Source organism: Acomys minous (assembly GCF_964271855.1).
Source record: "Acomys minous genome assembly, chromosome: 5".
Classification (NCBI taxonomy): domain Eukaryota; kingdom Metazoa; phylum Chordata; class Mammalia; order Rodentia; family Muridae; genus Acomys; species Acomys minous.
Genome location: NC_140494.1, coordinates 59,863,054 through 60,151,411, shown reverse-complemented (window position 1 = coordinate 60,151,411; position 288,358 = coordinate 59,863,054). Strand labels below are relative to the sequence as shown.

The 288,358-nt window shown below is 42.8% G+C and overlaps 4 protein-coding genes and 4 long non-coding RNA genes across 17 annotated transcripts; 3 read left to right on the top strand and 5 right to left on the bottom strand.

Moving 5' to 3' along the window:
* Window positions 1–97: 97 nt before the first annotated feature.
* Window positions 98–1,066, bottom strand: LOC311597370. The gene is made up of 3 exons (XR_014779206.1): window positions 752–1,066; window positions 597–660; window positions 98–215 (listed from the first exon to the last, which is right to left on the bottom strand). It is a non-coding gene; the product is annotated as an uncharacterized lncRNA (long non-coding RNA).
* Window positions 1,067–54,459: 53,393 nt separating this feature from the next.
* On the bottom strand, window positions 54,460–72,709 carry LOC311597253. Its single transcript, XR_014779150.1, has 8 exons — window positions 72,620–72,709; window positions 70,100–70,171; window positions 68,959–69,174; window positions 67,794–67,897; window positions 59,229–59,272; window positions 57,993–58,183; window positions 55,936–56,494; window positions 54,460–55,723 (listed from the first exon to the last, which is right to left on the bottom strand). It is a non-coding gene; the product is annotated as an uncharacterized lncRNA (long non-coding RNA).
* On the top strand, window positions 71,038–126,496 carry RANBP3L (RAN binding protein 3 like). 4 transcript variants are annotated; one of them, XM_084781456.1, is made up of 16 exons: window positions 71,038–71,053; window positions 71,871–72,044; window positions 104,694–104,752; window positions 105,318–105,357; window positions 105,806–105,883; window positions 106,413–106,487; window positions 108,729–108,800; window positions 109,571–109,713; window positions 113,314–113,414; window positions 114,741–114,825; window positions 118,433–118,535; window positions 119,032–119,156; window positions 120,554–120,674; window positions 122,682–122,824; window positions 124,949–125,141; window positions 125,813–126,496. In XM_084781456.1, the coding sequence occupies exons 2-16, from the start codon at window positions 71,954–71,956 to the stop codon at window positions 125,854–125,856; spliced, it is 1,473 nt and encodes a 490-aa protein (XP_084637582.1). In that variant the 5' UTR covers window positions 71,038–71,053; window positions 71,871–71,953; the 3' UTR covers window positions 125,857–126,496. The 4 variants fall into 4 exon arrangements, with proteins under 4 accessions (XP_084637582.1, XP_084637584.1, XP_084637581.1 ...); XM_084781455.1 differs by lacking the exon at window positions 71,038–71,053 and adding an exon at window positions 71,478–71,534 and having other exon boundaries at window positions 71,650–72,044; XM_084781457.1 differs by lacking the exons at window positions 71,038–71,053; window positions 71,871–72,044 and adding an exon at window positions 103,928–104,024.
* Window positions 126,497–127,347: 851 nt separating this feature from the next.
* LOC311597254 lies at window positions 127,348–131,960 on the bottom strand. Its single transcript, XR_014779151.1, has 2 exons — window positions 131,449–131,960; window positions 127,348–130,610 (listed from the first exon to the last, which is right to left on the bottom strand). It is a non-coding gene; the product is annotated as an uncharacterized lncRNA (long non-coding RNA).
* Window positions 131,961–132,151: 191 nt separating this feature from the next.
* Window positions 132,152–178,943, top strand: NADK2 (NAD kinase 2, mitochondrial). 2 transcript variants are annotated; one of them, XM_084781459.1, is made up of 13 exons: window positions 132,152–132,664; window positions 145,726–145,814; window positions 146,592–146,680; window positions 147,778–147,859; window positions 153,939–154,022; window positions 155,169–155,305; window positions 160,585–160,663; window positions 163,299–163,364; window positions 164,577–164,672; window positions 167,722–167,777; window positions 167,899–167,952; window positions 174,929–175,052; window positions 176,973–178,943. In XM_084781459.1, the coding sequence occupies exons 1-13, from the start codon at window positions 132,407–132,409 to the stop codon at window positions 177,109–177,111; spliced, it is 1,353 nt and encodes a 450-aa protein (XP_084637585.1). In that variant the 5' UTR covers window positions 132,152–132,406; the 3' UTR covers window positions 177,112–178,943. The 2 variants fall into 2 exon arrangements, with proteins under 2 accessions (XP_084637585.1, XP_084637586.1); XM_084781460.1 differs by lacking the exon at window positions 163,299–163,364 and having other exon boundaries at window positions 132,153–132,664.
* Window positions 145,269–145,719, bottom strand: LOC311597255. Its single transcript, XR_014779152.1, has 2 exons — window positions 145,575–145,719; window positions 145,269–145,535 (listed from the first exon to the last, which is right to left on the bottom strand). It is a non-coding gene; the product is annotated as an uncharacterized lncRNA (long non-coding RNA).
* An 8,501-nt stretch (window positions 178,944–187,444) lies between the features above and the next one.
* On the bottom strand, window positions 187,445–216,778 carry SKP2 (S-phase kinase associated protein 2). 3 transcript variants are annotated; one of them, XM_084781461.1, is made up of 10 exons: window positions 216,560–216,778; window positions 215,787–216,058; window positions 204,660–204,771; window positions 200,983–201,126; window positions 199,529–199,663; window positions 198,152–198,250; window positions 197,288–197,418; window positions 193,397–193,448; window positions 193,155–193,262; window positions 187,445–189,224 (listed from the first exon to the last, which is right to left on the bottom strand). In XM_084781461.1, exons 1-10 carry the CDS (start codon window positions 216,601–216,603, stop codon window positions 189,011–189,013), a joined length of 1,311 nt encoding a protein of 436 aa, XP_084637587.1. In that variant the 5' UTR covers window positions 216,604–216,778; the 3' UTR covers window positions 187,445–189,010. The 3 variants fall into 3 exon arrangements, with proteins under 3 accessions (XP_084637587.1, XP_084637588.1, XP_084637589.1); XM_084781462.1 differs by having other exon boundaries at window positions 215,787–215,963; XM_084781463.1 differs by lacking the exon at window positions 200,983–201,126.
* A 151-nt stretch (window positions 216,779–216,929) lies between these two features.
* On the top strand, window positions 216,930–264,870 carry LMBRD2 (LMBR1 domain containing 2). 4 transcript variants are annotated; one of them, XM_084781452.1, is made up of 19 exons: window positions 216,930–217,111; window positions 222,434–222,670; window positions 222,916–223,013; window positions 225,015–225,110; window positions 229,436–229,603; window positions 231,637–231,847; window positions 238,636–238,710; window positions 239,848–239,961; window positions 240,616–240,799; window positions 243,413–243,594; window positions 244,118–244,251; window positions 246,236–246,341; window positions 246,822–246,919; window positions 249,871–249,974; window positions 251,313–251,359; window positions 253,367–253,472; window positions 257,170–257,296; window positions 259,397–259,490; window positions 261,408–264,870. In XM_084781452.1, exons 2-18 carry the CDS (start codon window positions 222,497–222,499, stop codon window positions 259,455–259,457), a joined length of 2,085 nt encoding a protein of 694 aa, XP_084637578.1. In that variant the 5' UTR covers window positions 216,930–217,111; window positions 222,434–222,496; the 3' UTR covers window positions 259,458–259,490; window positions 261,408–264,870. The 4 variants fall into 4 exon arrangements, with proteins under 4 accessions (XP_084637578.1, XP_084637579.1, XP_084637577.1 ...); XM_084781453.1 differs by having other exon boundaries at window positions 222,441–222,670; window positions 259,397–264,870; XM_084781451.1 differs by having other exon boundaries at window positions 259,397–264,870.
* The last annotated feature ends 23,488 nt before the right edge of the window (window positions 264,871–288,358 follow it).

The window sequence follows — 288,358 nt, the reverse complement described above, 5'->3', positions numbered from 1 at the left end:
ACCAACAATTATTTACTTAGCATATATTATAATTCCAAGCACTGTTTTTAACTTCTGGGGAATAAAGAGGATAATATCTCATCTCTTAAAGCCACTGTGCAGGGGGGAAGAGGGGGGGAGGGAGAGGGAGGGAATATACACATAGTTACATGAGTATTTGCTGGTTGGCAGTGTAGAGTCAGAGGAAAGTTTCTCCTTTGTCCACCAAAGAATTACTGGAATAAATTGACAAAGATTAATTGTAACCAAACCAAACCAAACCAAACCAAACCACAAATTTATTAAGTACAGAGGCTATTTGCATAGTGTAATTACCCTGCAGTCCAACATAATTCAGAAATTCACACATCCCTCATTTTTTCTGTAGGGTTGTGGGAAACTGGGGAATATAGACAACTTTAAAGAAATGTTGTGATTTTTGTTTGTTTGCTTGCTTGGCTTTTTTAAAAATGAGGACATCTTTCCTTCCTTCCTTCCTTCCTTCCTTCCTTCCTTCCTTCCTTCCCTTTACATCCCAATTGTAACTCCTCCCCCCTCTCCTCTGGGTCCCACCCTCCCTCCCCCTCCCCGACTCCTCAGAAAAGGAGCACACTCACCCCAGCACATCAGGTATCATCAGGACTGAGAGCATCCTCTTCCCCTGGGGTTTGGAGAGACAGCCTAGTGCCAAAAGGAAGTGATCAAAAAGCAGGCAACAGTGTCCACGTCAGAGACAGCCCCTGCTCCCTTTACTATGGGTCCCAAAGGAAACCTGAGCTGCCCGTTGGCTGCATCTGTGTAGGGGGCCTAGGTCCAGTCCATGCGTGGTCCTTGGTTGGTGCTTCAGTCTCAGCAGGCCCCCTGGGCCCTGGTTAGTTGGCTTTGTTGATCTTCTTGTGGAGCTCCTGTCCCCTCTGGGTCCTTCCTTCCTTTCCTCCACTTTTCCAGAGCAATCCCTGCACTCCGTCTAAAGTTTAACTGTGAGTCTCAGCATTTGTTTCCATCAGCTGCTGGGTAGGGCCTCTCTGAAGATAGCTATGCTAGGCTCCTGTGGAAACAAAGCAGAGGATCGTTAATAGTGACAGAGGCTGACTCTCTCCCATGGCGTGGGTCTCAGGTTGGGCCAGGAGTTGGTTGGATATATCCCTAATCTCTGCTCTATTTTTATCCCTGCAGGGTAAATTTAGGGTCAAGGTTTTTAAAGGAACTAAATAGGCTTGGAGGACATTTAAAGGCCTGAGACAATGTCTCAGGCAGAACAATGAGTTGTTTGGGCAAGAGAGAACAAGGGTGTGTGGGGAAGTCAGGCCCAGGTGTGTCGGCTGAGGGTGCTTTTTATTCCTATGATACGAGTTTAGTCTTTTCAAGTTATCAGTAGTTAGAAAACCGAAGACAGGGGGCTGGAGAGATGGCTCAGTGGTTAAGAGTGGCACCTGCTCTTCCAAAGGTCCTGAGTTCAATTCCTAGCAACCACATGGTGGCTCATAACCATCTGTAACACAACATGATGCCCTCTTCTGGCCTGCAGGTGTACATGCAGGCAGAACACTGTATACATAAAAATAACTAAATAAATCTTTAAAAAAAGAAAAAGAAAGAAAGAAAACTGAAGACAGTTGTGTTCCTCGTTCAATCTGTCCTGTCAGGAAGAAAGAGGGTTTGGCAGAAGAGCCTCTCCATGCCTTGTTAGAGCAACCAGATTCTCAGTCGATCCCAATACCTCAAAGCTACCATTCTTCAAGGTATCATTTCCTGAGCTCCATCAGGGTAAAAGCTGTAAGTAAAACTCTATCAGGGTAAAAAACGGACAGTAAGAGGTCAAAGACTGAAGCAGGCGCCTGCTCTGTGACAGAGTGACCAGGGAAGTTCTCTCTGGTATAGAGTCATACTTGGTGCGATGAAGAAATGAATATTGTCAGAAAAAAATTCTGCACAGAGGGAACGGGCAGCCTCCGAATCTCGAGTGTGTTTTAAATATATGTTTAGTAATAGTAAGCATAAGTGATAAGAAAGGACAGTGACCGCAGCGGTAGCCAGGAAGTGACCTCGGGTACCTGGCCCTTTGTAGAAACTTTACATGTTCTCTGACTGAGGTGGGAACTGCTCAAGAGAGAAACACAATCCAATATAAGAACAGGGAGAGTCACCACGCTGTGATGACCTGTTAGAGGCAGGTCGTAGTAAATCCGTTCAGAGAAGTCTGGACACAATCCAGGTAAGAAGGGACAGTGACTTGGCCCAGGCCAATCACAGCGTGTGGATTTTAGGACTTCTGCTTCCTTTGTTTTTCTCTATATGTTTCCTAATTACATTTCCACATTTTAAAAATGCTGCAGATTTGATCTTCAGAAACCAGTTAACATTTCTGTATCGGTTGGTTAAAAATCCCACTCAAGAAAGGCAACTTCAGTCTCAAAACTAGCATTAGTAGTTGACTGCGAAAGGATGGATACGTTTCCTCTAGGAGCAGAAGCAAGAGAAGTATATGTGCTCTCGCAACTTCTGCACTGGACCAGAAATAGATCGAGCAGAGATAAAAGGAAATAAATGGCATCCAGATGGGTAAGGATGAGGCCAAGTATCTGAATATGCAGATGCCTTGATCGCTCATACAGAAAGCTATAAATCAATAGGTTCAGCCAGTTTAATAGGATTCAAGATAACCCACAAAGCCAACTATAGTTTAAACCACCTTTTGGCATGGATGAATAAAAACAAACTAAAATAATTATGAATAAATTTAACAATTGGAAATGTATACTGTGGAGCTATAAAGTATAAGAACACATCACATATCCACATGTGAGAAAATTTAATCTCGTTAAAATTATGATACGTCAACATCAGAGTCAACACAATGCCTATCAGAATCCTAGAGGAATAGAATTTGACAAGAAGATCCTTAAATTCAGTCATACAAAAATGCAACCTAACCCTAACCCAAAAATAACACCAGAAAAGGAAGAAAGAGCGTAGGGAACTATCACTCTCCAGGGTTCAGGTGACATGCACAGTACTTTATTCTCATCTAAAATCTTTTTTTAAAGGGAAGTTATATAGGGACAATAGGCAACATAATGCGAAATGCTGACGTATGTGTATGTATTTTTAGCACAAGCACATGCAAAGGCTCTCCTCACCATTCATCATTAGAGGAATGCAAGTCAAAATCCCATGGAGATAACAGTATGGATCTGGTACAGTATCTGGAGGTTAAAACATTATCCAAAGGATTCGGTGGAGATTTAGAGCAACTGCAACTCCCAAACACTGACGATGGGAGTGGAACGGTGTGCAACCACCTTGAAAAAGGAGCTTGGTAATTTCTTAAGAAATTAAACACAAATCTGTCCACTCCCAGGAGATCTTAGCTTCCTCAATCTTCCTTCCTAGGCAAATCTTCCTTTGGTAAATACCGAAGGAAGAGAAAAGCATATGTCTATGCATGGACTCGAAACATGAATATTTATAGCACTTTTATTTATAATATCCTCAAACAGGAAATAATCCAGTAGCATAATAAATATGGACATATTCAATCTTTGTCCCTGGTATGTAGCGCAGTTTCTCAGTCGTTGGAATGTCTGATGATAGCACTATCTTTTGTGAAGTATAATAAATAGTTCTAGACTTTACTGGAGTTCGTGCTCCTCAAGGGACTCTGAGTGTTGCCTTTAGGACTAGATCTTGTAATTCAGTTGCCAAGAGTCAGTGGTTGCCAATGATGGTCATGTCCTCACACCGCACAGCCATGAGCATTCCTAACCAAAGACCCATATACTAGAGGTTCTCCAGGGCAGTGCAATTGAGAGGTGATGGAGACGTCCTTTAGGAGTCATACCTAGTAGGGCGTGGGTGTTAAGCCATTGGGGTGTTCCCATGAAAGGGACGGTTGGCCTCTTGTCTCCTGTTCCTTCGTTTCCCGGCCATGAGGTGAGCATTTTGTTCTATCACACTCTCTGTGCCATGGCCATCAGGCAAGATGACCATGGAAACCATTTGATCTTGAGCTATATTCCCCCATAACTGTGAGCTAAAGTAATATTTTCTTTATAACTTAATTATCTCAGGTATTTCATTATAGCAACATAGGACTAACTAGCAGAAGCATGGATCTAAGAGCTTCTGTGTTGGTGACTGCATTGAATTTTGGGGAGGGTGGCTTGTCCCACCCTTGCTTTTCCCTGTATATTTTTTTTCTACTTAGCTGTTCCTCAGATGTATCTTTATAATAAAACAACAATGATTAATAAAGTGATTTCCTTGATTCTGTGAGGTTTGAAATAACTCACGGATCAGAAAAGAAAATTGTGGGAAGCCCTAAAAATTTTCGGTGGCCCTGGGGAAGTGGAAATTACCTGAGGAGTTCATTTGCAACTCATACCAGAAATAAAAGAAGTCTTTTATTTTTATTTTTCAGATTTATTTATTATGCCTGCACATACACCTGCACACCAGAAGAGGGCATCAGATCACATTATAGATGGCTGTGAATCACCATGTGGTTGCTGGGAATTGAACTCAGAACCTCTGGAAGAGTAGTCAGTACTCCTAGCCTCCAAGCCCTCTCTCCAGTCTTCAAAGTTTTATAAGGATGAATCTTTGACTTTCAAGGCCTGTGCCAATTCCACATATCTAGCATCAAGACTGGACTGTTGGACCTGATTAGTGTCAGAAACCTGGAGAAGTGTTTGTGCATCCAATATATGGCTAAAAGAAAAGGCAGCCTCTTTCCTGAACATGATAAAGGGTGGTTTCTAATTCTCATGTGACAGAAGATAAAGTTTACTGATAGCAAGTTTATTGGTCATAGTTTTAGATGATCCAGAAGCTCTTGGAAAAAAAGACCCATAGAGGCAGGACAGACTCTTCTTCATTTACAGAATAAATAACACGTGAAACCTATTCCATGCCTAAGGCTGAGAACATTAGACTCTGGACTATTAATTTTTATGCCTGTGCTTAATGAGGCATGGACAGCCATGTAGAAATATGATTGGACCAAAAGGTGAGGTCCAACAGTAATAAACTAAAGAGGAAGCCCTCCAAAACCAGAGTACTTAGTTTCTCCTTGAGTCCTCAGCTGTAGAATCTCTTCTTCTGGAGTATGGGAAAGAACCTTCTGGAATGAAGGGCTTCGTTTCTTTATGACCAATTCTTACATAGAAAGATGGAATGAAGCTAAAGTAATATTTTTAAGTTTTACGGCTGCCTTTGGGGAAAAGGGATTCTGGTTTTTATAATGTGCTGTAGGAGAGAGGAATTCCTTCTCGATAGCTTGCCTTGGGGGACAATGACGGATGTGAGCCAGGAGAGGACAGGGGAGGTCAGGAAAACTTCATTCTTAAGGCTACTCTCAAGTTCTTCAATTTCCATCCTCATTTTCTGGATCTTATTCCACCTATGTTTAGGTTTATGAATAGATAAGAACACTATTGTATATCAGTTTGACTAAATACTATTTAGCAATAAAAACAGTCTATTGCTATAAGATACATGTGGATGGCTGTCAAAATAATTGCACTGAGTGAAAGAAGTGAGACTAAAAGAAGTACTCTACAAACCCAGGTAAATTAAATTCTAAAAATTCAGCTTAATCTACAATGGCAAAAGGCAGAGAGCATTTGTAATCCTTGCCTCTGGCCTCCCCAGTTCCAGAAAGAGAAACCAGGCGATGATTTGTGGTGCACGTAGATGTTCTGAGAATCTTGATTGTGGTGATAGATACAGCATCTGGACAGATGTGTATGTATATCAAGCCTATCAGAATACACATTTAAAGTATCTTAATACATCTGTTTAAAATGTTTATATAACCAGAATACATTATATTCAAACTGAAGCTCTAAGTGGATGATACTCCAGTAAGTTTTTTTCCCCTTTTCTTTATACTTTTCTCCATTTTTAAAGTTTCCTCCCATGAGCTTGTATGGTAGAAAGTGAGAGTAGTGGGAAAACAGCAAATGGTATGAAGATATTATACGAGGCCCAGACAGCGTGATGGCTTTTACAGGAAGAGTGTGAGTGAAGAGGTCCTTTGTGGGCTCATCTGGGAACCCAATCACCATTCATAACTAGGCTGCTGTGAAAAAATGTGCTTTCCGTTCCAAACACCAATGTTAAAATGAGCTTCCATAACAGTTGTGTTTTCTTTTAAACTCTCTTCACAGCAGGAACTTTTTTTTTGTCCTTCAGGTTTTCTTCACAAGGATTCTTTTATTTCCTTGTGTGTATTTTTTTTTTCACAGTGAAGTAGAAGAGCTCCCTAAAAATTGACACAATATTTAGTGTGGGAAACTCAGCAGATGAAGACTGAAGCCAGAGAAGTGTTCTTCTCGGTTTGCTAGGAAAAGCTTTTGCGGTTGTGTTCCTAAACAGGATGACAAACATTGCACCCCTTTATGCAACGGTGGCCCCTATTTTAGATGGCCCCAGTGACAGAGTCGCATGGAGAATGAAGTGCCACTTCTGTACAGTCTTCCTCAGCCCTCAAAGTTCAAGGCTCCTGTTGTCACAGAAGATCTGTGTCGTCAGAAGCCTAAGTCCATCCTGTACCCACCAGAGTTGAGCCAACACTCACTTTTCACCTAAGTTCTCTCCTTATGTTCAGAGCAATGATAAACCAAGCAAGACACAGGCTGAACTTTTTGAAGTTTGTAAGTTCAAATGCAGCCCCCTCAGAAGTCATGTGGTAGAACTGGAGTTTCTCAATGGGGCAGTATTGGGAGGTTCAGCTTAGTGGGAAGTGTTTGAGTTACACAGGTAGAACTGTTGTAAGAGCATTCACCCGCTCCATTGTGAGCTGTCAGTGTCCCCTCAGGTATCAGCTAGGACCGTGGGTCTCATATCCCTTCTTCATGGAGGGGACAGTGACTGAGTTTAAAATTGTGGCTGGCTGAGCAGAGAGCCTTCAGTTCCGCTGGCGAAAGGAACAGTGGAAAAACTTTGCAGTTATTGCAATAGTTTTTTCATATGAACCTTTCATACATTGATCTACTGAAAACTGCTCAAGCTAACTGAGAGACTTTTTTAAATAAACTTTTTTTGATAATTTATTTTATGTGCATTGGTGTTTTGCTAGCATATATGTCTGTGTGAGTGTGTCAGATCTTAGAGTTGTCAGGTCAGACAGCTGTGAGCTGCCACATAGGCGCTGGGATTTGAACCTGGGTCCTCTTAACCACTGAGCCATCTTTCCAGCCTCCTTTTTGGTATTTCTTCTTTTCTTTGTATGTATTTATTTTTTAAATTTTGATAATTTTTAGAGACAAAGTTTCTCTGTGTAGCTTTGGCTGTCCTGGACTCATTTTGTAGACCAGGGTGGCCTTGAACTCACAAATATTTGCCTGCCCCTGCCTCCTGAGTGCTGGGATTAAAGGTGTGTGCCACCATACCTGGCTCGACTTTTTGTCTCTGAAAATGCAAGACAGACTCAGTTTGTTTTTCTTCCTACGATATTCTTTGTTTGAGACAGGGTTTCTCTGTGTAGCCCTTGATGTCCTGGAAATCCCTCTGTAGACCAGGCTGGCCTTGAACTTGGGTCAGCCTGCCTCTGCCTCCTGAGTGCTGGGATTAAAGGCGCGCTGTGCTTAAGGGACAACACTTAGCTCCTTTCTGTTGAGCTTGCTCTGCCACCAGCAGGGAGTCTGGTCCATCACAGGCACTTAGAAATACATATGTGGCACATAGACATCGCTTTGTTGGCAAGTGCTACCTACCAAATGTCCCTTAAATAAACATCATTTGAAGGAAAAGGGTGGGGCAATGGTGGAACAACCCAAGAGGTTTTTCATTACTTAACACTGCCTTGCTAGCACTTTGCACATTTCCTACGGTGCAAAGGGGAAATTCAATACCACAATTATGTTACGTTGTGCAGCTTCACAATTCCTGGAGTGGAGAAATAACTTTCAAAACATAAGACAAATCTTTTTAAGCTGTTCATCTGACAAAAAAATTATAAACAGAGTATATGAAATTTATAAGTATAAAAACTCCAAAATTTAAATGTGCACACACATATACACATGCACACACACACACACATTCACACACACACACGCACATCAACCTGACCAATAACTGGGTAGAGGAGTTGAATAGAAAACTTTTAAAGTAAGTATATATGGCCTATAAATACATAAACATGTTCAACATTTGGAGCCATTAGAGAAGTGCAGACTACAACAGCACTCAGATTTTATCTTAACCCAGTCATAATGTTAAGAAAACAAACAACAAATGTAGGCAAACTTCCTGAGAAAAAGAACCTTTACACTGTTGATGGGAATTTAAATTCGTGCAGCCACTATGGAAATCCACTATGGTGTTTCTTTAAAAAATTAACAATTGACCAGCCATCTGAGCCAGCTATACCGATCCTGGGTAGCCATGGTTCATTTTGGTCGGATCTGGAATCAATTAAGATTCTGGGTGGCTCTGTGAAGACTTTTTTTAAAGGATTAATTGAGAGAGGATACGCCTCCCCGAGAGTGAGCAGCACCCTCCAGTTGCAGCCCATTTGTAGTGGGGAAAAAAAAAGAAGTCTGAGGAAAAAGTAGGGCAGAGTGGATAAGAAAAAGCAGTAAGAGGCTGGGCAGTTAGTGCGGTCATTAAAATGCTTGCTATGCAAGCATGAAGACCTGAGTTCAATTCCCAGCAGCCACGTAAAAATAATAATAAATGTGGTGCCATGTGTTTGTGACCCCAGTATTTAGTGGGTTTTTGGAATTTCCTGGGCAGCCAGTCTGGCCTGATTGACAAGCTCCAGCCCAGTGAGGGGCTCTATCTCAAAGAACAAGGAGGACAGCTTCTGAGAAGTGACACCTCAGATAGTCCTCTGGCCTCTGCATGCAAGCACTCACATGGGCATGCACTTCCACACACACATATGCACACACACACACATTCACATGAGTTGCGCATACACAAATGCACCTGCACACACACACACACACACACACACACACACACACACACACGAGTCACACATACACAAATACACCTGCACACACACACACACACACACACGAGTCACACACACACACACACACACACACACACACACACACACGAGTCACACACACACATGAGCCACATACACAAATGCACCTGCATACACACACACACACAAATGCACCTGCACACACACACAAGTCACACATACACAAATGCACCTGCACACACACACACACACACACACATGAGTCTCTCTCTCCTTCTCTCTCACACACACACAGGAGTCACACACACATGAGTTTCAAACACACACACACACAGATTGGGGAAGATAGCATCAATGTACATGACTCATAAATATGGACATGTCACAATGAAAAGTATTGCTTTATACAACCAATATGTGTTGATTTATTCTTTAAACTTTGTGTGTAATTTAGACATTTTGGTTCCTCTTCACCAACTAATGCCAAGAAGTTTCTTGGTGGAAACAACCCCTAAGACGTTGTTCACTCAAGAAGAGGAAAGTTTGTATTACTAGACTTTTCCGTTGCCAGTAACAGATATCAACTCTAGATAATTAAGACAAAAAACGAGGGCGGGGAGTGGATTAAAGGATACGACTGCCAGTTCACAGCATCACGTGTCAGTATAGTCAGGCGCATGCGCACAGTGCTTCCGTGAACCGGTCCTATGAAGAGACCACACTCCCTGGCACTGGGCTCAGCCACTGAAGCGTGCCCAAGGTCACACCACCAGTGCAGACTGGGGACCTCTCCCCACACAAATGCCGCTCCCGCCTCTGAACGCGGAGAGGAGCTGACAGATTGAACCTGCCCTTGCTTCTTTGTCATCAGCTTTTAGTTCTACCTGCAGGGCAGAGATAAAGCTAAGGCCAGAGCCCTAGCTACCGAGATGCTGGCCACATGAGCAGCTGATCCCCTTTGAGAATGAAAAGCCCCTGAGTCAGGTCAGAGAGCATGGGTCACATGCCAGGGCCGTGGCTATCTTCTGCAAGGACGTCTGTTATTGTCTTCTGTATTATGGAGTGTCAGCAACGTTTACTATATCCCGTTGAATACACATGTGCTGTAAAAGTGAAACAAAAGAAAATCAGTGAGATTGAAGATGAATATAAAGATGAGCACTGGATGGCGCTGTGTGAAGTCAGGGACGAGCCACTCACAACGTTTGTGTGTGGAATGGCATTTTAGGTTAAATCACACATGTTTCAAAGGAATCTAAACGCTTAAAAACCGAGTTCTAGATTCTAGTCCACACCCACTATAGTGTAGGATAGACCAATACACTGGGTCTCAGAGAGTGTTTCATCCAAAGATGTACAGTGGACCCAGTAGAGGGACATCTAGAATCCATATTTCTAAACCCGCAGTTACGCATGCAGAAACAGAAGACACAGTAGCTACAGTGGCTCCAGGTGTCTGAGGAGAGGTAGGATTCTCTGTCTTTTTTTAGATCTTTTGAATATTTTACCAAACACAGGTAAAAAAAAACTTAATAATACAATAATTTTAAGAGAACATAGCTCTCTATGTGCTGATTTGGCATTAAGTCCAAGATATGTGAAATAAGTTACTTAAACACATAAAGCAAGCAGAATTTCTGAGCTTCTATCTAATTTCCTATGCAGGAATTCAGAGCTCGTGTGTTTAGGTCTTCTAGTTTTTCCAGAAAACCTTGACATTTGGATTTTGTGTATGAATCTGTGTTTCAAAGGTTGACAGACTTTGAAGCATGATCTTTGTGCTTCTGTCAACAAAGCTGTCACAGTCTATGACTGGGCTGGAGTAAAGAGGCTATCACTTTGGGATATTCACACCGTTGTGATGGTGGCCCTGCCTTGCCCAGCTAAGCAGGTGGTCCAGGGTCATCAGCTCAGGCTGTGAATCAGGGATGGGTTTCCCCGCACCTTCCTCCTTTCCCTTATTCCAGGGCCCTTGTATAGCAATAGTTATTGGGGGGGGGGTTGTTCTATGCCCCACTTTGCTCCTAAATAACTATTAGGATTTTCTAACCCACTTCAGGCCATTTAGTTCCTGAGTAAAAGACACAGAGACCTTTTAGATTCATAATAAACCTTAAAGCACTAGAGTTGGGCAGATATCAACCCTCTAAGCTATTTTACTATTTCCCATCTACACACCCTGAGTAACTTGCCTTAACTGTTCCTGCCTGGGCTGCTTCTGTCTCATCAGCTCTCATGGCCACGTACTCACGATCCATACTGCACCACCGTATCTTCCTTCTCTCTTCCCTCTCCCATGTTTGGTCCTCATCTGACCCCAAGCCTGAGAACCTAAGCGTCACCTACTTCCCTTCTGCCCAGCTATAGGCTGTCTAGTGATTTTACTAATCAATCGACTTTAAATTAGGTAGAGTAAAATTTACACAACAAAGACCAGTGCCTGTGAGGATATAACCAGATCTTGGGGTCTCGTATTTAGCATTTGAATACATAGTATCAGATCAACCCCCAACACTCTTGCCCTAAGAACTGTGCTCCTGGGAGACAAGGTACAATGGTGCCATCTGGCCCCAGGTGCTGTATCAGCCAGCTCTGTGCATTTGCCCACAGGAGTAAGTATCTTCAAAGTTAAGACATGGTGTTCTGCCTGGTAAGGCACTAGGCATCTAGTTCTTTGAACTCGGATCTGCTGCTTCTCTCTGTCTCTGTCTCTCTCTGTCTCTGTCTCTCTGTGTCTCTGTGTCTCTGTGTCTCTGTCTCTGTCTCTGTCTCTGTCTGTCTCTCTCTCTCTCTCTCTCTCTCTCTCTCTCTCTCTCTCTCTCTCTCTCTCTCTCTTTCTCTCTCTCTCTCTCTCGTAAGCTAGATTACTCTTCATCCTTGTGAACTGTCTAAGGTTAAGGATTTTCTGGCTCAGAGGGCCAAGCTGGGTGCATTCACATAACAACAGCACAGAGCCCTGAGGTCTTGTAAGCAGTGTGGCTCACTGGGCTGATGAAGACAATGTGCTCATCAAGTGACCACTGTATTTGCCATGTTTGATAAAAATAAATTTCCAAATCCCTGTTTATCCTTTTTTTCTTGGAATGGAGGCACAAGCCTGACCACCTCCCACAAACCTATACATGGAGCAAGAGCTAAGGGAAAGGGATGCATACCCTTAGGAGTATTTGTCCTCCTGATAGTCAGTGCACTCAAGTGTTCAGAGTACACTTAGTAAATGCTCACCTATTTAAAATAAACTGGGATATAGGATTTGCATGTAAACCACTAAAGTCTCTTCAGCTCAACAGGTTAGAAACAGAACTGCTTTCACAGAGTGGACAGCTCTCAGCATATATCCTGCGCTCTCAGCAGACGCCCTGTGCTCTAAGGGGACGCCCTGTGCTCTTTCAAACCTAGATCAGAACCAACAACTGCACTCCATTTGGAGACCTCAGCTTAGATACCCCTCTCTCTTCTGCCAAATATTGCCTAGAGGGGTGCTGGAGACTGTGCCCCGAAGTGTTCTGTGTCTGACTGGATAATAATGGAGACTGGGATTAAAGTCAGAGGATGCGGTGTTGCCGGAGGAGCAGCTGTCAGAGGGGATGGACATGTCTGGCCCATGGGAACTGTGTGTCTTGTGGATTGACCCTGTCACTGCTTGTCCTGTAGCCTGGTCATTGTCTTCCAGGTGGTGCCAAGTGGAATACTGGGTAATTTTGACAAAGCTGTGGAGAGTCACAGGAGAGGAATGTCGGCCCTGTCAACTTCACTCCTTACACTCCTTCAGGAAGGTCAGTACCCCAATAATCCAGGATTTGATTGTCTTCCCATTCCACTGGGGGTAGACTTCCCGGCCTCTCTGGAGAGCCACTAGGCTCAGCGCTGTCTGATCGAGGCTCTTGTTGCTTTACATATGATTTTATTTTCCTGAAGGAAGCCAACAAATCTTTCTCTTGAGGAAGGAAAGTGACTTGGGTGGGAAGCACTACTAGGTCGCGGGAAGTTCCCTGCCCCTCTTGCCCCAACCCATGCCGGTTCAGAAGAGCAGGTTTGGGCTGCAGTCTGAAATCACACCGAGAGAGGCGTTCCAATGCCATTTTGCCGCATTCCTCAGGGAGACTAGTCAATGAAAGGCCTGCCTGAGAATTTATGCTTCACACTTAGTCCAGCTGGAAACACCCCGACTGTTATTCAAGAGTTTCTGTAATTTTCCATTACCTGCCTGGAATCTGGAGTATGTCTTATTTGCTTTTTCACTGTTTTCTGTGATTTAATTAGGGCTCCTGGCAGTGTTTGGAGATCACAAGATTAAGGGTCTCTAAACTCACTCAGTTCTCTCTGAGCCAGCGAGCTATTTTGTTTCAGGAAACATAAATTGGTCACCTCAGTGTGCCCAGGCCTGACTAGAAGAGTCCAGAGTTCTGTAGGCTATACATACGCCCAGCACAGCCAACCCCTAAAGGGCACGGATAAGCCCATTTGCTGAGCATGAATTACTCAGCTGAGGTAGAGATTGAAGAGATGTCAGGATTTCCCTAGCACTCAGTGAAAGGTCTCTTCTCCTGGCTTTCTAGTAAGTGACAACTCCACTTGGTTACACATCTACAATGGGAGGAGAAAACCCCTCCTCTCTGTGGGCATTGCTCTTCTTAGCACTCACTGGGTCTGTAACAGTTAAACAAAATGCCACGGACAAGAAAGCGAGGACCCAGTGGAGGATTAATTCCATCTGCGCTGGCCTGGGACGGTCTTCCCTGAGCTCAGCACAGCTCAGTGTGCCCCTTCTAACGGTTTACGATTCACCATCTAAGCCGACAATGAAGAATCCACATCCCCTTCTGGGAGGCTGCCGCGGAAGTGACTGTGATGACGTTCAGTCACCCTGTCTCTAGGGTCTCAGCGTGGCTGTCTCCAAGCAGCTGGCCCTGTGGTGAGGCTAGCTAAAAAGAAAAAAAAAAACATTTACTTTCTCAGTTACAATGCCAGTCACACTTGGTGGCCCTCAAGCCCAGCGCACAGACTGGCACTGTCTTGCTCTTGTAATGCAATCTTTATTGTTGATTAGACTGTATTTGTGGGGGAAGTCCCTGTCTTAATAATTCCTTCTTCTGGGCCTAGGATTCTGACTGGAAAGTAGTGCATGATGATTGGTTATTACTGAGGGAATGACCAGATGGACAACCAAATGTTTCTTCGAGATTTTGCTCCAGTCTGGTTCTTTGACACAAGGAGCCAACAGGGCCGTGAAGACTGCAGGAGTAAGGAAGATGTACCAACTGTCTTCTGTCCTTTTCCCCTGGACACCGTGGTACTGAGTCAAAAACAGGGCCTGTCAGGAATTCGATAGTTTCTTGTAGTAATTGTGGAACATTGGGAAAGTCTTAGCTATTGTGAATTTTAATTTTCTCATGGAAAATCCAGAAACCAGGCAATGATCTGATGGTATCCTGAAAAAGTACCAGCTGCCTTCCTGTGTCTGCTTGGAATGCTAGTTTCGAGAATTGTCCATGGTGTTGCTTTCATTAGTGGCTCATTGTCTTTAGACACCAGCGAACTGTCCATCCTAGGATGCTTCTCAAATGTAAACTCACAAGCCCAAGTGATGTTCTTGACTTTGGCGGGTCTCTAAAGCCTAGAAATCTGTGGGCTCAATGTGCTTAGAGGGAATTAGCAGGCAGAACTTCTGTGTGACTGCCTTTTAATTAGAGGACGTCTGTCTCACGTTCATGGAGCTCTCACAGTTCAGCCCTGTAAAACTAAGGCTCAATCGGCCACAGGATCTGCAGGCTGAGGATGCTCTTCCTGTCCACCATCTCAGCCACACCATGTGGCCTTTCTTACGCCATGCAGCTCCGAGTGACTGGAACAAATCCCAGAGTATCAACTCTGCAAATAGCCTTTCAGCGTTAAGGTACTTGTAAATTGAGTTATGGGTCCCAGTGTTCACAGGTGAGTGTGTGATCTCACAGAAGCTCAGTCTGCCACGGGAAAGTCCAGGTGTCGGCGGCAGACTTTCATTTCACCCGAGCTGCTGGAATTACTCCTGACAGGTTTATGACTTGTTTTACTGTCTGGTAAACTTTTTTTCTTTCGTTCATTCTTTCCTTTCTTCCTCCCTTCTTCACAAACCAGAGGAGGGCTTTTTTGAGCATAGTGCATGCATGCCACCTTCTGGAAAGTAATGGAAAAATCTTTTGAAGATCATGGGAACCTGTTTATAAATGAATATTCCAGAAATCCTTGAGATTCCATAGTTGTAAAAAACAGGAATGGGAGAAGGGTAAGAGAGCGCATTGGGTAATGATCACAATATATTTTATACACCTGTGGAACTGAATCGTCAAAAATTAAAGGGAAAAGAATGTTAAAATGTCACCCCCGGTGTTTGTTTTGTTTACAAACCAGGATCTCAGTTCAGCTTTAGGTTCAGAGAAAAGCTGAGTAACAGGTACAGAGATTTCCCACATCTTCTCACCGTGATGCACACAACAGCCAACACTCTCAGCATCCTTCCTGAGGCTGCCACGGTCACCACAACCAATCTTCCAAGCCCGGAATGTGTTCCAGTATTCTCTCTTGTGGTACTAGCTGAGGGTTGTATATTGAGTAAATATCAATATGTAAACAACATTGTAATGTCATCTAGAGTAGTTTCAGTGCCTTAAAACCCCTCTGTTCTCTGCCTGTTCAAGTCTCTCTCCTTCCTAACACCTGGCAACCACCAATCATTTTACTATCTCCATAGTTTTGCCTTTTCCAACATGTCATGCAGTTGGGAGTACACGTTCATTATATAACCTTGTCATATTGGCCTGCATCGCTTTGGAATATGCATTTATGTTTCTTCCTCTTTCTCCTCCTCTCCCTCCTCTCCCTCTTCACCCCCTCCAACCCCAGTATGTGCACTTATGGGGGATTGAGCCTCTTAAATGGTAGGCAAGTGCTCTGCTACTAAGGCTAGCTCCTAACCCTCTTTTTGCCTTTGAGTTTTGAGTTTTTTGAGACAGAGCCTCCCTGAGTTTCAGTAGACAGGCCTTGGGGTCCCCTCCTGATTCAGCCCCCTGAGCGGCTAAGACTCCACGCCTGTGTGACCAGACACAACCCACTGTCCTGACTATTAGGTATCCACCTATTGAAAGACATCTTGGGGCCTTCCACATTTTGAAAATTACAGTGAAAGCTACCACAAACATTCTTGTGTGCAAATTTGGTGACGAGCTAACTTGTAAACATTCTGTTACACATTGGTATGGTTGCTGGGCAGACGAGTGAGAACACGTTCAGCTCCATGAGTGCCGTCCCTGGTGGCGCTGCCATTTTGTGTTTATGGCAGCGAAGACCAAAAGTTCCTATGCTCCCATTCTTGCCGGCATTGCATTCTAATTGGTGTATCTGAGGGGGGAGTGTCAGGTGGCTCTGACGGGCAATTCCTTAATGAAATGATATAGGATATTTTAAATAGATATTTATTCATAACTTTGCCCTCTTTTACCTGGTTTCTTGCTGAGTTTTTGGAGTTCTTTGTACATTTGGGATGCTATGTGTATATATATATATATACACACATACTGCCTTTCTCCCTTTCTTAGACTGACATCTGCTCTTATTCTCTTCAGAGTGTCTTTGTAAAGCAGATTTTTTTTCAGTGCAGTGCAGTTTATCAACTATGGTCATTCTTTATGGTCATGATTCCTGATAGTCTAAAACGTCATCATTATATTTAAGGAACATAGGTTTTCCCCTGCGTTGTAAGAGTTCTAGAGTTTAAAATTTTACATTCAGTACTATGGCCTACTGCATTTATTGTTATGAAGATCACAAGCTATTTGCCTGGACTCCTATTTCATGAGAATGCCCAGTTGTCGCATAATCATTTTTTGAAATGGGCTGCAGCACTCAGTTGTCTTGTGTTTTCCCTTTATCCAAGAACAGCTTTCTGCCTTTGTGTGGATTCATTTCCGAGTACTTTGCTCTATTTATTGCTGTGTCAACATCACACTGTCTTGACTAGGAGAATTTTATACCACATGATGGTATAGGGCAGTGGGAGCCTTTGGGCTGCTCTAGAGCCACAATATTGTATTAACTAATCAATAGTGTATTGTTGAGAAAGTATTTTCACTCTGCATATAAACTCTGGGTGGATCTTTGAGTCTGCATAATAAATTTTTTAATGAGCTTATTGACATCCCAGACAAAATCTTGACAGTGTGTTGATCGCTTATGGAGCTCCAGCCGGGGGGAGCTGACATCTTGATGGTTCTGTATCTTCCTGCTTGTGATCGCACACTAGCGCTCTACTTATTTAGTTCCTCTTTAGCCATTTTCATCAGTTTTTTTTTTGTTCCAGACTTGTTTAAACAGTTTTAAAGTTTTTTTTTCTGTTTATTTATGCATGCCCTCCTCCTCCCTGTGCTCTGTATGCCAGGAGTATGTGGGTGTCTGGGAAGGCCGGAAGAGGTTGTTGGATGTCCTGGAGCTGGAGTTAGAGGTGACTATGTCTGGTTGGTGCTAAAAACAGATCTTGTGTCTTCTAGAAGAACAGCAGGTGCTTTTAACCAATGGGCCATTTCTTCAGCCCCTATCCATTGTCTGTGTATGTGTGTGTATGTGTGTGTGTGTGTGTGTGTGTGTGTGTGTGTGTGTGTGTGTGTTTGCACATGCGCACACATGTGCATGCGCACATGCCTATATGTATGTCTGTGCACCATGTATGTTCCTGTGCATGCAGAGACCAGAAGTGGTTGTGAGCTGTTTGATCTGAGTGCTGGGAACTCAGAACTGAGCCCTGGTCGTCTGCTAAAGCAGCAAGTACTCTTACCCCTGCCTGGAGCCATCTGCCCAGCCCTCATCAGAGTTTTATAACTTTGTCCATGTAGGCCTCATACATATTATGTTAAATGTATTCTTATTTCAGTATTTAGGCCTATGCTAGTGTACTTAGTGGTATTTTATTATTTAAAATAGTCTACCTATTCATTGCTAGCATATAGGAAAAGGATTAATTTTTCTGTATTAGCTTGCAACCTTGTTATTACCACTTATTAGTTTTATATTTTTTTGGTGATCTTTTCAGATTTTATGCAGAGAATGTGAAGTCTTATTTCTTCAATTTGTATATATTTTCTTATTTTTAAAAATTGTGCTAGTGAGGATATTTTTTGGAAAGCTGTAGAAAGAGCGAACATCTTTGCCTCCTCAACTTACTGGGGAACCTTCTAGTTTCTTATGATTAAATATAATGTCAGTGGAAAGAAGGTTTTTTAGATGTTAATTTAAATTATTGTATGTAAGTGTTTGCAAACATTACAAAATATTGCTTAAAATATATAGTCAATTGGCACTTTGGACTCTCTGGTAGTTTTGGCTGAACCAAACTTATGTCTGATAAATGCAAGTTTAACATCCATATGACTTACCATTATCAAATTCTGATGCTATTATCTGTAATGTATAGTAAGGCTGAATTTTATAGAATTTTAGCATTTCCTTTATTCTTTATCAGTCTTTGACCCCTGTACATTCTAAAGGTTATACAAAGCATGTTTTGGTTCGTTATTCATTTCCCTGGATGCTGTGCCCTTGAGGGGAAAAGCTGGGAGGCGGGACTCACCCAGAGGTCACGGGTCCCATTTCCCTGTTAGTATATATGGTGCTGCACTTTCTTTTACCTTTATTCTGCAGCTCCCCAGCGATATTAATTACAGGGTCCCTGTCTTCTTCAGAACCAAAAGCAGGTCAAAGGGTTGCTCAAGTCTCTCTTGTAATTAAAAGTATTGGTTGTGTTTTAACTCAACTAAAAACTAATTACTCATAAATAACATCCAATCACACACAGAAAATACGTTTTCTACCTGCCAATCAGTTCATTTTCAATGTAGTCTTCTGGATTATAAAGAGATCCACTGAAAAGTTAAGACCCAAAACACTGGTTTCTTCCTTCCTTTCTTTGGTTCCTTTTGTTTGTTTGAGAGTGTTTTCTTTTTCGAGACAAGGTTTCTCTTTGTAGCCTTGGCTGTCCTGGACTCGCTTTGTAGACCAGGCTGGCCTTGAACTCAGTGATCCGCCTGCCTCTGCCTCCTGAGTGCTGGGATTAAAGGCGTATGTCATTATGCCCATCATACTAATTTCTTTTTAATCTATATTTTGTTAAATAGATTCTTAACAATATTCTTTTAATCTATGTGTTGTTAAACAGAGTCCTTGATAATAAGCCACATACCGTGTGAAGATATGTCATACATATCAACGTTAATTTCATGATTGTCCCAATCTCTTAAATCTTTCAATGGCCTTTATGTGCCTAATACTGAAATGCAATAGTAAGAAATATAAATTAGCTTCTTTATTTCAGGGACTTAGGAATCTATTAAGAGAGGCATCCTAACAGTCAAGGATCAAAGTAAAGTAAAGCAAAATGTCATTACTTATCAAAATAAATGACATTGATTTTAAGTGTAATGGAGGTCTGGTAAATGGCAGGCCTGTGTGGAAAGAAAGCGTCCAGGATGCTCTGAGGAAGCTGGTTCTCAGGGAGAGGTTTAGTCTTGGAGGTAGCCTCCTAGTGAGCTTCAGCTATTAACTTGACATGGTCCACTGTTTTCTGAGGGAGTCTCTGTTGGGGGACTACATCCACCAGATTGGCCGTGTAGTCAGGACATTTTTTTTTACTGTTAATTGTTGTAAATGGGCCCAGCCCACTGTGGGCAGTACTGTGTCTAGGCAAGGGTGCTGTGCAGTGTGGGCAGTACTGTGTCTAGGCAAGGGTGCTGTGCAGTGTGGGCAGTACTGTGTCTAGGCAAGGGTGCTGTGCAGTGTGGGCAGTACTGTGTCTAGGCAAGGGTGCTGCAGTGTGGGCAGTACTGTGTCTAAGCAAGGGTGCTGCAGTGTGGGCAGTACTGTCTAGGCAAGGGTGCTGCAGTGTGGGCAGTACTGTCTCTAGGCAAGGGTGCTGAAGCTTGTTTGCAAACTTCTGGGCAGAGACTAGGGAGTAAGACACTAAGTGTTACCAGTGAAAACAGTAAACACAGCCTGAGAAGGGCACGGTAGGGTATGGAAGGGTAAGCCTCTCCTTGAGGTGTGCTTGTTCATTTTGTTTTCTATAGAACAAGGCGGAGGACCTTTACAGCGTTATGCAAAAGCAGATGTATGACATAGGTTCCTATGGTATGTGGCTTGTTATAAATACCTGCAACGTCGGAGAGTTTGATACAATGGATTTCCTCTCCCCTCCCCATAAAGACTGTAGGATTTCCTTTGCTCTCTCTGTTCCACACCTCTTGAACGTGGTAAGGGACCTGACTTGGCTGTTGCTGAGCAGGTAGGTAGAATGTGAGCATATCCCAGGTCTCTGTCACAGTGGCTAGCTTTCTTGTATTGGTCTTTCTTTTCTTTTTCTTTTAAAAAAATATTTATTTATTTATTTATTTACTTACTTATTTACTATTTATTTTATATCCTAGTAAAGCCCCATCCCTCCTTATCCCACTCTCCCTCCCCCTCCCCCATCCTCTCTTCCCTATTCATCAGAAAAGAGGAGCCTTCCCTTCCTGTCCACCCTAGCTTATCAAGACTGAGTTTGTCCTCTTCCCCTGTGGCCTGGCAAAGGCAGTCCTGCTAGGAGGAAGTGATTGAAAAGCTGACAAAAGGGTCCATGTCAGAGAGAGCCCCTGCTTCCTTTACTAGGGGACCCACGGGACGCCTGAGCGGCTCATCAGCTACATCTTTATAGGGAGCCTAGGTCCAGTCCATGCATGGTCCTTGGTTGGTGCTTCAGTCTCAGCAGGCCCCTCAGGGTGCTGGTTAGTTGGCTCTGTTGGTCTTTTTGTGAAGCTCCTGTCATCTCCAGGTTCTTTTCTTCTTCCCTCCATTTTTCCACAAGGCTTCCTAGACATTGCCCAGTGTTTGACTGTGAGTCTCAGCATCTGTTTTGAGGCACTGCTGGGTGGAGCCTCTCAAAGGACAATTCTGCTTGACTCCTGTCTGCGAGCAAAGCAAAGTATCTTTAATAGTGTCAGGGGTTGGCTCTCTCCCATGAGGTGGGTCTTGGCTTGGGCCAGGCATTGGTTGGACATTCCCTCAATCTCTGCTCTATTTGCTCTATCTTTATCCCTGCATATCTTGTAGGCAGGGTGAGTTTTCAGCCAAAGTTTTTTGGGTGGGTTGATGTTGTATTGGTCTTTCTTAGATCCCATCATTCTGAAAGTAAGGAATTATTCCAGAGACTATAAACCATTTACTGTCATTGTAAAGATAGATTAGTGACACATCTACACAAAAATATCAAAGGTGTTAAAATTGAGTACGCTGGATCTCCTAACTTCAGTTGTCCGTTTTGTCTGGTAAGAAGTTACTATCTGTGTGGTTATCATTATCTAGTTTTGATGCCAGTAAGGAAGCCTAGACTACATTACAGGCTCCTGTAATACCAATGATAGTTGCTTAAACCACCCCTATAAGTAGTAAGTCACTGCTGCTCTTTGGAGTTGGAGAGTGAGGGTGCTTCTCAGTCCCTAGTTCCTCTCCTCCCTAAGGGGGCCCAAGAGTAGCAGTATCAATTATTTATATAATCTATATGAAGGCTTCCATCTAAACTTCAAATCTATATATTATGGATGTCATAAAATCCCCCCATCTCTTTCCCCCTTTTTTCTCCCTTCTTTTCTCTCTTCTGCCCTTCTCTATGCCCTATCCATAGAGGTGACCATTTATAAATTAATATGTGCTTTTTTTTCTGGAAGAATTTCTTGATTAGTTATTGATAAATGTAAAATATATCTACAATTCATTTATTCATGTATTTGATATATAAACATTCTCTATTCATTCATTAATAAAAAGTCCTTTACCCCAGTTCAAGCACTTGGTAAAGAATTAATAATGAATACTAGGTGACACAAACTTATTTCCTTGGTGAAACAGCAACTTGCATTTAGCACATCGCATGACCACTTTTGCTTGCAACAAATAATCATTAGATGTATTAAAAAATACATAGTATATTTTATTGAGAAATATGAGACAAACTCTTCCTATAACTGGAGCTGTATTTAATCTGAAACTATTAACTCTGGTCTTTAAGTTGCTATTTTGTGTTTTAAATGAGCTGGTCAAATTGGAGCATTTACTCAATAAGACTGACAAGGTGCCATGGAAAATTTCAAGACACTGATGGAGCCATAAATACTATTGCAAAGAAATTAAACAGAAACACTAGGCAGCGATGCTCAATAGCTATGGGAAAAACCTTCTCAAGCTGTAAAATATGACTTACTGCCCCATGGAAAAGATTGTGGTGTGTGTGTGTGTGTGTGTGTGTGTGTGTGTGTGTGTGTGTGTGTGTGTGTGTGTGTGTGCTCATGCACACATGTACAAGTGTAAGAGACATTCATCAAATAAATTTCAAGAAGGCCATATTAGGGATGGAATACAATAATAAAATATTCTCAGGGTATTGAAATCCAGTAGGAAAGAGGGGAAAAAAGCAATGTGCAACGAGCACTGAGGATAGAAACTCAAAAGGTGGGAATTATCCAGGTAACGGCAACAAAGCATGCCTTGGGAGAGGGACAGTGGCCACGGGCTCAGTGCCACTACTATGGAAGAGCATGTGGGAGAGGTGGTCCACACTAAGGCTGGAAAGTGAGACGAGTCTGGCCCAAACCGACTGGGTCTCCAAGGAGTGTCAATTTTGACAAAAGGGAAATAGGAGGCCATCAAAGAATTTAAATCTAATGAACAAAAAAGTATGGATTCGGAGATGGTGACTCACACCGCCTACCGGAACAGAGACAAAGACAAAGGCTTCCTTAGAAACCTGAGCAACGGCAAAATTCAACATGTACCCCAAGTCTGCCACATGCTCAGGTAGTCACCTGTGTGCATTATTTTTCATTTTGAGTAGGAATGAATTCTGAAAAAGACTATGAAATCTGCTGTTGGCATTTTCAGCCTTCTGGGGATTAGATTATCCCTAAAAGACAGGCTAAGGTGGTAAAAACCCACACTTCAAAAATAGTGCAAGAAACTGTTTTTATCCATTCAGGTCAAAACAGATAGAAGGAACTGTTGACAGCAACTCTCTCTGGTCACCTGGGAGACACATCTGTGAGGGTGCTTCCACGTAACGGCAGTTGAGAAGGAAAGACTTACCATAGCGATCATCCAATGGAATCGTCTTGGACCTGCCCCACATCACACCCCAAGAGGGGGAAAAAGGATGAAATGAGCAAAGCACCGGTGTGCATCGATATGTTCTTCCTTCCCATAGAAATGACGAGGGAGCAACCTGACAGTTCCGCCTCCGGACCTCCTCATCACTATAGACTCTGCCTTCAAACCCTGTCCCCTTAAGCCAGTGGCTCTCAGCCTCCCTAATGCTGCGGTCCTTTAATACAGTTCCTTGTGTTGTAGCGACCCTCAACCATACAATTATTTTCATTGCTACCTCATAACTGTAACTTTGCTACTGTTATGAATCATGATGTGAAAACCCGTGGTTTTCTAATGGTCTTAGGAGTAAAATGGTCTTGTGGAAGGGCTGTTTAATGCCCCCCAAAAAAGGTACACATTGAGAGCCACTGCCTTAAGTCCTTCCTCTCTTAAGTTATTTTTTTTTTTTTTTGGTCAGGTGTTCTGAAACAGTTTTACTTCCTTCCGGTCTCCCCCACTTCCATCAACATTCACGATGGAGTCCAGGGCTTTCCCCAGCCTTCAGGTTAGACTTCTCTCGGTGAGGTGGCCCGTGCAACTCACATAGCTTTCTTTCTGATGCTCCCCCATTCTAAAATATCTTAGAAAACACAGTGGGGATGGCTGGCTGCCGTTAGATAGGTAGTTATTAATAGAACAAGTTGGGTTACTTGGAAAAGACCTTCCTTGACACTGGAGATGGGTTCTGTCATTTAAGACCCAGAGAAGTCAAACCATTTTAACCAGGGCCGAGGAGCGAGTGAAGGACAGAAATAGAGTTAGATATACATTTTTTTTTGTCATGAAGCCTACACAGGAATGGCGCTGGTGTTGCGGGGAGGTATTGGGAGAGGCTGAGAAGATAGGATGGGGTCTCATAACAGGGGCAAAGAGGATTAGGGAAGTGGACTGAGGGAGGGTGGAAATACACAGAGAAGGAAAGAGGCTGCCAACCTCCGAACAAGGCTCAAACCATCCACTGTAGCCCAAACCAGGCCAGTTCTTTGATTGGCCCATCCGGCTGAGCTCTCCAAGCTGTACTTCCTGTAGTGTACCCAGCTGGCAGGATGAAAACCATTTGAAAAATATCCGGAAATTGCCACTCACCAGGGAGCCTCTGTGAAACACACTGGCCGCAAATGAGCTGGCAAAGGCTCACAAGCTCGCTGCTTGCCCTTGCCTCACGGCTGAAGCGGTTCCGGAGCTGTTTCCCAGATGGCTTTCAGCGGCTGGAGCTGCCTGGAGCTGTTGGACATTTTTTGTAGACTGCTTCTTCAATGCAATAAACGTGTTCTGGAAGAGCTGTGGATGGAGCAAGCAGCCTTCGTACAAATAATTCTTAAAATATTTTATTTATTTGTGATTGTGTGTATGTGTGTGCGTGTGTGTGTGTGTGTGTGTGTGTGTGTGTGTGTGTGTGTGTGTACACAGATGCAGACCAGAAGAGGGCACTGGATCCCTTGCCGAGGGAGTTACAGACATGTATGGGATACCCGGCTTGCTATGTGCCTGCTGCAATCTGAACGTCAGTCCTTGCAACTGTGCAGCCCGAGCCCTGAGCCATCTCTCCAACTAACGGAGCCATAATTTTCAGCGGACACGTGAACAGTCCTATCATGATGCACTGAACTTCTTTCTTTAAGATAAAGGACTTTTCATGATAATTTGCCATTTTATAAATCTGGATTCTATTTGTGGGAATTCCCAGAGTGTGAGAGTATAGAACTTCGAGAGGGCTGAGAAGTAATTTGTACCTTTGGGCATTGCTGGTGGTGGTGGTGGGGGGGGGGGCAGTGTGTGTGTGTGGGGGGCAGGGAATAAACAAGAGACTCTCTTCCTGGCAGGGGGCGGATCATAGAAGTTGGCCCGCCTTGCAGGCGTTTGCCCAGAGTCTAACACTTATGCCACAATAAAAGCCGGGAAAATCTGGCCCAGCATTTTCTCTCATCCTCTCTAATCCCAGGTTAAGCCCCATATCGTTCAACCTTTTATATTGTCTCTCACCAAAAGGCTAGTGATGTCCACAGGGAGATAACATGTACATGTTTGCGTTTGTCTGCGAGGCCCGTCTCTTTCTCCTCACTGGCCGCTACTCTGATCTTTTTGTTTACTGGGAAGTGTCAGGAAGTCACAAAGAAGCCTGCTGAGTGTCTGGCGAATAGTTACAGATGAAACACTTTCTTACTGTCTGGATCAAAGGCACAAACTCTTCTACTCACGAACTTCTATGCTCCAGGTGGCCTCTCTGGTGACTTCTATCTATTTAAGACAGGTACAGAACCACAGAAATGACGGTGACAGAAATGGCCTCACAGGGACACTAAGATCCCAGTGTACTGGAGCTGACAGTGCCCGGCTGGCACTCACACCAGTGCTTCAGGGCAGAATTTCCAAGAATCCTGTCACGACTTCCTCCTGTCTGTGGTTCCTTCCCAGGCTCTACAGCTTTCAGCTTCCCTGAGTGGAGGTGTGAGGAAAAGGAAGCCAGGAAAGGCACTCTGGGGCGGTGCTTACTGAGAACACAGGAATCTCTTGTAACTTCTTTAAAGAAGTAGAATTTCTTTTCATTACCTCTGCTCTTGTGACCCAGGCTAGTGCTAAGGTCCTACTGCTCCCCTTACCCGGTATGATCTTCCAAATCAAACAAGATCTACGGGCTGAAAGAATGAAGGGCTCATCACCCTCCTTTATATGCATCCACTAGGTGGCGCCACAGAGAGGGATTTCCAGTTTCTGTGCATGAAGAAATGCTAGGAAGACGTTCCTGTTCCCTTGTTGACCAAGAGCCTTCTGGCCAGCTAGCTACAGAGGAAACTATGTCTCTGTGTGTTTTGTTGTTGTTGGGGAAAAAGGGACAAGGGTAATTGATAGAAAGATAAGACCTAGATGGTGTGGAGATTGTTCCTTCCTGATTAATAAATAAAGGGAGAAAGGGTCATGTTATTATACTTTATAAACATTCTCTGCCTACGTCAGCATGGCTGCCATTCTAGGCTGATGCCGGTAATAAAATAAACTGCCTGTTACTCCTAGTCCCCCATGCTCTTGTTATGAAACAAGAGTGTGCTTACTGTCGAGTAAGAAGCATTGTTTCTCATAATAGGAGTTTCTATATGTTTCTACTCTCTATTTGTTTAGTATTGTTTTAGGCATCAGGAAAGGGAAGGACAAGTAAGGCTCGCGTGTCTTCTCACAATAATGGGTGGCAAAACCAGACAACACTGAGAGGCCAGGGCGTATACAGAAATGCCTGGAGGTGTGAGGGTTGACACTTACAGCTTTCCCTGGGAGCTTATGCTTTAATATAAATTTGAACTCTTAATGTTATTTGACTTCTTAGTTATGGACAGAGTTAGACTCTTTTCCAACTCAGAATAATTATCTAGCCTGTAAAATGCTGAGGGTTTAGGAGAGAGTATGCCACAAGTCAATTCCCTTCCCACCATTTTTCTTTGAACCTGTTAACTTAGTAATCACTTGAGCAGCTCTTGATCTAAGGAGGGTGTTGGTGTTTGATTAGCTATTTTACTGGGTTCTTATATATCTACTCCTCTTTCAGCCCTTATTCCTTGCAAACCCCCAGTACTAGGGAAGAGAGACAGAAGGTTAGAGGGGAAAGGGAGGCACGGGTCTCTTAGGCTGCTTCCTGTTGATTAGGGTTTGGGGACTTCTCGGACAAGTACAATTTTCATTGTTAGGATATGCAGTAGGGCAACAAACCAGCAAACCAGCAATAGCAAATGCGACAACAGCAAATGCAGCAGTGGGGGGTGGGGGGTGGGCAGAGCAGCAGTGGGGAGGCAGTGTGGGGGGGACAGCAACCACCATACGTGCTCCCAGGTAAACCCTCTCAAGAGTTCCCAGAATTAAACTATGTGCAGCTGGCACAAATCACACCCCGCCAGAGCGCGAGACACTTTATAGTCAACCGCTGTGGACAATCTGAAGCATCCCCATAGTCCACACCTGGGATTAAAACAAAACTACAGTCCTATAACATAAGTGGGGGTTTTAGAAGAAACCAAAACTCTCACTACAGCAGTGTACAGCAGAGGGTAGGTAGCATCTTGGGAAGCAGAGTTAACAGATGCAGTTCTTGCCTGCAGTCTATCTACAGAAACAGGAAGAGCTTGGTATGGCAGCTTAACCAAAGGGCTGTAACACTGTGGTATCTATCACTGCTGGCTTGCGAACTGCCTTCTGTTACTGGCAACCTCATTAAAAGGAGCTAACTATAACACGGTGGAAAAACTCTTTTCCACATCTCTGGTGAGATCGGGAGTCTTGTGCATGGACCTTACTCTGTGCTCTCCAGCCATACCTGAGGGAAGCAGAACCTGGGACTCCAAAGTTCCTCTGTTTCCACCCGGAAGCCAGCAACGCTCCTGTGAGAGAAACATGTACTTCCGGGTCAGTGCTCAGCGGAAATTCAGGACCACAATCTTTCTATTTCATGTTTTAGTTTTAAAACTTTACTCTTAGAACAGTGATAGGGTAGTAAATAGTGGTATTCAAACTGTAAATTTTAAACTCAAGTATATATAATTTATATACACATCCAACTTTTATTAACTACTTTCTCAAAGCATGATATATATTACAGACAAGATAAACATAATAATAATGCTTAAAATCCGCATATTAAATTATCTTGATAATTGCAATTTGGAAACACAGTTCATTGTCACATAATATGACATGTGTTTCCTTATATTATTATGAGTAAATGGGTCTCTGCTAATGCATTTTTGTATGATTATTAGATTGTATTGTTGCAAATAGTATCCACACCTCAGTCTCGTGTGGAACTCCATTCTGCCATAGGTCCCTTAGCTAAAAGTAGGTATTTCTAGGCCACTTCTGAAGCCATTCAACGGACTGAATGCTCAGGCTGTGTTCACACTTCGCCCAGGACACTGCACACCGTCTCCCCTGCCCTATCAACCTGGCTGGCTGATACGCTAGCCTACGAAGTCATCTGCAGAATATTGGTAAAACACGCTGTTCTCAGATTTTGACCAAACATAAAGAGAAGTTCTAATATTTTCTTTCAGCTTCCCACCAGACCACCCTGTCCTTCTGCGATATGTGCTGCACACTGCACACTTTCAGCCACCACTTCAGCCTCTATTGTTAGAGACCGACACTACCCAATAGCTCCACACCTGTGTCGAGTTGGACGGTCGCCCCCTTCCCTTGACCTCAAGCACTGTGGAGCGCAGGCAGGCAGAACGGTCTCCCCCACCCTCCCCAGGCTCCTTCTCTAGGAGAATTTCTGCAAACAATTAGAAACATGCCACATTAAAGTCTCAGTCACTCTACACTGCAAAAGCTCAGAAACTTCTACCTGACATAATTATTATAGACAGATTTCATAGCTTAGAAGACATTTCTAGAGATCTGGGCACACTTTGTGGGGGGATGGGGAAGAGGGGAGGAATGGAAGAAGGAGGCATGTGCTCAGCTAAGATTCAGAAGAAGAAAAAGAAAAGATTAGTCCATCAGTGACAGACATGAATCAGGTACTTCTTTTATTAAAATAAACCAGAGAGTCTTGCCATTTTAGTCTATATATAAGGACTAAAAATGTATATATCCACAAAAGAATGCTATTTTATATATTCTTTTATCCCTTTCTATCCTTTCTGGGACACATCTAGAAAAAAAACATTTTAATCTTTGCATCATGAACTTTTTACTGTCTGGTCAAAAGCCATGAACATTTTTTTCAGATAACCTTTAAAAGCATAAAAAATATATGTTGAATTTTTAAAAAAGATCCATAATATTGAACTATTCAAAAACAGCTAATATGTGATATGTTAATAGATTTATTTACTAATGTATTAAGTAATAAGATGTGGTGGCAATGCTATTAGAATTTCACAACATTGACAAATAAAAGCAAATTTAAATATGATATTTGATAAGCATAAAATGATTTAATATCCCTAACACCTACTGTTGGCATCACCAGTACTACAATGGCTAGTTGATTATATTCATAATAAAAGAAAATGCTGGAAATATAATATCCTATAGAAATAGTTATAATTTTCCACATTCATTTATCCATGAATATTACTCAGGCCAGGAGTCTTTTCAAATGAGGTTCCCAGAACCTACCACACTGTTTCTAGCAGGTACTCAGCCTCCTGAGTGCGGAACAGAGGACCTTTGAGGGAATACAATAGTTTCATACTTTCCAGAAGGGGTCAGACTTGTGTTACTGACGAATCAAATTCTCTTGATTAAATCCAACTTAAGAGGCTTCCTTCTGTTTAAGGAAGTTTGGGTCACTGAAAAGTAGGTGGAAATGCCTCCAGAGAGAAACAAGGGCTCCAAAGAGACAGTCCTACAAGGGTGAAGACTGTCCAAGTGAAGAAATGTTATGGCCACGAGTCGTCAGAAGAAATTCAGTTGTCCTCCCGTCCCCTCAGTCTCAAACAGGATTTATTTCATCAGCACAGATCAGGCACCATGACGTTTCTGAAAATGCATCACAGATGATGTGCGGCAAGGCGGAGCATTTATCTTCTCACATAAAGGCCAGGATCATGGATCAGAGGAGACACTGAAAATATGGGCTATAAATAAAGGGTTTCGGTACAAAGAATGGATTTGACTGTGGTTCTTTTATCTTAGTGGTAGCCTTATAATTCTTCAGGCTTTTCTGGAAATCAAATAATTTGTTGGAAATCCAGTGCACTGTAGATGTTTCCTATACATGTCACTGTTATATAGACTTCACGGGACACTCACGTGTATGAGACATGAGCTTAATTTTTCCATTGGATTTCCTTGTATCAAAGATTCATCAAAAAAAGAGATAGATTCTATCTGCAGTGAGTTACGTCTCTTTCCCTTTGTTTTTCTCGTTATAACTTTGTATTGCTCTTCATCTGAAAGCGATGTTTGTAATCACCTTTACAGCTGTTGTTAATGCCTCCCCGGCTCCGCCCCTCCCCATCACCGCCCCTCCCCATCCCCACCCCTCCTCGGCCCCGCCCCTCCCCGGCCCCGCCCCCTTCCCCTCCCCCGGCCCGGCCCCAGGGTCGCTGAATAGGAGCCATTGGTAAAAGCTTGCTTTTGCTACTGGGATGGAATCAGAAAGTGACACTTGTCAAACCCAAGGAGACTTATTAATTGCTGGTTCATTTTTCCATAGCTTCTCTGCCTTAAAAATAAAACAGATCGGACCTATTCCTTACTGATTGAATTTTGATGTGGCCCCTATTTCAAGTATTTCTCTTATTGACTAAAATAATATGCTCAGGGAACAATTTTTGCTAGAATGTAAAACTAAAAATAGTTTGTCTTAAGACAAGATGTGAAGCTGGAGAGAGGGCTCCAAAGCTAAGAGCCCTGGCTGCTATTTCAGGGGGCGACTCTGGCTCAGACTCAGCTCCCACATGGTGGCTCATAACAGTCTCTCATTCCAGTCCTGGGAGATCTGATGTGCTCTTCTGCCCTCCACGGACACTGGACACACGTGACACACAGACATGCGTTCAGGCAAGACACCCATACACATCAGTATAAGTAAAAGAAGGAAGGAAGGAAGGAAGAAAAGATATGACTATCAAAGATATTTATCTTCTCACATAAAGGGCAGGATCATATCCAAAGAGATAAACCTAATTTCCCCTTTTCCAGCCCAATGTTGATGTTCTAAGAAACAGTGAACGGTGACTGGGTAGGCACGAGGGAGACTGTGGGAATGGTGTATTGACTTTTCCCCTAGATGCGTGGCTGTGTTATGGTAACTCATGTTTGCTTTTCAGTTATGACAGATCATTTATATATTTCTGTATTTTCTATAGGCACATGGCACTTCACAGTAAAATATTTCAATCATGTGATCACCATAACCATAGCCTGATAAAGCCTCAGTTTGGTAAGTGCAAGCTGTAACCCAGAAAGCCCATTTGTTGTGTAGCAGAAAAAAATTTCCCTCATCTTTCTTGCTTTTTGGGCTAGAAAGCAAGTGCATTTCAATTTAGCACATTTTAAAAATAAACTTCTTACCTATGTGTACCTTTGAATGACACTACCTATGTAATTAGGTAATGATACAATTATGTAGTATAATAGTTAATTACACATTACATAATTAAGAAGTCATGGAAGTAATTACAAGGTTCTGGCTATGTTACTTATGTTATTCTGCCAGCTACTACAGTTCACAGAGGGACAACATTCTACCATGTTACAATCCCAGTACTGAAGAGGAAATGGCACAATAACCAACTTATTAATAGATTAAAAATTAAAAATAAATAAAATGTATTGTTAAGCAAATTAATAAATGAACAATCTCAGAGGCAAAACCAGTTTGGTCACAATAATACTGTATCGAAAAAATCTTGATTCTCCTCTTGCCCTGACTGTTGCTTCCATTGTCTCAGAAATCACCCAGTTTGGCTAGAATTTCTGACACTTTGGAGGGGCCTTACTTCAACTCTTTAAGCCTTTTGTAGCTCCCTTTTTACACAAACCTTTTCAGTCTGAGCTCAGGCATAGCCCTCAGCAATGACATAGCTCTGTCCCTAATCACAAGGCGTCTGACCTTTAGAATTCTTTCTTAATTTGAACTCGGTCACCCCTTAACTTTTAGAGCAGATCTGCAAGGTTGTGTAATTCTATGACTCAGATAGCTGGATCTCAAGGGCTCTGCCGGTCAACAGAAATGAAAGAACACAGAGGGAAATGGATTGTGTTGCCCACCTCCCCAAGTCAGCCAAGGACATATTCCTCAAGCCCATCCCCCACCAAAATAGAATTTTTAAAAAAAGCAAGACAACAGTCAGACCAAAGAGAATAAATTAATTTGATCATTGACAGCCCACATGAAAGACTATATTCCTAATTTCTTTTTTTGCCAGATATGGTCATGTGACTATGCTGGCCAGTGAGGTGAGAGTAACTGCAAATGAAACATACAGATCATAATAAGAAAACAGCATGGTCCTCCTCACCCCACCTCATTTCTAACACCTCCCCACTGAAATGTGAATACGATGGTAGCACAAGACAATACTCAATGGTTGGCAATGTAACAAAGGAAGTCTGGGACCTTGATAACTTGGCAAAGACTAGCTGCCTTACCAGTTCTGATTTTGATAAAGAAAAAAACGTCTGTTATTAGTCCTTGTTATTTTCAGTCTTTGAGACACAAAGCCAAACTGTGCTTCAACTGGCACAGAGTCCATCTGACTTAGTGGTCCTCATCAGAAACAAGAGGTGTGACTGTTTCCTTGGTAACAGGTGAAGACATTTCTGGTTGTCATACATGAAGAGAATGTGGAATATGCTGCCGGCATCTACCCAGGAACACTGCCAAGCATCCAAAAGCCAAGGCAGCCTCCTTACAAGAATAGAATTGTGCTGGCCCAAGTACCAACATCTCTGAGGTTGGTAAGCCGCCGACGTGACCCTTTAAGATCGAGAGAGATTGACAGGCTATGGTGCCACTCAGATGATTGTGGCTAAGGCCATTGCCCAGGCAAAGGGCATTGCTAGAGGAATCCTTTGTGGATGTCAAGAGGGAGGAGACGTTAGATAGCTCTGATGGAAAGAGTACTGGCCACAGAGCCAGGTGTTTAGGCCAGGGACTTCTACTTTGAACAACAAAACCTTCAAACTGGTCCATGTAAATTATGAAGCACAGTCCCTAGACACAAGCTCCTCCCCGAGGTGTTTGTAATGGGCATCTGTTAAGCTGAACTGCTCCACATCCCTTTGTTCTCCTGCCATGGAGGTAGCAGCCTGCTTTGCCTTTGCAAGGTGGCTCCTCCTAGTGTTTAAGCACATGGGGATTACAATCACACCTTTTATTATACGTATTCTCCACCTTGCTTTTCAAGACCCTTTCTCTATGTGGTCTACACGTGTGAGAGAAGGTCTCCCATCCCCTCTGGATTTCATGTGGGTTTAGCTATTGAGCCAGTGATTGGAGAAATGGAGTGATGTAGGGATATTTCTTGCTGGTGGGTCTGTTCTTCTGAAAGGCATGGCTTCTATCAAGAGCGCTTTCCATTTGGTTACCTCTCCTCTTTCCAGGAATCCTCCCACTGCCTCTTCTGAATTCAGAATGGTAAAAAGTTTCTTTTCTTGTTTGCCTCAAGGCCCCATGGTTGGCTTCCTTAGTCGTTGTCAGATCTTTGTACCTGTTCTCTTTACTGCACTATCTTAAAATTCTCCCTCTGAGTGCACGCCATCCGTGACTTTGACCCAAAACCTATCCATAACCACAAAGGTGAGCAGACATCCTAGTATTTCATGGAACTGGCTTAAGAGGTGCTTCATAGAATGGGTGTTTGATGTAGAACAGAACTATTTGGAGCTCTTCCCTGAGTTGTTGAGGAAGATAATAGATGAAGAATCATTCCTTCCGGGTCATCAACTGGAATGTACCCCTGTTTTATCAATGCTAGTTCTATTCCCACAGAGAGAAAGCCCAAGTATAGTAGGATCAGACAGAAGATGAGACCAGGAGACAGAACGAGAGCTACAGACCTGAGAAGACCCTTTGCATCCCTGGTGCACTCACTGACAGACTTCCTAGTTGGATCAGTTAGGTTTGCTCATTTTTCTTTTCTTCTGGATATTTGGGATAAACTTAATCTTAGAAAGTGAGTCTGAAAAAAAGAAGATGAAGACAAAGAAGAAGAAGAAAAAGAGGAAGAAGAAAATAGAAAGTGAGTCTATAATGGGAGGAACTTGAGGTACCTTGATGGTGGCAATGGTGGTTATGAGTGGGTGTTACTTTCCTTGAGTGAAAAAAAGAGAGATCTGGGAAGGCCTTGGAAAGATAAATTGCACATCCTCTTAAGATTACAGACCACAGTTCTGTTAACCTTCGTTGCTGTGGGCCTGTGGTGAGGCAGAGACATCATGACTGAGGTAGAAAGGAAAAATCTGCGCACCCCAAGAAAGTGAGGAATTGGAGGGAGGAAGTGGGGGAAGACAGAGACATACAGACAGAAAGACAGACAGAGAAAGAAAGAGATCGGGACAGAGACCAAACATCCTTTGAAAGCCTTCCCTTAGTAACCCACTGTCTCCAAAGAGCCCCGCCTCCTAGTAACCTACTTTCTATGTTATGGACTCATCAATATACTAATTCTCTAACAAAGTTAACACTCTCATGATCTAACACACTCATGACCTAGTCGCCTTTCAGCAATACCAGCATCAAGGACATTAAGAGGATACTTCATTGCCAAACCATAACAGCAACCCTTCCCTGTAACACAACTGAGCATCCTGATCTGATATGGAGCCGGTGGCCTCAGGCAGAATCTAAAACACGGCTCTGGACCACTGTGTACAGATTACACTGTGTGAACTTCACTCTGGAACTGCACTGACTGTGCTGCAGGGATGGCCCTAGGACCACCTCCTCCCACCCAGGGACACACATGCTAGGAAAGCTTCTAGTCTCATCTTCAACGTCAGGAAGCCACATTAGTAGAGCGACACGAAAAGATCTAAATGATTCATAACTACCCACAGAAGAATCGCAGAAAGTCTGACACGTCACAGAATTTCCAAGGGCCAACCAAGATGGTGGCACCAGCCAAGCGAATAGGAACCATCTGGATTCTACGTTTGTGCCATTCTTCTCCCTCTAGACAAATTTCCTTTTACAGTTTTGCCTCAGCCTGGTGTTGGCATTAGCCCTGGAACAGACTCTTACAGTTCCTAAGAGTACTGCTTCCTGGTTCTCTGGGATACCCCCATAACTGTGGTCCAGCTGTGACCGTCCCAGCATCTGCAGTGTCCTAGGGAAAAGGCAGCCAGGCAGGGAGGCATAGTCAACTCTTTCTGCCCACATTCACACAGCAATCTACAATGTTTGTTTTAGTGAGGTCTGCTCCCAAATAGAACGGAAGCATGGAGCATTGGTGCTTTTGCTCCCTCAACACTACGGCTTCAGGAAGAGGGCCCCTCAGCTACTTACTTCAAAGGCCACATTGTAGCGGGTAATCGCTGCTTCTACTGATGCGACCAGAAGATCTTTCCAGATTGTTTTGCAATGTCTCAATTCCCTCATTATGATAAAAGTTCGGGGTTAGCTCAAGTGCTACTTTAGGGGCCCTAAGGCTTTGAACTGCCATTTTTCTCTATGCTCTGTCTAATTACCTCCATTAATATTTATCTTTGTTTATATAAATCAACATGTTTATCAGACTTTTCTAAAGAGCTCTTTCCCTAGCAGTTATCATTAATAATGCTTTTGCAATGGAGGTATTAATAGGTCAGAGAGGGGGAATGGTGCCATGCACAGTAGGACACAGATTGTACAATAAACAAGTCAGGCAAGGGTCTCCTGGTGACTCTAGAGAACCCTCGGAGACAAAGAAAGTTTTAGGAGAACGATTATGACACAGCATTACAAAGGATCAATTCAATGAAGGGAACACACACACACACACACACACACACAGAGAGAGAGAGAGAGAGAGAGAGAGAGAGAGAGAGAGAGAGAGAGAGAGAGAGACTGTCCTTGCATGCATGCAAGCACCTGCACTCCCTGAGCGAGCACTTTCCACTCTTTCCACAACAAAGCAAACAGTGGAAATTTCCAGCACAGCAGAAGTCAGTTTCTACTTTTAACCCCCTGCTTCCTGAACTTGAGAAAGGCTTTATGGAACCTTCAGCCTCCCTATAAACTTTGCCTTAGGAACTGTAAATTTTCCATGTCTGTCTATATCTGAGTGTTCCCTCTTACTGGGCTCATGTGGGAAAACTTCCTCTCTAATAATTAGGCTTAATTGCTATTGAGATTATAATGAGATGGCCAGACAGTTTTTAAAAATTGTGTTTTAAGAACCCCAGTGTACAGCAGAACCAAACAGCAAGCCGCAGGCTGTGCCCTTGATGCTTAGATCTGTGTCAACTTAGAAAAGAGAATTTCTGAACCAGTGAAGAGACAAGGCCAAACGTTCAACCTCGTTATTCAGCCTGCTTACCCAGTAGTGCTCTAATGCTCACGAGGGCTTCACAGTGGCTTTTGAGTTTCCCTCCTTCCAAGTAGGTACCAGCTTGGGACCAGGGATGATTTGAACTCGATTTAAAGAGCTCCTGGTTTCTGCTGCTACTGTCAAAGTTTTGTAACCACACACGTGATAGCAACTGTCACCTCAATCAAAACTAGTAGAGATGGTGGTTTGCTGAGTGCTTTGTAAGATACAAGCCATTATCTTCAGCCTTGCTTTACATTTGAGAAGATGAAGTTTTGACAGGTCAAATGGCTTGCTTCAGCTCAATGGAATAACAAGTTCAGATCTTGAATTTGAGTTCAGGTCATGTAGGGACCCGAAATAGAGTTCTCTCTCTCTCTCTCTCTCTCTCTCTCTCTCTCTCTCTGTCTCTCTCTGTCTCTGTCTCTCTCTCTCCTTCCTTCCTTCCTTCCTTTCTTTTTTCTTATGTGTACATGCATGTAAATGTATGTGCATATGATGTAAATGACATATATGTGTATGTGCATATGATGTGTATATGTATGCCAGTGTCCACAGTGCTCATAAGAGGCTGTTGGATTCCTTAGAGCCAGAATTACATGGGTGTTGACAACCAGACTTTTGTCTTTTGGAAGGCAACAAATGTTCTTAACCACAGAGCCATCTCTCTGTGGCCCCGAAGATGGAGTTCTTCACAACTACATTGTCCATATAGAAAGCTTCTTCTCAGGGTTGGGGCACTTACTAATAGATTTTTTTTTTATTATTTCTCTCCCAAAACCCCCCAAATCCCCCAGTTTCTTTAAGGATGAAGATTATACAAAATAATTGAGCCTATCTTTAATTATAGATTGAAATCCCACTTTATGCTCGGCACTCTGCTAAGCTATGGAAAGACCTCGGAGATAAATAACAGAGATCATCGTTGGCCTTACAGTCTTATGAAAAGATTATATATTTGCAGCCGGAGCTAAAAGACCGCTAAGAGCACAGTGTGATGGCATCACAGAAGTGTTCAGTGGCCAAGCGAGGAAGACATACATTTAAATCGAGATCCTAGCCATTTCAGGGAATTCTTGAATTGGACTTTAAGGCATAGCTAGGACTCTAAAGTCAGGCTGCATACTGAGAACAAGAAACAGCAGGGGCAAACACAGGTAGTATGCAGCTGGATTCCTAAACCTACAAGGAACACGTGCTTCTCCAGAGTGACCTCCCAACGTACTGTGGGATGCCCTCAAAACTGTAGGGCTCAATGAAGTTCTCTTTCCCCATCCAAAGCCAGTTGTCTAAAAAGTCTACCTTGTGGCAGACAAAATCTTAGGGTTGACATGGGTGACAAGTTGCCTTGGCTGACATAGGGGCAACAGCTGGCAGCACCTGCACGTGTACCAGGCAGTCCTGTTATGCTCCATTGGTGGCTGTTCTGATTGGCTGGTCTTCTACTCATGGAGACTCAAGTGGCACTAATTTTTAGATATTTTAAGAGAAGTCATCTCTTTTAAAGGGTTCTCAATATCCTGAAGTCATGAAACTCTCTGAAGGTAAACTGTACTGCACGTGGCTTGTGTATATAACTACAAACTACAGAGTTCACATTAATGGTTTCATAAAGTGCATGTGCATTATTCCATAACAAGCATTTACTTTTACAAATGGTCCTCCTTGTTGTTTTTATGGAGCCTGAGGCTAAATATCTGCCTTGAGAGGGAAAATAAAAGCTGTCTTTGATGTTATGTGCCTTTAATAACCGTGCAATAACTCACAAGAGTATAAAATGATGGTTGCCTAGTGGAGTGAGGGCATGAACTTGTGGATGGAATAGGAGCTGGGGAGTAAGTAACAAGCTGCTTTATTGTTGTTGTTGTTGTTGTTGCTGCTGCTGCTGCTGCTGCTGCTGTTGTTTTTCTAGACAGGTTTTTTTTCCCCTGGAACTCACTCTGTAGATCAGGCTGTTCTCCAACTCAGAGATCCACCTGCCTCTGCCTCCTGAGTGCTGGGATTAAAGGTATATGCTACCACTGCAAGGAGCAAGCTTACCTTTTAAATGTGTTGATTTTGGATTCAGGTTGAGTCTTAGACATCTTTGAAAAACAAGCAAGGAAACAAAGAGCACTTTCAAATGATTCCACCTCTACTTTTGAAAATGCATGACACCCCTGGAAGGAAAGAGGATACATAGGAAGTACATCTTGAGGAGCAGTGGACGGATGATGAGCATGCGGGGACCGGAAGAGAGAGTAGTTTCTAGCCATTTGCCTGTTGAATACTTGTGATTCTGTGTCCTCTACATGGACTGTCTGCTCATGAATAAATGCCGGTAATAATAGCAGGAATTCTGGACAAGAACAACCCTTCTGACAGCTGAAGCAGCAAGTCTGGGACATAGAGACCCCCCAAGACTGCACCCCAAACCTTAGCAAAGACTGGGGACAGAGAGATGCCCCAAGACTGCACCCCAACCCTTAGCAAAGCCTGAGGACAGAGAGACCCCCCCAAGACTGCACCCCAACCCTTGGCAAAACCTGTCCTCATCACACTGGAAACACTTCCCTTGCTGACAGTGTTTCCCCCATAGACTGCTGCTCAGACCAGTATAATTTGCCCTTAACTTGATGTAAAAAAAATGACTTCTATTCTGTTTGTCTAGGAAGAGCCACATTTTAACCTTTGATGAGCATTTACAGACTAACATAGGTAAATACCATATTGGGAATATTGCAAGGTAAACAAAAGTATCCAATAAAACAAACAAAAAAAACAAAAACAAAATACAAACAACAACAACAACAAAATCCCAGCTCCAACTTACTACTCCCAAATTACTAAATTTATGGGTGTGTTTAGGGAGAAAAAAAGGTCTCAGGACAAGATTGTAGTGTATTCTTTCACATGTTTTCCAGATTTTGGCCCCGTTTCTATGAGATCAAATGCATTTCAGAACAAAACTCTAAATGCATTTAGAGTTCTTTAAAGTTCTGAATTAAAGAATTAAAGTTCTGAAAAGGATGGAAAAGGATAGAGGCCACTGGGCACCGCGTGTGGCAAAGGGACCATCAGAAGAGACACAGAATGAGTGGGAGGGTTCAGCCTGGGCACATAATTGTACTGTTCTGAGATCTGTAATAAAAAAGAGGCATGGCCAACTCTTTGGGCAACAGAGTAGAAAAATGCTGTCTGTTGTGGAACATTACTGGGTGAAAGCCAGCACTGTTCACTGTCAGGTGGTGGATGGGATGGAAGAAGGAAAAATGCACCTAAGATGTCTCCTGTAGACAAGCCCTTCTTTTGAAAATCATGCATGTGCTGTTTTCTGGGGGAATCCCTCAGTATGAGGAGTCTCTCTAACAATGAGATGTCTGTGAGATAAGGGGCTCTTTAATACACTAATGATTACTGCACCGCGAACCCCAATCTTGCCATATTGGAGAAGCTATGAGTATAGTCAGACATGGCAACATCTTCAGAGACTCCTGCAGAGTAATGTACTGTGGCGTAGTGAGATGGGAAGATGGATGAATACTGAAGTTCTCGCCACGTATCCCCCTAAGAATTCTCGGGGTCTTCCAGGGCCATCTAGCCCTCTTGGAACCACATCCCCACCTAGTCTCTTGCCCATGCCAGAGACACTTAAGTTCTCAGCACAGCAAATAATGCAGCAGCCTCCAAGTGCCCGCTGGTCCCCCTTGAGACCTACTATACATGGGTATCAGGAGGGCAGCAGACCACAGATTACTCACATCCCTTTCTGGACCACAGAGGCAATTCTTCTCACAACTACCTGAGACTGTTGCTTTCCAACACCTGCCCGAGACCCCTGGGCACAGCAATGCCCAGGACATTGTTTACTTGCTTGTTTGTTTCTCCAGAACCTATGGGTATAACCAGGGGTGTCAAGTAATTCTGATATTGGAGAGATCACCTCACTCTCAGGGACCAGATCCTCAACTAGTGGGAGGGTAGGACGCCTCAGTCATCTCCTTCTGCTCTGTCATTTAGATTCTTGCTGTACTGTGTTTCGGGAAGAAAACAATTATATCAGGTCTTCCTCCAGAATGAATTTATTTATTTCTTAATGATTTATTTCTCTTTGTTTTATGTGCATTGGTGTTTTGCCTGCATGTATATCTGTATGAGGATGTCAGATACATTGGAACTGGAGTTACAGACAGTTGTAAACTGCCATGTGGGTGCTGGGAACTGAAGTTCTGGAAGAGCAGCCACTGCTCTTACCCAATGAGCCAGCTCTCCGGCTCCCAAAATTTATTTTTCTAATAGTGTACGTTTCCAAGCTTTCACTCTGATCTAGCTGCTACTTCAAACCTCTTCTTCCTTAGCATCACAGATATGACCATTTTATTCTTATTTCTTTCCTGCAATAATTCCTGAGGAATGTGCCCATTCCCTGGGTGCTATCCCCACAGGATATGCCCCCTACATTTTCGAGAGAGAGAGAGAGAGAGAGAGAGTGTTTATATATACACACACTTTTTTAGAATATGAATATATATATATATATATATGTATATATAATATTGGGAGCACCTTTACCTTCCTGAGGTGCTGCTCTGCACTTGTCATCCTCACGCATTGAAGGCACACTCTAGATGCTGCTGGGGAGAAAGGAACTGCATCCCTTCAGCTCTGAGTATCCCACAGAAAGCCTGGAAAGGGGACACAGGGAATTCTGTGAGCATAGAAGAAAAAAAAACCCCTGACTTTAGGGTCGGGCTTGAGACTATTCTGTGGACAAGTTCAGATATGACTTGGACTGTCTTCAAGTTCAAGGAGGCTCAGCCTGGGAATCAGAGCACTATGGGTAACCACTGGTGGAATTTCAATGCACAGAGTGTCAGAATTCGATCCAGGGATTAAAGGACCATGGTAGTGGTGAGAAGGGCTGATGGAGAGGCAGGTGATGGACTTTGGGGAGTGGCTGGAGTTCAGGCAGAGATCTAGTTCAGGAGAGAGACATGGAAGAGGACAGATGATGAGGAGAGGGGAAGACACACGGGAGCTGGTGGACAATTGTGAACTGTGTCACTAGAGGTGGGAAGGCTGCACTTTGGTCTTAAGATCCTGGCCCCCACAGTTCTTTCCAGGAAAACCTACCACTGCCCTGTGTGACACGGCATGTTTAAAAGCCAGCTTCACCCCTGTTTAACTTCAGGAGGGAACCTCATTTTCCCATGAGAAACAATGTGACTCAATAAAGCATTCATCTCCCCAGATCTGCAAATGTGTTAATTCATATACAACCTTACTGCTGGGAGCACTGTAGGAAGGTGTTACAGGGTCAGTTCTGTGGGCATAAGGCTTTGTCCTCTGTCCTTTTCCCATTTTTTTTTCTGCCTGAAGCTCATACAGAATATCAAAAGGAAATAGCCACTCAGTGAGTACAAAGCCAACCAGGAAAGACCATCTTCTTTGCTTAGTCAGCCATGGCTGTGGTTCTGTTTTGGGTACACAAACCTGAGCCTAACAGGTGCATATCCCCCTGGCAGGATGCTGTGAGGGTCAGATGTGTGTAACGACCGGAGATTCTGAGGCTTGAGGCCAACCCAGCAGGCACAGCTAAGTTCCTAGTTTCCTACCTTGAGTCTTTGTTCCATCTTCAGGCACTGTAAGTAAGAGACAAGCTTCTGATGCGCTGTCTGTCCCCATCATGATTAGCTTGAGATTTGGTAGGGGTGAGGGTAATCTTGGAAACGTGACGCAGCTATGTCAGCAAACCCATTTGAGGGAAGATGTTTAAGGGGAAAAAAACACAGTAAGTAGCACAAAGATGACAATGATTTATGGACACTCCAACTGCACTTCTGGAAAAATTGTTTCTGCTTATGTCCTATGGGTGGGGCCTTGGCTCCTTCACATTTCAAGTACACATTTCATCTATTCATCAATCCATCCATCCATCCATCCATCCATCCATCCATCCATCCACCCACCCACCCACTCATCCATCCATCCATCCATCCACCCACCCATCCATCCATCCACCCACCCATCCATCCATCCACCCATCCATCCATCTATCCATCCACCCACCCATCCATCCATCCATCCATCCACCCATCCATCCACCCATCTACCCACCCACCCACTCACCCACCCACCCATCCATCTATTAAATAATTCCTGGGTACCTATAGAGTATCAGGGGCTGTATTGGTTGTTATAGAAACACAATGAATAAAGAGCACACCTACAGCTCAAGCATCTTTGAGTCCTAAATTCTTTAGGAAATTGTAGCTTTAAAATGAAAGGTACTTATGGGGTTAATATGGGAAAGAGAAAAGGCTCTACTGAATTCGCTATCATCATTGTATCCCCTGACTGATTCTGTGAAAATAATGTACATCGTGTCTGAGGAGACAGAGGGATACTTCCTACCTAGACTGAAGCGGAAAGTTACTGGTATGCTCAGAAACGAGCTTACATAATTGTGGGCTGGCCTCAGACAAACTATAGTTGTTAATTTCTAGAATTTCCTTGGGCTGTGAGTAAACTGCCTTTTGACCCAGGTAACATATGCTGCCTCCTTTAAGTGGAAAAATACAGAGATAGTGGAAATTTCATGTTATTTACCAACAAGAAGCTGAGACCTCCAAGAGCACTTAGTGCCCAGAAGGTTGCTCAGTCCACCATTTTTTTTTCCAATAGCTCCTAGCAGAATGGCTTTAGGCTTAGAGTACGCAGATTATGATTTGGAGTTCGGTCACTGGAGTGAAAACACAGTTCTGAATTCTCACTCTAGTCCTCACTAGCTTCTGAGAAACTAAGAAGCCGTGTGCATCCCTGGGTGTCGGGTCTCATCCACAAAGAGGATGCAATAATTAATGTCTCTCACTCAAGACTGGAAGATGAAAACGTCAGTGCTTGGTGCAGGGTTAGGGCTCAGAGCATATTATCTGTCAGGGAAATGAGTTGGGAGTGGAGTGAATTCTCAGAGGGATTTCTGGGCTGAAGTCAGTTTATCCCTGGTTGTCATCTTCATGTCACCTCAATCCATACACAGCTTTGTGTTCAACAGACAGCTAGTTCAACCTGTCTTCCACTTCACTCTTTGTCAGTCACCTGAAAGCCATTGAAAACATGGAACCGATCAACTATTTAAGCAGACAGCTGCCCGCTGGTAGAGTGTCCATCGCTGAGGATGGCCAGGGGATGAGAAGTTCTTGGGGGTCTGTAAAATAAGCAGAGCCAGAACCTCACTGTATGAAATCTGCTAGGTGAAGCTAGGTGAAGGTTGTTCATGGAAGGCACCTCTAGCTCATGCCATCTTCTCTTCAGCATCGGTAACCATAGTGACCTTATCTGATGCAGGTGGGAATCAAATCAGTCAAAAGCACCCAGCAGCATTAAAGGGGAAGAAGCAGGCTCAATTGCTCTATCCTTTGTTATGGCCCCTCCCTGATGACATGATGCCCCAACTCACACTGCTTATGTGCTCAAACACATGGCAGAGAAATATTACAAAGGCTAGTAGAGTAGGCGGGGCCCCTGATGGGCAACCCTGTTGGATCCAGAAGACACGGGTTCCTTATAGCCATCCACTGCCTCTGGCTGTTACACTTTCTCTATACATCCTCTTCTTCATAATCCATGAACCCTGGGAAAAGAGAGATTATATATATATATGTATATATATATATATATATATATATATATATACATATATATATATATATATATACACACACACACACACACACATACATATATATACGTATACATATATGTATATGTATATCTATATGTATATGTATGTATGTATGTATGTATGTATACTATTTAGGGCTGATCATTTTACAGTCTTAACAAACATTTTTCTAAGCCACACCCCCTGAGACAGTATATACAAGTCTGGGAAAACTTGCACCAAAACTCATACGTTGTACTAACACCTGCCACTCCCATTCTTTATACTTCTACAACCATACTTTCTACTTTTGAAAAAAAAATTATCACCGATGCCATTCATTCCTCAGATATGAAGTCACAACGGTTGTAACGGTATGCTCAAGATCTGTGCAAGCCGTAAGCCAACCCAAATTCCAGCATAGAGAAAGGAATTGGGCCCCATAGCCATAAACAAATTTGGAATGAAAGCTGCTGGGAGAGAGGGACAGTTCCCCTGAGAGTAGCTCTTGCTAGTTGACCACTCCCAATGGAAGATCACACATTCACAAACATTTGGGCAGCATAAATTGGCTTTGATGAGTTTTTTAAAATAATAATGAGTGCCGGGCATGGTGGCACATGCCCTTAATCCCAGCACTTGGGAGGCAGAGGCAGGCAGATCAATGTGAGTTCGAGGCCAGCCTGGTTTACAAAGTGAGTCCAAGACAGTCAAGGGTACACAGAGAAACCCTGTCTTAAAAAAAAAAATAATAATAATAATAATTATGAGTTGGAGTGTAGAGAAGAGGAGCTAGATCCGGAAGGAGCTGGAGAAAGGGGTAAATATGATTAAAGCACATTATATTATAACTTTTAAAAGACTAATACAATTTCAAAAATACTCATTGAGTATAAAGTATGTAACAATTGAGCCCAAATGTGGTCACCCCTTGGCCTGGAAGAAGGGTTTAGGAAACATAATTGTTAGTCTTTTAAAAGTATAATTTAAATCTATGGGAAAACACACTGTAGAATTAAAGTGAGGCATATGGTACAACCGAATCTCGGGAGTGAGCCAGAAAGAATGCTGAAAGAAAATAGTGTGCTTGGTCAGATTAGGCAGGGATTAAAGGGTTTAGAAGAAATACCAAGGAACACCCATAATTTAGGACCTTAGTTAAACTGGCCACAGATTTGACAAGGGTTGGGTGAAATAGCAGAAGTAGAGCCCAGATTGCCAGAGACTCTAGGGTGACAAAGGAGGTGAGGGGATGTAGGTGAGGCCAGCAATTTATATATAGGATCCCTAAGATAATGCTCAATGCAAATGTTGTACAAAGTTTTTATTTCTGAAGAACTTCCATTGCTGAATTAGCTTCTTTATAACTGACCTACTTGGGATAGGAGGTTGAGAAATAATGAAATCTAGTCCTTTGATGTGAGGAAGCATCTAAATAAAGCATCCCTACCTAGATTCTTTGACTACTAAATGCATTTCACCACCCTTTGAGAATAAGGCTTTTGACAGCTTCCTCTACTGCCGTCCTTACCCACAAGAATGACTTGGCATTGCATCCTTTGCAAGGTAAGCTCAGACCTTCCCCATGCACGTGGAGCCTTACAAAGAACCATAGTGATGGGGGTGGAGGCCAGACATTGAGTCTTGTGAAGTAGAAGCCCAGAGGCAGAGAAGACCATGGTCTGACATGTAGAGACACGTGGTGGTCTTTGGGTAAATGGAGAAAAGAGTGGGTGACGTGGTCAGAGGCGCTGCTGCATAAACAGAGGCACCCTGGTGCTCTTGGAAGGCAGATCTTGCCTCCTATTAAAATAATCATAGCTTCAAAGTGGTTCATGCAACTCAGCCATAAAAATGCCAAGGAAAATATTTCCACGATCATTTGTTCTACTTCACAGAGCCGGGAGTCCTAGGCTATCAAAGCAAAGTAATGTTTTCAAACTTTTTGTTAGTACTGAAGTCTTTTTATGTGACCAAACATAATCACTGTGTGTATGTGTGTGTGTGTGTGTGTGTGTGTGTGTGTGTGTGTGTGTGTGTGTGTGACACATGCATGACATCTTTTAAAAGCATCCCTACTGGCTTTAGTTGCTGCCCTTGAGAAGATCCTATTTACGATTATCTCCATTTTACTAAATAAGACTTTCCACTTATAGTAATATCCCCTTTGAACTAGTAGTTATGAGGACCAGTGATGGTGCCTGATGAAGCATGGCTGCACATTCTTGGCACTCCTGTTATCAGAAGATAGCATCAGCTTTCCTTTCCCCTCAGACCTGGGGTGGCCTTAAGCCCTTCTTTGACCAATAACTGCAGTAAACGTTATATTGTGCTAGTCAGAGGCTTTCAGGACGTCAGCCTCTTCTGCCTTTGTTCTCTCATAGGATGCAGCCACTTTAAAAAGCAATTCAGATGCCTTCCTGTGGAGACCATAGGGAAAATGATACATATGATTATTCCAGAATCCTAAAGAGTGATATATATATATATATATATATACATATATCTGTATATCTGCATATATGCACATATACCTATATCTGCATGCATATTAAATACATGCAAGTGATGCCATTTTAAATATAGCTTTAAGACTGCTGTGAAAGGGAGTTCATATTGACTATGAGGAATAGAATCAAGACACCGTAGCCAATATCCCAGGATCAACGTCTAGATGAACGCAAACTCATGGCTGACCCAGGCTGACAAGCAGAAGACAAGTCAACTGCAAAATCATGACAAACAACATGTCTGTTTCATAGCAAATATAGCTGAAATCAGAAGTGAAGGAAGCATAGAGCGTGTGCAGTTGGCTTTGGACCTGTGTGTCTGAGGCCCCAACAGTGGTATAGACGGATCATCACGGAGGCTGAGAAGTAGTGAAGGATTTGCTATTAGAAGGCAGAGGTAGCAAACGTCCAACTGTGCAATGCCAAATCATTTGACCAAACTGTTGCTATGGTGATTTGTTAACCCGTGTATAGATTTGGCTAAGGAACTGTTCAGGGGAAACACTGAAAATGAAACTTGGCGTTCTTGAGTGAATCATGCTGACGGATAGGAGGACAGAAGCCAGCCACAGGAGAAAATTCTTCTTTTTAAACATAGAGTTAAAAGGAAAGGCTTCAATCCATGGACTTAGTAGATAGAAAATAGGCTGGTTTTACTTCTAGCTTCTTAATGAGGCAAAGGACTGGTTCTTGAGGCAGAGGCCAAATTTGGAGTCTACAGTAAAGACTAACATGAAGTCGCATGACTTTGGTTTGTGGTACACAGCCCTTTGTTAAAACTGCTCAAGACTTAAGGATGTTAGAATCAAAACTTCAAAGCATTTCTTCACAGCACTCTGGTGTGTAGTTTACAAAAAGTCAGTTGTATAAAGAGGGAAGGCCCATAGCTTGCCCTTTTAATTCAGACGTCTGTTGGTGCCACACTCAGTAGCTGTACCAGGGAGTGGTACTTTTGGAGCTGCACTCAGATCTGGACCTGATTCTAATGACAACATACTGGTTATTAAACCTCGGATGTCAGCATATGAGGAGGCTTTGGAGGACTTTGGAGAAGGATGATATACTTTGCACGTGGAAGGTATATAAGTAATGTTAAAAGTGGTTGCAAATCTACGCTTTCATTCAACTTAGAAATGGTGTTTGTTTTTCACTCTCTTTAGGCTGACACTGTGAATTTCTTTATCGGGTAGAATGTGGGGAGTGTGGTACAAGCCTAGTCGAGCTTAGCAATAGACGCTAAGAATGAACAGCCTTTGTTTGATGAGAATGTTGGGACACCATCTAAAGAACCTAGCTATCATAACAGAGACCATGTCGCCAGCCCCAAGCTACTCCAGCCATTCAGGTTCAAATGCCAGGCATGCAACTAACCACCTTGGGAGATGCTTGTCATGAGACTATTTTGTGAGGAAGCCAAGCTGGCATTCTGAGACGCCACAGGGAGAACACAGGTGTCGCATCTGTGGGCTGATACCAGATGTAATTCAGGAATGACCTCCAACAAGATTATAAGAAGTATTAGTCCTTCAACCTACAGAGTCATTGGAAATACTCATTATTTAAAGCCACTAAGTTTGAGAGGGGAGCTGCAGTGGGCACATTCTAGACTTAGCTGAGGTGTCTGCTAACATAGCTATTGTTTGTTTTAGAAGGGATCTTCCCCGCATCTCGGGATGACGTTAACAAAAGCAACCCTAGGGGTTGTTTGCCTTGTTGTTTAATCGTTTTTGAGACTGTGTCATACTCTGTAGCCCAAGGCATCCTGGTGGTCTCTGTGTAGCTCAGGACTTCAAACTCTTCATCCTCCTGTGTCAGCCTCTCCACTGTCACACACCAGAGTTCCCATGGCTCTAGTGTAATCTAGAAAGCAAAGTTTTATTCTACTTGTTTTATAGTTATATCTGGATGGGAAAATTTGCTCAATAGGTATTTACAAGATTATCAGGTTTAGCTAAGTGGAAAAGTATCACTTGTTTCTCAGAAAAGGTGGGATTTTGATTACCTAAATAACCCAAATATTAGCTACTTTAATAATGTACCTAGCCCCGGACGTTAAGAAAGGGGCCTTCTTCTGTTTTCTAGAGAAGGTTACGTGGAATTTGTAGTAAATCTTTCTTCAACATTTGGTGGAATTCTCTGCTGAAGCCTTCTGGGCATGGAGATTTCTTTTTCATGAGTTTTGACGTTATAAATTAAATTTCCTCAACAGCATTAAGACTATTCAAAATTTGTCTTTCATACTAACTGAGCTGTCTTCACTTTTGCTTTCCAAGGAACTGACCCGTTTCATCTAAGCTGTCAAGATTTCTGTATTGAGTTGTGGGTAGTAGTTCCTTGTCATCTTTTCAATGTGCAGGGCACTGTAGTTGTATCTCCATATTTACTTTGAGTATCAACAATTTGTGTTTTCCCTTTTTGCCAGACTTGTCTTTTGGTCTTTTTGGAACTTTATTGGTCTTTTTGGAGCACCAATTATTTTCCCATAATTTTTGTCAGCATATTGCATTTCTGTACACTGCATTTTGACAATACACATCTCCTTTCCCACCTCCTTCCAGATTTCTCCCACAACCCCCACTGTCCTTTTCTACTCACCCAATCATGTGTCCATGTTCATTTTTAAAAACCCATCTGTTGTGGCTATTTCAGTGACAATTGGTCTATTATCGTTTGTTACTATAACATTTGTTATAATTATTACTGTGGTATTACCTAACCTACTATCACATCAATAGAGGCACAGGGACCTGGTAGGTTTCGTAATAGCTTTATTTCACCTGGGGGCGTGGCAGACATTAACTCCTAAGCACCCTTTACCTCCCAGGCCCCTATCCCATGGCACCTGCTCTAATAATTTCTGTCTGGGCTACCTCCCATCCATAATTCCATAAATGCTTGCTTATTCTGGGCTGCTTTCCTCCATCCATACCCACCCAGCCATGTGTTCCTCTCCACAATAAAATATCATGGATTTCTGCTTCCTTCCTTTCCCAATGCCTGTCTCTGACTTCCCCTGATCCTTCTATTGCGCAAAGCCCACAAACCTTCGCCACCGCCATGCCTACCTTTCCCTGGCCCTACCCAGGTATCAACTTTTTAATGCTCAATCAGGAATGATTTCTTAGGCAAACCTTACACAAGAAGGACAGGTGTACATGGGAATGTGCTCATCTGGGCAGCAACTAGATCTTAGGAGCCAGTAATTGGCATCAGAACGCATAGCACCAGACCAACCCCCAGCACCCATCAAATAGAGTTTGTGTTGTTTATATACTCTAGGATGGATGGCCACCAACTAGAGTGTAATTGACCTACCAGGGAACACACCTTTAAAGAACACCAACTCTCTATTTCCAGCAGCTGTCCATTACCAACAGCACCTTAGCTCATGTTCCCCCTGGATGCCGGCATTTTGTCTAGCTTGATCTTGCATTTCTTGTGACTGCTATTATAGCTGCTGTGGGTTCACATGTATAGCTACCATGATGTACGTAGAAAAAGCTGTAGATACTCCATTTAAAAGTGAGCGTTCCAGAGTCTCTTCTGCTTTATGCCTAACCACTTGTGATTCTTGATTTTAATCACCATCTACTGCAAAAAGAAGAGTCTCTGCAGAGGATTGTGAGAGGCATTAACCTTAAGGTCAACAATTAATAAATGGGACCTCATGAGACTGAGAAGCTTCTGTAAGGCTGGAGACACTGTCAAGAGAACAAAGCGACAGCCTACAGACTGGGAAAAGATCTTCACCAACCCTACATCTGACAAAGGTCTAATATCCAAAATATATAAAGAACTCAAGAAATTAAACATCACCAAACCAAATAACTCAATTGAGAAATGGGGCTCAGAACTAAACAGAGAATTCTCAACAGAGAAATATTGAATGGCTGAGAAACACTCAAAGAAAAGCTCAATCTCCTTAGTCATCAGGGAAATGCAAATCAAAACAACTCTGAGATTCCATCTTACACCCATCAGAATGGCTAAGATCAAAAACTCAAGCAACACCACATGCTGGCGAGGATGTGGGGAGAGAGGAACACTCCTTCACTGCTGGTGGGAATGCAAACTAGTACAACCACTTTGGAAATCTATCTGGTGCTATCTCAGAAAACTGGGAATAAGGCTTCCTCAAGACCCAGCTTTTCCACTCCTTCGACTATACCTAGAAGATGCTCCAGCACACAACAAGAACATTTGCTCAATCATGTTCATGGCAGCCTTATTCATAATATCCAGAACATTGGAAACAGCCTAAGTGTCCCTCAGTAGAAGAATAGATAAAGAAACTGTGGTATATTTATACTATGAAATACTACTCAGCTATTAAAAACAAGGAATTCCCTAAATTTGTGGACAAATGGATTGAACTAGAAATGATCATAGTGAGTGAGTTAACCCAGAAGCAGAAAGAGTCAAATGGTATATACTCACTTATATCTGGACACTAGCCCAAGGGGCATGTCCTTTGAAAGTCTTCACTTACCAGGAAAGTGGGACAGAGGGGAGGACATTCTATTGGGATTCTAGGTGAGAGAAGCATGGGAGAATGGGGAAATAGAAGGATCCAGAGGGTCCTAGAAACCTCCAAGAAGAACCTTATGATGGGCAGGTCTGAGCTCAGGGGTCCTGCTCAAATTATGGCACCAGCCAAGGACAATATGTGCAGTAAACTTCCAACCCCTACCCAGACCTAGCCAATGGGTAGAATATTCTCCACAGTTGAGTGGAGAGTGGGGTCTGACTTTCACACATACTCTGGTGCCTCATATTTAACCACGACTCCTGGATGGGGAGGCCTGGTGGCACTCAGAGGAAGGATAGCAGGCTACCAAGAAGAGACTTGATACCCTCTGAGCATATACAGGGGGAGGAGGTCCCCCTCAGTCACAGTCATAGGGGAGGGGAGTAAGGGGAAAATGGGAGGGAGGGAGGAATGGGAGGATACAATGGATGGGCTTACAATTGAGATGTAATATGAATAAAATAATAAAATTTATTTTTAAAAAGGATAAAAAAGAGAGAGGCATTAACTTATGGATATAACAAAAGGCTTTAGGAGTTAGTTTAATAATGCAACCATTTAACATAATAACAGTAATAGAGTCTCCCCTAGAGAGTCATGGGTTCTTGACTCAGAATACTGTCAGGTATTAGGTCCATTTTGTGGAGTCTTAATAGAATCAGAAAGTGATTGGTTCCTCCCATCACATCTATGCCATTATTGTACTAGTGGACTTGGCATGTCATGCCAGTCATTATTATGGCTTGCAGTATTCGAAGATCAGTAATATTAATGATTGCTTTTTTCTCTGGTTGCATAAATAGCCACTTCTAGCACTATGAAAGATAACCACTAGGCATGAAGCTTCCAGATGAGTGGCAACTATGTTTTCTTGTGTTCTATGACTCAAGCATGTGGTGTCTTCTACCATAGTGTCTTACTGTCAAGTTCTGGAGGGTAACCAGGAACACTGGAAAAGGCACATAATATTTGGGGGTATATAGAACCACACTAGCCAGCAACTCTGAAAGAGATTGGTACTAAGCTTTTTATTAGTTCGTTCATACTATCTTTCAGGGCAATGTTGCTCCATAATAGGGTAATGCCATTTAAACAAAACTCATATATATATATATATATATATATATATATATATATATATATATATATATATATATATATAAGCTTCCATTGAAGTAGGCATCCACATAACTTGTTTAAATGTTCTTAATGTTAGTCATTTCCCCTCATGTGTTTCGTTTACCCTACCCATCTATCATGATCCCTATTCCAATGTAACCCCTTTACAGAAATTGAAAACGATGATATTAAATTTCATATGGAAAAACAAAAGGCCCAGGAATAGCCGAAAGTATCCCAAATGATAAAAGAATTGCTGGAGGAATCATCATTTCAGATTGCACGATGTACTACAGAACCACAGCAATAAAAACAGTATGGCACTAGCATGAAAACAGATACTCTGTTCAATGGGACAGAGTTGAGGATCCTGTGATTCAGCTATTCTAGTCCTGGGCATTTATCCAAGAGAATCTGTATTATGCTACAGAGATACTTGTTCACCTGTGATCATTGCTGCTGTATTCACAATAGCTATGAAATGGAAGCATCTTAGATGTTCATGATAAAAATGTGGCCCATTTACACAATGGAATATTACTTAGCTAAGAAAAATGAAATCATGAACTTCTACAGTAAATGGGCGAAAGACAAATGTTGCATGTTTCATTTCATTTGTGGATGATAACTTTGGATTTTTAAATATGTGTATTTTATTTGGAATACCATAGCGGTTGGGAAAGGGGCTCTGGGAGAATTTTAATAGAAAGGAGATAGAACGCAATGATATGAAGGGTCAAATGGGACTACTGACATCAATTATTTGACTAATTGTTTTTCTCTGCTTTGTTTTTAATTTTTTACTGCATCTATTTTGTGCATTAATGTGTGCATTTGTCCCGGCCCACGGGGTTTTCAGTGGGTACCTGTGGGGGGGCAGACAAGTGGGGGGACAGGAGACACAAAGAAATGAGGGCAAGTCTGGATTCTGATCAAGCCCCATTTATTGAAAATTTCACAGGGTTTTTATAGGCACGGGGGCATGAGTATTTGCGTAAGTGAGGATTGTTATGGATACTTAACTCTGGAATGCTCCAGCAGGTGTCTACCTTTACAGCTGCTATAATCACAGAAGAGAGAAATTCCAGAGAGAAAGGGAAGTTGTAAAAGATCTGGTTAGTTAGGAAAAAGTTCCTGGAACTGCTGCTCGCAGGCAGCTGGCCTTTAATCTGTTTTTACCAGTAGTCTTACTGGAAAAGCTAGTTTATAGCCAGAAAGGAGTAGCTCTTACTATGAGCTTGGGGGTCTTAGAAGGACCACCGTCCCCCACAATAAACCACAACAGGTGTCTAACTGCCGAACCATGACAGGATCAGCTGGTTTCTGGTAAATGACAGACTGCTGGAGAAATAGGAGCCTAAAGGTGAAGGCTCTGACAAGATGGCTGAACACTGGCCATATGGCCTACTGTCCCCAACATGCATTCCTATGTGTGTATGCATGTGGTGGGGTTCATATGTCATACTTTCCATATATTGGGGCCAGGTGACAACATGCAGAAGTCAGTTCTCTTCTTCCACCATATGGGCCCCAGGGACTGAATTCTGGTCATCAAGCTCAGGGGTAAGGACACCAACCCACGGAGCCATCTTGCTGGCTCTCTCTTCTCCTGCTTCCACCTTTACTGACTTCCTTCTGTGTGTTTTGGGATTATTTCAGTCTTATTTTCATTGTTCCTTGAGGCTTTTTATTTTCATAAATATTATTTAGTGAAGTATATATATATTTCTTTCACTAAATACAGTGTACATTAATTATTATCAACTGATTATTTAGTGACTGTGTATTTTCCCATAGTACATACAATGTCCTTCCCACATGGTCACAAGAAGCTGTATGAGTCTATCCAAAAATAATAAAACTCACAAAGTGTACGTAGATGAAGAAAAGAAATCCTGGCTATTGTGTGTCTGTCTCCTGTGTTGGAAGATGCCAATCAACATGACTCACACAGTATCAAGAGCAAGCCATCAGTCTTTTTTTTTCTACTGCTCTGAAATTTTCCCCTAGGCAGTAACCACACAGTGGAAAATCCCCAGCATGAAGATTCACAGACAGAGTGTGTAAACATATGCTGGTTGCTAGATTTGTCCGTTCATGGTGTTTCTAATAATGAGCAGCTCTCAGAGCAGCAAAGGATCTGATCTGAGTGGGACAAGACCCAGCCCAGGGCTGCATAAAGGGCCACGTGTGTTTCACAGGGAATGGCTGACATTGCCTTTCTTATACTTGTATTCATGTTTACTTAAAATTGTTTGTCCAGGTTTTCAAGTCAAAGAACAAACTACTTAGCTGAATTTTTAAATGATAATTTTTTTAAAGACATAGAGACCTTGAGAGGAAATTGGTATCAAGAACCATGGAGTATTTTCTTCAAAGTCATTCAACCTGCGTGTGAAAGGAGCAAAAATTCAGATTCCCAACCTTGTTCTACTAATTATTAATAATTAATAAATGCTAATAATTTTTCAGTTGTCCATCAGCTAAAACATCCTCTCTTTCAAACATGTATATTCAGAAAATCTGGTTTTGTTATTTTTTTTTATTTTAATTTTATTAATTTATTCAGATTACAACTCAGTTGTTATCCCATCACTTGTATCCTCCTGTTCCTCCCATGGTGTCGTTATTTTTTACCCACTGTCCATTTTCATCAGGTTCAAAGCTCCCTCTGGCTTCATTCACCACTCTTCTCTCTGACTGTTAAGCTCTCAGGGCCCTCGGTTGCTCTGTTCTTGACAGTCCAGTGTCAGAGCAGAAGCCTCAGAATGCCCAGTTGAATGTTGGAGCTGGGGAGACTCTTTGTCTAGCTTGTGTTCGTGCCTTAGTGAGTGCAACCTGCTTACTCACCTGTTGTGAGGGGTAGAGTTCGGTGCAGTTCATGTGAACTTCTGCACGGATTAGGGGCCATGGACACAAAATACACTTCTTATTACCTCAAGGGCTTATCCTTTATCAGGGCCACATGGGCTGTCGAATAAAGCAATTTAGATGTCTTGTGCTGAGTCCAAGGAAAAGGCACGTGCTTTGCCACACCCCGTAGTTGAGCATGGGCTATCTCTACTCAGCTGTGTGGATTGACAAGATGCAGTATTGTAATTTACCAGCTAGACTCCGATGAAGGCTTCTAACGAGAAATGCACCCCTGTTTTCCACAATGAGCCTCCAACACTCGTTAGGTAGCTTCCCATAGTGCTCCTAAGTCAAGGTGAAGTATAAGCTTTCTGTTGCGGCAGAACACCATGACCAAAAGCAAGTTGCGGAGAAATGGGCTTATTCGTCTTACACTTCCACATCACAGTCCATCATTGAAGGCAGTCAGGACAGGAACTCAAACAGGGCAGAACCTAGCGGCAGGAGCTGATGCAGAAGCCACGGAGGGGCACTGCTTCCTGGCTTCCTCCTCATGACTCACTCAACCTGCTCTTGTATAGAATCAAGGACCAGGAGCCCAGGGATAGCTCCACCCACAATGGACTGAGCCCTTTCATATTAATCACTAGTAAAGAAAACAACCCCCTGCTGGGTCTTATAGAGGCATTTTTTCATTTGAGGATCCCTTCTTTCAGATGACTCTAGCTTGGGTCGAGTTGACATAAAACTAGCCAGGACAGCAGGCTTTGTGTCCGCCATTTTCTAGACTGCTGGAAGACTTTATCATCTCTCCCCTGTCCAGAAATAGCTATTCTTGTGCCCTCTTGCTTCTTATTACATGTCCTGGAGGCAAAAGCCATGAATCACGTCTGTTGATTTGGTCCATTGTCGTCCAACACCCGACGAGGTCTTCACTGAGCTCGGCCCCTGCTGGCCTCAGCTCAGCTTCTTTCTTCAGCAGCCCTGATAGAAGGCTGGTGGGGACTGAGGGGTGATGGGAGGATGTGAAAAAACAGCTGGCAGCTGCAGTCCCTCCATTTGAAAGTACTTAGTAACCCTCCCTTCCACACAGCCACTATCTCCTTCCTACATCCACCCATACCTATGTAGTCTTAAAAGATGATTTAATCTGGCTCTCTTAGCTTACAGGTGAGGAAGTTGAATCCACAGCAAGGGAAATATGGAAGATGCATTACCTTCCTTAGCTTGTTCCTTTGTGCCAGAGTCTCTGGAGTATTCTAAGTGGAAGGAAGTAGGGTGCAGTAGATTATTGCAGGAGAAGCAGAAATGGCCCCCAAGCTGCTGTATCAACGGGTTGTTTACAAGCTCCAGAAAAAAAAAAAACCAGAAAAAAGAAAAACAACTTAAATCTGAACATGTTTTCTCCTTAATTCAAATGATAGAATTTTTCTTCAGAAAATGTAGATGGTTTTTATGACGGGATTATGTCCCAGCAAATTTACAATTTTAAGTGTATGAAAAAGCACTTATTAACCCTTAGACACTGAGCACCATATCTTACAGCACCCTGCACACCAGAGTGCATCAGCTGGACTCCTGTGGTCGCACGAGCCACCAGGAGCTGTAGCTCACTGTCACAGCAACAGCATCACAGGGGAGTGTTGTGCTGTGTGTCACCAGTCTAGGAACCACATCACTTCCGGACCACTGCGAAGGCCATGAAAACTCACTGTCCTCTCACAAACCGGGAGGGGTGTGTTTGGAAGTCAGCTCTTCAGGAATACATCTATCCTTCTGTGTGGAAATAGAAAAAAATGGTCCTGTGTTTTATTAGCATAGTGACATAACTGTGCCAATTTTGTGTTTGCTTTTTCTGTGAATGAATGATGCCAGTGAGTATTATGAGTTCCAGCGCCACCAACTCACTGTCAAAATTCACAATTACATTTTTCTTAGCTGAATAACAAACCACATTTTTGTTATCCACACATCATCAATCGGTGGGCATCAAGCTGTGTCCGACTCCTAGCTATTGTTACGAGAGAAGCAGTGAACAGTCCTGGTAGCCATTGTGACAGCTGGCTTCGCTGCCAGAGTTGACTTGGAAAGAGTACAATTCCATTTCTGCTATGTAATTAAAGTTTACTGAACATTTGTGGACTAAGAATTTAAGGAGAGGAGAAAAGTCAGTCTAGCCCCAAACCAGAAACTTCTAAATCATTTTGTTTACACATTATTCTTATAAAACTAGCAACATCTTATTCCTGGGAAATTTTCGATCCTGGATTAATGTTGTATTTTTTTTTTTAACTGCCACTTTGGGGGTTGTCTTTCCACAGGCAAGGACTAAAGGGGGAAAGGTGAAACACACTTAAAAAGACTGCCTAGGATCACTTTGTGAGAGCGGGAGCCTAGATTGCGTGTGGTGGTGCCTACCTCCTACAATGAAGGACACTGTTGAACCTGAGACAACAGCACCCAGCCAGAGTGCATCTACCTGTAGTCTAAGAACTACAGGTCCTTTCACTTTCCAAGGCCCTTGCTCCCAAATGAATCTGTGTGCCCCTCCAAGACTCTCGTGTCTCCAGTGTGCTGGGCTCTGCGGGGAGCCCAGTGATAATTCAGTCATGAAGATCTTCTCTCTGATATATGAAGACTGATGGGTGAAGACTAAGTGAGAGCCCAGCTATCTGCAAACCAGCTTCCAGAGCTATAGGAGACAGATGCTCCTGTACCTAGCCAGTATCTACCATAGCGGCTCAACCTGGCTCACACAGCTCCCACAAACTGGATAAGCACCACTTCCCTGCTATGTTCCAAGTACATTTGTATTTGTGCCTCAAACCTCCAAAGGTTATATTTATTTTTATAAATATGTATGTATTACATGCTTTTAATATAACCCCCAAAGGGCAGGGGCTTCCTTTGTCCTACTCACTGCTGTAGCCTCAGTTTTCCTAATAGCCTTCAAATGTATTTTTAAAATATATTTTGAGTACAAGATTATATAAGCAAACACCAAATCCAACACCCCAGGATTCTCTAACCAGGAAAGATGTTATTCCAAGCAACAGGCAGTGAGTTCTAAGAGAGGCAGCTGGAAAAATATTAAGAGGACCATGGCAAGGTTAGCTTTGCTTTCTTATTTCTGGAATGGGCACAATCTGATAAACACTTAATCTTTTTTTAAATCAAAACATATCCCAAGGGAAATACAAGTAGAAAATTGCTTTGTTTGAATGCCTTCCTGACTGAATCTGGGCCAAGTAAACATCAAAGTGGTAATACTTACCTGAAAAGTGAGCTTTATAAAGAACAGTGGAGATTGATCCAAACGCTTTGCCTTTGGAGAGTTTTCTAATTGTGACATCACTGCCTGTTCAGGAACGCATCTCTGAAACCTCTTGAGAAGGTGTATGAGGAAGCTTTGCAGATGAAATGTGAATTTGTTGAGTACTCTTTTAAATCCACTTTCCTTCATCTCTAAAATGTAATATTTTTATTTATATTAATTTATCTATATACTTCCTGCTTCTGGTCAGCAGCAACCAAACTGTCCAACATGGTATTTTGCTGTTGCTAAAGAGTATTTAGTTGGCTTTTAAAAAAAATCTTTTACTCTTCTCCCATACATTACATCCTGATGGCAGTTTCCCCTCTGTCCACTTCTCCTAGTGCCTTCCTCCACCTCCCCTCTCCCCCAACATAACTTCCTCTCTGTTTCCATTAAAACAAACAAGCAAACAAAAAACAAAAGAGCTGGCCTCTCAGGGATGTCCACTGAAGATGGCCCATCAAGGTACAATAAGACTGAGTACAAACGGTCATGTCATGGTTGGGTGTGGCAACCCAATAAAAAGTAAAGAGTCCCAAGCACAGGCAAAGGAGTCAGAGACACCCCCACTCCTGTTGTTGGGAGTCCCACAGGAACACCAAGCTGCACAGCCACAAGGCAATGTAGCCAGAGGACCTAGCTCAGACCCATACCGGCTCCGTGGTTTTTTGTTTCAGTTTCTGAGAGCTCTTATGAGCGCTGCTTAGCTGGTTCTGTGGGCTGTGTTCTTGTGATGTCCTTGACCCCTTTGGCTCCTACAATCCTTCCTCCTCCTCTTCTTTGGGGTTCCCCTGGCTCTGCCTAATGTTTGGCTGTGGGTCCCTGCATTTGTGCCCATTGGCTGCTGGATGTTATTTTCTCCACTGAAAGCTGCCTTTGCATTTTTTTCCCAAACCAATTGTGTATTATATGTGTTCATTTATTTCAGGATAATTTATTTTATTACAGATCTATTTACCTTTATTGGTATTGGTCTCTTCCTGTCATGTTCCTACAACTGTAATGAATCTTCACTGTAGGCTTTGATTTATTATTTATTTTTTTATTTTGGTTTTTAAAGAGAGGATTTCTCTGTAGCCTTGGATAGCCTGGACTCTTTGTGGACCAGGCTGGCCTTGAACTCACAGCTATCTGCTTGCCTCTGCCTCCCTGAGGGCTCTGCACCCTGCTGGATTTGATCTTTTAAGAACTTACCTTACTTGGGGTTCTTTAATGCCTCTACCTCCGTTCCAATTCACCTACCATACATAGATAGGAGAGAAAGAAAGTTAAGAGGGACAAGAGTAGACCTTTTTAGACTCAGTTCCTTTGGGCGATTCTACTCTTTGTCCTCAGGATTCCAACAGCAAACACAGCACCAGGAACAAGCACCAGAGGGAGCAACAGCAGACACAGCAGCCTCTTCAAAGTCTTCTGTGGCGCATCTCTCTCTCTAGGAGCATCTCAAAGCAGAGCAATGAACAGCCAAGTGATGCAAAAACCAAGCCTCTGGTTTGGGGGCTCTATTTATCTCCTCTCAGAGTCCATAGCACGATGTTTATCAACTAACAAAGACCTGCAAGAGCCAGTTCCCTCCCTAGCAGGCAAACATCATGCTCGCTCTCACAATTTGCTTACATCCCACACTTGGGATCAAAATGAAAACATTTTATATCAACTACAATTTTTGTTCTTTCTCAAAATAAATTTAGTTATTTTATGTCCTTCTGATTTTCACACATTAGTAAATGTGTACAATTATATTTACTTAAAACACTGATTTATTTCTGAAATCAGTAATTTTCCTGATAAAATTAAATTTGGACAGACTGAGGCTAGAGCAATCTTGAGTTTTCTGTCTTATAATCCCAGGGTTTGGCTCTATCACTTAGGTCTTCATTTTTTTCTAGTCAAAATCTTTAGAGTAGAGATTACACATATTTTTTATATAGATGATTGTATCATCTGAAAAATATAGTTTACTTCTACTTTTTCAGTCTGGGTATTTTATTCTTTTTCTTGTCTTATTGCACTGACCAGAATATCTCACATAATCTTCAAAAATAATATTTTTATTATTATTTGTGAATTTCAGTCTATATATTTTTGATAAAACTGTTGAAACAGACATCCCTTTGTGTCTTTCTTAAGAGGAAATAATGTGTCCTTCCATTGTTAAGTATAAGGTAAATATAGGCTGCTCATTCATTTCCTCTGTAAAACTGAAGACGTTTCTTTTGTTTGTAATTTGTTGAAGATTTTAAAATCATCACGAGTGAGACTTGCCTTCTTATCTGCATTTTTTGTGATTAGAATATATTATACTTGTTATTGCTCCTTCAGATATTTTTCTCTCTTACCTCTTTTAAGATTTCCTCTTTTATCACTGGTTTTGAACAATTCGATTCTATGTGTCTTGGCATAGTTTGCATGAGGAATCTTGTGCTTGAATTTGTGGATTTATAATGGTTACCACACTCAGAAATATATATTATACATTCTACTAATATATATTAATGTCACCACTAGGATCATCTAACAGTTCACTGATGCTCTGTTCATGCTAAGAAACCAGACTGATAAGATACCCCCTTGTGAATTCTGGATACAAGCACTATTTTGCCCCTGTGTGATTGCCAAGCACCATAACTTCTCCCTATTTCAGGTGATTGTATTCCTGGACTGGGGTAGTTCAAGGATGTGCCTATCAGCTGCAAACAGGAGAAGTGGCTGATGTTCCAATAAATCTGCTCTACCCAGCTCTTTCTTGACCAGTGTTCTTTCCTGTGGACTCCAGTGACTGTGTCCATCCTGAAGGGTTAGTTCTATCTTTTCAGAGCTAAGGTCTACATGGGCCCCTCTCTTTACTGTAGTCTTGAGCTGCTCTTAAGAGGTTTAACTAGAGTAATCTTAGGCTTGTCCCCACTTGTTTTCTCTCTTTCTGGAATTAGTCATCTTTATTGTACTGAAAACATCTTTAAGTGTATTTTTTTTTGTTAGTGGTTGAAAAGGCTTCTAGGGGGATAAATCTGGTCCTATATCCACATATTGGCTATTAATATGACTTGTAATATATACTAACATCTGTGCAAAGAATGATACACTCACTGTGAGAGAGATACAGACAGATAAGAATCCAGTTTTAAGATTTCTACATGTAGAAAAATGCAATTGGACCCATACTTGTCACCATGCACAAAACTCAAGTCCAAATGGATTAAAGACCTCAATATAAAACCAGAGACACTAAATCAGTTAGAAGAAAAGGTGGGGAAGAGCCTGGAACACATCAGCACAGGAGACAACTTCCTGAACAGAACACCAACAGCCCAGGCCTTAAGGTCAACAATTAATAAATGGGACCTCATGAGGCTGAGAAGCTTCTGTAAGGCTTGAGACACTGTCAAAAGAACAAAGCGACAGCCTACAAACTGGGAAAAGATCTTCACCAACCCTGCATCTGACAAATGTCTAATATCCAAACTTTATAAAGAACTCAAGAAATTAAATGCCACCAAACCAAATAACCCAATTGAGAAATGGGGCTCAGAACTAAACAGAGAATTCTCAACAGAGGAATATCAAATGGCTGAGACACACTTAAAGAAATGCTCAACATCTCTAGTCATCAGAGAAATGCAAATCAAAACAACTCTGAGATTCCATCTTACACCCAGCAGAATGGCTAAAATCAAACATTCAAGTGACAACACATGCTGGCGAGGATGTGGAGAAAGAGGAACACTCCTTCATTGCTGGTGGGAATGCAAACTAGTACAGCCACTTTGGAAATCTATCTGGTGCTATCTCAGAAAAATGGGAATAGGGCTTCCTCAAGACCCAGCTATTCCACTCCTAGGAGTATACCCAGAAGATGCTCCAGCACACAACAAGAAAATTTGCTCAACCATGTTCATAGCAGCCTTATTCATAATCGCCAGAACATGGAAACAGCCTAAGTGCCCCTCAGTAGAAGAATGGATAAAGAAACTGTGGTACATATACACGATGGAATATTACTCAGCTATTAAAAACAAGGATTTTCCAAAATTTGTGGACAAATGGATTGAACTAGAAATGATCATAATGAGTGAGCTAACCCAGAAGCAGAAAGAATCAAATGGTATATACTCACTGATTACCGGACACTAGCCCAAGGGACAGGTCCCATGATAGTCTGCACCTACCAGGAAACGGGGATAGAGGTGAGGACATCCTATTGAGACTCTAGATGAGGAAAATATAGAGGATAGGCAAGTAGGGGGACCCAGAGGGTCCTAGAAACCTACAAGAAGAACATTATGATGGCTAGATCTGAGCCCAGGAATTCTGCTTGATCTAAGGCACCAACCATGGACAAAACGGGCAGTCATCATCAAACCCCTACCCAGATCTAGCCAAGGGACAGAACATTCTCCACAGCTAAGTGGAGACTGGGGACTGACTTTCACAGGATCTCTGGTGCCCCATATTTGGCCATGTCCCTTTGTGGGGGAGGCCCAACGGCACTCGGAAGAAGGATAGAGGACTACCAAGAAAAGACTTGATACCCTAGCACCATATTCAGGGGGAGGAGGTCCCCCACAGCCACTGTCATAGGGAAGGGAGATTGGGGTGAAAGTGGGAGGGAGGGAGGAATGGGAGGATGCATGGGATGGGATAGAAAATGAGATGTAATAGGAATTATTTTTAATTTTCAATAAAAATGTGTTAAAAAAAAAAAGAATCCAGTTTTAAGTCTTAAGATTTGCAAACATTTTCACAAAACTATTACTTAAATGGTGAATCTTTATAGTAAGATGGTCTCTGTGCTGTTGTTTGTGTTTTAAAAAAAAGACTTTCATTTGGTTGTCTAAGTTGAAAAATTAAAAATTGGTAGCTCACTCAACTAAAAAAAAGTACTGGCCTATGAAATTTCAAAGTCTAGAAAACATTTGTTAAAGTGTCAAGGATAAGAAATATTAAACCACAGATGGCTAAGAAATCATTGATTTATTGGATGACCAAAAAACCAGAACAGTTTGAAGCTTAGCGTCAGATTCATAGTTAACATATCCACCATTTCTATTTCGGGATTCTAGGACATATTTGGTGCCTAATACATGTTTGGTGAACAAATGAGTGAAATTTGTACCTAACCATTTAATAGCCTAAGGCTGTTGGTCTGGCAGGCTCAGGAATTTTCCAGCATCACCCTTCTCCCATAATTGAGCTGCTTCATTAAAATGGAAGCAGTGAAACTAATTGGCTTTGACACAGGTTATTTTCCCAGGTCACTGATGTGGCTGTTACACACAGACTCTTCAGAAAAAGAAGAAGAAGGAAAAAAAAAAAAAAAAGCTTGTGTGCAAAGCACCTGGGGCTAAAGGCCTAACCAGCAGAATAAAGTGGGGGAGGGAGAATTGCCAAAGCTGAGAACACAGGCACAGCCCTGTCAGTGAACGGACTGACCAGATGCCCTACCCCATGGGCCGAAACTATGGATGCCCGTTGGGACCACCTGGGTTACTGTAAAATATGGTTGCTAAGCTACGTGCCAGACTTCAGACTCAATCTGAATGTGGGTAAAAAAAAAAAAAAAAAAAAAAAAAAACCAGATATTTTGAAGCTCTTAGGTAATCTAGTTGTAGAAAATCATATATCAGTGCTTCGAGCTAACAGAATACTAATCTCTGTCTCTGTTCAAGCTAACAAAATATTAACCTCTCTCTTTCTCCCCTTGCTGATAGCTGATTCAAAGTGCCCTATTTTCTACCAAAAAGGGGCTGTCAAAAAGTAGTGTGCATCAGAAAAACTCAAATAAGAGGTGAATAAAAGGCTACGTTTTTATTTTGCTATGGTTTTTCAGTTCTCTTTTTGCAAGCTCTGTTCTTGCTATCCGGCTGAAAAATTAAAGCTCACTTTGCTTAGCATTGGTCTAATTTCGTATAACTGCAATGAAATTTCCATTCCATGACTATCTGTTTCAAAACTCTCTTTTCAAGCCTCACTGGATTTCAAGGGATGAAGTATCATATTTGAGAGAAAATTAGAGCAAGCTGACCGACAACAGAAGGTCAGTGAGCAGGAGAAATTGGATCACCTGGCCTTAGAAGCTTCTCGGCTGGCTCCGTCTGCGAATGTCATCCCGTCTGGTCTGTGGGTGTCTTCGTTCCAGCTCAGAATCCCTCTGATGCCTCGAGCATCCTGGGATAGCCTCTGCTTTATCCATTTTTGGGGTGGTGGGTATCTATCCTGAACCTCTGCTTGTGGGGTTCTCTCATGTTTATCCAAATTGTATGAGGTTTGGAACAGCGGGGGCATCTGTCTTAAGTCTATATATTTAAGTGGTTCTCCCCCCACCTCCACTTATGGGTGAGGATCAAACACACGACTCCTTGCGTGCTAGACAAGCACTCTACCACTGAGCCACAACCAGCCCTGCCTTAAATGCGTTAAATGAAGCTAACAAGTAGCTAAATGAAAGGAGCCCAGTCTGTCAACTTCACAATATATCTTAAGAGTGTTAATTAAAAAAAAAAATTACATGAAGCCAAATATCAAAGATGATTGAATTTAAGCTTGGTAAATACTTATGATCCCAGAACTTGGGAAGTAGAGGGAGACTAAAGATTAAAATGTGAATATAATTGATATAAAATGTGAGTGCGTTTTGAAGAAATTTTTATTTATTTACCTTTGTCTTAAATTGTATTCATTCTTTGAGAATTTTGTACAATGGGTTTTGATCAGATTTTCTCCCTCCCTCAACTCCTCCCAGATCCATCCCCCTTCCCTAACCACCCAACTTCCTTCCCTCTCTCTCTCTCTCTCTCTCTCTCTTTCTCTCTCTCTCCCCCTCCCTCCCCCCTCTCTCTCCCCCTCCCTCTCTTTCTCTCTCTCTCTCTCCATTAAGTCCAATTGCTACTGCTAATTTATGCAGTATTGTTGGCTTGACTTGATGACACTGTCAGTTAGTGTTCTTCTTCCTCCATTTATGCTAGGGGTTTTATGGTTTGCTGTGCTGGACATGACGTATTCCCTCCCAACTATCTCCTGTTTATCCATCCTTCTCATGAAGCATATTGTCACACACGTGTGAATGTGGCTCCTTTCTGCCCACGCCCCACCCACTGCATACAATTCCTTTAAGTGTTTTTCATGGAGCTGGCCTGGTTGTCATGAATTGTCTTCGTTTTTTCTTGTTTTGAAATGTTCTTATTTCCTCATCAGCTTATCCATTTTGTTTTGCTTAGCATTGTTTGTTTGTTTGTTTGTTTGTTTGTTTGTTTTTTCCTGTCCTTGAACTTGCTCTGTAGATTAGGCTGGCCTTAACTCACAGAGATCCACCTGCCTCTGCCTGCCAAGGCCTGGGGGTTAAAGGTGTGCGCCACTACGCCCAGCTTTCTCCATCAATTTAGAGAGCTAGCTCTGCTGGGTATGAGTAGTTTGGGCTGTTATTTTCGCCCAAGGCTTGACATATATCATTTTATACTTCTGTGGCTTCTATAGTGCCAACAAGCAATGTGATATTATTCTAATACATTGACTTTTATATCAAATTGACACTTTCCCTAGAGCCTTTAATATTGTTTCTTTACTTTGTATTTTTGACATTTTGATTGTGGTGTATCATGGAACAGCTCTTCTCTGGTCATGTCTGTTTGGATTCCTAAAGGCTTCTTGGTTTTGGATGTTAAGTTTTTAAAATAATATTTTGAAATTATAAGACAATTACACAGTCCCCCCCCTTTTTAAGGTTAGAGAATTTTCTTCTATAATTTCACAGAATAAGCTTCTCATGCTTTTGAGCTCCATCCCATCTCCTTGTTTTCTGTGCATGGTTAGGTTAGGGCTCTTGAATGTACCTCAGAGTCCTTCAAGGTTTTGGCCATAGTCATTCATTTAGTTTTCTTAAGTTTGTTGACACTTACTTATTTGTGTGGGGAGTGGGCATCTGATAGATCCCTATGAAGTCATCGTTAAGATTTAATAATTGTCAATTAATGGCCAATTGCATCTCACCTATTATCTATATTATCTTGAAGCAAGGCCCAGATAGAAGTGATTTCATTTAGAAATGTTCATCGTGATTGGCACTGTGTTGCATAAAGACACTTTCACACAAGCATACATCATATGCTGAGCATACACCTCCATGCCTCTGTACCTTCCTTTTTGTCCTTTTGTCCCTGGACAGCTCTGCTTCTGTACTTATGTCCTGTGTACATATATGACATTTGTTTTTTATGACTGGCTTAAGTCATTTACTATGATTAGCTCCAATTATATCCATTTTCCTGCAAATGATGCAACTTTTTTAAAAAAATAGATGAACAAATTTCTATTATATATGCTATATATTGTACCGGCTGGTTTTGTGTGTCAAGTTGAAACAACCTAGAGTCATCAGAGAGGAAGGAGACTCAGTTGAGAAAACTCCTCCATGAGAGCTCTAGGGCAGTTTCCCAACTCGTGATCAATGGGGAGGGCCCAGCCATTGTGAGTGGTGCCTCCTGGGCTGGTAATCCTAGGTGCAATAAGAAACCAGGCTGAGCAGCCCATGTGAAGTAAGCCAGTAAACCGCACTCCTCCGTGGCCTCTGTGTCAGCTCCTCCCTCCTGAAGCCTGCCCTGTTTGAGTTTCTGTTCTGACTTCCTTCAGTGGTGAATACAATGGGGAAGTGTAAGGTGAATAAACTCTTTCTTCCCCAACTTGCTTTTTGGTCAAAGTGGTTCATCACAGCAATGGTAACTCTAACTAATGTGTGTGTGTGTGTGTGTGTGTGTGTGTGTGTGTGTGTGTGTGTGTATGTGTGTGCGTACTAATATATATGTATACTAACTAATATATATGTATCTCCCCGCACAATAAGTAAATATAAACAAATTTAGGAAAACTAAATAAATGACTATGGCCAAAACCTTGAAGAATTCCGAGGCACGCATATACATGTCTTAGTTAAGGTTACCTAATTAATATATATTATATTTCATATTTTCCTTATCCATTCTTTTGCTGTTGGACACATAGCCTGTTTCCATCACTTAGTTATTGTGAATAACATTACTATAAATACCAGTGTACAAGTATTTCAGAGATATGTTGGCTTGGCATCCTTTGGGTAAACACCTACGAGTGGAAGAACTGGGTCATACGGTAGATTTACTTTCAGTGTTTTGAGGAACTTGCATATTCACAGTGGCTGAACCAGTTTACCTTCCCACCAGCAATATATCCTGGCTTCTTTTGTCCATTCCCTTGCCAGCATGTGCTGTTTGCTTTCTCCAACACTGCCATCCTGACTGAAGACAAAATCTTAACATAATTTTCATTTTGCACAGCAAAGTAAACAGTTAATTGAATCAAGAGGCAACCTAAAGAATGGGAGAAAAATCTTTGCTAGCAGTACATCTGATAGAGGATTAATACCTAGAACAAATAAATAACTCAAAATATGAAACAACTCAGTCAATAAATGAGCTGATGAAATGGTTATCAAACGATGGAATACAAATGACCAATGTGGATATGAAAGACCACATTAGCCACCAGAGAAATGCCAAATAATTTCATTTTTGATACACTAAAATCATTCTAAACTCAACATAGTTGTCATTAAAAAGCTGATTTTGAGGAGAAATAGAGATAGAAAAGGAAGAAAAAGTACATGGACCCCCAAAAAGGAAAGTAGGTTTGAAAGGAGGGGAGGCATTGCTTGATTAGCATTTATTCCTATTAATGTAAACTTGAATGAAGTAACAAAAGTTTTATTTTATGAAGGTTTATTTGCACATTTACCTTTAAGGAGTTCTGGTCCATCACGAACCGTTCATTCACCTTCGTGTCAGTGGACTCCAGGGTCTGTAGACAATAGTGTGACTCCAGGGTCCAGCTTAACTTTCCTGGATAGTGGACATTATTGAACCAGAAGCAATACACCTTGGGTGTATTTTCCCCTAAATCAATGAAAATAAAACAGCTCCCCTCCCCACCTTCTGACCTCTGGTTTTACTTTGTTTCATTTCGACTTTGAACAAAATATTTCAATAAAAACATAATGTAAATCCCACTGCACAGCAACGAAATCTCACCTGTAAGAGGATGACCAGGGAACTTCCCCACTACTGCAGATGCAGCCTATAAGCCTCTCCTAAAACACTAGATTTGTGATCCTGTGGCTCTCAGGTAAGCTGTAGGTGAGGTGATTTAGCTCATCAGCCTCTGCTGACCTCCAGAGGGAGCCTTGAAGCAACCAGATCTATTGCTCACCAGCTAAAGAGCAGACATGACTCTGAACTGCCAGTGATGGAGGCTTTTGATACCCAGGGCGTAATGCTGCAGTTCCATGTGAAGCCTGGATAAGAGCTATTCAAGCAAAACAGTGTCTAGTAAAGCCATGTTTCCACAGGTGACAACAGTGGCAATCTAGCCACCCAAAATTACTGTTTGCTAAAATGTTACAATGCCTTAGAATAACATAACTCCAGCTGGACACAGCACTTTTGTTGCTGTTGTTTTTGTCTTGTTTTGTTTTTTGAGACAAGATTTCTCTGTGTCTAACTGGCTGTCCTGGAACTCACTCTGTAGACCAGACTGTCCTTGAACTCATAAAAATCTGCTTGCCTCTGCCTCCTGAGTTCTGGGATTAAAGGGGGTGCGCCAATTCATCCCCACTGCCCATCATGTGTGTGTGTGTGTGTGTGTGTGTGTGTGTGTGTGTGTGTGTGTGTGTGTGTGTACACTACTAGCTTACATAAAGGAACAATGTTCTGTTACTTGAAATCAAGACGAAGCATAAAGTCTCAACTGTAATTCATTCTTCCTAAACTGTAATAGCCTTCTACATTTTTTTTATAGTTTTGAGATTATATTGAGAACAGATCAGGCCTGTTAGGGTCTTTTAACAATCTGTTAGGGTCTTTTTTATCCTTTCCTTTGAGGATGAAAATGAGAAATGCCTTACCGCCAGTTTTGGCCCGTGTAACACCTTTCATGAAAGACTGTAAGAGCTGGAGATGGTGAGTGATTAGTAGGAAAGTGTATTTGGGACAGAACAGGGCAGGTGCACACAGGAACTCACAGCAGAAGAGCCTCAAGCTGGACCAAATCCCAGCACTGGTAGGGGAAGATGGGCACATAGTTCCATTCCCAGCAAATGACCTGCTGCAGTTGATGGCTGCTGGGAGAGAGAGAATCCGTTTTTATCAAGAGTGTCACCACTACTAGGGTGACCCATACTGCGTTGGAAAGCCACATTCCCCTCAGTCTGTATAACAGCACAAATAGGATTTGATGGGTTAAAAAAAAGGGGGGGTCAGCAAGTTTTCTGAGTAGGGAAGGGGTAGATATGTCCAAACTCACTGTAGATATTCTCAAGACTAAACTAAGACTAAAAATATTTATCCATAGACTTGACATTACAAATACATTTGAAACAAGGTGAGCTGTGAATTAAGCAAGTAACTTGGTTGAGGACTGACGTCAAATGCCTGCCTTTCTGTTTTGTAAATATGGTTCAACTGAGAAGAGAGTGTTCTCCAGTGAGCTCAATACAACTTAGATTGCTCAATTGAATTCTCAACTCTAATCACAAGGCACCGAATTCCCAAGCATTCCCCTAAGAATGGCATCTGACAGGCTGCTTCCCTGCAAAAACATACCATTCTACTTTATCCTTCAGAGAGCACAGAGATGCAGGTTTCCAGAAAGGAAGAAGGGTAGGATGGAGAAGGAAAGTCTGCGGGGGTCTGGGAGACTACTCCGAACGTAAAGTGCTTGCTGTATAAACATTTCAGCTTGAGAGTGGATCTCCACCTGGTCCTGCCCAAACCTACCTCTAATGTCAGAGATAGACGGAGCCCTGTGGCTCGCTGGCCAGTAGTTTGGCCAATGCAATGAGCAAAAGGTTCAGTGTGAGATCCTGTCTCAAAATATCAGCTGGACAGTGACTAGAGAAGATACTTGAAATCAAGTTCTGGTTTCTACACATGCATGCATGGGCATGTGCACTCACGTATCCAACACACACACACATACACACACACACACACACACACACACACACACACACACACGGTGCCTGTGAAGAAAATGCCCATCCTCACCTCTGGTATGCCTTATTTACTCCCGTCACATGTAGAATTCAGCGACAATCCATGGATTCACTCCAGTGGAACCTAGAAAACCCCATGGTACAATAGCGGAAGTGAAACAATACTCAAGGGAAGAGCTCAGGTGTGCCCTTAGTGCAGATGATGTATCACAAGGCCACACCCAGGACTTCACAGTGGTACCCAAAGCAGACCCATAAGAATTCTCAGGCATCAGCCCTATTCCCTAACATTGTGGCACTTGAGACAGGTCTATAGGAAAGCTGTCAATCAAAGAAAGTGAGGCCAGCTCTGTGTAAAAATCCTTTGCTTCTTTGTCTGGAACAGAGAAGAAATACATATGTGTGAATGTGCATATGTGTGTGTGTGTGTGTGCATAAAAAGATATGAGTGGGCATTTGTGCATGTGTGTGAGCATGTGTGTGTGTGTGTGTGTGTGTGTGTGTGTGTAGTCCATACTTAACCCTATGAAATAAAAACTAAACTATAAAACAAACATTTCATTTTAGTCACAGGAATTAAAAAAGAGAAATCATACAAACATTTCATGAATTTTCAGAAACCAAAATATGCTTGGGAAATTGCAAAATGTCTCAGCATGAAAAAAACAAAACAACAGCAACAGACACAAGCCTGCTACAGCACCCTCACCCCCCCCCCCCCCCGCCCCTCTCCCAGATAGCACAAGGAGGTAACCTTATTAGGGTGTTTAATACCAGTTTCCAAATATGAGCAGAGAGCCTCGCCCTCCAGATAGCCCCGGCCTCCTTAATTCAACCTATTACCTACATTCAGACTCTGCAAGAAGCGAAGGCTGCAGGGCAGGCCCTACAGTACTCATTAAGACTCTGTTGAAGCAAAAGTTTGGTTTCCAATAGTAATGGACTGGCAAGCAGCTTTTTCTTACAACCCAGAGGCAGCAGAGGGAGACTGTACTGGGAAGCAAAGGTAAGTTTGTAAGTGGTGCTTTGTGTGTTTATTTTTCTTGCAGAACTCTGGATAGTTGCTTTGGCCCCGTAACTGTCCTCTCCTGGAGCCTCAGAGCTGTTTACAGAGTGCGAGAGTTCCAGCAGTACGTTTCCATGAGCTCATGGTCAGCCCCAGCCGCACCTTTTCCATTTTACACGTGCTCCAGAGTACCTACGCAGCTCAAGCCCTGCTGTGGGTTTGTGCTTTAATGAGAGCACAGCAGAAATAAAATGGTTAATTACCGTGCTGTCAGGGCATCCTTATAATGCCTGCTTCCATCACTATGCTAAAGCAATCAGAATGTCCTTTCTTGCCTGCCTCTTTATGCTAATCAGCTAGTTCACTAGACTCCTCCCCCTCCAGCTTCCCTTAAGAGCTGTAAGCACCCAGCTCCTGCAGGGGTAAACTCCAACCAGGCAGAGAAACCCTGATTTAATCCTGCAGTTCTTTCCCTCTGTCTGTACGTTTCTCTTCAGCCCTTTCTATACTAAAGGGGCTGGATGTCACATCAGAGAAGGAATTGAAAATAGCTAAAACTGACTGACGGGTAGTTTTTTGTTTGTTTGTTTTTGTAGGATTTTACAATCTAAAAGCAGAAAGTTTCAGAGTGCTTTGAAACAAAGAATTAAGTTGTGTTTCCAGCCAAATAAGTTGGCATCTTTGCAGGCAGGAGGTACGACACTGGTAAATATTTACTGCAGGATTCTTAACCGGGAGACGCTCTGGCTTGTTCTCCGAGGAGTAAATATTTTACATGCAAGGCAAGCTCTCCGTGTGCCTCTGTGATCTTTCCCAGAGACTTCTGAAGACGAGTCTTGGATGACTGGCTAAGACAAAATGCCCTAGTGATCCCCGAGCCATAGCCAGATTTTTGGAACCATGTCTACAACACAAAGAAAAGACGGCAGCCACATGCCCACCAGTTTGTGCGCGTGCCAGCTGAAGGCGCAGGAGGACCAGCACCAGCAAGGTGGGTCTAGAGAGCTAAGGCCTGTGTTCTGTGACTTTCTGACCGTTCGTCTGGGAAAAGCGTGGGCTGGTGAAGCACCTAGGAAGCTCTGATTGTAAAATGCTTTTTAAACTCAGAGAAGAAGAAGAATAGTGAGGCTGGACAGTGGGTTAAGATGGACTCTGTGGTGATTTGAAAAGATCATCAGTAGTTAGTAATTTCGAGAATACGTATTCCTTGGAGACATGTACTAAATGTTTAGCCGTTGTCAATTGTGCAGAGTGTGCTGGAGTGTGTAGAATTGAAAACACCCACTGAGGCAGGGCTCACTTGGCTACTGAAGAACTTCAGCAGAGAGCAGCTTTGCTAGCCTGACACTATTCCCCAGGCCCTATGACAAGTAGGGGCTTCGTTTAAATCTGGCTTGGTGAGGACTTCTCACTCGTTCATTGGCAGAAAAATACATATTTTGACGCTCTTTGTATAGCCCAAAAAGATCTGGGACAGACAGTGTGGCATTTTACTTGAAGGACACCTAAGGTCCACACCTCACAGCTTTCCATGAATAATCTTTAAAGGCATTTCAGATTGCTTACCCAGCCAGCAGGTGAATGACGTGGGAGTAAACCAGCTGTCACACCAGTCCACTGCTCAAGACAGCAGAGGACACTCCTGGGAAAGGCTGCCGCTGATGACATCTGCACTCCCCCACCCCACCCCCACCACACCACCCCCACCACCCCACCCCCACCACCCCACCCCTGAGGATAGCACTCCCCCATGCCACCCCACCGCAGGGCCACCCCTTAGGATAGCACTCCCCCACCCCACCCCCACCACCCCCTACCCCCCCCACCCCTTAGGATAGCACTCCCCCACCCCACCCCCACCACCCCCTACCCCCCCCACCCCTTAGGATAGCACTCCCCCACCCCACCCCCACCACCCCCCTACCCCCCCACCCCCCTACCCCCCATCCCTCAGGATAGCACTCCGCCACCCCCCCTACCCCCCACCCCTTAGGATAGCACTCCCCCACCCCCCTACCCCCCACCCCTCAGGATAGCACTCCCCCACCCCACCCCCACCACCCCAGCCCTTAGGATATGCCACAGCTCCCTCGTTTATTTCCCTGTAGACGCTGCTTTGGATTTTCCTCTGACCGTGAGTAGCAGCTAATGACCTGGAACCTCCCACATTCCAGGCGGCAGCTGTGTGCTAACATTTGGTGACTATCTCATGACACCTCCAGGCAAGAACCCTGAGCTGAGCCCAGCGATCTCTTGCCACACAGGGCTTAGCATAGCAAAGATAGGAGAGGATTCCTGCAAAATGACTTGAACATAAGCCTTTCAGAGCGAGCTGCACCATCCAGGTTGAAATAAATAGTTTTGAACCAATAGACTTTGACGTAGTCCTATACTCATTGCTCACGTGTTGCTAGAAAAAGTTTACCATAGTTTTGTCTACATGTTTATTTGCTGTTCTTTCTTTCTTTCTTTCTTTCTTTCTTTCTTTCTTTTTTTCTTAAAGTGTTTAAGACCTCAGTCCTCAGTCAGATGTAATATTTATAATAGAAAATTTGGTGACAGGAGCGTAAAGAAGTGAATTTTTAAATGTCTGTAACTTACTACCTAAAGACAGCTGCTGTGAATATTTCAATAGGCAGTCTAGCCTTTTCTTCCAAGTTCATGCCTGGGATATTATTTTGGTTGCTTTTAAAAATAAAGACTAGACTTACTTGGCACATAACTGCGTTTCATTTTTTATTTTTTTTCATAATTGCATTTTAAATGACAACATATGATGACCAAATTCTCATGTCATTCTATGTGTTTTGTAACGTTAGTTGTAGTGATCAACATTAGATATTTTTTTCACTAAAATTAACACTGTTAATTTTATATATAAATTAACAGTTATATCTGCACACAGATGATTATTTTCATGAAATAAATTCTTAGAGCATGAGATGTTCTAAACATTATGCAATTTTAATACTTTTTTCCTCCACCCCCTCCCCCCAGTAATAAATTCAAAAGGATATGATCTCAGTAATACTGGGCACTAGTTGTAAATTTTCTTTCCAATTTTATAAGTAGAAAATAACATCCCACTGTTGTTTTAATTTAAGGGAGGCTGCCTTGATGGCTTCTTCTTTCCTGGCTATGTCCAAAGAAGCCTGGAGAGATCATTCTGGTGACACACTTCCTAAAATACCCAGAAGGCCAGCAGCCTGCGCCTGTTTCCCCAGCCACAAACTCTTGACTTAGAATGTTTTGAAAGCAACCACATTCTTCTGCGGCCATTTCTCAAAATATCTGCCCACAAAACCACAATCCATAGAGTCATGAGGCATGCTAACGGAGTCGGGACTGGCCACCGGGTGCCACAGAAATGTCATCTAGAGGTCTGAACTGACCAGTGACATGCCCTAGAATTGACAAGCTTACGAGTTTTTTTTTTTTTTTCAGTCCTGAGGTGTAAAGGTGCTCATTCAGTGTGGTAGCAATGGCTAGTCCCAATGCTACGTTTGCACCCTGCTATTATGTAAAGTTCAGCAAAGGTCCCAGGAAGCCAACCCATTCATCTCCTTAGAAAGTGACGCATGCGTGCTACAGATGCGTACAGCAGCGTTCCGCGTTCATGCCTTTGGCCTCACTTCAGCCGGGCTGATCTTCTAGCTCTCACCTACCGCGTGGACTCTGGTTCATTAACGTGGGACTCTGCTGCAGCGCGGGCAACTTTAGCGTACGTTCTTATTTCCAGCCCTCCATACAGTGTGTTAATGTATTTTTATTTTAACTCTGGTTAAAATAGTCTTTCTGTCTAGTCAGTCATGAAAATGTACTATTTTGGTTGATGGAGTAGATGGAAGTTATTTAATTCTTGATCACTTGGGCAACAACTGTGCACAGTATTGTGTCAGACTCTGGGTGGATAGACGAGCTAAGCCATTTAAGCTACCGTTTTCTGTCCACGCTGAGTTCACTCTCAATGGAACAGAGACTACATTTGTCCAAAACAGAAATTTAGCGCCTTCCTTCTTCCTCTTATCTTACAGCTTCTTCTTCGCTATTTTGAATCCATTTATCTGTTACACTGACCACACTGGTAAATATTGCTCGGGTCTGTGAGGTTCACTATGCGTTACATATATCAAGCAAAGAACCGTCCTTGTGTTTTCTAATACTTTTACATTTACAAATGGCTTCATCTATCTTCTCATCCAATGCACACATATAAAATAGTGCATTAGTCAGGGTGAGAGGTAGGACAGTTATGGACACTGCCAAGTCCACATATGAGCCTGAGCAGAGACTGATGATGACGTTCCAGTTGATGCCTGTTCCTTGTTTCTCAGGGGAGGGCAATCTTTTGATTTAGTCAGGCCCGAAGCTGCCTGGGGGAAGCCTGCTCATATTGTGGAAGACTATTTACTTAGCCACACATTTTAATATCACTCAGTGTCACTAATGTTGACCAACTATCTTGGTACTGAGGCCCAGCCAATTTTTAAATGCCTGTTCCTTGTTTCTCAGGGGAGGGCAATCTTTTGATTTAGTCAGGCCCGAAGCTGCCTGGGGGAAGCCTGCTCATATTGTGGAAGACTATTTACTTAGCCACACATTTTAATATCACTCAGTGTCACTAATGTTGACCAACTATCTTGGTACTGAGGCCCAGCCAAATTGACATATAAGAGGATCTCCTGAGACACAGTATAATTACCTCATTTTAAAGATGCGTAGAAAGACTCTTCGGGGTTAAATGACTTTTTCCCAAGGTTATATAATAATTAAGGGCTAATTTAAATGTTAGTGCTGTTCTATTTAACTGTCTTACAAAGTGTAGATCTCAGGGTTACAATATTTGATCTTTTTTTTTTCATAGGTTCATATCAAAGAAACTGTTCCACAAGCATGCAGAATGCCTTGGAATGCCTCTTGATTTTCTTTGTGTGTTTTGATTCCAGTATTCTGAGATGAATTCTTTGAGGGTCCTGTGATTGTATCCAATTTAATCACACTACCGAGAGTTAGCAAAGACTCCACAAATCGGTCACATAATGTCACAAGGACGCCCCATCTCAGACACCCATCACTAATTTCAGAGTCCACAAGCTGCCTGTGGCCCAGGAAGTTCAACCACAAATTCAAATGTCTCAACACTCTCCCAGACTTGACAATTCATTGGGGTGGCTCACAGAATCCTGTCACTCTACTTGTGACCACTGTTCCTTACAGAGGATACTGACTATTAGCCAGGTAAGAGGTGCAGATTAAAAGTCTGGGAGAAGGGGCTGGAGACATGGCTCAGTGCTTAATAGCAATTGACTACTGTTCCAGAGGTCCTGAGTTCAATTCCCAGCAACCACATGGTGGCTCACAACCCTCTATAATAGGATCTGATAGCCTCTTCTGGTATGCATGAAGACAGAGCACTCATATATATAAAATGCATGAATAAAAAATCTTAAAAAATAAAACGATCTGGGAAGATTATGAGCACAGGAGATGGTTTCCATGGAGTCACTTTGTGCCCTCCTCCCATATGTTGATAGATTCACCAGCCAGGAGACTCCTTTCATCGGCATCTGAAGGTTTTATATGAGTTGCATTGTGTAGGCATGATTGATGATGGCGATGACCACGTGATGGAGCTCAGTTCCCAGCCTTTCTCTACAGGCCTTGGGTGGACAGGAGCTGAACAGTTCAGCCTCCAACCATAGGCGTTGTCTTCTAGATGTAGCCAGCCCTATTGTAAAAATATCTAAGGATGGAACTGGCCACTTCATTCACATAACAAAAATACACCTGTCACTCAGGAAATTCTGAGCTTGTGAAAATAATTTTTAATTATTATAAAATACATATATTTAATTATATTTATTTGGTAATTTTTGTATGTGCTTTATTTTCAACATGTTTTTCTCAAGGCAGTTTCCTAAAAGTCAGGACTATAAAGATACCCTAAGATGCCTGTTTGTTTTCTAATGAGAAACCGAAAAAGGTATAGATTTCTATGGGTAGGACCATGTGGAGGAGCTGGGGGACGCTGGGGGAGAGGAAAACATAACCAGAATATACTGTTTGAAAAAAATCTGTTTTCAATAAAAGAAAAAAATACCAAAAAAAAAAAGAGAGAGAGAAAGAAATACAGACCAACACCATCACCTTTTAATTTATAATCAACACATTTTATTGAATACTTACCATGAAGTAAATGGATGTCAGATACCTAGAATGCAAGCCTGTTTTTCCTCTCAAAATTGATTTCAAATGTGGGTTTTCTGAGGAATTAAATATTAGGAACTAAGCTGATATTTTTCAACCCTTTAGATAGACTGTTAACCATAAAATACACATTGCATTTGGATTATTGTGAATATCCTATTTTCTTCAAGTGTTCCTTTTATAGCTATGTATGAAAGAGCTTCATTTATTACCTAGGGAACTTAGAGAATAAATGAAATAAGTGTACTCCAGGAAGAGGGAAGGGAATAGTTACTACACAATTATAAATATGCAATCCCTTTAGGTGTGGTTATCATGTGACAGTGTTATGGTTCTCCAAATAGACTTGTGCTTTCCTTTGTGGCCCTGTAGCACTGGTGCTGTACACATGCAGTGACGTCATATAAGTGAGACACAGTCAAACTGGACCCAGACTGAAGGTCAAGGGTCAACACTCATTTCTGGTTTTCTGTAGACAAAGAGAAGCCTTGCAGAGGCTCTAATGGCTTTTGTTCTATCCGTGAAACATTAATTGCATTTATTTCACAAATTGATAGAGATAGATACGGTTTACTTTTAGAGAGTTGGGGAAACACTTCATGCTTCAAAACTGTTTGGCTCTTGTGTTCAAGCTTGTACCTAGTATAGGAATCCTTATCTTAATAAGCTTCCCTGACAGGTGGTGGCTGTAGGCGATGGCTCAGCGACACAGGTTCAGTTCTGTAAGATAAAGAGAGTTCTGGAGGCGGGCTAAACAGCAAGATCATACCATCAACTCTTCTAAATGACTGTCACAAGGATAGACTTTATAGCAAGTATATTTTACCACATTAAAAAAAAGGCCACACTTTTCCAAAGCCATATTTATTACACATTTGAATACATATTTAAGAAAACTAAAGGAAAAATGTAGCCAGGCCCAGTGGTGCAGGCCCTGTAATCCCAGCACTCGGGAGGCAGAGGCAGGTGGATCTCTGTGAGTTCGAGGCCAGCCTGGTCTACAAAGTGAGTCCAGGACAGCCAAGGCCGCACGGAGAAAACCTATCTTGAAAAACAAAACAGAAAAAGAAAGAAAGAGATGTTTGTTTCTCTAGTCTCGAGAATAAAGCTCCAAGGATGTAGGCTGTTCATCTTCGGTTCTCGGGCGCTATTTCTTTGAAATGGATAGTCTCCTCAATACTAATTGGTAAAATCAAAATATTTAGAATAGACGTGAGCTTTCTTAACTTGCTGGTAGCAGAACAGTTATAAGAAAAGCAGCAGCTAATGTTATTGGATAGTAGAAGATAAAAGGCGTGGCTTCTGAAGAACTGAGGGCTCTCACTAGGACCACTTCTAGTCAAGATGACGTTGCGGATCCCAGCCAGTGTACTAAGTATTTTTATGAGAAATGAAAGGTTTACACATAATCTTGCTGTATGTAGTTTATTGTAAAATATAAATGTATATGTATAAAAGAAAAATTTAAAAATAAATAAAATGAATAATGGTAAAAAAAGAAAATGAAGGTTATGACAACTCTAATAAATTAATAGTTGAAAATTGAAAAAAAGATTCGATTCATACATTAGAAAGGATTCAAAGTGCCTTTACTTAGAGATGACTGATAGAAAAACCCCCAAAGATAGCTGCATACACCTTTAGTCCTAGCACTCAGGAGGCAGAGGCAAGCGGATCTCTGTGAGTTCGAGGCCAGCCTAGTCTACAGAAAGAGTTCCAGGACAGGCAGGGCTATTACACAGAGAAACCCTGTCTCAAAAAACCAAAACCAAAACAAAAACAAAAACCAAATGAACAAACGAAGGAAATCAAGAATATCAAGTCAACACAGAAAACTAAATTTTAATATATATGTTTAAAATATGATATATTAATATATATGTTTAATATATGTTTAAAATATGATATATGTACAAATTACACCAACAAAATATGTATACAACCTGTGCATGTAAACACTGGTGTTGGAAGCGATAGCTCACTGAATTATAAGAATAGAAAAATCAGCTATTGGGACATAGTTGGTATCTTAAAATAATATATTTGTTTAGTGTGTGTGTGTGTGTGTGTGTGTGTGTGTGTGTGTGTGTGTGTAGGCACGCATGTGCCATGGCTCTCACGTGGAATCAAAGGACAAGTGCTGGCGCCACTCCTCTTCTTCCACCGTGTGGTTGGACTTGAACTCAGGCCATCAGGCTTGGCAGCAAGTGCCTTTGCCTGCTGTGCCATCTCACCAGCCCACACACAGTTTTTGACAAAGCCCCAAATAATTCTAATAGAGAAAAAGGTAATTTTGTCTGAAATGATTTTATAACAAATATAAGGCATATTACTAAAAATGAATTTCAAAACACACTTTCTATAAAAACTAGTTTGAGATGGGATGCGACTGAAATACAAAAGCTGAGCATATGAAATTTCTAGATGAAACTGTTAAGAAAATATTCCCACCCGTGGAACAGACAGGTTTTAGTGACAGGCATGAAAACCACTAACTTATAAAATTATAAAGTTAAATTTTGAGCACTAAGTCTGTCTGTTCTTCAAAAGATACTATGAAGGAAAGTGAGAGAAAATAATCGTCTCACGTTTACATACACAGCTTGCAGCCAGAACAAGTGAGCACTCTCACAACTCAAGGAAAATAATTGGATTTCAAATGTGAGCCAATAGTCTGAAATAAAATAAAATTGCCAGTAAGTACATTAAAAATGCCCTGCATAGTTCTTTCTTTAAGCCTTACAAAATAAACATACCACAAGGTATCGAGGCACAACAGTGAGCAGCACAGTTTGAATTTGGGACATAGCTTCAGCTACTAAGCTGCTGTGGCATTACGGGGAGGTGTGGGAGCCCTCTGGGAGGAGGCTTAATGTCTGTGACTTGCACACCCTGGAGGGGCGTAGTGTATCTCCTGCCTTCTTCTCTTCTCTTTAAACTTTCTGACCATGGCGTGAGCAGCTTTGTACCCTATGCTCTCCTACACTGATGTGCCAACACAGACCCAGGCCAATTGCAGGAACTAATCATGGACTTACATTTCTCAAACTGTGAAGCCAGGATGCATGTTTCCTCCTCCTAAGCGGGCTACTGGGGATGCTTTGTCACAGCCATGGAAAGATGCAACCACTGTGATTAAAATTTAAACTATCGATGGTATGATGTTTGAAAGGTAGGGAGAGCTCTTGCGAAGTGGCTTAACCAGTTGGAAAACTGGGTCGGCAGTCTTCCAAACACTTGACCGGGGATGACCCCTCACTTCCATCGGGAAGTGCGGGATGAGTGAACGCAGATGGCAGATTGTATTCATAAATAGCCATGCGTAGATAAAGCACATTGTGTGCGTGCATGGGCTGGGCTGCCATCCAGGAGAGAGAAATGAACCGCCGCCATGTACAGCGGTCAAGGTGAGTCTCAGGGAACGCTACTTTGAGTCAAAATAAGCCAACCCCGAAAAGCATGTGGTGTATTATTCTGATTTCATGACATCCTAAAACAAAACTAGGCCACAGGGACAGAAATCACAACAGTTGTTTGCAAGGTAGGGGAAGTATTCAAACAGGCCGTGAAGGAACTTCCTAGGGAGAGGACATGTCTTGCTTCAGGACACCAAGGTTTGATTACGTGAGGACACAGATTTGTCAGAACTTACCCATGCGTCTTATTGTATGTGATTTTCCTTATAACTTGTTTTCCCTTTTTTTCCCTTTTTTTTCCTTTTTTTTCCTTTTTTATTAATTTATTCTTGTTACATCTCAATGGTTATCACATCCCTTGTATCCTCCCATTCTTCCCTCCCTCCCATTTTCCCCTTATTCCCCTCCCCTATGACTGTTCCTGAGGGGGATTACCTCCCCCTGTATATGCTCATAGGGTATCAAGTCTCTTCTTGATAACCTGCTGTCCTTCCTCTGAGTGCCACCAGGTCTCCCCATCCAGGGGACATGGTCAAAGGAGGATCCAGAGGGTCCTAGAAACCTACAAGTAGAACATTATGATAGGCAGATTTGGGCCCAGGGGTCCCGCTCAAACTAAGGCACCAGCCAAGGACAATACAGGCCGTAAAACTTTAAGCCCCTACCCAGACCTAGCCAATGCTCAGAACAGTCTCCACAGTAGAGTGGAGAGTGGGAGATGACTTCCTTCTAACTTTTTTTAGCCGTGAGATTGTCTGGGAAGCTTTGCTCTCCAAAGTTGCCTCGAGGCTTCTATTAGTAACTCCAGTGAATAATGAAGGAACAAGCGCGTCTTGGTGAATTTTAACTACTTGCCCAAGAAGCAAGCACATTACGGTGTCCTAGGCAGCCACAGCTTAGCTCAGGAAATACCAAGTCTTCAGGATGAAATGTGAGTCATTACCACAGATGAGCTGAGGAATTAGCGCTGCTTTGTTTAAATTACCCCTAAAACGGAGAGCACCTATATTAATAACACAGTAACCCTTGACTGTAGACGAGCTGGGAGTAGCTACATACTAATTTGGGCCATTTGGTCATTTACAGCTTTCACATTCTTGTGGTGCGGTAACCACCAAAAACCTAGAGGTGAAGTTAAGTTACTCCTCAACAACTGCACTGTCATGTTAAAAGAAAGCAAGCCAGGACATTCTCCACAGTTGAGGGGAGAGTGGGGTCTGACTTTCACATGAACTCTGGTGCCCCATATTTGACCACGTCCCCTGGATGGGGAGACCTGGTGGCACTCAGAGGAAGGATAGCAGGTTACCAAGAAGAGACTTGATACCCTATGAGCATATACAGGGGGAGGAAATCCCCCTCAGGAACAGTCATAGGGGAAGGGAGTAAGGGGAAAATGGGAGGGAGGGAAGAAGGGGAGGATACAAGGGATGGGATAACCATTGAGATGTAATATGAATAAATCAATAGTAAAAAAATAAAAAATAAAAATAAAGAAATAAAAATAAAGAAAGTAAGCCTTAGGGCCGAGCTCTTTTGAACAGACAGGAACTTATCAAGCAAACGATGATGGATTACGTACAAACAAACATGAAGCAGTTCGTATGACAGTTCAAACTTTCTTTAAGTAATCCACCTACCTCTTGCCTACCAAGTTTGCTCAGACCAAACACCACGCCTCAGACAGTGTTCTGTGTAGTCAGACACCGGCCAGGAGTCCCTCTGTTCACTAATGGAAACTGGGCCTTACAGTAAAAACCACTGGATACTGAACGTGGGTACAGACTGTGTGTCTTGTCAGATCCTTCCATCCGTTTATGCAAGACAAGGAAGTGCTCCTAAAATATCTCAGACAATCCTGGTTTCCTGAATGTCCACGATTTCACTAACACTTTATTTGTGATGCTCACTCACTGTAGTAGCTCTTAACAATTTCTGATACTGAGGTAGATAAGTGAGGAGCTAGTCTTGAGAGTTTCCTGCTGTTGAAAATGTCCCCCACAGGGTACAAAGCCCAAAGTAAGTCATCAGATACCACCAAAGGTAGTGAACTTAGGCTGTCTTTCATGTGCAAGTCATAAACCTTGGCTGATGTCTTCTGAAGCTAGTTGCAACTGTCATAAGGAAAACTGCATTCTCGCGTACTCTGCAATCAGGCATACATATACTAATGATGTCGCAGCACTCCATGGCATGAAGGGACAAGACCTTGGCATATGGACAGCCCTTACACCTGTGTGCTGCCACCAGTGAGCTAGGGAATGTGCAGTGTGGAACTAATCCAACTTCAATCCTTACTTTCTGTTCTGTGTAATGTGAAGGTGACACTGTCCAACAGGGCCTCTCTTAAAACCACAATCCTGTGGTTTGAGGAGACAGCACACACATGAATAAAGTAACGAGTGTTTTATAATCTTTTTGAGAGCAGAAAAGTAAGCTTGTATCTTAGACCATACCACATCATTATAAATAAATCATGTTTGTGGATTGACTGAGCCATGTTTACTGCCTATTAGACACTTAAGTGGTGGCTGGTGCCCTTGAAGTAAACTTGTGGTTTGGTTGTTTCAAATAGACTGTCACCAAGTAAATTCTATATGGAGTTTGGACCACATACAACTGACATCAGGAGGGAGGTTTTTAATCTAAACATAACCAGTAAGAAATGCAGTTTTGTCATTGTAAACCTATGGTAACTTGCTGGCCAGGCTAATATGTTGTTTAATGCTAAGAAACTGTATACTTGTACATTGTATAAAATATTAATCAAATTAATGCACCATTTTTTGAAAACTGGGGTTAAGAGAAATGGTTTGGGTTTTTGGTTAAACAAACTATCAATCTCCAAAGCTACAAATAAACTACTATAATCCACCTTTTGTCTTTGACAGTGCTAAAGATTGAACCCAGGGCCTCATACATGCTAGGCAAGTGCTCTACTACAGAGCTATAGCCCCAGGCCTGGATTTCTTTCTTAATGTAAACAGGACACTATGTTTCAAATGTCAGGTCAGCTATTCTATTGAATCATTAACTTGACCTGAAATTTTAATCAACATTTTGCCAAAGGAAGTTTCACACCTGAGTTGCTTTTTAATGAAGTCAATGAGCAAATCTAGCAAAAATACCCAAAGCCAGGATTTAAAATGTACTAAAACTTGGTTCACTGTAAAGTTACAATTCCTTCTACCCAGTGCCCGGGATGGCCATAGACAGCTGAAAGGTCAGAGGAATATAATCTAGACTTTCAACCAGGGACAATGATCTGAAGGGGTCTGTACAATGAACTGCTCAAGTAATTGGCACTAGGTCCTCTCGTGTTCCGATATAATTCGTAAGAAGTTGAGATATACTAGGCATTGTGACGCATGCTTATTATAATCCTAGCTGCTCCTGAGACTGTCTCAAAGGAGACACCAAGACACCAAAGTTGGCCTGGCCTAAGAGGAAATTCTGTCAAGAGCATCCTGAGCAATTTAGTGAGATCTTGTCTCAAAGTGAAAAAAAAAAAGAAAGAAAGAAAGAAAAAATAGAATTGGAAATAGATCTAAGTGATAGAGTACTTACCTACCAAGCATTAAGACCTAAGTTCAATGCACAGAATGGTCAATGGAAAAGTGCATAGGGTCTCCTCCCAGCAGCAGATGGAAGCAGATGCTGAGACTCACAGCCGGACATGGCGCAGAGTGAAGGGAGTCTTGTGGAAGAGTGGGGGTGGGGAGGAAGGCTAGAAGGACCTGGAGAGGTCAGGAGCTCCACAAGAAGATGAGCAGAGCCAACTGACCAGGGCCAGGGCGGCTTGCAGAGACTGAAGCACCAATCAAGGACCATGCATGGACTGGACCTAGGCCCTCAACACAGATGTAGCCAATGGGCAGCTCAGGCTTCATGTGGATCTCTTAGTAAGGGGAGGGAGTGGAGGCTGTCTCTGACATGGACTTTGTTGTCTGGTTTTTTAAAATCACTTCCCCTATGAGAGGCTGTCTCACCAGGCCACAGGGGAAGAAGATGTGCTCAGTCCTGATGTGATTTGCTGGGTGGGGTGGTTTGGTGGGGAGGGGCCCCCCTTTTCTGAGTAGTATAAGAGGGGGATAGGGAGAAGAGGCAGGGAGGGTAGGGCAGGGAGGGGCTATGATTGGGGTGTAAAGTGAATAAAATAAATAAATAAATAAATAAATAATTGTTAAAGCACACAAGTTTTAAAATGTGTAGGGGCATTGCATCTAAAGAAAAAAGAGTAAAAGCCGGGCATGGTGGCGCATGCCTTTAATCCCAGCACTCGGGAGGCAGAGGTAGGTGGATCACTGTGAGTTCGAGGCCAGCCTGGTCTACAAAGTGAGTCTAGGACAGCCAAGGCTACACAGAGAGACCCTGTCTTGAACCCCCCTCCCCCCCAAAAAAAGAGTGAAAGAAAAAAAAGGCAGAAATGTTACAAATAGACCATTTTGGCTTAGGGTTATCTGTGTTACCCTTTACTCACCAGCAGAGAAGTGTGACTGTAGATAGATGTGTGTGCATGCATTCGTGCAAGACATGTATTAGCACTACTGACTGTGAATTCTGTTTATTTAGCAAGACCACTTTGTTTATAAGGTGCTCTGTGCTCACATATGAGGAGAGTTAAGGTATTTTTCATTGTTAAGGAGGGTAACTATTTTGATTGTGAAGAAATAACAACAAAGCCTTTTAGAATAGTGAATGAATTCTTCTGAAGAAGATATTTTCTTATCAAAACGACCTGCTTTGTTTTAACAGCAAACACTGATGAGTAGTTAGCTGAGGTTACTGTTAAGGACAACGTGCTTTGAAGTTGGTGCCTGCTCAGGACACAGCTTCAGTGTCCTGTGAAACCGGGACTATATTTCTGCTCCTCTCTCCCCCAGCAAAGTGAGGATCCATCTCCAGCATACAGAAGCCTTTTCACACCCAGAGCTATTCTGAGGGGAAAATATGTGACTTACAAATGCTGTCAAATGAAATATGGATTGCCACATGGTACTGGTTGACCAAGCGCATCCTGAGACACATCCTACATCTTTATTAGACCTCGGGCCCAAACAAAGGATGGCTGTACAGAAAGAGCAAGCAGATCATGTTGAGATTACCACTCCAGAAGGCCACAGATGCTCCGATAAACATACTTAAGACTAGAGGTATCCTTCTCACAGGAGTACACAATGGTCTTGTTAATAACAAGGTGCTCACCTTCAAACTGTGGAGAAATGGGTATATTCTTGTCAGAGGTAATACACTCTTTTGTTACTGTTTTGCCAGTGTCTGTTCACATCGACGTGAGACTTAAGGTTGCTGGGATCACCATGTCATTTACCCGCAGACACAAACCTCTTTAGTGTCAGAACATGAGTGAGTTACAGTAAAAATAAAAGACTCCTTTTGCATAACTCAAATGGCAAGAGTCAGTGAGCAGAAACTCACATGAAACATTGAGTCACATCCCCCGAGGCCTGTCCAGGTCCATGGGAGCAGGAAAGAGCCATTCTACCTGAGCCTTGGCACCCTTCAGAAACAACCGTCAAATCATCATAGGGCTTACAGCCGAAGCCCAGATGGAGGCTGGACTGACACAAAAGCTGGAAGATTGGAATCAGCTATGAGTACTTAGAACTTTAGGTACACTCTGAATGACGTCGGCACATGATATGATTTAAAGTCTTAATTCCTTTATGGATAAAGGGAGTAACAATCCCCCCTCCCGAAGAGAATATCATATAGCAAGAGCTGGAACATATTTCTCACAAGCCAGGCTCTGTGCTCAGTGTTACCGTAGTAGCCTTCCCTAGTTGTTACTACTCAGCGAGACTTTGTGACCGCATCGCACAGGTGCAAAATAAGGAAGGCAAACTTGGACTCTACCTTCTCAAAGCATACGCTTCTAAAAACTGTATATTCCGGCTCCTGGTAGTCATTTATTTATTTGCCAAATTGAAATATGTTTCCCAGTAGCTACAGCAGGATGCAAACATGGAAGTCTTTGTATCATGCCAGCACATAAAAACAGATGGCAGAACTCAGCCAGGTCTAATGTTCACAGTGTTGGGGTCATATTCAGTTAAACATTTCAAAGGCGAGTGGGTGAATCATTTCATGTGTCAGTTACTGCCTTGAAGAGGGAAGGAAGAAAGGCAATTTTCCAAAGAACAGTCTCTGGACATTAAAACATGCAGTGCAGGGTGTTGCTATATCCATAAAAAATACAATGTACCTATTTATTGAAAATAAATATTTTTAAAAGCAACATTAGGAAATAAATGTAAAGAAATGAGGATACTTTTTCATTCTTATTGATTCATTGCTGGATATTTTGCTTTTTTACTTTTTATTGAAAACAGATTTTTAAATACAAAATATAACATATTCTGATATGGTTTCTTCTCCTCCATGTCCTCCCAGGTTCTCCCCATCCACCCAGATCTTTCTTACATCTCTCACTAGGATACAAACAGGCATCTAGGCAAATAATAACTATAAAATAAAATTAGATAAAACAAAAACAAACAGACCATAAAAAGGACAAAAAAAAAAAACCCAAAGAGGAAGCTCAAGAAACACATACAGATACAGAGATGCACGTTGACACACAGAGAAATATAGAAACCATAATATATACCCAAAGGGCCACTAAGGGAAAAATACAAAGCCCCGACAAGGCATTAGGAACCAAAGAACCTTCAAAATGCTATTGAGTTCACTTTGTGATGATCACTTATTTCTGGGCTTATTGGCTGGCCTTACAAGTGGTTTGTATACCCAGTTGGACTCCATCAGAGAGGACTAAGTTTTCATTTGCAAGCAGTTATCGACTGCAGATAGCTTCTGGGTTAGGGATGTGGGTTTGTGTCTACTTGCCTCTTCAGGACTGGGACCCATCAGGCCCAGACCTGTGGAGGTCCTGTGCATGCTGCAATAGTCTCTGTGAGTCCTGCTATTTTTAGAATGCCTTGTTTTCTTAGGATTCCCCCACCCCCTCTGGCCCTTAAACTCTTTCCACCTCCTTTTCCACGTGGTTCCCTGAGCCTTGAATGGAGAGATTTGATGGAGACACTTCATTTAAGAACAAGTATTCCAAGGGCTCCTACTCTGTGTGTTATCCTGATGTGGCTCTGGGTCTCTGTATTTATTTGCTCCCTTCTACAGCAGGGAAATATTGATTGGTGTCTGTCGCAGATGCCACAGTAGAGAGAGAATCTCACCAAGATGCTAAGTCTTCATTTTCCAAAGGAGCAGAGCGGCCAGCCTCGTTGTGAAAGACTGATACCCAGCTAGCTCACTCCAGTTATTTTTTTTTCAAATGCCATACAAGGTTAAATGGGGCTGGGAAAGGTTCCAGCTACCCTAGTTACCTTGCTCTTGCTGCCCGAGAGAGCAGACAACCCACACAAACCTCAGTCCCTTTTGACCATGGCTAGCCATAATAAAAAGTAAGAACTCCAGGTTTGCCAGAACCATCTTAGGACTAAGGTCTGTGCAGATGCAAACCCTCACATAGCACCAAGTACAGATCCTCTAAAGAGACGTTTCTTCAAGGTTCAGAAAGTCTCAAAACAATTCCTCAGCCTTTAGTGATTAATGCAAATATAGCAAAAGCCTCTCTGAAACACTTCACTTAAAGCCAGACAAAAGGAGAAGCATCTTTTGTGATGGCTGAGTAAGAAACCGACCTATGGATATATCAAGATGTTGTTAGGAGTCATTTTTTTCTCTTTTTGTGTGTTTTATTCTATTTTTAAAATGTTTTTACACTTTTTAAAATTCATTCATTCATTTTACATCTCAATAGTTATCCCATCCTTTTTATCCTCCCATTCTGCCCTCCCTCCCTCTTTACCCCTATTCCCCTTCCCTATGACTGTTCCTGAGGGAGACCTCCTTCCCCTGTATATACTCAGAGGGTATCAAGTCTCTTCTTGGTAGCCTGCTAGCCTTCTTCTGAAGGCCACCAGGCCTCCCCGTCCAGGGGACATGGTCAAATGTGGGGCACCAGAGTTCGTGTGGAAGTCAGACCCCACTCTCCACTCAACTGTGGAGAATATCCTGTCCATTGGCTAGATCTGGGTAGGGATTCAATGTTTACTGCATGTATATTCCTTGGCTCATGCCATAGTTTGAGTAGGACCCCTGGGCCCAGATCTGCCCATCATAATGTTCTTCTTGTAGGTTTCTAGGACCCCGGATCCTTCTATTTCCCCATTCTCCCATGCTTCACTCGCCTAAAGTCCCAATAGGATGTCCTCCCCTCTGTCCCACTTTCCTGATAAGTGAAGACTTTCATGGGACATGCCCCTTGGACTAGTATGCAGATATAAGTGACTCTTTCTACTTCTGGGTTAACTCTCTCATTATGATCATTTCTAGTTCAATCCATTTGTCCACAAATTTCAGGAATTCCTTGTTTTTAATAGCTGAGTAGTATTCCATAGTGTAAATGTACCACAGTTTCTTTACCCATTCTTCTACTGAGGGACACTTAGGCTGTTTCCATGTTCTGGATATTATGAATAAGGCTGCTATGAACATGGTTGAGCATATGTCCCTGTTGTATGGTAGAGCATTTTCTGGGTATATTCCAAGGAGTGGAATGGCTGGGTCTTGAGGAAGCCCTATTCCCATTTTTCTGAGATAGCACCAGGTAGATTTTCAAAGTGGTTGTACTAGTTTGCATTCGCACCAGCAATGAAGGAGTGTTCCTCTCTCCCCACAGCCTCACCAGCATGTGGTGTTACTTGAGTTTTTGATCTTAGCCATTCTGATGGGTGTAAGATGGAATCTCAGAGTCATTTTGATTTGCTTTTCTCTGGTGACTAAAGATGTTGAGCATTTCTTTAAGTGTTTCTCAGCCATTTGATATTCCCCTGTTGCAAAGTCTCTCTTTAGTTCTGAGCCCCATTTCTCACTTAGGTTATTTGGTTTGGTGGTGTTTAATTTATTGACTTCTTTATATATTTTGGATATTAGACCTTTGTCAGATGAAGGGTTGGTGAAGAACTTTTCCCAGTCTGTAGGCTGTCGCTTTGTTCTGTTGACAGTGTCTCCTGCCTTGCAGAAGTCTCAGCATCATGAGGTCCCATTTATTAATTGTTGACCTTAAAGCCTGGGCTGTTGGTGTTCTGTTCAGGAAGTTGTCTCCTGTGCCAATGTGTTCCAGGCTCTTTCCCACTTTTTCTTCTAACCGATTTAGCGTCTCTGGTTTTATGTTAAAGTCTTTAATCCACCCGGATATGAGTCTAATTGGGTTTTTCTACATGTAGACATTCAGTTAGACCAGCACCATTTGTTGAAGATGCTGTCCTTTTTTCATTGAATAGATTTGGCTTCTTTGTCAAAAATCAGGTGACCATATGTGTGTGGATTCATATCTGGGTCTTCAATTCAATTCCATTGATTATCCAGCCTATTGCTGTGCCAGTACCATGCTGTTTTAATTAATATTGCCTTATAGTACAGCTTGAGATCAGGAATGGAGATTCCTCTGGAGGATCTTTTATTGTATAAGATTGTTTTAGCTATTTTGGGTATCTTTCCATATAAAGTTGAGAATTGACCTTTCAATGTCTTTAAAAAATTGTGTAGGTATTTTGATAAGGATTGCATTGAATCTGTAAATTGCTTTTTGGTAAGATGGCCATTTTTACTATGTTAATTGTCCCAATCCATGAACAAGGGAGAACCCTCCATCTTCTCAAGTCGTCTTCAATCTCTTTCTTCAGGAACTTAAAGTTGTTTTTTTTTCAAACAAGTCCTTCACTTGCTTGGTTAGAGTAACTCCTAGATATTTTATATTGCTTGTGGCTAAGGTGAAGGGTGTAGATTTCCTAATTTCTTCCTCTGCATGATTGTCATTTGTATAAAGGAAAGCTACTGATTTCTTTTGAGTTAATTTTGTATCTAGACAATTTGCTGAATGTGTTTATAAATTGTAGGAGTTTCTGGTGTAATTTTGGGGATCACTTAGGTATACTATCATATCATCTGCAAATAGGGATAATTTGGCTTCTTCCGTTCCCATTTGAATCCTCTTGATTTCATTGTGTTGTCTTATTGCTCTGGCTAGAATCTCAAGAAGTATATTGAAGAGGTATGGAGAAAGTGGGCAGCCTTGTCTGGTCCCCGATTTTAGAGGAATTTCCTTGAGTATCTCTCTATTTAATTTGATGTTGGCTATTGGCTTGCTGTCTATAGCCTTTATTATGTTTAGGTATGTGCCTTGTATCCTCAATCTCTCCAACACTTTAAACATGAATGGGTGTTGGATATTGTCAAATGCTTTTTCTGCATTGAAGGAGATAATCTTGTGGGTTTTTTCTTTTAGTTTGTTTATATGGTGGATTACATTGATGGATATCTGTATATTAAACCATCCCTGCATGCTTGGAATGAAGCCTATCTGGTCATGATGAATGATATCTTTGATATGCTCTTGTATTCATTTTGTGAGTATTTTATTGAGTATCTTTGTGTCCATGTTCATAAGAGAAATTGGTCTGAAGTTCTCCTTTTTTGTTGGGTCTTTGTGAGGTAGAGGTATCAATGTGACTGGGGCCTCATAGAAAGAATTTGGTAATGTTCCATCCATTTCTATCTTTTGGAGTAGCTTGAAGAGTATAGGTATTAGCTCCTCTTTGAAGATCTGATAGAATTCTGCACTGAAACAATTAAGCCCTGGGCTTTTTTTGGTTGAGAGACTATCAATGATTGCTTCTATTTCTATAGGAGAAATAGGACCATTTAATTTGTTTATCTGATCTTGATTCAAGTGGAATCGACCAAGAAAATTGTCCATTTTCCTTCGATTTCCAAATTTTGTAGTATATATGCCTTTAAAGTGGGATCTTATGATTCTTTGTATTTCTTCTGTGTCTGTTGTTATGTCTCCCTTTTCCTTTCTGATTTTGTTGATTTAGATAGTGTCTCTCTGCCTTTTAGTTAGTTTGGCTAATGGTTTGTCTATCTTGTTGATTTTCTTTAAAAAAAAAAAAAACAGCTCCTGGTTTCGTTGATTCTTTGAATTGTTCTTTTTGTTTCTAATTTATTGATTTCAGCCCTGAGTTTGATTATTTCCAGAAGTCTACTCCTCTTGGGTATTTCTGTTTCTTTTTTTCTAGGGCTTCCAGATGTGTCATTAAGTTGCTTATGTGGGATGTTTCCAATTTCTTTCTCAAGGCACTGAGTGCTATGAATTTTCCTCTTTGCACTGTTTTCAATGTGTCCCACAAATTTGGGTATATTGTTCCTTCCTTTCCATTGAATTTCAAAAAGTCCTTTATTTCTTCCTTTATTTCTTCCCTGACCCAGGTGTCATTAAGTAGAAAGTTGTTTAGTTTCCATGTGTGAGTTGGCTTTTTGTTATTTCTGTTGTTGTTGAAGTCCAGCCTTAGACCATGGTGATCTGATAAGATACAAGGTATTATTTCAATCTTCTTGTATCTGTTGAGGCTTGCTTTGTGACCTACTATGTCATCAATTTTGGAGAAGGTTCCATGGAGTGCTAAGAAGAAAGTATAGTTCTTTGTGTTTGGGTGGAAAGTTCTGTAAACATCTGTTAGATCCATTTGATTCATGGTGTTGGTTAGTGATGTTATTTCTTGGCTTAGTTTCTGTTTCAATGACCTATCCTTCAGTGAAAATGGATTATTGAGGTCTCCCACTATTAATGTGTGCGGATTGATGAGTGGTTTAAGCTTTGTTAATAATTCTTTTACAAATGTGAGTGCTCTTGTATTGGCAGCATAGATGTTCAGAATTGTGATGTCATCTTGGTTGATTTTACCCTTGATGAGTATAAAGTGTCCTTCCTCGACCCTTTTAATTAATTTTGGTTGAAAGTCTATTTTATTGGATATTAGAATGGCTACACCAGCTAGCTTCTTGTGACTATTAGCTTGAAATATTTTTCCAGACTTTTACCCTGAGGTAATGGCTGTCCTTGTGGGTGAGATGTGTTTCTTGGATGCAGAAGAATGTTGGGTCTTGTTTGTGCATCCATTCAGTTAGTCTGTATCTTTTTATTGGCAAATTTAGTCCATTGATGTTGAGAGATATTAATGACCAGTGACTGTTAAGTCCCTTCATTTTGATGTTTGTTACAGCGAGAATTTGTGAGGTTGTGATTTTGTCATGGTATAGTTATCAATTTCCTGTGTAGTTTTGATTGTAGCTCATCCCTGTATGGTGGAGCTTTCCTTCTAGTACCTTCTGTAATGCTGGATTCATGGATAGATATTGTTTGAATTTCTTTCTGTAATGGAATATTTTGTTTTCTCCATCAATGGTTATTGATAATTTTGCTGGGTATAGTAGTTTACCCTGGCATCTGTGTTCTCTTAGGGTTTGCAGGACCTCTGTCCAGGCACTTCTGGCTTTCATGGTCTCAGCTGAGAAGACAGATGGTGTAATTCTATAGGCTTGCCATTATATGTTACTCTGCCTTTTTCCCTTGCAGCTTTTAATATTTTTTCTTTGTTCTGTATATTTTGTGTTTTTATTATTATGTGTGGGAAGATTTTCTTTTCTGGTCTATTCTATTTGGTGTGTTGTAGGCCTCTTGTATGTTCATATGCATCTCTTTCTTCAGATTGTAAAATTTTTCTTCTATGATTTTGTTGAAGATATTTTCTGGGCCATGGAATCGGAAGTCTTCTCTTTCCTCAATGCCTATTATTCTCAGGTTCCTTCTTTTCATGGTGTCCTTGATTTCTTGGATGTTCTGTACCAGTAACTTTTCGGATTTAGCGTTGTCTTTGATGGTTGTTTCGAGTTCTATGATTATATTTTCAAGTCCCAAAATTCGTTCCTCCATTTCTTGGATTCTGTTAGAGAAGGTCATCTCTTTGTTGGTTGCTTTCTTCTCTAAGACCTCTCAGTCACGTTTTTCTTCTGTGTGTTCCTTTATCATAGAGTCCACTTTTGTCTTGAGATATTGACGTGTTTTACTGATTTCCTTCATCTGTCTGTTTGTATGTTCCTGAAGTTCTTCCAGTGCCTCTCTATATGACTCTTGGTTGCATCTTCCTGCAATTGTTTACAGATTTCAATAGTTTCTTCCATTACCATCTTCCTTACTAAGGACTTGAGGTCGTTTTCTTGTATTTCAATTGTGTTTGGGTTCTCTGGCTTGTTTACTTTGGGATAGCTGGGATCTGGAGGTGCTGATCTGTTTTGTTTTTGTTGTTTGCGTTCTTATGCTGTCCTTTAGACATTTTGATGTTTTTGTTAAAGGGATGTGGCTTCTGGTGTCCTTCACTGGTTGTTGAAAGTGGGTACTTGGTGAATGATTATAGGTTGCATGCTCTTGCCTGTGGGGATCAGGGAGGTTTTTCCCCTGAAACAGGTAGGTGACCTAGTTTCTAATCCTAGAGACTTTGCTCTACACTTTATGCTCTGGGCTGGGTGAGCAGAGGTAGCATTCTGACTGGTCCCTTTCATGTTAGTGTTGTGATTCAGGCCAGCTGTTATGGGGTCTCAGATCAAGACTGTCAAGCTCTAGCTCGGCAAGTTGCTCCCAGTTGCCTGCACTTCCTATGGCCCTGTAGACCAGACCTCACCCAGCTCAGACCCATTGAGCTATGGGCACCTTTTAGACCAGCGTATAGACTCCTCAGGGGTGTCCGGCCTCTCCCGAGAGTGTGGGAGATCATGCTGGGGCTGTGTGAAGTGTTCAAGTTTGGTTCTAACTGCTTGGATCTGCAGGCTCAGTACCCTGATTCCAGCTCTAACTTGGGCCCTTTTGCCCAGCAGGTTGTGTGTGCTCTCTCTAAGCTAGGTGGGTCCAGCCCTGTGGGAGATCCTGCAGGGACTGTGTGAAGTGTCCAAGTTGGGTTCTAACTGCTGGGATCCACAGGCTCTGTCCCCTGCACTCTGATCCAATGTGGGCCCGATTTGGCCCCGCAGGTTGTGCATGCACTCTCTGAGCTAGGTGGACCTTGCCCTGTGGGACATCCTGCCAGGGCTGTATGAAGTGTCCAAGCTGGCTTTTAACTGCTCGCATCTACAGGCTCTGTCCCCTGCTCTCTGTTTCAAAGTGGGCCTGGTTTGGCCCCTGCAGGCTGCACGCTGCTCACCCTGAACTAGGTGGACCCAAGCAGCTCAATACCCCGAGTTCAGTTCCAACTTGAGCCATTCTAACCTGCGGGTTGCGCGCGCTCTCTCTGAGCTAAGTGGACCCAGTTGCCTGTGTTTCTACGCTGTGCGTGGTCCTCAGCAAATTTGTGTGGGGCGGGTGGATGGGGCCACGGGCAGCTTCCCCTGTTTCCCTGTGACTTCCGGTACCAACCCACACACTGATTTCGGGCTTTATCTGCTAGCTGCAGCCCCCAGGTGGGTTCCGTTTGAGTGTCCGGAGAGTGAGTTCCGAACCTCCGTGGTCTGTTACTTGACCCAGGGTCAGGCCTGTCGGTGGTCTGCGCTGTGCGGGACCCCACTCACCTAAAGTTCTCTGGATTTAGCAGTCTGTGGCTCCTTTCAAGTCCCTGGTCTCCATGCAGTAGATCAGATACAGTGCTTGCTGGGCGCCGCCATCTTGGAACTACCTTTAGGAGTCATTTTTATCCCTACATTTCTTTAATAGAACAGTAGCATTTGGTTTCTCCCGGTCCCTGTCCAATCATTGGATCATTGCTGTTTCAGATCTCCAGGTTGTAAAGTGGAGCTAAGTCACTGACTGCAGCCATGGGCACAGATGGCTTGTCGTAGCTGAGCTGCACAGTTTGGAGTGGTGGCTGGGGTGAAGGCACACACAACATGGAGGAGCTTGCAAGGGTATAGGATACTTCCAGACCCACGGCCAGCTCTGCACTGGACACCATCTGATGCCTCTTATACAAATAAGACATCTCTCTGTTCTCGTGGGGCTGTTTTTCAAAACTGGCCTCTGTCTCTATCTAAACCCAAGTACAAACCAATGAGGAAGGGGCTGTGGATCTCCGGGAACTTACACGGATGGCTCTTTTGAACTCTGTCAGCATGAAAAGCAAACAAGTTTGCCAACAGTATGAGCTAGGCTGGCCTGGGGTGGTGCTGGTTGTATTCAATGTGACACAGAGTTGTCTCTTGTCCAGTTTCCTACTGTGAAATGAGTCATTTTCTAAAAATGACTTAGTCGCTAAAGAAGGGAAACAGTGTTCTTCACCCGCTTTTCTCCAGTATGTACTTCTCAGAAATGCATTCAAACTAAGAATGCTACGTTTCCTACAGTTTGGCAGCTGACAACTCCTTTTCTAGTAAAAATGGAAAGTGGTGTTTAAAGTTGCAGAATTAGACAGGAGAAAGGGTTTCCTCCCTTTATTTATCATATTCGCGTATGTCTTACAGTCAGCTGGTATTTACAATACACGGATAGCTCATACCGTCAGCAGGGATGAGAAGGCTGAAGCCTGGCCCCTCACCAAACTGCCGATTTGTGAGTCAGCCTGGAAAGCCGCTGTGCAGACTGCTTGGCTCACTCTGGGGTCCTGTCCTTCTGCATTCAAGACAGAGCACAGCATGCCAGAAAACAGAAACAAGCCTGTGCAGTCGTACAAAATAGCGGTATGAGACTCAGTGGCCCCGCCATCTTCATCTATGGAGGGATTTTTTAAAACGCTGTCACGGACACGTTGCTGCTTAGTTCACTCTGTGTGCATTTCAGTCTTCCCCCTTGCAAGACTAGAAACATGGTAGAACGTCTAATGTTTGTGATTCATGATTCACGTGTGAGTTGGCACCGATTCCATCTTCTGGGGCTTCGTTCTCAGAACGCCTTCAGGAGATTTAAAATAAAGTTCTGGATTTTGTTTTTTCTAAAATCATTTTCTAAAAATGACTTAGTCGCTAAAGAAGGGAAACAGTGTTTCTAAATCATTTTTTCTAAAATCAAATGAACAAACAAACAAATGAAAAAACACTTTTCAGGGTTCCATGCAGTAACCGAGGTCAGCTGCTATGATTTATCTATTTTTTTTCCCCTAAAGATGTGATCCTTTTTCACACTTGAGAATTAAAATGTTTTGAATTCCTTTTGAAGAATCTTAGAACAGTGACAAATGCTTTTGGTGAAATGTGTGCCTCCAGGCTAATTTTGCAGAAACATTTTAATTAACGTTTAATAATTTCATGCTATGGCATTTTTTTTCATAAAAATTGGTAGATTCCAAGCATGCTTTTAAAGCAGCAAACTTCTACATGTCAGAGGACATCCTGCATATCTGAATGACTAGTTTCAATATAATAGTGATATTTCAATATCCTTAGCATAGAGATTTATTTTAAATTGATTAGAGAGGCCTGTGAATTTATACTGAATCCTAATCAATCACAGTGTGAATGGCATCATTTCGCCACTAATTGCCAGCATTCTCAGCATGTCCTGCAGAGTTACTCACTGCAGAGTTACTCTACTGATATCTTTGTGATTTGACCTTGAGTGAAAGAAATCTGGTGTTCTTCAAGACTTCTTGAATGACTTGCTCACAAGGGAGTATGTAAAGTATAGATTTTAACTCATAGTCTGCAATTACTATACTCAGGTCACTGCTGGTGGCTTATCTCCACCACATCTTTTTATGCGTGTTCATGTGTGTATGATGCTTTTGTAGAGTGTGCACATGCATGTATGTGCACATGGGGGTCAGAAGAAGGGCTCAAGTGTTGATCCTTGCTTCCCATCGGGTCTTTTGTGGTTCACTGCTACATACATCCTGCTAGCTGGCCCACAGTCATCCAAGAACTATCTTGTGTCTGTCTCTCATCTTGTCAGAGGAGTGGAGGGGATCACAAGAGGCTTTGAGTCCTCAGGATCCAAACTCAGACCTTTGAGCGGCAAGCATCAACTCACTAAGCTATCTCACGAGCCAAAGGACCACATTTCGAGGAGCAAGAATTTCTAAGAGTATTTCTTGTCACAGCTTGAATACAGAACCATATTGATATTAGACTGTTTTAAAAGAAAGGGGGAGAAGGCAGAAGAAAGCTCGGGATAAGAATAAGGAGGTGAGCGAAAACACAGTCCTATTTTGGGGAGCGGTGATCTGCTTTCACCAAAAGTACCACAAAGTAGCGCGGCTACCGCCGGCAGCTCAGGACCCAGAGGAGGGGGAGAGAAATCCGAGTTCAAATGAGTGTCGACCGCCCGTGCAACTTGTCACTTGATGCGCTGCTCCAGGTTCACATAGAGATGTCATGTCTGGGTGTGCAGGGAGATCTGTGCATACACAGAGGATGAGGACGGGGAGATAGGTGTTAGACACAGAGATTCTGCTTGTTTTTAAAAGGGTTGAATAATTAACTGCCTTCAGTCCTCATTATAACCTTAACACATGCGGGCGTGGGTGGACACACACACACACACACACACACACACACACACACACACACACACCACTAGGTGGTGCATGCCTGTAATCCAGCTCTCAGGAAAGGAAAAGGCAGGGGGAGTAGTAGTTGTTAAAGTCAAGCCTCTGGGATACATGGAATGTGGGGAGGATTGAGAATTAAAAAAACAACCAGCCAAACCAGACAACAGGTCGTGGACTGTCCTCAAGCTCTGCCACCGACAGAAGAGAACAGGGGCACAAAGGAAAGTGCTAGAGAACAGAGAATGCCCGAGGAGAAGAAATCAGAGAAGAAAATGTGGCACCGACACGTGGGAGACGCAGGAGGAAAGGGAGAAGACACGCAGAGCCTGCCAGGGTCGCAATGCAGGAGGAGAATTCCAATCCTGGTGCCAATTAGAAGGGACACACTTGGCAGGGCTGCCCCTCTCCGGAGTCGGTGGCCGTCACCACCCCACCCCACCCCCAACACTCGGCCCTGCAAGGCTTGTGCATGCGTGGTTTCACAACCCTGGCTAGGGTAGCTTGGTTCTGGCTGATACAAAGAACTCAGTTTCTATATTCCCTCAACCACCAGGCTGCAGCAGGCAGAGTGCTGTTTCTAGGTGGGGTAGCTAAGCAGCAGGGACCTGAGGGTCTCCAGGCTCTCAGTCAGGCCTAAAGTTGACTCACTCTTGGTCTCTTGCTTTGCTTACAGTGGATACCCTCAAAGCCCCTTTCTCTAAGATGACTCAATTACAAACTCCCTAGATACTTTTTTTTAGTTTAAATAGGTATATTTGACAGATTGGGTGTCAACTAAATATATGGAAACTAAAAGTAGAGGAAAAAACCTTTATAACTCACCCTAATTTTTTTAAATAGGGAAATTATGGAATGTATTAAAATAACAGATAAGCTGTGTATTTGTTGTAAACACTGCCACAAGCACACGAAGACCCTGAAAAGCTGTGCCAATGCATGTGCACGTAGCACTGAGCTGAACTTTTGCCTTGGGGATTTGGATGGGTGTCCCAAGTCAAGGTGAAGACTGCGGGTTTCTGATAGGCCATGAGTAGGAAAAATGAGTTTCTTTGCTGCCAGTGCACACAAGCTCTAACCATCTTGAGCCACACCACACTTCACCATTCTTCTAGAAGCCCTTGTTTCTATCTGTATTTGATAGAATACTTGGGCATAGTGCACCAGGCTGCTTTCCACATCCCCATTGCTATCCTGAACTTGCAGTTCAGCTTCCCTGGTCTGCTAAATCAGGTACCATTTATCTTTCTATTTTCCAGCTTCCAAATATTCCTCTTCAGTTTCCCTTGACTCTGTGGCCCCCACGCCACCCCACAACTACTTGAAGCTCTTATTTGTTTGTTTGTCTTGCATACAAGTGCTGTGCCTGCATGTACACTAGCAGGCCAGAAGAGGGCACCAGATCACATTATAGATGGTTGTGAGCCACCATATGGTTTCTGGGAATTGAAGTCAGGACCTCTGGAAGAACAGCCAGTACCCTTAACCTCTGAGCCATCTCTCCAGCCCTACTTGAAGCTCTTAAATGAATTGTGAGTGAGTTCCGACTTCCAAAGGGAGTAGAAAGTGTGCGTGTACATATGATCAATCAACAACATTAAAAAAGATATTATTTTATATAGATTCTTTTCCTTGGCATGGTGCTGGATTGTGCACAGCATCCATTCAGAACATAATTAAAAGTAGCCGACCTGTCCTGGATACATGCCAATGCTTGGATCTTGATTATTTCCTATTGCAGATAGGTCAGTGGCTTGGTCTGGGATGCACTATTATGGGTTGCAGAACCTTAGAGGTAAGGTCTAATGGATGGACAGAGTTGATGAGGTTTGTCCCTTATGGCGGTCGTGGGACTCCAACTACACGGTTTCTATTTCTCTCAGGACGTGTGATGAGCGGATTGGCTTTGCCATTCCCATTTTGATGAAGTGCTTCACCACAAACTCCGTGTCTTAAAAATGCTTATATATCATCACCTCTCAATACCACTCAGCAGAATAAGTGGGTTCATTAATACCGTGAACAGAAAGAAAACACTAAGTTTTAAAAATATGATTTTAAAGCTATGTTTTAGTTGCAAATCCTCCTGCCCGGTCATCCTACTTCAAAGCCATTGAGTTGATAAATGCATAGAGTCTCTCACAGAACCAATAAAATTGCTTAGACCAGGAAAGGACATAGGTGGAGGGAAAAGTGTGAAGACAGTCTGTGTTAAGATCCATGTACTAGGTAGTGTCAAGTAAGGAAGATGGCTGCACCAACACTAGGACAGCTTTTTAAAGGCCACAAATCTCTAGCTCCCAGCACAATCCTGGCAAAAAAACAAACAAAAGGCAAATAAATAAATAAATAAAACAAAAAACAAAACAAAACACTCATTGTTTGCTGAATTAACAAATATTGTGACCATTTTATTTTACAATATTTCCTCCAAACTCAAGCCCTCTTTGTAGTAACCTCTTTAATGCTACAATGTGAGGTTATCACTTATTTTCAGTTGTATGTTTTGATAGAGGGGAAGTCAATGTTTTGTTTTTCTAGGATTAGAGGAAATCATACTGTTTTGACGACAAATGTCACAAGGCTACTTCATACGACTGCTATTTATTATTCTAATTCTTAAGTGTCGACAGCGTATTCTCTGAAACTCTTTCTGTTCAATCACCATGGAATCTCATAGCTCAAATCTAATGCAATTTCTGAGAAGGGACTTTATTTTATAAAAGAATAAAGGATTAACATAAGTTTCATATGAGGAGAATGACAGTACTGCATGGCTGGCGTGACTGGATGACACTCCCCCCATGGTGGGGAGTCGTTTGGTTCTCAGGGAAGATGGTAGGAAAAGCCTCTACATAAGAACTGAACAGTGTATCCAGTAGGATGGAAAAAGAAGTTATTCTGGTTCAATTGGCTCCTGGGGAATTACTAAAGTGGGTGTGGTGGACTTTTAGACACTTATCTTGCAGGATGTGACCATGGGGAATGGAGTTTCCTTTCTGGAGTGTGTACAGTGTGATTGTGTGACAGCTTCTCAAATTTCTTCAAGTGGAGCTTTATTTATTTGGCTCAGGGATGCGAATTAGTGCATCAGAGCACACCGCTGACAGCACATCCATAATGACTGCCCAAAGGAGATTGATGCGAACTGATGTTTGACTTAGGCTGTTAACAGTGTATTGTCATCAGTTAGTGTGGTGGTTTGCATGTAAATGGCACCTATAGGCTCCTAGATCTGACTGTTTGGTCACCAGGGAGTGCTGCTACTTGAAAGAACTAGGAGGTGTGGCTGTGCTACAGGAAGTGCGTCACTGGGGGTTGGCTTTGACGGTTCAAAAGCCCAAGGGAGGCCCAGTGTCTGTTGCTTCCTGCTGTCTGCAGATACAGACTCTGCTACCTCTCTAGCACCAAGTCTGCCTGCAGGGCACCATGCTTCTTGCCGTGACAGTAATGGGTTATATCTCTGAAACTGTAAGGAGGGCCCAAATAAAAGCTTTCTTTTGTAAGAGTTGTGTGGCCATGCTGGCTCTTCATGGCAATAGAACACTGACTAGACATTTCCAAGGCCAGCTCTAGGTTTTAGGGTGTCCATCTAGGCTGCGCAGATATTTAACTTTCCTCCTTTCTTCTTCCTTCCCTTCTTTCTTCTCTCCCCCTCTGATTTCCTCCCCTCTGAGGCAATTTCTCATCATGTGGTTCCAGCCTGTTCTGAAGTCAGGATGGTCTTAAATGTATGATTCTCCAGTTTATTTTACCACAAGCTGGATTTACAGGCATGTACCTCTATGCCAGATTTCTTTTTTAAGACTTCTCTTTGTTATATTAAAAATCTAGGTAATCATGTCTATAAGTCCTATTTAATTTTCACATAATCTCTATGAGATAAGTGCTGGTATAATCTTCATGTTTGTTTAGATGAGGAAACCAAAGCAGAGGGAAGAAGTTCCACAAAAGACATGGCCAGCAAACCTTTGAACACTTCCAGATGCCAGTAGCTACATTGTAGCTCTATGCTCCTTATGCCCAGGGCCAAGTTGTAACTCCTACACAGTACTCCCTAATGTTTGTGGAATGCTGATATTTTAAATTTTCTTTCTTTCTTTCTTTCTTTCTTTCTTTCTCTTCTTCTTCTTCTTCTTCTTCGAAAAATAGAATTTTAAGATTTATTTATTTATTTATTTATTTATTTATTTATTATGTATTCAGTGTTCTGCCTGCATGTATACTTGCATGCCAGATGAGGGCACCAGATCTCATTATAGATGGTTGTGAGCCACCATGTGGTTGCTGGGAATTGAACTCAGGACCTTTGTAAGAGCAGCCAGTTCTCTTAACCTCTGAGCCACCTCTACATCCCTTTAAAACTGTTTTCATTCCAGTGTATTTTAAAGAACAGCTCTCTTCTCCTTTGTCTCTTCCTTTAACTTTTGCCTAAGATGGAAAAATTAAAAGAAGCCAGGTTAGTTCCTGCAGGATTTACTCCTGGCTGCTGGAGAGTGGAGTAAGGAAAAGGCAAACTCAAGGCCGTCCCAGGCAACATATTGAGACTCTGTCTCAAAATAAAATGTAAAAAGGGTGAGTGGCTGATTGCTTGCCCAGACCTCACAAGACCTTGGGTTCAGTAGTTGCCAGTACTAAAAAGGCGAAGGAAGGAAGGAAGGAAGGAAGGAAGGAAGGAAGAAAGGAAGGAGGGAGGGAAGGAAGGAAGGAAGAAAGGAAGGAAGGAAGGAAGGAAGGAAGGAGGGAGGGAAGGAAGGAAGGAAGAAAGGAAGGAAGGAAGAAATAAAGAAGGATGAAGAAAATAGTAAGAGGAAAGATGAATAAGGCATGCACAGTTTTATGTACTTTGTAATATTGTGAAAGACTGATCTTTAACCTAAATATTGCAAACACAAGTTAGTATATGACAGTCCCAGTGAAGGGAATATGAGCTTGGGTTGTTTTGTTATGGGTGGGGGTGGTATGTGTCTGCCTCTTCTGCTTGTTGGCTGGTTGATTTGCTTTGAGGCAGAGTCTCCATTCTCCAGGTCCCTCAGATGGAGCTTTGTTAGGCACAAGGATATGAATTTGTGCATCTAGGCATACTAACTGCATGCCAAGGCAATATGCTGATAATGACTTCATAGTCCTCTTGCCTCCTACGAGGTGAGATGTAAGCAAGTTTCTCTATGCCCAGCTGCTTAAACTTTAAGGTACAATGCAAATTGAACTATTCTCAGATGAGATTTATTACCCATTGGAATCTTTATTCCTAAAGCTTTGTTAAGTACTGTCTTGATGAGATTCTAAAGGCAGGCAATTACATATTTTTAAAACTCTCACAGCATGGCTTTGTTGTTGCCTTACAGTGCTCTGACTTGAACCTACAACCCAAGCATGTGTCTTTAAAAAGATTCTCCTCCTCCTTACAAAATACTAATAACGCTTTCCTCAAATATTATTTCTGTTATTAAATGTATCCATTGGAAATAGTTTAGATTTTACCCAAAGATAAGTGTAGCAGCTACTTTTCTGTTGCTGTGATAAAACATCATGATCATGGTAATTTGTAAAAGAAAGCATTTCATTTGGCTAATGGTTTCAGGTTAGAGGCCATGATGGTAGAACAAAGAATAGCTGAGAGTTCACACCTTGGTCCACACCTGCAGGGAGGGCGGGAGGGAGGGCGGGAGTGTGGGAAAGATTAAGCTTTGTCACAAGTGGAAGCAATCTTGGCGGGCTTTACCCTTGGGGCACCCCATGAATACCTTGTGACAGACTGAGTAGAGCCATCCTGGGCCTGGAATTTAGAAAGCAGACCTGGGAACCCCACCTGGGCTATTGTTTTCCTAATTGACCCTCAATGGGAGAAGGAGACCACCCTTCCCACGTGACTCAGGCAGGTGGGGAGGAGAGAACAACAAGTTCAGCCCGGGCTTGAGCGCATGGGGAGCAGCAAACAGGCTGGACCAGCACGCAGGCCAGAGAGACACCTAAGGACCCGTCCCGTGGAACGGATACCGGAAGGTTCACTCTTTTGTCCCTTTAACCTTTTTTCCTTCTTGTGTAAGCTAGTTGGCTTGTATAATAAAGTTTAATTGTTAAGAAACAGAGCCAACAAGGGAGGAAGGGAGGGCTAGGAATGGCACTATTCTCTTGAAACCTCAACACCCACTCCCTTGGTTAAAGTTCCTATTGCTGTGAGGAGACCCCATGACTAAGGGAAGTTACAAGGGAAAGCAGTTAATTGGGGGCTTGTTTCCAGTTCCAGGAAGTTAGACATGATCATCATAGTTGGGGCCATGGTGGCAGGCAGGCAAACATCATGTTGTAGTAGTAGTTGAGAACTCATATACTGATTGGCAGGTAGAGAGAGGAGAGAGAGAGAGAAACAGAGACAGAGAGACAGAGACAGAGACAGAGAGACTGAGCTGACCTGTGCTTTTGAAACCTCAAAGCCCACCCCCTCGTGACACACCTCCTCTAACAAGGCCACATCTCCTAACCCTTCCCAAAGATTTCCACCAACTGCGACCAAATACTCAAATATGTGAGTCTGTGGGGACTATTGACATTCAAATCACTACAGCAAGGAAACATGCAAAACCAAAAAAGATCTCCTCAAGTGTTGTCAGATGGCATTAGAGATGTCGGTGTGTGTTGATTGCTTGACTGTTCTTTCCTTTTCTGTTACAGAAAAATACGTCATTGCTCAACCAATATTTGTTTTCGAGAAAGGAGAACATGGTTTTAAGGTAAGATCAAGCTATTTTGGCTTTGACAAATAATACTTAAGGAGGCGGTGATACTAAGCTGTGGGAGCTGCGTGAGCTCATCTTGTTCTTTTCCACTGGCAGAAAGTGTGAGTAAAATGTCTTACCTAAGGTAATGTGCTTATTTGAAGTAACTCCAGCACTCGAGGAGGCAGAGGCAGGTGGATCTCTATGAGTTCGAGGCCAGCTCTAGTCTACAAAGTCCAGGACAGCCAAGGCAACACATAGGAACTCTGTCTTGGAAAAGGAAAGGAAAGGAAAGGAAACTCCAGAACCCCCACTGCAGAATCCTGAGAGCAGGTGCCTCAGAAGCAATCTGTATTTTAAGCAATTTTTCAGAAATTATTTCATAGACATTGAGATCTGTGACCACTGGGCTAGCCTTCTCTGTTAACATGTTCTTAGTTAAACTGTGGTGTTGCTTTGTCCTTGTGAGCCGAAGAGCTAGCTCTGGCTCCTGAAAATTCTCTTATACGGTGGCAGGGTGGAAAATTGATACAGAGACAGCAAATACTCAGCTTTCACTGAGAGTTTTGTGCCTTTTCAGAGACCTGCAGAAGACAGCCTGGGTGAAGAAGCTGAGCACGGTAATGTGTTCCATTCTGCATTGCAAACCCCCAAGCCCCGGCCTTTATATAAGAAAAGCAAGGACTGAGCATCTAGGCTTGTGGCACCGACTCTGTGACACTTAATGGTTTTCCTTGTTTTAAAGTGTGCACGTGGATTGGCCTTTGGTATGAAAGATGACAGGCAGTTACCCAAGAACAGTGACATGAACGAATAGGCTCCATGATTTTCTGCAGAACTTCAGACAGTGTATACAGTTCCCTGCAGAAGACTCATTTCTACCTGCTCCTCTCTAATGTGACGTGTCTGCCGGTCTATAGTCACGCGGCCATCCTTAGTATTTAACACCGGGGGCTTCAAGAGTCAGCATGCTGCAACATGATGGTCTACATACACAGAGGGTTGAGCCTCCCTCCACACTGTGTGCTATTGTTAACAACGTTACCGTTCCTGTTGCATTTCTTTCAGAATTCAGTGGTTCCTCCAGAAAGCGTGTGCGCTCTTCATCCGTCACACTTCATACCACAGATGCTCAGTCTCTAGGAGGTGGGTATAGTTTTTACTACTATTTTGAATTTGAAATTATTTTTTTTTAATAAAAAACCCTTTCCAACTGGCCATTTAAAGGTAAGCACCTACAGCACAGAGACATGCTGGTATATTAAAAAGAATTCTATTATATGCTATATTCTGAGTTGATTGAAACACAGTTTGCCCATCTGTACATCAACACATCCCATTGCTCCTCTGCCTACTGGGTTTTTACTGCTTTTGGGGGCTTGGCAGAGATATGTGCAATTTATGCACATACGTCTCCACTGACTATGAGTTCACAGGTGGCATTTTTGTCTAATACATAGTCAGCATTCAAGGAATATTTACTGAGTTGGATGGAAATAAAGTTAATTTATGACCATCAAAGGCAATCTTTGGTTTGTTTGATAAAAACACACAAAAAATAGTTCCAGTTGGAGATCTAAATTCCCCCCCTCCCCCCCCCCGAACACTAGAATCCCAGTCAAACTAGACAAAAGCCCCACTTCCTTAATGACCTGCGTTTGCAATCTGCTTTTAGTACCAGCCTCATCCCAGACACGCCTGAGGTCTTCGTCATTTACTGATGTCCCAACCTTTCCTCCCTCCGGGCCAGGTAATTATGGACTCCTGAAACCTCAATCCTGATACCTGATGTCCCAGAAATCACTCTGATCACTGATGAATTTTCTTTCTCAGGCATCATAAGATGCTAATAGATGAGAGACAAGCTGTAGTTAAGTATGCACTATTCCACAATTCCAGGCAGTGTCATTTATTTTTGACAGAAAGTTTGAATTTGGTGTGTTTTGGGACTTCATATATGAAATAAACAGATACCTATATTGAAGGAAGAATTCTGTCATGGCATGCTAAGTCAGTTGGGGATTTAGTTTGCCTTGTTTTTATATTGTAGGTCTTCAGGAATTCTCTTCACAATAGGTCTTACAGCCCTTATTCCATAATCATTACTTTATGGGAGGCAGATCTACAGAAAAAAATGGCTTGGTTCATTTTTTTATTTCATATTGTCCACACATATAGCTTATATAGTAGTCAAAATATAACTCTGCTTTTGAGTCATATTCTAAGGCTTAGGCTCTGATTTTGTTAGAGATTTTACTAATGAAAATATTGTTTTTCTTTACTTGGAATTCATAATACTTTGCCCAGTAAGATGGTTTTATCATTATGAAATGTTTATCACACTAAAATGATTGGCACTATCTCCACATTAAACAATGCCTTATATTCTTGGCTGCTTTTATTTGTTCTGAACGATCAACTGCATTTTCCATTGTTTATGACTATGAAATTCTATTTTCCATCTGTCTGTCTGTCTGTCTATCTATCTATCTATCATCTATCTACCTATCATCTGTCTTTTATATTATTTCTTTCTGATTGGTTGTCCTCTACCCAAGAGCTGCAGAGCTTTCAAACCAATGAACTCATATTAAGAACAATAATTACAATCACAACTGAGCAACAGTGCATCAGACACTTTCCAGTCACAGAAGAGACACTTCTTAGCTCCACAGACTCTCCAAACCCACATGGCAAGCTGTATAAGAGAAATGGTGGTAAGGACATTCTATTTCACTACATTCCTGCGTAAAGCAAAGGGATAGCTTTACTTTATCTAGATCACTACGTCATCTCAAAAATTCAGATTACACAAAGGATGAACAAATCGGAGGACACAAACCAGTAAGCAGCATTTCTACTTTATGATGTGCAGGATCATAAATGGTGTTGGAAATGGGAAAATGGTCCCATTTATATACATGTATAATAATACGTATATACATTGTTGTTTGTTTCAAGTAATAAAGATAATGACTACTAAACCCAACTTTGGCTAGAGCAGCAATTCCATCCCAACATTCCTGAGATGACGTAGTGAAGAAAGCCCTAAAGAAGTGATGCTTATTCTGTTGTCATCTCCATTAGTTAGATGCGTGACTGCTGCCATATGAAGGCAACTCCTGCCCTTTGGAAAGTACAGAAATCCTCTGTTTGCAACCATGACGAGTCATACCCAGCAACACACCTAGAGGCAAACAGTCTGGCATCACTGTTGTCCTAGTTTAGTGCTTGTTACTGTAACAAAACAGTGAGAGATGCCAGCTTAGCATAGGAAGGGGTTTATTCTTCCTTGCAGTTTATAGTCCACCACGAAGGGAAGTCAGGGCAGGAACCTGACGGCAGGAGCCAAAGCAGAGACCATGGAGGTGCGCTGCTTCCTGGCTGACTCTCCACGGCATGCTCAGCTTGATCTTCCAGAACCCAGATCACCTGCCGAAGGGTGGCACTGCCCATAGTGTGTTGGACCCTCCCACATCAGTCACTAATTAAAAAAATGCCTCCACAGACTTGCATAAAGGCTATCCTATCTAGGTAGTTTCTCAATTAGAATTCCCTCTTCCAAAGTGGCTCTAGCTAAGAGAACAGAAAACAAAAAGCAAATGAATCGGCATAATTGCCATCTTCTAATCATTATAAAGGGTGTGAAGAGTTAGTTAATATATCTGGAGCATTTTATAAGCAGTATATATAAGTACACAGGATTCATGATCACTTCAGTGGTTGAAGTCTGCAAAATTTATTAGGACACACTAATGATTATAAATAAGATTACCCTTTCTATCAATCATTTTAGGCTTTTGAGAACTGAACATAAATAAGAAGAAGAACTCACTTGGCAATCCCATTCAATAGGACCAGGCCTCCAATGAACACTACTTTCTAGTAGTGTTAGTGCCAATAGCGACATCTACTGGTGATCTCCGAGCATACCTTTCCTACAAAATGTAAGCTTTGACACAGACTTTAAAGGTTTTTTTTTTTCTTATAGTGAGGAAAAACAATGTTTTTATGACATCACATCTGCTTCAAAGGAATGATGGCATGAGCAACGTGGAGCAAGGTATGAATTTTAAGTTTCAAGAGTTCCAGAAATTCTACATCTCACCGTCTATTATTTATTTGTTCACTCACTCACTCACTCACTCACTCACTCAGTCACTTACTCACTTACTGAGGTATAAGGGAAATTGTGTTAGACCTTAGAAGAACATCAGGACAGGAAATCTGTATAACCTCAGCAAGCTGCCTGGAGAAGAGGAGAGGAAAATGCCATGCCGTTGAGGCTGGCCTGAAGGTCAGGCACATGGGGCTGAGCAGCCTCATGGAGAGGAAGGACACTTTAGGAAACAGCAAGGAAGCTCAGATGGTGGAAACCAAAAGAGTCAAGGGAGGCACATTTAGAAAAGAGATAGAATTTACATAGACAGAACGCTGTTTTTCTAAATAGCTTAGGAAAATAGATTTAGCTTCTGTGCACACACATGCGTACGTGCGTGCACGTGGTGTGTGTGTCTGTGTTTCTGTGTGTGTGTGTGTGTGTGTGTGTGTGTGTGTGTGTGTGTGTGTGTGTGTGATGTTGGGGGTTTGTAGGACAAAGTGACAAAACATGAAGGATAAAAATATTTGGTTAGACAAGTTATATATTCAAAAGAAACACTTAATTTTCAAAAAGCTAGGCAAAAAGTGAGTTGCAGTCAGTTCACGGGCTACGCTGACCTTTGTTAGTCACTAAAAACTTAGTTGTGATAGTTTTTAAAGCATCATATTAGAAACAGGGACAAGGGGGTATTTCACTAAATTGAACCGATCTTTCCATTCTGCTCTTTCGAGGTCCCCCTGGGAGACATTCGGTTCGTGTTTTAAGACCCGCCATTCTGCAACCGCCACAGGCTCAAAGCTGCGAAAAAGTAGGCACAGCATTTGGGTCCAGTGTGTTGAAATCCTGCAAAATTAAGGAAAATACCACATACAGGGTAAGAAAATCCCCTGAGGTAGGTGCTACACTCAAATGCTCTTGGTGATCTTATTAAATCGGAGAGGGTTTCCTGGCCGGATTTTATGGTTGCTGTCACTCAGATGGAAAAGCTGTGCAGGAGGCCATAGGAACTCGCCAACAAACGCCAGGATGCTGACAATGCGAAACTCGGAGAAGCTCTGAGATGGGCAGGGCCAGAATCCTTAGTCAGATAATGAAGGGGATCTGCATCCCCAGCTGTCTAACATCATCCTGTGAGGCGTTGCCCGTTCAGGTCACAGCCGACGCACCGTCATGGATAATAGCAGCCAAGACTCCATACGCAGAGTAACAGGGGATGCGGGACGGAAGCTTGACAGGTTCTAAACACGGGAAGGAAGGTCTGAATCTCTCCCTACAAGCTCTCCTAAGGCGATGGTCTTTCTGTTGGGGCATGCAGACGCAGGATTCCAGAATGCTCTGTGGCTGCAGCTATGGCTGGTACCCAGAAGGAATGAGATACAACCTAGGTGGTTGGAATTTGAGTTATTCCATCAGCCATTTGTTTCAAACTCTTGAGGTTTTTCCACTGGCTTGCTTTTGCCCAGCTTATCCAAATCAGAAGCCTACCAATGAAAAAAGGGAGTGGAACTTGGTCAGCATCTTCTAAAATTGTTAGGCCACTAAACTCTCTTCTTGTCAGATATGACTTTGTGAGGCCCATTGTGAAGTTTAATAATAATTTAACTATTATGCATGGCTGATAATAAGTGGTTAATAAAGTAAGATGTGGTGTTAATTTTAGATTAGCATATTACTAAACATTTTCATTAAATATTATCTGCAATTACTTTTATCTATTTAGGAATGTTGAGGAGAATAGTATTAAATTAGTCTTAAATTTTGTAAGGAAAAGTTGACTAATTATTGAAACATCATACACATTTTTACAATGGTGTACATACACTGTAAGTATAGACCAAATTTTTATTATATGTTATGACACCCAAAGTATAGTGATATTTCTTCCTTTCATGGCCTTTATAAATCTCATCTGTGTGGGTGCATGGGTTCATTTTCAGGCCAGAGAAGAACCTTGAGTGTGGCCCCCATAAGTCCCCCCACCTTGCTTTTTGAGACAGGGCCCCCACATTGACCCAGAGTTTGACAATTAGGCTACCTGGCTGACATCAGCCCTGGGACTATAAATGCCACTGCACCTGGCTTCCTGGGGAACTCAGATCCTCATGACTGCATTTCATTATTTATTGCTTTTATTTTGTATTTTCTGCCTAAATTATGAAACAGAAAATTTCCAGCTCTGGTTCGCAACTACTTCATAATTTAAAGATCTAATGAGTAGAGATTATCTCTAGTTAGTGAGAAGCCCAACTGGATGTGCCTATTATTGAGTTTTCTGTTTCATGGTCAACTTTGAAGCTCCAGAGACACATAATTTATTAAAATCTATGGCTCAAGCTTGACTAAATGTATGTAACTTGTAGAAAATATAAAACTTAACCCTAAGTGAATTTTATAGAATCATTCTCTTTTTTTTTTTGTCTGGTTGGTTTGGTTTGGTTTTTGGTTACAGGCTTTCTCTGTGTAGCCTTAGCTGTCCTGGACTTACTTTGTAGACCAGGCTGGCCTAGAACTCACAGAGATCCACCTGCCTCTGCCTCCTGATTGCTGGGATTAGAGGTGTGCGCCACTGCACCTGACTTAGAGTCATTATCATACATTCCTTATTGACACATATCAAAACTAGATCAATTCGTGTCCACCCTGTTAAATTTTGGCAAAAATATTAACTGTCATGCATAATTAAAGAACTACAAATCAAAATAGGTTATCATCTTAATGTAAAAGTTTAATGAAAATATAGACTTTGGTAGCCCTGTTTCTTAAAGTCTTTAAAATTTTTTTCCTTTTGAGACTAGATAAGCAATTGGCATGTTCTTCCCCGAGGAGGGCTATTTCTTCAGCTCTCAGCATCTTTAGTTGTCTGGAGTTCTCTGTGTAGGCCTAGTTGGCTTTCTCTCCTCACTTCCTATGCTGGTCTAGTTCAGCGTGACGTATCGCTGATGTCTTTGTTCAGCTAATGTTTAGGCAGTCATGTTGGTGAGACAGAAGACATACACACGTAAGCAACGTTATACAGCCCGAGCAGGTTGTAGTGATACATGCATACGTGTGTGTGTGTGTGTGTGTGTGTGTGTGTGTGTGTGTGTGTGTGTGTGTGTAACAACAACTAGTGAAAAGAGAAGCTGTGGATGTGAAGGAGAGCAAAGAGCAGCATTATGGGAGGACGTGACGGGAGGAGAGAGAGCGGGGGGGAGGGGATGTGATTATACTCTCATCTCAAAAGTAAAAGAAATATTTTAAAATTTGCCATTTACAAGGTTGAGGATTTGGCCCAGTGGCAGAGCCCTTGCCTTGGAAGCATAAGGCCCTGGCTTTGATCACTGGCTCCTAAAAAGTAAATTCCTCCTGTTTAGCATACAGGATACCGGGACGCATGGCATCTCCATGGCATCTCCATGCACGCACAGCATCTCGCTTTCCCCGTCTTCCCTCCTTCCTCCTCCTTTCCTGTTGGTCCCTTTCCTTTCCCAAACAGTGCTCCCTCTGCTTTCCTGACACATATTTAAAGACACACTTACATCCTACAGACAGTATCCACTTCTGTGTATAAATCAAACCAAATATACTATAACAAAACTACTTAACAACAGAGAGCGAAAACCATCATGTAGACTGAAACATACATTTTTTGAATAACAAGGCCATTGGCATATACCTGTACCTTAGATAACCGAAGCATACTTTCTTTTGTTGACATTTGTCAGCTTTTAAGTTTCAGCTATAAGAGGGAAATAGTAATACTTTTATTGAATACATATTCAAGTGGAAACAGAATTTGCCTGTCTTTGAAAATATGAGCCTACAGCCAGAACACATTTGCGAATCCCAACTGGGAAAGAGAGGTGTCGAAAAACCCTAGTGCACTGGGCCAGATGAGCTCTCTATAGCTGGACTCACTCCAGCTCTGAGAACTGAGATAGGCCGTGCACATGATGTACGCACACAAAACCAGTTTCAACTGGCTCCATTACCCGAGGAAAACACCGCAATGAAGACATGAGCCGAATTTCCTCTCACACTGTGATGGTGGAGTTCTTCGTCTATTTCTAGAAACTACATAGTCCTGAAAAGAACCCCTTAATAATACAAAAATAAAAAGCACAAATGGGTAAAATAGGTAAAGCGTGTATGTTGTAATGAAGTCCATAGTCTCCGGAATCAGAAATTGTACAGAACGTCCCGTCCGTTTTGCCGTTAAGACTTGAGTGAGTTCTCTCGGTTCTGTCAGTCAGCTTACCTGGAAACTGTGGGCGGCAGAAGTTCAAAGTGTCCTGAGCACTGTAGAGCGCGGAGAGCCAAGGCACAGTGCAGGGCTGGGGGAGGGGCATCTGGCCACAGGAAGCCTAACCCGTGTGGCTGCAGACAGGAGATGCCAATGAATTTTCAGATTGAGTTTCTCTTCTCTTCTCTTCTCTTCTCTTCTCTTCTCTTCTCTTCTCTTTTCTTCTCTTCTCTTCCCTTCTTTCTTTTTCAGATTTCTGAAGCGAACTCTAGTTTACTAAGTGAAAATTTACCAGGTGCCAGAAGTTCAGTCCAGCCATCTCCTGATCTGCACGGCTCAGCGACAACCCCGGGGTAAAAGAACAAATATAGCTTGTGTGTTACTTTGCCAAAGTGTTTCCGATTTATTGTTTAGATTTTTGTAATATTTGAAGACATATAATGTAAGTAATAATCTTGGCGATGGGACCAAATCTAACTAAGATTCATGCACACAGCTTTACATGCATCTGCATCTTGGGTACTTAATCTGAATGTAATGTATACAGTATCTCTGAACGGGTTTTGCCTCTGGCCCGTTTTGGAGGCCAGGAATTGGTCCCTGCCGACATCCCATCAGTGCTTGGTATGTCTCAGAGTTGGGAGGATTCTGTATGTTCGACTCTCTGATTAGGGACGTTCAACCCAATGAGAAAGCCTGGGTGTTTCGCTTTATTCTTTCTTCTCTGTGGCCATTTCAACTGCTCATACCCCTGGGATTGTCTGACAGCGTAGAGTGCATTGACAAGATTCTCGCTTGGAAGCACGTTTTATAAGAGTGTTAGTTTAGAAGGCTCTTCATCATCCTCGGCTGCTTCGCTGAGGTATCATAACGACCCTCATTGTAACGATACTGCGCTGCATTAATTACCTCATGGGCCTACGTCGGAATATTTCAAAAGGATATGACTAAACTTCAGGCCCTAGCTACCTTGTTATTGATCTTCCTTTTTCTTTGATGTCCTTTCCCCCTCTTCCTAATTACTATGGTTAATTGGCATTGATTGTATAGCTAAAAGGAAAGCAGTATGCATCTGTTAAGTGAAAAGTTAGGGTTCCTTAGAATTGCTGGCGGCGAAGGAATATTTTATCTGAGATCACTGAAAGTGGTGGCGGACAAAGGTTGGCTCACGCCAGCAGGCCGCATCCAGCCTAAGAGGCGTGAGGTCATGGGGATGCGCTCACCTACAAAGTGCATCCATCCACAAAGAGGGGGCTACATGTCTGGTTTTCTGATCATGCAAAACGATTTTAATATAAAAATAAAATTTCTTGGAGTGGAAGAAATAAGACAACGCACACTCAAGAATAATTGGTGAGGCACTCTGAAGATCTCGGGCTGCTAAAAGCAGCACTGGCCACTTAGCAAGGCGAGGGCCGCGCAGCCCTCCTGCTGAACATGTAGCCCGAACAGTGAACAGCACGAGGTCATCCGTACAGGTCAACTCCAGTGATGTAACAGTCAGCAACAATATTCTGAATTGTACCCCTGCGGGTCACTTCTCATACATTTCACATGAACAAAGCAGTCTGTTTATGTTTTATATAAACATATTAAACTACCTGATTATTTTGCCAGCTAAGGCTTAAGTAGCTTCATTCACAAATTTAAAACACCAACTGCGTATTTCTTTTTCACAGATGCCGACCCAAGGAAGACAAGTGTTCTTTTAGAAGCTGCACTTCCGACTTTGTTTTCGGAGAAAACATGCTAGAAAGAGTTTTGGTAAGCTTTGGGGAAATTATCTTAGAAGAACGGTCATTCACATATCTGAAGGCAAATTAATTAGTGTTCAGTTCAAGAGCACTTCTTACTTTTGGGTAAAAAGCCACAATTTCTTTTTTGAATGCAAAGGCTTCTGGGAAGCATGTCCAGCTGTTTAGGCAGCAGATGTGAACCCAGATGCTGCAGCCCTTTCATACTGTTCCTCAGGGTGGAGTGACCCCCAGACATAAAACTTCATAACTGCAATCTTGTTACTGTTATGAATTGTTATGTAAATATCTCACATGCAGGGTGGTCTCAGGTGAGCCCTGTGAAAGGGTCCTTCGACACGCCCCTCCCCTTGCAAAGGGGTCGCCACCCTCAGGTTGAGAACCACTGCCATAGAGGAAGGCGACTGTAGAATCCTTTTTCTTTATCACGGACGAGAAGTATCAAAGTTCTGTGACGTGTGTTAAGCCCAAGAAGTACCCATGGAACTCTCAGAAATACGCAGCAGTTGGACAAGCTCAATTAGTAATGTTTTAATATAGCAGTCTCGGCTGTGTTTTTGTCATTATTTTTTAAAAACTGTTGGACAGCTTCATATGTTTATGCTGTGAAGTTTTGTCACTTTCACACCCCTCCCCCACTCCCTTCTTCCTCCATCTCCTGCTGGTGTTGTTCCCAAGGAGTCACACCCCCTTCCTGCGTTCATGTCTTCCTTTCCCGCAGGGCCCCACTGAATTTAGAGTTTCTTTCCTGATCGTGAGTGGGAGGTTATTTACTGAAGCAAGGGCAGGTTTTTAGTGGCTACACCACTGAATAAATGTCACCGTGTTTAAAATAATGAATCAATATGTTCTGATTAAGCACAGCTTAACCTTTACTTTGAAAAGCATTATTATAACCTTTTGCATTTTAAGGGAAAAGTCTGGGTGCTTTACTTGTCTGTGAAATCCACTTGTCAAGGGAAAACTCCTAACTGTTATTGCTGTCACTCCTTTGGCTGAGACAGGGTTTCTCTGTGTCGCCCTGGCTGTCCTGGAATGCGCTCCGTACCCCAGGCTGGCCTCGAACTCATGGAGATCTGCCTGCCTCTGCCTCCTGAGCGCTATTGTTCTCATTTTTATCTAATTCCTCTGCTGCTGCTGTTGGGCCTTGCCCAAAGCTTTGATTTCTAAGATAGCATCGCTGCAGGCAAGGAACAGAAAGGTGAAAGCTGTGGGGTGCCTGCACACTCTTATGACTCAGGAGGTTTTCCAGCCTTATTTAAACTAGGAAGATGTCTGAGCTTGGGGTAAGGGCGCTTGTCTTAGGGACACTGTTCCATGACGGAGGTTAATGAAATGGCAGAGCTGTATATGATCAAAGAACATGATAAGTGTGTCTGAAAATGTCACAATGTCATAATGAGGGGCGGGGGGGGGGGGGACCGCTCAGTGGGTATGAGCACTTGTTATGGAAGCACAGGAGCCTGCGTTTTCATCTTCAGCACCCGTGTCCAAACCAGCCTCACTAAAATGGCAACCTTCTGGTTTAGGGAGAGGCCCTGTCTCCTGAGAAAAAGGTGGAGAGCCACAGAGGAAAGCACCTGATGACTTCCCCTTTGGTCACTGTATGCCTGCACCCCGTAGGTGAACACTCACAAGTGCACATATACTACAAAAATGTGCGCGCACACACACACAGAGATAGAGAGAATGCAACAAAAATGCATTATTTTGTACAATTAGCATATGCTAATAAAAATTCTCAAAAAAAGAAAAAAATTCTCAAAGCCATTTGATTCCAAGATTTTCAGGGCTTTTCCTGAGCCTGTTGTTTCTCGGATCTTGCTTGTTGTAGACATCACTCAGGATCCTTCTCAGGTCAAGGGTGGTTTTGTGCCTTTTTTTTTTAGCTTAAAGTCCCCTTTAGCCACTCCCAAGAAGGATAGTTCCCCTTGGAGGTGCTGGTCCATGCCTCTCATCCTAGCACTAGGAGGCTGAGGTAGAAGGTGATGGTTTGAGGCTAGCCTGCACTAACTAGTGTGACCATCTCAAACACCCAAGAACACCAAAAACAAACAAACGAAAAAGTGGGCAACTCCACCAGTGTGGCAGACACTGATCACATCTTTGGATCAGAACTAGAATAAGCCAAGTGCGCTCCAGAGGCAAGTCCACGCACTGTTTAGGCAAATTTGTTCATTTTGCCTTTTCCTTTTCTAGGTTCAGAGTCCAGCTAAGTTGTCTTGCAAAGCCGATTCTAGAGAGGCTTACAGTGTTAGCAAGGGAGCCAGAGAAACCTATGAGAACAAGCTACAGCTGGGACCACAGAGGTTTGGTCTGAGGGAGCAACTGTCAATATACCCCATGGATATTTTTGGATGTGGCTTATGAAAGGACTGGAGATTTCTCTCAGACAGGATGTCCCAAGGATACTGGAATAATTCAGAGGTGTTTTCACCCCTCTAATTAATCTTGTGACCCCATAGCCTTGTGATATGGGAGCCAAGGTGCACTCTTGACTTGTTGGTTGACGGTGTGCTTTTAGAATGAGTCACTAATCTTTCTTAGCCAGTGTTTCTATATTCTTAATGTGAAAATGATTATATCCCACCATTATCTAGGTTTAGGGACTCTACTGGTTCCCCATTAAGTAACACGGAAGGATCTTGAGTTCATAGAGGCAGGATTTGAATGTGTTCTTAGGTAGCACTGTTCCACAGCCAGTCACTGCCCTGCAGAGGTTACACACGCAGTGGTGACTAGCACAGTTGCTAGTCTTTTCCATACAGCATTTTATCACACCAGATACACAGAGCCTTGAAAGTGCCTGTCGGTGGACTATGGAGATGGCGCAGTAGTAAAGGACTTGCCACCAAGCCCTGTGACCTGGGGTTGATCTGAGGAATCCACATGGTGGCAGAAGAAAACTGATTCCAGCAAATTGTTCTCTGACGTTCACACATGTGCCAGGGCATGTGCGTGCTTACACACACACACACCACACACACACACACACACACACACCACACACACACACACACACACACACACACACTACACACACACACACACACCACACACACACACCACACACACCACACACCACACACACACACACACACCACACACACACACCACACACACACACACACACACACACACACACACACACCACACCACACACACACACACACATATACACACACACACACACCACACACACACACACACACACACACACACACACACCTGTTGGCAAACACTGTGGGAGGAAAACTAAGGATTCCTGTTCTCTGAGACAGCTAGTGCAGTTTTCTTTCCTGGAAAGGAGGCAAAAGCAGTGAATCTCTGGGACCCCTGAAAAACACTGAAAGAAAAGTGAATGGTGACAATGGGACACAAAGTGACAGCCACTTGCTTCCCTGCTACTTCTTTCCCTGAAACCAGATCCAGCTGGACAGGCTGGGATAAGTGGTTGTAGGTTTTGAGGTTAGAACCAACGCTTTGTGGCAGTAACCCAGTTCTCTCTATGGAGCTCAGAGGGAGCCCGTGCTCTGTTGAAAAAGAAAATTGATCTTTTGGCTTACTGAAAACATCTAGGCATCAGATTAAAAGAGCGCATATTTTCCCTCACCCAGGGCACTCAAAAGCTCACCCAGTCTCCACTTCAAAGTCTTCCATATGCCAAGGAAAAAACATTCAGATCTGTTCTGAAATGTCCCGGCACTGCTTCAAATTCAAGTAAGAATTTCTTTTGTTTATAAAACATTTAATGTTGCTGTTTTTTAATCTGTATGAGTGTCTTACATGCATGTGTGTGTAGTACCAAAAAAGGCCAGAAGAGGGCATCATATGCTCTGCACTGGCATCTCAACGGCCACCACGTGGGTGCTGGGAATTGAAGCTGGGTCCCCTGGAAGAACAGCCAGTGCTCCTAACGCTGCGCTCTCTCTTCAGCCCCTAGTCTCTTATTTTTAATGACACTTCCTTAGTACCCACAAAACTAGAAAGCGTACAGTCCAGTATTTAATTTTTTTGGCAAGGACTAAAACATACAATAGGTTAAAATATAAACTTTAAAATTATTGAGTTAATACTATGGAAGAGTAAATTAGGTGGCTCTAGCTCACTCAAACAGTTTGGCCTTTAAACAGTGTAAAGTAGGAAGATGTAGTGAGTAGCTTTCATAGCAGAGAGAAACATCCTCACGTTTTCCTCCTGTGCTCTTTTTGAACAGACTCTGTTAAGAACATGTCTCTAGTTGAGTCAGCTGCCGCTTTTTCTTCCAAACCATCACAAAAATGCTTGCTCGAAAAAACTGATGTCCTAACAGGAGAAGAAACAGAACATAATGTGTTAAAGGTTTGTGTTCCATGAATTGCTTTTTCTAATATTATATAGACTAAAGCCAACATCAGCAGAGGCAGAGACACCCTAAAAAAATAGCTAGAAAGAGAAATGGTTTCACAAAGGCAAAGTCACTTGAATAAAAAGAGTCTGAGGCTTGTAAAACTTCCTTGTTAAACTAAATAGCATTATCTTCTTATACCCTGTGTGTGTGTGTGTGTGTGTGTGTGTGTGTGTGTGTGCGCGTGCGCGCGCGAGTGTGCATTTACTTTTACAAACACTCACTCTAGTCCTCTAAGAAGAAAGAGGCAAGGATCCTAAATTTAGGACTCTCTTGCTTCAGCATCCCGAGTTTGGGGGCCGTGTATACATAGTGAGGTAGGATCCTGTCCTAAAATAATTTCAGAGCTCCACTTTCTTCTTCTCATGTCTGCTATCACAACCAGTGCCATTGCCATGGTCAACTTTACTAATACTGAAAGACAACTTGATTTCTCTTAAGATAAACAGGTTTGAGTTTGTTTGTTAAGGTGTAGACTTTTGGACGAGTCTGAGTGGTGTGAGGGTACTAATTGTAACCTCACTGTTTGTTTAAAGGCGCCAAGTCCCCTTTACCATTCTCCATATTCTCCCCGACTCTCTACTCCCCAACATTGCCACTATAACCCTAGGATATTTATAATCTAAGTAAGCACGCCTCTAGGTATAATTCTGGCTTAACTGAAGTAACTGCTAGTGGTCAATGCCTGGCTGACTGTTTTCATCTGATGTACAGGTGACTTCTTCTGCATAGGAACAGTTGAGAATGGACAACCATTAAATTACTACGAGTGACCCTGTGTTATCAGGACACAGTTCTCCATGTTCATGTGCTGTGTTTAAAACATTTTAGCATGCAAATCATTTCATGATTCATTTCTTTTAAATAACATTATGTGGCCAAAATAATATCAATTTTAATGAAGAAGTTGACATACAGAGGCATATTAAGTAATAAAGCAACAAGTATATGTGGCTATCCTAAAACTATCCTATAGTTTTAGAAAAATGAGAATATATATATATGTATATGTATATATGTATGTATGCATGTATGCCCTCAAACATCTCTGAAATGATAAATAAAATACAACTGTGGCCACCTGTTACAGATGTGGAAGATGGCAAGCAAGGACTGGGAACCCTTTTAATCTTACTCTGTGCTCTTACTTTTATGATTTTGCAATTTGCACTATCCAGAGATAGCATGTTCTTGAAAGTTAAATAAACCTCAAAATCTATTTTATTAATCGTTAACAAAGAATAATTCAGAGCAGGATAAGCCAGATATAATAGTGTTCGTGCACAAGAGAGAATTTAACCTGAAAAGATTTTAATGTATTATCGGACATTTAAAAGAAACTGTCATTTAGATCAACTGCAAGATCTTCGTACTCAACAAAGCAACACATTCCTGGACTGAAAGAGGCAGAGGAATTCTGAGACTGAATGACACAGCAAGCGGCAACTGTGGAACACTACAGTCAAGACTAAGTAAGGAACAGCTTTGTAAAGTAAGCCGTGGCTTCTCAGGGTAAAAGGTTTCACGCCAATGCAAACCGCTTTCTGTAGACGCATTATAAAACACACCAACAAATCTGATGATAGAAAACAATATTTTGAATGTGTTTTAGGAGCTTTGTGTTTCAAGGGAGTTAACCTAGGAGACAGCATGGGTCCCAGTTTTCTCTCCACCAGTGACTAGCGACCCCAAAGCAATGGCTTGATCATATGAATTCAAACTGTGAATAACTGTAGCAGGGGGCTTTTTTAGTGTTTGTGAGAATTCACCGAGAGTCTATAACTGAAGTCCTTTTGAGCAACTGGAAGTTGGGTGAGATGCTGTGTGGGGAGGCCCCGTGTCAAAGCTAAGCACTCCTGAGGAGTGACATCATTGGTGTTGGAAGGTGTGTGAAGCAAATAATTTGGCAAGGGGAAAGAAACGCCTGACACATCATGCATACTTGGCATCCTGGGGTGCCATGAGCTGGGGTGAGGGGACAGTTTCTGTGGAACTAAGTGTGTAACTACTGAGTCCTGCAGCAGGGGGTGACCAGAAGCTGGGGGAAATTTTCAGATGTCTGGTATCCAAAATGGTACACTGGGCTTCGTTCAGAGGCCAGACTTCAGGGGAGCACGGCTAGAGGGCTGGTGCGGTGAATTCTCTTGCCAGTCAATTCTGAGAGGTCAACGTTTTGAAGGGAATTCCAGTGGAATATGGACCTGGGCAGATGAGGATCTGTTGAGTTTCAGATGTCAAGCTAAAAAAAAGTGGGAAGAAATAGAATTCCCAACAAAAGAACAAGAAAAGGATTTTTTTTAACCTTGTAATGACAAACAGGTTGCTAAATAACACAATTAAGTGACATTTGCCAGGCAATATTGATCATTCTCTGTTCTGATTTAATTCTACTGTTTGCCAGAAAACACAAACAAATAAAAAAACAACCCCCCCCCAAATTCCCAAACACCTTTTGTTGTTGTTGTTCTGTGGGCAATATGGGCTCACTATAGAAAGCAGAAAATTAAACAAATGAAGAGCAGGTAAGATACCATTAGGGTCTACCTTCTAGAAACAGTCTGTTAACAAACTGCATCCTGTGGATGGCACTCTCCGCACCCTCCTATGATGTAGACTGTGCAGTCTGTGGTTCATGGTACTATACTGACCTGGGAGATTTTACATAGTACTGCATGATCACTTTCCCACAGGAGCATCTCTCTCCAGTAATGTTAATGGACTTGTACTATTCTTTCTAATGGCTGAGCTGCAATTTATCTGATTTAATGTTCTAAACACTTCAAACATTTTGTTTCTGTTTTTCTTTTTTTTTTTAAATTAATTTATTCACATTACATCTCAATTGTAAGCCTATCCCTTGTATCTTCCCATTCCTCCCTCCCTCCCATTTTCCCCTTACTCCCCTCCCCTATGACTGTGACTGAGGGGGACTTCCTTTCCCTGTATATGCTCATAGGGTATCAAGTCTCTTCTTGGTAGCCTGCTATCCTTCCTCTGAGTGCCACCAGATCTCCCCATCAAGGGGACATGGTCAAAAATGGGGGGCGACAGAGTTCACGTGAAAGTCAGACCTCACTCTCCACTCAACGGTGGAGAATGTCCTGCCCATCGGCTAGATCTGGATAGGGGTTCAAAGTTTATTGCCTATATTGTCCTTGGCTGGTGCCATAGTTTGAGCAGGACCCCTGGACCTAGATCCGAGCATCTCTGTTTTTCTTTTCATCATAAACATTTCTCAGAAAATCTTTGTGTCGTCAAATCTTAAAAGAAGCCCATTAAATTTAATACTCTAAATAATCTAGAAAAAAATCTAACACTGAACCGAAAGTAACTTGATTTAGTTAAATTACCATTTACATGTGGAAACACAGCTTGAAAACCTACTACAGGATTAACTTTTCCTTCAAAATGTTTCCTTTTTTTTTTTAGGTTAAGACAAATATAACTTTGGATCTGACTTGTTACTTGTTTCTTCACAGTCATGCGCAACCAAGGCAATCTGAGGCTGGTCCTCAACAGCAGACTCTGGGCTCAAATGAAGATTCAAAGAGCAAACCATAAAAATGTGAGAATAACTGCTACTGATTTAGAAGGCAATGGTATAAAAGTATTTTTAATTCAGGTAAGTTACAGATTTCAGTGATGAGTGGCTATCCTACAAATATAATCATCAGCCTCTTGCAATTCCTAATTAATTTTTCCATTTTGTTATGATAATCTGGATGGCTGACAAAGAAACCAGTCGATTGCTATGGTTACTGACAATCTAACACGGGCTAACATCTACCCACAGTTACACCAAAGTCAACCTTAATCAATTGGTCCTCGTTCTAAGGCATTTGGATGTCTTTTCCAATCATTTCCTTTACTGCTAAAATTATGTCAATAAGATTTAAGTTTCCAAAGACTACAGTGTCGGAAGTTGCTCCTAGCGGTTGTAACCTGCCACTTATGAGGGAGGCTGCCCAGCTAGAGGAGGCAGCCTTTTGCGAGCACTGCAAAGGAGCCAGCGAGGAATGGAAAAGCACAGGAACAGCACGTTACAACCAGTCCAACAGCAAATTCCAATTCTGAACATGAGTAAATCTCCAGGGTAACGGGATGGAAACACAGCTGAGCTGTTCCCTGCGGCAGGAATGCCTGGCCTCAAATACAAGATACAGATACAGGAGAGCTGCCAAGAACAAAGCCTTCCTCCTGCCACCCCCAACCTCCTACGTCTAGCTGGGGTTTCCCCATGTCCTGAGATCTGGAAGACCTGAAAAATATGAGTACCCAAATGATATTGGAGTAGGTAATAATATATGTGGATAGGCTGACAGAGAAAAAAACTTGGTATGTGACAAAACCTAAATATTGCATTAGCTTAAAGTACTTTGTCAGGTATTAGAGATTTTTTGAGTATTAACCGGCAGCAATGCAAAGGAGTTAGAATAAGGCAATGCCTCCTCTTTATCACTTTCGGACCTAACACTCCTTCCCATTAGTTTTCAGAGGGTAAATAAAGTGTTACGGCAGAAACTGAGACTGTCTCTGACCACCATCACCAGACTGCTGCTCTACTCTTGACTCATGCTGGCTTTTAAACTGTGGCATATTCACAAGAGACAACCTAACCAAACAAAATCATTTGATGTGATCAATATCAACACTTTTCATATTATACTTAATAGGTTAAGCATCTCTGACTTAAAATTTTGAAATCCAAAATGCTCCCAACTCCAAAATGTTTTGAGCTTCAACATGGAAGTTTCCACACCTGACCTTGTGTGACGAGTCCCAGCCAACACACAGGCACACTAAAAATATTGTAGAGAATTTCCTACAGGCTACGTATGTGAAGTGTATATAAGCCATAAATAAATACTATGGTTAGACTTGCAGTCCATCACAAAATTGTGTATGTGTAAATAGTATAAAATCAGGAAAGAAACCAATACATTTCCATACATATGTCGCACTGTACAGACTCTGTGACCTCCAGATGATTATTCAGCCTTTTTAAAGCTGACTCACACACAAGATGAAGGCAACAATAATATACTTTATAAAGCTGCAGCTAAAATAAGGTCAAAACATCAATTTTTCTCCATGTAAATGAGTGCTCTGATGCCGTAACTTAGACATGCCCTTTTTTTTTTTCCCTCAGCCAGTTTTCTCATTCGTAAAGGGGAAAGGGCTGAACATATCTGTAGTACTTGCTTGTGCTAATGTAAATGGAACAAAAACACAACAGCTAATGCTCTACCAATATTAGTATCAATTCTATATTAACGGCAACCAAAAATTAGCTTGGAGAGGTTTTGAGAAGTATGGGGTCTGATAATGTCACCGATTCCTCAGATGTGCTTCTCCACGGAGCTATGTGGGTTGGAGGGATGGGTAAAGTGAGGGAAGGAAACAGAAGTCCTTAAACCCACAGGGTTCTACAGTGTAAGGCAACAGAAGAAGGCCCGTCTTAAAGATTTAAATTCAAACAAGATTCTTAAATTACAAAACTGTATTTTTTCAATTTACAGTGTACAGATTGAACTCTCAAAATATTACTCACTTTGGGATACTATTTGGTATAAAATGAATCTGCTTTACTTTTTAAAACCTTGGGCTATATAGGCATTTATTTATCTTCCAGATTTATGTAATAGAATTTCTTTGTTTATAAACAGACAGATCACAAATATGTAAACATGGCTGGCTACACCTGTTCATTACTTATAGTCTTAACAACTTAATTTTTCTCGCGAAGGCTAGCGCCAAAGACATAGGCTATCTGTACGCCGCAATACACCACCGTCTTGTTGCGCTTCGAAGCCTCAGCAAGCCGGGTGATGGTGGTCACCCACCTGAAAGCCAGTCGGATGTGGTCCTCCCGCAGTTCAGCTGTGAGAGCTGTGATGAAGATGACGATGACCTAATACAAGTCACGAAGAATGGATCAGGTAAATACTTCCTGCGCTGTTAGGCCGGAAGCCTGGGAGCCTCATTGCAGGCATAGCTTGGTACGCTCCTCGGTAGTAAAACCGGTTGCTTTAAGTGGGTGGTGTTCGGAGCTTGGCTGTTTGGATCCAGGAGTGGGTTGGGGAAACCTGTGTTTTACAAATTGACTTCATCAAGTGAGCCTCCCTGCAACACTCGTAAGTCATTTGCCTGTAAATTCCACAAAAAAAAAACTATATTCACAATTTAAGGTATTACATGAAAGCAACCACTACTCGCATCAGTTTTGTCTTGTTCTTGTTTATTCTTGGCTATAGTGGATGGAATTAAAGCCGTATGCCCTAGGGATGCAGGTAAGTCTAGTGTGAAGTCCTGAGAATGTTATTTATTCTCCTTTTGGAATTTGATTGCTTAGAGAAACACCTAAATAGTATAAGTAGTAACAGCACGGTCCTCTTTTGACTAAGACAAAAAAAAATAAAAAATAAAAACCAACAAAAAAAAAAAAAAACAAAAAAAAACCATTGCTGCCCTTTAAAATTGTGTCAGCATTCACAAATGAACTAAGGCTGAAACAGAACTGGCAGTAAACAGATGTTTAGGTTTTACTGCTTGCCCTGCTGTGTGGCTTAAGTCTAAATATAATGTCATGTAATAAAATACTTTATCACAGATCCTTCTAGGTGGAGCCACAGACAGTCAGTCGTCTGCTCATAAGCACGCTCTACAGTCAACGTGCTATCTACAGAAAGAACAGCCACTCTACTGCAAGGCCAGACCAGCCCAACTGAGAAGACTCTACTCAGACCTTGAAGAGGTTTCTTCAATTAAAGAAACACAATTTCTAGTAATTATGTTTTGTGTTTTGCATTTTGATTATTGTGGGCAGAATTTAAGAAATGAACTTAAGAAGATAAAAAAAAGTCATCATTTTGTGGATTAATCTATAATAGGATTTGATAACTAATTTGGACTACTCATCACATTGATGAAATAGTAACTAAAAGTAAAACTTGTCCTTGATAAATATCTAACCAAAGTATTTATTTTAGCTATGCATTATCTGGTTACAGAACAAATATTTTACTAAATTTACAGCTATATCTTTAAAATTGCTATCACTGCAAGTCACTTTATTAAATTATGTTTATCTTCTGAGAAACATTTCACTTACACTTTGAATTTTCTAATATATATATTCAAGTAAGAATTCTTTTACAAAAGTATTCATTTGTAGACTTGTATCCATTGCATCTTATGTATTTGACTCAAGGTGAGCTCACAAGAGTTGTTGAATAATTGAACAAAATGTAATATATTACCTATGTGTCAAAAATATACAAAAGCCAAATACCAATGTGCTTGATTTATTCATGTGATTGTCACTAATAGTCTAGTAAGTGTGGCTACATAGGAGCCCTTTTATAACAAATATATTACATACAGCCAAATGAGTATCTCAAATTCTATCATTATGGTATAGTAATTTCAATAAGTTTTAGCAGATGTTTTTATGTCATTTTGATATTACAGAGACACTTTATGAATCATAAATGAAAATCAGTCTCAGTTCTTAGGGCCATGTCTTAGTTTATTAGTAGCTATAAACAACCTCATTACAGGAAAAAGATTCAAGATCCTACATGGTTTTTGAACGTATTCTGAACCCTGATATATTTGTAATAAAGATGTAATGTTACAAACTGCTCCACTGAAGAAAAGATTCTTTGGAAGTATACATGTGAATATATATTTTAAAAGCTAACATTGTTTTATTGCCTTCACAACAACAAAAGCATCCACATGTACATATTTACTCATCAAACCTCAGCTCTGTTCTGAAAGTTTAGCATGCATCAGCTGAATAGGATCTTTTAGAGAAGGATTTAATTAATATGTTCAGAGAAAGTGGAAAAAAGTCAGGGAAGAGAAAAAGGTAGCATCGAGGGATGGAGTAAACTTTCTCTCCCTACTTTCGTTCATAAATGTAACTCAGGTGCAAAATGCAAATTAGTGGAGAGTTCTTACTAGAAACATGTCATAATCAGGAAAGCATTTGAAGAAGACACGGAGGTAGTGGTTAGCCTGTACGATCTTTGTGGGAATGCTGTGACTGTACGGTGACTTGTGAAGTCAAGCAGAGACCAGGCCTTCTCTACCTCCATGCTTGCTTCTTCTTGTTCCCATACTGGAAACGGAGCAATGTTATTTTTTTTCTGTGTCCCACCTATTTTAATATAAGTTGAATCAATTGATTTCCTTTGGTCTTCTGTAGAGATAGCAAAGGAGAAACAGACTTGTAACCTATGTAGAAATACCAGGAGACCCCCAAGAAAGTTCTGGATCATGGGACAGTGATGAAGAGCAGAAACACGATACACAGTGCACAACGCCTCCATCATGATTAAAAGGAACATTTTCTAGTTTTTCTTTCTCTTGTATCTTCATCTAGCCCCCACCTCTTTTGGGTTTTCTACATCCTTTGTCTCCTTTCAGTGTGAAGTAATCAATTATAAAATAATACTTATTTTCATAAGTTATTCAAACAGGTGATTGCTAACTTTGCATTCTGGATTTCCATATAAGCTATTTTTATTAAAATCTGATTAATTAGTCTCCAAATAAATAACATATGTACCTAATTGTATATTCGATTATATAATTTTATTTAGATAATCTAAGCATTCTTTGTCAATAGTATTTACTCCAATTGTTTAGCTTAATTATGAATCATTAAATGTTCTGTTACAAAACATTATTTTACATCCTTTATTAATTACTTTTCATTGCTTTGATAAGGTATAAGAACCAAGGGGACTTACAGAAGGAAGAATCTACTTGGGTTTACAGTTCCCTAGGGAGGGAGAATTCACAGCGGTGGGGAAGCACTACAGCAGGCAGCCAGAGCAGGAAGCTGAGAGGCCAACCACATGCAGAAAACAGAATAAACAGGAAGTGGGACCTGGCTATAAACCTGCAAAGTCCAACTCCAGGGACATACTTCCTAAAGGTTCTATAACCTATCCCAGTGTCAGCAAGCACAGACGAAGTGTGCAAATTCTGAACATTTCTCAAACTATCACACACATCTATTATTACCAAAGCAAGGTCCCCTTCAGCCCCAGGGAAACATCTATACAAGTCCTAGAATATACAAATGCTATAGAGAGGGTATGTATCTTCTACTGAGTCACAAATACACGAGTGTTGTTGACATTGGAAAGAGTGCATCATAAGACCTCTAGAATTCTCCAAACCACAGATATTAGTGACAATGTTTTCATAAAATGTTAGAAACAGTAATATTTGCTTGAGAGGTGGCTATCATGTAGTTACCTGGGTCATTCGTTAGAAAACCACATTGGCTTTGCCATGTTATACCACTGAGGTTAGAATTTGAAATTAAGCAACTTTAAAATTTCCTTTTTGTCTGAGAGTGTATGAAACTGATACCCCATCCAGTGAATGGCAGGAGTTTTGTGTTTTTCATTCGTCAGATCGTGCCTACCATATATGCTATACTATACTGATTGATTTAAAAAAAATGTCAGACTTGTAGTTATCACAGAATATATTAGAACTTCTTTTTTAGTATTTTATTAATTTATTCATATTACATCTCAATTGTTATCCCATCCCCTGTATCCTCCCATTCCTCCCTCCCTCCCATTTTCCCTCTTACTCCTCTTCCTTATGACTGTGACTGAGGGGGACTTCCTTCCCCTGTATATGCCCATAGGGTATCAAGTCTCTTGGTAGCCTGCTATCCTTCCTCTGGGTGCCACCAGGCTTCCCCATCAAGGGGACGTGGTCAAATATGGGGCACCAGAGTTCACGTGAAAGTCAGTCCCCACTCTACACTCAACTGTGCAGAATGTCCTGTTCATTGGCTAGAGCTGGGTAGGGGTTCAATGTTTACTGCATGTATTGTCCTTGGCTGGTGCCATAGTTTGAGCAGGACCCCTGGGCCCAGATCCGTCCATCATAATGTTCTTCTTGTAGCTTTCTAGGACCCTCTGGATCCTTCTATTTCCCCATTCTCCCATGATTCTCTTACCTAGAGTCCCAATAGGATGTCCTCCCCTCTGTCCCACTTTCCTGGTAAGTGAAAACTTTCATGGGACATGACCTTTGGCCTTATATTTGAACTTCTAAGACAGTGTTTGTAAACTGTAGTAATGGTGGAATTATTGAAATGATTGATGAATGGTTTAGCCTAATAAGGTCTTGATGGTCTGATAGTCTTCTAACTAGAATATTTCTAGGACTTTTAAATTTCTATCTAGAGGATAAAAACAATTTTACTCTGACCTTAATTTGTATCTTTCTGGTTTTTAATATGACTGAACATTCTTTTCAGGGGTTTATTTCATGTGTTTCTTTTGGGATTTTTTTTTTAAATCTAAATATGCCTTCTGTCCTTTTTGTTGCTTTATAGTATAGACAGCAAAAGGAGCCAAGTTTCTTAGTGTGGCTGTATGGCTTGCCATGGGCTTTCCCGTGCCTCCCAGTGTTGTCAACTGCTCACAATTGACAAGGAACTCAGAATTACTGCTCCCCTGGGTCTCCACACATTTATTCATGCCATTTCTTCCTTTTTTCTTCTTGATGACAGTAATATTTTACTCTGATTTAGTTCAAGACATTTCCAGGACATTTCTTCCAAACCCTAACCCTCTTAATTCTTATAAAGCACTCTGTACAATTCTACCACTGCATACTCTTTAGGCTCTTCAGGAACAAAGACTCTTGACCATTCAGGTTCCAGCATCTGCTAGGGTGTTCGATTCAAGTGTCATTTAGCGTCCACTGGTCACATGTTGTACATAGGGTGAAGAGACACCATCCTGTAAGAAGCTACAAATAAGGATTTGAAGTTCAAGAGACCGAGATAGGGGGCTAGCGATGCTGGTCGTAGCTGAGGTCATGTAAGGCAAAGGGGGCTAACATTTGTAGGGTCTAATTCACAGCGGACAGGATGTTAGGTATTCATCGATGTACTTCACAGGGCAGCTGTTTTATAAATGAGAAAACAGGCTCAGAAAGGTTAAGCAACCGGTTCCAGGTTCCGCAAAATAAACACCCACTTAAGCTGGGATTTGAGTCAGTCTTTCAAGGCCCAAACTCTTCATTACACAGAGCGATGGATTCACCAAGGACAGTGGAGTTGGGGAGGAAGTGGAGAGGAAGATTGCCAGAAGAGTCAAGGGCAGCAGCTACGTCTCAGAGATGGGCCTAGGAGGCACCCCAGATGGGAACCGAGAGGTGGGAGGAACACCCCTGGGCACTGGTGTGCTGAGAAACAGCAGCCACTTCACTGACTCACAAAACCAAGTCATTTAAGGACTAAACGGTATCTTCTTAGCTTCCATCTGCTCCTTTGGTAACTTTGGAAACAGTAGTAAACACAGGGAGAAAATAAAATGTTGGTCACTGATGGATTACAACTAAACGCCTCCAAGCCCCATTCCCTACAAAAAAAAGAGAGAAAAGGTTGGTGGCATGAACGTACTGGTGACTGATCAACAGATTACTCTGTCCAGAACCTGTATCAGTGCTGTCAACCTTCCTAATGCTGCAGCCCTTTAACACAGCTCATGTTGTGGTGACTTCCAACCATAAAACCATCTTGTTGCTGCCTCGTAACTGTAATGTGGCTATTTTTATGGATAGTGATGTAAACATCTGATATGTAGGATATGTTTTGTGACCCTCCAAAGAGGTCTCTTCCCACAGATTGAGAACCTCTGAAAGGGGAGACAGGGAACAAGTAAACAACTGGGACCTGGAAGGTTCTTTTAAGTTTTAAACGTCATAGACATGGGTATGTTTAAGAACTGCAGTGGAAAATCCAGCAGGGAGAGAGCGAATTCAAGATAAATCTGGGAGGATGGCCTAATGAAGCAATGAAGGATCTAAAATAAGGCTTAACAAGGTTATCCCACTGAGATGTTTCTAGCTGGAAGTGGGAGTCAAAACTGCAGTTTTCTGTGATGTGGAGAGAAAATAGGTCCGATGGTACAGAGGAAAGCGTGCCTGGATTCCAGAGACCATTTACTGGGAGTGCCAGGAGGAAAGCCGGTGCCACAGCAAGGGCCTTAGGGGCATGAGCCGCGCACTAGGATGTGCGTTCTTATGATTTTTCCTCCGGAATACCGTCCCTTTCTATGCTTAATCAGCCAAGATCTCTAAGGTTGTGTAACTGTTCCCATAGACCCTGGCAGCCCTCCCCCTGCCCCCGCGGGCTCTGGCTTCCAAGACTACCCGACATTCCAAAGCCAAATCAATAATAATCAAACAGTTTTGAACCTGCTTCTTTGCGGGCCGCAAAGGATAAAGTACAAAGTGCGAACACTCTTAGCCCTTCAGTCTGGGCTCTACCCAGCTTTCCAACTTTATCATCTCCTCGTCTAGATGGACATGCGCCACCAGACAAGCCTCTTTCCCTCTTTCTCCTCCACGTTTCTCACTGACAGCACTGCCTCTCTAGGCTGGTGGTCTTTGGCGGTCCCAAGGACGTGCAGCCCGGGCCTCCGAGCTCCGGCTAACGCTCTGTGATCTTTCTCGGTATCTGTAATTCATTTCTAATAAAGGGCTCGGCATCTTCGTTTGCCATTAGACCCGCCAACAACGGCCCTTCGAACAAGGTCAGCGCCCTCAGCTCTTACTCCAGCGGTGGGCACGTCAGCCATCCAGCAGACACTGGTTAAAATTTACCCAAGACAAGCATGGCAACTGCTCAGAAAGCACCCAGGGGAAGATGCGCGTGGAACTCGCTTTCCCGCCAGGCGCTCAAAACTCCGCCCGCACCCGCTACGCCGCCTCAGACCGGTTCCAGCTGGATTTCTTCTGGCAGCTCAAACGCCAAATAGAATTCCTCCCCTCTCCCGGCCACAGCCAATCCCCTCAGCCTCTCGGGCTCCCGAACCTTCTCGTACTCCGATTAGCTGACAGATCTGACCTGGGGGCGGGAGCAGAGAGGCCTCGGTGGAGGGGTGGGGGGAAGGAGGTGGCGGGGGCAGGACCGGGAGGCCACTGCGCAGGCGCCAAAGGAAACGGATAAACAAACAAATAAAACCCACCACCCGCAGCCCGGCCACGTCCCCCCTGTCTCCCCGGTCGTCCCGGGGGCTCCCAGCCCGCGCCGGCGTCCGGGCACGTCCCCGCGAGTGGCGCGTCGCGCGCACGTCCCCGCACTTAACCTCTGCGCGCCCGGCGCGGTGCAGGCGGTGGGGAGCGCAATCGTGCAGCCGCAGCCCCGCCAACCATGACTTGCTACCGGGGCTTCCTGCTGGGCAGCTGTCGGCGCGTGGCGGGTGGCCGGGCGGCTCTGCGGGGCACGGGCGCGGACGGGCGGCGGCACCTGGGACACGGGCAGCCGCGTGAGCTGGCGGGCGGCGGGAGCCCCGCCGATGGCGGCTTCCGCCCCTCGCGGGTGGTGGTGGTGGCGAAAACCACCCGCTACGAGTTCGAGCAGCAGCGGTACCGCTATGCCGAGCTCTCGGAGGAGGACCTGAAGCAGCTGGTGGGTCCTGGCGGGGACGGGTGGGGGTGAGGATGGGGGTGCGACTGAACCCCGTGGGCCACCGGGCACCCTCAGAGCCCGACGTCCTCCTTCCGATTGCCTGTGGGCCCCCCCTCGAGCGTGGGAGTGGGGCGCCCCGAGCCTGCCTTGGAGGGGCCTCTGGGACCGGGACTTGGGAAGCCACGTGTCCCTTCTCCCTCGCTCCGGGAATACAGACCCTGACTGCTGAGAAGGTGAAAGTTGTTCGCCCTGTTTGCCCTGGGGTCCCCTCCCTAGGCCGCCGGGAGAAAGAAAAGTCTCGTGCGTCGTGACTAGCGGCTGAGAACGGGCCGAGGTGCCGCGGTCACACCCCCTTCACGCCCGGGGACTGAGGCCTGGCCGGGGAAAGCCTTGCTGGAATGTGGTCGCCGGTCCAGGGTCCCTGGACAGGGAGGCAGGAAAGTTGACCTGAGATGAGTAGGAAGGTCGGATAAGGGGTAGGAAAGAAGGATAATGGATGGAGGGTTGAGCCCTTGCCTCTGAAGTAACAGGGCCTCCGAGATACACCGTATTTGCTGTGTTTCCTGATCGCCTTGCCAGGTGTGCAAAACCATGTGTGTATGTGTGTGTGTGTGCATTTGAGCTTTCCCGTTTTTGAAAATGTTGATTTTGTGCTACCAAGTAACTTTAGGGAAATTGTTAGCAATTTATCTAGGGGGAAAAAAAAACAAAACAAACCAAACCATTATGTCTGTAATTATTGACTCCAGACATCTAAGGCATTAGAGTCACTAGTATATAACCACTATTCATGTGCAAGAATAGGTAGGCTGCCTATTCTAAAAAACCTGGTGATGCCTGTCTTTACTCTTTTTAGAGATACGGGAAACAAGTTGTCAGTTTTTTGCTTAGCTACTGCATCTTGTCAGTCTTGATTGACTGACAAATTAAAGAGGAGGGGTCACTTGGTAGAAGAAGGCAGTGTGCAGTTTTCTCCTTCCCCCAAGTGTGTGAGAGTATTTGTAGAAAACTCTTGCAGTACTGGAGACAATCCGCAGTTTGCCTGGGTGGTTTGTGTCCTGGAGTGAGATGAATGCAGTGAGGTGGGGGACCCGCTGGCCAGAGGCGAGTACTTCGTTTCTATTTTGGAAAAAGAGGAGTGTCCTTGTGGTTATACGCCCAACTTTGCAAGGTTCACCGTTTAGAAATTGTGAAATATCATGTATGCTTAGCCCCACACAATTTTGGTCTAAAGCCTTCTGGGCTTAAAATAGTACACTCAAGAAAAAAAAAAAAACAGCTAAGGTGGATTGGTACTCAAGTGCTCAATGCAGAGGGTGGGGTTGTCCCCTGGGAACGCAAGGCCCTGACCCCCTCCCCCTCCTTTTCTTTTTTTCTTTCTTTATTTTCTTTTTTAAACATCTCTGGACTTCCTGAGTGAAGTCAAACTTTTGAACTGTAATATTAGCTTTCAAAAGTTCATTCACCGAGTTCTTGATGGGGTTGGGCTAAATCGCTTCCAAGGCCCTTTCTGGAGCCGGCTCTTTTGAAATTATCTCAAGGACTCTGGAAAACGGGTGGCGTCCGAACTGAGGTTAACGCTTGCGTCTCAGAACTGGGTCGCCGCCAAGGAAACCTCATAAGATGTAGAGGTCACTGGTGTCTTTGAGTGGAGGGAAATCTCTTAGTATTTTGTCTGTCACCTAGTGACGCTGTTAGAATGGGACAGCTCTGAAATATAACTGCTGGGCCGGACTCACCAAGAGTCAGAGACGGAATAGATTTTGTCGCTGCAATTCCTTCCTTACTGATGGGAGCTGGTTTTGCATTGATGTCAAAGACAATATTTGCAGTGAGATTGCGTTAGAGATAGCCTGGATAGGAGCAGCTGCAGGATGCCAGGCTGTGTGAAGTTCTACCATGAAATTGTAGAAGGTAGGAATGGAAAGAGTTTGACATTGCTTGATATATATAGCGCACGCGCGCGTGCACACACACACACACACACATATGTGGTTAGGGTAAAACTTACTAAGCTACATGAATTGTTTATAAAAGAAAATGACCAAGTGTTTGCTTCATGTCACTGGTACTTTGACTACTATGTCCATAACATCACGATAACACGATTTTATATGAAAACATTCTCTTTTATTACATTGGTTGCTTTTATTTTTTTTATTTTATTTTATTTTTATTTTTCGGTGCAAAATAGTTCTTTATTTAGGGTACTTTAACAAGTAACAATGCAGTGAAGTTTCCTATCAGGGAGCCTCTGGTTTTCTGATTTTGTAGAAAGGTAAAGAGTTACCTGAAGTATCTTTTTAGCTGATGAAGCATGTACAAGAACAGGGTTAGATCCTTCAGCCTGGGGCGAAAGTTTCAGTTAATCTCCTAGGTAGCATTGTGTATCCAGGAGTCTCGCCTTTCTTCCTGTTGATTGGTTAGTGACTTACCTTGGGAATGGAAGGCTTCAGCTGAGGATTTTGTTCTCAGGTCTCTTGATCTTGCAAACACATAAACCGCTGTTACAGCCTATTAGTGCTGTAAGAGGTGGGAGAGACAGAGCTAGTGACCAGACTCCTGGACAGTCGCACAGTAGACTTTAGATGCAACAAAACTGATTTGGCTAGGGTAGGGTATTCTTGCCAAAGCCATACGTTGTTAGCCAAAGTAAAGGCTTTATTTAAAACACTTAATTGTACGAATTCAGACAAGAGATGCTTTCACGGGTTCTGTTCTCGCCTCAGAGGGACCGTTTTTAATGGCTTCCCTTTTTACATGCAGTGGGATAAAGTAAGTTCACTTAATGACATGTCTTTTCGATTACAGTATTTCTGTTTATTGTCTTTGTAGCTGGTTCTTAGGTAGAGATGTAATGCCTTGCTTTTGTTTCCTTTTCTTTGAAAAAAATAATATGGTGTAGCTTACGTTGTAAGTACCTCCTGGGCAGATAATTCTTTCCCACATATGGGCAGTCAGCTGTGTAAGTAGTTACGGGATTAAAGAATGTGATCTGCTGTGCTGCCAGGGCCTGCTACGCTGAGCCTGGTGCTGTCAGATCTCCTCGCCACAGGCACCAGCGTGCTCTATCTGGGGGAGACCATCTGGCTCTTGGCTCGTCTGCGTGTCAACACCCAGAGGCGCCCTTCTTCACCCCGGGGACTGACTGACATACAAATTCCTGAGCCTTCCTGCTCAGTGTAAAGAATTCCTACACTTTGCTTCTTGGAACCATATGCCTAAAATTAGTGGATCAATCCCAGAGACCTACATATATCTCTGTGTGTGTTTATTACCAGTTCCCTGTGTTGTCAAGTGCTTCCTAAAATTACTATGAATGAAGCCCAGAGACCTTGTCTGTCTGTCTGTCTGTCTATCTGTCTACCTCTGTCAGCCGTTCCCTGCGTTTTTGAGTGGTTCCCAGGTGATACCCCGAGAAACACATTTTAGTACTTTTCATAAACAAGGACTCCTGTCTGCCCCTTGGGCTTATTACTTGTAGAACTCTGCATTTTGCCAGTCTTAAACAACGTTAATGCCCATTAGCTGTGCTGGCAATGCCGTAACAGTCTTTCCTTCTTCCTGTCCCCTCTTACTCAGTTTTGGCCCCTGCAAGTAACTTGTTTATTCATTTCTCGTGTTTCCCTTTGGAAATAACCTCTGTTTGCAACAGAACAGAGAAGTGCTTTTACTGTACCTCACCTGAAGCTTCTCTTTCGCATAGCGGTATTTCTCAGATTCTCACACTGAGCGTTCTCAATATGTTATTTAATGGCACAGCTGTATCATTTCATTTTGTGCAAATGTCTTACTTAGCTCTTGGGTTGGTTAAATTCTCTATCAAATATAGCTACTGCATTACTAATCCTATGTTCATATATATGAGAACGAGTTCTAGAACAGCGACCTGAAAGTGGAAGAACCGAAAGGCGTGTGCATAGGTCTCTCTCATAGATCTCTCATGTCGCCTCTCAGAGACTGTACCCATACATGGTGGCCCGCCTCCATCTCTGTCCTGACTGGCTGGACTTAGAATCTTCTGGAGACACTCTACTGAGACTGTCTAGGAGGGTGTATGTACCCTGAGTTGGTTAACCGAGGAACGTGGGTAGCATCATGCCATCAACTAATGTCCCAGGCTGAGTCAGAAGGGAGAAAGTAGAAGCTGAGCTGATCACCAGCACTCATCGATGACTGCTTCTGGGTAGTGGGCACGAAGGGAGCAGCAGCTTACGCTCCAGCTGCCACCTCTGTCCCACCGGAACGGCCTGTGTCCCTTTAAACCTTCATCTAGAGTGAACCATTCCTTACTCAAGTTATTTATTTATTTATTTGTCATTACACACAATGTTTATTTTCTGCAGTAGTGTATGAGAGTACCTACTTTTTCATACATAGTTTATCAAACATTTGTATCTTTGCTCACTTGGTTGAATCTGCATCATCTGTTGGTGTCTTTAAGTTTGCAGCCCTGTTTGTTTTGGTGGTGTTGTTGTTGTTTTGGTTAGTTGGTTTTTTGTTTGTTTTTTCTGCCCTCCAATTTCTGTTCATCCTTTGAGGTCAGGTTCAGACATAACCCTTTCAGAAACCCTTGAATTTGCTGTATCTCTGCCTACCCTTATTAAATATTAGGCTGCTCTGATGAAAAATGGCGTCTGTGATTGTTTCTGCAGACTGTCAGCTGTTTATGGGCAGGTGTTCTCCTTGTCCTCCAACTGCCGTTGGGATCTTGGGGAAGTGATTCTCACATCCTCCAGAATGACTTTTCACATTTCTTCCTGAGGCTGGTACCAGCTTTTCCCCCCATCCTGGGCTTATCACCATCTGTCAGTATTCTGTGTTAGCTGGTAAGCCAGCGAGTGATTGCCAACATGGGATCTTTAAAGGAGTTCAGGCTACAGTGTTTGAGAAACAAATTAAACAAATGATGACTTTGGGTCAGAAAAGATTTTAAGCTCTGTGGAACACAATTTTGGAAAATAGAGGCTGAGAGTATACTTCATTCCATAAATATTTGCATAAAAAAGACTGACAGTCTACTTTCCTCTTCTCCATCTTTGTCCCCTGGGTGGCGGCCATGATTTGCACCTTGCCTGCCCTGTGGGTTGTCAGCTAAACTGAAACAAGATTGTCCCCGAGCTTTCAAAAAGAGAAAGATTGACTGTCACAGTAGCTGACATGCCCTGATGTTTTTTAGTCTCCACTGTTAGCGGAGTTGCCTGGGAACATGTTAACTACAAGGCTGTGGCCAACCACACAGGTGTCATAGGATTTGCTTTCCAAACCCTGGTCGCTCTTCCGTGCTCTGAAGTGTGGGGAGGAAGTTCTGCGTAGATGCAGATGTTTTGTTTATTGATGCATGTTTATGTCATAACCAGAAAAGTTGAAGTTGACTTTATGTAACAGAAGCACATAATTTTAAATACCAGCCAGTGTGACAAATTACTTCATGCCTTAGAGAAATTATATTTTGTTTTTTTCCTTGTGATGAACCAGATATGCATTGTCTAGGAAATTAGACCAAGTTTTACAACGTATTTGTGTTCAAGCAAGGACAGGTCACCCAGCTGAAAGTTTTATGCTTGAAGAAGTGACAAGGGTTTGGTCATTCCAAAGGAAGCTGCTTTTCTAAGATCACTGAGATGAACTAAATCGAGTTGTGTTTAACACTTGGGAAGTGGTCATTGGTTAAATTTCTATTGCTGCCATCAAACCCAGGCCTCGTCTATGCTGTGTAGTGCTCTGCCGCTAAGCCACACTCCCCAGCCACACGGAGTGGCTTTTGTTTGTTGTTTTCTTTTAAAGTAATTGGGTTGAGGCAGCTATAGTTCTGAAGTGCTGCCTCTTTCACCAAGCATGTTTGTAAAAGTCTATGTAATAAGTACTTGCCAGAGCTTCCAGATGGCTCAGTGGGGAAAGCAAGACTGAGGACCCAAGGGTGATGCCCAAGGTACACAGTGGAAGAAGAAAACCAGCTTCCTCAAGCTGTCCTCTACTTCCGCATGCGTTGGCGGCACACGGCCAGCAAGTGCAGCTGTAACCATTGTTTCTGTTCATAGAAACGTGCTAGGTGTAGTTGTTAGGCAGAGTCACCAGCATCCAGAAGGCCTTGCAGTTGACTTAATTCGTTCTCTACATAATTTTTTTTATTTAGTGCATATGTTATTTATTTAGTGGTGTGGCACAGGCGTGACAGTCCGAGGACAGCTGGCAGAAGGTTCTCTCCTTCCATCATATGGTCCAGGGTGGCAAGCTCAGGTCGTCAGGCTGAGTCAGATGTCTTTACCCTCTGAGCAGCCCAGCGGCCCAGCAGCCCAGCAGCCTGACTGAATTTGTTTGATTAGTAGCTATTTACCAGGCCTGTACTGAGCCAGGGACCAAAAACCAGTATCCAGTGTTTGGGGGAAATATATTCCATAGTCTTCTAACACTGAAGACAAAGTGGTCCATGGGCATCCGAAAGGAGGAGACTAACTGGGAAGGATGGGGATAAAGGAGGGGAAGGACCCTTGATTTATTTTATTTTGCAACTTTTAAATAAACTTTTTTGGGTGCCATGTTCAGTGTTATGGTCTTCAATTATGAAGTATTTCACGCCTGTAGGAGAGTTTCACAGTAGTAAGAGCCCTGTGTAGATACAGCTTTTCCATATTTGCTCTAGAACATTTTAAAGGGATGAGGAGTTGGGCCAGAAGATACCGTGGGGGATTCATTTGAGGAACACCTCCCAGCTCCTTCTCAGAGGCGGTGTCTCCTGGCTTGGAGCTCACCCATTAGGCCACACTGGGTGGTGGTAAGGCCGGGGATCCATTCTCCGACCTCTGCTCCCCAGCTCTGGGGTCCTAAGTGAGGGCCAGCACGCTCAGGGTGGGATTGAATCCGGTGCTCATGCTGGTGTATGTAGCACATGCTTTTCCAAATGATCGGTCCCTGCCCTGCTGGAGATTTGTTGGTTTGTTTTTTGTAAGAATGGTAACTATTAGAATCATGGCCCTGCCCATTTAGCTAGTGTCTTTCCAAGGGTGATCTCTGGCAGTTTGAAGGCGTTGGGTATATACCATTATCAGGCAAATGGTTTTATATTGATATGACTCTCGACAGATAGATATAACATCTTATGCATCTTTAAAAAGTTACAGTAATAATGTAGGCTTTAGAATATGCACCTAGTCTTTACAAATTTGCATTTCTTATTTGCTGTTTAAAAAAGTTATCTGTAGTGATACAAATGAATTCAATATGCAATAATTGCTATGTAGCACTCCTCTTTGGGGATAATTGTAGGTTGTTTGCAGTTGCTCTATTTTACTTTTAAAAGTCTGACTATTATTGTGTGTATGTGTCTGCGTGCATGGCTCGTGTGTGTGTGGGGGGGGGGTGGTGCATGTGTTGCAGCATACAGGTGAAAGCGAGAGGACAGCTCGGTGGAGCTGGGTCCCTCCCTCCTCCTTTTCATGTGGTCCGGGAATGGAACTCAGGTCCTCAGCCTTGACAGATAGCTGTCTTTGCTTGATTTGCCATCCTGCTAGCCTACTTCTCATGCTAGTAAGAACAATTCTAAGTAAAAATAAGTTTTTCACATGCATTCAATGAATGAGTCCCCTAATCTGAAAATTAGTACCAGCAGTTAGCAAGGCTTTTTGGCTCCTGGACTCACTTTGTAGACCACACTGGCCTTGAACTCACAGTGATCTGCCTGCCTCTGCCTCTGCCTCTGCCTCTGCCTCTGCCTCCCTAAGCACTGGGATTACAGGCGTGTGTCATCACTCCAGGAACTTAGCAAGGTTTAACACTTATTTTTTTCTTTTTTCTTTCCAAATTATAGAGTGAAGTGATAACCTTTTATTTTTAGGATGTTACTAATAGTGACGGATGGAAGAATTTGTGTGGAGAAGAGAACAAAGAATGAAGTTCATCTTAAAGATTTTATTATGTATATAGTGCTCTGCTGGCATGGACACCTTCAGGCCAGAAGAGGGCATCAGGTCACATTATAGATGGTTGTGAGCCACCATGTGGTTGCTGGGAATTGAACTCAGGACCTCTGTAAGAGTAGTCAGTGCTCTTAACCTCTGAGCATTCTCTCCAGCCCTGAAGTTCACCTTACAGCTAACAAAAACTGAGACTTTGATTCAGTCAAAAACTTTACATCCTGACTCAGTACTAATTGTAGTAAAATGTTAGCAGACACAGTTTAACCTAATTAAGTATACTATGTTTTATTTTCTCTTTAATCAGCATTTTGGTTGTTCTACTATAAGGTAGCAGGGCATGGTCAGTGCTCAGCCTTAAACTTATTGAGGCCACCTAGGTATACTGGATGTGACAGATATTAAGTGTAATCCTAAGAGTTGACGTTCTCTGCTAATGCTTTCCAGACCTTTTTTGGCAGTAAAATGCACTCAGCCTGTCTGTCTTCGTAGGAGTGGAGTGAGTGAGGTGGATAAAGGTCTGATTTTATTTGAGTATTTGGGCAATAGGATGAAGATGGCCGCGCTGGTCTTGATGGCTAGGATGGGGGCGAGAGTTTAATCAGACTTGTAAGGCGTTAGTTTAGAAGACCCAGAGGCAGGCTTTCACCTTCAGCTCTGTGAGAGTTGATGGCGTCCAGAGCTGAAGCTGGCAGTGTGGTCGGACACGACACAGCTTGGAAAAAGTTTATGCACAGGAATATATAAGCCTGGCTGTGGAGATAAAAGTGAGAGAAGAATTCAGGGTGGCGTCTGGGTTTGTTCAGGTAACTAAGAAACGGATGCCTTTAGTAACGGGCGTGTGACTCTCAGAGCACATGTGAGAGGGGGACGACGGAGTGTTTAGAGTTTTTAGGGTGAGAACTAGAACTGGGCGGAGTGCAGGGGAAGGCGTTTGAAAACTCGAGTCTGTCTGTGACAGGACAGATTTCGTTCCTCCCCTCACTCTGGAAGCCAGGGACCTGGGTTGGAGATGACTCAGTGTAATGAAGTGAGAGCTGATTAAGAAATCCACAGATGGAGCCTTCACGATACCAGCAGACGGGGAGGGAGGACATAAACAGCACGAACAGAACCGGCCTTGCACTGGGCGTCTGTGGGGATGGGCCGTGAGCACCTGCGAGGGGAGGCGGTGCTGGGGGCCTGGGCATGACAGGTGGTTTTGTACCTGCTGAAAAGGCACCACACACATACTTTCCAGGCAGTTTTGCGTAACAAGTCACCTAGTTAAGTGTGTGAAAGGATTATTGAGTTATACCTAGCGAGTTCACATAGCAAACTTCCATTACCTCACAAGATTGTGCACTTCATATGTGCTGAGAATGTAATTATTGACCTTTCATGGAAATTGAAGAGTTCGCAGTAATAACACTTGACTGATTGGTAAAGCAAGCTTTAAAAAGTTGTAATATGGAACATTGCAAAGTTGAGAATGAATTCTAAGTTTTCTAAACTTTATAATTGTAAACCATTTTACAAAAATTCACTCACAATTGATTTTCTTCTGATTAAGGTGAGTTTGTACGTGTTTGCAGCCATGTTATTTTCAGGAATATAGCTATCACAGTTTGTGTTTTACACTGGCGTGAGTGCTCTGTACATGGTGGCTCAGGATAGTCTAGTTGATGTTTTTTAAATTGTACTGCTTTGCTGCTTATCTGCTTAGTGTGGCTAGTCCTTGTGAGTGAGCCCAGCTACTCCACCAGCTCCATCAGCTACTCCACCAGCTCCATCAGCTACTCCACTAGCTCCCTCAGCCACTCCACCAGCTCATCAGCTACTCCACCAGCTCCATCAGCTACTCCACCAGCTCTATAAGCTACTCCACCAGCTCTATCAGCTACTCCACCAGCTCATCAGCTACTCTACCAGCTCTATAAGCTACTCCACCAGCTAGTGTGTTAAAGAAAATACTACAGGCAATTGTATTCTTTAAGTAAATGTTGACCCTAAGGTAGAGGGAGTGTTTTCACAAGGATGAAATTTGAGATAAAGACTTTGTTGCTAATCTTTATCTTAATTTCCTGCGGCCTGCTGAGAACCAGGAAGTAAGAACAGAAGTTTCTTAGCCTGTTTATGTCTTTTGTTCAAGAGTGTGTGTTCATATGGTCCAACTCAAAAATTGTATCAGAAGAGCCAATATTTGGACAGGTTATTGAAGTCTGCGTTAGATACGTGTATGTTTTATTTCTAGCAAATAAGAAACAATAACTTTGATAACAGTATTCTGAAAGATTTATTGTACATTCTAAATACTTGTCATCTCATCTTCCTGGGCTATTTGTCGTCTCCATTTAATAAGTTTGATTGAGCTCAACTAATATTTAAACAAGTAATAGTTGGGTGCTCAAATATTTGCAAACATATATTTAAAATCGTAATTTCTAGCTTTGTAGAATGTTTGTTCCTAAAGTGAAGTCATGTGTGTGGTGTTACTGGAACAAAATAATATATTCCTTCTATTTCTTGGCCTCTCCTCAGTTCTAAACAGGTAGAGAATGCTTTGCAGGCAAGTTGACATCTTTGGCATCAGCTTATGCACGGTGGTTGCTTTTCTGAGACATGCAACCTCAGCAGTCCCTTCTCCCCTCCCCCAAAGGCCAAAACATGAATGAATGAATGAATGAGTGAGTGAATGAGTGAATGAACGAATGGACGAGGGAATGGACTCACTGAGCAAACGCTTGCCTAGTAGCCTGGTCCTGAGGGTACCCTGGTGAGCAAGAGAAGACCACTGCTCTGTGTTAGGTGTGTTCTAGTCAGGGGCCGCAAGCAGGTTTTTAAAACATACACTCATGGCAAAATCAGCAAAGGGAACTAACAGACTTTGGGATAGACTAATTGACTCTATCCCAAAAAAAGTAACTGGTGAGTGATAAGCATTTCAGGGTCTCAGCTGTGTTGGGGTTAGGCTGTAATCACGCATCAAGGCTGAGGAGTTAGGTTGCAGGAGGGAGAGCATTCCCGCAGGTGCAAAGAAAAGAGTGGGTGACTTGGTGCTGGTTACAGCTGTGCGCTTACAGATGTGTCAGAGTGAGTGAACGTTTGTGTGGGGAGCTGAACTAGGGGGCCAGACAGAGGCCCGTGCATCTGTCTTGATAGTGATGGTGGTGAGCGTAAAGGTGTGCAAGTGATGAGCGTAAAGGTGTGCAAGTGATGAGTGGAAAGCCATGCACTGATGACGCCTGTGACTTAGTAATGGGATATGAGGATGAGGGAAGAGGGGTCTCAAGTGTGACTTAAGCTCTAGCTGGGGAGTCCGTAGAGTGGAAAATCAAGGGCTTCATTGGAACATATGAAGAGATGCCTGTGAGCCATCTAAAGGAAGATGCTAAGTAGGCATGTGGGCCAATCCGTGTGGAGCCCAAACTCCTTGGAGCCTAGGAGGCAATTGGGAATCCTTGTTCGTACACAGACTTCCTTTAAAGCCGTGGAGGGAAAGGGTAGCGAAGAGAGGCCCTTGTTCACACGGCTTGAAGGGTGGTTGGGTGAAGTGTTAGATCTGAGTGATGAGGGATAGAAACCTAAAGGTGAGCGCTGTGATTGTCCTTAACCGGAAACAAGCAATTCTGGTCATTTTGGCTAAGGTCAGCGAAGAGTTTTTTAGGTTACTAATTTGGTCTGGATATAATGATTTTAGTGGATAGCAATCAGCTTGTCTGGCTGTCTGATATAATTTAGCACCCATCTATTAATGTTCAGAATAGCCAAATGTTTTCTTGTACTTTTTCTTTTGGGGTCCATACTTTAAATGGTAAAAGAAAAGAAAAGTGCGTTAAAGAATTCTTAACCCTGTATTTGTAAAGACTGGGATGGTAGGCATCAAAATATGACCAGTAGTCATTCTTAAGAAATAAGGTATTTGATTTTATTTTTTATAAATGCCTTCCACATTTAGTGGTATGTTTGTAATCTTGCAAAAGCAAAATACAGTTATAAAAGAGAAATACAAACCTGGCTTAGAGGCACACACTGTACTATAAGTACTTGGAGGCTGAGTAAAAAGTTTAACTTTGAGGCCAGCCTCTGCTACACAGTGAGATCATGATTCAGCCAGTCCCAAAAGTAAAATACATTATTACATTTTTTAGTAGTTAGCTTTACTCTGTAATTAATGATAATGTTTAGATTTTATACTGGACACATACTTTATGGTTTTTTTGATTATTTAAGTCTTTAGAGTATTAATGGTAAGATAAATATAAAATATAACTCCAGCCAGCTGGGAAGAATAATGCTATCTGGCTAGGAGGTACCCTTCTTCAGAGACCTTTCTAGCCCTTTGTTTACCCGACACAGGGCAAATTCCAGATAGGGTCCATAAATGCGAACACAGGAGCAGCGGATCCAAGTGGACTAAAGGTCAGCCAACGGCCTTCAGCAGTGACAATTTGTCTGTGGCCTCTGGATAGCCACATGTAGTCTGGTAAAGCCATTTAAAAAGCCATATGGAGGGTGCCATTTGGAAACTGTCGGCTGCATGATTCAAAAAACCTAATGCTGTGTTTGATACTAAAATCAAATGATGATACTCTGAAACCTGGCCTTTAGTTGAATTTGAATTTGTTCAAACTCATAGACAGTTGACTTCATAGACAGTTACTAAAATGTACCTTTAAATTTTTTATTTTATGTAGAGCTTTTAAATGACATTCTATTTTGTTTTTTGTTGTTGTTGTTGTTGTTATTGTTGTTGTTGATTTTTCAGAGACTGGGTCTCTCTGTGTAGCCTTGGCTATCCTGGACTTGGTTTATAGACCAGGCTAGCCTCGAACTCACAATGATCTGCCTGCCTCTGCCTTCCGAGTGCTGGCATTAAAGGCGTGCACCACCACCGCCCAGCTCAGTGATTAAGAGTACTGACTGCTCTTCCAGAGGTCCTGAGTTCAATTCCCAGCAACCACATGATGGCTGACAACCTGAGTTCAATTCCCAGCAACCACATGATGGCTGACAACCATCTATAATGTGATCTGATGTTCATTTCTGTCCTGCAGGTGTACATGCAGGCAGAGCACTGTATACATAATAATAAATAAATAAATCCTTAAGTGACATTTTATTATATGTAGTATTTGATATAAAATAGCATTTCTTTTGTTTCCGTAGCTTGCACTGAAAGGCTCCAGCTATAGTGGACTCCTTGAGCGACATCGTATTCACACCAAAAATGTAGAACATATAATCGATAGTTTGAGGTAAGTCTGTGGGGTGGAGCTGTGAGGGGATTTTATATTCAGGATTTCTGATCTTATTTGTACTGACAGCTAATTCTTAGAATCTTAGTTAAAAATACCACATTTCCAGAAAATTATACTGAAGTTAAAAGACCCGATTTTTATCATTTTCTGAGGAAATTTTTGTCTTATTCTTAAGTTTCAAGTATTTCTTGACAAGTGCCCTTTCTGCAGTTAATTCAGTACACAACAGGTTTATTTCCTCAGAGCAGAGTGACAAATACGACTGTTCATTAAATGTTCTGTGTGTCTAAGAGTGACCATTGTAGACTTTTCTTCAGTTGGCAATTGAACACGTTGAAGGGCTCTCAGAGGGATCTGAGAGAGCTAATCACCAAGTGCTTGGAGCGTCTGCCACTCGGTGCATGCTAGTTGAGCTTCAGGTAGCAGCTATTTGGTTTTATAATGGATATACATTGTGCTATATAATCAATATAAAATATTTTTATATTAAATTTCAGCATCAGAAGTAGGAAAGTGAAAATCTGATCAATATCATCAGTGGTTTTAAAATTTGTTTAATGCACATGGAAAGTTTGTTGTCACCTTTTATTTATTTGCTTCCTGACTTGTTATAGTTAATTGGCTTTATATGCTAACTTTACACACTATACCTAGATTTGCTTCTACAACAAAGATTTTATTTTATTTTGTTTTTGGTAATAATCTGCCTCTTAGAAAATGTGTGTGTTTTAGCTGTGTCACCAGTGGAACAACATGTGTAACTTCTTACCCTAGGGATGAAGGGATTGAGGTCCGTCTGGTAAAGCGAAGGGAGTACGACAAGGAGACTGTGCAATGGGCGGATGCTGTCATCGCTGCAGGAGGTAACTGCTGCCTCCAGACAAGGTGCTGGGGATGGGGTGCTTTCCAGGGCTGTCATTTCTGGGTTCTTGGAGTCCAGCTATTTGGAATTCTTCAACTCCTTTGAGACAGGTTTTTTGTTGTTGTTTATTTTGTCTTTTGTTGTTGTATTTTTTGTTAATGTTAATTTATAATTCTCGATGCTGTGAGGTTCTCTGTGTGTTTAGTCTTTAAATTCAAAAGGTGATTTGTTAGTGTATTTTGGTTTATTTATGGTGTCTTAATAAAAGAACCACTGGTAATAATTTATTGAAGTTATCATTATTTGGCTCCAATATGCCAAAATGTATGTTTTCTTAAATTTTGTTATTAGTGACCATTTTTTCCAGCTTTAAATTGAAAGTGGTTGTTGGTGAGAACATACTACTAAATTTGGACATGGTTGAATATGTCTTTACTATAATATCGCAAGTCTTTGGACAGGTTTATAGCTCAAAGGGAAGGAGATGTTGGGATTAGAGCCCAGTCCTGGACAATGGTGTCCAGGTGAGTGGCATTATTGTCATTGAAAGGGTTGTTGAGGTGAGAAATTCTGCTAACCACTGTAATATGCAGGATAGCCTGTGGACAGTCTTCTTATGTAAACATTTTTCTGCCAGTCCTGTTACTGTTGACATCTTGAATCAATGTAATAGGCGCAGCACAAGAGGCACAACACAGTACAAAAGGCACAGCACAGTACAATGGGCACAATAATACAACAGGCACAGCACAGTACAATGAGCACAAAACAATACAACAGGCACAGCACAGTACAGCAGGCACAGCACAGTACAACAGGCACAGCACAGTACAGCAGGCACAGCACAGTACAGCAGGAACAGCACAATACAACAGGCACAGCACAGTACAGCAGGCACAGCACAGTACAGCAGGCACAGCACAGTATAAGGGGTGCAGCACAGTACACGAGGCTTGGCATTCCAACAGGCATAGGTGGAGGGGAAGCTGTGGCAGTCAGCTCGGAGGGTATGGTCTTAAAGGAAAATTACTAGTTTTGAAAATGTTGTTAAAGCTACTTTATAAGACAGGTCTGGTTGTATCTTGCGCTCTGCATTAGGGGATGGCACGATGCTTCTGGCTGCGAGTAAAGTTCTGGACAGACTTAAACCAGTCATTGGGGTCAACACTGATCCGGAACGGTAAGTGAGAATATGTATTTTGTGTCTGGTTTGTAAGAATAATTTTTAAAAGTGTTTTACATGTGGACATTTCCACTTTGTTTTGTGTGTTGCTGCCTATTTTTGATGAATCTTAAACCTTTGAAGCTATTCTGTATTTTTTCTATGTAGTCATTATGTGGTGCTCTGTTGCTTCAGGGATTTTACCATAGTGCATGATGTTAAAGTGTAAGCATGTTTGTTCCTGGCTACCATGAGCATCAGAACATATTCCCAAAACAAGTTAGTAAAGAATGTACAGTTGAGCAAGTGACTGCTGAGCCCCGGGAAGACTGGTGTGCGCCACCCTTCCTCCGTCTCCCTTTCACAGCTTGGGCCTGGACAGAGTTTCTGCGCTGGCTCCCTTTGGGTGAAAACTTTGGCTTTTCTTGGCCAGCTTTACTGACATTTGCTCTTTTCTTTATTCCAGACATTTAGAGCCATGGCCATAGCCAGACTTTATAAAATCCACGCGGAGTTTTCCCCTTGTCATAATCTCATTTCTAGAAACACACACTCTTATCTCAGTGCAGTCTTTCCCCTCACCTCCACAGCAGCGTGCAGGTCTCCTCTATTTTCTTCATATTACTTATTTCTTTGATGGCTCCTTAAATATTTTTAAGTCATTATCTTTCTGTTCAATTCTAGATCGGCCTGTTTATTCTTTATATTCTTATATTATGCTTGAAAAAAAAATCATCCAGAAAAAAAAAATCTTAGAAGCTTGGAAGGGCTTGCAAGTCCTTCCAGCTTAGTCTCCCAGGCCAGGGGCTCTGGGCTTGGCCACAGCCAGGGCTGCCTGCTCTTGTATGCGTCTGCATCCTCCCTTCCCTGGAGTAAGCTCTCCCCACGGTCACAGGGGAAATGAAGACAGGATCTCCTGTCAGCTGTTGCCTGTCCCTGGGTTCCCTCTCAGCCTGCAGGCTCACCCAGGACTGTGCCTTTCCAAGATTCCTTTGTGCTTCCCTGCTGCACTGCTTCTCGATTGAGCCCACAGATCCGTGGCTTTTTCTGCATTTGTCTTTCCTGCTCCTCTGAGACCAGTGACATCCTGACCCTAGCAGACACTATAGTTTCTGTCTCTCTTGACTTGGAGGTTTTAAGAGTAGCTCCCCCTGAGTCTGTTGGCATCTATAAGCTTCTGTTTTTCCTACATCTGTGGTTTTTTTCTTTGTGTCTATTCCTTTTAAAGGAACTTATTTTTGGTCACTGTTCTAGAGCGGTGGCGTCACAGACGGTTTCGCTGTTCTAGAGCGGTGGCGTCACAGACCGTTTCGCTGTTCTAGAGCGGTGGCGTCACAGACGGTTTCGCTGTTCTAGAGCGGTGGCGTCACAGACAGTTTTGCTGTTCTAGAGTGGTGGCGTCACAGACGGTTTCGCTGTTCTAGAGCGGTGGCGTCACAGACCATATCGCTGTTCTAGAGTGGTGGTGTCACAGACTGTTTCGCTGTTCTAGAGCAGTGGCGTCACAGACCGTTTCGCTGTTCTAGAGCGGTGGCGTCACAGACCGTTTTGCTGTTCTAGAGTGGTGGCGTCGCAGACCGTTTCGCTGTTCTAGAGTGGTGGTGTCACAGACCATATCGCTGTTCTAGAGTGGTGGCGTCACGGACCGTTTTGCTGTTCTAGAGTGGTGGCGTCACAGACCGTTTCGCTGTTCTAGAGTGGTGGCGTCACAGACCGTTTCGCTGTTCTAGAGTGGTGGTTTCACAGACCAGATTTTGGGTCCTTTTGTCCTTTGTTGTCTAGAATACCCTGTGCTTCTGTCTTCATCCTAAGTGCGCCTGCTGCAGACAGTGACACTTCATACTGTCTCTCAAAGCCCTTCAGCGACGCCCACCCCTCCCTAGGAAGTCTAATGCTAACTGTGGTTAGCATGGCCGACCTGCCCTGCCTTTCCTCCGGTGCTTTTAGTTTTAACACTTAGACCCGTTTTTTCAGGAAACTAGTCCACAGGCGGTCACCCTCACTGAGTCACAAGCCTCATTATCTGGCGTCTCCTGACAATCTTCTGCCCTAATCTCCTGTTACTTTTCTTCATTTTTCATGCTGTTCAAGCAAATTGGCCTCTTGTCAGATGCATTAAAAAACCCAGCATGTGTACAAATGATCACTGCTTTTCTCTGCTGTGTCTTTCTTAATAAGTGGAACCATTACCTGTGGTGAAGTTGTGACATCTTCCTTATTCCCTCAACTGGTAATAAATTCTAGGAATTATCTTTGATTCTACGTCAAAAAAATTTAAATAAATTCTTTGGGAATTTCATACTGTGAATTTTTACCAAATTTGCCTTAATTCCCCCCAAATCCACCTTCACTTCTTTGCCCCTTTAACAGCTTCTTCTTCTTTTCCCTTAATACCTTATCTAACTCAGTCTGTGTTATTCATCACACACTGCTAGGTGTGAGGCTCCCCACAGGCGTGTAGCTGATCCACCAGGAGCCACTCATAGAACCCTGGCTCTGCTTTCCCCGGAAGCCATCAACTCTCATAGCTCTTGAGTTAAAGCAAGGCCTTACGACCCTCTCCCACTCCTGTTGGGCCTTGTCCACAACCCGCCGTGCCCAGAAGGCTCGTTGAGTTCATCTTTTACCCTTTTCACTGCCACTAAACACAGCGCAGGCCTTCATAGACTCCTGTAGAAAATATTTCAGTGGCCAAGTGTTCAAACATAGAAGCCTGTGGGGACATTTCACACAAACTAACTCACGGTCTTCACTTGCTTAGTAAGAGTAACTCCTAAGTACTTTATATTGCTTGTGGCTAATGTGATCACGGTCTTTTTCTAAAGCGCAAGTCTGATTATAGTTACTCTTTCATTGCAATCTTTTATAATTCCCTTATGATCTTCAGGACACGATGCAAATCCCTTAGTTATCATGTGCTGTCGGCCGTCTGTTGCTTGCCTGCTTTTCTCTTCTCCTCATATAGTTCCAGGCCTCTAGAAGTGTGACTTCCAGCCACGTGACATCTGTTCACGCTGTGGCTGGAGACCCACGCGAGGAAGCTGCGGCTCTGGCAGGAGGCTTTGACGACATAGGAGGCAGTGGGTGCTTCCAGGGCGTGAGGCCGCTCTCCATAAGGCTGGTGCCTTTTTCATCACTTCCTGTTCTTCTGCCATGGGTGGGCTTGTGCTCTGCCAAGCTCAAGACGGAGTGCAAAGATGCAGGGCTGTGCTTCTTACCAGGCAGGCCTCAGCTGCCTCTGCTGGCCTCCGAAATGCCCCGCACACACGCCACTCAGCGCCTGTCTTCTTGTTCTTCTCTCCTTGTCTCTTCTGTCACACTGTTAATTCCTTTGAGTGTGGACCTTGTACCTTCATTTCTCTAACATTAATGTGGTTTTACACACACAGTGTTCAGGAAACTTCTGAGTAATGTAGGCAACTAAAAGATTGTAGGGAACAGGCCTAGGACTTGAACCTGGCTGAATTCATGTCCTCTGAGTTTCAAGAAGTGAGGCCATTAGGTTAGTAATTAACCTTTGATTCTCTTCGGTGTTGATGCATGTAGGTTTTAGACATCCTTAACAACTTGTTTTTATGCATCAAGATAGGAGGCTGTAGCTGGGCATGGTGGTGGGTGCCTTTAATCTCAGCTCTAAGGAAGCAGAAGCAGGTGGATAAGTTTGAGGCCAGCCTGGTCTACAAAGTGAGTCCAGGACAGCCAATGCTACACAGAGAAACCCTGTCTCAAAAAACAAAAACAAAAACAAACAAACAAACAAAAAACAGTTTTAACTTAAGTGATTTTTATTGCTGAACTGTGTTTTCCTAAAAACAAACAAATAAACAAAACAACAATAAAAAACCCAACTTGCTTTTAAGTCATAAACCTGTCAGATTTTGAACAAACTATGAGGCCTTAGATCTGCCTAAGGAGGCCAGAAGACAAAACAGAGAACTTCTAAATCTATTGTTTTAAAATAGAGGAAAGGAAGACTGTGTTACTTCCTTGTTATGAGCCCATCGAGAGCTGCAGGCATCTGAGGGCTTCATGCGAGACAGAACACTGCTTTAAGATGATTCGCTCACATGGCTTCATCTGAACTAAAAATATCATTGAATTGTTGTCTTCCGTCTTCTGCATGGAGTCTGCTGAGCCTGGTAATGATTCACTTTCAAGTGCCCTGGCAGTCAGCCTCCCTTAGCATCCCAGCATTCTCAACTCTGTGTGGCTTCAGTCAGGGCTGGCTAGTGACGCTGGTGAACTGGTGTGACGCCGAAAAGTCTAAGCGTCTTCCGAGGGACACATTGCAGCTTCTGTCGGATTGTTCCTTAACTGGTCCGTTACCATGATACTGAGCTCACTGTATATCCCTGTGAAGAGGAGCTCACATCAGAGAAACCGGGACCTGCTGTTTGCAGCTGGCACTGGCTTTAGCCCTAAGCAGTCTTGCGAATGGATCTAATAGCCTAAGTGAGGCCTTCAGATACCTGCAGCCCTAGCTGATGTCTCAGTATGTGACCTCAGGAGAGAGTGTCACCTTCTGGGGACAGTAGTTTAGACTTGTACTGGACCTAAGGAGGTAATTTCTCTCAAGTGACCTTTTATATAATAAATATTGTATAAAGTATTAGTGGCTACAAAACTTTGAAATGGCCTAGGCTGGTGACCCAGCACCCAGAGTTAATAAGCAGTCTGTGATACTTTGCCTAAAAGGGTGGGTGGGTGGGTGATGAGGTCCTACCTGATCCTGACCCCTGTAGATAGAGAAATTTGTTAACTGTGCTTTGCAAACACTTTCTCTACTCATTGATTTACATTTTACAGTTTGTTAGTTTATTATCAAGACTTTGTTTGGCCAGGCCTACTCTCAGCCATTCCTTCAAGACTAGAGCCCCGTAGCAATGCTGATAATGACGTTTTTCTGGGTATTGTTAAGAATCATACTTTGTCACTGTCCTGTAGCAACTTAAAAGGAACCTTGCCACTTTGTAATTTTTAATTTTTGGTGTGTACATTGGTGTTTTGCCTGTATGCATGTCTGTGTGTCACAGAACTGGAGTTACAGACAGTTGTGAGCTGCCATGTGGGTGCCGGGAATTGAACCCAGCTCCTCTGGGAGAGCAGTCAGTGCTCTTAACTACTGAGTCATCTCTCCAGCCTCAATCTTTAATTCTTTATTTTACAGATTTTTTAAAATTATGTATATGCATGTGTGTGTCTGTGTGGGATATATTCATGTGAGTTCATGGCCATCTGCACCAGAAAACGTTATAGGTCCCGGGAATTGGAATTACAGCTGGTCGTGAGCTGGTCGTGAGCTGGTCGTGAGCCATGTGGCATGGGTTCTGAGACGTAAACTCTGGTGCTTTACAGAGCAGTACCCCCTCTGGGCCCCAGAGCCATTCCTCCAGCCTTGAGTGCTCATCTCAACTTCTCTTCCACATCAGTCTGGAATTTTCTTGAAGTTCATCTTTACATGTTTTTTTTTCAGTAAGTGAAAGGCATCTGGAGATGAGCCTTTGAAGGGTATCTTAGGTGCTTCGAAATGCTTTCACATTTACACATTTCACAGTCTGAGTCTTCAGAACAGCCCTGCATGGCTGGTGGTTTGTCACAGTTTGAGAAAAAGGAAACAATCCTAAGGTGACTTAGCTGAAGTTAATAGTTAAGTGACTTAGAGGGAAAATGCATGGTGGTGCACACCTTTAATCCCAACACTAGGAGGCAGAAGCAGGGGGATAAGTTCGAGGCCAGCCTGGTCTACAAAGTGGGTCCAGGACAGCCAACGCTACACAGAGAGACCCTGTCTCAAACAACCAAAAAGAAAAAAGAAAAAAAAAAAGAAAAAAGATAAGCAGTTTTAACTTAAGTTCTACCACTGGGTGGCAGATAGTTGATCAATTTAATTGTCTTTTTGTTGTTGTTGTTAAAAGTACTATATATGGTAAATATTGTGTAAAGAATTAATAGATATAAAATTTGTGGCAGAAATGATATATAGGGTTGAAATTTAGAAAAATCAGTCTCTCACTTTTGTAGTTTAGTGATGCTCTGAATTTTTCTCCTCTACCCATTTTCCTCTGTTCTGTGCACCGTACCGTCCTTGACGTCACAGGTCTGAAGGTCACTTATGTCTGCCTGTCCGGTACACACATTCCTTCCCTGAAGCCTTACACAAGTTCTCTCGTGGTGAGTTCAGGTAGGAATTTCTCATTCTTTTTGATTCTTTAATATTAAATACACGCTGCTGCAGTTCAAAAAGAGGACAAGCAGAAAACTGGGGCACTTCATTTTTAACAAAAGTGGCCCCGAAAAATGCAAGGAACCAGTCATATTGTCTACCGCCTTCTCCTCGTCCAGTTATGATAAAGTAGAGAAACTGTGGCAAATGTTACTTGGCCTATAGTTGCAAATGAAGATTTTACTCCCTCAGCAAGAGTGATGCCACCTCCACTTTAAAAAGTCTTATTATTAATACACGTTCCCACATTTGGTAGAGAGATGTAATTCAAGCTGTTGGGTAAAACTGAAAATTCAGTTTTATATTTGTACTTTTATCTAGTAAGGGACGAAGGATTGTATGTTTATTCCAAGCAGGCTGTGGTTCCTAGTGTCTTTGTTGGCCTATGAAGTGTTTTAAGCAGTGGGATGGGATTTTTAGAAACATGTTTCTCAGAGCTGTAGGTGTGGGTGCTGGGGCTGCTTGTGGAAGTTTTGAATTCTCAGCTCACACTTGCCGCTTCGCAGTCTCCTTTTCTGTTATTATTTAAAAGCAATGATGATTTTGAGAATTTTGGGGGGCTTTCATCTAATACATTCACTCTAGTGGGATACTGTTTGCCTTCTGTGATAGATTTTGCTGAGCCAACACATGCTTGTGTCTAGCCCTCACGGATTTTAATGGGTTATTAGTAAGATTTTAATTCAGATTACCTTGTGGGTTTTATATAAGCTTATTAGACATTACCAGCAGCTGGAAAGAGAGGTAAACATCCACACATGTCCTTCAGCAGGAATCTGTGGGCTCTAGGTGTTTCTGCTGTAACTTATTTATGGAATAATTAGCTGCTTTTTTCCCTTCTTTTAGCCTTTTTTGGTAGGGTCTCACTATGTAGGTCTGGCTGTCCTGGAACTAGCTGTGTAGACTAGGCTGGCCTCCAACTCACAGAGTTCTGCCTGCCTCTGCCTCCCCGGAGCTGGTATTAAAGACACATATATATGCCACTGTGCTCAACCTGTTACTAGCTTCTGATGCACGAGTTGGAGTTTCCTGAGATGATTTTAATGTCTCACCCCGACTTCAGTGCGTTTGGCTTGGTGTGACCTCCCTTCTCCTCACTGTCAGGTGGTTATGGAGGCAGCGCATCAGGTTGTACCTGGAAGGGACCGGCATAAACCCCACTCCCGTGGACCTTCATGAACAGCAGCTGAGCCTGAATCAACACAGCCGAGCCTTTAACATCAAAAGAGTTGATGATGAAAGTAAGTGGACAGGACTTAGCATGGAGTGGGCACTATTTAATTGCTAAGTTTTAAAAAATGATAATAAATTACCTTTACTTTGCTTTTAGTGCTGCTAGTAACTGTTAAGAAAATACTTTTGCTGGCTTAAGTTTTGTTGTTGTTATAATTAGAGTCTAAAGAAGTAGAACGTGTTTCAAGATGAGCTATCTCTAGAACAGTTTTGAAACTAGTTGATTAGGGATGAATTATTAAGTACCCTGCAGGATAATTGACATGTAGGGACAGACCTTTAGATTGACTGGCCGTGGGACTCTCGTAAGTGTGTGTCTGTAGTTACGCACACACTTGACTCTCTCACTCTGTGTGCTTACCCATGTTTACTGTAGTTGATGAGTAAAACCTTTCTTTTGGAAAATTTTGCATCCCAGCTTTGAGATTTCTGTTTGAAGTAGACTAAAGAGAATCCTGGCAGATGAAATTTGCAACTGTATTGTATGAGGGCTTAAGTGAGTATTCAATTTTGATCTAACTGATGAATTTTTATTTTGTCATAATTTTATTGTTTTCAGTAACTTTAAAACTTAAATGGTATAAAAATCCCCAAAGAAATATTCATAGACTGTTTTTGTTTGTTTGTTTTGTTTTTTTCAAGACAGAGTTTCTCTGTGTAGCCTTGGCTGTCCTAGACTCGCTTTGTAGACCAGGCTGGCCTGGAACTCACAGCGATCCACCTGCCTCTGCCTCCTGAGTGCTGGGATTAAAGGCGTGCGCCACCACACCCGGCTCATAGACTGTTAGAAAGATACTTTTCTTTTTGAAATATTTCTGTGTAAACTTCAGGAATAGCTTTTTACCCCCACCCCACAAATTTTCTGCTTTGTCACTGTGCTTGATAGCTTTATATTAGCATGCTCATTTTCTTTTAATTAATTAGTTAATTAATTAATTTACATCCCCATTGGCGCTTCCTCTCCCTCCTCTTCTCCCAGTCCCTCCCTCCCTCTCCCCTGCCCTCCCCCTGTGCTCCCTCCCTTTCTGAAGTCTGAGTTTATGTCTGTTGGAAAGACTCTCTTTCCATTAAAAAAAATAATTTGCTCTTATAAATCTTTTGAGATATTAGATGTACATGAATTTCTATTACTAGTTTTGAAAAGCTTTAGTAGTTTAGGTAAAATTTAATAATTGTAGCTAGACATTCCGTTTTATCCTTCACTGAAGAAGCCACAACTGGATCGGGAGATGGCCCAGGGGAGGAAGCGGGTGTGTTCACGTGTGAGGAGTAGAGTGTGGGTCCCCAGGAGCCACTGAAAAGCTAGGCAGGTGTGACACCCCCTTAATCCCAGCCTCAGAAGTACAGATGGGAATCCTAGCACAGGCTCACTAGCGAGACTGCCTGGGATCAGTGTGCTCTGCTTCAACTGAGAGAGCTTACCACAGTCAGCCAGGTAGAGAGAGACCAAACTGAGGCCTCCACATACATATCCAAATGCACACATGTGTGTGCGCACACCTGCTCATACACATCAGAGATACACACTTGTAAGCACACCACACCATGAAAAGCACCAGTATTTTCAGAAGATGGCGCATCAGCTCATCCCATCAGTAGTCACCTCTTCAGGGGAGTGTAAAGAGCTACACAGTGCTCATACCTAGGAACCAGTTTTTCACTGTGTGCTGGGGCTTGCTATGCAGACGGACATCTGCCTAATGGCAGTGCTGGGAAAGGAACAAGAAATGGCCTGAGTAAAAAGGAATCCAAGAAAATGCCTTGAAACTTTTAGGCAGTAATCTGAATTGAAAGAATTCGGTATCTTTTTTTTTTTAAAGCAGTGATTGTAACTCTGCAGACCCAAAGTGTGGCCTGGAGTGCTGGTGCATTATAAAGGATCTGGAATCAGGGTGGTCTCAGGTTTGTCAGAGCCGTATCGGACACTGACGTCACTGCAGTTAGTACCATCACTGTTGTGATTAGGGGCACGGTAGCTACTATGCTGAGGCACTATTTTAGGGGTGAGGGCCATTTCAAGTTGATGTCTAACTTAAGTTCTGTACAAAGTGAATCCCAAGCTAGCTAGAGCTGTAAGGAGAGAGAACCTGAGAGCCCCGAGGCTCAGGCAGGCTTGCTGTGGCTGGGAAGAAACCTCATGACCAGGGCAACTCTGTTTGTTTGTTTGTTTGTTTTTGTTTTTCAAGACCGAGTTTCTCTGTGTAGCCTTGGCTGTTGGGACTCACTTTGTAGACAGGCTGGCCTTGAACTCACAGTGATCTGCCTGCCTCTGCCTCCCATGTGCTGGGATTACAGGAGTGTGCTACTACGCCTGCCCAGCCTCTTTTTTTTTAATAATTTTTTTTTTATTAATTTACTCTTGTTACATCTCAATTGTTATCCCATCCCTTGTATCCTCCCATTCCTCCCTCCCTCCCATTTTCCCCTTACTCCCCTCCCCTATGACTGTGCCTGAGGGGGACCTCCTCCCCCTGTATATGCTCATAGGGTATCAAGTCTCTTCTTGGTAGCCTGCTATCCTTCCTCTGAGTGCCCGTGGTATTATAAAGGAAACATTTCATTGGGGCTGGCTTACAGTTCAGAGGTTTAGTCCGTTGCCGTCATGGCAGGAAGCACGGCAGCATGCAGGCAGACATGGTGCTGGAGAGGGAGCCGAGAGCTCTACATCTCGATCAGCAGGCAGCAGCAGGAGACTGTGTGCCATACTGGGCATAGCTTGAGGAAGGGACCTCAAAGCCTTCCAGCACAGCGACAAACTTTCTCCAACAAGGCCACACCTCTTAGTAGTGCCACTCTGTGGGCCAGACATCCACACACATGAGTCTATGGGGGCCGTTCCTGTTCAAACCACCTCACCCTGTCTCCAAAACAAAACAAACCCATGTTCCAAACAAGCATGCCATGGAACAGAAAATAGAAACTGAAATAGAAAGTTAAGTCCATATTAAAGAAAACGACATGGATGGCAAGAGTTCATATTTACTAATAATATTTGTTGAATATCTGCTGTTAGTTGAACATTTGTGGAAAATCCATAGAGGAGATCTGAAAAACATCTTTTAATAATTATTTTATTTAAGGAAAAATAATCCAAACAACATATTTTTAAGCATTGTACATTTGTCAAACTGTCCAGTGAGATAGTGGGTACATTGTGTCCAGTGAGATTGTAGGTACCTTGTGTCCAGTGAGATTGTGAGTACATTGTGTCCAGTGAGATTGTGGGTACATTATGTCCAGTGAGATTGTGGGGACATTATGAATCAAAATGGGGTAATAGCAAAAGGTAAGCTGAATTATGGTCTTGCATATGTAACATTTAGTGAAGCCAGAATATTCTGAATGTGGCTCTCGGGCCAGGTGTGCTGGTGTGTCGGGTTTGTTCTGTTGAGCTGACAAAGCAGGCAAATAGCAAATGCTCAAAAAACTCTTGGTATTGTCACGGGAACCCTTTATAGCTGAAGGAATAGCTAGTTCCTTATAGGAGGATAAAATACAGAAGAAATGAGAAAAAGTACTCAGTTGGTGTGATAAACGTGTGCACAGACTTACAAAACAAGCAGGTTCAGAGGTCAGAGGTTGTGTTGGTGATGATGTGGGTCATTAGTGTGTTCAGTCTCAAATGTGAGTCAGATCTCTATTGCTATATAACAAATCACTCCAGTCTTGAGTGTTTTAGGCATACACATTCACCACCTCACAGGATGGGAAGCTCAGAGCCCAGGAACATCTTAACCAGTTAGTTGGGTTTAGAGTCCCTCAGGATGTGACACTTGAGCTGTCAAGCAGGATAACAGAACTTGAAGGTACAGCTAGGACTGGAGAATTCCCCTGCTGCTTCTCACAGCCGCACCCCATAGTGAGAGAGAGGAGAGGGGGAGGGAGGGGCAAGACCGGGGTGGGGGGCGATGAGGGGAGGGAGCAGAAGATAGTCCGGCAGTGTCTTTTCTGACCTGGGCTCAGGAGTAGGTGCATGAGGAGAGCGTTGTTGTTGTAGCCGATTGGCCATCTACCCCACCTCTGCTGTGATGTAATGGCACATGTGGAGGGCGGGACTTGATAGTGCTGACTTAGGGGAAAGTGTGGAAGGAAGGGACCAGTGAACTTTTCCATAATGCTTCCTCAGTGGGAGACACTGGACTGCAGTGGGCTGCTAGTGACATGGAGGGGGTGTGGTTGGCATTTCCAGTTGAAAATTGATAAAGGACAAAAAGTGAAGGGAACTCTTTAAAGGTGACAAAATCAAGTTTACCTCCCCCCCAATACTGAAAATGCTTGCAGGGTTTTTCTGTTGTAGTGATGGAGAACACTTACTTAAACGGTACAGATTACACAGAAGATGGGGGGTGGGTTACCGATCTCAGAGGGAGATGTGCTAATGTTTTTCTAATGTTGACATTACTAACAACATTTTTGAGATTTTCTCATAGAAAAAACAATCTACTGTTTTCCTCCTCCCCTCTCCTCTCCCCTCCCCTCCCCTTCTCCCTCCTCCTCCCTCCTCTCCTCCCCTTCCCCAGCCTCACCCCTCCCTCTCCCCTCTCCTCGCTCCTCCCCTCCCCTCCTCCCTCCTCCCCCCTCCCCTTCTTTCTCCCCTCCTGTCTCCCCTCCCTCTGTACTTTCCCTTCCCTGACTCTAAGCCCCCACATATACCCCTCCTTGTTCTTTTCCAGATTCATGGCCTCATTTTCCATTATTGGCTCGTGTATGTATGTTTAAGTGTAGCCTGCCCAGTCTGTATAGTGTTATGTGTATGGATGTTTCCAGGGCTGACCATTGGATAGGACAGCCACTTGCTGGGCTCTTCCCTGGAGACAACTTCTCGGCTCCCAGCATGCCTTGGTTGCCGGGGGTTCTTTGCCAGGCTGGGCTCTGTGGGCTTTCTCCTGCACAGCTCGGGCGGCTGTGGCTGTCCTGTTCAGCTCCTGCGTCACAGACATGTTAGCGAGACTTTGTAGGTGTGGCTTCTGACACTACTGGGTATTTCCGGCTTGCTTTCCGGTGTGAGCCATGCAGGTAACTTGTGACCTGAGTCTAAAATGGTGCTTCTTTGCATGTGCTAGGTGTGTTCCTCTACTGATGGTTTCCAGGTAAAACTCAGTTAATAAGCATTTGAGTTAAAGTGTGCTTTGGAGAGGCAGAAGTATGATTTGTTGGCATAGGCAAGATGACTTAGGTTTTATCTTCCAAAAAACTGAAGATGATTGTGTTGGAGTTGTATGAACTTGTTACTTTAATAGTTCGGAAACTCAAGGAACTCTCTTGGCTCTTTCGCCTTCTACTGCAGGATCCGAGGCTTCGGGACCTCAGCTGTTGCCAGTGAGAGCACTCAATGAAGTCTTCATTGGGGAGAGTCTGTCATCCAGGTACCTTGTAGCTTGTGATTTTGAATGCGGCATTCAGTGGTTTCTACAACCTGGCTTGTAGAAGTTATACTATAAAGAATGGAGGTTAACTATTAATACAATTCTTTTCAAAGGCATCATACATGCTAATAACTAAGGAATTACAGTATTCTTTGAGGAAAAGGTTTATGAAACTCACAGTCAGCAGTTCCTCAGAGCCCCTACTGCACTGCTTCCCAGTGCCTTCATCTTAAAGATGTTGTAAAGGCCCAGGGAGTGAGGTACTAGGCTACATCTGCAGGGGACCACACATTTCCCAGCTAGGCTGTATTAAATGTCTCTTCTAAATGTGAGCATGGTAGCACGTTCCTAGACCCCAGCTGCACAGAGGCCTCCTAACAGCAGAGCCCCTGGAGCTCCAGGCCACGGCTTGGGCAACATAGCGAAAGCCTAGCATCCTCCTGGCTCTCTTCCTCCTCCATCTTCCCTTGCTTCCCCCTTTCCCCTGCCCCCCTCTCTCGCGCGTGTGTACATCCTCTCTCATACATATACTCACACACCCCCCCTCACACATTCTCCTCTCTCACACATACACACATTAACAACACATGCATGTTTCTCCTCTTGTCTTATACACATAAACATACACACATGCTCCAGTAGAGGGAAACATGTCTCCGCTTATTAGTGTTTTTAAGGCTGATTTGCTTGGTTTCTTGGTTTTGTATAGGATCCAATTATGAATCACACACTGCATTTCACTATTGCGGCCTAATGCTTATAAAGTTAGTAATAACTGTAGTCTTACCTCACTGTTGTCATTTGTGGTACTAATGTTTTTGACTAGTCTGAGCTGGTTGGTTGCAGGACACCCCTTATGTTATGTCTGCTTGACGTTTACTGCAGAAACTTCAGATAAAGCACTTTTGATCCTGCTATGTGGTAGTTGCTCTGTGTTTAGTGTAATCATAAGACAAGTTGTATTGACAGTTCAAGGCTAATGTCTTTATTAAGGGCAGGAGATAATCTCAGTGGCAGAGTGCTTGACTGGTGTGTGGGGCTCTTTAGGTTTAAGTTCCAATAGTGCAGGCAAGCACACAATATATCACCGTTGTTTGCAAAAATTAATTTAATATAAAATGTAGTATATAGTTTATTACTGATAAATGTGTTTTTTTGAGACCTAAATAGAACAGCTTTGAAGCACCAACATTTTTTCCAACCTTTAAAGCGCGTGGTCGGTCCCTGTGAAGCACCACTGTGGGGTACAGCCAGCTCCCCGGCAGCACTGGCTGCTTAGTTTCCCCGTCTTGGCGATTGTGTAGATTAGGTGCAGAAGCTGGAGCTGAGTCGTGTCTTACCGCGTTGCTCCCAGAAGCACACAACTCTCCGAGAGCCGTGTCACTGAATCCCTAGTTGTAATGTATGGACCATTGCTAATTCTCCTGATTACAAGTCTTAGCCTTTAACAAGGAGCTTATGAGAGAGGGTCACCATCACCAAAAGTGACACCCACATTCCAGTGAATACAGAGTAAATAGCTTTCTTATAAATCCAGTTTACATTAAAATGGTGATAACTAGTGAGGCAGAATTATTTTGGTCATTTTATTTTATATAATATTTATCCAATAAAAACATTATATGCCTGTTAACATATCATGTGTAAATCTTTAGGGATACAATGATATGTATTAAAAAGGTAATGGCACATTAAGTTTTTGGAAGTTGGTATAAAAGTTTAAAAATTTTCAGAATATTGCTTATTTCAAAAAATATTTACAGGAAATTTATAAAATACTTAAGTGTAAAATGTATTTATTTTAACATAGTAAGGACTGTGATTGATCTATCTATTTGGAAAGTTTTGTCTCATACTGCATGTCAAATTTCACACACTATGGAGATGATAATATATGGATTCTGTGACGTATATAGAGAGGATGAGAGAGGCACCCGAGAGCATCATTAAGTTAAAAAGACTTAGGAGTCCATGTTCACCATGTGTTTTCTAGAGGAGGTGTGGCTAGCTGCAGCGAGCTGTCACCTGTAGCTGCATACGTTGTATTCACTGAAGAGATAATGTAGAGGAGGAGGGAAACTGAGGCCAGACAACAGCCTGGGAGTCAGTGAAGTTGTTCAGGGTGATGTCTGCTGCTGCTGCTGCTGCTGCTGCTGCTGCTTGTTCTTTGCTGTGTCTCCTTAGATCTTTAGAGGGCTCAGCAAGCAGTGGTTCAGTTTTGTGGTGGTTGAACAAGGCGTAACTGTTGGCTTTAAAGACTCTGACTAGACCCTTAGGCACGACATGAACACATGAAGTGTCAAGCTGTGAGATTTGTAGTCTGTTACCTAGTGCTGTAGCAGCCTCCTGAGGAAGGGAGCTCTATTTGTCAGTGAGAGCTGAGAGATCCAGAGGGTCAGATAACTTGTATAGGTCACGTAATTATGTAGAAGCAAAACTGTTATCTGGGCTCATTGTTCCGGACCCCAGACGCTGGCTGTGGGGAGTGAGGCTTTACTGTGCTCTGGAACCTTACAGGCTTTGCTCGGAAAGGATGAAACGCAGCAACGTTTACTCTGCCTCACTTTCAATGTTCTTAGATTGAAGAACATGTTAAAAGCCCATGTTTTTTTCTTTTCTGTCTGTTCTAACCTAGAATGCCTTATTGTTGGGCTGTAGCAGTGGACAATTTAAGAAGAAATATACCCAATCTAAAGGGACTGTGAGTTGTATTGCTGCCTTAAAAATAATTTCCCCCAAACAAAATCTGTGTGAATTAACTAACCCCAATAAACCTGCATGTAGAATGACACTAAATTTGCTCATCATTTTGGGCTCAACATCTCTCACCTGGCGATAATTTTCTCCCATTCACTGTGATCCTTTCCACTCTGATCCTCGCCTCATTTCTGCTTCTTTCTAGCGCAGTAGCAGACATTGCTGGGGATTTGGCTGGCTTGTCTGTGCGTAGTAGGCTTCTAATGTGCTCTTTCGAGGAAGAAATAACTGACCTGTGAAATAGATAAAAGGTGATTAGTAGGCCTGTTGTTCTGTATAAAAACAGTAGTGAAAGAAACTTGAAAAGAAGTTACATCGCATAAAACTGATTAGGAGCTTGGAGGAGTTGAAGGAGTTAGAATGAGAAATAATTTTCTATAGTGTCAGTGTTCGCAGGGATGTTTAATAACTAACTTTGAAAACCCTATATTTTATTAAGACCTCAACTTCTTAATTTGCTGAATAGACAGTCTAGTGTTTGCCAATGACACCAATATTTTAAGGTAGAGTTTATATAGTAGCTTTTACATATTTCAGAAGTTATTTCTGCCATCCATTCGGTGTTTAAGAATAGTGTCATGTTCGTTAGTGTCAAAAAACTGATTTGATTTCATATTTATAGACCATTCTAAAACATGTTAATTATTCCACACATTACACTTTTGCTTTTTGTCTGCTGGTATGGAATTGGTTGAAAATTTTCTTTATGGATTTTGTCTGTTAGCCACTACCATTTAAAATGGTATACTAACATATGGCTTAAATAAGAGTTTAGCACAAAGAATTAGATGATGTTATGTCAGGGAATAGAGGCCAAGAATCACACCAACTAAGGATGAAATTGGTTGAATTCTGAAAGGAAGTGCTGTGTGTTTTCAATTCCAAAAGAGCGGAAGCAACAGTGACAGAAAAATGTACGCCCTGTCTGAACACTAATGTGTTGATAGGAAGTGGGCATCTAAGATCAGAAAGGCATGCAAATAAGCAAACGTTTTTTTTCCCTTCTAATTTTTTTCACTTAATCAGTCCTGGAATTAGCACAGTGATGTCTATCTTCTAAGTCAGATGTGTCTGGGTCAAGCTAACTTATTTAGATTTCATGAGCTTTGAGGACCTCACACAGATCAGCAAACAGTTTTCTGTTTTCAATTCATAGGGCTTCCTACTATGAGATTTCAGTTGATGACGGCCCTTGGGAAAAGCAGAAGAGTTCAGGGCTCAACTTATGTACTGGAACAGGATCAAAGGCCTGGTAAGTAACTTGGGGTGCTGCCTGTCAAGGTGTGTGAGCTCCGATAAGGAACAAAGTTTGCTTGGTATCTTACGTGGACGCGCTTGCGTCCTCTCATCAGTAGGGGCAGCACCTTGCTGCTAAGCACACCCAGTGCTGACCTGCTGGCTTCAGTTTCCTCTGTGCCGTGCACTGTTTACCTCCGTCGCTGTTTAAAATCACCCTCTCATTCTTGCCATCCCTCGCTCTCTCCTCCACACAACCATGTTGTTCTTTGCCCTTCTCAGGTCTTTGCCAACTTTCTCAACTTGGGCTGCTGCTCTCGTGGTCGGGGTTTTTGGTAGATATTCCTAGTGTCCGGCCTCTTTCTCTCCGGGCTGTCAGCTAAACAGCATCAGCAGAGAAATCGCTGTGAAGTGCAGATTGATAGTTGTAAATACACGTAGAGAATGCCCATTCTGTTTTAACCCTGTCTGGTGCCGTGCATATCCTGCTTAGTCTGACCCGAATACCCTGCCAAAACACAGCCATGGCCGTCGCTCCCTCTCCCTCCCCATCAGGGTTCTGGAGACATGGGCTGCTTGTAATTCTCAGCACACACCTTGCTCTCCGTTAGCCTTTTGTTTCTGTTCAATTCATCCTTCTGCTTTGAGTTTCTGAATGTACTCTACTTTCCGCCCACTGGTGAAAGCATCCAGTTTTCAAATGCCGCTCTCTGTAGGAGGGCACCGTGAACCTCAGTTTCTTTCATAAGCACAGTGAATAGGCCCTTTGCCCTGCAGCACCTTCTCTGCGTGTTGGCATAGCACCTAGTGTAACACACAGTCTCACGTGTTCATGGTACCCAGCGAGTTTGGCATTTTGAGGAATTTGAGAGGGTAGCTAGTGTTTTTGTTTTTAATCAATTTTTGTATGTAGCAGGTATAGTGCCTAGAACATATTTACTCAGATCTTTCTTAAATAAATGGATGTTCTCGAAAACAGCACGCACAATGTTTACTAAACTGTGATCCTTGCTGTATGTGGTAGCATGCCTAAAATCCCAGCACTTGGGAGGCTGAGGCAGGAGGATGGTAGTTTGAAGCCCCCGGGGGCTACATAGTGAGATGCTGCCTCACAAAAACATTTAAACTGTCTCCTACCAAACATCACTTTTAAGTTGGGCTTGTGTAATGTAGAGTTTATAGTCATAGACAGAGAGAACCTAGTGCTACAAATCCCTATGAACTCCGTTCAGGGATGAGTCCATGCCCTGTATCATCTGTGTACAGGGATGAGTCCATGCCCCGTGTCATCTGTGTACAGGGATGAGTCCATGCCCCGTGTCATCTGTGTACAGGGATGAGTCCATGCCCCGTGTCATCTGTGTACAGGGATGAGTCCATGCCCCGTGTCATCTGTGTACAGGGATGAGTCCATGCCCCGTGTCATCTGTGTACAGGGATGAGTCCATGCCCCGTGTCATCTGTGTACAGGGATGAGTCCATGCCCCGTGTCATCTGTGTACAGGGATGAGTCCATGCCCCGTGTCATCTGTGTACAGGGATGAGTCCATGCCCCGTGTCATCTGTGTACAGGGATGAGTCCACGCCCCGTGTCATCTGTGTACAGGGATGAGTCCATGCCCCGTGTCATCTGTGTACAGGGATGAGTCCATGCCCCGTGTCATCTGTGTACAGGGGTGAGTCCATGCCCCGTGTCATCTGTGTACAGGGATGAGTCCACGCCCCGTGTCATCTGTGTACACTGGTCTTGAGTAATTCCTCCATACTATTCTGTAGTAATTCTCACACGTCATTCATTTTGTTCATGAGCTAGGCTGGTGGCAGGCTCAGTGGATAAAGACACTTGCCACCAAACACACTACACCGACTTCCATGTGTGTGGCAGGGTGTGTGTACTTCCCGTCCAGGCCCATTGAAGGATAATTGTATCCTTCTGATACGTGGCATCATTGGGGATGCGACAGTGAACAGCTTTCATCGCTCACAGAAACAGCTTCTCACCTGAAAATGGAGAGCATGTCTGTTGAAATTGAAAGCGAGAATTAGAAGTGGGTCCCGGGAGTCTGTCCTTTCTCTTCCACAGCGTTCTCTGTAAGAAAGGGCAACAGGGCACAATGCCAGGACTGCAGTACAGGTCGGGGAGTCGGGATAGCTTCACAAGCCACTTAGTAGCTTTGCCATGTGAAGGGAAAGATCAAGATACTATTTCATGAGCTCTTAGGCTTCTTGATAGAGAAAAAAAGATTATATGATACCGCTTTTTGTTTTGCATATGAAATGTGTGCAGATGTCTGACTCAGGGTAAGCTGGTGGCTGCAAGAGGAAAAAAACCTCAATCTTAGCTTAATGCATTAAAAGCTTATTTCTTGTTCTCATAAAGTCCAGTGTGGGCATTCCTAATTGACAGGTGGCTGTCCTTTAGTACCTTTTCAGGGAGGAAGGCTCCTGCCATCCTGTGGCTCTGCTGTTTGCTGCCTTGGTGACGAAGGTCACTGTATTGAGCTGCAGAAGAAGGAAGAGGGGGGCAGGTCAGCCAGGCTCGAGGATTCCCTTAAATGGTACTTAGTGACGTCATCCTGAGGGGGCTAAAGTGTGTGGGCAGCAAGTGTTTGAAGAGAGCTCGTGTCTGCAAACCCAAACATTTTCCCACAGGAGGAGAACTTGGGGATCGTAGAATTTAGCATGTGTGCTGTCTCTTCTCAGCAGTCCTGGTTACACAGACTTGCAGCAGTTAGCCTCATAAGCAGCTTCTGGTCTGCATACATATGTGTGGACGTACACTTGGATTCTTACCAAGTGTACTAAATTAGGAGTCTTTGTAGAATTGAGAAACAGGTGAATTCCAAATCTTTGCAGTGTTTAACTGCTTTTCAGTTGCGTCTTCTGTATTCCTATCAAGTGTAAGGATACTTTCCCCCTCATACTCAACGCCTGTATAGTTTTTGTTTTTAACCACTGATTTATAGTTGCCTTAATTTTAAGAATGTTAAGCATGCCACACATTTCCCATTGTTTGTGTGCTTTTAGGACAAACACAAGAATTATGTGCTTGCTTTTTTTTCTAGGTCATTCAATATTAACAGGGTTGCAGCTCAGGCTGTTGAAGATGTTTTAAATATTGGTGAGTACAGCTCGGTGTATCACACAGTTGTTGCGCACTATGTGATGTACATGTTATGTGTTTGCTATTGTGTGATGTACAATAGTAATTGAAGCCTTCTCTGTCTTTCCTTTGTCAATAGCAAGACAACAAGGAAATTTGACTCTTCCATTGAACAAAGAATTGGTAGAAAAAGGTTGGTATCACATGGTGTTAGTCACAGATAGCTTATTTCTATTGGCTTTCAGAAAGGACAGTATTACAAGCATCTTAATTAGATGCTACAGCACCATCTGTTTAAATGTAGCAGGGCCTTGAAGAAAACATTTTTAAGTGACATATTTATTTATTTGCTTTGTGTGAGTGTATGTATGAGCATTGGTGCTTGTGGAGGTCAGAGCACAGCTTACAGGAGTTGGTTCTTTTTACCTGTTGGGGGCAGGAGGATGGCTGCCCCCTGGGGATTTGAACTCGAGTCATTAGATGTGATGGCAAGTTACCTGTGAGCCATCTTGCCAATCCTCAAGCTGGAGTTTTATACTGTCATTTGTGTTCACCATGAAATGCAGCCCGTGTATCAACCTCCTACAACTGTAAATACCTCCTGCGTGGTAGAATGAATAGTTATGTGTTTTCAGTAGGAAATGCAAATCCACATTCCTTCTGCTCCAGTAAGTTTTTCCATAGTTATGATCCTACTTTTCCTGGTATTGTACTATCAAATTGATTCTGTTTATTTTCAGTTAGAGACTTAAAAGATTTCAACCATGGCTTGTCAGTTAGCATTAGCATTAAGTTGCTATCAAGGAAAGGGAAACGGGCACATGTAATTTCTAGTTATATAACTTAGCTTAAACACCGTGAGAACCCAGTAGAGATGGCGCCTGTTCTGAGTGTCCTGGGTGATTTCCCCTCGGGGCATGCAGGACTCAGATAACCACCTTGTCTGTGCCTTATGTACAAGGCTGTGTACAAATAATATACTGATGTCATGGCAGGCGCAAACCTCAACACAGTAAACATAATAAAGCTGAAATGTGTATAATCTCTACTGAAGTTGCACCAGGATCTGGGATAGCCCTTTAATAATGTGTAAAGGCTTTACTGAATGGATGCTTCTTTATTGAGCTAGCTACAGCAACTGGAAGGCAGTTGTTGGTCACAGTCATTTCTAGAACCACTCCTGTGAGATTCTTTCACCACTACTGTCATTTAGATTTTTTAAAAAGAACCAAATATGCTTTATCAAACTCAAAAAAGATTTTAAAAAATGACACTTTTAGTAGAAGCTATGTAGCTTAACTGTTGATCTTTTCCCTAGTTGTTGTGAAGTGATTCGTGGGGCTCTGGCCAGGGCAAGGGGCCCATCAGCCACAGGGAAGAAGGCACACAGCACACAGGACTCTCTGGTGTACTGTGCTGCAGTGACACTCAGAGCTATGAGTACTAACTATATTTTCAACTTAAAATATTTTCAAATTATGACGGATTTATGAGATAATCACCTCATTGCAACTTGAGGATCATACACACATACAAATTCTAAAAATAGTTCCACAAGTAAGTCACAGAATGAGATATACTTATTTATTTTTAATGCGGTACTCAGCTAAACTTTTACTTTAACTTCCCTGTAGAGTTGTCTTTTAATGTTTTTTTCCTTTTTTTTCCCTTTCTTTTTTATTTTTCTTTTAAAGAGAAAATAATCTGTGGGTGCCCAGGCTGGCCTCAAATTCCTCTTGAGCTTAAATCATCCTTCTGCCTTCAGGTGGCAGGACTGTAGACATGCGCTGCCTCCAGGTGGCGGGACTGTAGACATGCGCTGCCTCCAGGTGGCGGGACTGTAGACATGCGCTGCCTCCAGGTGGCGGGACTGTAGACATGCGCTGCCTCCAGGTGGCGGGACTGTATAGACATGCGCTGCCTCCAGGTGGCGGGACTGTAGACTTGCGCTGCCTCCAGGTGGCGGGACTGTAGACATGCGCTGCCTCCAGGTGGCGGGACTGTATAGACATGCGCTGCCCCCAGGGGGCGGGACTGTAGACATGCGCTGCCCCCAGGGGGCGGGACTGTAGACTTGCGCTGCCCGCAGGTGGCGGGACTGTATAGACTTGCGCTGCCCCCAGGGGGCGGGACTGTATAGACTTGCGCTGCCCCCAGGGGGCGGGACTGTAGACTTGCGCTGCCCGCAGGTGGCGGGACTGTATAGACTTGCGCTGCCCCCAGGGGGCGGGACTGTAGACTTGCGCTGCCCCCAGGTGGCGGGACTGTATAGACTTGCGCTGCCCCCAGGGGGCGGGACTGTATAGACTTGCGCTGCCCCCAGGTGGCGGGACTGTAGACTTGCGCTGCCCGCAGGTGGCGGGACTGTATAGACTTGCGCTGCCCCCAGGGGGCGGGACTGTAGACTTGCGCTGCCTCCAGGAGGCGGGACTGTAGACTTGCGCTGCCTCCAGGGGGCGGGACTGTAGACATGCGCTGCCTCCAGGGGGCGGGACTGTAGACATGCGCTGCCTCCAGGGGGCGGGACTGTAGACATGCGCTGCCTCCAGGTGGCGGGACTGTAGACATGCGCTGCCTCCAGGTGGCGGGACTGTAGACTTGCGCTGCCCCCAGGGGGCGGGACTGTAGACATGCGCTGCCTCCAGGGGGCGGGACTGTAGACATGCGCTGCCCCCAGGGGGCGGGACTGTAGACATGCGCTGCCCCCAGGTGGCGGGACTGTAGACATGCGCTGCCTCCAGGTGGCGGGACTGTAGACTTGCGCTGCCTCCAGGTGGCGGGACTGTATAGACATGCGCTGCCTCCAGGGGGCGGGACTGTAGACTTGCGCTGCCTCCAGGTGGCGGGACTGTAGACATGCGCTGCCTCCAGGGGGCGGGACTGTAGACTTGCGCTGCCTCCAGGTGGCGGGACTGTAGACTTGCGCTGCCTCCAGGTGGCGGGACTGTATAGACATGCGCTGCCTCCAGGGGGCGGGACTGTAGACATGCGCTGCCCCCAGGTGGCGGGACTGTAGACTTGGCTGCCTCCAGGTGGCGGGACTGTAGACTTGCGCTGCCCCCAGGGGGCGGGACTGTAGACATGCGCTGCCTCCAGGGGGCGGGACTGTAGACTTGCGCTGCCCCCAGGGGGCGGGACTGTAGACTTGCGCTGCCCCCAGGGGGCGGGACTGTAGACATGCGCTGCCTCCAGGGGGCGGGACTGTAGACTTGCGCTGCCCCCAGGGGGCGGGACTGTAGACATGCGCTGCCCCCAGGTGGCGGGACTGTAGACTTGCGCTGCCTCCAGGGGGCGGGACTGTAGACTTGCGCTGCCTTCAGGTGGCGGGACTGTAGACATGCGCTGCCCCCAGGTGGCGGGACTGTAGACTTGCGCTGCCTCCAGGTGGCGGGACTGTAGACTTGCGCTGCCCCCAGGTGGCGGGACTGTAGACATGCGCTGCCTCCAGGTGGCGGGACTGTAGACATGCGCTGCCTCCAGGTGGCGGGACTGTAGACTTGCGCTGCCCCCAGGGGGCGGGACTGTAGACTTGCGCTGCCCCCAGGTGGCGGGACTGTAGACATGCGCTGCCTCCAGGTGGCGGGACTGTAGACTTGCGCTGCCTCCAGGTGGCGGGACTGTAGACATGCGCTGCCCCCAGGTGGCGGGACTGTAGACATGCGCTGCCTCCAGGTGGCGGGACTGTAGACTTGCGCTGCCTCCAGGTGGCGGGACTGTAGACATGCGCTGCCCCCAGGTGGCGGGACTGTAGACATGCGCTGCCTCCAGGAGGCGGGACTGTAGACATGCGCTGCCTCCAGGTGGCGGGACTGTAGACATGCGCTGCCTCCAGGTGGCGGGACTGTAGACATGCGCTGCCTCCAGGTGGCGGGACTGTAGACATGCGCTGCCTCCAGGGGGCGGGACTGTAGACATGCGCTGCCTCCAGGGGGCGGGACTGTAGACATGCGCTGCCTCCAGGTGGCGGGACTGTAGACATGCGCTGCCTCCAGGTGGCGGGACTGTAGACATGCGCTGCCCCCAGGTGGCGGGACTGTAGACTTGCGCTGCCCCCAGGGGGCGGGACTGTAGACATGCGCTGCCCCCAGGTGGCGGGACTGTAGACATGCGCTGCCTCCAGGTGGCGGGACTGTAGACTTGCGCTGCCCCCAGGGGGCGGGACTGTAGACATGCGCTGCCCCCAGGGGGCGGGACTGTAGACATGCGCTGCCCCCAGGTGGCGGGACTGTAGACATGCGCTGCCCCCAGGTGGCGGGACTGTAGACATGCGCTGCCCCCAGGGGGCGGGACTGTAGACATGCGCTGCCCCCAGGGGGCGGGACTGTAGACATGCGCTGCCCCCAGGTGGCGGGACTGTAGACATGCGCTGCCTCCAGGTGGCGGGACTGTAGACTTGCGCTGCCCCCAGGGGGCGGGACTGTAGACATGCGCTGCCCCCAGGGGGCGGGACTGTAGACATGCGCTGCCTCCAGGTGGCGGGACTGTAGACATGCGCTGCCTCCAGGTGGCGGGACTGTAGACTTGCGCTGCCCCCAGGGGGCGGGACTGTAGACATGCGCTGCCCCCAGGTGGCGGGACTGTAGACATGCGCTGCCCCCAGGTGGCGGGACTGTAGACTTGCGCTGCCCCCAGGGGGCGGGACTGTAGACATGCGCTGCCCCCAGGTGGCGGGACTGTAGACATGCGCTGCCTCCAGGTGGCGGGACTGTAGACTTGCGCTGCCTCCAGGTGGCGGGACTGTAGACTTGCGCTGCCTTCAGGTGGCGGGACTGTAGACATGCGCTGCCCCCAGGTGGCGGGACTGTAGACTTGCGCTGCCTCCAGGTGGCGGGACTGTAGACATGCGCTGCCTCCAGGGGGCGGGACTGTAGACATGCGCTGCCTCCAGGGGGCGGGACTGTAGACATGCGCTGCCTCCAGGGGGCGGGACTGTAGACATGCGCTGCCCCCAGGTGGCGGGACTGTAGACTTGCGCTGCCCCCAGGTGGCGGGACTGTAGACTTGCGCTGCCTCCAGGTGGCGGGACTGTAGACATGCGCTGCCTCCAGGGGGCGGGACTGTAGACATGCGCTGCCTCCAGGGGGCGGGACTGTAGACTTGCGCTGCCTCCAGGTGGCGGGACTGTAGACATGCGCTGCCTCCAGGGGGCGGGACTGTAGACATGCGCTGCCTCCAGGGGGCGGGACTGTAGACATGCGCTGCCTCCAGGGGGCGGGACTGTAGACATGCGCTGCCCCCAGGGGGCGGGACTGTAGACATGCGCTGCCCCCAGGTGGCGGGACTGTAGACATGCGCTGCCCCCAGGTGGCGGGACTGTAGACATGCGCTGCCCCCAGGTGGCGGGACTGTAGACATGCGCTGCCCCCAGGTGGCGGGACTGTAGACATGCGCTGCCCCCAGGTGGCGGGACTGTAGACTTGCGCTGCCCCCAGGTGGCGGGACTGTAGACATGCGCTGCCCCCAGGTGGCGGGACTGTAGACATGCGCTGCCCCCAGGTGGCGGGACTGTAGACATGCGCTGCCCCCAGGTGGCGGGACTGTAGACATGCGCTGCCCCCAGGTGGCGGGACTGTAGACATGCGCTGCCCCCAGGTGGCGGGACTGTAGACATGCGCTGCCCCTAGGTGGCGGGACTGTAGACATGCGCTGCCTCCAGGTGGCGGGACTGTAGACATGCGCTGCCTCCAGGTGGCGGGACTGTAGACATGCGCTGCCTCCAGGTGGCGGGACTGTAGACATGCGCTGCCTCCAGGGGGCGGGAATGTAGACATGCGCTGCCTCCAGGGGGCGGGACTGTAGACATGCGCTGCCTCCAGGTGGCGGGACTGTAGACATGCGCTGCCCCCAGGTGGCGGGACTGTAGACATGCGCTGCCTCCAGGTGGCGGGACTGTATAGACATGCGCTGCCCCCAGGTGGCGGGACTGTAGACATGCGCTGCCTCCAGGTGGCGGGACTGTAGACATGCGCTGCCTCCAGGGGGCGGGACTGTAGACATGCGCTGCCTCCAGGTGGCGGGACTGTAGACATGCGCTGCCTCCAGGTGGCGGGACTGTAGACTTGCGCTTCCTTCAGGTGGCGGGACTGTAGACATGCGCTGCCTCCAGGTGGCGGGACTGTAGACTTGCGCTGCCTCCAGGTGGCGGGACTGTATAGACTTGCGCTGCCTCCAGGTGGCGGGACTGTATTGACATGCGCTGCCTCCAGGTGGCGGGACTGTAGACATGCGCTGCCTCCAGGTGGCGGGACTGTAGACTTGCGCTGCCTCCAGGTGGCGGGACTGTAGACATGCGCTGCCTCCAGGTGGCGGGACTGTAGACTTGCGCTGCCTCCAGGTGGCGGGACTGTAGACATGCGCTGCCTCCAGGTGGCGGGACTGTAGACTTGCGCTGCCTCCAGGTGGCGGGACTGTAGACATGCGCTGCCTCCAGGGGGCGGGACTGTAGACTTGCGCTGCCTCCAGGTGGCTGGACTGTAGACATGCGCTGCCTCCAGGGGGCGGGACTGTAGACTTGCGCTGCCTCCAGGTGGCGGGACTGTAGACTTGCGCTGCCTCCAGGTGGCGGGACTGTAGACTTGCGCTGCCTCCAGGTGGCGGGACTGTAGACATGCGCTGCCTCCAGGTGGCGGGACTGTAGACTTGCGCTGCCTCCAGGTGGCGGGACTGTAGACTTGCGCTGCCTCCAGGTGGCGGGACTGTAGACATGCTGCCTTCAGCTTACGTTGTGCTTGCCAAGCCGCAGGTGCTTCTCTGTCAGCCAGCACAGGGGTCCTAAAAGTTCCTACAGATACCTTGGAAAGTTGGTTGCCTTTGTGGTCTGAGACTGTGTGCTCTGCTGTACCTGATTCTACTGTGATACGTGAAGCAACTTGACAGCTGGGTTTCAACTCTGAGTTTGTCCCGCTGCTCCATTCCTAGCTCTGTAGTATTTGTTTCTCCTTATTCCCCCCACTTGTACCCATTTCTTCTCTGCTGTGGGTGATGAATGCTTTCTGTGGGTTTATAAGTGAACCTAGTAGTCATTTATTTCTAAGGCCTCTTATGGTAGAGTATGCAATCCAAGTTCCCAAGAGATGCGCTCCCACGTGCTTGAAGCCGGAAGCTTATGTTTGTCACGTGCTTCTCAGATGTGACCATCCTTTATTAAACCTGCTATTTTTCCCTTCTAGTAACAAATGAATATAATGAATCACTGCTCTACAGTCCAGAAGAACCAAAAATACTTTTCAGTATTCGAGAGCCAATAGCAAACAGAGTTTTCTCAAGCAGCCGTCAGCGTTGTTTCTCCTCAAAGTAAGCATTATGGTCACTCCCTGCATCCCAGCAAACAAACGGAAACAAACAAAAACCACCTTTTTCTTTTTGAACTATTGGGACAAATGTATTCCTCCCCCAGAATAAACATTGTAGCCTTTGCTTTATTCAATTAAGAGTTAACTAGATTTACAAATCTAAACTCATTTGTCTGTATTATTATGTTTAAATGTTTTGTGTTAGAATGTTAGCTAATATAATTAGGAGAAAGGCTTCATAATATAGGTGATTGGAAAAAGATACTGTAAATATCCCAGGAACCTGCCCTTATAGAAGGTTGGTAAGCTGCTCTATACCAAGATTAAGAACCTCAGAATATCACAAAGCAGCGCGGCACAGAGAAAGATATTTGCAATGGACACCTGGCTTGTCTTGAGGTGTGTGAGAACAGTATGTGAAATGACTGTTTCAGAAGCCAAAACTTGGTGAGCATATACACAGTGCCACACGTGGAATTCATGTGGTCACAGTCAAAATGCAGGTCTGCTGCAAAGTGTGTTAAGTTACTTGAGGATATGTGCACAGTGAATGCACAGTGTACACGAAATGGGAATTTCGTTTAGATTTGGGTTTCATCTCCAGATACCTCATTTCATATATATCTATAAAATCTTATCTAAAAGATCTCTGTTGCTAAGCATTTTGATTATGGGCTTTCAGCCTACTTATAAACATTCTTGCAAATCAGTAAAAGGCAGCCAACGTATTAAAAGATAAAAAGCCATAGATGTTTGAAATTTCTCAAGGCACATTTAATAAACATCTAAAGAAATGCTTAACCTTATTCATTTGGGGAATGAAAAGCTCCCTCCAACCAGCGTGGCTGAAATAAAGTTCCAGAGTGGACGTCGCCCACAGCACTGGTGAGTGGGTGTACTTGAGAAGGGTGGGAGCAGCAGTTGGAAAAAGGTGCTGTACCCACTGAGGCACATGTGTCTCTCCTCTGCCTCCACCACACAGTCTGTCAGGAACATTTTCCATGAGAATGCACTCTTGATCAGTACTTAAAATCCTTGTAATGGAGGTTCCATGAAGGTAGCCCGGCCGCTGCATTGACTGACATGCAGGTAGCCTGGCCGCTGCATTGACTGACATGCAGGTAGCCTGGCCGCTGCATTGACTGACATGAAGGTAGCCTGGCCGCTGCATTGACTGACATGCAGGTAGCCTGGTCACTGCATTGACTGACATGCAGGTAGCCTGGCCGCTGTATTAACTGACATGAAGGTAGCCTGGCCGCTGCATTGACTGACATTCAGGTAGCCTGGTCGCTGCATTGACTGACATGCAGGTAGCCTGGCCGCTGCATTGACTGACATGCAGGTAACCTGGTCACTGCATTGACTGACATGCAGGTAGCCTGGCCACTGCATTGACTGACATGCAGGTAGCCTGGCCGCTGCATTGACTGACATGCAGGTAGCCTGGCCGCTGCATTGACTGACATGCAGGTAGCCTGGTCGCTGCATTGACTGACATGCAGGTAGCCTGGCCGCTGCATTGACTGACATGCAGGTAGCCTGGCCGCTGCATTGACTGACATGAAGGTAGCCTGGCCGCTGCATTGACTGACATGAAGGTAGCCTGGCCGCTGTATTGACTGACATGAAGGTAGCCTGGCCGCTGCATTGACTGACATGAAGGTAGCCTGGCCGTTGCATTGACTGACATGAAGGTAGCCTGGCCACCCCACAGAGTCTACTTTATTTCTACTGATAAATGCTGAAGTGAATGTTCTTTCTTGAATTTTGAACTTGAGATGTTGTGTGCCCACATTGTTTACAGTCATTGATTGTCAAATCAGAGAGCAACTAAACTCTTAAAATGAAGGCCAAATAAGCTGCCGATTACTTCGGGTAAGAGTGCTTGTTACCTAACGTGCTGTCTCCTTCTGCTTAGAGTCTCTGTTCGGTCTCGGTGTTGGGATGCCTGCATGGTTGTGGATGGAGGAACGTCTTTTGAGTTTAACGACGGAGCAATTGCTTCGATGATGATCAATAAAGAAGATGAGCTTCGAACTGTGATTCTAGAGCAGTGAAGGATTTCCTCAGATGATGGATTTGATCACTAGAAAGCAGCTTTTTTCCTGCAGATACAGATGAGCAGCTGTAGACTGACCTTACTCTGGTTCTTACTGACTGGCTACCCTTAGAGTCAAAGTGGCAGCGGGCCTACCTGCTGCTGTGCTCCACCCTCACAAACGAATGCTGTTCACTGCGTGACAGGCGGGTGGACTGGGTGGAGTGGAATTATGTAGGTGAAGTTCCTGTCCTCTTAGAGTTGGTAACCAGGGCCACTGACACTCTTTAGAGAGGCAGGGAAAGTAAAGGGTTAAGTATCTAGGATTGGAAACTTAACTGTACAAGTGTTATTTTCTTCCTAACTTTATGGAATTGGCCATGTGTATCATTTGATTAGTACATTATTTTTATAGTTCCTAAAAGTAAAGATTTTTAAAAATTTTGATGATGGAGAATTTTGATAAATCCTGATGTTGACTTAACTGAAGTTGGTAAATGTGTTTTCTATATGCTAAGAATTTTCTAATTCCAGGAAACAATGATGAAATCACCATTGATTGAAAAAAATGGAATCATTTTTAAAATTATTTGTAGATGAATTCTGACTCGTTTTGGTTAATGTCAGCAATGCTAGAAGAAATACACCTATAGGGTCAAACCATGATGCTTTGTAGCTGCATTAATATTCCATAGCAGTTATTGTTCAGACTTTTTTTGAAAGATAACTTGAGTCCAATAGCCCCTTTCCTTTTTTCAAATCTTGAATGTGAATGCATAGGTTAGAAGGATAACCAGTGAGTATGTTCTGTTAGTTCAGTAAGATGTTCAGACAAGCCTTCCTTTATTATTAGGGTTGTCAGCAAGGGAATGGACACTTTAATAAATTAATACCCAAGACAATTGCCTTACTTTAGGATTGTGGTTTTTATTCACTGTATTACAAATTTTAAACACTTGCTCTGTAGGATAAAACATCAGAGCTTACTTTCTCCCAGTATGGAAACCACTATATTTTTGGAAGAAACTATTTTCATTTAATATTTGATCTTCAAAGTCACTAGTTTTCACAGAAAGCTCCCATCGCTGACTAATGAGATAAACCTCTCATGCCGGTTATTCAGAGTTGTGTATTTTTCACTTGTGGGTGAGATTGTTTTTTCATTGACATAGTATTTATTGAAGACTCATTCTGTGCCATCGATCACAATCTAGACTGTTTATGGAACTTGAGCCTAGTGAGCTCACAAGTAAAAACTGAAAGCTGGGATGCATGATTGATTGATCAAGTGCTCTTAGCTTTGCCAACTTAATATGCTGCTCTTAACAATTAGAAAAGTAAATGTCAGTGTGCAAGGCTATCTAGATCTGGCTAGGGTTTGGTGTTTATCCTAAACACTTTCCCTGAGCATCTGCAGTATTTGCTGAGCCAAGTCTAATTTCTGGTTTACCTTTTTAAAAAAATGATACACTTAAGATATCACTTTATATGGAAGCTAAATTCCACACTATAGAAATTACCCTAAAAGGCTTAAAATACTTTGTTAGGAAAAAAAAACATGGCACTCTCGTCCTTAATATATCTAGGAAATCTGGTTGTCCACGACTTTTCACAGATCTGTTAACATGTACTGCTAACTGGTAACTAGCCGTGTGGAACTGTTCATAAGCTATTCTGCAAAAGTACCGAAATTACTCACTTTGTTCCGCCTACAACCTACTTTCTGCTCTGTGGCAGGCGGGGATGTACCTGTAAAAGATGAATGGCAAAGGATGTTGGAATAGCAAAAATGTCTTTTTGAATGGGTTAACCTTGAATAACCATGTATGCAAATAAAATTAAATCATTGTCTGCCTTTTTTACTTTGTTTCTTATTTACTAAATTCTTATGAGATCACTATATAAAAACCAAGTTTCCAAAAGAAAACAAACAAACAAACAACAACAACAAAAAAACCCAAAAAAAAAACAAGTTTCCCCCAACACCGTGTTTCAGGACTTTCTCCCATAGGCATGTAATCTGCACTGTAGACTTGTTTCACTACCATTCCTTGACAGAATGATGATATGTTTATCCAGAGGGCAAATGCTGAATTCAAAATGCGTTTTTTAAAATATAACCTAGTTGAGTATTTTTGATGTTCCATCGTGTTTTTATGTTCTTGAATGGATAGTTTTCTTATACAAAACAATTTAATTTTTATGTAAGTAAAATGACACAAGTAATTATAAAATATTCACATGAGCTGAAAGGGTCAAGTAAGGCTACACCCACAGCTGCACGTATAGAACCCACAGCACCCACCCACACCTGCACGTATACTACACACAGCACCCACACACACCTGAACATACACCACACAGCAACCAGCCACACCTGCACACATACCACCCACAGCATCCACCCACACCTGCACATATACCACAAAGCACCCACACACACCTTAATGTGTACCATACACAGTACCCACCAACACCTGCATGTATACCACACAGCACCCACCTACACCTGTGCGTATACTACAAAGCACCCACACACACCTGCACATATACCACACAGCACCCACCCACACCTGCATGTATACCACAAAGTACCCACAACACCTTAAGGTGTACCACCCACAGCACCCACCCACAGCTGCATGTATACCAACTACAGCACCCGCACACACCTGCACGTATACCACACAGACCCCACTCAATACCTGCACGTATACCACACAGCACCCACCCACACCTGCACATATACCACACACAGCCTGCACTCACACCTGTGCGTATACCACACATAGCACTCACCCACACACACCTGCGCGAATACCACACAGCACCCACTCACATTTGCATGTATAACACACAGCACCCACCCACACCTGCACGTATACCACACACAGCCCCCACTCACACCTGCACGTATACCACACAGCACCCACTCACACGTGCGCGTATACCACACAGCACCCATTCACAACTGCATGTATAGCACACAGCACCCATCCATACCTGCTCAAATACCACCCACAGCACCCACCCACACCTGCACGTATACCACACACAGCCCCCACTCACACCTGCAAGTATACCACACACAGCACCCATCCACACATTCGCGTATACCACACAGCACCCACTCACACGTGCATGTATACCACATAGCACCCACTCATCCTTGCGCATATACCACACACAGCACCCGCCCATGCCTGTGCATATACAACACAGCACCCACCCACAACTGCACGTATACCACACAGCACCCACCCACACCTGCACATATACCACACAGCACCCACCCATGCTTGCACGTATACCACACAGTACCCACTCACACCTGCACATATATCAAACACAGCCCCCACTCACACCTGCACATATACCACAAAGCACCCACTCACACCTGCACATATACCACACACAGCACCCACTCACACCTGTGTGAATTCCACACACAGCACCCACCCACACCTGCATGTATACCACACAGCACCCACCGACACCTGTACGTATACCACACACAGCACCCACTCATACCTCCACCTATACCACACAACACCCTTCCACACCTGTGCGTATACCACACACAACACCCTCCCACGCCTGTGCATATACAACACACAGCACCCACCCATACCTGCACGTATACCACACACAGCACCCACCCACATCTGCATGTATACCACACAGCACCTACCCACACCTGCATGTATACCACACAGCACCCACCCACACCTGCACATATACCACACACAGCACCCACCCACACATTCACGTCTACCACACAGTACCCACTCACACCTGCACATATACCAAACACAGCCCCCACTCACACCAGCATGTATACCACAAAGCACCCACTCACACCTTCACATATACCACACACAGCACCCACACAAAGCACCCACTCACACCTGCACATATACCACCCACACTTGCATGTATAACACACAGCACCCACCCACACCTGCACGTATACCACACAGCACCCTCTCACACCTGCACATATACCACACAGCACCCACCCACACTTGCATGTATAACACACAGCACCCACCCACACCTGCGTGTATACCACACAGCACCCACCCACACCTGTGCATATATCACACACAGCACCCACCCACACCTGCACGTATACCACACAGCACCCACCCACACCTGCACGTATACCACACAGCACCCACCCACACCTGCACGTATACCACACACAGCACCCACCCACACCTGTGTGTATACCACACACAGCACCCACCCACACCTGCACGTATACCACACACAGCACCCACCCACACCTGCACGTATACCACACACAGCACCCACCCACACCTGCGTGTATACCACACAGCACCCACCCACACCTGTGTGTATACCACACAGCACCCACCCACACCTGTGTGTATACCACACAGCACCCACCCACACCTGTGCATATATCACACACAGCACCCACCCACACCTGCACGTATACCACACAGCACCCTCTCACACCTGCACATATACCACACAGCACCCACCCACACTTGCATGTATAACACACAGCACCCACCCACACCTGCGTGTATACCACACAGCACCCACCCACACCTGTGCATATATCACACACAGCACCCACCCACACCTGCACGTATACCACACAGCACCCACCCACACCTGCACGTATACCACACAGCACCCACCCACACCTGCACGTATACCACACACAGCACCCACCCACAGCTGTGCATATACCACACAGCACCCACCCACACCTGCACGTATACCACACACAGCACCCACCCACACCTGCACGTATACCACACACAGCACCCACCCACACCTGCGTGTATACCACACAGCACCCACCCACACCTGTGTGTATACCACACAGCACCCACCCACACCTGTGTGTATACCACACAGCACCCACCCACACCTGTGCATATATCACACACAGCACCCACCCACACCTGCACGTATACCACACACAGCACCCACCCACACCTGTGCTTTTACCACACAGCACCCACCCACACCTGCATGTATACCACACAGCACCCACCCACACCTGTGCATATACCACACAGCACCCACCCACACCTGCACGTATACCACACAGCACCCACCCACACCTGCACGTATACCACACACAGCTCCCACCCACACCTGCACGTATACCACACACAGCACCCACCCACAGCTGTGCATATACCACACAGCACCCACCCACACCTGTGCGTATACCACACAGCACCCACCCACACCTGCACGTATACCACACAGCACCCACCCACACCTGTGCATATATCACACACAGCACCCACACACACCTGCGTGTACACTACACAGCACCCACCCACACCTGCACATATACCACACAGCACCCACCCACACCTGCACATATACCACACAGCACCCACCCACACCTGTGCATATATCACACACAGCACCCACACACACCTGCACGTATACCACACAGCACCCACCCACACCTGCACGTATACCACACAGCACCCACCCACACCTGCACGTATACCACACAGCACCCACCCACACCTGCACGTATACCACACACAGCACCCACCCACACCTGCGTGTATACCGCACAGCACCCACCCACACCTTCGTGTATACCACACAGCACCCACCCACACCTTCGTGTATACCACACAGCACCCACCCACACCTGCACGTATACCACACACAGCACCCACCCACACCTGCGTGTATACCACACAGCACCCACCCACACCTGTGTGTATACCACACAGCACCCACCCACACCTGTGCATATATCACACACAGCACCCACCCACACCTGCACGTATACCACACACAGCACCCACCCACACCTGTGCTTTTACCACACAGCACCCACCCACACCTGCATGTATACCACACAGCACCCACCCACACCTGCACGTATACCACACACAGCACCCACCCACACCTGCACGTATACCACACACAGCACCCACCCACACCTGCGTGTATACCACACAGCACCCACCCACACCTGTGTGTATACCACACAGCACCCACCCACACCTGTGCATATATCACACACAGCACCCACCCACACCTGCACGAATACCACACACAGCACCCACCCACACCTGTGCTTTTACCACACAGCACCCACCCACACCTGCATGTATACCACACAGCACCCACCCACACCTGTGCATATACCACACAGCACCCACCCACACCTGCACGTATACCACACAGCACCCACCCACACCTGCACGTATACCACACACAGCACCCACCCACACCTGCACGTATACCACACACAGCACCCACCCACAGCTGTGCATATACCACACAGCACCCACCCACACCTGTGCGTATACCACACAGCACCCACCCACACCTGCACGTATACCACACAGCACCCACCCACACCTGTGCATATATCACACACAGCACCCACACACACCTGCGTGTACACTACACAGCACCCACCCACACCTGTGCATATATCACACACAGCACCCACCCACACCTGCACGTATACATCACAGCACCCACCCACACCTGCAGGTATACCACACACAGCACCCACCCACACCTGCAGGTATACCACACACAGCACCCACCCACACCTGCACGGATACCACACAGCACCCACCCACACCTGCAGGTATACCACACACAGCACCCACCCACCCCTGCACGTATACCACACAGCACCCACCCACACATGCACGTATACCACACAGCACCCACCCACACCTGCACGTATACCACACACAGCACCCACCCACATCTGCATGTATACCACACAGCACCTACCCACACCTGCATGTATACCACACAGCACCCACACACACCTGCGTGTACACTACACAGCACCCACCCACACCTGTGCATATATCACACACAGCACCCACCCACACCTGCACGTATACATCACAGCACCCACCCACACCTGCAGGTATACCACACACAGCACCCACCCACACCTGCACGTATACCACACACAGCACCCACCCACACGTGCACGGATACCACACAGCACCCACCCACACCTGCAGGTATACCACACACAGCACCCACCCACCCCTGCACGTATACCACACAGCACCCACCCACACATGCACGTATACCACACAGCACCCACCCACACCTGCACGTATACCACACACAGCACCCACCCACATCTGCATGTATACCACACAGCACCTACCCACACCTGCATGTATACCACACAGCACCCACCCACACCTGCACATATACCACACACAGCACCCACCCACTCATTCACGTCTACCACACAGTACCCACTCACACCTGCACATATACCAAACACAGCCCCCACTCACACCAGCATGTATACCACAAAGCACCCACTCACACCTTCACATATACCACACACAGCACCCACACAAAGCACCCACTCACACCTGCACATATACCACACACAGCACCCACTCACACCTGTGCGAATTCCACACAGCACCCACCCACACTTGCATGTATACCACACAGCACCCACCGACACCTGCACATATACCACACACAGTACCCACTCACACCTGCACATATACCAAACACAGCTCCCACTCACACCAGCATGTATACCACAAAGCACCCACTCACACCTGCACATATACCACACACAGATTCCACTCACACCTGTGCGAATTCCACACAGCACCCACCCACACTTGCATGTATAACACACAGCACCCACCCACACCTGCACGTATACCACACAGCACCCTCTCACACCTGCACATATACCACACAGCACCCACCCACACCTGCGTGTATACCACACAGCACCCACCCACACCTGTGCATATATCACACACAGCACCCACCCACACCTGCACGTATACCACACAGCACCCACCCACACCTGCACGTATACCACACAGCACCCACCCACCCCTGCACGTATACCACACACAGAAGAATGATAAATAGTCTTTGTAAGGACGCAGGCTGGCTTGCTATGAATAAAACAAATTTAGAATCTATATCGCTAGGAGCCACAGTGTTCGTTTGTCTGTATCTTCATACTTCGGGGTACTAAAACAACCCAGGGATAGCATAAGTACTATGATATAATAGTGGCGAGAGAAGATAAGAGTAAATACACCGCCCAACTGTAATCCCAACCCTCTGGAGGTGGGGAGAAGTGTGGGCTAAAAGTCTGACTGAAATATGTGTATATCCCATCGCAAAAATGAACCTCCGCAAGAATGTTTCAGTTATATTAAATGCTGTTTATGTTTTACTTTATGTATGTATGTATGAGGGATTAGAGGGCATAAAACAATGAGAAGGTTACGTGGTACAGGTGGACTTCAAGGTATTTTACAGAAAATCACTGAGTAGATAAGGAGCTGGAGATAAAGCAAGTCTATACCTGAAGAGGACCCTGCGGCCTGCAACTCTAGATCCATGAGACCTACTTTCTGGTCTCCAGTTACCTGTAGAGACTCACAGACACAGACAGACAGACAGATGGACACACGCACACACACAGTCACATGCACACACAAACACGCAGTGGAGCCTGATGCTTAACACTGCATCAAACCTTATCCACCAAATGCCTCTTGTTGCACAGAGTTAGATCTAATTGCCAGCTGATGACAATGAGCAGTGTGCCCGGGGCAGCTAACCCCGCTAAGCAGTGTGCCCGGGGCAGCCAACCCCGCTAAGCAGTGTGCCCGGGGCAGCCAACCCCGCTAAGCCGTGTGCCCGGGGCAGCCAACCCCGCTAAGCCGTGTGCCCGGGGCATCTAACCCCGCTAAGCCGTGTGCCCGGGGCAGCCAACCCCGCTAAGCAGTGTGCCCGGGGCAGCCAACCCCGCTAAGCAGTGTGCCCGGGGCAGCCAACCCCGCTAAGCAGTGTGCCCGGGGCAGCCAACCCCGCTAAGCAGTGTGCCCGGGGCAGCCAACCCCGCTAAGCAGTGTGCCCGGGGCAGCCAACCCCGCTAAGCAGTGTGCCCGGGGCAGCCAACCCCGCTAAGCAGTGTGCCCGGGGCATCTAACCCCGCTAAGCAGTGTGCCCGGGGCATCTAACCCCGCTAAGCAGTGTGCCCGGGGCAGCCAACCCCGCTAAGCAGTGTGCCCGGGGCATCTAACCCCGCTAAGCAGTGTGCCCGGGGCAGCCAACCCCGCTAAGCAGTGTGCCCGGGGCAGCCAACCCCGCTAAGCAGTGTGCCTGGGGCAGCTAACCCTGCTAAGCAGTGTGCCTGGGGCAGCCAACCCTGCTAAGCAGTGTGCCCGGGGCAGCCAACCCTGCTAAGCAGTGTGCCCGGGGCAGCCAACCCTGCTAAGCAGTGTGCCCGGGGCAGCCAACCCTGCTAAGCAGTGTGCCTGGGGCAGCCTACCCTGCTAAGCAGGTTTTTTTTCCCAAGGATGATATCACTAAAACCAATTGCAGAATGCAGACTACATACATCTATCTTTATATAAATCAGTGTCTTCAGTGTATAAATTTTATCTCTAATATACACATTTCCAGGGATGAAAGAAAAGCCAAAGCTTAACTTCTAAAACAGTCATTGAATGCAACATATGGGCCACTAAGGAGAGTGATCAAACTAAACTGGGCATGGTGGCACAAACCTGTCATCCCAGCATGTGACAGGCGGAGGGGACAGAGGATCCTAAGTTCAAGGCCATCTAGTGCTGCACAGCTATCTTGAAGTTAAGTGTGAGATACGTGATGAGGTCTTGTTGCAAAAACAAGGAAACACTTGGGAGACGGCTCTGCAGCCTCGTCCTGGCCTTCAGTGCTTAGAACTAACACCAAATCGCTATCTTATATGTATACTGAGGTATCTATGAAGTCACAAGTCTGCGTTGTTTTATAATTGTCTTCATATGAGGGAATGGATGAGTCAGCCTAACGAGTCTAGCCAGGAGCTGGAATGCCGACGGGGGATGATGAGGCCCTATGTATATATTTCACATTTTCCATCATTTAAAAGCAAACATTAGAACTATGATGATACTGTTAAAAAGAAGCAGTAAGCCTAGATGGTTTGGAACTCCCAGCCTGGCATTTGACTAGAAGGGTTCAAATGGGCTGAGCTATTGGCAGCTCTGGCATGTGCTGTCTAAACCACGGCCATAGGAATCAGTGGGCTGACCCAGTAGATACTTCCAGCGTTGCACTAGTCAGTAAAATTCAAATATCTTATAAATGTCATTATTCTTGTGAGAGGACATTAGGGTTGGCTGTATTTAACAGTTCCCAGAGGCATTATGGACTCTGTGACAAAGCGCACGGGTGGACAGGTAGCACACATGGCTGAAATCTTACTTTATCTCACCCAACTGGCAACCCAAACGAACGGATGCTTTCTAAAGTTAATGACTGTAGAAAAAAGAGATACAAAGTAGCTCAAGCACTCATTTTTATAAAAATGTATTTTATTTTAAAATGAGCCTATAAAAGTAGAAATCCCATATAAAAATACAGATTACTGCGACATGTTGGCACAAAAGCCCACGGCTGGACTTGAGTAAGGAGGAGCAGGGACTGTGTTCTGGGGGCGCCCACCATAGGCCTGTCACTAATCTGTAAACAATTGTTTCAAGTAGCAGTTAGCACTTCTTTAACTACTAGGAATCTGGAGCATAAACATTGCTGTGTGGCGCTTCCAAATGGTCTTTCCATCTTAGCAGAGGAAGACACTCCATATCGCTGTAACAGTAAAAGTTGTTGATAAAATGGATTGTGGCTCTGTCATACTCTAAAGGTAACTACCAAAATTGTTTTTTTCCTTTCGACTTTCTAAGAAACACAAGTTGATCTTTTTGCTTCAAGTGTTAAAACCCGCATGTTATCAGAAGGCTTCCTAGCACCTGGCAAGTCTTAACCACTCCCGTGAAGTCGGAGCACGGGCTCAGACGCCCTCCATGTGCTGCTGCTGCTCGTGTGGTCTCTGACGGAGAGAAACCAGTTCTAGCTAAGGAACTTTAGGGCAGCTTCGAGCAATTATTGTGAAAGATCACTTAAAAGAATTTCAAGTCCTTGACTTCAGAGTAATATAAAAAAAATAGATGCAGGGCTAAAGGAAGGAAGGAGCAGCAAACAAGATCACCTCAGCATTTTTTTGTCTGACTTCTCAAGGATGCTGAGTAGAATAATAGCACATTTCTAAAACAAACGAGTAATTTTAAAAAGCTAAACAACCCACGTAGTAACATAAATGGATTATAAAGTTAAAAGAGCACACGTAGATCTCCCCAACTAACATAGGATTCTGGGAATACAGCATACATAGTACCTAACAACGTTAAAGCACACTTCATATTAACCTGGTTTTAGAAACCCTACACCAATTCTATCCTGGCTGTGTCTCTCTGTGTTTCTGCTTCTCATTTAGAGTTCAGGGTGCATAACCAGGACTGTGTTTCTACTGAACTAGCCTCATACCTGCATACAAAGTTGAAATGTGTTAATTCCCAGAAGAGACTGCCTCAGAAGCTACCAGCCTCTGCCGCTTTCTGCCCAGGCTACCATACATATAGCTTATTGTTCTGTGAAATCAAGTTTTATAAAATACTGAATAATTAAATAAGATAGAAAAAGTTAGGACAAACACCATGAAAATTATTAGCCAGGGATATTTTAAAAAACTTGATTCTAAATAGACTTAATCAGAAGGGCACTTGGAAGTTGGCTCAAATTTTGCTTTAAAAAGCTATTTTGAAATAATAGGCTCACCTAATATTTGCAGAGACCTAACACTTAGGCTCCTAAGGCAACAGCACTGGTAGAATCATCTGTACAGTTTTTGACAAAGCAACACTTCATAATTGCCCTTTGCAAATGATTCCCTTACATACGTGTGGGATGAAGTCTAAGGTAAAAGCCAATAGGAACAGTGAGCAGGGCTCCAGCGATTGGATCTGCTGCCTGTGCGCCTCGCTCCACAGGAAGAGGACAGACCCCAGCCTGCGGGAAGCACCTCACACACAGCTGGGCTTCTGCAGAGTCAGGCGGCACCTGATGCCCCAGATTTCCGGGGTCTTTTTGTAGTCCACAGTTGGCCTCGCAATGGTGGTGAAGTAGGCGCAGTTGATCTGCAGATGAGGGAGGGCTTCTCTCAGCAGCTGGAGGGTAGCATCTGGCACGATTCCAAACACTTGTAGTGTTTTCAGTGTGGGGATTTCTCCAAGTTCACTGGAAAGGAAAAGTTTCAGGATATATGGCAGTTGTTAGACTAACTGTTATAGCCTGTTGTTGATAATTTGTATCAGTCTATAGAGTGCAGCTGAAAAACACAATTTATTATAAACGGTTTAAGGAAAGAACACAGGGAAACACAACAACCTGGCCTATGTGGCTATCGGAAACAAGCCTGTGTGTTTTGTTCATGTGGCTCCTGTGGAACTCTGAGATTAATTATTATTTTTAATTGAACTGAATTTGCCTCCTTTCTCTATTCTTCATCTACACAGATCTCTGGAAGCGTCGTTACTGAGACTGAGATGTGAGCTAATAAGCAAGAAACGGTAAAGTAAGTGTTTCACTGTGATGTCAATTAGAACCACCCCAAGATACATGCAATTCAGGAGCCTGGACATGACATTTCTTTGAACTACGCTCTCTCAGCAGAAGCCACCAGCAGGCAGATGGCTTCTGAGCAATGGCTCACCATCAACAAGACCTTACTGCACCGAAACCCACTAGTGAATATTTTCTTTTTTGCATGGGATTATATCGCTACACATGAAAAATTAGGGTACCAGTTTACAGATAACCTCTTCTCTACATATTAATTTTTTTCCCTCTTACTCAGAGGCCAGACCTTTTTGTATGCACTTCATGTCAGGTGATATACAGTTGTATTAACAGTGACATTTGGGTGGGCGGGGGAGGGCGGGGGTCACACAAAAGTGGCTCTGTTTATCCAAAGGAAGCACGTTTCTGGTTTGGGTGGTGATTGTTTCTGTATGCCCGGCTTCGTCTCTCTCTCATCTGTGTTTGCTCCGGGTTGGGACACAGTGCAAAGTCTCAGGAGGGGGAACGTGTATTTTGGGAATTCAACAAACCCCGCTGGAGATGAGTGAGCACGGCAGTGACCTTTCTGTTGTCACAGTCAATACTTGTCACCTGGCTGCCAAAGTCTCAGCCTTCCAGAAGGTTCCACTCAGTGTCCAAGACATCCTCCTGAAGGCTCCATCAGTTTATGCCACTCACCTGCCTCAGAACCACTGTTGTCCCCAAATGGGTCTAAGAGTCCCGATGGCTCATTAGATCTGAGGCGCATCTGTGAGCGGGCTCCCTGGGTCTTCCTGTCACCCCTCTAAATGTACGAATGCGATAGGCGAGCACCACAATATTTAGTGTGCGTTGTGGAATGCAAGATGCAGGGTAACCTGGCAACTGAAAGCACCATCTAAAACTAAATGTGTTTGCTGAAACGGGGCAGTAAGATCAGGAGATCATAACAGACCAGATAGAGTGTTGAGAGGACACACTGCCTCTTTAACTTCTGGAATACGGAGGAATACAGAGAAAGGGTGGGCACTGTAGATGGGGTCTGCTCATCGCCAAGGGTGACGGCGATCCCTGGCACAGGCCCGTGTGAAAGCTGAGCATTTGAGAACAGAGTCAGACTAGGGAGAGAATTCAGGTTCTGGGATATGCAGTCAGCCGAGCTGTGAGTCATCTCAAATGGATGCTATTTAAAAGAAGGAGCGGGGTGGGAGTGAGGAAGAGCAGAGCGACGGCGGCAGACGGCAGAGGAGAAGTGCTCGCAAAGCAGCAGCGCTGGGAGGGTGTCGGGGAGGAAGGCTGCCACATGGTGCCCCTGCGCCACCTGTGAGGAGGGAGCTGCAGAAGGCAGGGCAAGATCCAACAATGAATGAAAACCCAGCATCGCCCGCCCCTTGTGTGCACTGGCCACAGCCCTGGAGAACTAAGTCCACGCATCTGACTGCAGAGTGGAAGAGAAAGGGAAATGTTTACAGGACGTTCTTTGGCTTGTGTAAAAGTGTAAGATAATGTCTTTTAGGGCTCTTAGTTCACGCCACAAGAGGCTGAGGCTGGATCATGGGCCAGCCTGGTCTCAAACACAATGAAAACAACACCCGGAAACTTTGAGGTTTGCTCCTTAGCTCATCTATATGATCTCATTTCCCTTTATATATTCCCCAAATGCCTTACCTAATGAATATTTAACTCCTTTTTTAAAAAGATTTATTTATTTATTATGTATACAGTGCTCTGCTTGCATGTGTGCCTGCATTCTAGAAGGGGGCGCCAGATCACATTATAGATGGTTGTGAGTCACCATGTGGTTTCTGGGAATTGAACTCAGGACCTTCGGAAAAGCAGCCAGTGCTCTTAACCTCTGAGGCATCTCTCCAGCCCGAATATTGAACTCTTAATTTCAAGTCAGTTTTCTCTCCAACTTGAGTTTATAATGGAATGAGAAAGAGGGAATACTTCTAAGAAAATTCAGTGTGAGATAAGACCAACTAAGGAAAAAGTTAAGTATTGCAAGGTCTGCAGGTGACTTGAAGGTTTTAAAAACATTTTAAAACACTATGAAAGACGCACATGCTACCTTGCCACTCTCAAGCTAAGACGTCAGCTATCTATCAGTTGCAGAGGGCTGCTGGGTGGCAAGCATCCTTGAGACACTAGGGTTTCTGCAACGACTTCCAATGCGTTGGTTGCCGGAAAGACTAATCACAGGCATGACCCAACAACGGCTTCATCTTAAAGGATCAACTAGTATTCACATGATGCTCTCGGACAGCGTCATCTCTTTCTCATTCTGCTCTGTTGCTCTGACTGGAAACTAAAGGCCCTGAGGGTCTCATCTGTTTAAAGATCAGGGTTCGACGGGGAATAATCAGTTATACAGAGGGTCACAGCTCCGATGAGTGTCACACTCTTCCCTGATCCATGTGGGGACGACTATGCAGGGAAACCGTGACCCCAGTGGATACCTCGAGGGGTCACAGCCTTCCCCTGCCCCTGCCAGAGGGGAAGCAGGATGTAAGCATCGCTTCGCTTCTCTTAACGCGGAGAGAACAAAGCAGAGGAGAAGAATCCCCCTTCCCACGGAGCCGCCCAGAGAGACCCTGCTGTGTGGACCTAGGAGTTCCTGCTGGTAGAAAATACAGGCAGGGGTGTAATCAGAGTTCCATGCATATGGACTTGAGCTGCTTGAGAGAAACACAGGTCAAATGGTCCTTTTTAGGTAGTGTTTTTTCTTTCTTTCTTTTTTTTTTTTACCCTCCAAATAGGATACTAGCTAAGGTTCATGAGACTAGTTAAAATGATTATTTCAGTCACATAATTACGAGACTTCCCAATTTTACTGAACTCCTTACAGATAGATCACTTATTATTGAACTGTGTGATTTAATCCATTCACTTGAGGAATAAAGTTTTTTTGTTTTGTTTTAGGTAGGTTTGGGGTAGAAGAATTACTACTGACATTCAGACAGCACGTTAAACAGTACAACAGCCACAGGACCCTGCTGTAGTAAAAAAGGAAGGGCATGGGACCCAGTGCAAGACACTGACCTCTTGTGGGTTTCAGTGAAACTGCTATGCCTTGTGTTTGGTATAAGGAAAACCTTAGCCCTTTGGATGAAATAAGCAATGCCCGGACAAGATTCTTAACTTTCATGGACGCACACAATATACCCTCTGTTCAGATAGCATCAGGCTCTTATACACGTGCCAGCTCTTTGCCTTCCTTCGCCATCTGGAGCACTCACCACTGAATAACAGGACTTCCCTGTAAGCCCATACAAGCTTTAAGAGTGAGCGGGACCTTCTGGAACTATCCATCCCACTCCCTCGGGCCTGCCTTAGAGGTGGAAGCTCCCCTTTCCCGAGTCCTTCACACACCAGCATTCCAACACCATGATGCTGACAGACAGACATGTAACACGTGCCAGTGAGCTCTGCCAACCCAAGATGACCAGACATTTTGAGCCAGTATTTGTGAACTATTTTGCTATTCCCTCTTAGACATGCTGTGGTGTATTAATACTAATGTTCGCATTGCGCACGGTAGTAAGGATGGATCTTACTCCTGAGCGCTGGTCCCTGCTTCCTACCAGCGGAAACGCAAGATATACTTACAGTAGAGTTTCAGGAACTATGTCATAGCACCGGCTGAGGGAGAGGTGTTGGAGGTAGTTGAGCAGAAAGAACTCTGGGAAGCAGTCATTCTTTAGCATGATACTGTCACTGTAACGGAAAGGAGGAGAGATTCACGGCCATGCAGAGACTGGGAGTACTGCTGCCCGATTCCTTCATGTGGTCCCCCCTCCATGTCACAAGCAACCACCCTACTCCAAACTTTGATGTAAAGCAAACAGTACCTTAAGTCGAGGCGGACAAGGTTGGGGCATCGTTTAATTAAGGTACAAAGATCTAGGGGAAACAAACAGATGTGATGGTCACCGTTACTGAGGAACAGGGAGGAAAAGCTATTTGCTTTTAGTGTTTTTCTTCAACATCACGCTGTTGGAGAAGCTGGACGTTAGAAAAGGCAGAGCGACTGTCTTCACACAAACTTTCCTGCCTGCAAGGTCTGGGGAGCACCTGGCAGTCTCCTGCGGTGAGAAACCCTGGGTAACAACTATTCAGGTAGCGGTAGTGACTGTCTGAAAAAAGAAAAGGAGATCCAATTCCTGACAGCAAATGAGACAGCCCAACAAAACCAAATGCCAGTACGTAAAGCCAAGCAATATTCCAGCAACTCGTGAACTACTTAATAAGAAACTGTTGTACCATAGCTGTAAAAATGAGCTTCCAACTCAGATTACAATCCAGTGCATCCCATGGGAATTTATGTTTTAAATGCAACTTTCAGGGAATTATTTTCAGAGTCTTGGGTTAGGTGAAAGTGACTAAACATAAAGAAAAAATACATAATGTACCAAAAAAAAAATCTTAAAATTCAACATTTATACCAAGCACGGTAGTACACACCTGTACTCCCAGTACCAGGGAGGCAGAGGTTATACAACTGCTGCAAACCGTGGAACAGTCTGGTCCACAGAGCCAGTTCAAGGCCAGCCAGGCCTAAATAGTGACACACTCGCCTCATCACATAACAAAAGTCCTGCCACGTTTGGCGTATAGAGAAGTATCAGAAAATGGTGACATAAGCTGAACAGATGAACAGTCCTGTGTAAGGGAAGGATGACACGAAGTCCAGAGGACACACAGATATTTGTGAGACAGAGATAAGGGTGGGCGAGGAAGGACAAACAGTCGCTGTCCAGCCTGACAGTTCAAGTCATTCCTGGAACCCACAGGGTGGGGAGAGAAACAGAGTCCAGCAAGGTCTCTGATTGCCACACATTTGCCACGACACACTCCCCCAGAGCCTCCACTTTCCAAAGTAAATACATGTAAAATAAAAGCCAGGAACTGTTTTGCATCAAGACAAAAACAAAACACACAGCTACACAGTGCACTGTCATCTTAATCTAGTTTCTTAGCACCTCAACCGTCAGCCACCCTTGTTTCCTAATTGTCCTGCGCCCCCCCCCCAGCCTTTTCCCAACATGGCGCCACAGTGGATACTTTCAAGGGTAGGTCAGGTCATGTTACGGCTTTCCACAGCTTCTTGCCTTCTGTGTTGGCAGCCTCCCTCCTGCCATCTTCTCATACATTAACTCTCGTATCAAAGGCCTTTGCATGGCGGTCCTTTGTTCCGGAATGTTCTCCCACAAACCTCTATGTATTTCTCTCTTGTTTAAATAAGAGGCCTTCTCTTTGATCATCAATTACATCTAGTTCCAGAATGTTCTTCTACAAACTCCTATGTATTTATTTCCCATGTGCTCAGAGGGCCTCTGTGACCATCCTACACAAAGGCAGCTCCCTCCCGCCACATTCAACCTGTCCACTCTCCTTATATTTTCAACGCCTTTCATACCCTTTAGGAAGTCTGCTCACAGCAGATCTGTGTATTTTTTTTATGTTATCTTGATTTCTGAGAATAACCATAGAATCCCATAGTTAGAATTTAAACAGTTTAAAGGGAAAATGTTGAAGTGCTGGGTAAGGAGAGTGACAGGAAATCACAGCACAACTGCAGCTTGTACGGGTCCCATCTCTGCCTCTGAAGACAGGCAGGGGTGGTTGTTCAGCTGTGAGTCCCTTACAGGGAGTGGGCTTCAGTCTCCGCCCACTCACAAGGAGCATTTGTATTAGTCTGACAGATCTTACTTATTATTAAGCCCCAGAGAAGTAGTTTCCAAACACTACCTAAATGTCAAGAAGCATTTCAAGACGGTTGGTTCATATCTTTTTAAGCACAATAAAAACGTCATTAAGCAAATTATCTATACCCAGGTGCAATAACCCTGCACTCAGGACACCGGGCAGGGTTGATTTGAGTACCTAAGTTAATCTGGCATTGTGCAGCCCAGATTGAATATTAGCTCTTCAACTTAACAGCTATGAAGCTGCTGAAAACATTCCCTTTGTGACTTCTCTGTACAGGTTAAGACTCTCAGTGTTACAGCCACAGCACAAAGCACAGCCAAGTGGTGAGCTTCACCAGCATATTGTCTCTTAGGCTGAATTGAACAGTTGAAGGCATAAAAATGAACTTATTAGGTGGGTCTCAGCAGGAATTTAAAACCTTTAACTGCTGACATTTTGGGCTAGATGGCTCCTAAAATAATTTTTCAGTGCTATGCTCTGTCCAGAAGCATTTCTTGCCTCTAACCACTAGGTGGCAGCAGCACCACTGCGTTGAGACAAATTTCTCTTTGCAAGCAAAGATTGCCATTTCTCACAGTCATCCTTATGGGTCCCTGGGAGATAGATGATTCCAAGATCCCATTTGGATGTTCAAATCCAAGGACACTGAAGTCACTGTGCACATCTCGGCTGCTTACTTATAGTACCTAACATGATGTAAATGTTGTGTGAGCAGTTGTTACTGGATGTTCATTCAATACAGATGCAATTTTCTTCCTGAGTATTTTTGATCTGTTAATAGTTCAATCTGGACGCAGAACACATGGATACAGAGCACTGACTTTATGTAGTAACCTACTTTTACATCGGGGTTTGCATAGTCATTTTGTTTATTAAAAGTGGTTCTGGGCTGGGCTGTGGTGGCACACGCCTCTAATCCCAGCACGTGGGAGGCAGAGGCAGTGGATCTCTGAGTTTGAGGCCAGCCTGGTCTACAAAGTTCCAGGACAGCCAGGGCTATCTTGTCTTGAAAAACAAAAACAAAAAGTAGTTCTGGGTCTGGGGAGTTGGCTAAGTGAATAAGTACAAAAACTTGAGCTTGGTCTGTAACATCTATGTAAAAAAAAAAACCTAGATGTGGGAGCATTGACCGGTAACCTAAGGTCTGGGCAAGCAGAGGCAGGAGGGTCCTGTGGGTTGGCCCACCAGTCAGTCCAGCAACATGAGTGAGCTCCAGGGTCAGAGAGATACCCTGTCTCAAAAGCAAGGTAGAACAGCTGGAAAGATGGTTAAGAGCACTTGCTGCCCTTGCCAAGCAGGGGAGTTTGTTTCCTAGAAACCACATGGCAACTAAGCAGCCTGTTAATTCCAGATCCAGAAGGTCGGATGTCTCCTTCTGGCCCCCACAGGCAATGAATACATGTGAGACACAGGCATGGATACAGGCAAGAGACCTCTGGTTTTCAGATACACACCTGCATATCCACTTGCACATGCATGCACACACGCAGCTAGAACCCCTACCCAGATCTAGCCAATGGACAGCACATTCTCCACAGTTGTGTGGAGAGCGTGGATTGACTCTGACATGAACTCTGGTACCCCATATTTGACCACTTCCCCTCGGTGGGGAGGCCTGGTGGCACTCAGAGAAGGGATAAGCAGGCTACAAGGATGAGACTTGTTAGGCTGTGACCATATGGTAGGGGAGGAGGTCCCCTTCTGTCACAGACCTAAGGGAGGGGAATAGGGTGAAAGAGGGAGGGAGGGAGGAATGGGAGGATACAAGTCAGGAGATAACAACTGAGATGTAATCTGAGTAAATTAATTTAAAAAAAAAAAAAAGATTCTCCATCTAGGTCCTGAACTCAGCTTGACTCCAGGTCAGGAGCTATTTTATCTTTACCTAACTCTTTGGTGAGTAATTCCTCCGCTGGAGACACAAAAGCACGTGCTCTGGACTGAGGGAGAAGGGAGTGGAAACTTCCCAGACCCACCACAAAGCGAATCTATCACTGCTGAAGCCTTGTGCCTGACCCACGCGCTCTAACCTGTTTTCTGGAGGTTCTTTCGGTAGCCGCTGAGGTTCAGCTGGGTGATGGAGTCTGGTAAATGCGCCACAGCCGCTTGCACGTGCTTTTCCGTGAAGTCGAAGCACCAGGAGAGGTTCAGCTCATCCAGTCTGCATGGAGGAGGAAGGGCAACGGGAAAGCATGAAGCCAGCAGAGGGACGAGGGTGACAAGCTGCCCGCTCGTGCCCACGCATGCGCGTGCGCACACACAGAGTTTAAAACCGGGCTCACTACCACGTCATGCACAGACCACCTCGTTTGTGTTGCTCATTTGAAATGGCACTCTCTACTCTAAACTCCTCTGTCCTGCAAGTTAGCAGGTGATCTGCGCAAAGGCCTCAGCAAGCACCCCTCCTTCTGGCAGGCAGCTGAAAACTGTAGCCTGTATGTTTCTTTCTCAAACCAGCTAGATTGTTGTCAGAAAACACACACAGCTTTCAATTCAAATGCTTTATAGGAACCGCAGATCGAGTCCTGAGGGAAGAGGCGAAGATGCTATACAAGATGCTATACTCTGCTAGGAAAGCCATCGAGTTTCAGCAGCAGTGCCTACCCTCCTCCCTCTGCATCCCCGCTGACTGAATGCAGCGCTGTACATCCTGTCTGCCTCATGATATTCCGACCCGCAGGCAGGTTTACCTTTCACAGATCACTGAGGAGACACAGATACAAATGGTGTACCAGAGAGACCATGAGCCGGTTAAGACAAGGAGCCCCCACACACGCTCTTGTGCACGCTCCACACCATGTCTCCTCTCACTGACGATGCAGCCGGGCACGCCGATGCGGAGCTGAACTGCCTCTGATGCACGCTCCGCTAGGACAGCTGAGACCTTCCCTTACCTGCAGCAGCTGCTTAGCAGGGTGGCCACGGCAGAGTCAGAAAATCCAGAGCACCCACAGAGGTTAAGTCGCACCAAGTTTTCATTCTGGGCAAGAGTTCTAGAAAAGAGAAAAAGGCCTGGAGGATAAATTACACCAGTGGTGAATCCTTGTGTGTGTGTCCCTGTGTGTGTGTGTGTGTGTGTGTGTGTGTGTGTGTGTGTGTGTGTGTGTGCATGTGTGTGAGTGAATAGTAATTAGGCACACAAGCTTGTGACTCAGAAGTGGGCTTAGAATCCACATTGCATCATCTTTGACACAACTGAGCAACGTGTTTCGGCTACTCACCGGCAAGCTGGCAAGAGCACCTTGCTGGGGCTGGAGACAGGGTCAAAGGGCGTAATGCAGGGAAAGGTTTGCCAAGTACTTGCAGTTCCAGTGTACAAGCAACCCCAACGACTGCGTCTTTTATGTTAAAAGGCTTGCCTTCCCCTCGTGGGGAGCAGAGTTCAGTCTTGGTTTGCTTTGAGTAACTGTGAACTTGGACAAGCTGGCCAGCCTTCCTGTGCCTCAGATTTCACACAGACGGAAAGGAGGAGAGCTCGCTGCTCGCCCTCAGGACTAGGCTCAGCTTCTCTGCTACCATGCCTGTTCCATCCTTTACATCAGGCCTCATCATACGTCACCTGCATAGTGCATGGTCTAACTTGGGCCTCGATAGCGAATTAATCAAATACATCTCAATGTGACATGGCTCTTCCATGTCCCATGATACACCGTGCTTTGTGGCCCTCTTGCACCTACCCAAGTCTCCATAGAAACGGTTCTCCTCATCTCCCTGATCTCCAGGAACTCCCAGCTACTTAGTAAGGAGTTCAGGATGGCAGCAGCTGCACTGAGGCTGTGTCCACTGCCCCAGCGCTTGGGCATCCTCCACCTGAATAGCGTTAGTGGCCAGGCTACAGGTCACTACTCTGAGAAGGCTGCCCTCCCTGTATGTTGCACACAAGCACCAATCCACCGAACAAACACTGCAGTGTAATTATCTGTCTCACCCGTGAATGAGGCACAAACCAGTGTTCAGCCTTTCATCTCGCACACCTAGAATAGGGTCTGGCAGATATGGTTAGCATCCAACTGTGTGCTTTCTTCAAAATCCTACACAGTTCTGGATATTTGGTGTGTCCTTCTGGCCATGTATGTAAGAACACTGTAGCCATAGACAAGAAACATTGTACATAAAGCAAACATACATAATTGTCTTTTGTTTGTTTGCAGCGGGGCTTCTCTGTGTAGCCCTGGCTGTTTTGGACTCACTTTGTAGACCAGGGTGGCCTCACACTCACAGAGATCTGCCCAAAGCTACTGTCTTTATGACATACTTTAGGTGTTACTCACTTGACAATGGGATCTGAAAGCTGCAGGCCTTCCAGGCTTAGGTTCTGTAGCTTGGAGCACTCAGACAGAATCCCGTGGAGGTTTGACACATTTATAACCGAGTTCGACAGGTCCATGTGCTGGACACGCAAAGAGCTGAATACAGAGGAGAGAAGAGGCCTGGTGAGGGGACTCACATGAGCACATTCCGGTCCAGTCCAAACAACCCCGCCCCCCCCTCCACACACACACCAAGCTAAATACACATTTTAAATATTGAATAAAGATCTGGTCATAAAACTGGCTTCTGGATAATTCCCATCCTCATTAATTTTTTTTTTTTAAATTCAAGATTTGCCAAGTGCAGACATCACTGCCAACACGGTCTCAGTCAGAAAATTAAAAGGTGGGCAGGACAAGAATGGGGTGGGGACACGTGCCCAGGGGTGGGGCAAGCCTGCGACAACTCCTGGCTCCTGGGGAGGGTTGAGTGGATGAGCAACAACGTTTCCTAAGAGGAGGAGGACAGTGGAGGAACCAGCTGTGCTAACACTGAAGCCCTCAGAAGAAGGTCAGGGGCAGGAGCTTTTAGGTAGGTGGCACTAAGAACTAGGAAGAGGACTAGGCTAGTAGTGGAAAGGTTTGAGAACCTGGGAGTGAGGTGGGCGCCCAGGGCACAGCTTGTCTGAGAACAGCATGCGGAGAAGAAGGGCAAATCCTGGCGCAAACACAGGGAGAGGCTAAGGGGGAACTGCAGTGTGTGTGTGTGTGTGTGTGTGTGTGTGTGTGTGTGTGTGTGTGTGTGTGTGTGTGTGTGTGTACTGGAATGGAGAAATGGTCTACTGTCTTTAGCTTGCTTTTCTCTTCCATATCTAGCCATTCTTCTCAGGCACCAGATAGCACGAAACCTTAGCATTCCATACTTTTGCAGCACCAGAGAAGTTTTTCTTTTTTTTTTTCAAAACAGTCTACAAAACAAAAAAGAAGGCATTTTTTTTTTTCAGGTTGCAAGCCTGTCCGTGATGGGACAGAAAGCCTATGAGGCTCTACGGGGATGCTCCCCACCCCACTTTGTCATGGGTGGGCAGTGGGGATGGAAGCAGCAGGCTCCCAGTTTCCGATGTGGATGGGGTACAGCTTAGGCCACTGCTGAGCACTCATCCTGGGGTGCTAAATGGACACTGTTTTCCTTTTGGAGAATGGGATGAACCCCAGGTCTTGCATAAGCCGCTCTAATACCGAGCCACACCCTCAGATGTTCTAAGTGATGCTAGGGAAGGCCCAACAGCAGCTCTGCCACGCAAGCCATGCTTCAAGCCGGAGGCCCACATTTTGCAACTGACAGCCCACACTACAGACAGCCTGTCATAGGCTTAAACCTACACACACACACACACACACACACACACACACACACACACACACAGAAGTGTGAGTGGTTTACGCCTTGACATTCGGTCATTTCTTTTTTTTACCTGAAACTTTCACCCAGTGGTTGCTCCATAAACGACCTTGGGCACCGGAAGGCGACCACCCCTCGAGAGAGCAAGCGGACCGTCACATCGGGGTGCAGGTTTTTACCTGCAAGGTCCAGGGAATGCCAGAGAGACTCATCGAGCCTAAAACAGAGAGGGTGCTTGATTTGCTAAGTTGACCACAGTGAATTCTGGGGACCCTGGGGGTCTTTAAGTCATGACAAACATGGAGGACACGGGCACTGGATCTCCTTAAAGCAAATCTGAAGGGCTTTTGCTTCCAAGTTCACTACTCAATACTAAATATTTCTTGATCATAGTATCAGTAAGCTTCCACATTTCTTCCTGTTTTCAATCTAGATTACCCAATGCTAAAGCTAGAACTGCTAATAATCTGGAGCCAGAGAGTAAAATCTAGAAAAAAAAAAAAGTCACAGGTTGGCTCTGTTCAGTATTTACATGCACTGATGTGTGTACATATTTATGTTAATTTTACAGGAAAGAGGGAAATACTAGGTTATATGTAGTTTCTAACATACATACATTCCCCAATGTTTCTTTTTAAAGCTTTATTTTATGTTTTATTTACATGTATATTTCTGTTTTTAAGTAAATGCCGTGTGTGTGTGTGTGTGTGTGTGTGTGTGTGTGTGTGTGTGTGTGTCTTCCAAGGCCAGCTACAGCTACAGGTGGTTGTGAGATGCCTGATGTCCACTGGGAGAGCAACAGGCACTCTTAACCGCTGAGCCATCTCTTCAGCCCCTTTGGTAAGAGTGTTAATGTTCACAATCGAGTTCAATTGAGAGAGCAAGAGAAAGTGTGAAGTGTGAGCACATGAAGGAACATCCTCAACACACTTTAGTGCACTAGAATTTTCTCTTTTAAACACATTTGAAATGAGATATGACAGATATTGATTTACATTCACAGTTTTAGACTCACCAAGATAGGAAAGATATTTTCTTCAAGGTTGCCAAGTACAAATGTCCAAAACACTATGAATGTAACATTAATATAATTCCCGATAGTTTTGTGGTTCTTCTTGCTGTATGTATCTTATTATACACACACACACACACACACACATACACACACACACACATATACATATATACACATATATACATATATATATAAATGTATACGTAAAAAAATAAAAAACATTAAAAAACCCAGAAGTGACAGCACATGCTGGCAAGGATGTGGACAGCACATTGCTGGTGGGAGTGCAAACTTGCACAACCACTTCAGATATAAATCTGGTACTTTCTCAGAAAACTGTGAATAGCTTTACCTCAAGACCCAGCTGTATCACTCCTGAGCATATACCCGAAAGATGCTCCACCACACAAGGACATTTGCTCAACTATGTTCATAGCGGCCTTATTTGTAATAGTCAGAACCTGGAAACAATCTAGATGTCCCTTGTTCAAAGAATGGATACAGAAACTGTGGTGCATGTACACTATGGGATACTACAAGCTATCAAAACAAGGAAAACTGAGATGTGTACGCAAATGGATGGAACTAGACCTAATCTTAGAACAATAAGTAAACAACCAATGACTTCTTTTTAAATTAATTGATGTTACATGCATATATGTATCTGTATATATATTTCCAAATATAACCTGCTTACTACACAATGCTAAAAAAAAATAAGATAAAGTATATAAACACTCTCTTGGCCAGTTCTGAAGTAATTTTGCTCCTAGAACTTTGCTGGTGTATGATTTGACTATTAAAAAGGTAGCCTGTAAAAGGTATCCTTAAGGAAGTGGCATGCTTTCTGTCGCTTGTTCACACTCACATCTACTTACAGCAGATGATTCTCTCGCTATCCCAGACCTCAATGTCTCTCCTTTCAAAGAAGGAAACAACAGCTGGCTTACTATTCTAGAACAATCCAGGACAAGTCGGCCCCAAATAACACAGTGTTAACACGGAAAGGGAAGATGGATTCAACAGCCACCCCAACCCTGAGGCAAATGTTACTGGGAACGGTTAGGGCTGGGGAGCTAACAAAGCCTCAGTCTCAGCCTAACGTTCCTGCCACAAGCTACTGTCCCTGACCCTGTGGTTTCTTCAACTCATAAACTAGACCAGGGCAAACCTGTCATTCTGCTCTGTGTGGCGGGTTAGGTTGCTATGGCAGTCATTACTCTAGCGCAGTGGAGGTGACTGCTGGGCCAAAGGGGAGGTGGAGGTCAAAGGCGCTAGGGAGGCGAAGAGACACAGGAGGAACAAATCCTGGGAGCTAACGTGCTGTGTAAGCATTAGTAATAGTGTTCTGGATTTGCAATTTTTTGTTTTGTTTTGTTTAGTTTTTCAAGACAGGGTTTCTCTGTGTAGCTTTGGCTGTTCTGGACTTGCTTCATAGGCCAGGCTGGACTCGAACTCACAGAGGGTCTGCCTGCCTCTGTCTCCCAAAGCGCTGGGATTACAGGTGTGCGCCACCATGCCTGGCTGGGAATTTTTGCTAAAGAGTTTATTTTAGGTGCTTTAGTCACACTCACACCCCTGGAAAAATAACTATGTAAGATTACAGGTTTGTTAATTTGCTTTAGTACAGTAGCTATTTAGGGTTCTACACCTATAGCAAAACATCACAGACTGCATACCTTAAATATGTGCAGAGTTTTTAAGAGTTTAATAGATTTTTTTTTGTGTGTGTGTGTGAACAAACGCATATCTTGTGTGTGTGTGTGGAGTCCCTTGGATGGGGGTGGCGACATACAACCACTGCTGTGCAAACCTGTTCGTCTGCTGAGAATACTGCCAAAGCTTGGGCCTGGGAGGGTGTGTGGCTCGGGGCTGAAAGCTCTCCCCTCACATGTCTGAGGCTCTGGGTGTAATCCCAGCACACCAGGAACAGCAACTACAGAATCCTTCCTTACCTCACGCCTGCTCCTGCCTTCCTGGTTCACACCCTTCATGTATGCACACTTTAAGAACATCCCAGAACCAGCTAAGACCACCCACATGGCCCTTGTTCAGCATGCCTAAGATCCAGGCACTGAACGGCACGGTTCATTTTTATCCCTAGGACTATCCCACGAAGAAGGCGCAATTATGGCCACCTTACATCCAGTGTATCAGGCTCTGTAGTGACAAGTAATTGTTGAGGTCATGTAGGGCATATGTAGAAGAGGCAGGGTCCATGCTCTGCACCCCTCCCCTGGGTTCCTGGCCTGTGCTCCTGGTCTGTGCTCCTAGCCTGTGCTTGTGGCCTGTGCTCCTAGCCTGTGCTCCTGGTCTGTGCTCCTGGCCTTTGCTCCTGGCCTGTGCTCGTGGCCTGTGCTCCTGGCCTGTGCTCCCAGCCTGTGCTCCCGGCCTGGTCCCCAGTCCTCAGCTGTTTTGCCACCCTCCAGACCTCCCTTGCTCTTAGCATACCACCCAGCCCAAACAGGTGTTTACCTAGCAAAGCAGTGCAAAAGCTGAACAGAGGGCAGAGAGGCTGTCAGAAATGGAGTAAGAATAGCCCTACAGGAGGAGACCTCTTCGCTCCGATGGGGAAAAGGCATCAATGCCTTCAAACTGCAGTAAAAAGGTGCCGAATTGTCTTGGGGGCAGCTCTGTTCTACAGGGTGGTTGTTGGCTTCAGCAGATCAAGTGGGCACGTAACCCCTGCCCTTCCCTCCACTACAAATATGCCCAAAGGAGTGGACAATACTCACGAGAGGCGGTACCACCTCTTGCAAACTCCAGAGACTCTCAGCAGCTCAGGGAGGCACAGGCAGGAAAAGATCCCAAGGAGCAACTCGTCTGGAAGGGAGTCCCAGGAAACACCTGCAGGGAAGCAAACCAGGGTTCCCATCTCAGAATCCTTCCTGGCCAGAGTCACAAACATTTATCAAGCACGCTCCACTTAGCATAAAGGAGGTTTCAACCGAGCCGACGTCCTCATATTTACATTTCTGTCCCATATACTGCATATACTGACTTACACACTGTGGGTGGTTTGGATGAGCTGTCTCCCCCCCCCCCCCCTTGCCTTGGGAATTTAAATATTTGGTTCCAGGTTGGTGGCGCTGTCGGAGTAGCTTTAGGAGGTGTGATGAGGGTTCAAATCCCCATGCCACTCCCAGTTAGTTAGCTGCCTCTCCTTCCTACTTGAGAGTCCCAGCCTGTCCTGTCGCCACCGTGTGTGCTGCTCGCTGCCAGGGAGGGCTCCCTGCTCACCCCTGCAATTACGCACCCTCTCCTTCTGGAGCCTTAAGCCCAAACAGACTCTTCTCTGAGTTGTCTTGGTCAGACTTTTATCACAGAAAACAGAAAAGAAACTACAGCACACACCCTGCTGCAAGCCTTCCACTTTCTCAGCCAAGACTCGAGAAACAAGAACAGGTTTCCTAGTGTTATAGCCCCTTGGTGACAGCTGCCCAACACCTGGCAGTGACAACTTGATGATCTGTGGCACAGAGCAACTCCCTAGCCAACCAATACACTGGGATGATTGCAGCCACAAAGGAAGATCTCTTCTCTCTGCTGTGTGACCCCCCTCCCCCCCAGCTTCGAGTACAGGAAGTACATCCCAGTCCATAAGCCTAAAAAGTATTTTTAGAAGCACTTCCTCTTCCTCTTCTTTCTTTTCTTGGTTTTTCTTTTTTTTTTTCTTTTTTGTTTTTTCGAGACAAGGTTTCTCTGTGTAGCCTTGCCTGTCCAGGACTAACTTTGTAGACCACGTTGGCCTTGAACTCACAGCGATCCGCCTGCCTCTGCCTCCCGAGTGCTGGGATTAAAGGCGTGCGCCACCACCGCCCGGCTTTTCTTGGTTTTTTTAAGACTGAGTTTCTCTGTGTAGCCCTGGCTGTCCTGGAACTCACTCTGTAGACCAAGCTGGCCTCAAACTCAGAGCTCCACCTGCCTCTATCTCTGCCTCCCTGGTACTGGGATTAGAGGCGAGCGTCACCCCTGCCTGGCTTTCTTTCATTTCTTAATCCAACAAGATTCTCTGCTTCCCATAGTGCCAAGTCATTTTGGGTGTTAAGGGAACATCAGCAGTAAGATAAAGACCAATGAAATACTTTTACCTTCATAAAACATGTATGTCACGGGGAGAAATAGGCAATTACACACAAAACAAATATATTATGTAATTCATGAAAAAGGACAATAGCTATGCAGAAAAAAAAAAATCCAGCCAGGCAGTGAAGGGCAGGGCAGGCACTGCATTTGAACAGAGTGCTGGTGGAAGGGTGTTCCTGGGGAATTGAGCCCTGAGTGAGGAGACACCCAAGGAAGGGAGTAAACTCAGGATCTGAGTTCTAGACCCCACAGCAGGCATGCTTGTGTTGTGGTGGCAAATGTAATGAGGGTACGGGAGCCATGGCGGAAGACCTTTGGCTGGATGGTTGTGCGCATAGGCTTGCCTGAGGTTCAGATCGGTTCTGGAAAGGCGACTGTGGCTGGGGTCACACTAGACTGGAGTGGGGGAAAGGCTAATGCAGCTTTGTCTTAGAGGAGCAGTCTCTAGGTGGCTCTCCCACAGTCCCAACTCAGTTGATGGAATTCTAGGCTAGCTACCTTCCTGTCCCCAAGAGCAGAAAGGGACACGTGTTCGCAGGATCTACACTTTGTAGAGCGCACACCAACCAGGCACTGTGAACACGTGAAGAGGGTCAACGGAGAAGAAGGGCACTGAGGGTGGCACATGTGGCAGCCGCCGCCCCTGGCAGCCTTCCTGGACGGTCCTGCTGTGACAATCCCACCTGTCCTTCAACAGAGTGAGCGAGGCACTCGGCCTGTGTCCACACTGCTTACCCTTTGCCTGTGCGGGATCCACTAATTCTTTAATCTGCTGTTCTCTTCGCCTTGCAGAGAAATGTCTCCAGACAGTGCAGCCTACTGTCATCCTTAGGATGAAGCATTCTGGGTTGCACCTGGATGCTATTCATTTAGAATAAAATTGCTACTAAAGGTCTCTCTGATAGGAAGCCTCATGATCGATGAAGGTCGTTTCTGTATACAATCTCCTTATTTCCTCATCTGTTTGGGGCTCACTTGTTCACAAGATCTTATGAAGGAAAACCTGACTTGTTTTTACATACTAGGAAGTAAAGTTTAACACATTCATATATTTAGTGAACAATCCATTTAATCCCAGAGTTTGTTCTAGAGAAACAAATCCTAAGCACACCTTGGTCCTTATTCTGTATAGAAGCTGACAGACAAAGAAGTCACCTCAACTATCATGTTTGGCCACAGGAGGGCTAAAATTTGGCTACAGGCAGCACATGGGGCAGAAGAGTACAAGAGCGGTCAGGGACGTTTTCTGGGAAGCAGTGGCCCCTCACTGTTCAATCAAGGGCTGTCGCTGTCATGGTCCTTCGTTTTTACCCATGTTTGGTATTTGTGACAGGGTCTCATGTACCCCACTGGCCTTGAACTCACTACGTAGCTCAGGGCTGATTCAGCTGGAATTCTCTTGCCTCCCTCTCCCAAGTGCTGCAAGTTGAGAATTTACTATACTTTCCAGAGCCCATCCTTCCCCATCCGCGGTGTCTCTGAGAATTACTACAGTATGGAGGGCCTCGGCTCTCACTGGAATCCTAGCCACGCTGCCCCCAGTCTATGAGGCGGAGTAATCGAGTCTCTCTAGGTCTGTTTTCTATCTGTAGGAATGAAAACAAACAGATTTGCCTTGCAGAGCTATTCAGGGTACAGATAAGGTAACGGAGAAGACTTTAAGGAATGCAGTAGGGAACGCAATCTTTCCTTCCCAGACTCCCCCTCTCTCCTCACTAAATCGCACATTTTCCTTCTCTACGTTTGTTCTTCGGTGCTGCCCTGAATTTTCACAAGCAAGCAAAAAAAAAAAACAAAAAAACCCAACAACAACAACAACAACAAAACCAACGAGGATCAAAGGGCCTGTGCAAACGATGCAAGCGATTACCCAAGCCCATCCCTCACATCTCCTCTGTCTGAGCTGCCGATCTCTAGAAGCAGCTCCAGAAGGTCCGACTTCAAGGAGTTTTATCTGGTGCGTAATGAGGGAAAGGCGGACATCGAATGCAGGGAGGCCAGCAGAGGGGCGAGTTTAAAGGCAAATGTCGCCAGGGGATAACGGATTTAAGCTTTCCGCTTTGCAGGAGGCTGCCTGTGAGCTGTCACACCCGAGGGCACCGGTGCTGGAGGAAGAATCCACCAACTGCTGCAGACAACTAATTGTAGGCTCGATGTTAACTCCTTAGCATTCCTGCCCAGACAAGGCCCCCCCAGCACAGTTGTGTCTGTGTTTAGGAGAACGCTTTGGGCACTGAGGGAAAGGCGAGTTGCAAGGGACTATGGGCCAGCCAACAACAGTGTACACTATGGATGCCTTGGGGAGGCAAACGAGAGACGCATGCCCAGCAATGCATGGTGGGAAAGAAAGCTACATGACCACATTTGGTGTTTTCTATTTTATTAGGACTATTTAAGAAAGCAGGAAAAAAAAAATAATGGAAGGACAGTGAGAAACGATCACAGGATAGGAGGAAAGTGTGGCATACTGCTGCACGCAAAGGCGGCGGAACCAGGCTACAAAGCCTTGCAAGAAAACAGTACAACGTAAAGAAGACTTTGTAGTACAGTTTGCCTCAGATTCAGTTAGAAAGACACTTGCTCTGAGAAGTGTTTTCATGTCATCACTGAAGTCTCACACACAGGTTTGCACATCCAGCAATATGCAGCGGCTACCATGTAACTGACAATATCTGCTAAGTGCAACGTACCCTTAATCCCCTTTAATTCTTAGTGTGATTGGCTAACTTTCTCTACCCAACTGACTAGTACATGCTTAATACTAAGAACAGAACCTGACATTGAATATTAGATACTGCCTGGTTGATAGTTCATGCAGGAGTAACTCAGGCGTCATGGAAGAACGCTGGCTTTATTTTAAATACAGGCAGGACTGTTGGCATCATAGGGCAAGTCTCTTCATTTGAAAAATAATACATTGGCTCCTAACAAACACATCGCTGCGGGTGCTTTTGGATTAAGGAACTGGTTTGGGGAGCTGAGTATGAGGACAGCTCGCGTCCAACAGCCTCGTGTCAAGTGGACCATTAGGGAAACACACGACAAGATTAAAGCTGCCAACTACTAGAAGCCCTAAGAACTCTCCCAGCAACGAGAGTCTTTGCAGTACCTAAGTCTAATAATACTAAGCATCATCGCTCTTATTTTTCAGCAGGAGGACATTTATCTCAATGGAGCTAAATGATTTCACGAAGGGGACACTAATTATTAGGTAGGTGGGAGAACCAAGAGGCAAACTTGGGTTTCTAAGTTCCCATGCCCTACACTGAAAGTATGGGGGTCACAAGAGGCAGATGTCTGGTGGCATTTCTGGTGGCAGGGTACTGTAGGTATGAGCATACTTGCAAGACAGCGCAGTGTACCTCTGGCACAGGGAAGGGAGGAGGCTGAAGATAAACGACCACAACAAAACATGACGAGATGCTTCAAGGTACCAATGAGTTTGCCACCAAGTGGGAGGAGCAATAGCCTATGACATACGCCTCAGGTAAGAGCAACCATACCCAGAGTGTCACTCAGTTGACTACACAGGACAACTCCAGTTCTGGGACCCCTGGTGGAAGTGGATGAGCCTGGAATTGGCTGCTGTCCCAGGGGATGGGGCAGAAATTTGTCTTCAGTAACGGCGCTGGGGGCTGAAATCCAGGCTGCGATACGCTTAATCTAATTTTACTTGCCATATTTAATTCTCAAAACACCAGCCATCTGTTTCTTGGATTCGTGACAACCCGGCTGCCTGGTCTCTTTGCAAGCACAAGGAGGGAATACCTTAGGTCTCTCCTCCACTTGCTTCTGCAAAACCCACCGAGGCTTCCCACCAGCGCACACAGAGGTAGCTAATCACCGCTGCCAGCGCTTTCTCCTCAGGTGCAAGCCCAGCTTCCCCATCTGCGACTGACTCGCCCTTCAACCTCCCTGGGAAAGAGGGGTGTATAGGAGGAGCTCTGAGCATCCGACCTCTGTGGCATGGCTAACTTGTCTTCTAAGCATCCGACCTCTGTGGCATGGCTAACTTGTCTTGTAAGCATCCGACCTCTGTGGCATGGCTAACTTGTCTTCTTTGATCTATTTATTTCTCAGATCACTAACACTCAAGATTCAAATCGCATATCCAAAACGATTCTAATGACGTCCCAACTTTCGGTAGAAAAATAACTGATTTTAACTATATGCACCTGTATGTCTGCCTGTGGCCAGGTAGGTATGCAGAAATGCAGGTGCCCAGAGGCCAAGTGTTGGATCCCCTGGAGCTGGAGATGCTAATTGGAACCAATTCAGATCTTCTTAAAGAGCAGTGCATGCGCTTCACTGATAAGCCATATGCAGCCTCCCTATTTCTGACTTTTACTTGTATGAAAAATTTGCTCACCCTTGTGGGATGCACTCCTGTTACTACTATATGCTCAACGCCTTATTAAGTACTTGTTATGCCATGGCTGGTGGCTCCTGCCCATAACCTCAGCATTTGGCAGGCAGAGCCAGGAAGACTGTGGAAATGTGTGAAGACACCCAGATCTGAACAGAGAGCCGTGGTTATACAGGGACACTCAGTCTCAAAACGAATAAACAGAAAGGCTGAGAGAATGCAAGGAAACCATAAAACAAACAAAGAGAACAAGAACTGTCCCCAGAATGACTCCCATAGAACAGATTTGGAAGCTGTTGTCGCTGATGGGTCATGGAATCAATTTAGTAGGTCTATTATGGTTATGCTAATGATTGATTATTATTTTGCTTTGAACAAAACATTCCATTTACTCTGTGTAGGCAAGGATAGGGGTGTGGAGGCTGTGGTGGCTGACTATCTCCTTCCACTTTATGGGTTCAAGGGGGGCAAGAGGGAGCTCAGGACCAATGGCGAATGCCTTTACTTGTGGAGCCATCTTGCCATTATTATTATTATTATTATTATTATTATTATTATTATTATTATTATTTTTATCTTAAGAATGGAGCAGAGCCTGGCGTGGTGGCGCATGCCTTTAATCCCAGCACTTAGGAGGCAGAGGCAGGTGGATCTCTGTGAGTTCTAGGCCAGCCTGGTCTACAAAGGGAGTCCAGGACAGCCAAGACTACACAGAGAAACCCTGTCTCAAAAAAACAAAACAAAACAAAAAACCCCCCAAAACCAACCAAACAAACAAAAAACCAACCAACCAAACAAATAAACAAACAAACAAAACCCAAAACCAAAACCAACCAAACAAAAAAAGAATGGAGCAGAATAGATCAGGGAGTATCTTAGGGAAACGTCAATGATAATTCTATGACGCTCTTGTTTCAAATTCCCCTACTGCAATACAAATTATATTTCTTACTAGTTAAAAAAGTATTGAGAGAAAACTGTTTGCCTTGGGGTATTAAAACACAGCTTCTCAGGCTAAAGGCATTCTTGGATCGGAATCTCTGGCACTCTGCACTTTGTACAAGATCCCTTGTGGGCTCTGATACACTCTGAACTTTGGAGCTTCCGTCTGAGAGAGAACCTTTGTAGGCTCTGGAATCTGAAGCGGCTTAGCAGCCATGAAGAACTGATCAACACATTAGTTCAACCACATTTTCATGGTCCTCACCTATTTAAAAGACGGGGAACAGGCATTTAATGAGCATAAACAAACTGTGACCGCCTTCTTTCCGCTACTGGCTTCACTTCTGGCCTATTTCCTCCAGTTCCTTCCGTACACTGGCCCCAGGAGCCAGGCAGAATGGTCCTGCTATAGGACAGTCACACAGCTTCCATCATCCCGGATAAACAGATGCAGAGGAATTCACTTGCCAGATGTGAGGCTGGAATGCTGCCCATGGGGAAAGCTTGCCTAGCCAAGACCCAACAAAAGTCTCGGGCCAGGCACCAGATCTGGGTACAGCAGGTGTGGCCTGCCCTGCCCTAATCCTGGCAGGGTGATTAGCCACCTGTCTCGACAACTGCAAGCAAAACTCCCTGAGATGAGAACCCAGCTACCCTGGAGGCCTATGCTTGCTTCTGGGGCCTTGGTGGGACTCTTCTGGCGCAGCTGTCTCTCAGCTTACAGCACAAGGCCACGCCTCATCCACAGCAATTAACCAATGGATGTGCGTGAAAATCCATGAGCGCACAAATGTACTCTGCTGCCTTCCATGTCTTCTAGGTCATAAAACCCTGAAAGTCATGAGTTTTTCCTCTCTCATTTTAGACATACATTTAAAAAGCCAATCTCAAAAGTCTAGGCTCACTGCCTATAACCCGAGCACTTGGAAAGCCGAAGGGAAGACAGAATTGCCATGAGTTCAACGTCAACCTGGAATACAAGATAAGAGTCTATTTCAGGAGAGAGAGAGAGAGAGAGAGAGAGAGAGAGAGAGAGAGAGAGAGAGAGAAAGAAGAAGGAGGAGGAGGAAGAGGAAGAGGAGGAAGGAAGGTTGGTTAGGTGTGATACCACACAGCTCTCATCTTAGTACTTGTGAGGCAGGCTGAGGCAGGAGGGATGCTGAGATTTCAGGACTACATAGCAAGTACCATATTGACCGGAGGAATACAGCAAAATCTGTCTTAAAAAAAAAAAAGAGAGAGAGAGAGACACAGAGAGATAACAAGATGTACACTCACTGACTGCACCAGGTCAGTTCCTCTCTCTCCCACACCTTCACTTTTGCTGAGTGGATACGAACTGCCCACATCCACACCCACTGGGACGGGGAGTGAGCCTGTTCTGCACAAGGAGCTTCTTCCACGCAGCCCGAGGCCACTCAGGCTGCTCTCCTCCTGGCAGACACACTGCTGTGTAGTTTGTCTTTCCTCCTCAGCTCCATGTTTAAACTCCTAGACGGCAGCAACCCTCCCTTATCGTGTCTGTCTGGTCCTCACAGTGCTTTGCTTTTAAAAATGACCTTTGACCTACATCTGTGGGCATGTGAACGTGTGGCAACAGAGCAGCCAGACCCCACACCCATCGCTATGCACAATGAGCAACTCAGGGTTCGTCTGTTCATCTTAGCGAGAAGTATCTCTCACCACATTTGCTTGGTCAAACACCAAATTGCCAGTGTTAAAAATCCAGGTGCTTAAAAAAAAAGAAAAAAAAAAAAAGTAGGAGTCACATTAAGTTTCAAAGAAAGAGTTCTTTATGTTCAGAGTCAGATCAGCATTTTCACGGACAGAAGATGTCACGACAGAAGATGTAAGACAGCTGGCTTGACAAAACGTCAGCCATTTTGTCGGCCAGTACTAACTCTGCCGTGCCACTTCCGTACTAAGAGCTTTGCAGTCTTCTTCAATGCTCGCAGCAGCACACAGGAAGGAGGGATTATCTAGTACCCCATTTCACAGACCAAGATGCCAAGGCTCAGAAGGCTCACGTTATTCTCCAGGGCAGATAAACGGCAGCACCAGGATTCAAATGCAGAACCCCACCCCTCGATTTCGTCTCTATTATTATTATTATTATTATTATTATTATTATTATTATTATTATTATTATTATTATGTTCCCATGTTGAGACAGCCTGTGAAGCTCTTGCTTTCATGCTTCTAAGCGCTGGGACTGCAGATGCCACCAGACCTGGCATTAATGTGGGCCAGCGTCCTCCAGCTTGAAGAAGACTCCTTTTCCTACAGGACGTTACAGAAGCCAAAAATCATATTTTTTAATTTACGTTTTCTTTTTTTTTTTTTGGAGACGGTGTCTCATTGTTTAGTCCTGGCTATCCTGGAACTCATTCTGTAGACCAGCCTGGCCTTGAACTCATAGTGATCTACCTGCCTCTGCCTCCCAAGTGCTGGGATTAAAGGCGTGCACCACCACACGCAGCCCAAAAAGCAGCAACTGACTAGCTCCTCAACGCATCTGCTCACAATGCCAGACAGGAGAACCTAAGAATACACTTCCTGTTGGCTCCGGGAGACTTCCCTCTTCCGTTTTCCTTAATTGATTTATCCATTCATCACCCAATTTCAGTTTACACTTTGTTTACCTCTTCCATGTAGAATCTAAACACCCTCCTAGTTCCATTGTTTCTAAATTTAAAACATATCCAGAATCTGACCATTGCTTCTCATCCCCCCCCACCCCCCACCCCCGACCCCCCACCCCACAGTTCTAAGCAACTGTGGTCTAATCTCTACTTGCAGAGTTCAACGAGCTGGGTAGTGGTGGCCCCGCCTTTAATCCTAGCACTTGAAGCAGGAAGATCTCTGAGTTCAAGGCCAGCCAGGGCTACAGTGAGTTCCATGCCCGCCAGAGAAATGCTGTCTCAAAAAACAAACCAACCAACCAACCAAACAAACAAAACAAAAAACCAAAACAATAAAAAAAAAAAGTGTGCATGGTGGTAGGGGGAGGGGCAAGGGTGAGGGCGGGGGTGGGGGCGGGTGGCGGTTCAGTGGGACAACACTGTAACTACTCAGCTCTCCCGGTGGCCACACTTCTCCCCACCCTGTCCATTCCCACTCTACTTTCACTGTGCGGCCCATCCTTTCCTCCAGGGTTTCGCAACGGCTGCTCCCTCTGCTTTGGATTCAGTCTACAATGAGACATTTTGGTGGCATACTCCTCCTGTCCTCTCCTGCCCCCTCCTTGCCTCTGCTTAAAGGTCACAGTCCAAATAAGGGTTTCCGTCACTATCCAGTTTGCAATCTACCTTCTGATTCCAGGACTTCCAGCTGGGTCGAGTTTTGGTTTCAGCCACTGTGGCCTAACACATGGAGTGAAAGGGCACATCCATTGCGTTTGTAGCGTTTCCTCACTAACGGAAGCTCTAAGATGCGTGTGTTTTGCTCACGTCTGTATTCTTAGCTCTATGCTGTGGAGCACATAGTGTGTTCTCAGCAATACTTGCTGAGTCACTCCTTTAAATGACTATAGGGGGAAAACCCTGACATAGTGGAGCACATAGTGTGTTCTCAGCAACTTGCAGAGTCACTCTTTTAAATGACTATCTATGGAGGCGGGGGCAGGAACCTTGACATACTCTCAGGGTAATATACTGTATTTACCCCATGGCTTTGAGGGCTTTAGTCTGGACTGACCCTGGAGGCACTTGAAAATGCTTGGAAAACCAGGCAACAGGAGCCATGAATAAGGGATTAGTGTAAGGCAAATGCTGTTTTATCCTCTCCTCTCTGCCTCCTAGGGACAGAACTGAGAAGCTCAAATTATAAACCCATCCCGACAATCCAGGAAGAGATGATGAGAGCTTGACACATTTGCCATACAGGAGGAAAAGACACAATGACTAGTTAGATATGGGGGGGGGGGCGGGGGAGGGGAGCAGTGGGAATCAGACTAAGATTTAGGGGTCTATGATTGTAAATATAATACCACAGCAATGGAAATACAACACCCCAAGAGCTTGTTTGCAAGTGGAGCAGGGAGGGAAGCCTTCTGCATTCACATGAACATTTACCTTCCTAATGTGCCCACAAATGACCGAAGTGACTAAGATGTAAGGCTTGCTCTGGTACCAAACAGCACATTCGAGTGTAAAGGAATCCGCCAAGAGCCCTGCTCTGTTCCCTTTATCAGTGTGCTGAGCTGGACTTTGCGCAGACATTCCCTTCTAAGGAAAAGGGCAGGAATGCTCTCATGTGGCTTTAAAGTTTCAAGTCAAGCTGTGGACCAAGAAGATAAAGACCTACCGAGATTTGGGGAGACTTCAATGGTTGGAATCCATTTCACCCCAATACTTCAAAACAAGGCAATTTTAGGTACCCATCCTGGAGATTCCCCCAAGGAAATAGTTCAATCAACGTAGCTCAAGCAGAGCCACTTAATCCATTTCTTACAGACGTTGAACCTTACCTGGGAAGTTCTCTCGATTGAGCTTAGGCCTACGGATGATCATAAAGTCTCTGTCACTCCCTTTGCTCTTTAGCCGTTTCCTTGGAGGGCTCTGGGGGTGGCCGAGGTTTGAGAGCAGTTCATGCGGGATGTTTTCACTGTCCACTTCTTCCTTCTCCAAGGCAGAGACACCCATGCCTGATAACAGTTCAGAAGTCTTGTTGGAATCCCATCCCCACGTGAAGCTGGTGGTGACGTTGCTACTCTGGTCCGGAATCTCCTGAAGGTGCTTCCTGCAGAAGGGCACACATCCCCCCCATTCCTTTTGAAAGCACACCCCCTAAATAATTCCAAGGTAGGCATGAAAGAAGCGTCAAGTACGCCGTGTAGAAAAGCCACAACAAGTAACAGTACAGCCTTTTTAACGTGCCTACAGCGAGAAAAGCCAAGAATGAACGAGAAAATCGGAAACACATACAGACCCCCCACTTCGAAAGGCTTTGGGATTTATGGTCATGCAGAAGGCCTCAATAATTTCTTCCCGTGGAGGGAAAAAGGGGGACGGAAACCATACTGTGATTCAAAATAGTGGAAGGAAAACCTAATTAGGAAGCCAAATTAAGCGGCACGTTGATATTTGGACTAACGCATTCATCCATCCACTTTCTTTATAAAAAAAGAGGGCTAAGCAACCACTCACATAACAAAATTATTTTAGCAAAAAGCAACATTTCGCGGCCTAAAAGAATTCAAACGGTTCATTCATGCTTTGCCCGCATTTGCAATCGGTTTACCTGTGCATGGCGTCCACAAATTCAGGAGCTTTGAATGCTTGCATTAATCGACTAGCTGCCTGCCTCCCAGACTCCGGCTCCAGCGCGCGGCGTAGTGTGTTCCCCGGGGCTCCAGCAAGCGGGACCCGCGAACTAGCAACGTTCCATCCCCACCGCGCGCGCAGAGCTCGGCAGCCCGCTCTCCAGCAAGCCGCCTTCTGGAGCCCCGTCGCCTGCTGGGAATTGTAGTTTCGGGCCCGGCTCGCAAGTCCGACTAGCTCACTCCTACTTCCTCCGCCCTGGTTTTGGCCAAACCCTCCCGATACCCACAATACCCCGCGGCGCAGGGCGGGACTGAAGACCCGGGACAGGCAAGCGGAAGTGGGTGGAGCTTGGGCTGACTGGGAAATGTCAACCGATTGACTGGGAGCGGGTTTTCCTTTTACCGGAGCCCATTGGCCATCGGGTGACACCGCCACGGTCGCCTCGGACTGTGGGTCCCTGACCCCGGGAAGCTACGGCGGACGCGAAGCTTCCGAGTCCCTTCCAGACGCTGTCTGGTGCGATCGGACGGTGAGCTCAAGGGGGGCGGGGGCGCGCGAGGCGGGTCGGGGTCTGGGGTCCCGGCCCAGCCTGGCGGAGATAGACTTGGGGGGCGGGGTGGGCTCCGAATCCCGAGCGGCCGCCGCCGCCACCAGGCCCGTCTCTCCGGTCTCGCTCGCCCGCCAGGTGAGAGGCTGCGGTGGCACGCCTGGCAGCCGGCCCTTGGGCTGCTTCCTCCACCTGGCAGTGGGCGGCCCCTTGGCCGGGTCTGTGGACGTGAGCCGCACCTCACCTATAAAACAGGCTTGAGGACGACTCACACACCCCACGGGCGTGGACCTCGCGTGCTAAAGCTAAAGCTCAGTTCCAAGAGAAGAGGTGGCTTGATTCTAGGGCAGCAGGTGCTAGCCGTGGTTCCCGCGTGCAGGCGCTTGCGTCTTTGATGGCTCTCTGCAGACGCAGAAGGAAAAATGACGCTGTGTCGCAGCAAGAGACCACCCCCAAAACGCTGTTAAGGTGTCTGACTCAGCCCACAACATCCCTTTGAATCGCTGCCTGAAAACTATGCTAATTTAGCTTCCCCGAAGAGGTCGGGGACTGTTAGATTAGAATGACCATGCGAAATTCAAGTGTGCCAACAGTGCTAAAAATGTGACTTGCTGGGCAACAGGGGAGAGGGAGAGGGTAGGGGACTGCATTTCAAGTCCAATGAAAACGAAGAGGATTTATAAGGTCGAGGAAAAGGCAAGCTAGCTTCATTAAGACACGAAAAAACTGGTTTGGTATGTTTAGATGACATAGCCTTGTGTTTCTTTGTGAGGAGGGCAAGATTCGTTTTATAATGGAATTAAATCCCACATGTTTAGATATGCGTTTGTTTGTAGCATGATCCTAGCGTCAGTTACTTCTTGACAGAGGAAGTAATTCATGAACCCTTAGTTGCTGAAAGTGAGATTGGCGTAAAAAAAAAAAAAAGATCTGTTTGCAAATCGATTTTTAACATAAATAAAGCAAAGACTACAGAGACTAGTTTACTAAACTGTTATGGAAAGTTTGTTAAAGTGAGACCTTCTGAGATTTAATATAAAATTCTCCTTTGTTATTTTGGAAAGCTCATTTGCCTTCTCTTGGACTTTGTGCTTTCTGTTAGAGTTGTAACTCATTCGAGGAAAAAATGTAGTAAGTAAGCATTTAAGAAACAAAACACAACCCTGTTCAGCTCTGATTTTAGCTAATGGTTTCCAGAGAATACATAGGATATTTAAATTACTGAATACAAGGTACTCTCTAGAAAAGGAAAGCCAATCAACTTTGAAATTAGGACCTTCTGCTTTGCCTTGATAATGAATTTTTTTTTTTACATTTCTTCTAATCACAGCTGTGTCCTTTATATGGTGAAAAGGTTTAAGTTGGCACACTTGATTCTTTTTGATAGAGGAATTGTTTCCATTGATGATTTGAGGTTATAAGCTGTGTAGGCACTGCCCACTGGACTCTTAAAGGACTCCATTGTTATTGCTGCTAATGTAAAATATTTAACTTCTTGATTAAACCAATTTAATCTTACTCAACACACATGGCATTTCACTTTAATGAGTGTTAAAACATAGTTTTAACATTAGAGTTAATCTGAGTCCAGGATACAATAATTATGTTTTATATAACTGAAATGCCATTGAGTTGAATAATATCTAGTGTTCTTTGGAAGCTTGAGATAGAACACAAATGACATTCTAAATTGAGAAACATGAGATATTTGGAAAAGGCAACAACAGTGTCCTTAATGCAGCTAAAACCACAGACATCACAGTTACAAGGCAGTCAGTGTTTTCAGGCCCCAGGAGAGGCTAGAAAGGACTGCCCATCTTGACTGACTGATATATGTGGTATATGTGTGTATAACTATCTGTGTGTAGCCATGTATTCAGTACTAATTGGTCCCATATTTGAAAATCAAATATAGCCAGAGAGATACAATTAGGCATAAAGCTAACAATGTATTATAGAGAGATTTAAAAATTCCCTTCCCCTTTATATTATTTAGCTTAGGGAAACAAAAATGCTGGAGACAGCTATAGCAAAATGTTTTCAATTGTTTATCAATTTCCATAATTATCCTTGTATCTCACTTGGTTTTAAAGTTATCCTCAGTTTTCTTTGATTTAATGATCTGTGATGGGGAGATTAGATCAATAAAAAAAAAAGATTTGTATTTGTTCTGTTTTACTTTGTAGTTCCATGAAAATTAGAAAAAAAAAACTACTATAGTCTAAATGAAATAATTATTCACAAAGTAAAAGGTTAAATTCTATATTAAACATGACTTTTTAAAGCATTTTGTTTTGATAATCTCAAAGAATAAAAGGAGAATTTTAAAAATATATTCTTTAGGAAAATGGAACCATAGAAATTATTTAGAAGAAACTGCATTTTAAAAGGTTGCCTGGATTGAAAATGAGACATGAAATTGAACGTCGTCGTCAGTGGTCAGGGTGCCTCAGTTTGGATCTGCTTTACCACACACTGGCTGTGAGAACATGGGTAAATTACTTACCCACTCTGCCATTTTCTTCGTTAGTAAGCAGATTCGTGAGAAAGGAGTCTCCGATATCAGAGTAATCCTTACAATCCCTCCAACTGAAACCCTCAAAGGATTGCTGAAAGTTCAGTGTTCTCCTTACCCACTGACCTGATTGCCACCTTCAGCCTTTCACACCTTGCCAAGGATGAGTCATCTGCTTGTGCCTCTTGCCACACTTTGGAATGCTTGTCACCTGGTTTGTCAATTCCTCTCTTAGGCGGACCAAAACAAAAAACAAAACCATTCTGACTTTTTGTCTAAAGTGAAATAGTCTTCTGTGCTATTGTCTTAACTAAAGCTTTAGCTATTAAAATCTTTAACCATGGAGAATAAGGATTACATTTAAGCCATTCCTTATTAGAGTGGGAAATCGCCTTCTTTTACTTTTTATCATTTGTGTCTTGTTCTTTCACTTTAGTTCTTTGTTCTCAGGATCTTGAGTTATCATCTAGCTTTTGTTAGGTCACATATCTGAGTTAAAATACTTATTTAAGTTAATACTGCAGTGGGATGTGGCTCAGTGGTAGAGAGCTTGTGTAGCATCTAGAGGCTCTGAGTAAAGGAAAAAAGGTAAAACAAACTCCGATGAAGCCTTAGATGTTGAATGCAAATTATTTTATTGGTTTCAGAATTTGAGGGTTTGACAAATTTTTTTGTCAGTATTTTGTTTGATTCTCATCAGTTGCTTTTGCTTGAGCTCCTCTCTTTTGTCCTGCCTGTTTTTTAACATTTGGAATTTCTCAAATTCCAAAGTTATCTTAACTTAAAGTTTTTACTCACAGTTAGTTTAGCATCTAGAACTATTGTCAACCACAACATACATAGAAGACAATACCTGAATCATTCATTTTTATCAAATGGCTATAAAAGCATTTGAAAATAGTATTTAGTAATTTCTTGATGATTGGAAAATGATGGAGTTGGTTTTAAATATTTAAGGCTTTGGACCTGATGCTTTGAAGGGTACAATCTGACTACATGTAAGGCACTAAAATTTGATCAGTTAAGTCAACTGGCATTTTGATTTTCAGTAAGATCAACTTCACAACTATTATGTTAATGCCAGCCCATGAGAACCAAATACTCATTATCATCTTCTTCCTAAACCTATTATTTTAATATTTGGAGAATATGGTAAGTCAGCCGTTGCTGTGGTCAAAGGCACATTGTTCCTGTGGCAGAGTTTCCTTTGCAGTTACATAGAGTTACAACTCACCAAGTGTTCTGTAATAATTAATCCATTCTGACTGTGTGCCTAATGAATTACATGTTCCTGTCTGCCATTGCTGTACTATGTACCTTCTTGACATGGTTCTGAGTTGTGTTTAGTCTCTTGCCAGTGAACAGATGACAAACTGTGTAGCTGCCTTGCAAACTGAAGGAAACAAGGCTAATTTTGTTGCAAGGGAGCAATACTTTTTGTGACCCAGGCTCCTTTCTTACAAAAGGATGAGGATGCACTGTGGGTTTGTGGTGGCCCAGAGATTGGCAAGTAGAGTGAGTGCAGTTGCTTTCCTTTCTTACATATACTTTCTTGAGGAAAGTTGATTATTGAGGGTAAAACCAATGCTTTAAGACCATTAGGGCAAGTAGGTATTTTCTAGAAGACAGCAGAGGTAAGCAGAACAGAAAAGAACAGATTAGTGGGAAATTGTTACCTATAAAGGAGATGATAACAAACTTTAAATTATGAAAGTTGAGTTTGACAAAACACAAAAGGAGAATAATGCTTCCAAGAAGTTACTGTTGAATATTTCTCTTGGTGACTTTCTTTTAGAAAATCTTAAGTTCTTGGTTATGGATGATCTTAGAATATTTTATTACATGTCTAAGTCCTTAAGATAGCCTTAATATCTAATTTTCTAGGATAACTTCTATAAAATGTTCTGCTACAAAAGACCCATCCCTGACCAAGAATCTATTTGCAGTTGATACCTGCTGGCAGAGGGAAAATTTGTTTCCTCCAGTGGAGTGCTACTGGGTATATCATCCACACTCTGAGGCCGGCCTCATAACCAAGGGTAGTTGGTCCACATGAAATGGATACTGTGTGTGTGTGTGTGTTGGTATTTTTTTTTATCATATAGGAATTTTAATTTTTTTTAAAATTTTTGTTGTGTGTTCTTTTGAGAGAGAGAACATGAAGTTGGGTGGGTAGGGGAGGTGGTAAGCGTCTGAGAGGAGCTACAGGAGGAGAAACAAAATGATCAAAATATATTGTATGTAAAAGGGTTTTAAGTTAATAATTTAAATATTTGGCTAGCATTTATAACATTAACAAACATAATTAATACATTAAAACTGTTCATATCTTAGTATTGACAATTTCTTCATTTTTAATATATTAAGAACAAGTATGACTTTTATTATAGTATATTCCCTAAAGAAATTATATATATATACATATATATGGAGAGAGAGAGAGAAGGGGGGCAGTGCGTGTGCGTGTGCGTGTGCATGTGCGTGTGCGTGTGCGCTTTGTTACATAGTCCAGGCCTCTAACCCATGATCCTTCTCCCCAGCACCCACATTCCTAGGCCTAAAGGTGCATGGTAGAGCACTCAGCCTCCTTGTGACATTTTAAAGATGTACTTGAAAAAGTAAGTTATAAAAAAGGCCTGACATTTAGTGTCATTCACAGAACAATGTAAAGTTACATAACAATTTTCCTAAGAGTTTATTAATACATTAATTAAATTACAGAATTTCCAAATTGCTGTTCCCTGTGTTAATGTTACATGTTTCGTTCTTTCCTGTTTTTTTTTTTTAAGTGAACAGATATGGTCCAGAACTATCCATGAGTCACTTTGGTTGGAGATCGTGAGCATTCAATAATGAGTGGTGCAGCTTTAGGACTGGAGATTGTTTTTGTCTTTTTCCTGGCATTGTTCCTCCTTCATCGATATGGAGACTTTAAGAAACAGCACAGACTTGTAATCATTGGAACACTGCTCGCTTGGTATCTCTGCTTTCTTATTGTCTTCATACTGCCATTGGATGTCAGTACGGTAAGAGGCAAAATGGAGATACAATTTACAAGACAGTTGTAATCATACAGTTTGAATTATATTTTGAATATTGCTTTGCTAAAATGACTAAGTTATATGAGATGATCTTTATATTTTGAATGTAAATGCTGTTTTAGGAATTTAGCTATTGAATAGTATAGCCAGGAAAATAGGTAGGTAGGTAGATTTATGAAATATGGTAAATTCTTGGTTCTCATTATAAAACTCAGTATTCATTGTTTTAGACAATATATAACCGATGCAGGCATGCTGCTGCAAATTCCAGCCCTCCTGACAATAACAATGTTACAGGAACATATGCATCTGTCACCCCAGCTCCAAGGTATTTTTCTTTCTACTTTCCTGTTTAATTTAAACATTGCATTATTGCAGTTAATAGTTTTGCCACCTGTATTTTATATTTATGAAGTCTCTCTTATTCCCTATTATTCCTACTTTCATTCTTTGCTAGTATATTTATTATATTGCATTGTGTTTAATTATATATTTTAAACATACATCGGTACAAAACACAGTAGTGAGACACTAAAGAAGACATACGCTCTAGTCTGTTTCTACCTATCTAAAACCTCTTATTCTTCTCAGTCTGTTTTATATTTAAAAATCATGGACATTCCCAAGTTTCAGCACCATGAATAAATCTATTAAGGAGACACATTTTCCACTTCATCTCATTTTCAAGAGTTAACACAAGTAGAGTCTGGTATGGTGGTACACACCTGTAATCCCTGCACACAAGAGTTCAAGGCCAGCCTCACCTTCATAGGAAGTTCAATGCTAGCCTCGGCTACATAAGATTTTTTTTTTAAAACTCCAAACAACAACAACAACTAAAACAAGGCTATTATGAATATAGGGTATTTCTCTCATATTACACATATCTAAGAAACATCATAGGAGCTAGAGAGATGGTTTAGCAGTTAAGAGCACTGGATATTCTTATAGAGGACCCAAATTCAATTTCCAGCACCTATATCAGGCAGTTCACAACAGACAAAACCTCTATCCTTTGTAGGCGCTCATGTGCACACAGACACACAGACACATAGACACAGGAGAGAGACTCATACACATAGTTTTTTTGTTTTTTGTCTTTTGAGACAGGGTTTCTCTGTGTAGCCTTGGCTGTCCTGGACTCGCTTTGTAGACCAGGCTGGCCTCGAACTCACAGCGATCCGCCTGCCTCTGCATCCCGAGTGCTGGGATTAAAGGCGTGCGCCACCACGCCCGGCCACATAGTTAAAAATAATATTTAAAAGAAAATTCACATGAGGAATAAATTCAAAATTCCATGGGCTATATTGAATTCCTATTAAATTTTCATATATAAAGGTTATTCATGTTGACAAGGTTTGTCAATTCTTTGGGTAGTAATTGTGTGCTTCATACAGCTTTTAAAAGAAAGTCTAGGGCCTAGTGAGATGGCTCAGTCAATACAGGCATAGCATCCATAAGGACCTGAATTTGGTCTCCAGAATTCACAGAGCAATGTGCATGGTGGCACTCAGTAATAAACCCAGTGTCTGGCTCACTGAGTAACCAGCACAGCCAAACTGATGAGTCAGGATCACTCAGAAACTCTGTCCCGTGGAGTGGATAATGCTCCCAAGGAGCACCCAAGCTGTCCTCTGACCTTCATGCACACATGTACTCACACTCATGAACGTGCATGTACATATGCAAAAAAATCTAACTTGAATAAAGGTGAATAAAGTCTTCTTTGAATCACCATTCAAAACTAGATGTAGAAAAATTTTAAATAGAAGAAATTCTGCTCAGAGACTATCCATTAGAAAATCTGATCAGAACTGTGTATAGATAGATGCTGGTGCTTATGCCTGCAGAGTGATAAGAGTTGCTAATTTAGTTAGCATCGCATCCTTCTGGAATTACACCTGATTTTCTCTTATATTGAATTCCTTCACTCCTACATAACAATAAAGGACAAAATAGAGCCAGCCCTACAAATGAGATGAGTATACTTTTGAGTATAAGCATTAATTACTGTATTCCATAAATCCATTTGCTTTCTAAAGATTTTCACACTGTCAGTTAATTAAATACTATGGCTTCTTTTTATTAAATAACTAAAAATACACTGGAAATCGGAAATTTAAATGACATTCTTTTTTAGAGTAAACTGTTGTTCCTTTCATGTACAATGTTTGTTTTGACAGGTTTGGTTTTTAAATTTTCCATGAGATAGTACAGTTCGATCTGTAATTATTAATTTGATACAAATGAACTTTACTATTCACAAATTTATATATATTTTCATGTAAGAATTTATGATTTATGATTACTTGCAATTGTTTCTGAACAGTCAGCATCCATGCTTCAAGCCATGGAGTTACATTCCCGATGGAATCCTGCCAATTTTCTGGAGGGTGGTTTATTGGACATCACAGTTTTTAACATGGTAAGTGGCGGTGAAGGATGCATTTTTGACTAAAGGGATGAATTTTTAGTGAACCTTACTGTATATATCCCACTTTTACTGACACAGATTTCTCCTATCTTAAAAAAGAAAAAAGAAAAAAGAAATAAAAGCTCATCATTTTATCCGAGCCCTCAGGTCAGGGAGGCAGAGGCAGGTGGCTCTCTGTGAGTTCAAGGCCAGCCTGGTCTACAAAGGAAGTCCAGGACAACCAAACTCTGTCGAGAGAGAGAGAGAGAGAGAGAGAGAGAGAGAGAGAGAGAGAGAGAGAGAGAGAGAGAGAGGGAGGACATTTTAAAAATAGAAAATAGAAATGAAAATTGTTTTGTGACTGTTTCCTTCCATCTTTTTCCTTACTTCAATCCAGTCCTCTTTAGCTTCGTTATTACAGGAAAGTGCTTTTAGGGAGGTCAGCACTTTTCCTTGGTTTCCTTTCTTTAACCTCTTACAAATGCCTTTTTAATTAAAATAGAATTACATAACTTCCCCTCTAGCTTTCCTTCCCCCAGCCTATCCCAAATACCTCTGCTCACCCAGCCCGCACTGCCCTCACTCCCAGGGTGATAGCCTCTGTTTATTTGATCACTACTGTTACGTACAACCCCCTAAGTCAGTTTTTGTTGTTTGTGTGTGTGGATTCAGGGCTGACCACTCTGTATTGAGCAACCAGTAAGGGGGTTCATTCCTGGGAGAGGATAGTCCCCTCCCAGCAGGTATTAGTTGCCTGTAGTTCTTGGTCTAGAGCATTGCTTCTCAGACCTGTGGGTCGTGCCCCCTGTGGGTGTCAAACAACCTTTTCACAAGGGTTGCATATCAGATATTCTGCATATCAAATATTTACATTATGATTCATAATAAGAGCAAAATTACAGTTAGGAATGAAAATAGCAATGAAAACAATTTTGTGGTTGGGGGGTCACTGCAACGTGAAGAATTGTATTAGAGCATCATAGCATTAGGAAGGTTGAGAGCTACTGGCCCACAGACAGGGCCCCACAACATTTCCCCTTGCCATGTTAAAGTGACCATTAATATCATTAATTTTGGTTTTGTCTATGAAGCTATTCCTAGGAGAGACTGTTTCATCACAGACTTCTTGGTGTTCTACCTCTTAAAAATCTCCCCTCTTCCACAATGGGCCCCGGGACATAGATGCAAGAGCCATAACATAGACCGTGTTGTGCTGGGCTCACCACAGTCTCTTGATCTGCACTGTGCCTACTTGCCTTTTTCTGAGATGCTCTCCATTTGTTGTAAAGGGAGGCTTTTCGGTGAAGTGTAGTAGCTACACTGATGTGTGGCTATAAGGATAAGAGTTAGAATACAGTAAGGGATTGTGCTGGGCTAGCAAAGTGCTGGTAGCATATTCTTCTCTGATGAGCACATGTGCACCAGCCCTAGGATGCTGCAGAGGTTCTCAGGACCAGGCGTGGTTTCCTTCCTGTTGAACCTTCAGTCTAATTGGACAGTTGCTAGTTACCACCGCCAAGTGTGAGAGCTGTTTACTGCACCGTGCTGATCATGGCTTGCAGCTGGACAGGACTGTTTAATTGCCTTCCCCTCTTGGAGCTTGCATAGTATTTTCTGCAGGATGGTAGACTGAGGGGAAGAAGCTTTCAAGCTATATCCAGCTCAAATAATGTGTCCTAAATGTGCAGTGTCTTCAGCAACAGGGGCCCACTCTCAAGCCTGGCCTGCTTACGCATACATTCTTACTTCCTGCATGCATGTTTCCTTCATTTCTGTGACCCAGTTCCCAAATGTCGCTCTTCCCTCGATCCTTGATCCTTGTGTTGAGCCATCTTGCCTGTGCCCACATGGCATCAGTCCCAGCTGTGGTCTTCGTGACTAGGGTTGTACTTCAGGTCTGTTTCTCTACCCATTATAGATTTCTTTTCCTTTTGTGCTCAGACTCCCAGTTACCCTCTGCGTTCTGGTCCTTTCTTAGACATTCTGCAGAACACTAAGCCCTCAAACTGGATATAGAAAGCACTGCAAGAGGAAAATTACAAAACAAAATAGAATAGTGTCATTGGAAGTTTATGCCTAATCAGCTCGTCTGTGCTCTAAAAATTGCCAGATTTTCATTTATTTGTCTGATTTCTCTTCACTTTCTAAACTTTAAATCTCTTCGATCCTTTTCTATTCCTTCTAAAATGTTATCTTTACTCTTAGCATGTAACTTTAGTGTTTGTCTCATAATGAAAATAGAATTTGTCACATGGCAGATCTCTCAGAATCTGTCTTATCAACACAACTACCTATTTACCAGTCTTTTTCTCCATACCCTCCAGGGATGGAAGATTTATTCTTATTATGCTAGCCCCACTTCCTAAAACATGAAGCTAACCTCTTAAGATTTAGGTACTAATTTATAGCTTTCAGTTTTGACAACATAGATGGATTTGTTGTGTTAGAAATGTATAAACATAGATTAAGACAGCATGAATTTCCCCTCCTTGTTCACACACTTGGGAGATTCATCTGTGCTATTTTGTACGTATCATTGTTTTGTTACTGTTACTCATGTCTGTGGGACAGTCTACTTTATGTATATGCCATAGTTCATAATAGGATATTCAACTAAACCTCCTGAATAAACTTTCTCCTCTTGCTATCTTCATGTGCGCAGTTGATTTATAGCTCAGTCCACGGCACCTTTTCTCAGCACACCCATGCCTCTTTTCCACGTGCAATCCTTAGCACGCTTGACCTCCTCACAGCATTTACTTATAGTTTTCTCTCCTCCAGTTTTAGATACTTTCTTCCTGTTTCTGCTCCATATATCCCTGGCTTTTCTTCCGTGCCTCTTTACTGCTGTCTTAGTCTCCTTCGCTTGTTCCTGTTTCTCTCCATTGCCCTAAAAACTGATGTTTCTCAGAGGTCAATACAAGTGTCGTCCTTTGTATTTGGTGTGCTCCCTTCTCCAGATCTAGTCTCCTGATGTTGTTTTGGTTTGGTTTTTGGTTTTTTTTTTTTTTTTGAGACAGGGTTTCTCTGTGTAGCCTTGGCTGTTCTGGACTCACTTTGTAGACCAGGCTGGCCTCGAACTCACAGTAATCCGCCTGCCTCTGCCTCCTGAGTGCTGGGATTAAAGGTGTGCGCCACCATGCCCAGCCTTCCTGATGTTACAGGATTGCTGTTGACATGCTGATGGCTCCAGAATCTGTCTCTTCAGTCCATTCTGAACTCTGAGGCTGTGTGGCCACTATGCTGTGTTGTTGCTATTTTGTATTTCTTATATATGTCAAAATCATTAGCTTGACAGCCAATCTTTTCTCGTCTTAGTCAGGGTTTTGTTGCTGTGAAGAGACACCTTCAACTCTTCATGCTAAAGCATTTCATTGGGGCTTGCTTACAGTTTCAGAGGCGCAGTGTGTTTTTATCATGGCAGGGAGCATGGTAGTGTGCAGGCTAATATGTTGCTGGAGAAGTAGTTGGGAGTTCTACATCTGGATCCTCATGCAGCAGGAAGAGAGTGAGCCACTGGGCCTGGCGTGAGCTTTTGAAGCCTCAGTGCCCACCCCTAGTGACACACTTCCTCCAACAAGGCCACGCCTCCTAATGCCACTCCCTAGTGACCAAGCATTCAAATAGATGAGCCTGTGGGGGCCATTCTTATCCAGACAGCACACCTGTCCTGCTTTCACCTGGACACTACCCTTAACCTGCCTAGCTAGTTGCATTTTTGTTTGTTTTCAATCAGTTTTCCATTTGAAGCCTTTGAAAACCAGATATTGGAGTGTTTCCTTCAGTGAGGGACAATGTTTCTGGCCACTCATGGCTCCCTGTGTATAAGTGTGCCGTGTGCCTTTTTTTTTTTTAAGTCAAGCTTTCTTATTCTTTGTATATAGTCCAAAGTCACTCTAAATGAATTACATTGTTATTTATGTCTTTGTTTTTGAAATTGGGTCTAACTATGTAGTCCAGGCTGCCCTCAAGTCAGCAGTCTTCCTGCTTCAGTCTTCGAAGCTCTAAGACTGCAGTCATCTACCACAGCTGTGGCCTCTTCTTGAGGCTCTAAGGCCTGCGTTTAGACCTTTTAGAGAATGTGAGGTCACTCGTGCTGCTCTGCTCTGTGTGTCATTGCAGCCTCCTTTGCTGTCTCCTGCTTTAGGTTCTTTGTTTTTCCCAAACTTTCACATTACAAAAACAATCATGGTTCATTCAGCATTAACATGTAAAGAATTACTCATTAAACATTTATTGGAGAGGAGAAGTTTACATTGAGATTCGTGTACTTTTGGTATTTTACATTATACAACTACACAGTTGAGTTCTTACTCATATATTTTTCATCCAACTAGGATTCTGTTACCTTTTATGCAGTCGTATGCACGATCTGGAGGGTTTTCCATCACCGGGAAGATAAAGACAGCCCTGATTGAGAACGCAATCTACTATGGCACATACTTGCTGATATTTGGAGCATTTCTAATTTATGTAGCTGTAAACCCACGGTTGCATTTAGAGTGGTAAGAAAAGTAGTCTTTATAACAGTATTCTGTATATGTTTGTATTGTTTTCAGATTAGCTTTTTTAATTGATTAATTTATTTATTCACTTTACATCCTGGTCATAGTTCCCTCCCTCCTCACCTCCCAGTTCCACCCTCCCTTCCCCCTCCCCTATTCCTCAGAAAAGGGGAGCCCCCCCTACCCACCCACCCCAGCTCATCAAGTCTCACCAGGACTGACTGTCCTCTTCCCCCTGTGACCTGGCAAGGCAGTACCATTAGGGGAAGTGATTGAAAAGCAGGCAAGAGTCAGAGACAGCCCCACTCTCCTTCCTAGTGGGCCCACATGAAGCCTGAGCTGCCTGTCGGCTACATCTATCTAGAGGCCCTAGGTCCAGTCCACGCGTGGTCCTTAGATGGTGCTTCAGACTCCAGTCCACGCGTGGTCCTTAGATGGTGCCTCAGACTCCAGTCCACGTGTGGTCCTTAGATGGTGCTTCAGACACCAGTCCACGCGTGGTCCTTAGATGGTGCTTCAGACACCAGGCCACACATGGTCCTTAGATGGTGCCTCAGACTCCAGTCCACGGTGGTCCTTAGATGGTGCCTCAGACTCCAGTCCACGCGTGGTCCTTAGATGGTGCCTCAGACTCCAGTCCACGCTTGGTCCTTAGATGGTGCCTCAGACTCCAGTCCACGCGTGGTCCTTAGATGGTGCCTCAGACTCCAGTCCACGCGTGGTCCTTAGATGGTGCCTCAGACTCCAGTCCACGCGTGGTCCTTAGATGGTGCCTCAGACTCCAGTCCACGTGTGGTCCTTAGATGGTGCCTCAGACTCCAGTCCACGTGTAGTCCTTAGATGGTGCCTCAGACTCCAGTCCACGCGTGGTCCTTAGATGGTGCCTCAGACTCCAGTCCACGTGTGGTCCTTAGATGGTGCTTCAGACTCCAGTCCACGCGTGGTCCTTAGATGGTGCTTCAGACTCCAGTCCACACATGGTCCTTAGATGGTGCCTCAGACTCCGCAGGCCCCTGTAGACTCCGGTTAGTTGGCTCTGTTGCTCTTCTTGTGGAAGATCAGTTAGCTTTTATTGCATACATAGAAATAAGCAGACAGATACGCACACCAGATTATATGTCTTATAGATACCCCTCAAAGAATATCTGAATAATGTACATTACTGAGAAAGAAAACCCAGAATAGCATGCTTAAATATAACCATTAGCTGGGCACTGATGATGCCCCCTTTAATCCCAGCACTCAGGGAAACAGAGGCAGGTGGATCTCTGTGAGTTCGAAGCTACCCTGGCCTACAGAATGAGCACCAGGACAGTCAAGGCTACACAGAGAAACCCTGTCTTGAAAAACATCAATCACTCAATCAATCAATCAGTCAATCAATCTGTTAGGTTTGGGTTAATGCTTTGACTAATAACCATATCGTAAACAACAATGTTTTCCATAGAATTTTAAATTTTATAAATTGTCAAAAATGAATTTTCTTCCACTAGAACTTACACTTTTTTCTTTTTTCTTTGTTGTAATTTGAGAGAATAGTTTTCTTAATACTATTTTTTTTTAGACTCTGGTATTTCAATAAATTAAAATCTATTTTGTGTATATAATTTTAATGTATATTATCCCTAAATTTATGTATGGAATAGTCTGTCATAAGAACAATCATAACACAGTTGAATTTAGTTGTTTACAGGGGTCTCTTAGTTAATCTTGATTAAGGAAGCACCTATCTAAAAATGTTTTCTGTAGAAGAAATATATATATGCTATGAATTATCCTATGTTCTAATTTTAGCTGTAATAGAAACAGTATTTCCCATATTAAAGATTATTTTTACAGTCACATTCTGTCTTTCCATTAAAGTACATGGGTTATCTGCTGTGACTGAAAGAAGCGTTGAAAATTTCTTCATATGAAACCCTACTTATCCTTTAGAATAGTTTTCTAAAAATTTATTGTGGCAAATTAGTTTTATATTTTTTACAAGAAAATATATTTATCACAGCTACCTGCATTTCTTTTCTACTTCTTAGGAATCAACTTCAGACTATTGGGATAGCTGCTGCCAACACATGGGGTCTGTTTCTCCTCGTGTTGCTGTTAGGGTATGGCTTGGTGGAGATTCCGAGGTCATACTGGAACGGAGCCAAGAGAGGTTACCTACTTATGAAGACTTACTTTAAGGCAGCCAAACTGATGACAGAGAAAGCGGACGCAGAAGAGAATTTAGAGGATGTGATGGAGGTAAGCAAGCTTAGTCCTACAAAAGCAGGTCTGGTTTATTACTCTGTCTCTGTGGATGGCTCTCTGCCTGCAAATGGTAGCATGTGTGGTCTATAAATGTTTTGTCAATGAACTTTTTGATCATATTGGTATATGTCTATTTTATGATAGTAAATGCCAAAATAGGCTATCATTTACATATCTTTTATTCATCAGTAGCACCTGATTTGAACAGTTTTTCAACATTTTTAGGCTGTACTGATCTCTGTGAGTTTTATTAACTTGTTGAATATCTTTAAAAAGATGTATGTAAGTGGACTTGCACAATACAAACTCATTTTTCAAGTGTCAATTTTACTTAATTCTTACAACTTTACAAAAGAGATTTTTTAAACCCCCATTTTATAAATGAAGAAAATGAGGCATTGGGGTTTAAATAACTTGCTTATATACACATAATTAATAAGGAGAGCTAGTTCACACTTTAATTTTAGTTCACACTTTAACAGCAACTATGGCCCTTTTTAAAATATGAAGAGCCCAGATGGTAAATGTTCAAGGCTTTGTTGCTGTGTGGTGTCTGCTGTGTATACTTGGCGATTGTGGTTGGAAGGTAACTGTAGACTCTACATAAGCGAATGGGAGCAAGCTTGTATTTCAGTCTGAGAACAGGTGGTAGACTGCTGAATTTGCTTTAATATGATGACCCTCAATTCTTAACTATTATCCTCTTGTCTTTTCTGTCTCAGCCTTCTGTTCCCAACTTACTTCATTTTCAGGCCCTGAGAAGCAAGGATTCCTCAGGAAGCCTTTTACATTAACAACATGGGCTGCTATAACAAAAGTGCCGCAAACCGGGTGGTTTAAACAGCTATATTGTTTCATAAGAACAAGATATCAAAGTTCGTTTCTTCTGAGAGCCATAATGAAAATTTTTATATTTGGTGGATATACAGTTTGAAACTTCTGAAAAAAACTTGAAGTATTTGAAGATTTATATTTGATTAAATGTTTACATTTGATGAAAGAAGAAAATTTTTAGTCATAGTGTTCTGCTCAAAAGTTGGTTTTAAATGAAGTTGTTGCAGATTTGAAGAATTTGTATCTTGCCAGCTTATTTACTGTTTCTTCAACAAATACATGTCAGATGGATTGTTTTAAGGTCTTTTGTTTGTTTGCTTACAGTACTAGGGATTGAACTGAGTGTATCTTATATACTAGGTGGTCACATACAAGTGTACTAATATATCCCCACCTCTTCTTTACTTATTATTTATTTATTTATTTTTTGAGATAGTTGACAGGTCTCTGGAAGGTATCTAGACTATGCACTCACTTTGTATTTATGATCCAGCTGCCTCAGCCTCCCAGGTAGCTGTGGGATTACATGCTTGCTCCACCAGGCCAGCTCGGAGGAACAAAGAAAGTCTGAATGAAATAGAGAGATGCTCTGTTATTAGATAGGAGCCCTTAGGAATAAGACATGAAAAGTAAAACCTGGCATTTGTGCCTAGTGTGTTATTTCAGCATACTATTCATTAGTTAAAAGTTAGGTAGGACTTAAATATTTTTATGAGAAAAATTCCTATATAAAAAAAAAGGCATCCTTTCCCCCTCTCCTTCCTTTCCTTCCTTCCTCTCACTTCCTCACTCCTTCCTATTCTTTTCCCTTCTCTTCCATTTTTTCTTTGTCCTCCTCCCTGCTGAAATGTTGATAGCTATCCAGATCCTAATCAGATTCCAGAAGTTTAGTAGATGAGGTGTTGGCCTCCTGAACAAGCTAATATTTCAGATGCCTCCCAAACTTTAAAAATTAATTGTTGAGTAAAGCTTAAATTTATAACAGATAGCAAATATGAGAAGCTGTTTTCAGATGTGCTTTTATTTAATGTAGCTAACTAATTTCAAGGGGAAAACATATATTTCATGTATATGGTCAGATGATATAGTTAAGTTTTAAAGTAAGTACGTTTGTGTTAACGACAAACTTTAAGACAACTTAGAAATGCAAAGATAGTGTAATAGCATCTAGGGTGACCTTTTGAAAACACAAGTGTGTTCTGGGCATAGTATAGCACTTATGCTGGTAATCCCAGGCAGATAGGGAAGGTGCCTTCAAGGCCAGCCTGAGCTACATAGCACATGCAAGTCTAGCTTGAGCTATACAGTGAAGCCTTGTCTCAAAAAATGTAAAAAATAAAGTAAAATAAGTCTTGTTTGTTTAATTCTCTGTGCTTCTCAGTAAGCAAAAGTCCCTTACAAGCACAATTTCATTGGTATCAATTATTCAGAGTATGCATACGTTAGATTTTCACGGTTACTGACAAATCCTTTTGCTTGTTTTTGTTTTTTGAGACAGGGTTTCTTGCCAGTCCTGTATTTAGAAGGAACACACCTCAGAATTAAATGCTAGGAAGATCTCGGGAGGCCTTGGGTATTGCCTCTCTAGTCTGACCCCACGCTGAGCAGGCCGCATGGTCGTTTTCGCTGTAGTCACACTGTTCTCTTTCCCCAGTACAGTGTGCTCACTCCTGACTGGAGCCCTCTGCACTCCCTGTCCTCGGTCGTCCTTGCAACAGTCTGGTTCTTGCTGTCACTTGACTGGCTCTCACTCACTTTGTTTAGTTCTTTCATCAGAAAGACTCCTAAAGTGTACTCATTCCAAACATGCTGTACTTTACTTTTATAGCAGTTTTATGTCTTTTTTGTTTAATTCTTTGTACTCTTCAATAAGCAAAAGTCCCTCACAGGGGCAGTTTTAGTGGTAATAATTATTTAGAGTGTGCATTCGTTAGATTTTCATGGTTACTGATAAATCCTTTTGTTTTTGTTTTTTGAGACAGGGTTTCTCTGTGTAGGCTTGGCTGTTCTGGACTCGCTTTGTAGACCAGGCTGGCCTCGAACTCACAGCGATCTGCCTTTCTCTGCCTCTCAAGTGTTGGGATTAAAGGCGTGCACCACCACGCATGGCAGTTACTCATAAATTACTCTCCAAATAGATTACTTTTTACTGTATATGATGCTGGTTTTGCTATGATCTTATTACATAATATAAATGTTTTATAATTTTTAAGAAAACTCATTTGGAATTTGGAATTTTTTTGGAAGCTTGAAGATTCTTTTACGTATTTATAGGCTGATTCTATTTCGTTGTTCTCATTTTTTTGTGTTTGCCAACAAGAAACCTTCACATATTGAGGTGACTCTGAACTATAAATTTTTTCATAATTTTCTTAGTGTATCAGACGGTTTCTCTGCTTCCCATTCTCTGCCATTAAAGCCCTTCTCGAACACTTCAGATGTTCAAATGTTCTTTTAAAATCCTTTCTCCAGGTCTTTATTGCAGAGCTGTGGCATGCAGGGCTCCCACCCCCGCTTACAGAATAGTGATTCTAACAATTTCATTTCACAAATATTATAGGATGTTGTGATTCCTAGGAAACACTAATGCCAAAGATCCTGTTCTTTACCTGCCCCTCCCTTCCTCCTCCCCTCTCTCTGTGTTGTTTACCTGTTAATGGATATTTGTGCATGTGTGTGCACATCTGGAGGCCCAAGGTCAGCATTACGTATTTTTTGTTGATTGCTGCCCACCTTTATTTTTTGGGATAGGGTCTATCTCTGAATCAGAAGCACAGAGGCTCAGCTAGACTGGCTGGCCAAGGAGCTTGAGGGATTCCCTTGTCTGTACCTCCACAGTTCTGGGGTTGCAAGAGAGCACCACTATCCCTGGGCGTGTCAGCTGCGATCCTCATGCTTAGATAGTACTACTTCACTCACTGGGCCATTTGCTCTGCCTTTTTATTCCTTTTAATATTCCTTTAGATACCTACTTATCACCAGACATTAGTCAATGAAATTGACTGACAATACCTTGTTGCTTTTTCATTGCTGTGATAAAATAACTGACAAAAACAGCTTCTAGAAAGATGGGACTTACAATTTGAAAGGCTAGTGCATCATGACAAGGAAAGCATGGTAATAGCAATGTTCATTCTTCCCTGTACATTCAGGAAGCACTAAGTGGACTCAGTAGGTCACGCATGCCTTTTATCCCAGCACTTAGCAGGCAGAGGCAGGTGGATCGCTGCGAGTTCGAGGCCAGCCTGGTCTACAAAGTGAGTCTAGGACAGGCAAGGCTACATAGAGAAACCCTGTCTCAAAAATGAAAAAAAAAAAAAAAAGAAGAGGAGAAGGAGGAAGAGGAAGAAGAAGGAGAAGAAGAAGGAGGAGGAGGAGGAGGAAATAGCCTATGAATGTGAGAGGAAAAAGTGGTAGAAAGAGTAAGCAGGAATTAGAGTGAATGAGGGATGGATGTATAGAAAACACATTATATACGTATGTGGAAGGAAGTTTCATATGAAATCAAAGTCATGCCTAAGTTCACATATATTAGGTTTACAATAAATACATTAATTAAACAAAGTAGTTCATTACCTTTTCATTCAGTCTTGTCTAACTTCTCAGGGCATGGGGAGAATCCAGCCAGATTCCTTGTCAGAGTGAAGCAAGCATGGCTTCTGTCCCAGATCCAGACAGTGCCCTTGATCCCCTCTGATCCTCATGAGTGGACCCTCCATGCACAGCTTTCTGTCCGCATTCTTGTCTGTGAGCTTCCACCACAGTAGTCCATTAAGCTTTGCTTACAGGAATTCTAGCACCTCTCTAGGCCACCACAGCCGTCACCCCACTTGTACTAACTTTCTCTATTAGTTACTCTTCTTGTTGGCATGATGAGATACCTGTGAAAAGCAGTTTAAGGAAGATGGATTTATTCTAGCTCACAGTTCTGCCTGAGGGCGTAGTGCATTGAGGGAAGAGGAGCACGTGTCCGCAGTCAGCAGGCAGGGAGACAAGTGCTTCTAGCCAGCCGGCCGTCTCGTTTGAGTGCATGCCACAACCCAGCCCATGAGTGGGCTGCCCACCTCTGTGAGCACAGCGTAGACCACCCCTCATAGATATGCCCAGAGATTTGCTTCTAAGGCAATTCTTGATGCTGGGAAGTTGACAATCAAAATGGTCTGTCATACATCTTCCCATTTTATGTGGTAGTCTTGGAGCCGGCACAGTGCCAACAGGTAGTGTGCACTCAGTAAACAAATAATAAGTCGTGAGTGCTCTAGAATGCGCTCGTATTTGGAAGCAGTGGGCACTTTGTGACATGTTAAGTCTTTTCTGCTTTCTGTACTAATTGATAATGAGAATTGATTTTGATCAGCACGTGGAATCATTTAATCCTGTTGTTTTAGAAATATAAAGCTTGGTAGATGCTTTGTGCACTCTTTTATTATTTCTTTTTTTTTTTTGAGATTATAATATAATTATATAATTTACCCCTTTTCTTTCTTCCCTCCAGTTTATTCCCTCCTTTCTCTCTTTCAAATTCATGACTTCTTTTATTATTATTATCAATTGTTGTTACATACATTTGTGGTGTGTGTGTGTGTGTGTGTGTGTACACATATAAATTCTAAATACAAACCACTCAGTCTGTGTAATGTTATTTGTATTTTGGTTTTCACGACTTACCACTTGGTATTGGATAACCAATGGTGTGGTCTTTCTGCCTGGGAAGACTTCCTTGTCTCATTCTGAGCATTCCTTAGTTGGCTGTAGTTTTTTGTGCAGGGCTGAGGCCTCATGGGCTTTCCCCTGTCCACATTAGCATGCCTGTTATTGTTGTCCTTGTTCAGCTCATGTTTTTGCAGTTATGTTAGGGAGATTTTGTGGGTGTGGCCTTTTACAGCCCCAGGAGATTCAATTTCACAGTAATCCCAGACCTGTGACTCTTACAGTGTTCTGTGCCCCTCCCCTCCCCATCCACAGTGAGAGAGTTGTGTTGTGGATGTATCGCTTGAGTCTGGGCTCTCAAACTGTGTATATGATTCGTTGTGGTTCTGGTGCAAAGAAAAGTTTCTTTGATGGGGTAAGGACTACACTTGTCTGTGGGAGTAAGGCAAGTGGTTACCATGCTGTGCTGCTCATTGCCATGGGTCATAGGCATCACAGATGGGCAGGGCTGTTGGTTGCTCCCTCCTTTGGAAAAGCTGTCATGGCATCTTCTGGTACTATGAAATCTGGTCCTCAAGGATGAGACTTTGAAATCAGTTCCTGTCCCAGGGGTTTCTGGGCCCTGTGTCTTAATTGCACAGTGCCTTCAGCAATAGGTATTTTAAAGTAATAGTAGTAGCCTAGCCCTGACCAACAACTCAAAAAGGGATTTCCCCTCATACCTGGTGTTGAAGTTTTTGTTAGATGTTCTTTGGCTTCTGGCAGGAGTATTGTCAACCCATATGGGAAATTTTAATTTAAACTATATGTTTATTTATATACCCATGTATTACAGACTTTTAAATTGTTAAATAATGCTTAGCCATTTTGATATATGAAGTTAAAAAAACACATAGAGGAATAAATTTAGAAATCCATAAAGCAGTGAGAATATAGATATAGCTATTTGAGAACTTTGTGATTTTACAACTGCTCTTAATGAATTTTATCCCATGAAATAGACTTCTTACCCTATGAGCTGTATACTGGGGGAGGAGGTCCCCCTCATACACAGTCTTAGGGGAGGGGAGTAAGGGGAAAATGGGAGGGAGGAGGAATGGGAGGATACAAGAGATGGGATAACAATTGAGGTGTAATATGAATAAATTAATAAATATATTAAAAAAGAAAAGACTTCTTATAATGCTAAATAATTTGAATTGAAATTAAAATTTGAAATTTAATAGTACTTAGCACATTCCCATTTAAACTGTCTAATTTATAGAAATCTAAATATTTTTAATGCACTGTTTTTATAGGAGGTTCGTAAGGTAAATGAAAGCATCAAGTATAACCACCCATTGAGAAAATGTGTTGATACAATACTTAAAAAGGTAATCATATTGTATTGTTTTCTCTATTTCTTGTGAAGTAAATTTTATATACTATTATACATTAATATTTCACATAAGAAAAAGTACTATTAAAGCATAATATGGTTAAGGTTTTCCAGATGGATTTTCATGTAAATCTTTACCATAAACAAATGGTAGTTTATATATACACTTTGTCTTATGCTGTTGTAAGTTTGGTGGTAATTATTGACAGCATTTTCTCTTGAAATGGGAAGATATCAGTAACTCTGAGTAACATGCAGTAATTATCAAGGCACAGTGAGAAAGGTCCATCTTTATATACCATCATGTGTTGTCGTTAAGGCGTATCTCCTTACGAAAATAAACTAGGATCTCAGTAATTTTTACAACCAGCTTCTCACATGTAATTTCATGATATGTTTTATGTATTATGAATTAAATTACATGAATATTTAATAATAAGCCATATTATTATGATTCTGATGGTGCTATATTGAATTTCAATATATTTGTATGCTTATAAAATAATTATTTGAAAAGTTTCACAATTAACTTGTAGGTACCCAAGTTACCAATGAAATTCGTTTTCTCCTGTATTCCAAGTCTGTTCTAGAGGTTATTATTAGCTACCGTTCCTTTAGCTAAAGTCACAGTCATATAAGAGTAAATTTTCTAACCATTTCTCTCATGTTTGCTACTTTTGAGACCATGTTGGAAGGTTAATGAACTTGCACAACTCCATGTAGGTAATAAGTAACTTGAAGTATGACAGATAATCCTAATTTTATATCCATTTCTGCATGCATGATTCTTCTTTATTATTTAGGAAAATAATGGGAGTTTCATCAGGTGACTATCATTAGAATAATCTTCTCAAATAGTTGTTACTTCATGTAGGCAAAACTCCCTCACCTTTCCCGGTATCAAGCTAGTATACCTGAGCATAAAGATAAATATCATCAAAATGAGAAGAAATTCAACATACCTTAGAAATGTTTCCTTGAAAATGTTAGCGAGTGAAAACCTAACCAATTAAGAGTTGTCAGTAAAAGAAAAAAAATTTTTTTTGAGAAAATTAAAGTTTCCAGAATGAAAAATTCTTAATAAAATTAAATTTTGGAATATATTGTTAAATTTTTTTGTTTGTTTGTTTAGTGCCCTACAGATTATCAGGAAAAGATGGGTAGGAATATGGATGATTATGAAGATTTTGATGAAAAGCGTAATTCCTACCCAAGTGAAAAAAGTTTGGTAAAATTGCATAAACAGGTAACTTTAATTATTAATTGTAGCTGTTCTACATATAATCAGAGGGGTGAAGTAGACTTGTAACTGTTACTCAGGCTCTCTGTTCGTTGGCTCAGGAGTTAAACTGCTTGCATCTCAAGTTTGAGGAACTGAGCTCACTCTCCAGTGCCCATGTGTAAATCCAGGCAGAGTGGTATGCTCTTACGTTTGCAGTGCTCGGAGGAGAGATGAGAGGACCATTGGCCGGCAAGGTTAGCCTAGCCTGAGGGCCAGGCTCAGTAAGAGACCTTGTGTTAAACACGGGGAGACTGGCTGGGAAAGACTCCTGATAGCGACTTCTGGCTTCCCTATGTCCATAACTATAATTGCAAGCACCCCATCCCCAAACTGGTGTGCGTGCAAGTGAGATATATATCTAAACTATTGATGTTGTTCTTATTATTGTTGAATCTGGACAGGGATACTCTTGGCAACTGGATGGAGTAAGAATTATACCCATTCTATTAAGAGGAAGTATTTTGTCATTTCAAAACATTAGCGTCCTTGGCCACAATTAGAAAATGCCATTAGTACTACCTTCTTAAGACATTAAAAAAAAAAAACATTGTCTAGCAGAAAGTTGACCCACTCACTGTTCAGCCATACTGACAGGCTAACCCCTCTTGTGTGTTTCAGGTGATTTACTCAGTTCAAAGGCACCGTCGGACCCAAGTGCAGTGGCAGATTCTTTTGGAGCAGGCATTCTATCTAGAGGATGTGGCAAAGAATGAAGCCAGTGCAACTCACCAGTTTGTGCACACCTTTCAGTCACCCGAGCCAGAAAACCGATTTATCCAGTATTTTTATAATCCTACAGTTGGTATGTATTTTATGTAAATCCCAAAGTTAATCTTTCTATAAGAAAAATATATAACTTGTGTATTAATTTGTTTCATTAGATATCTGATAAACTTACCCAAAATAATTATTTTGCTTCTCCTTCTCCCAGAAGTCATTGGTTGCCTGCAGTTCTTTGTCTAGGGGTGGGACCCCATGACATTTTCTCTCTCTTTTTTAAAAGATTTATTTATTTATTTATTTATAGTCTTCTACTCGCATGTACCTCTGCACACCAGAAGAGGGCACCAGATCTCATTACAGATGGTTGTGAGCCACCATGTGGTTGCTGGGAATTGAACTCAGGACCTCTGGAAGAGCAGTCAGTGCTGTTAACCTCTGAGCCATCTCTCCAGCGTCCCGTTTTCTCTTTTTTGAATTAGCATATCCGTTGGTATTGCCGTTGTTCCAGTCTTGTGTATACAGATGTTTAGGAAAGACTGTTTGATTGCAGACTTGTTGGTCTTCTGGTTTGTACAGTCTTTCTTTCTCTCCTCCATGATAGTCCTGAGCCATGGACACAGGAGCTGGGATATATTTTTAAAATACAAGTAAAATATTTGATTGTAAAATAGGTTGCATAAAATATTTTTTATAATTTTTATGGAAGCTGTTTGGAATATCCATTCTCCCTATCAATGACTTTATAAACTAAGCACTCTGAATATTAACAGACATTCCTACAGATTCACCAACAGTGTTTAAAGTATTGTCTCCATAATATTTGCTAGCATCTCTCTCAACATAATGATGATTTTAAAAAGTATTTTTTAAACTTCTTAATATATTTATGCCTATGATTTTTAAATATGTATGCATATTCAAAATATAATTATAAACCAATTTGCATATATGATCACACATGCTTAGAGACAACAAAAAATACTAAAAATAAACAGAAAAGGGTAATAGCTGTAAGTAGGAGGGCTTGAAGCTTAGCTTATAATTGGAGAATGATATAGACAGGAAAATACTGAAGCAGTAGAGACCTTGGAACAGTATTTGAGGGTAGTGGAGATGAGATGGGAAATAGTGGACAGTGAAGGGATGGCCCTGCATCAGGAGGTGAGACAGACATACAGCTTAGTGTGAGAAAATAGAGTGGTAAAGATGTTGGTAAGTTTTCTTCTGTGTCCTGACAATATTCACAGAGAAGGAGATTTTCAAGAAGGTACAAAGCAGTTACGTGGGAAAGGGGAGAATTACCAGGAAGCTGTCCAGGTGTGCTGAGGCGCTGTGTGAAGATGATGATAACGGCCTGCTTAGTACAGATGTGTCTTTCTCTGCATGTACATGTGTACAGACTCAGCGTAGCCAAGGAGTTGGGTCAAACAGTGTGGTTTGACCACACAAGGACAGTGAAGCAAGAGAGGGTAAAGGAATTGGGACTGGAGTGTAGTTATCCTCAGAGGCTGTGGAGCCTGAGCTGGGAAAGGAAGGAAGGAAGGACATTAAAATTGTTCAATAACAGTAAAAAGGTAGAAGAAATAAATGTTTTGTTTGTCCTGCTAGTGTGGTCAGTATGGCTACTGATGAAGGTCTTGCTTGGGGATGAGGATGAGGAGGACCGCTGTTAGCAATCAGAGGCTTAGGGAAGACGGTGGGAGTGGCTGGCAGGGTTAAAGAGGAGGCCTGGAAGATGGACTCCTTAGAAGAGAGGCGTTGGAGGTAGTGAGAGACCTGGCTATTGAACAAAGAACTGTCTGTGTGGCTGTTTAAATAATCAGGAATTATGCTGGCAGTACAATGAAAAGACAGCGATCCTGGGTCTTAGCTTTTCAATTACTGAAGGGAAAATACAGCCTTGCTACAAGCTGTGACTTACTGGTAGACAATATGTTTTGTACACACTAACCCTGGGCTCAGTCTTGATTGAGAGGGAGGGAGGGCGAGGGAGAGATGGGTCGATAGAGAGCTTTCTCAATTTATTGAGCTTTCTCTTAATCTTCATTTACACTGAAATTCAGACTTAATAAAACCAGAATTTCACAAATTATTCTCATATACCCAGGTTCTTCATATGTTAACATTTTATTAAATTTTCTTTCTTTACATAGTTTTCCCCTAATGTTTCAGAGCTATATCCACACATGAGGCCTCTTGTCCCCTGGGCATATCAGTGCAACTCAAGTGTAACTCTGAAATAATTAGAAAATTAACAATAATTTACTCTTACTTATATGCTTTATGCATATTTTCCTTAATTATGACAGTGATATTCTTTGGAAAAAAAACTAAAGCACACATTACTGTATTCAGCTGTCATATTTCTTAGGCTTTTTAAATCTGAAACAGCTCTTCAGTCCTGTGTGTTTTACTCTCAGTGTGTTTTATTGCTGTAGCCTCATGATTAGATACAGCTGTGTGTCGTTTGGGAACAGCACCAGAGTGATATGCTGTCCTTAGTGCAGCAACAGGAAGCACATGGGTATCGGGCTCCACACTGCTGCTGACCTCTTGGCTCTGGTCATGTCTTTTTTCCTGCTGTCAATTTGTAATTTTTCTCTGTATTGTCTGAGTGGTTTCTAGTTTGACAGATTGTAAGTACTCTACTACTGATTTAGTTTTCATAATTGCATTTTCTTGTGTTTTCCAGAGTGGTACTGGGAATGCCTTTTGCGTCCGTGGTTTCACAGGATCCTGGCGGTGGTTTTGTCCATCTTCTCTGTGATTGTTGTGTGGTCAGAGTGCACCTTCTTCAGCACAGCGCCTGTCTTGTCCCTCTTTGCAGTATTCATTCAACTGGCAGAAAAAACCTACAATTATATCTATATTGAGGTCAGTTTTTTTCATATCAGTCATAAATATATACCAGTTCATGCAGAAGCTTTAACTGCTGTATCTTTTCTCATGTTTCTTCTAGTAAGAATGAAAGTAGTGGAGTTTCCCACAGTGTTATTATTCTGACCTCCAAAACTGAGCTTCATCTATAAAGTAAGAGCTGTAGCTGAAAGATCAATGAAACAGTATAGGAGAGTGGAAAAAAAAAACATTTTAAGAGGTTACTTTGCTCTCTTTTGTCAATGGAACTGCACCTTTCTGTCCTTATGTACAGTTGCCAAGGGAATAGGTAAACAGTTTCCTTCAGGACTCAGAGTCAAAAATTTGGATCTAGGATGTTAAACTGGTTGAAATGTAGATTTTTTTCAAAGTTTTTTTCACCTAGTTAAAAAAAAAACCACACTATTATCATATTTATATTTTAGAACATCAGTAAATGTAGCTGGGGATGAATGATAATTCTTGTGACAGTAAATAAAGTAATAATGTCCTAAATTTAAGTTTTAACTATTTTTTCCAGATTGCTTGCTTCCTTTCCATCTTCTTCTTGAGTATCTGTGTTTATTCCACTGTGTTCAGGATTCGCGTATTTAACTATTACTACTTGGCTTCACATCATCAGACGGATGCTTACAGTCTTCTTTTCAGTGGCATGTGAGTAGAATTGAGCTTAGGAAAAAAGAAATGTCTCCATTTTGCATGCTAATTTTAGATTTCTTATTTTTATGGATTTTGCATGAATGTATATTTCTGTGAGCTGATTGTCTTTTCTTTTTTTTTATTAGGGAAGTATTTGCTTATTACCAGCTAAATTCTGCTTAAAATTTATGGTTAAATTAATAATGTTATAGTTAAATTAATAGTGCTAAACAAATATGCTATAATAATAAATTAAAAATATTAGGAGGAGAAAAAGACACAGTGAGCCTAAATTTACCAATTTGAAACTTGGTGTATGAATAATGGAGAGTTTAGAGGCTCAGTCAGATGTAAAGACTGCTCTGAAGCCAGTGGCCTAAAACTAGATTGAAGTTATTTTTTGTTGTTGGTTGTTTGTTTATTTTTCAAGATAGGGTTTCTCTATGTAGCCTTGGCTGTCCTGAACTTGCTTTGTAGACCAGGCTGGCCTCACTCACAGCGATCCACCTGCCTCTGCCTCCCGAGTGCTGGGATTAAAGGTGTGCACCACCACGCCCGGCTTTAGATTGAAGTTCTAAGAACACTAAGAGGAACGTTTTTCCTAGAGAAATTTACAGGGCTGGCTTTAGCTACAGCCAGGCAATCCAAACTACTTATTATTAGTCACATGTATTAGACATTTATTTATAATATATAATAGGCAGGACTCAGCATAGTTTAAAGGAATAGCTGGTGTCAAAACTTTGTCTTATAAAAAATGAAAACTACTGTGTTAGTTTCTACAAAACACATGATACAAACAACTCAGGGGAAGAAATATTTATTAGTCTACCATCACTTGGTGTTAGGTTTGGAGCAGCAGTGAGGCTGCACATGGCGAAGGAGAGTGCAGTGCAGTAGAGCTGCCCACTTTATGGAACCTAGGAAGCCACGACAGACTGACAATTCACTCAAACATGCTGTCTTTCCATTCATACCTCCATTGACCTGTTTCTCTTGCTAAGGCCCTACCTACCTCCTAACAGTTACACCCGCTCCTGAAATAGAGCTACCGTCTGAAGGGGACCCCTTCAACACATGAGCCTCTGGGATTCGTTTCTTATTTAAACTACAACATGAATTTTCAGAAAGTTACTGATACACCATATAATACCCTCAAGCTTCCATCATGGTGACATTGTCTGTAGTTGCTGTGTACAATATCAAACCTAGGAAATTTACACCATATACTAGTTAGCAGCACTGTAGACTTTAATTAGTTGTTACATTTTCATCCTTCATTTGTGTGTAGACTGCTACAGCTATCACACACATACAGAGCTTTCTCTTACCACACACACACACATACAAAAAAGGTCAATACCACCTCCTTCTACATCCTTATATGTAAACCTTTTCATTCTCCCATCCCCAGTTCTCCAACCTTGGCTATGTAATATACTCATTTTATACTTGGTCTTAGCCAGAATGCTGAAAGCAGGCATCCTGGAGGCTGTAGCTAGTTATATAAGCACTCAGTCTCATAAGAGAAATGTGATTAATAGAATTCCAGAATGTGTCCTCAGTAAGAGCAGTTTACATGGAGAATTCCAACTATATATAGTTTGTTTGTTTTTAATTTTTAAAATTATAATTTATTCACATTACATCCCAATTGTAATCCCTTTCTCTTGTCTTCCAGCTCCCACCCTCCCACCCTCTTCCACCCTCTTCTCTTCCTCTAGACCTCTGACAGGTGGGGGCCTCCTCCCCCACCACTGACCACAGCCTAGCAGGTCTCATCTAGATAGCCTGCTTCCCCTTCCTGTGTTACCACAGGGTATAGTTAGAATCAAATGAATATAGTTCATACATATATGTATTTATGTATATATACATATATACATATATGAAAAGTATAGTTACAATGATCAGAAATGTTCTTAATACATTTCACTATAACGTAAAATATTTTGTTGTATTTAAAATACATATGTCGGTGCTTTTATGTTTATTGTAGGTTATTTTGCCGTTTGACTCCTCCTTTATGTCTTAACTTCTTGGGCCTGACCCATATGGATTCCTCCATCTCCCACCAGAATACCCAGCCAACTGCATATACATCTGTAAGTCTGCTTCTTTAGGTTCATTGTTTGTGTAAAACGTTGTTATGCATCATCTTCTGTTGTCAATAGAAAAACAGTGTAGCATATTGGAATCCTTTTTATGACTGAAGCCTTCTCTTAAAGGCTATGTATGTAGTAACTAATGATGGGATTAAAGTGCTTTTCCTTTTAGAATTATAAAAATGTTTTTCATTTATTTAGATTACTTAGATGAGCAGCGTCACAAACCTGCTTTATAATAGCATGAGTATTTATATGCATAATCTTAATGCATATTTTTTTGGTAGTTAAAAGTACTAGATTTCTTTAGAAGAAAGCCTTAACAGGAAAAAAAGTAAGAAATTGATGTACTTAGTACATTGTTGCTAAATTTTGAAAAGTCTAATTTGTTGGTGTAACGTGCTGTGAGTAAATGTCCTAGTGACGGGGAGGAATGGAGGTACTGAACGATGCTGATTTCCCTCTTCTCTTACTCTTCAGATCATGGGGTCCATGAAAGTCTTGTCCTTTATTGCAGATGGATTCTATATATATTATCCGATGTTGGTGGTCATCCTCTGCATCGCTACGTATTTTAGGTAAGAGCAGCCCTTTTTTCTCATACTCATAGTTGGATTAGCTATCCTTTCCCCTTAAAACTCTAATGAACATGTCCAGGGTTGGTTTTAGTTATTTGCGTTTTGGGAGGGGGTGGGAGCCAGGAGAGTTAGAAGGGGCTTTTGAGTATTGAGTCAGGCGTTCCATCTGAAGACGGTGCGAAGGAGAGAGGAGGTGGAGATATTCTGTTATAGTTATGTCGGCTACAGCATAATAAGATTAATTGTAGGGTGCTATTTAAAGTCTTGGGGTGTGACACTAACAACCAGAGGGCTTATAATACCCCTTCATGCCTACCTTCTTTCCGGAACATAACTTACGTAGTTTTGGGTTGGTTTGTTTGTTTTTCCATAATCGTTGCTGGGTTTCTAAATCCTGCAGATGATAGGAAACACAAAGGGTCAGGTGAGGAATACTTATAACTAAGACGTACATATAAAATTGGAATAGAAATACTTCTCTATGCTCAGGAGGTAAACAGGCTGCTTTTTTTGTGGGCTTAGAGAAGATTATAGACTCTTGGCAAAAGTAAGATTCAAAGGGTTAAAGCTATTACAGTAATGAACGCACACCAGCCATAGTTACCCACACAAGCCCTAAACAAGATCAAGCCAGCACAGTTCCTGCAGAGGTAGGCACTGGTCTCCAGGCCCCATCCCTTCTTGGGGAGCGATTGGCAGTTGATAGATGCCCTAGAAGGGAAACTTTCTTCTTGGAGGCTGAGGTAGGTTTCCTGTGCTCCAGTGGCTCTCCCTGTTCCCACGCATGTGGGGAGAGCACTCACTGGACTCAGTGGATTATTTTTTTAGAAAAAGATATAAGGGTGGGGGAGGGTTAAGAAGTATGAGGATGGTTGGAGGGGAAAATAGGGATTATATATAATCATATTTTTTGTATACATGCATGAAATTTTCAATTAACACAAAAAGAGTTAATGAAAAGATATGCTTTAGTACCCTGTCTTTCTCATTCTCCTTTCTCTCATCCTCCTGCCTTTGTTTACTGACTCAGTGTTCCAAGACATGTCCAAAATATTGTTTTTATAAAAAATATTTTATTAATGTAAATTAATTTTCTTTTCTAATGAAAGTAAATTTTATTAACTTTTATTTATATCTTACAATATCAGTGCATAAATATTATAAATAACATTAACATACTAATACTAGGGCAATATGCAATCATGCTTAAATAAATTCTCCACCAAATTAAAATTTTTTACTTTTTGATAATAAAATAACTAAAAGATTATAATTTAAGACTGTTAGCTGAGCATGTGGCACATGTCTATAACTCAGGGTTTTGTAGGCTAAGACAGAAAGATCCCCAGTTCAAAGTCAGCTTGGGCTATATAGCAAGACCATGTTCTGAAAGAAAAACATATATAAAATTAGCTATAAGATACAAATATTAATGTGAGTTAACACTAAAACTGTTGTTTTGAGTTTTTCCTTTAAGATAGAAAAACTAGACTTTATATATTTAATGCTATTTTGATTATATGTTTACTCATTTAAAAGTTTTATAAAAGTGTTAACGGAACATCATGAACCTTTCTTTTATAAGTACATCTTTTCATGTTGTCATATTGGCAATATTAGCCAGTTTTGAGATGAAATGACTCTATGGCTGAAAGTAATGTAAATTAGTGTAATGTTTTGTCAAATATAAAATCCTAAATATAAGAAACAGGATGACAGATGTAAAAAACAATCATGGTGGGGCTGAGATGTAGCTCAATAATATTGCCTAGAATGCCTAGCACTGTAGGCTTTATCTCTAGCAGTACATGCACACACACACCAAAAAGGAAGAAAAAGCATTAGAGGTCCCCGTCTAAGCTGGAAAATGGTGGTGTACGCTGTAAATGGGAAGATCCTGCCTTTTGAGACGAGCCTGAGCTATATGCGGATCTTAGGGTTCTAAACGTGATTCTGTCTCAAAGAAAGGAGGAACTGTGCTCAACAGCATATACGTATTCTTCTTGTACAACAACACAGATTCTGAGCTAGCTAGATATTTTCTTATTTCCTAGTATAAATCAGAGATTTTCACTTTAACTGCTATTTTTACACACATACACACACACACACACACACACACACACACACACACACACACACACCTCTTTCTCTAGTCCCTCAGATAGGTTTCTGTATATATAAAGTGATAAATATTTATTTCTTAGGGTTATGTAAAAATTAAGTATGAGTGAATTGTCTTTCAAGACAGGGTTTCTCTGTGTAGCCCTGGCTGTCCTGGAACTCTGTATACCAGGCTGGCCTTGAGCTCAGAGATCTGCCTGTCTTCCCTCCAGAGTGTTGGAATTAAAGTGTGTGTTCCCATCACCCAGGGAAATGCTAATTTTATATGAACATTTCAGTCTTAAAACTGCCCTTTGAATATTTAAAAAAGAACAAGTTGATTTTGTTACAGCCCCATCTAGCATTTGGTACAATTATTTCCTGACAACATGCTAATGTTTTGGTGAGTTAACTACTGTATGAATCCAGGAAGCGTTACTCTGCTGAGTGAGGTATACAACATAAAATGTGTTTGTTTTTAAGAGATTTATTTATTACATAAACAGTGCTCTGCCTGCATGTACACCTGCAGGCCAGAAGAGGGGGCTAGAGAGATGGCTCAGAGGTTTTGTTTGGTTTTAAGACAGTTTCCCCGATAGCCTCAGCTGACCTCCAAGTCATGACAATACTTCTGCCTCAGTCTACCAAAACTGGGATTCTAGGCAAGACGCTTCCTATGAGCATTTTAAGAAGAAAGAGAAGCAGGACCCCCTGCAGAGTGGCTAACTGCATTACCATGGGTCTGCTGTGATCACTAGGAACGGATCAGGGCTTCTCTGTGGTTGACAGTGTTCATCAAAATACTTACACAGTTAAATAAGACTTACTATTTTCACATCTTTTATTAGTTTGGGCACCCGTTGTTTGAATCTGCTTGGTTTCCAACAGTTCATGGGAGATAATGATATGACATCAGATCTAGTTGATGAAGGGAAAGAGTTAATCAGACGAGGTAAGATTTTTTTATTTTAAAATAAATAAAAGGAGAATACAAATTTAATGTTTGCAAATTTTACATATAACTCTAATGCAAAATTAATGTTTGCATATAAGTTTATGTCACCTTAAGAAGGACAGTGGTTTGACCTAAAATATAAATGTAAATATAAGTACACACACACACACATATATATATATATATAATCCCACTTTCTTCACAAATATATTTGAAAATATAAGATTTATTGTGAAGAAATTCTACAATTAGTCCGCTAGATAATAACCATTTATGATCTTAGACTCTGGGTTAATCAGCTTTCTGATGGTATGACAAAATGGCTGAGATAGTTTGCAAAGAGGAAAGAACTTATTTTAATCCACAGTCTCATGATTTCAGTGTGTAGTCACTTGCCTTTTGACCAGTATAATATATCATGGCAGAGAGGCAGCCAGCTGGTCACACAGAAGCAACGAGAGACATAGGAGGAGGCTGTGGTCCCAGGAGTCTCTTCAGTGTCTCCCAGTGACTTAACTTTCTTCACACGCCCTGCCTTCTAAAGCTCAAGCACCTGCCAACAGCCTGCATAGCCTGGTGGCCAGGACTTTAAGGAGAATCCAAGATGGAAACTGTAGTAGATTTGTTGTGTCTTTGTCTTGAAACATATTTGCTAAATTGTATGCAATTATAAAACTCACTAACTTAAGGAGTTTTTAGTTTGTTGCTATGTGGAAAATCATTGAAACTGTTCTTTCTCTCTTGGAATACAATGATCATTGATAACAGAATTCAAGTACTATTAAAATACATAGAGCTTTCGTAAAACCCATTCACAAAGTAGAATGTATTAGGCTTTCTTTTGTTCAAGTGATGGTAGGATGGGTGAAAAACCTTGATTTGGGGACATTGTTTCTTAGTCTCCAGAATCTAGCCTTGACATGCTCTCCTAGGAAAGTGGTGTCTGTTGCTGTGAAATTCTGTGTTTGGCATAGCACCCCCTTCCTAATACTGGTAAAAATGATAAGTTGAGTGATGTTGTGAGAATAGCTTTCTAAAGGGACTAGAGCCTCAAGCACTATCTGAAGACTTCATATGAGAACAGAACTATACAGAAAGTATAAACTTAGCTTAGAAGAGAAGTCCAAAAGGGAGTAGAAGGTACAGAAAGACACATCTCAGCTAAGCATGAGGAAGGGCCTTCTTTGACTAAAGGTGGCAGGTTGCGAAGCTATCTCTAGCAAAGCAGGAATTTTACATAAGCTGTAGAGATCATAGTCTGCTCTCTTTGCTTTGGTGACTCTGTTTAGTCAAACTGTATTATACTAAATGTGAGGCCATTTTTCTTGTCCTTAGAGAAAAGAAAAAGGCAAAGGCAAGAGGAAGGTGAAAATCGAAGAAGAGTAAGTACAATATTTTATAAAACTGTTGTTAACTGTGGAATCTCTAGGAAGCACTGTTTGGAGTAAATGGTTAAAGATGAGAAGCAACAGTCAAATGTCATAGGATTTTCTTTTCCCTTTAATGTGGATGAGTGTTTTGCCTGAGTGTATGACTTTGTACTGTGTTTGTGCCTTGTACCTAGACTACACAAAAGGGCATTTCAGTTAGAACTGAAATTACAGATGGCTAGGAATCAAACCCTGGTCATTTGTAAGAGCAACAAATACTCTCAACTACTGAGTCATAGCTCCATCCCTGGGTGTATTTTTAAAGGAGGGAAAATTTTAATACTTTCACATCCACACATGCAAAGTATCCTGTCAGAATTGTTCTTTTAAAACAAATCATAAGCAGTAACATAATCGAGTCTAACGTCCATCGCTTTGTCGACCAAAGTGTGTGTGTGTGTGTGTGTGTGTGTGTGTGTGTGTATATATATATATATAAATAAAATCAATCACTGTTCATTCAGTGAATGAATTCATGAAGGCTTGTTAACAATGTACTTTGGGTTGTTTTTAAATTATCATTTCTAATACGACATTTATATTTTTCCCTTTAATTTTTCTTTAGGCCTCCATTTTATGAGGCAAATCTTATTTGAAAGGGTGGAAAAAAAAACAGAAAAGAAACTCTATTCACAATTTCTGTAACTTTTAAACACTGATGTACTTACTCTGAAAAGTAACTAAGAAGAATGCCAGTAGTTGTCTTTGTGTATTCCAGCATATGCCATGTAAAAAGGAGACTTTTTTATTAGGTTTGGTGGCACACGCCTTTAATCTCAGCACAGAGACAAGCAGATCTCAGTGAGTGCTGCGCCATTCTGGTCTATGCAGCAAGTTCCACGCCCACTAGGGGCATAGTGAGACTCTGTCTCTCAAAATTAATAACTACTTTTAAAAGATAGATTTGTTCTTTATTTCATAATTAGAACCAAACAGTAGATGTTACTGGAATAGATCTCACCTTCTATTAGGACAGCTGTTCTTAACCTGTGGGTTGCTACCCTTGTAGCAAACAAGGTGTGGGAGTCAAACAGGCCTTCCACAGGGCTCACATATCAGATATCCTACATGTCAGACAATTTACATTATGATTCATGGCAGTAGCTAATTTACAGTGATGAAGTAGCAATGAAAATAATTATGGTTTGGGTCACCACAACCTGTGGAACTGTATTAAGAGGTTGCAGCATTAGGAATGTTGAGAACCACACTATTAGGACTTCTAACTTCTACAGTTTACCAGAATTGTAATAGACTTGATTACATAAACATAAAAAAATAATGTAATCAAAGTGCTAAACATGTCTGGTATGAATATACCCCTGCTAGTGTAAAACATTGAATCGGTGCTTTCAAATGACCATTTCAATTAAATACATATAATGTATGAATCTCAGTTAATGAGATCAGACTGTCATTCATGATAACCCATAAGTCTCTGTGAGTCACAGGCTTGTATACAGCCTTAATGTGACTTACCAGATCTCTTGTATTTATAGCTTTCTCAAGTAAAAGAAGTGTTTTAACATCTTATAACTTTTATATAGTCAAGGAACACTTGTTATTATTTATTTTGAAGTTTTAGAATAATATGGGTTTTGTTTTGGTTTTGGCTTTGGTTTTTTGAGACAAGGTTTCCCTGTGTAGCCTTGGCTGTCCTGGACTCACTTTGTAGACCAGGCTGGCCTCGAACTCACAGCAACCCACCTGCCTCTGCCTCCCAAGTCCTAGGGTTAAAGGCGTGCGCCACCACGTCTGGCTGAATAATACATTAGTAGAATCATAGCCAGCAAAATGTTTTGTTTAAAATTTAAAGGTTTTAAAAATTAATTTTAAAGAAAGTATTAAAGTTACATTTATTTGTAATGAATTTCTGATGAAAAATGGTTATATTACTCTGCATATGCAGTATTGACAGTATAACTTTTTGCTCTATATTCGATTGGGTTTCTGTTCTAGGAATGGAAAGAACGTTATGGACAAAACAGAGAAGACTCCACTAGGAACAGAAATGTTCATCCTGACCCCAAAGAGTCAAACTTCTCAGACACTACTACCAACTGGTGTAAGTGGCTTATTTCCTAGGTTGTGTAGACATTCCTTTCTTAATGCCTGTGCTGTCTAGAAACTGAAAGCATACCCATCTCTGGACTCACAGATGTGTCTGCAGTGGCTTCCCGTTATGGTCTTTAGCGTGTACAAGGACGAGGAAATGGTGCATCCAATAAGTGGTTGTAAGTGTACAAATCTAAACAACCGAATTATTTCCAAGGCGTGTTCTAGGGAGGTACTTATTTCTACTATTTATCTTGGTGTTTTTCTTTACTTTTCTACTAGCTGATGTAGGTTATTCATTTATCTTTACAATATTAGGTGACTCATTGAAGTGCTTTATCACATATACAGTGAGAGAAAAACAAATCTCTTGTTCCTAGGATGTTCATAATTTAGGGAAGGACTAAAGTTAGATGTAGGTAGTAGAGAGCCCTGGGGTGAGCTAGGGGCTGTGTAGCACTGATCCTGCACTGACACAAGGAAGAAACAAGCCCTTTGCCTTTGGAAAGATGCCAGGAACCCTGCTTCCACACAGGAGTCTACAGTGTGCGGCAGGCAAATTTGTCTCTGGAGAAGATGGGCTGTTGCCGAGGGAGCTGCACCACGGAGGCAGCTGTGAATAGGGTTTCATTTGAGATTGAGGATGAAGCCGGAAATCTGAGCATCTTTCCCTTACACAGTGATGGTGTGCTGCTAGGGGCAATAGAGTTCCAGGGACCCTTCTAGTGGTATGAGTGTGGAAACCAAGCACTGAAAACATCCATTTGTACTTGAAGCCCATCTAAGCCTGAGGAAAAAATGAATCTGTAGAGACTTCAGGGAACTAAAGCAGAGTCCAAATTCACGGTCACCTTAGATTAATTCAGTCCACCAGCACACTGCAAAGCAGTATGCCCCATTCTGAGCATAACTGTTATGTAGTTTAACTTCTATATTCTTTTACATGGAATGTCTGGTCTTTATCAAGAAGTTCTGAGGTATATAAGTAAGTAAAATACAAGCTATCTTCAAAATATGATGAAATAGTGTATATACTAGACCTAAACATGCCTCAGATTAGAGTTATCAGACAGATCATTGGTGAAAATAACTAATTAGTATGCTTAAAGAATGGATAACATGCATGAGGAGATGCAGGGATTTGCAGCAGGCAGCTAGAAATTACACAAAGCAGCTAAATGGAAATGTCAGGAAGGCTGATGGCGGACTCCAACGATGTTGCAGACTTCTCATGAGAGTTGTTAGGAAAAAGTGTACACAAGATGCTGAAGGAAATTACCTTGGGGGATAGAAAAAGGGTTCTGTCTTAGGAATGAATTTTATGCTAAATATTTCTGTAGTAAAAGATTGAGCTGAGTGCTTAGTAATGAATGATAGTTACCCAGATGAAGGAGGTTTTAATTAGAAAAAAAAAATGAGTACGCCATAGTGATGTGAGAATGTGAGAGGATGTTGGGGAAGGTGTGTTTCCTCATGACTCGAGTTTAAGCATGATGAAGCTAATAAGAGGGACTCAGAGCATGCTTGGAAACTCCAGAGCCATCAAAACACCAAGACTAGCAGGTAAGGTAGTAGGTAAGATTTTTAACTTGGGTAGAAACATGATCTTTTTAATTTTTACTTTATATTATTTTAAAATATTTATACAATATATTTTGATTGTATTCTTACCACTTCCTCATCTCCTCCCAGGTCATTTCCCTCTCAAGGTGAGAGAGGGGGGCATACAGACACTACAGACACAGACAGACAGACAGACAGACAGACAGACAGAGGAGAGAGAGAGAGAGAGGGACAGATACACACACACACACACACACACACACAGAGAGAGAGAGAGAGAAGAAGAGAAGAGAAGAGAAGAGACAGACAGACAGACAGACAGACAGACACAGATAGAGAGATAGAGAGACAGGCCCTGCCTCAGAGAATTGGGACGAGAAATGATAAAAGAAAGCAGCCACCTGCCTAAGTGCTGCCTTGTGAATGTGTCCCTGTGTGACTCTGTGTCTGTGCAAGTGTATCGTGTGTGTGTGTGTGTGTGTGTGTGTGTGTGTGTGTGTGTGTGTGTGTGTGTCTAACAAAGGGTTTCACTCTGTCTTTACTAAATAACACAGAAGGAATAGGATACTGTATAGAAATTGATTTGTTTTTGCTTTTCGAGACAGGGTTTCTCTGTGTAGCCCTAGCTGTCCTGGAACTAGCTCTGTAGACCAGGCTGGTTTCAAACTCACAGAGTCCACCTGCCCCTGCCTTCTGAGTGCTGGAATCAAAGGGATATGCCACCCCACCCCCACCTCCCAGCTGTTTTACAGAAATCTTTAGTGGAGTTTTTCAAGGGATTCAGTCAGTGATTCCAGCAGACCTAGATAACAAACAGTATCTCAGCATCATTATTTATCCACCAATGTCAATGAGCAGATACTCATTTTAGAAGATTTTTTCAACCTTTTTACGTGCTGCTTTTAGTGAGCACTTACTTTGTTCTGGGTCAGGGACATGGACAAATATATAATTTACGATTAAAACTATGTAATAGATTAGGTTGCAAAAACTGATTATGTGAGAAATCCAAAGCAAGTGAGATTGATCGCTGCATTGCTTTCTTAGAGGCAGGTGAAATGAATGGGCTGAGTGCACATAGGATAGCTGTCTTAGTGACCTCAGCGTGTGTTATTATCTCCAGCTGTGAGGTCCAGCAAAAGTTCCAGTCTCTTAAAATGTAATAGATATTTTCATAATATTGCAGAGCCACATTAGGAAACAGGCAAAGAAGATCAAAAGACGATACAACATCTTGCCTTATGTTTTCCAAATGAATTCTCTCATGCAGTTGAGTCTTTAATCTCCATGTATGTGTGGGCGCAGTGTATAGAGTGGCCAGAAGAGGGCATCTGATCCCCTGAAACTGGACTTACAGGCATTTGTGAGCCGTGTGACTTGTGTGCTAGAAACTGAACTCTGATTCTCTTAAAGAGCAGCAAATACCTATGACAACTGAGCCATCTTTTCAGACCCATAAAATTTTTAAATACTTGAGCTGCCTACATCAAGACTTTGATAATGTAAATTGTTTTCAAGAACTTCCTATTCATGTAGAAAAGGGAGAGTTACTGGGTCTGTAATGACCTATTTAGTAACCGTTACCCACATGGTACCACTGAGTACTTGCAATGTGGATGCCTTTGTGTTGTCAGTATTTTGGATCTATTAGGTAAGATCGGATAAGTTAATTTCAGCTATGTCTTTTAAATATGGTGGCTAGAAAATTTGAAATTATAGACTTATATTTTATTTTTGTTGTCCATTGTTACCTTTATTTTTGCCTTATGGGAAAAATAGTGTTTTTTCTTCAGGAGTTGAAATTATACCTCAAATTTCTAGCCAAAATAAATTAATAAATGAAAGTAAACTTTGATTTAATGATAAGCAACTTCACTGTGTTGATACAATAATTAAATATAAATTCTAATTTTTATTTTCTAAATCCCCACACTATCTGCTTTGAGCTTAGACTAACTAGATGGCTTAATATATTGTCCTCATTTTGTATTACACTGTCATAATTTGAATCTGATTTTCTAAGAACCAAACAACTTCTGTTTCTTGTCTTCACACGCAGCATTTACTGCAGTCTTGATTTTTTCTATGATCCATAAATTAAAAGTCACTAGAAAAGTAGCCATCTAACTTTTTCTTTTGAGCAGCATCCAAATACACCAGAGCTAATAACAGGACTGAACGAGACCGAATAGAACTTCTCCAGGATGCCGAACCTCTGGATTTTAACGCAGAGACATTCACTGATGATTCTCTGGAACCTGAGCCAGGAAGGTAGGTGCTGGCTGTGTAATTTGGCTCTAGCATGCCTCTGAAATTTTAACAACGTACTGACGTGAGGGCTGGAAAACAAAAGATAATTGCTTGTAAGAAAAATATTGGGCTGAGGGTAAAGCTTGGTGGGAGTGTGCTTGCCTGGGTGCACAAGGCCCCATTGGAAGCCCTGCATAGCAAGAGAAGGAAAAAATTTCCTTTTCAGGCATGCATCGCCTATTGCAGGCATGCACCGCCTATTGCAGGCATGCACCACCTATTGCAGGCATGCACCACCAATTGCAGGCATGCACCGCCTATTGCAGGCATGCACTGCCTATTGCAGGCATGCACCGCCAATTGCAGGCATGCACCGCCAATTGCAGGCATGCATCGCCTATTGCAGGCGTGCACCGCCTATTGCAGGCGTGCACCACCTATTGCAGGCATGCACCACCAATTGCAGGCATGCACCACCTATTGAAGGCATGCACCACCTATTGAAGGCATGCACCACCATACTCAGTTTTTTTAGTGCTGGGGAGTTAAGCCCAGGGTGTTGTGTGTGCTAGCCAAACCCCTGCCAGCCAAGATGTGTCCTTAGCACTTGATACCTTTTTATACCCTCTATATTTAATATCTTTAAAATTATGACATTCTGCCAGGTGTGGTGACACCTGCATGTAATCTCAGCACTGGAGCAACTAAGATATGAGGAACAAAGTGAGTTTGAAGCCACGCTAGGCTATACAGTAAATTCCATGCCAGAATAGAAATACCCTTAGTGATCTCTGCTGAAGAAAAACAAAGACCAAACAGAAAAATGATGTCATTCCATCCTTACAGCTGAACTAGGTATCTTTAAATAACAGTAGTGACATTAGAAATAAGAAGAAGAACTGACACAAAGAACAAGACACCATGACTGCATGTGTATCTCTACTTGACGGTTCCATGACATTGGTTATCCTTTCTCATATCTGTACAGCTAATTTTGTTTTGATGTCAGACACAATATAAAATTTAACAATGTTTTTCTTTTATTGCAAAAATTCTTAGTGGGTTAATGTACTCAGAGGCTCAGTAATACACCAGGAGTTGCAGAGTTTGTAAGTAACAAATCAGGCCTTTTAACTCCACGACTCTGACAACAAAGCCTATGTCTTCACTTGTTTTCCTAGAAGAAATAATAAAACGAAAAGCATAAAACAGAACTGCTATATGGCCCAGCTCTGCCACTCTTATATCCCCAGGAGACTCTTAGTGGGCATACCACACACACGCCAGCATATCTGTATCTGTTGTTGATTACTCATAGTCAAGTAGACAGGGAGCCAGCTGAAACATCCACCAACAGGTGAAAGGTGAAAGAAAATGTGATCCATATTTACAAAGGGATTTTATTTAACTATAAGGAAAAATGTAGACATGATTTTGCAAGAAAAATATCTATAACTAAAAACCCTGTTAAATGAAATAAGCCAGATTCAAAAGTTCATGGAGGACTAAGAGAAACAGGAAAAATCTCAAGTGCTGTGGAGAGGGAAGAAAGAGAGCAATGGCACACGTGTGAAGTCAGAAGGGGGAAGACAAGCAGCAAGGAGGGAGCAGGGTGGGAATAACAGGAAAGGACCGAGTATGCGTAAGACGTAATGTGCGTGCGCGCGTGTGTGTGCGTGCCTGTGTGCCTGTGTGCCTGTGTGCCTGTGTGTGTGTGTGCGTGCCTGTGTGCCTGTGTGTGTGTGTGCGCGTGCCTGTGTGCCTGTGTGTGTGTGCATGCCTGTGTGCCTGTGTGCCTGTGTGTGTGTGTGCGTGCCTGTGTGCCTGTGTGTGTGTGTGCGTGCCTGTGTGCCTGTGTGTGTGTGCGCGTGCCTGTGTGCCTGTGCGTGTGTGTGTGTGTGTGTGTGTGTGTGTGTGTGTGTGTGTTAGGCTTCAAAACAGTTGCCAGTTGATTTATAGTTAAGTCCTTTTGGATTATAATTTTGGGAAATATGGTTCTACTTTTGGCTACTGAATACATTTTATAGTCTTTACAAATTTTATAACCACTTTCTTTTAATGTTTTCTCATTTTTCTTTTACTTTTGATATCTTAGATCATTTTTGTATGTTTACTTTTTAGGTATCAACCTGGTGGACGATATCTCTCCATGTCTTCCAGCATAATATTTGAAGATATCTAAAGTCTGAAGAAATTCATGGATCAAGTAACCAAGGTCACCAAATCAGCTCAGCCTTTTTGAATATTTTTGTGCCCTGCAATTCCTCTGTACTCTATGAATAGTGTGAGGATAACAAAACAAAAGCCTTGAAAATGGGTCATATCTTTAAAATACTAGGTTATTGTTTATTGAATAGTGTATCATCTTTTCTGATGGGTTTTATTGCATACTATCTGAAGTGTCTGCCTTAGAAGTGTAGTTAAGTAGAAGGGTTCAATTCATGATAAACATAGAACTCAGTTGGATTCAAGTTAATTTTTTTTAAGGATAGTTATTTTAAAGTCTAAGGAAGCCATAAGTCATACTAAATATTACAATTTTATAGCTATAATTTAAATTCTTACTATTTCTTTAAAAAATATGTTCAACCAACATTTCCCAAAGAAGTGAGAGTGAAGTGAGACCTCAGACAATTACCATTTGTGTACAACTCATGTCTTAAAACAAGGCTTACTGACAGAAATAACTGAATGTAACCAACTCTTCTTCAGATCTGTGTACAGAGTCATGGGGCTTTGCATGCATAATTAAGATGATTCTTCAATTGATGATGTTAATGTCTTTAGCATGTGTGTTCTATAATTGGATGATGTGTTATTCTTTTCAGTCTTTGTAGTAACTAGGTCTTTTTATGATTTCAATATTATTGCTTGAAAATAATTATGATTTCAGAGAAAAATATTCACCTTTACCATTTAGCATATTGACTTGATACTGATCATTCTATCAAGGAAAAAAAATCCTAAGTGTTAATGGTGAATAGGTTTTTGTTTGTTTGTTTTATACCTAAAGAGTTTCCTAAATTCTCTGATACTTAAAAGATGTCTGCTAACACTCCTTTTATAGAAAACATCTGTTTATTTTAGCTATTAAAAGGTAAAAAGAAAAATAATTCATTTATGATTATTGCTAACACTTAAATTGTAGCTTAGAAAAAACCAGAACAAGGTATTAGAACAGAAATGTGTATCACTAATTTGTTATACATGCTTATTATTTTAAATTGGTTACTTTACCCTTTGCCTTTCAGCCAAAGTTGGGTATTATGTTTTACAGAGCCAGTGTTTTGCTACAAAGCAAACGTGGTTGAGCACAGTGTGTTTGCAGGGATATGGTCCTGACATATCTGTGTCTCTTACAGAATCCATTCTTCCTGAGGTGACCAGACTTGAGCTTGTCCAGGACAGTCTCGCACCTATTTTCCTTGCAATTATTACTAGTGCTCATGTGTTACTTTCTCAATATGTTTAAGACCTAGTTCTATGTAGGTTCTGAAAGGAAGGATGCATCATCCTCATTATCTTTTTTTTAATGGTTGCATATTTTATGACCTTTCAAATAGATCCCCCTTTTAAATAATTATCAATAGACAGGTTTACTCTGAATTGAAGATTGCGTCACCTGCTCAATTCTAGAACACATATGCACGTAACCTTGTACTGTGAAATGCGGTTAGAGAGCAGTTGACCAGAGCAGTGATAATGTAATGCTGTTTATAATTTCATGATTGGTTCCTGGGATACCTTGGGCAGATCATGGAGCCTTTCAGTGCCTCAGTTTCTTCATTGTCAGAATGAAGGACATTTGCTACTTACCTACTGATCTACCTCACGAAACTGTTGTGAGGGAGTTAAGTTGATGATTATGTGCTGGCTTTAGAAAGACAAAGCGAGTTGTCTGCTGTGCTGCTCATTTTATTTTTATTTTTATTTTTTATTTTTTAGTAGTACTTTGAAGGGACAGGATGATCATCACAGAAAGAGGTCTTTGGGAAGCTTAAAAGTTCCCAAAGCAAAATGAACTAAATTATCTGAAGTTTCTGAAATAGTGTCTCATCATTTGTTCTGTGGATTTACTTGGAAGTATTTTTCTTAAACATGTTTCTTGTTAATTTTTTTCCTTAATACTCAGATGCTATTGTCAGAGTAGAAGGATAAAAGGAGAAGAAATGTCCAATTTTTTAACTGACTTCTATAGTGCATCAAGACAAGTTGCTGTGTGAAGGACATCAGGTATTTTCCTTTAAGGTTACACTAACACATGTAAGCATGTACATAAACACATGCTTCGCAAATACTGCATCTCTTTATTTTTTTAAATTATTTTCATAGTAAATTTAATCCAGAGTGTTCAAATTTTTAGAGAGTCTCTCTTACAGGATTTTGTATGCGATCATAGAGTAAAGTTTCTTTGTTGGGTAAATTTGAGTTTAGAGGGCAATGATTTCACCAGAAGACTGGAGTATATTTCTGAAGAATTAAGTTAATATTTATTAAGACACTTTGTGTAAAGCCTTGATAGTATATACAATGTTTTTCTTTTTTCAGACAGTTATTAACATGTAATCACACAGTCACAAAAATATTGCTACAGAATTCATATGCTTTATGTGCAAAGTGATTGTCTTAAAGAATTATTTCTGGTACTTTTTTATGTCTTTCTTATATGCTAACAATCTGAATAGAATTATCTAAAGTGTTGAAGTGTTTTGATTTTTTGTTGTTGTTGTTGTTGTTTTGAGACAGGGTCTCTTGCAGCCCAGGTTGGCCTCAAATTCTGTGTATAACTAAGGATCACCTTGAGCTCCTTATCATCTCCCACCTCTAAAGCTCGACAACTACAGGCATGTGCCATAGCACCCAGATCACTATTTTAAAATAATTGTTAGTTAAGAATATTTAACAAGTTAATAACTCAAAATAAGTATTATAGAAAAAAATATAAATTTCCAGAATCACCTATATGTATTGTTAATTTAGTTTTCAAATCTACATTACCTTTTTATCAAAGAATTTTTAATAAGAACTAAAATATAACAGTAATTATAAATATTTGATATCACATCACTTGCATACAAGAATTTTAGAATAATTTCATCCCACAAAAGGGTCTCATTTCACAAAAATGGTAAGAGTGAAATCAAAGCATGAAAAAGTCCCATCAGATTCAGCAATCTAAACATCCACACACATACAAAAATGTTGCTTGTTCATGTGTTTTTGGCCTCTACCATTTAAATTGTCTGATCTAAAATATAAGCATAACATATGTCCAAATTAAGTGTGGTTAGGAAAGTGTTTTTTAAAGTATATTTTAGCATGCTAATGGACAGATTTCATTTATGTTTATTTACAGACTTCATTTTATACCTTTAATAGGTTTAGAGAAAGTTTTTGATAGTATTGATTGATTACCATATTAAGAGGAAAATAAAACCTATAATTACAGTTCAGGCTGTAAAGTAAGATTTATACTTACAATTTGAATGGGCCATGCCTGAAAAATCACAAGGGTGATAGTACATTTGTTCTAAGAGACAAAACTGTCCCCAAGAAGTCATAGTACTCTTGAATTTTCAAAGTGCAGTGGACTGTACAGTATTTAATTTTAAAAGCAAGATTTAAATGCATTTGGGAGTTGCCTTTCTTTCGTGCCTCCGGCTCTCCCACCTCCCTCCCTCCCATCTTTCCTTATCATATAACTTTCAGTATGCTGACAAGTTTTTCTTGTTTGTTTTATGTACATAGTTGTTTTTGATGACGAGTACACTCAAAAGAAACTACTTCTGGCTTCAGTCCCACTCCTTGAAATAGCAGTGTTGTGCCTAATGTAGTAGACAGATGTGCTGGACTAGTGAACAATGTGGGAATGGAAGCGTAGTGCACACTAACTCAGTGCTTTTTCTTCCAGGTGACTAAGGAGAGCACCTCAGTAAAAATTATTTTCACTATAAAAATTTGTATAAAATGATTTCAAAATACCCAACATTAAGAATTATGAGATATTTTATCATAAAAAGGAATTTATAAACATGTACACGTTTAAAATGGAGCAATATGGAACAGTTACAGGAGGAGTGAAATCAGATCTTTTTGGGTAGTACTTCCAAATCAGTGGCGTTTTGTGGCTGGAGACTTAGAAGACTGGGTAAGCTCAGCCCCATTCCCAGCTACTGGATCTCAGCCCTGTGAGCCATCCACCCAGTAGGGCAGCCGCTGCCGAGTTAGCATGCTCTCACCTCCAGTTTCTTCCATATTAGCCGCTATAACAACAAAATTCTGCTTTCAAAGGATTTATCCACTGAGATCAGGTGAGGCCTTGCTGTAATTTAAAGTTTCTTAATAAAGTAAGACTTTGCATAATTCTGTCACCACTTTCCTAAAAGATGTTTTGGTTTCTCAGAAAATCTTTTGTGGTTATATTGATTACTTGTAAAGGAATTTTACTGTGCTTGGTGCGAAAGAGTAGGGAGAGTGGCTGACTGTGGCAAACATATGTAAAGCAAATTCACAACATATTAAGGTACACAGCATTTAGAGTTGGTATTTTGGCATAAATATTCTGTCTTGACTGAAAGAATACTGGCTAATATCTTCCCTGTTAGGCATGCCAAGTTGTAGGGGAGAGACTGTGTTATTTATTTATTTTGTAAACAATCCAATGGATTTGTTTTTGTGTTTATTTTTGGGAACAATGTGAAGGATTTTCCTCATTTTAGAAGATAGAGAGTATGCATACCTATGTTTTAAATTACTACAACCTAATATATGTAAATTATAGCATTGAAAAGTACAAAAGCTCTAATTATTGATGTTGTTATTTCCTGGTATTTAATTTTTATAAATGTTTTTATAAGTAACTAATTGTAGTATTGCTTTTAAATAGTTTTAAAGTCATCCTTAAGTAATTTCTGACCCAACATACTGCCTTAGTACAGTATTTTAAAATGCAGTACTCTGATGTGAATTTAAAACATGCCTGTATGTCCCTAGTTTCTTTGTATGTATGTATGTATATATGTATGTACGTACATACGTATGTATGGATACACACACCAGTACCCAAGAAAAGCATACCATAAGCCTGATTTCCATATTGCATTGATAAAGAGCTTGGTATTTTGCCTTCATATATTTCAGTTGCCTAGGTGAAATAGAACATAAATCTCTTCAAATGTGTATCCAATCACAAATTTCAAAATGTAACTCTTCATTTGGGGGTGCATGATGCCAAGTTTATCATTAATCAGCCTTTATTACTGGATGTATAACAAGGGGTGTTTTCCTTTCTGGTCAGTAGATTGTAGGCTAGACTATTTTTTTTTCTGTAGATTCTCACTACATTTTCAAATCTATATTTGGAAAAAACTGCAAAGTGCTATCAGTAAGTAAGTTAGCATCTTTGGCCTTACCTATGCATAATGTTTCTTAGTTTGATTTTGACAAACTCACTGACTCACAGTTCCTTTGTAGTATTGTAGTTTACTGTGATGTAATGAATTTTTAAAATGTTTATATGATTCATTGTTAAAATATTGGGTATTATGTAGCTTTGCATGAAATAAATGACATCTCTATGGCTGCAATTTTATTGATTATGCATCTTACATCATTCAAGCATTATTTATTGTTACAATTCATTTTCAAAGTTTATAAACCATTTAAAGATGAGTAAATAAGAATACTCTAGTGTCCACTCTGTCTTGTGTTTCCAGTGAAAACAGAAGGAAACAGAGACTTGATGTGCATGTTAGTTATAGTGAAAATGGAGAAGCAATAGGAAGTTAACAAAACCAAATAGGCTGCTTGAGAAATATCAATAAAAGTGATAAAACTGCAGCCACCATAACCAGGAAAACAGAACAGGTTTCTTTCTGGTGTGCCAAATACGAACAGTTGGGATAACGGAGTGGAGCGACTACTAACCCAGTTCCTGAAGGTCATTCCTGGTTCTCATGGTATTTTGACGACACAGCCAGCAGAGTAAGGGCCAGTGCAGCAAGCCTCCTACTTTAACACTTGGGAAGGCTAACACAAGGTTAGCCGGTAAAGGGAAAGAAAAGAGCAGGCCAGGGAGAGAAGACTGGCAGAGCTCTCTCGTCCAGCCAGGCCTGCTTCCACAGTCCGTGCCCTTGGCTCAGAGGAGCTCAGGTTCTCTTAGGACCGACAGCTACCCGCTACTGTGCTAGAGGGGTCTCAGTAGCTTCTGTGACAGTGGGGAGCGCGTTCAGGCTCCTGGACCACAGAGAAAGCCTTTCCCAGGGCACGGAGGAAATTCTGAAACTACTTCCAGAGCTGAATGAACTTCTTCCAATCCTGGACAACAGTAAGAATGGCAGTGCTTTCACCAGGGGAAGTCACCAGTGGAGGTGAGCACTAAGGCCCTTCAGGTCTTCTGAGACTCCACTTTGCACAGGAACTACAAGCAGTTTTTGAAATTCATGTAGGCTGTGAACGTTCCCCTCTCCCCTCCCCTGCTGTTCCTCCTTCCCTCCCACTTCCTGTTGCCACTGCTTTCCTGCCCTTTCCCTTTCCTGGTTCTCCCCAGTAGCCAAGGGTTTCCTTGAACTTGTTTTGCTCTTGTGCTCTTCCACTCCTGAGCCAGTGCTGGGATTACAGGCATGAACTGCCACGCCCACTTCTTTCTTTGATTTTGAGCCAAAGGAAATGCCAGCAGCAAATAAACCAGGATAAAGAGGACTTCCCGGGCTGGAGAGATGGCTCAGTGGTTAAGAGTGTCGTCTGCTCTTCCAGAGGTCCTGAGTTCAATTCCCAGCAACCATATGGTGACTCACAACCATCTATAATGTGATCTGATGATAAAGTACTCATATACAATAAATACAATTTTAAAAAGTGTGTGTGGGGGGGACTTCCCATGAGAGAGCAGCCTTGACCCATGGGGAGCCCTGTAAGGTACCTTTAAGTCACCGAATCAAGGGCCACTGAGCTGGAAGGAGGCAAGGGTCATCTAGTTGAGCCATTGTGTTGATTTCCTGAGTGAAAAACTAAGGTCAGGGAAGTGAGACATATTTTGCAAAAGATAAACTGCCATTGGCTCACAGAGAAGTTACCCAAGATCTTGAATTCCAGCAGATGGCCCTGTACATCCATGCACGTACTGGTGGGTAAAAGTGAAGGACAAATAAGAAATGGGGTGGGGGAAGAGTGATTTGGGAAGAACTGAAAGGGATGAATTAAGATGTGGGAACTTCATCAAAACACATTCTATAATAATAAAAAAAATCCTGTTAAGCTTTTCACATCCTCTTCCCTGCATCATTTTTAACATTCAAGGGGAAGAGAAAGCCTTCACACATTTCAACACTATGGCCAAATTCCCACCAGTGCAGTAATTTCCTCAGAACATGGTGAGATGCAGCATGTGAGAACCTCCCACAGAGAACTCACCACAGAGAAGCCCATCACAGTGGCTTAGAGACCAGGAGGCAGAAGGGAAGATCGCTGATGGAAGATTGTCACAGGTGAAGGACGTGTAGTCTGGCTCTGGGATGTGGGCTGCAACTGACAAAGTTTCTCCTCCTCTTCTGGCAGCTCCCCATTTCTCTAGCCTTCCTCTCCTGTAGTGATCTCTCTACCTACTTCAGAGCCTCCATTTTCATAATTTCCTAACATTGACCATTGCTCCCAGGTGGAAGCCACTATCTGTTGATGAACCAGGTGTCTCGGGTTCTTACAGATCATTACTATGTTTTGTAAGGTAAGAGCGCTGATGTCAGGTACATTTCTCACTAATTCTTAGTCTCTTCTACTCTAGGCAGACCATTCTTACATAAAGCTGTAGAAGAAAGTACATTTCAGTAAGCTAACTGGAAAAAATGAAAATGGTATATAAACGGTGTGTGTGTGTACACACCATCAGAAAGCTTTTCAGGTCCAGTCAACTAAGCCTCCCTTTTCTTGTCTTTTTCTCCCTTAACTAGATTTCTACACTATTACAGTTTAGATTACTTTGATAAATTATGGTTTATAATAATATTGTTACCAATGAATTGGATGGAGTCTGTGATGGTCAACTTTGATTATCAACCTGATGAGTGTTAATATCACCAATAAGGTATACTTTGATATGTCTATAAAGTAATTTCCAAGGAGGAAAGGCCAGCTCTGAATGTGGGCATCACCATCCCTAGGGTAATGTGGGTAAAGTTGCTTGCATGTCAGCCTGGCAGCAAGAGTTAAATCTCTGAAACCCAAATAAGATAAAACTAACTACAGAAAGTTGTCTTCTGATCTGCCACATACATATCACACACACACTCATTGAGTAAGAAAATAAACTGACATGAGCAAGCCCAAGTATGGCAAACATGACACCAATGGTTTTGCCCTTTTATCCCTTTTCCTCTCCCTTGCTAAAAACTGATTGAATACATTCCTTTTAAAAATATTTTATTAACTTATTCATATTACCTCTCAATTGACATCGCATCCCTTGTATCATCTCATTCAGCCCTCCCTCCTGCTTTCCCCCTACTCCCCTCCCTTCTTTATCCATTCTTCTACTGAGGGACACTTAGGCTGTTTCCATGTTCTGGCTCTTATGAATAAGGCCACTATGAACATAGTTGAGCATATGTCCCTGTTGTATGCTGGAACATTTTTTGGGTATATTCCAAGGAGTGGAATAGCTGGGTCTTGAGGTTTTCTAAGAAAGTGCCAAATAGATTTCCAAGTGGTTGTACCAGTTTGCATTCCCACCCGCAATGAAGGAGTGTTCCTTTTTCTCCACATCCTCACCAGCATGTGGTGTCACTTGAATTTTTGATCTTAGCCATTCTGATGGGTGTAAGATGGAATCTTAGAGTCGTTTTGATCTGCATTTCTCTGGTAACTAACGACATTGAGAATTTCTTTAAGTGTTTCTCAGCCATTCAATACTCCTCTGTTGAGAAGTCTCTGTTTAGTTCTGAGCCCCATTTCTTAATTTTTTTATACATTTTTTATTAGTTTATTCATATTACATCTCAGTTGTTAGCCCATCCCATGTATCCTCCCATTCCTCCCTTCCTCCCACTTCCCCCCTACTCCCCTCCCCTCCCCTAAGTCTGTGTCTGAGGGGGACGTCTTCCCCCTGAATATGCTCAAGTCTCTCCTTGGTGACCTATTATCTTTCCTCTGAGTGCCACCAGGCATTCACACAGAAGCAAAAAGAGCTAAATGGTATATACTCACTTATATCGAGACACTAGTCCAAGGTGTATGTCCCCATGAAAAACTGTACCTACCAGGATAGTGGGTAAGAGGGGAGGACATCCTATTGAAACTTTAGGTGTGAGAAGCCTGGGAGAAAGAGGAAATAGAAGGATCCAGCGGGTCCTGGAAAACTACAGGCGAGTCTGGGCCCTGGGGTCCTCCGCAACCTGTGACAACAGCCAAGGAAAAATTAGGCAGTAAACCTTGAACTCCTACCCGGACTAGCTGATGGACATTCTCCACTGCTGAGTAGAGAAGGAGATCTAACTTTCACCATTTCTTAATTTTGTTAAAATTCAAGTCCAAGTGGATTAAAGACCTCAACATAAAATCAGAGACATTAAATCAGTTAGAAGAAAAAGTGGGGAAGAGCATGGGACACACTGGCACAGGAGACACTTCCGGAACAGAAAACCAACAGCCCAGGCCTTAAGGTCAACAATTAACAAATGGGACCTCATGAGGCTGAGAAGCTTCTCTAAGGCAGGAGACACTGTCAAAAGAACAAAGTGACAGCCTACAGACGGGGAAAAGATCTTCACGAACCCTACATCTGACAAAGTTCTAATTTCCAAAATACATAAAGAACTCAAGAAATTAAACACCACCAAACCAAATAACCCAATTGAATACATTCCTAAAGCTAGCCCACAAGGCCTATTCCCTTATTTGGCCACTGATTCGTTCCTGAGACAAAACACTATGGTCTAACAATCAAAATTCATTATTTGGCTAATATGTCCAATCATGATTTACCAACTTACCCTAGCATAAATGCCCCCTTTTTCTTCTTAAAAACCTACTTCTACAAAAAATGCTTGCTGCTTCTGCTCTGTTCCTTGTCTGCCTTTGCAGCTGCCACCCCATCCCATTCCCTGGCCTCTGCCTTACCCCTCCAGGGTAATAAATCTCCTTTGTGCTGAAAATTTGGTGTCTGGGTGTGTTCTGTACCAACTCCTAGAGGTCCCACCTCCTTTACAAACAATGAGACATCAGATATGAGAAAGGAGACATGGTAGGGGCTAAACAAAGACATAAGGCCTCAACCTGACAGTTCTGTGCCACAGATCATCCATGGTATAGTGATGTTATGCCCTAAGGCTCTCAGTTGAATAAAAAGGGAAATTAAGCAGAGTGGTAGCATTCATAACTCTGTCACTCGTTCTTTTTCCTGTGGATGTGATGTGCCCAGCAGTCATGCCTTCTCGCCAGGATGGACTGTCTTCCTGGAACTTTAAGTGAAAACAAAGTCTTCTTTAAACTGATCTTGTTGGGTATAGTGTTGCAGCAATGAGAGAAGTAACAAATACACAATCCCTTTTTCTCTAACATGACAAAAGTGTGAGTAGCTAAAAAAGCCTTTTCAGTGTTACCCTGGGACCTTGAGACATTGAGACTTAGGGCCTGGGTTGGCATTCCTACAGGCTTAGAGCTACTCCGGGCTCTGGATGCCATGGCCAAAAAAGTTGGAGGCTTATTTCTGTGGGCTTTAACCACCAGCTGGCCTGGAGCTTGGCAGCTATCGTAATCCTTGGTTTCTGCCTCACAGCAAGTGTAGCCTTTAGGTGGTGTTTGGAACCCTTAGATCTTCAGATCTAACAGTAGCTAGTACTATGGCTCTTGAGTCTATGGCATTAGGGTTTGGGGTCTTGGGTTTAACTTGCCTGAGACCCTAGTTCTTAAGGCTGTATAGCCTCTTGGAATTCTTCAGTTTCCTATTAATTTTCTCCACCACCTCTGACTTCTGCTCCTGGAAGTACTTTAGATCTCTTCAGCTACATTCTTGCTGCTGTCCATTTGGTGACTGTCTCTGTTGTTGCTACACTTCTCTGTCTCCTCCTGGTGTCATCTCCTTCTCTAATGGCAAAGATCATAAGCAGGCAATAAAATATGTGAAGACAGGCCTTTTATTTGGCTTAATGTTACAGCAAATGAGGATGTCTTCCATGATTTGAAAATTGAGCCTACCAGCTTCTTATGCACTGAGGAAGTGGGTGTGGCAAAAGAGTTTGCACTAATTAGGACATGATACAGTCCTTCGTTGTAACTTAAAGACTATGTTTATACCAATCACTGTACCCCTTGCCTGGTGTGTATGAAAATGGCTGATATACACTTTATCAAAGCTTGTGAGGGCAAAAAGTTGACACAAAAGGCAGTCATGACTGGAATATGATTTTTTTGGAGGCAGAGCTACACTTGCATGGTAAGAAACTGAATTGCACTATAGCCTTGGGAAGGCATACTGAGAGGGTTTTAAGTGTCTTGGCTTGCAGGATAGTACCCAGTTGGCTGTATGGATGGTGATTTTTCCACTCAAGGCATCTGAAGCTCCAGGAGAGGACCTAACTAGTGGCAAAAGTGAATCCAATCACCTTGACACTTATCAGCTTGTTTAAGGGACAAAAACATTAAAAAGGGAGCTGACAGTAAAAACTTAATATTAACAAATTAATAATACTTTGCTATTTAACAGTGCTTTATTCTTAGCCAGATGCCCTGGGGAAGAGTTGGATTATGTTACCTCCTGAACAAAAAACTTCCAGCCACATTTGCTACTACTTATATCTAAAGCACCATGTTTATTTTTTATGTGTATAGAGTGCTTCTTTTTTTTTTATAATACCTGGAATTTAAGAACACTTTCTCAGATAACTCCTTATTTATGCAACTAATAGAAGAATTTTCTATTATGATTATCACATAGTTTTGAAAAAAATTAGGTTTGTCATGAGAAATGTCATTTTTTCCTTCTTTTTAATGTTAGAAATTCTTATTGGGATTTTCAACATAAAGAGTTTAAGGCAGGTGAATGCCATAGCCTTGGCATTTCTTTGACAGTTTGTTGACCGAGAATGCAAAAGAAGCCCAGGACCTAAAACTTTATTTAAGGTCACCTAACAGGTTAATGACTGAATTGAAGGATTTAGGAGTTTAAACTCTGGTCACTCAATACTGTTCTATTCCACGGGAAGTCTTTAACTTTGAAGAAAACTCCAAAGCAAATATCTTTGAGAGATACCGTATACTTTTAATGAGTTTTCTGACCATTGTTATTGTTTAGTCTATATCAAAATGTGATTATATTGTGGAAATTATTTTTTAATTTTGTATTTTGTTAAAATGTGTACAACATAATCTTTTTTTAACCACTTTTAGTCTATAGTTTACTGGTGCCATTTTATCATCATCATCATCATCATCATCATCATCATCTTTCTCATCCCAAGTTGAAGCCTACTCCTTAAACAGAAACTATTCATTGTTGCCTGCCCCAAGCTTCTATTCATCAATATTTTACTTATTTCTTTATTAATTTAACTATAATAAGCAGCCATTATGAGTGGAATGAGACAGTATTTGCTTTTGTTGCATATATGGTAGTATTCATTGCACTTTTCCCTTTAAAAGCTGAATACTGTTCCTTGAATTTACTGGGTTTCAATTCTCTGCTCATCTGTGCTGGCATTTGATTGCTTCTTATGTCTTGGCTATGGAGAGCAATGCTGCTGTGAACACCAGTGCAAAGACAACTTCTGGAGTCCTTGCTTAGTGTCAGTGTAGTCAGGTTTTAGGTTCATGCAATGTTACGATCCCCTTTGTTTCTACCTGCTGGAGATATGGTTAAGTAGTTGCAGTGTATCATTTTAATGTAATTATTTTATAATTTTAGAGATTTTAAGCTCAATCAAAATTTGAAATCAAATCCACAGTTTGGAGTCAGAGAGTAATCAGTCAGTTATCATGAATTTTGACTACTGAAAGCTACAGAGTTCTCAGCTCTTTAGCAAGTATATGAAACTATACTGTGGTGAGGTGGCTCACAAAACTCTTTGGTTCATCCCTCATTTTAGAAAATTTCAATATTCTCTTAGGATAGACATCCTTAACACACAATATTTTCTCTCTTCATACCACCAATAGATTTGGGTAAACCTTTGCAAATATGGAAAATGCATGATTAGTTTTCTGACTCTTAGTTCCTAGTATTGAAACATTTGAACCACTTATTATTTTCTTGCTTGGCCACATTCTCCCAATATTACAATCAAAGGATATTGAGGCATACAAATAGAAAAAGGGTTGACTGTTTGGAACAGACTATTGGTAGCAATGTAGCTTCTATGAATGCTAAACCAGAAGGAAGTGAGAATAGTGCTACAGAAAATGCACTTTGTATTAGAAATCAAATACATAATTACAGACTGACTTTTGTCAAAATATAGATGTTAAAATTTTCTTGCTGTGCATAACAAAAATGTGGGCAGAAAAGAATTAGGTTGATAAAATAACTATTAGGCAAAAAGAAAGTGGGACTTTATGATTTGATATATTCTCTGCCTGTTTGGATTGCCAGAGGCTTTAAAATTAAGAAACATAATGTCAGGAATGTTATGAATCATTAGCTTGTCAAGAAAGCCAAGAGATATGAATACACAGACTTTCTTTCCTGTGTAGGGCTAAAAGGCAGTGGATTCAGTCACATGGTATGTTTATTGAAGAGGCTGTTATAGAGAAAACCTCCTGTGCTCTGCTTAGCCATTTGTCTGAGTCTGATGAACAGAAGACACTCGTATACAACAAGTTACCTGCAGTAATGTCATTATTAGGCAGGCAGAAAGGCAGGTAGGCAGAAAGGAATAGCAGCAAACCTTAGGATTCATTGTGAACCAGTCATGAAAGCTTCCAAAGATGCCTGAAGAAGATGGAGTCTCAAACTGCACATGGCCCACTTGCAGCAGAACTGAAGAACCCGGGGGAAAGCTTGTAGGCTCAATGTTCTTAACAAATATGTTTTATTACAAAATTATTAACTGAGAGTACTTCACATATAACCTGACTAACCTAAACAATAGGAAAAGGAGATTAAAGAATACAACAATGAAACCATAAGGATATCAGTCTGAGGAATAATTCTCCTGGTGTAATCAGCAGGATTTCTTCTGCTGGAACTTGGAGCAATCAGAACCTAGAACCTCATCAGGAGCCGGAGCCCCAAAGCCTTCCCTTGAGTGGTTCTCTCTAGAAGTGTCTTGAAGTGGAGCGATGAACAGCCAAAACTATCCCAAGTCTCCAAAGGCCCTGCCTCCTGCTTTGGATTACAGTTATACCTCCTCTCAGAATTTGTTCAAGGATGTTTTTCAGCTAGTTAACAACTAATCTTCCCCATACAGTGGTTCAACTTCTAAGGGGATAAACATCACCTGCTCTCTCACAAGTCTTTTTCTCATCCCCAACTTGTGATCTAAACAAAAAAACAAAATAAAACATGTTTATCTCTCCTTCAGAAAGCAGCCTGCTCTGGTTTCTATACCCTGGAGGCAGTGGCTCACTAGGCTAAAGCAATGGAGAACATCTTGTTTTAAGGGGAGCAACCCATTTGGACCAGTTGCTTTGTATCTCAAGATGTTAACTTCAAAGAACTGAATTCAACTATTGCTGAAGAAACTACCATAAGAGAGAGGATTTCTGGGAACCTACCTCTTGTATGGTTGATGGGATCATCCAAAGACCATTTGGAAAATTTATGAATTGCATAACTCATAGTGACCAAGCTGAAAGCAGACATGAACTCATATAGTAAAGATCTCTTACAGAACTCACAGTGGCCCAAAAGTGGAGGTGAAACTACCACAGACTCCCCACTTCAAGAGCAAGTATAGGCTCCCTATGTCTCATTATTGCTAGAGAAATCAAAGATACCTTTTCTTATCTGTCTCCTTCCCTCTCAAATATGTTTTAAAAGGAGAGAGGTGACTGTGGACACTGATTTTTCAGAAGCTCACTATCTGACCACTTACAGTCTTTTAAAGGTAATGAACTTGAAACAGACAAGAGACTGGCCTCCCTTGTTACATCTGAGAAAGAAAGAAACAGATCCTTTATTCTGAACACAGATCCAAGTCTATCTTGGTTATTCTGTGTTCTCACAGGCCTCTTACTTGAAAATCATTCTCAGTGGTTGAGGTGATGTTCAATCTGGATTTTCCTATACATTCTTCCTTTACCCTGAGGGTTAGAAGACCAAATCTTTCCCCATGATCTGATAAAATCATCTCCTTTGACACTTAACCTATATCAGATTGCATTGTTAGTCCTATGTCTTAAGTAAATGCCTTGGTTTGTTTTTTCAATTTTATTAAATATTTTACATATATAATTATATCATTACACATATATACAATAAACTACCTACAGCAAGAAGAACCACAAAACAATCGGAATTATATAAATGTAACATTTGTAGTGTTTTGGCTATTTGTATTTGGCAACCTTGAAGAAAACATATTTCCTATCTTGGTGAGTCTAAAATTCTGAATGTAAATCAATATCTATCATAGCTCATCATTATCAACTTAAAACATCGATCTAGACCTAAACACATCTTAACCCCCAAATAACTAAACTTAATTGTAATATTAACCTATCTGGTCTTCGACTCCATCAAAGACTTGAGAAGGAAAAAATTAATTACTTGAGGATACAGGGAGTAGAGGTTAACAGCTTTCCAAACGAGAAGATGACAGAGACAGTTTGCTGCCTGAACAGTCACCCAAAATTCTTTATAACATTGGATCATCATCTAAAGCCCCCTGGCCCAGCATATCTGACAGACATATTTGTGAGGCAGGAGCTGTTGAGGACTTGCTTACCCTGTCTTGGCAGAGTTTGGACGTCGACACTGTCTGCATCGAAGCTTGCTCATTTTTAGGCAGAATTCTGTCTGTGGTAGAAACAAGTACATTTTGCACAGAGGCTTGTTTGCCATATTTGAAGCCATCTCTGTAAGGAGATTCTTTGATGTTCATCATCTTCTTTTAGGTAGGCTGGGTGTTGCCAGGAGTTATAATGTAAATGTATCTTTAAAATAATAAAAACATCTTTAAATGACATATTCTCTATGTCTCTGAGGTTTTTAAAGACCTTATTTAACTATTTTACCTAATCTTTCTATAGAATCATATCTAGCTGTTACACCTAGGATGTATATTCTTGTGATAAAAATAGACTAGTAATTGATATGACTGTGATTTGATCAACTAACAATTAATTTTTATAACTTACTTATCCTAAACATCCTGCAAATCACTTTCAAAGTATTAGAAGTAAACCTTGTATTATAATTGTGTTGTATATATGTAATACCACATATTAGCGTAGAAATATATATATATATACATATATATATAATGTGTAAAGAATAATCTTAAATTTGAATTCTATACCAATGTATCTAAAATTAAACTTATTTTGCATCTGTATACAAACTTCTATACCAGTGAATTAAAAATAACCGTATGAGTAACAAAGCATTAAGTTGAGGAGTAGATTCACTAATCTACTTTTGGTCTTATCATCCCTATATATTTGTATATTCCCTCTTCTTTATTTTCAACCCCTCTCTCCAAACCTAAGAATAAAAGATAAAGGAAAGGAGAGACATCCCTGAGTCCAACCTTGCTTTCTCTCTAAATAAGACCAATAATAACTTAAAACCAACTCCCAATGAAAATAAACACCTATCACCCAAGAAAGCAACCAAAGAACCTACCCCCTTAAAGAAAATGGGGTGTCATTCTCTTAAGGTTTCTTCTGGCTGATTTGAGAAGGGTAGTACCTTTGTAGGGGCCCAAATAAAATTGGGGAAAATGGTTAAACAAGCTAGGAATACCATTTGTGGGCCAGTTTCTAGATGTTGAGAAATTCCAGGCTTAATTAGATTCCTGTGTAGGATAGTCTGAAATGCTGGACCAATTGGGATTGGAGGCTTTCTTTGAAGCTGTTCTGTTTTGATGAGGCACAGCAACTGAAGCACTTGATCCTGGAACATGAAGGATGCAGGATGTCAGTGTCCAGCATGCTGAGAGGAATTAATCCTGTCAGGGCAGATCCAGTGTCAGCATCTAGTTCTTTTGTTCTGAAAACATAATTTCTCACAAGCATTATACAGTCCTACCATTATAAACATATGAGCTGTGTATGATGCACAGAACAGTTAAGACTGGTTCTCTGCTCTTTTATGCACAGAAAAAAGACATCTGTAAATCTTCACTCATGCCATACAAAGAATGGCATCTAACAGTAATTCACAGGGATTCTGTAGCCAACAAGAAGCATTGTCTATTCATAGGCATTCATATCTCAGCCAATCTCAGAGCTATTCCCATGTAGTGGGATTAGCAATATAAATTATCTGCTCATTCTGCAGTTTGAATTCTTCATATCCTAATTGTATCCCCCTCCCTCATCCGCTCCTGATCCCGCCATCCCTCCTTCATACCCTCTTCATCTCTCTCCTAGTCCTCAGAAAGGGTGGCCCTCCTCTCCTAATATCTGACTTATACCTATCAAGTTTCATCTGTACTACCTGTATTCTCTTCCTCTGTGACCTGCTGGGGAGAAGTTATCAAAGTTGGGGAGCCAGAGTCAATGTCAGATGTAGTCCTTACTCCACATATGTGGGACCCACAAGGAGATATGCTGCCTATCTGCTACATCTGAGCAGAGGGTCTAGGTCCACATCATCTATGGTCCTTGGTTTGTGCATCAGTCTCTGTATTGTACTGTAGTTATCCTGTATTATGTGGCTAATCTCTGCTTATGAGTGGGTACATACCATGCGTGTATTTCTGGGTCAGGTTATCTCACTCAGGATGATCTTTTCTAGTTCCATCCTTTTGCCTGAAAATTTCTAATTTTTAATACCTGAGTAGTATTCCATTGTGTGAATGTACCATACTTACATCTATTGAGGTTGTGTCCAGATTCTGGTTATTACAAATAAAGCTACTATGAACATAGTTGATCTAATGTCCTTGTTATATGGTAGAGCATCTTTTGTGTATCCAGGAGTGGTATGGCTGGGTCTTGAGAAAGACCCAATTTCCTGAGAAAGCGCCAGATTGATTTCCAAAGTGACTGTACAAGTTTGCACAGCAGCAATGGAGGAGTGTTTCCCTTTCTCCACATCCTCACCAGCATGTGATGTCACCTGATTGTTGATCTTAGCCATTCGCATAGGTGTAAGATGGAATCTCAGAGCTGTTTTGAGTTGCATTTCTCTGATAACTAGAGATGTTGAACATTTCTTTAAGTGTTTCTCAGCCATTTGATATTCCTCTATTGAGAATTCTCTGTTTAGTTCTGAGCCCCATTTCTTAATTAGGTTATTTGGTTTCGTGGTGTTTAATTTCTTGAGTTCTTTATATATTTTGGATATTAGCCCTTGGTAAAGATCTTTTCCCAGTCTATAGGCTGTTGTTTTGTTCTGTTGATAGTATCATTTGCCTTAAAGAAGCCTTTCAGTTTCATATGGTCGCACTTATTAATTGTTAATCTTAGAGCCTGAGCTCTTGCTATTCTGTTCAGGAAGTTGTCTCCTATGCCGGTGAGCTCAAGGCTCTTCCCCACTTTTTCTCCTAAGAGATTTAGTGTGTCTGGTTTTAGGTTGAAGTCTTTAATGCATTTGGACTTCAGTTTTGTGCAGAGTAATAGATATGGATCTATTTGCATTTTCTACATGTAGCCATCCTGTTAGAACAGCACTATTTGTTGAAAATGCTATCTTTTTTCCATTGTCTGGATTTGGCTTCTTTGTCAAAAACCGAATGTCCATAGGTGTGTGGGTTTATTTCTGTCTTTGTTTTGATCCCATTGATCAACCAGCCTATTTCTATGCCAGTACCATGCTATTTTAATTACTGTTGCTCTATAGTATAGCTTGAAATCCAGGATGGATATTCTCTGAGAAGATCTTTTATTATATATGATTGGTTTAGCTATTCTGTTTGTTTTGTTTTGTTTTGTTTTTGGTTTTCCATATGAAGATGAGAATTGATGCTTCAGGGTCAGTAAAGAATTGTGTTGGTATTTTGATGGGAATTACATTGAATCAGTAGATTGCTTTTGGTAAGATGGCCATTTTTACTATTTGATTGTCTCAATCCGTGAACATGGGAGATCTTTCCAACTTCTGAAATCTTCAATTTCCTTCTTCAGAGACTTGAAGTTTTTTCATACTGGTGTTTCACTTCCTTGGTTAGAGTTACACCAAGACACTTTTTATTATTTGTGGCAATTGTGAAAGGTGTAGTTTCTCTAACTCTTTCTCTACCTGTTTGTTATTTGTATACAGGAAGGCAACAGATTTTTTTTGGATTGATTTTGTATCCAGCCACTTTGTTGAAGGTATTTATGAGCTGCAGAAGTTCCTTGATAGAATTTTTGGGGTCATCTATGTATATTATCATATCATCTGTGAATTGTCATAGTTTTATTTCTTCCTTTCCTATTTGTATCCCTATGATCTCCTTTAGTTGTCTTATTGCTCTTGCTAAGACTTCAACTACTATGTTGAAGAGTTACAGAGAGTGTGGACAGCCTTGTCTTCTCCCTGATTTCAGTGGGATTGACTTAAGTTTCTCTCTGTTTGGTTTGATGTTGGCTATAGGCTTGCTGTATACTGCCTTTATTATGTTTAGGTGTGTGCCTTGTATCCCTGATCTCTCTAGGACTTTTAACATGAATGGGTGTTGGATTTTGTCAAATGCTTTTTCGGCGTCTGAGAAGATGATCAAGTGGTTTTTTTTTTTTTTCTTTCAGTTTGTTTATATGATGAATTACATTGATGGATTCCTGTAATCCCTGTGTGCCTGGGATGAAGCCTACTTGGTCATGGTGAATGATATTTTTGATATGTTCTTGAATTTGATTTGCAAGTATTTATTGAATATTTTTGCATCAATCTTCATAAGAGAAATTGGTTTGAAATTCTCTTTCTTTGTTGTGTCTTTCTGTGGTTTAGGTATCAAGGTGACAGTGGCCTCATGGTTTGATAATGTTCCTTCTGATTCTATTTTGCAGAATAGTTTGAAGAGAATTGGTATTAGCTCTTCTCTGAAGGTCTGGTAGAATTCTGCCCTGAATCCATCTGATCCTGGACTTTTTTGGGGGAGGGGAGGATGTGAGACTTTTGATGGCTGCCTCTGTTTCCTTAGGTGTTATAGATTGTTAAATTTGTTTACCTGATCTTGATTCAATTTTGATAATTGGTAGCTATCAAGAAAATTGTCCATTTTATTTAGATTTTCAAATTTTGTGGCATACAGGCTTTTGAAGTAAGACCTGATGGTTCTTTGGATTTCATTGGTGTCTATCATTATATCTCTCTCTTCATTTCTGATTTTGTTGATTTGAATTCTCTCTCTCTCTCTCTCTCTCTCTCTCTCTCTCTCTCTCTCTCTCTGTGTGTGTGTGTGTGTGTGTGTGTATGTGTGTGTGTGTGTGTGTGTGTGTGTGTGTGTGTGTGTGTGTGTGTGTGCCTTTTACTTAGTTTGGCTAAGGGTTTGTGTGGAAGGAATGTGACATTATCTTAGATTGGGCCCAAGATGAAAGCTGTCTTGGGTAGCTGTACCCCCACTGAGATAAACATCTGTGACAGACTGACAGGAGCCATATGGGCCTGGGGATTATAGACAGGGGCTGAGGATTCTGGCCAGGCTACTGTATTACAACATGACCATCGATGGAAGGAAGGAACTGGAGAGAGAGGTCAGTGGTTCCAAACTGATGGTGCGGGGATTTTCAGGATTCAGGAGTAAGCAGCAAGCATGAGGAGAAGGCCTTAGGTTCGGGCAACAAGTGATGTGGCTTCTTTTGGGTAGAGGATCTGTGAGATTCCTGGAGAATTATGCCAAGGGATTCGCCAAGGGACTCGCCCTGTGGAAGTGACACCCAGAAGGTTTCATACTTGTTCTCTTTCATTTCCTTTCCCTCCTGTTTAGGATAGCTGGGTTGTAAGGGAGATGTGTTTGTTTAATAAATTCATAATAAAGTTCAATTGTTCAGGAACCAGAGCCAACAGGTGGCGCCCGAAGTGGGGCACGATGGGTTCTGTAATTTCCAATGGTATGAGGGAAGATCCAAATTTCTAAGGTATAGAAATGCTGTTTCAAGGTATCAGAAAAATCACAACAGCCATTGCAGGACTCTTTCCTGCTTTATACTTAGAGGGAATTTTCTGTTTTTTCTTTGTTGTTTTATTGCATTTCATTCTTCGAAGGATTAGAAGAAAGGCTAAGATAGGAAATGAATGTGTGCAAGGACTTGCCACTCTCCTCTGTAGCTGTCCCTAGCTTTTCAGTCCTAGATTATTTTGGACCGAGGCCAGGAATTCCTATGTAGTGGTTTCATTTTACTTTGCATCTTGGAATACATCTTTTTAAATTTTTTAATTTTTTTATTTAATTAAAATGTAATTGCCCCATTTCACTCATCCCTTTCCTCCTACTTACTCTGCCCATATATGACCCCTTACCTACCTCCTCCCAAATTCACAGAGCCTCCTCTTCTCTAATGATTCTGTTAATATACGTATAAATAAATTTATAAACACAGCCTGCTGAATCTGGTCAATGTTGCCTACATGTATACATTTCTAATGCTGACCACTTGGTATTGGATAAAAACAATCAGGGGCTCATTCCTGGGGAAAACAAATCCTCTCTCTCAGCTTTTGTTAATTGCTCATAGCTCTTCATCTAGTGGTGGGTCCATGTTAGGTTTCTCCTATGCATGCTCGTATGGCAATTGATGCTGAGGTTGTTCAGGTTTGTTTTTAGGATACTGTGTTAAGATTTTGTGGGAGTGGTTTCCCTGTCACTGTTACAAGGACTTCCTGACTCTCTGGCACTTAGGATCCTGCCATCCACTCATCTAGGATGCTTCCTGAGCCTTAAGTGTAGGAAATGTGTTGTAAATGTTTCCGTCTAGGCTGGACATCCCACACTCAGCTCTTCTATTCACTTTGACAATTTGTAGCTTTCTGGAGTGGTCTCTGTGTGCTTGCAGAAGAAGATTCTTATATAAAGTCTAAGATCTATACCTTTGGGTGCATTTAGGAAACCATACTGGTTTAGGACAGTGGCAGTTTTCCCCACAGAACACTGGTTCCTACTAGTATTTCTTTTTTTTAAAAAAATTCATTCATTCATTGTTATCCCATCCCTTGTATCCTCCCATTCCTCCCTCCCTCCCACTTTCCCCCTACTCCCCTCCGCTATGACTGTGACTGAGGGGGACCTCCTCCCCCTGTATATGATCATAGGGTATAAAGTCTCTTCTTGGTAGCCTGCTATCCTTCCTCTGAGTGCCACCAGGCGTCCCTATCAAGTGGATGTGGTCAAATATGGGGCACCAGAGTTCATGTGAAAGTCAGTCCCCACTCTTCACTTATCTGTGGAGAATGTCCTGTCCATTGGTTAGATCTGAGTAGGGGTTTAATGTTTACTGCCCATATTGACCTTGGCTGGTGCCATAGTTTGAGCAGGACCCCTGGGCCCAGATCTGCCTGCCATAATGTTTACAATGAAAGAAGTCATAGGCGACAAGAGATATGCAGCTCTCTAGGGTTGGGGTCCTTTAGGCTGAATGCTGGCCTAATACTAAGGGATCTATGTAGTCTGTTTTCCAGTGAAACCAGAACCCTGTGGGATGTGTTAAAATACATGTGTGATATTTGAAGCTCCTGCTTTTCCTTCACCATTAATCCTAAATTTAGGTGAGGTGCTGAGAATATGCTTCTAGCTACTGTGGTGTGACAGTTTCTCATCAACGAACTATCTTTCAGACTCTTGGTTTTGAGGTACCAAAAATGATGAAAATTCCAACTGACTCTGAAGAGGACTGTCTCAGTTACGAATTTATTGCTGAGAAGAGGTACCGTGACCAAGGCAACACAGGAGATAAAGCATTTAATTGAGGGCTAGCTTACAGTTTCAGAGGGTTAGTCAACGGCTATCATGGTGGAGAGTGTGGTCACCGGCAAGCAGGCATGGCACTGGAGCCAGTAGCTGAGAGCTCACATCCTGGTCTGTAGGAAGGAGGCAGAAAAAGAGCAAGACTGGTGGGCTTTTTGAAACCCCCAGTGACGAACCTCCAACAAAGTCACAGCTCTTAATCTTTCCTAAACAGGCTTTCAACTGGAAAACACACACACACACACACACACACACACACACACACACACACACACCCCTCATTCATCCACAACAAAGACCTTTGCATATTCTTAACGTGGTTGATCTCCCTTCCTCAGGGTCTTTGTGCTGCACCTCACAGGACTGTCTCTCCAATACAGTCCTCTTAGGAAACCATGTATTTGGCTATTATTATTTCTGAGTTCACTCATAATGCACTACTCTATCTTTGACCCTTCAAAAGACTTGCAATATGTGTGTCATTATTGTCTGTCCCATGCTAGCACATAGAAAGTATGCACCATGGATCAGTTTCAACTGTTCCTGAGGCTCAAGACAGGCCTGTTTTAAAGCATGTTTTCATGACTCTAGCACGAGTGAGGCAGGAACAGAGAGAAGAACAGGCGACTCAACATATCTCTTGCCCGTTCAGCACAATGACTTCACAACCAAAAGGAGCAAATACTCAAGGTTTCAATGTCCTAATCATGTAATCAGATATACATCCTGTCACATATGTTCAAATGCATTTAATGTGAGTGCACCTTCAGCACTATAGATGCAATCTTTACAGGCACAGTCATTTTTAAAAACTTCCCTTCAAGGAATCCTTCTGTATAAGGTTTTTCTTCTTAGCTTTCTTTTTGAACTTCTAATTGGGACTTGGGTAAACAAGGGTATATGCCAGCCATTTTGTTTAAACCTGACTTATGGGTATGTACTAGAAAAAGTGTGTGTGTGTGTGTGTGTGTGTGTGTGTGTGTGTGTGTGTGTGTACACCTGTGTGTATGTTATAGTCTCAAGTATTAGTACAGCACATTGGTAACATGTTCTCTTTGTGTCTGCCCATAGGTACAAAGCTGCAGCAATGGCTGCTAGAGCCGCCAGGCACTCCCTCCTCCTGACACCTTCCCAATGTCGGGTGGGCTGGATTGACCATATCCTACAAACGGGGAGAAGCACACCTGAAGGCTTACTCCTTTCAACAGCCGTGGCAGGTTCGGGACCTGATGGACATGTTGTTGTTCTTGTTGGGGATTACTTTGGGCACCTTGTGGCTGTTTAAGAAAGCACTGAGCTTGTTGCTCAGGTCCCCGAGTGGGGCCCAGAAGGAAAAGGAGGCATAATGTTGTTTTACCTGGGGGAGAGTAGTGGGAACTCAGACTCCTTAAAGGCTCTCTCCAACCCTAACACAAGGAACTCCCAGTTTCCTCTTTCCCTCTTTCTCCCAGTGGATCTCCAGTTTTCCTCACCATTTCCTGCTTTTTCATAATGCTTATATAATACATTGACTTCTAGGTGTCGCCTCATTACCTGGATCCCCTTGTTCTGGTACAAACCTTCCTTTTGTAGGCATCTTTTTCTTCACTCGTTTCTACCATTCACAGTGCTATGAACTGTTTCATTTTCTTCGTGAATCTCACTTTCTGTTATCTCTCCAGCCATTTGGGATAAAATAACCACATATCTGACAAGTTCTATTTACTCTATTTTTCTTATCTGATAACCTCCCCTCAGAGTTCAGAATGCCCACTCTGTTACAGTCCATGTTCCTGTTAGGCAGGATAAGCCTGTCCCAGGTTATAATATAAACCAATTTCCCCACCAATGTCAACACATGAATGAAATACATTCTTTTTTCTTGGTTGACATCAGAATTAAAATTTATGTACATTTGAAAACATGGGAGTAAACATTTTTGATATGACTCTGATATGAAAGATCTATATCCTTCTATCTGAGAAATTAAAATAAGAAAAGGAAAGAAACTACAGTATTATATGTAAAGTAGAATAGACTAGAGACTTATATATTGGTACATAATGAAGTTCAATGCTGTTAAGTAAGAGGATACAAGGAGAAGCAATAAATATAGAATTTCCTATTTTCTTAAGATGGTAGGAGTTAAAGGCCAACGAACAATGTCTGTCTATTGTCATAAAATGTTATTTGTTCTTTAAAAGACATACATGAAGAAATCCTGTGAGGGTTCATCTGCAGTGTATGGATGACAATAACATATCACAGTTCACATACATAGCCTCTGGATTTGCGTATGTGCTAGTATTTTATATAGGAAACATTTTAAAATAGAAAAAAATGTTGAGTCCTTAAATATTTACAGCAATGAGTGCATTTTTTCTCACCAACATTTTTTATAACTATAAAAGACATGAAAAAAAACCTAATAGAAAGACAGTTGAGAGAGTTTAATTTGGTCATTAAATTCTCAAATTAAACAAAAATATAATCACAAATGACTTTGTAATTTATTATTTATATTACATAATTGTGTAGATTATCATTTGATAATGCATTATCTTTTCATAGGATTGAGAAAAATGAGTAAATAATTTGATAATATTGAAAATTTTCATAGTTACTAAAAAATAAATCAGAAATTGGTTGAAAAGAACAATAACATTACCATATAGCTTATATTTTATCTTAAGAGCTGACCAAGAATTCATAATTGTATCTGATAAAGATAGGAAGAGCTCAACACTGAGGTACAGATATAAAATTTTTACAATCTTAGCTAACCTATTTATTTCCTAGACCTGACCAATGAAAAGATTAAAAACAAACAAACAAACAAACAGTAGTCTTTCACTAGCAAGAAGTGGGCCTAGGTACCATGTTCCAGTCTCCAAATGCTATTTCCCATGAAAAGGAATAATAATTCCTTGGAAATGTGTGATTTTAATGTGTCTACTTAGTGCACATCAACCCAGGCTCCTCTGTCTACCTGACATTTCCACCCAAGCCAATCCAGCTTCATGATGCAACCATTCCTCTGCCCATTTTTCTCAATTCACATCTCAAACAGAACTGAGTAAAGAAGTCCACACTGAGAGCTCAGCGATATGAAAGATAAAGATGATATCCCTCAACCTATCAGACCTCTAGGAATGTCTGCCAGAGAGAAAAACCTAGATGAATCTCAGGATCTAGAATTTGAAAATTATTAACAAAGCAATAAAACTGAAGAAAGAACTTAAGGAGAATGAGCACCCAAGGAAATACAAACATAAGGCTGATGGAAAGGATGAATAAAGTGTAGGACTTGAGAATTGAATTCTATAAAAATATAAAAACATTGAAGAGGATCCAAGATGAAGATGAAATTGAAAAACCCCAATAACCCAACCATAAAGTGCAAATGAAAGACTTAAAAGCAGGAAAAAATTAAGCAAAAGATGAAATGTTAGGACTCACTCAAAGATAAAACAGAAGATCTAGGCCAAATGAGCAAAGAATATGAAAGGTTGAAAAAAATCAGAAAAAGAGCATACAGAAAATGAAAATAATCTTCAAATTTAAGAATAGATGAGTGAAAAGCATCCCAGGTGGGTGGCATAGACTAGATCTTCAACAGTATCAGAGAAGCAAACTTCCCCAAACTAAGGAAAGACACATCATACAGATATAAGAAGCACACAGAACACCAAATAAACAGAACCAGAAAAATCCCCACAGCTTATAATAGTTAAAACTCTAAGTATACAGAACAAAGAAAGAGTATTGAAAGCTTCAAGAGAAAAAAACCGAACATCATCAGAATAACAGTTGATTTCTCAGGGGAAACTTTGAAAGCCAGAAGAGCCTGAAGTGATGTATTTCAAGTCCTTAAAGACCATCACGACTACCTTGTGTAATATACCCAGCAAATCTACCTCCCATAGCTGAAGAAGCAAAAAGGCTTTCTATGATATAACAGTCTAATAAAATTTGTATATGACAAACAAAACACAAAATATCAGAAGCAATATTTCAGACTCAAGAGAGAAATGAATCCAAAACCTCTAAGCCAATGGAACACCAATCCAGAGAATTGCTCAATTATGAGGGTAAGAACCTATTGCAGAGCAGCTTTCAGATATCATGCCAAAGACAGAATAGAAACCTGATCAGGAACTGGAGCCAGAGCCAGAGCCACACATACTCAGAATAGTTCTCAGAACCAGAGACGACAGGAAAGAGACTGACCCTGGTAGTGAAATAGTCTTTGAGGAACTGAGAAAGGAACATGAGAGACCACAGATGGCACCCAGTAATCAGACCATTTTCATTTTGATAGTTTATCAGTGCAACCACTAATTTTAGGGATGGTTGAGTGTCCAGTTCTAAAGAAGGTATGTATTGTATTCCCCAAAGGGCTCAAGGAATTCTGGGTAATAGAGGCAAAAAGAATACGAGTTAAAAGGTAGGAAGAAGAGCTTGAAAGTGGCATCTTCTGGGCAAAACACAGCCATTGAAATGAGGAAGTCAATGAGGATGCCTGAACTAGCTCTGCACAAGAATATGCCCACCAACAGCCTGTCATGGATGGAGGAGGGACTTAGGGGGCCCTACTGCTTAAGGCTGAACTATTCGTTGTTGGTGCATGGTGGGAGAGGTGGGTGATGATTATCTTCAGTCATGTATCCACTGGTAACTCCACCAGGAACCAGTGGATAATTCCAACTCAATGGTTACACAGATAACCTCCATAAAACTAAATCAGTGACAAAACAGACCCAAGGTCATGAATCTGGGAAAATGACTGATGGCTCAGGGGTGACTGGAGAGAGGTAAGGGGGTGGTAGAAAGTAATCAGAATGCGTTATGTACACCTAAGAAGTTGTTAAAGAATTTAATTGATAAAAATGTGCTTAGAGCAAGGAAGAAGCTTGTTAGGAAAGATAGGTTTCCATTTTAAAAGTCCTGAATATGAATGCATTTTATTTTGTTCATCAAGGTTGATTAGCCAGCCTTGATTAACTTCAAGACTGTACAGTGTACTATGATTGGAACATTAAAAGATACAAAGATGAGCAAGACTCTCTCTTGCTCCTCTGGGAGCCCCCAGTTGTCCTTTACTGTCTTACTGATCAACGAAAGGCAAGATTTATCTGCCCTTGGTGGTGTTTCTTGTTCAAGTGGTCAGCGCTTACAAATTCACTTTGCTAGCCTCATAATTTCACTCGGAGAAAGTAAAATGACACAACTCAACATCGCAGCACTGAGGTACTTTTAGTGAGATGTCTTGTGGTGTGTAGGCACTTAGACTACTGTGCATGGAGGTGGGAAACACCCTGAGTCCCTGCCTGTGTCTGTACTTTCTCTTACATTGTTAAGTACCATGTTCTGCTGGAAGGGACCCGCTGAAATAGCACCAGAAAGAGACAAAGAAAGACAGTTTTTGAGAAGGTGGTTATTTTCTTGCTCCTCTCATCATTGTCACAAATCATGTCAACTAATGTTAGTTAAAAAAAAATAAATCTTATCTGATGTCTATGTCAAAACGGAGGAATTATACTGTTTTGTTTTAATGACTTGAAAAATCAACTACCACATTTGCCTGAGTAAAATACATAACAGAAAGTGGAAAGGAGGCCTTTCTAGAAAGTTCTGGTCCTAAGTCTGTATGATTCTGCGATAGAGGTAGCCTGAGGGTGGGAGTGTAGGGGGAATGTAGATGTCAATTCAGGGAATGTGGCTTGGATACCCACCTTGCTCCCCAGCAAACAACTAGCAAATAACTAGCTTGCTCTGGCAAACAATTTGCTAAGAACACGTGTGAAGTGAATGGAGACTAAAAGGTACGAATACAGAAGCCAAAATACCGTGCAAACCATAGCTTCTAGTGTGTGAATGCAGACAAATTAAGAGGGCATTGCCTATAACTGACGCTGCTTGTTCCTAAGGGTTTTGTGTCTCACCTGGCAATAAGCCATCAGGGACTCAGCCTTGTAAAGTCTGGAGGGAGCCGCCTAAAGCAATAAGACGCTTTACCGAACATTTTCTTTTAAAATGTGGTGTGCCAGTTTTGATGCTGTTTTAGAAACCAAACAATTGCCTGTAGAACTTCCGCCTGTCATTTCTTCCAGAACAAACAGCTCTGGCT

Bases quoted from the DNA above. Each gene is read 5' to 3' on its own strand.
- LMBRD2 (XM_084781453.1), top strand. From the start codon at position 222,497: ATGAGTGGTGCAGCTTTAGGACTGGAGATTGTTTTTGTCTTTTTCCTG. The intron at 253,473-257,169 runs GTAAGTGGCTTA...TCTTTTGAGCAG, and splicing joins AGACACTACTACCAACTGGT to CATCCAAATACACCAGAGCT. The intron at 257,297-259,396 runs GTAGGTGCTGGC...TTTACTTTTTAG, and splicing joins CTGGAACCTGAGCCAGGAAG to GTATCAACCTGGTGGACGAT.
- SKP2 (XM_084781461.1), bottom strand. From the start codon at position 216,603: ATGCAAGCATTCAAAGCTCCTGAATTTGTGGACGCCATGCACAG. The intron at 201,127-204,659 runs GTGAGTATTGTC...TCTCTGTTTTAG, and splicing joins AAGAGGTGGTACCGCCTCTC to GCTCGATGAGTCTCTCTGGC. The intron at 193,263-193,396 runs GTACTGTTTGCT...TTTCCGTTACAG, and splicing joins CTTGTCCGCCTCGACTTAAG to TGACAGTATCATGCTAAAGA.
- RANBP3L (XM_084781456.1), top strand. From the start codon at position 71,954: ATGTCTACAACACAAAGAAAAGACGGCAGCCACATGCCCACCAGTTTG. The intron at 108,801-109,570 runs GTATGAATTTTA...TGCTCTTTCGAG, and splicing joins CATGAGCAACGTGGAGCAAG to GTCCCCCTGGGAGACATTCG. The intron at 114,826-118,432 runs GTAAGCTTTGGG...TCCCTCACCCAG, and splicing joins ACATGCTAGAAAGAGTTTTG to GGCACTCAAAAGCTCACCCA.
- NADK2 (XM_084781459.1), top strand. From the start codon at position 132,407: ATGACTTGCTACCGGGGCTTCCTGCTGGGCAGCTGTCGGCGCGTGGCG. The intron at 132,665-145,725 runs GTGGGTCCTGGC...TTGTTTCCGTAG, and splicing joins AGGAGGACCTGAAGCAGCTG to CTTGCACTGAAAGGCTCCAG. The intron at 164,673-167,721 runs GTAAGTAACTTG...TTTTTTTTCTAG, and splicing joins GGAACAGGATCAAAGGCCTG to GTCATTCAATATTAACAGGG.